General features: G+C 35.1%; 7 protein-coding genes and 2 long non-coding RNA genes across 11 annotated transcripts; 4 read left to right on the forward strand and 5 right to left on the reverse strand.

Annotated features, from left to right (window-relative positions):
* Window positions 1-18,938: 18,938 nt before the first annotated feature.
* LOC149949228 (cathepsin L1-like) lies at window positions 18,939-21,857 on the reverse strand. The gene is made up of 5 exons (XM_090169180.1): window positions 21,584-21,857; window positions 21,299-21,399; window positions 19,748-19,926; window positions 19,129-19,242; window positions 18,939-19,070 (listed from the first exon to the last, which is right to left on the reverse strand). Exons 1-5 carry the CDS (start codon window positions 21,780-21,782, stop codon window positions 18,953-18,955), a joined length of 711 nt encoding a protein of 236 aa, XP_090025306.1. The 5' UTR covers window positions 21,783-21,857; the 3' UTR covers window positions 18,939-18,952.
* Window positions 21,858-22,360: 503 nt separating this feature from the next.
* LOC149949229 (uncharacterized) lies at window positions 22,361-22,835 on the reverse strand. Its single transcript, XM_090168624.1, has 2 exons — window positions 22,717-22,835; window positions 22,361-22,604 (listed from the first exon to the last, which is right to left on the reverse strand). Exons 1-2 carry the CDS (start codon window positions 22,801-22,803, stop codon window positions 22,377-22,379), a joined length of 315 nt encoding a protein of 104 aa, XP_090024750.1. The 5' UTR covers window positions 22,804-22,835; the 3' UTR covers window positions 22,361-22,376.
* Window positions 22,836-34,060: 11,225 nt separating this feature from the next.
* Window positions 34,061-34,791, forward strand: LOC149949230 (uncharacterized). Its single transcript, XR_016479844.1, has 3 exons — window positions 34,061-34,089; window positions 34,216-34,405; window positions 34,704-34,791. It is a non-coding gene; the product is annotated as an uncharacterized LOC149949230 (long non-coding RNA).
* Window positions 34,792-37,773: 2,982 nt separating this feature from the next.
* Window positions 37,774-38,165, forward strand: LOC149949231 (uncharacterized). Its single transcript, XR_016479891.1, has 2 exons — window positions 37,774-37,857; window positions 37,986-38,165. It is a non-coding gene; the product is annotated as an uncharacterized LOC149949231 (long non-coding RNA).
* Window positions 38,166-43,826: 5,661 nt separating this feature from the next.
* On the forward strand, window positions 43,827-44,588 carry LOC149949232 (uncharacterized). Its single transcript, XM_090169393.1, has one exon. The coding sequence runs from the start codon at window positions 43,827-43,829 to the stop codon at window positions 44,586-44,588; it is 762 nt and encodes a 253-aa protein (XP_090025519.1).
* Window positions 44,589-63,565: 18,977 nt separating this feature from the next.
* Window positions 63,566-176,721, forward strand: LOC149949233 (uncharacterized). 3 transcript variants are annotated; one of them, XM_090167679.1, is made up of 24 exons: window positions 63,566-63,628; window positions 149,534-149,624; window positions 156,458-156,718; window positions 156,802-156,866; window positions 157,271-157,494; window positions 157,869-158,077; window positions 158,142-158,287; window positions 158,593-158,773; window positions 159,325-159,520; window positions 159,829-159,905; window positions 159,974-160,181; window positions 160,323-160,403; window positions 160,977-161,096; window positions 161,599-161,823; window positions 161,902-162,065; window positions 163,225-163,389; window positions 163,912-163,995; window positions 164,062-164,153; window positions 165,117-165,596; window positions 166,978-167,361; window positions 167,499-167,664; window positions 174,541-174,661; window positions 175,065-175,154; window positions 175,754-176,721. In XM_090167679.1, exons 1-24 carry the CDS (start codon window positions 63,586-63,588, stop codon window positions 175,835-175,837), a joined length of 3,957 nt encoding a protein of 1,318 aa, XP_090023805.1. In that variant the 5' UTR covers window positions 63,566-63,585; the 3' UTR covers window positions 175,838-176,721. The 3 variants fall into 3 exon arrangements, with proteins under 3 accessions (XP_090023805.1, XP_090023806.1, XP_090023807.1); XM_090167680.1 differs by having other exon boundaries at window positions 159,974-160,175; XM_090167681.1 differs by lacking the exon at window positions 63,566-63,628 and adding an exon at window positions 126,484-126,776.
* On the reverse strand, window positions 167,946-173,384 carry LOC149949234 (putative inorganic phosphate cotransporter). The gene is made up of 10 exons (XM_090167683.1): window positions 173,272-173,384; window positions 172,290-172,564; window positions 171,996-172,226; window positions 171,748-171,934; window positions 170,311-170,438; window positions 169,927-170,079; window positions 169,732-169,864; window positions 168,923-169,078; window positions 168,431-168,516; window positions 167,946-168,206 (listed from the first exon to the last, which is right to left on the reverse strand). Exons 1-10 carry the CDS (start codon window positions 173,348-173,350, stop codon window positions 167,997-167,999), a joined length of 1,638 nt encoding a protein of 545 aa, XP_090023809.1. The 5' UTR covers window positions 173,351-173,384; the 3' UTR covers window positions 167,946-167,996.
* A 6,831-nt stretch (window positions 176,722-183,552) lies between the features above and the next one.
* Window positions 183,553-184,913, reverse strand: LOC149949235 (sialin-like). The gene is made up of 4 exons (XM_090169394.1): window positions 184,836-184,913; window positions 184,272-184,427; window positions 184,122-184,207; window positions 183,553-183,720 (listed from the first exon to the last, which is right to left on the reverse strand). Exons 1-4 carry the CDS (start codon window positions 184,849-184,851, stop codon window positions 183,553-183,555), a joined length of 426 nt encoding a protein of 141 aa, XP_090025520.1. The 5' UTR covers window positions 184,852-184,913.
* Window positions 184,914-223,890: 38,977 nt separating this feature from the next.
* Window positions 223,891-225,751, reverse strand: LOC149949236 (uncharacterized). Its single transcript, XM_090169181.1, has 2 exons — window positions 225,642-225,751; window positions 223,891-224,464 (listed from the first exon to the last, which is right to left on the reverse strand). Exons 1-2 carry the CDS (start codon window positions 225,678-225,680, stop codon window positions 223,940-223,942), a joined length of 564 nt encoding a protein of 187 aa, XP_090025307.1. The 5' UTR covers window positions 225,681-225,751; the 3' UTR covers window positions 223,891-223,939.
* Window positions 225,752-257,120: the final 31,369 nt, after the last annotated feature.

Genomic DNA, 257,120 nt, shown 5'->3' on the forward strand with positions numbered 1-257,120 from the left:
GTCGTTTCCATCGCTAAACGCTCTTTTCGTCGCATCTCGATTGCTTCTTTCTGCGAAGACGTATCTACATATTTTTCAATCGTCGTTTCCATCGCTAAACGCTCTTTTCGTCGCATCTCGATTGCTTTTTTCTGCGAAGACGTGTCTACATATTTTTCAAGCGTCGTTTCCATCGCTAAACGCTCTTTTCGTCACATCTCGATTGCTTCTTTCTGCGAAGACGTGTTTACATATTTTTCAATCGTCGTTTCCATCGCGAAGCGCTCATTTCGTCGCATCTCGATTGCTTCTTTCTGCGAAGCCGTATTAACATATTTTTCAATCGTCGTTTCCATCGGTAAACGCTCTTTTCGTCGCATCTCGATTGCTTCTTTCTGCGAATACGTGTTTACATATTTTTCAATCGTAGTTTTCGTCGCTAAACGCTCTTTTCTTCGCATCTCGATTGCTTCTTTCTGCGAAGACGTGTCTACATATTTTTCAATCGTCGTTTCCATCGCTAAACGCTCTTTTTGTCGCATCTAGATTGCTTCTTACTGCGAAGACGTTATTACATATTTTTCAATCGTCGTTTTCATCGCTAAACGCTCTTTTTGTCGCATCTCGATTGCTTCTTTCTGCGAAGACGTGTTTACATATTTTTCAATCGTCGTTTCCATCGCTAAACGCTCTTTTCATCGCATCTCGATTGCTTCTTTCTGCGAAGACGTGTTTACATATTTTTCAATCGTCGTTTCCATCGCTAAAAGCTCTTTTAGTCGCATCTCGATTGCTTCTTACTGCGAAGCCGTGTTCACATATTTTTCAATCGTCGTTTCCATCGCTAAACGCTCTTTTCGTCGCATCTCGATTGCTTCTTTCTGCGAAGACGTGTCTTCATATTTTTCAATCGCCGTTTCCATCGCTAAACGCTCATTTCTTCGCATCTCGATTGCTTCTTTCTGCGAAGACGTGTCTACATATTTTTCAATCATCGTTTCCATCGCTAAACGCTCTTTTCGTCTCATCTCGATTGCATCTTTCTGCGAAGACGTGTTTACATATTTTTCAATCGTCGTTTCCATCGCTGAGCGCTCTTTTCGTCGCATCACGATTGCTTCTTTCTGCGAAGCCGTGTTTATATATTTTTCAATCGTCGTTTCCATCGCGAAGCGCTCATTTCTTCGCATCTCGATTGCTTCTTTCTGCGAAGCCGTGTTTACATATTTTTCAATCGTCGTTTCCATCGCTTAACGCTCTTTTGGTCGCATTTCGATTGCTTCTTTCTGCGAAGACGTGTTTACATATTTTTCAATCGTCGTTTCCATCGCGAAGCGCTCATTTCTTCGCATCTCGATCGCTTCTTTCTGCGAAGACGTGTCTACATATTTTTCAATCGTCGTTTCCATCGCTAAACGTTCTTTTCGTCGCATCTCGATTGCTTCTTTCTGTGAAGACGTGTTTACATATTTTTCAATCGTCGTTTCCATCGCTAAACGCTCTTTTCGTCGCATTTCGATTGCTTATTTCTGCGAAGACGTGTTTACATATTTTTCAATCGTCGTTTCCATTGCGAAGCGCTCATTTCTTCGCATCTCGATCGCTGCTTTCTGCGAAGACGTGTTTACATATTTTTCAATCGCCGTTTCCATCGCTAAACGCTCATTTCTTCGCATCTCGATTGCTTCTTACTGCGAAGCCGCGTTTACATATTTTTCAATCGTCGTTTCCATCGCTAAACGCTCTTTTCGTCACATCTCGATTGCTTCTTTCTGCGAAGCCGTGTTAACATATTTTTCAACCGTCGTTTCCATCGCGAAGCGCTCATTTCGTCGCATCTCGATTGCTTCTTTCTGCGAAGCCGTGTTTACATATTTTTCAATCATCGTTTCCATCGCTAAACGATCTTTTCGTCGCATCTCGATTGCTACTTTCTGCGAAGCCGTGTTTACATATTTTTCAATCGTCGTTTCCATCGCTAAACGCTCTTTTCGTCACATCTCGATTGCTTCTTTCTGCGAAGCCGTGTTAACATATTTTTCAACCGTCGTTTCCATCGCGAAACGCTCATTTCGTCGCATCTCGATTGCTTCTTTCTGCGAAGCCGTGTTTACATATTTTTCAATCATCGTTTCCATCGCTAAACGATCTTTTCGTCGCATCTCGATTGCTACTTTCTGCGAAGCCGTGTTTACATATTTTTCAATCGTCGTTTCCATCGCTTAACGCTCTTTTCGTCGCATTTCGATTGCTTCTTTCTGCGAAGACGTATTTACATATTTTTCTATCGCCGTTTCCATCGCTAAACGCTCTTTTCGTCGCATCTCGATTGCTACTTTCTGCGAAGCCGTGTTTACATATTTTTCAACCGTCGTTTCGATCGCTTAACGCTCTTTTCGTCGCATTTCGATTGCTTCTTTCTGCGAAGACGTGTTTACATATTTTTCAATCGTCGTTTCCATCGCTAAACGCTCTTTTCGTCGCATTTCGATTGCTTCTTTCTACGAAGACGTGTTTACATTATTTTCAATCGTGGTTCGCATCGCATTCGCTTCTTTCTGCGAAGAAGCTTTTTCATATATTAAAATCGCCGTTTCTATCGCGAAGTGCGCTTTTCTTTGCAGCGTGATCACTTTTGAAGGCGAAAAGATCTATAATGTTTTAAAATCGCTTTTTCTAGGGCGAATTTATGTTTCACTTCTTTACTCGAAGAATATCTTAAATCGTTCAAAATCTATTTTTATCGCGAAGCGTTGTATTCATCGCGTAGCGATCGCTTCTTTCCGTGAAGACGAGCTGTCATCTTTCAAAATCGCTACTTCTTTCGTGAGGCCCTGTCTTCTTCGCATCGCATCGCATCGCTTCTTTCCGCGAAGAAGAGCTAAGATCTTTCAAAATCGCTAGTTCTATCTCGAAGCGTTGTATTGCTTTCGTCGCGATCACTTCACTCGGCGAAGAAGGGGCAAAATTTGTTAACAATAACTTCGATGACGTATCACACTTCGAGAAAAGATTGGAAATATTACATAAGCTACCTTCCAGCTCTCATCCCGAAATCTTTGACTGACGATGCGAATCTCCTCTGAACCAGTAATTCATAGAATACAAATCAGCTCACGCGTACGGAATTAAAGGCTCCTGAAGCATTGCGAACGCTTTTGTTCGGTTCGTTACGCGATTATTCCCACCACTGATCATAGTTAACCATTTATTTTTATGTTAATTTTAACAGTTGGCCGAACCCTATAAAATGCAGTCAAGGATACATTATTTTCATTTTATTTTTGCTATCCAAAGATCCTTTTACTTTAAAAATGTTATACCATGATAATACATTAATCAATTTTGTATAAAATGTTAATTTTATGATATAAGAAAAGTTTTATTTTTAACTCATATTCTGTATAATTCAACATAAATTACGATTTTTTATTTCTTAACCTGCATTTTCAAGTGGAAGTTAATATAAAAATTAAACATAGAAATAAATTGCAACGCAAAAAGTACAATTTATTTTGGAATAATAGAAAATTTTAAATTAGTTATCAAAATTTAAAAAATTAATGAAAAGTTGCAAAACTTTGCTGATTGGAAATTTAAAACGATCAGAACTCATGATGGCATCATATGGACAACGTCTTTAAACGGATATAACATATTTATATTTATCGTTATATATATTGTGAAAGCTTCAATAGTCTACAGCAAAGGTTTCCCTTCATTGGATTCGAAGACCTTGACAACCTTTATCTGTTGAGGTTTGGGAAAAACGATGGGGTTTTAACAATTGGCGCGTCATTGTGCAATCGAATATTGTGGAGTGAAATGTGAAGTACAGGTGGAAAAACCTTGCATCGTGAATCATGTACTTGCGGAGTTCAACTACATCAAACCGTACTATAATATCTGCTGACTGACAATCATTGATAATAAAAAGAACGTAAAACCCCATACGTTCATTCGCATAAAGGAATCACGATGTCTGTGCACGGGTTTCGATTCTTTACCTCGATTTTCATCGTTGCTCTAACTTTCAGAACTATACAGTCAGGTAATTTTTCTATTTCTTTTAATAAAAAATAGCGTTTATATTAAGTAATTCCGTAATTTCCCCTATTCTTACGTTTAATTATTGATAATTTTGAGTCTGAACTTCGTAAGCGGACTGGCCAGGTAAAGAGGTACAACAAATAAATTATATCTTGGAGGGTTTTTGCGCTACTATGGTGGTTTCAAATATTTGAACAGTCGCTACTATACCCACCTAACTATGCCCCTACTTAGCTTTAAATAAATTGAAAAACTGGGTTTATTGAAATTCAAAAACTTTATTCTGACTGAAAACTTAAATCAATGTTGGTATGCTGTAAATATGGCCTTACTTTTAAGCAAATTCCTCTTAAATTTTAAAAAGATTTGGGACGTTTATATTAACGGCTAGCCATATCAATATATATAAAGATTTTTTTTTTCTTTTTCATGTTGATTTATTTTGAGTTTGTTTCAGTTAGAATAGTTTGGCTAAAACAAGTTGCGCTATCAAAACTATTCAACAAATAGGATTGTTCAATAAAATAGATTGGTTTAACGGATTACAATTGTTTATATCATTTAGTTAGATTAAAAATTTTGGGTAGTAACTTTTCTTCACCTAATGGTAGAATGTGTGAAAAAAACTAAAATATTGTCTTATTAATATTGTCCAACTATTGTTCCATAATTTATTTATTCTTTGTTAACTAAGACCTAGTTGATAATATTGTCAAATCATTTACTTTATTAATGTTCTCTTTAGCCCTGCTTTACCACACAATAACTCAAATCGTGTTTCCTCATTTACTTAAAATTACAAATTTTTAAAAATTAATTAGGGAAATTAAAAAGTGAAATGTGATTTACATTTTTTTTTAATTTAAATTTGGGGGATACAAATATACAAAGTTTACTACAGACTGAAATTTTGTCCGCTACAATGGAATAATGGATACCGTATTCCGTCACAACTGACTCGTACATTTCACGACAGCGAAATTCATTAAGATAATAAAAGCTCCTAGCGCCTTCTCTCATATAAGAGATCACCTGATACATTAACTTTAATAATAAGTGGGGTCTTTTAAGTGTGTATGTATGGTTAAGCTTTAAATCATATACTACGGAACATTTTCAGCCTGCTCTTGTCCAAAAGTGAATATTGATCCGATAAGCTGTCCTGCCATTCAATGTGGGCCGTCTCCCCTCACATGCATCGGTAAAGAGGACCAAACACCTCCGGGTCAAAAGTGCTGCTTAACAAAGTGTGGCTGTCAAAACTATCAATTTGTTGATTGTGCCTAATATGGAAAACAAATATAGAGAAATGAATTAATAAAAATATTTAAAAAAATTAACGCTTTTATTGTAAATGGGGTAGCAATATCACAAATTCATAACAAATTGCTTATAACTTATTTCATCATCACACCCTAAATCTTGGGTTTCTCTATTTCGGTGGTAAGACGTTTTGGAGGCGTAGTAGATGCTATTAAAATTTGTTTTTAACGTAATTTTGAGGGCTACATGTATTTGTCATTGTCTATAACGTATAAATCTAGTAATGATAGTAGATAATGTCAGCGGTTGGTAGAGAGACAAAGGAACCGAAGAAAAAACGTTTATAGGCCGGTTCGTTCCTGGCTATTCAGCTCCGTTAATTTACCACGGCCCTGGATAAGTGTTTTTGAACGTACCCTAATTTAACTTGTTCGATAGAGCAAGTTATTTAAGACCTCAACCCACTTTCTGATGGCGAAATTTAATGAAGACAAGCGCAGGGGAATCCATAGTCGGGTAGCTAAAAAATTAAGACTTTATTTTCAACTATAAGCACTTTTCATGCCCAAGATTCAGTATTGCGGATGCCTAGCGGGATGGTTCTTACTGTCAACAATAATATTACTACAATTAATATTACTGTATCAGCGTCGGTGATAGCCATACGGATTTGTTGCTACTGTCAACTTCAGCAAGAAACGTATTAGAATCTCGTCATTTAATGAAGGTTAGTTGACTGTAAATAAGAAGCTTCTTAGTGTAATGAGTAAGTATACTATTTTTGATATGGAAGGCCAACTGATCAGCTTCTAGTCAATTTCCCGGAAAAATGCAAAAATCTAATTTTGTCCATCTTCGAGTTAACGTTGTTTTTCGCACTTCACACAAGAAATAATAAACCATTTCTTAGTTGAACTTCATTTAAATCTCATTATTTATACGTAATAAAGAATTTTTAAGTAAAAAATTATAATTATCGCAATTAATTTAATTGTAGTTAATAGTAATTAACATTTAACCGTTAAGGGAAAATTAGCCTGTAGAACCCGTGCATATTTTTTAGGTTAAAAATAACGTATTTAGTAGTACCAGAAAGAATTGTGTGGAAAGTGAAATTTAGTTTAAAGTTAATTTTGTTTTATCTCTTCCATAAGTTTTTTTTACCCAGCTGATTTTAAAAAAAATGAATTATTGAATTTTGATTTAGGTGTATCCATCTAGCATTGTGTAAATAATTTTGGGAATTTGAATAACAGTAATGAAATATTGTAAATATTTTAATAATTTTTCATAAGAATAAACGTTTTGGGCATTCAAACTTAATCCTCTATATGAAGACGTCTTAATTATTCAAAAGCTTAAAGAGTGAGTAGACTGAAATTATTGTTATTTGAGGATCAGTTGTATATGAGCCATACCGTTGTAAAATAGTACAGCCAGAACAGGGCAGGCAACCCACCATTTAAGTACTGTTGATAAATGTGCTTTTTACATTAAGTGTGTTAGAATTTTTTTAGTTTTGTAATATAATATATATTCATATTAATAGTCTTAGTGGCTATTTTCATTTACAATGTCTGTGTACACTCTAAAAAGGATTGGTTAAAAACTACCCAAATTGGGTCAATTTTTACAGAAATCTGGGTAAGTATAGCACCTATTCAGGAACTTGGGTCAACTTTAAACAACCCAAACGGTTGGGTAGAATTTTAATAACCCAAAAATGGGTCACGTATTCAATGACCCAAAATTAAGAGTTAATTTTTTTACTTAACCAAAATGTAAAGTTTAGTTTATTTACCCAAAAATATTAGCCAAATGCGACTTTTGCCCAATATTATGGTTAATAATTTCCTTTTGCCATAAGATTTGGGTAGTTGAAACTATAAAATTATATGGTTAAAATTGAACATTTGACCAAATTAATTGGGCAAAATCTACAATTAATCCTAGTATCTGGGTATTTGTATTTAAGTAAAATTTTTGACAACAGTTATGGTCTTTTCAACTAATGTTTTTTTTAATTAAAATTGCATCGATCGTGCACTAAAAATAATAAATCAGCTAGGCTAATACCCAAGGCACCACCTTAGGCCTAAGTCATCATGCGACTTTTGAAGCCCTTAATTCAGGTGGCCGGATTACAATGCGTAGGAGGGTGGTGGCAAGCCCTGCATGCCACAAGTTCGAGCCAACAGCTCCCTACACTAACTATTACCGTTAACCTAGACAAGTTTTTATGGAAGGGGAAACCGAAGAACTCGGGGGGAAACCCCTTAAACCAGTGTGGGAGAACTTGCAAACTCAACGCAGAAGGAGTTGTTCCGAGTTTTCACCTAGTGCCAAAAGCTGGGATCGAACCCGGCTCCTCTTGCTGCCAGGCGAAAGTGCTAACCACTCCGCCACCCCACTATTAAAGTAGCCATTAATTTTCGAAAATTAAAATTAATAAACATTAATTTTGAACTTCAAAATATGAAACATATAATCAATATTCGCAAACTTATGGAATTTGATTTTAAACTTGAAATAAGAATAATAAAAGGGCAATTTAACTTACCTAAGCATTTAATTAAAATACTTTCTATCCAGAACTTTATAAGTTTTGCCTTTTTCCTCAAATATTTAGCAAAATCATCATAACGTTGGAAAATACTCTCGACATTATATATTATCTATATTTCTGGTGTATCAGGAGCTTTCGCAGTAATAATATTATACCGCGGTTTTTAAAATCCAATATGGCGGCCGTTTTACCCTAGAATATCGAAAATCGCAATTGTTAATCTGACGATTTAACCCGAGTTTGGGCTTATTCTGCTAGGTGTCAATTCCGTATTTTATGTTAGGCTTAGACGCCCCGAAATTTATCTAGACCTTTATATACATTTCTTATATCTATGACGTCGACTGACATCACGTTGACTTTTGTATGGCGAGTACTACTCGAAAAACGACTATCTCTTTTGCGGTACTTTTGTTGCTTTTACTACAAAGTATAAACCTTTCGATGAAGCCCAAAAGGTAAGAACCGATTCATTTGCAAACGCGATAAAAGATACGTGTCGTCAAATAGGAGACGAATGGTCTTTTGTGGTACTAGGACTAGTGGAGTACTTCTTGTCGGACCTCCAAGCCGCTGACTGCGTTTACTATAAGTCATGCAGTGGGAACCTCAGAACTGGGAAGCAAGTTCCGAGACAATACTGCGTAGAACCGCTCCGGAAAAACATTCCTGTTGGAAGACGTGAGATCGAGGAGCAAAGAGAGGCTTTCCTTAAAACGTACGCGTATCTTGAGGAGGACGAAGATGAAACTATTTCGGTCGGCGATCTATGTTCTAAGATGGAGGAATACCTGCACTCCAGTACTAGCTCAGCCTACTCGCGGAAATATATGAAGGTAAAGTTGTCCGAGTACTTTCAAGACGACTTAATAATTTCCGAAATTTATTGAAAATCGAATGTTATAACTCTATCTCAAAGCTCGGCTAACATTTTGAGACTGTATTACGACAAACCCAAAGACGTCGAAATAAATTTACAGAAAAATGTTGTAATCGAAGCTGCAGCTAAGATAATAATAAACGATATTAAAACGATTCAAATGACCAAAGACGAATACCCCACGACGAAGACGCTAAATATTGAAGAGGGACTGCAGTTCATTCCAGACACACTGAAACTACTCTTGAAGAAAGTTATCACCGATAAAACAGATGACCTGAAAGTTGCAGCGATTGGACAGTCCATAGTTCAGATCTCTTGTCCACGGCTGGTGATGGAGCCTTTCCAGATAGGATTATCCGTTCAGCTACACCACCACTTCCATTCGAATTACCTCATTGACACTCTAAACGGATTAGGATTTGGCTCATCCTACGACGAAGTTCGAAGATTTTAAAGGAATGGAGCGGTTACATCGTCAACAACGTTACAAATACCCAGTGGGGTTTCCGTGGTAATGGCCACTGATAATGTAGACCACAATACTTGCACTTTGGATGGAAAAAATACAATTCACGCGATGGGAATGATAGCGGCTATCACACCTGGACGAATGGGTCGTGAAATAGTAAAAATAAAATCTATCGAGAAGTCAGATTTGTCTGAAGTTGGAGCTGTGCCTGCGCATGAATATACAACGAATATTGGAAGTCTTAGGAACGTTACATTTAAAAAACTTCCACCTTTATTTCCAACAAACAACTCGGTTGATATATTATAACAGGTATCTTAGCATTTGAACCCCGGTCGCCCCAACTGGTCCGGAATTATGGAACTAATTTACTCACGAAACGATATTTCAACCGAAAAGTCAGCTGTTAAGTTTCTGCCGATAATAGATTTGAAGCCTAGTGACATGACCCGCACATTTTATCGACTTTGATGTTTTTATCCGATCTAGCGAAGAAAAATAACATTCCCACTGTCGTAACGTTTGATCAACCTTTATTTGGGAAAGGATCGAAAATGAAATTGGAGTACCAAGAGCTAAATCAGGTGTGTCTCTTACTAGGAAACTTCCACACTATCATGAACCTTTTTGGCGCTGTAGGTTCGATAATGGAAGGTTCAGGAATTAGAGATCTTGTCGAAGACATTTATGCTGAAAACGCGGTTACCCACATGTTAAGCGGAAAGGCATATTCAAGACCCGTTCGTGGGTATATAATTCTTGACGCTCTCAGAACGCGTATAGTTGAAAGAACGTATCCAAAATGCGACGACCAAAGCACAACCCATCCCCAATTATTAGCGATTACCGAAACGTATAACGACGTTTTATCGGGAGCTATATGGATTTCAATGATCTAACTGTATCGGAGCCTTTCATCCTTGTGAAAAAGGCGTAGAACTCTACTAGTGAAGAGCTTCGACAGCTTTCAAAAACGTCTAATCTTTGACTCGAGCTTCATAAAACTGTAGAAACAATAAGGAAACTTGTGACAGCGGATAGAACGAATAACTTTGAAATGCACCTCGAAGGCATAGGAGAAACATTGCCAGTTTTTGCATCAGCGAAGTATACTAACTACACAAAGTCAGCGTATCTTCTTCTTCGGAACATGCTACAACTTGAGAAAATGCACCCTGAAATATACGCTAAATTTATAAAAGGGAATCACGTTGTCCGACGCGCAGAAAATAAGTGGGCTGGTATCCCACCTGACCTACTCATCGAGCAAACCCTTATGAAGTTGATGAAAGATAATGGTGGACTTACTCGCGGCAGTGGAATGAGCGAAGCCCAAAGAACCGTTTGGTTGTTGTCCATGTCTATTTGTTCCGAGTATAATCTAGCAATACAAGACCTAACTCGCATTCGTATGAATCGATGGAACAGCACAAAGAACTATCGAGCTCTCGGGTATTACGAGACAAACCCGACACGGAAAAGGTGCTAGAAAGATTACGAGGTATATCTCCGTACACCGAAGACCTATCCCTTCGCAATATCACCACTGGTGTGACGGCGGAAGAGGGAGTGAAGGTTGATGATTTTCGAAAGCACGGTGCACAGCTAAAAGAAAACATGACTGGCAAGGTAATATTTTCCTTTACTCAGAAACGAAGCGGCAAAATCAGGACCCTCACCTCTGCTTCAAGCGTAAAACTAGAAAATGGCCAAGAAACAATCGATACGACCATGCTCTTTCAGAGAATTTACGTCCTAGCAACGTCGTCCGAAGTAGATTGAAAGATTTGATGACGCATGAATTGTGTCCGTATCCACCTTCGTTATTCGAGAAAACGAATATGTTACGAAAAGCGGATAAATCACAACTGGCTAAGGTTATCTACGAATATGCCTTGTTGAGTGGAAGAGAAAACTATCACTGAAAAGATACGTTTTAGACGTAGGTTCGCTTATTTATAGGGTTTTTTGGGAAAAAAAGGTAGTTCCTACGACGAAATTGCCAGTTCGTACGCGTCTTTTGTGTCTCGGTTATATGGTCAAGCATTAGTCGTTTTCGATGGATACGATTCGGGTCCGACAATAAGAGACATGACCCATAATCGGAGATCGTCGAATATTAGCCAGTCGGTTAATTTTACACCAAAGATTCGTTTCACTGGGAAAAAGGAATCATTTTTATCTAATCCGTCAAACAAACAGAGAATTATATATCTCATTGCTAAATACTTGGAAGAAATCGGATGCTCCGTATTTCACTCCAAACGGCAAAGGCGACGCTGACGTCGACATTGTTTTGAAATGCGTCGAGTCGTCAACTTCTGCAGACACAAATTTAATTGGAGAATGCACCGACCTACTGGTTTTGTTGTTGCATTGGGTAAAACAATCAAACCACAAAATATATTTTCGTAGTGATATAACTCGTACTATGGGAGGCCAACGGAACAAAGTCTATGACATAATGAAAATCCAAAACTCATTGAGCGATGAAATTTTACAATGTATGCTATTTCTTCACGCGTTTACCGGAAGCGATACCACCTCTAAGATATTTAGCGTAGGCAAACAGTCATGTTTCCGTAAGCTAAAAGAGGACGAGAAATTCCTTCAACTTTCTGCGCAATTTTCAACTTCAGAATTATCGCAAATAGAACCCACTGAACTTGGTTGTAAGATTATGGTCTATTTGTTTGGTGGTAAATCAACTGATACTCTAACTAACTGTCGTGACAATGCCTTTGTTTCAAAAGTTCCCTCAACAAGTTCATTTGTGAAACCCGCGAGAGACTTCCTCCTACCGAATCTGCCACGAAGTACCAGAATCTTAGAGTCGACTATCAACTATTTGTAAGGAAACTAAACGACAAAAATCTGGATCCCTGTGATTGGGGATGGATATTAAAAACGATGGACTTAACACCAGCTCCAAATTCCTTACTAATAGTAGTACGCTGCAAATGTATCAAGGGGTGCTCCAATATGAGTTGTTGATGCAAAAGACGAGGCTTTAATTGTTCGTCCGCCTGCGGACCTTGCCAATCGACTATTTGCGAAAACACAATGAAACCGGATATTGAACTGTCTGATACCGAAAATATTTAAGTTTTCAAATTTTTCAAGTAAATTATTTAGGTTAAAATCACGTTTCTTATTTTTTTAAATAAATAGTATTTATCTTGACGGGAACGCTTAAAGAATGTAATTTCCTTTAGAATAAGCCCAAACTCGGCATAAATCGTCCGAGTCACAATTGCGATTTTCGATATTCTAGGGTTAAACAGCCGCCATATTGGATTTTAAAAACAGCGGTGTAATATTATTACTGCGAAAGCTCCTGATACACCGGAAATATAGATAATATACAATATCAAGAGTATTTTCCAACGTTATAATGTTTTTTGCTTAGATATTCCGTGATTTACAAAGAACCTGCGTCCGCCATTTTGAATCCAAGAATAAAATCTAGTTTGACCACGTGTGACCAGTTTTAACCACTTTCCCAGGGGGGGATTCATGGGGATCTTTACGGGGCGGTTCAGACCGATTTTAGGAACACATTACAAAAGAGAAAAATTCTATTGCAATTTGTTCTAGGTACAACTCTAAATCGACTGGACTACTCCACCTCCGACTTCGATCAGGTAGGGGCTGGTAACTCAGCTGTGCGCGAAGGGGCGAGGGGCTAGCCATTTCTAATTTTTCTGTACACCGATTACGTAATCAGTGATTGGATAAAGCATTACAGTGATAAAGATAATTAAGATAGTTATTACGGTAATTTTGTTTATTTCGGTGATTACAGCTAGGAGCAACAAACACAACACCCCACACAAGGAGAACGCAATCGGTCAAAAGTCGTGGATTTTCTTGTGTACTTTTTTCATTGCCTAAACGCTTTAGCGCCTTCTGCCGTCGGAAGGGGAAAATTCGGAAATTGTTTCCCCCCCCCCCCCATAAAATGTTTATCGTAAAGGCTCGTGACGCTCGTCCAATGAAATTCGTACACAACCCTTCGTTAGCGTGTTTAATGGCTAGCTGCGTTCTCCTTGTGTTTGTTGCTCCTAGATTACAGCAAGTACAGTCTTTTAAAAAAGTTTTTGCCCGTGGGATTTGTTTCGGTTTTTCTAAATTTATTCTTCAAGGAAGTGACGTGGGTAAAATACGGTTTTATTCCTGGGCAACTCGTAACTTTTTGCATCGCAATGCAAAAAGTCCGAAAGTACACGTGCTGAAAATAGGCCAAAAATAGCAAAACCACTTTTCAATGGGACCAACATTTGAAAAGATACGGGAATGGGATCAGCACCATCAGTCCAATTATGTAAAGTTATTTATTTATTCATTGATGTCTATCGAGTCCCATTAATGGAGTTTATTGTAAACGTCTGGTTACACGAAGAGACCAAAAGATTGAATAGTGGTATTTAACAATATTTTAGTTATGGGGAAGTTATCATATTGGTGTGAAATTGGGTTTTTTAGTCTATTATCGGAACTCTTCAATGTGAAAGACCAAATTTCTGCCTAGGAATTAAAAAACAATTCGACTTTGCTCAAAATAGTGTTTTATTTGAAATATAACATTTGGGCCTTACCAGCCCTTTTTATCTCTCAAATTATGACTTATGGAAACTTATGTAAATATTTATTTTTAATAGCGAGTGGGGCCACCCCTATTCGCTAAGCACGCTCTTAATCGATTTTGAAACGAATTCGTTAAATTACGTATGGTTTGAAGTGGAATGGAGCCGTTAGCAGCTTGAACCATGTTGACTAACTCTTCGCGATTGGCCGAAATTCGGTTGTCCATTTGGCGAACCATCAAACTCCAAAGATTTTCTATTGGATTTAGGTCAGCAGAGTAGGCGGGCCATTCGAGAACGAGGATGTCTTGATCTCTTAAGAACGCCGTGGCTACTCGAGCTCTATGGACACTGCAATTGTCTTGCATAAAATAAACTCTAGAAAGTGTGGGCTAAATAAATATTTTAAAATAACGCCCGTGATGAAGTGATTATTCTATACTCTGGCTGTTCGTCTTCGTTATAAATAGCGGCCAATGAGGGTAGCATGTCATCGTTTAAGATTTCAGCGTAGCGAGCTCCATTCAATCTGCCTTCAATAACTCTTAAGAATCCCCTTCTCTCCATCGCCGATGTACGCACATACATTCACTGAGAAGCGTCCACTCCTTTGAGTTTCATTTATGTTTACATCTGCTAACCTCGTATTCCTTCGTCTGCTAACCCACAAAACCGGCGACGATGCGCTACTTTGAAAAACCTACGTAAATAGTCGTGTATAGCGTTTGAATTTAATCAGGTGTTACTTATTTACCATACCTTTTCATCTGAGAACAAAATACGTCGTCGCAAACGATCTTCTGGCCACGTGAGCAGTTCCCGACAAAATTCACGCCTGGCTACTTCGTGGCGTTCAAGAAGTCTCGGTTTGTTTATCATTCGTCGTCTTCGAATTCCAGCTTTTTTCAGACGTGACCAAACAGTAACGTGACTGACGCGAGAAGCTTGTGTGCTGTTCCACCAAGTGAGGAGTTGTCGAAGAGAAGACTTTCGGTGCTCTACACTACGTCTAACGAGTCGCCCATCGTCAATCGGTCCAATGACGCGAGGTCTTCCAGTTCGTGGAAGGACCCATAATCTCAAATTTGTTTAACACAAAATAGTTTTATCAAAAGTAGATTACAACTTAAATTACATGAACTGTTCCATTCCTCTGCAACTTGGCCCAGTTATATTTAGCGCTTCTTTCAGAACAACCAACGGCCAAAGCTATTTCAGCCCATGTTTGTCCGCGACGTCGTCTCGCGATTATGTCAACGCGTTGCTGTTCACTGAGTAGTGTCAAATAAAGCTTTCAATATCCATATTTATATGCGTGGACATTGAACATTGATCAAACGCTTCTTAAAAAAATTTCGCCCATAAATGTCAATAAAAGCGTAGCCGTTGCTTGCAGTATCACGTGATATATTTTTTAGCAAGCTTCCTTTTATTACTGGTTCTTAGATTAAAACAAATTATTATCCACTAATTATCAAAATAAATAGAAATAAATAATGTACTATAGGGACTTGAAAGCATGGCGGCCATAGCCAAAGGTATGGCGGGCCGTCATTCTGCCAAATCCCTATACAACAATTGACAAACGATTATATGTGGATAATTTTTTGACGTGCCTCCCTGCGAGTTTACCTCTTATTTTAGTGCATGTGTGGGCGCTTGAGAGTAAATAAGCACGACGGACGGATATTCGCGTAATTAGCAATACAGATTTCTTCTCGGCCGGCCGAACTTAAAAATCTTCACTCGTGAAAGGAATCTCTTTTACGGGGAAGAGTTCAGTTATTCACGTCGAAAATATTCTGATAATCCGACTACGGCTACTACGAAAGTATTACAAGGAATACAATGTGATAACACAGCGATTACAGGGAGTACAATGTGATTACATAGCGATTACAATGGTTTCAGCGCTTACATAGTGATTACAACGGTAAAGCGATTAAATAGCGACTACTGTAACAGAGCTAGTACAAAGCGATTTCAGGGCGACTACAGAGAGTACTTGATGATTAGAGAGCGAGTACAAAGAGATTACAGTGACTACGTAATGATTACGCTTACCTAAAATTGCGTACAAAGTAATTACGTAATCATTTTAGAAATTTTGTACACCGATTACAGGAAATGGTTAGCCCCTCGAGAAGTGGTCAACCTGGGCCATTGCTCCGCCTATTGTTGGGTTGAGTGGCTTGCGTTGAGGGTGCGACCGTCAGTAGGGTTCTGCTGCCCATGGCTGTTTTGTCACCCGTACGGGGTTGTGGACGCTGGCGTAGGGCAGGTATGTAAGACGACTGAAAAATGACTGTCCACTTTATGGTCGGACGCGAGTCAGTTCAGAGGCCTCCTCGACTCTGAGCTGGTCGGATATGAAACGGTAACTCTTTGTCGACTCCCAGCCAACTCAAAAATACTACCTGTATACATATAATAGTATTTTAAAAGAAGAAACTGAGTTGTGCCCCTTTTTTTGCATCCCGCCTCCAAAATTATGGCACCTCTCATTTTATTTCCCTCGGTTTAAAGAGATAGTGTCAGAATTTTCTACGTATATGAAGTTTTTTCATCAATAATTTAAAAATATAGTAAAGAAAAATATAGCTATAAAACATTTGGTATAAATATAAATATTCACGATTAATTTCAAATTTTAAAATAGAAAGAATAGCGTAACTTTTTTTTATCACATACTGTATACGTCATAGATAGGTTGATGTTTATTGGTTGCTACTAGAGCGAGCTGGAAATATAATTTTTAGGGGATTACAGGAGGAAATTTTACTCCCATCGCTTTCTTTTGATCCGAGTTTCCCGCTTTCGCACGCTTTAAGACCCTCATTCGATGGAAAGTAATGGAAAGATAAGCCACAAATAATGATATAATTTATAAACAATACCTTGTTATCGATTTTTTCTTCAATTTCTACTTTAAAAATAATATTTTTACACGTAGCCGGCTCGTGAAGTCGTGATTCTAGAATCTCGAACCGCGTGGTCCGCGAGAAGAAAGTCAAAAAACGCGCTTACAAATCCTCTACGCGATAGTAGAAAAAGACTACTGGAAATTCCCCGCCACTCGAGCGCGCCGAAATCTACCAAACTCATGACGTCAACAATCTGTGAATTTTTGCGCGGCTATTGAAATACCATTATTTTACATTAAAATATAAAACTAAATACTAATTGAAAGTGCTAATATGTATATATATTCTGATTCGGGACTTAAAAATATATCATAACGTGTAAGCCAAAGAACAAAATTTTAAATTAATCTGAGTTGGCACTATCTCTTATCAGAGAGCAGTTCTAAAGTACTATTTGAAGTGTTAATGTATTGACTCGGTATGTATCTCGCTAACGTTTACAGCCATATTTTTCAGAAGATTTAACGTGCCGTTTTAAAAAATGCTACTGACAGTATAGTTACGTCACGCTTGATATATAATAATAATAATAATAATAATCACCTTAGGCCTAAGTCATCGAACGACTTTTAAAGCCATTATTTCTGGTGGCCGGGTTACAATGCTTTGAAGGGTGGTGGACCTTGGTGGCAAGCCCAGCATTCCACGTGAGCCAGCAGCTCCGTACACTAACTATTACCGTTAACCTCAACAGGTTTTTAAATAAAGGGGAAAACGAATGGTTTGTGACTGTCAACTCTTTCGCGGTGGGGTGTCGGAGTGGTTAGCGCTTTCGCCTAGCAGCAAGAGGAGGCGGGTTCGATCCCAGTTTGTGGCACTGGGTGAAAACTCGGAACTACTTCTTCTGCGTTGAGTTTGCAAGTTCTCTCCCCACTGGTTATGGGGGTTTTCCCCTTCCAATAAAAACTTGTAGAGGTTAACAGTAATAGTTAGTGTAGGGAGCTGATGGCTCGCGTGGCATGAAGGGCTTGCCACCACCCTCCTACGCATTGTAGCCCGACCACCTGTTTAAAGGCATTATAAGTCGCTAGATGACTTGGGCCTAAGGTGGTGCCTTGGGTATTAGCCTAGCTGATTATTGATTATTGTTATATATTTTAAAATTATTGAACAATTTATTTTTATGATTGCTAACGAGCAACTATTTATTTAACGAATTTCTTAATTAATAAGATCTGTCCATTGTAATTGATAGTAAAATTCTTCAACAATAATTGCAATGGCGGTCGCTATACAGCAGACATCTTTACGTTCGGGCTTCCGTTTAAATCCAACGTTCAGATAGTTTTATCGAAAGTCAAAATTTCCGCCAGAGATTCTAACAGTAGCCCGGTTTCACCCTTTTGGCGCTCAACAGTAATGTGTAGGAATTCTGGCTTTGCTCGAAAATCTCCCGATATCAGTAAAACTATTAAAAACTAAATGTATACAGGAATGTATTTAACTGGGCATTTTATTCAAAAACTACAACTTGAGCTACATAATTGTATCCAACTAATTGTAAGTAAGAAAATTGTATGATGTGAACAGAAAAATTACAACAATTGTAACAAACGCAGCCAGCCATAAATTATATTATAGTTCAATAGACTAATTTGTTAATTTATTATACAATATTTCTTTTTATTAGAGTAATTCTAGTATATTTGTCCTACAGGAATTAACTATTAATAGCGGTAAGTAAACTTAACTATTTATTAAAACTTGTTGAGCTTAACGGTAATTATTTTAGTGTAGAGAGCTATTAGCTCGCGTGGCATGAAGGGCTTGCCACCACCAACATACGCATTGAAACCCGGTCACCTGAATTAAAGACATATTTGACAAATTTGAGCCTAAGGGGTGCCTTAGGTATTAGAATAACTTATTGTTTTTATTATTATTATTTTTTATTATTTTATTATGATAATTATTATTATTATTATTATTATACGCTTCGTAGGGTGCAACTGAGGTGAGATTTTACAAAATAAAACATGAAAAGTAATGGATGCTAAATAATCGTCTTGATGAATGGAGAACTAATAAATAGGTAAGCAATCGTCAACACCTTTTCAAACGAGAAAAATATAGAGGGGCACTTGATGAACGTTAACAACATGATCCGACAAAAGCAATGGCAATTCAAATCGAAGATCAAATAAGATTTTAGTGCTTCAAAAGAAATCGTTTATTTTTGTTTTAAATTTTATCCGTTATCATTTTCCAAAGAGAAAAACTTAAAATTATATTTTATTTGAAAAAACTACAGAAAGCCTTCGGATAAACGACATTAGAGGCAATAGCGCACATGTTGTCGGAGTTCCTTCTGATCTTCATAAATCCACTTTCGCCCCATTTTGTGCCCCAGCTACAAAAGCAATTTAAATTAAAACCAATTGGACAGAAGAGAACTGAAATTAACCGACCTGTTCTTGATGATCCAGAAGTCAAAACCGGTTTTAGCATCAGTTCCGCTGCCAACTATGGTCACACCGTGATTAGGTTGTTTCTCGCAACCCGGTTCGTTAAAGACACCCTCCCTATTTCAAAGATATACCACTTCAATAAAACTAGCAATTTTCCGTGCCTCAGCAGAATTTTTTTTTCGGAAAATTTGGTTTGAATATGAAATTTGACACTTCAGACTTGTATAGTATAACGGGAGTTTTCTTAAGCTTACATATTGAGTGCTTTCATGAAGATATTTAGTAATACTTAGGAATTATGCTTAAAATATTGTTAGTGTCGCTCACCAATGTACCCTACGTTATCTCAGTATCCTCCCCCCAACGAAAAATTAAATCATTTCATTTTTTCCCTAACACGCGATTGTTACACCGGAGGGATACGTTTTGCCTTTCCAGCTCTTGTGCCGGTGTAAAACTAGACCTCCCTAAGTATCAATAACTACATTATCAGCTGCTTAGATCAATAAATCCTCTCTATACGAAACGTTTTCCAATAAGGAAAGTTCGTATATCTTTGACACAAGACGGTTTGAATGGGTGATAAGCTTTAACGTTTTTTGCCTGGAGACAGACTCACTTGTAGTGCATAAAATCGGTGCTGACGTGAATGGCAGCCGCCAAAGGTCCATTTTGCTCCAAAGCGAAGGCCACAGCGTCTTCGTTTCCTTTGGGAATCACCTCCACTTTCCCCATGATTGGAACGTTCATTTTATATTTTGGAGCGAAAAATGGTATTGACAGCGGACAAGATCCATCCTTTAGAAAAACACAATGTATTTAAATGAATAAGAGATCACACAACAGTTCTCAACGAAAACCAGTATGGTTTTTGAAATTGAAGTAGTATTTGTAGTGAAGTAACTTAATTTCAAATGTTCATTGCTCAGTCAGCAAAATCGAAGGGACTGATCAATCTGCGTAAGCGGTGTACAGTTTTTTCGTAAAGAGTACGTAATAGACACATCTACATAATGCCTACAGGGAAATATGCAAAAAGGAGCGAAATCCACCCAAGGTTCCTTCCTATTAAATAATGTTTGAGGTAGATGGCGTCACTATAAAGTTTATGAAAATAAACTTTTTTAAAAAGTTATTAATTAATTACTAAATTATAGTACTTTAAATTCTTATTAAAAATATATAATTTTTGTAATTATATTAACAATTAATTTTAACAGTAGTTAACACTCTCCGCCATAGATGGTAGTATAATACAATTTTAAACTATCCAATCTGGGAAGATAATTTTGTATTTTAAATCTCGACAAAACCCTTCTCCAATAAAAACTGAAAACTTTCAACCAATCGTTGAAAATCAAAATTATGACGTCATGTTGTCATCAACTAACAAATAACGCCATCACCACGTTTCTTCAGATGAATTTTACCCCTTTAAAGTCGTCATTGCGGGTCAATAATTGTAAATCGATCTATTTTGGGAAAATCCACGTTCTACGCGTAAGCTTTCTTTGCTTACTCTTCGCGTAAAAGGAGTACAGACAAACTCTAAGTTATCATCCTCTCTGCAAATTCTGCACACTTGTACATGTATACTAGGATAGGCGTTATTTCCCACTTTACTCAGTGATTATTCCGCAATATCTTCTATGAAATACTTATATCTCACTTAGCTAGGAGGAATGACCACCGGTAGATATATAAGATTTAACAGACTGTTTAATCAACTGCGTGCCTGACGGATAAAAATTTATCGATCCGGAATCAAACGTATGTGTTTATAGTTGACGTTTTTAGCGTTAATCGAACATACATCTCTCGGAATGGCTGGACATTCGTGAAAAGTTACATTTTCTTTCTTAAAAACCAAATTTTTATAAACCATATAGTAAATTTTAAGTTGGCGAAATCCGGGGAAATTAGTTTTTATACCTTGAAATGAGGGGGGAAATCTCCGATGGTAGTTTTTCATTAAAAAACGCAGTATCATTAAAATGATTTCAAATTTACCTTAAATGTTTTTAAATAAGGCCGATAATATGTTGAATTTTGGTCTTAAAATATCTTAATCCATATTCAAAATCTCAAAATCAATTTCAGATTGCAATTAAATATGTGATCTTTAGTTGAGCTAGAAGGTAATTTAACTTGAACATAATAGCTTTTATACCTTTGCCTGGTACGGGTAATCTTTTTCAAGAGGAAGACCACCGTTGAGTAGAATGAAATCAAAAGCACTAGAGGGCCATCCTCCGCCACAACCTTTTGATTCTGCAAGTTTAAAAATGAATTTCCATGATTTGTTCGATTCGTTTCTCTTTTAATATCATGAAAAATACAAACATAACTAAACGTTATCTAACTCTATTCGGTGGTATTAAACCGGATTCATTTAAAATCAAACACTATACTAAGGGAATTGAAAGGTTTTGGGTTCAAGAAAATGAACACTAACTAAAGAGATACTTAGCGCAATCCATCAAATACTGTTCGCTCAATTGCTGCGCTGTGTTGTTTTTACAAACAGTGTACTGTCCTTCGAGAGCGCCGACTGTCGCGAAGGCCCAGCATGAACCACATTTTCCCTGGTCCTTGACTGCCGTGACTCGTTCAGCCGTTCTCCAATCGATGGCAGAAGCTCGAGCAGAAGGCATTTTTGAATAGTCCACCTGTGTTGCTCCTTCAGTGAAAGAAGGTGGAACGATTCCCAGAATAGTCTTTTGAAGTTCTTCGTATGACTACAACGACCCAAAGGTTGCATTTCAAAATTTGTGACAAGAAGGGCAGTGTCAGATAAGGTAGAACGTTTCATCCAGTTAACGCCTTACAAGGACAATATATATATATATATATATATATATATATATTAACTTGGAATGGCTAAGGAAGACTAATGTTGACCCTTATGATTCACATTGTCGTGGTTTACAAAGGGCATTTTGGCTCGTGACGTGCTAAGCTAAGTTTCACAGGTAGTTGATATTAAGCCTTGTCTCGAAGCCTGTAACTTATCGAATCTCCATTAGAGTCGTTGACCAAGAATCTTTACGCATTTTGCTTAAATAAGTAACATAAAACAAACAATGTGACATTTCGCTATACCATTACTGAACAGCTCCGGCAATTTGTTTCGACGGTTTAAAAATTAAACAATAATTAAAACGCTCTTCATTGCTAGCTTTCAATTGTATATAGTAATTGAATTTTTGACTAATTTGTATTTGGACTGGTTGAAAGCAAACATAACCTTAAAGGTTCAAGAGTAGTTGTCTATACACTAAAGAATCTTTTGAAAAAATAGATAAAAGGAAAAGACATGCCTTATCAGAGTGTTGATGATCCACTGACTTTTTGTAGGACACTAGTCCCATGTCGTATTTGGCGTTGTGTTCCATTACGTTATGGTGATGTTCCTCGAAGTTACGTCTTCTCTGTTGCTCTTCTTCAAAACTCTCGTAGTTTTTATTGTGATTTTCCTGTAATTTGCCCATAATTTACAATAATTATATTTATAATTGTCTAAATAGACGAAGAGTTCCAAGTATCTACATTGCTATCTACAGGAGAATTAGAAAATATATTATTTACCTTATATTTAGACCACTGATCATCCAGATCGGGGCTTACGGCCTGGGCCGCTATGGCTACAGTTACGATCAAGCAAATACTAATCATCTTGAACTAAATAAATACCAATTAACCTGGTGATTATGATGTTTCTGTATATTGTTCTAATGCGTTGGCTTGTGTTACTACAAAGCACAACCGTATCTATGATTCTTATTTTGTTTAAAAGCTTTGTCACTGAGGCTACCAAATGAAACATTTAAAAAAATCACATTTCTTAAAGAATTCTTTATCCCACTTTATGATTTGTTATGTGAAATTCTGGGAATAAATAGGTCTGCAGAGCTAGCTCTAATATTATAATAACAAAGTCAGTTTATTAATGGCTTTAAAAGTTTTAATTTAAAATCTGGGTTAAATGGTCATTGCGACCAGATTATTAACAACGAAAGCTTAGGGACCTGACGAAACTGACTAACAAAACTTTGATTGTATACCTACCTTGCTTTTTTTAACCAGAGCTTCAGTGTATTGCTTCCTACCGAGGAAATTGGTTTATATAATAAATTCTTAACCGTAATATGACGTAGAAAGTTACAAATTGATTGTTCGTTAGTGACATTCATCGCAGATGGTCTTTTGAATTTATCAGTTTGAAAACGCCACCCCTCAACGATTTTGATAATCTGTAAAAATATGTCATCGCATAGTATTTCAAGGTTTTACAAGCTATTACTCGAAATCCACATTGTAAAGAAAACACCAGAAGAAAATAAATTAATTACAATATTTGGCGTCATAAATGTCGATACATACTATAAAAATCATTTATCTTATGGCAATTGGAGCATTGGTAGCTGTTGATAGGACTTCTAGTTTTATTTTGGAGCGGTTCATTTTTCTTATTTTAAAGGGTTTGCTTTACCACTAATTAATCATTTTGGTTTTTGCCTCTACGAGGTGTAATTTTAGTAAGGCACCCGTTCCGGCGGGCCCCTTTCGGAGGCCTGGGCCCGGGGTTCTTTTGCCCCGCTTACTCCCCCCCCCTAACGCCGGCCCTGTGTGTGAGTTCGTACATGATAGACATCTGGGGACAAGGGCAATCTTTTAACCCAGCTAGTGGGGACTTTCCTGTAGGGGGGGGGGGACATTTTTAGGTCCCCACATGTAAAAATAGTTAAAATTAGTTTAATTGGACTAACTACTACTCAAAAAAATTTCACGAAAGTCCCCGAAAATGACCTACTTGAACTTCGGGTTTTAGCACAGATCCCAAAGATGTCGCCAGTAGTTTCATTGCATTGAAGTTCCCAGATCTACGAAAAAATTCGATTTTAGTTACAAATGACATGGATAGATGGGGTCAGGTATTAAGTCCACACGTATAAGGTCCCAACTTATAAAATAAATTAATATCCCCACGTACAAAAAATAACGGACCCCGCTTATATATTTCAGACAATTTACAAATACAGGGTGTTTTTTTAAATATCCGTTATACAAATCTACAATTTTCAACTTAGGCGTCCCAAATTTGGAGAAATATCTCATAGAGCTGTAACTGTTGAAGGGGGTGGTTTTAATCAACAATAATTATATTTACCTGCAAAATACAGGATGAGTGAATTAAATATGATTATAAATTGAATAAATTATAATTATAAATTAAATAAATTTTAATTATAAATTGAATAATTTATAATTATAAATTGAATAAATTATAATTATAAATTGAATAAATTATAATTATAAATTGAATAAAATATAATTATAAATTGAATAAATTGAATAAATTATAAATTGAATAAATTGAATAAATTATAATTATAAATTGAATAAATTGAATAAATTATAATTATAAATTGAATAAATTGAATAAATTATAATTATAAATTGAATAAATTGAATAAATTATAATTATAAATTGAATAAATTATAATTATAAATCGAATTAATTATAATTATAAATTGAATAAATTATAATTATAAATCGAATAAATTATAATTATAAATTGAATACATTATAATTATAAATTGAATTAATTATAATTATAAATTGATTTAATTATTTTTATAAATTGAATTAATTATAATTATAAATTGAATTAATTATTATTATAAATTGAATTACTTAATTTTACAAATTGATTTAATTATTATTATAAATTGAATTATTTTTATTAATTGAGTTAATTATTATAAGTTAAATTAATTATTTAAAAGTGGATTCGCTGGAGATTCTAAAAACTACCGTCCAATATCTTTGCTCCCTGTGTTGAAAATCAACAGCAAGTAGACGTGATATAACTCGATCTGGCTAAAGCTTTTGACAGGGTATCGCATCACTACCTACTCACAAAACTCGATCGGTACGGTATTCATAGTGACTTACTGGATTGGGTCGCTGATTATTTAAGACACCGCAATAACATCCTAAAATTTAACGGAGTGGTAACAGACTTGACTTACCACGTCACTCGCGGGGTCCCTCAGTGGTCATCCCTCGGACCACTCCTTCTTAATATCTAATATCTATATTTATGATCTACAATTGCAATTGAAGCAGACCCAATTATACCAATTCGCCGACGACAATAAGTAATGTCGAGTTGTAATTAACTCATAGTGTAATACTAATAATTTACGTATAAATCCCGCAAAATCAGTTGTTATTTCATTTACTAAAAAAACTAATTTCATTCAATATAATTACCAAGAATGTATTTATTTATTCCTAGGGGGAATGAATATGTCGAGACTATCGACGGACACGTTGAGGCCCTAACCCCGTCACGCTAAGGGAGGGGGCAGGAAAAAAAGAGGCGGTCTTATTTTTTACGTCCTCGCAGCAGCGTTAATCGCGTCGAAAAACGTAATTTTTAAGAACCAATGATATTGCAGTATTATTTGATTTTATTAAAGTGGAGGAGCATACCGGGGGCCCCAACGGGTGGAATTGGAGAAACGCTAAAAATAATCTCGACATATAATAATACTAATAATAATAATCAGCTAGGCTAATACCCAAGGCACCACCTTAGGCCTAAGTCATCAAGCGACTTTTGAAGCCTTTAATTCAGGTTGCCGGGTTACAATGCGTAGGAAGGTGGTGGCAAGCGCTTCATGCCACGAGAGCCAACAGCTCCCTACACTAACTATTAACGTTAACCTCGACAAGTTTTTATGGGAAGGGGAAACCGAATAACTCGGGGGAAACCCCCTTAACCAGTGGGGAAAGAACTGGCGAACACAACGCAGAAGGAGTAGTTCCGAGTTTTTACCCAGTGCCACAAGTTGGTATCGAATTCGGCTCCTCTTTCTGCGAGGCGAAAGCGCTAACCACTCCGGCACCCCACTTTCTGAGTATAAATAAATACATTCTTGTAATTACAAAATTAAAATGACAAAATCATTAGGAAAACTAGCACTAAAGACTTAGGAGTAATTTTTGACAAAAACTATACTTCAGAGAACATATCCAAAGCGCCTATATTTCATATAATAGGTTATTAGGTGTAACTTTGAAAATTAGCAGAAATATTAATTCCAGCCGTCATTTTGTTTTACTTTTTATTGCCTCAATTATTAGATCCAAAGCAATGTACGGTTCATTAGCCTGGGACGGCTGCGGTAATTATTAACAATCAAAAATAGAAACTATTCAACGAAAATTTTTAAATCACATGTATCAATACTTAAAAAAATTATTGCAGGTATAACTATCTAACCATTCTAGATGACTTAAAATTAAACACTTTATCGAATTTTCGAAAACAAAACGAACTAATTTTCCTATATAAATTAGTAATCAATATAACCTAATGTTCAAATCTTTTACCCAATATCACTTTATGTGTGCCGAGTTATCAAACAAGAAATTTTAATCTGTTTCAAACCAAAAAGAACCAATTAAACCCCATTAATAGGGCATTAAACAATGCACATACATATAGCTAAATTTGGATCTTTACAATTGCTCAACTTCCAGTTTTAAACAAATGCAATGTTAAAATTATCATTTATATTTATAATTATCTGGAATTGTTTTAATTGTATAAATTATTTCATTTATAAATGTGTTATATTTTCCAAAATATGTGTTGTATTTAAATACAACACATTTTTGAAAAAATTGATCAAACTTTTAAATATTATGTATGTTATGTAAACTCTGTGTATTAACTTGCTGATACGCCCTTGTATTGTTTTAATGCACAAAAAACCACAATTTCATTTCATTATAAATTAAATTAATTATTATTATAAATTGAATTAATTATTTTTATAAATTGAATTAATTATTAATATAAATTAAATTAATTATTAATATAAATTAAATTAATTATTATTATAAATTAAATTAATTATTATTTTACTGTGGCACATGATCTTAAAGAGAAATCGGATATGCTCTTAACTTATGTTAAAAACAGATTAAACGAGATTCTCAAGATTCCTGATTAGATTTTTGAGATTCGGAATCACGGAATCAAGGCTCGTACGAGATTCCTCGAAGTGACGGTCCCCTCGCATTTTGTAATCTATTTCAAACCGTAGTAAGCGAGGATACTGAAAGGAACACCAATCATGGTAATGAGAACATAAAGGTCACAGCCTACGATTCCTTAAGTACACTCGTATAATATCATATAATGACGTCCACGACGCTATTGGAGAATTAAAAACGAAAAAATCCACGGGTAAAAACCAGATCCCTGCATTTATCTTAAAGGGCTGCCGTCATACTTTTCGCCTCTTCTGATAGTCTTGAAAGATGTGGAGCAACTTAGAAGAACTTGGTAAAAGTTTCCGGTCGTAAGGTAATGCCAACAAGACATTCATCGCCGCCTAAATTACAAAATTGATTTCTACTTTTGTTTGAGCTCCATTCGCCTCGTTTAAAAGCAGCCCATGTGTGGCTGTCGGTCTTTTTTAGTTCACTCATCTCTGCTAAATGCCACGCTGATATCATGGAATAGTTTCGTAGATCCATAGCGATAAAGTACTTTGTGAAATCCTCTAAAGATGACAATCTAAGCTCCCAGTCAGCACTCCGAACAGCTCGAATGAACGTGAGCAAAGAGTGGACCATGTTCATGTACTGATTTACCATTTTGAAAGTCGGATGTCTAAGTTAAAGTTTGTTGCAAAACTCTTTCAATTTCTCTGTAATTTTCATAGATTCTAACGTTGCAATGAATTTTTCAGCCTCGAATGAAACATTTTTCTGTGATTTACTCTACCTCGAGTCCAAAAGCTTCTGTTAGTAAATCAGTGAGGGCTTGTAGAGTCGTTAGGTGCGCATCAATTGTCCTTCTTAAAGGCTTTCCATCGAGAATGCGCTTAATTGTCTGAGAGCTATATAGCCCCGATTCCACCCACATCTCTGGAATACCCGAAAGCTCAATATATTGACCATTGGCTCTTAATTCTGCCATTTCAACAAGAAGTTCTCCAGGCCAATTCTTTTGCATTGATTATCATTTGTAGCTCTTTTATAGGCTGATAAAGTCCTAAATCCAGTGAAGCAATATGCTTAAAGAGAGGGCTACTTAAGAGGCTGTGGGCTTTCTCTAGAATGTTTAAGACAGTTACTTGAATTGCTCGTTCAGTTGGAGAATATCCAAGAAGTGGTAATACAGCAACGCGTGTTATGTCTTTAGTTTTGTAGATGAATGAATTATGAACAGACCACGACAATCCATGGTCTAAAAGTAGGAATCTACATTATATCGTGATTGAAAGCTCTTTTTATTTCGCTAAAAACTTTAATAGCTTGCTCGTAATTAGAGAATAAAACGCTGATCGTGATAGGACCGGGATTACGTTTTTAGGAGGTTGCTCCGTATATAGCGGTACATTGTTGAATGCCGTGTCCAGTAGTTAATACGCCCATGGAGAGGTATATTTTGGCTTGCCAAATTGTTTTCGTTGCTATATACAATGTATGGCCCGGAATATTAATCGTTCTCTAAACTACTACATGTAAGTTAACATTTGAATTTTGTGTTTGTGTTAGTTTAGTAAATATTAACTTAATGGATTTCGTTAGCAATATTTCTTTTAATAAGAACTTTGCGTTTTTTGTGACATGGACAATTTTTGCAACACTTAAAATAGATTCCGAATCGTTAGCGGTATTCCACTGTTATTTAGTTAATAGTGGTAGATGTTTCGGCTCCAATTGCTTAATCAAAAATTTATTTGGGAATAGATTCAATATTTGGTCTAAATTGTTACAGTGCGAAATCACTTGTTTGTCGGGGTATTGTTTGGGCCTCCTCCGGTCTCTCTATCTCTTGGCGTTTTCCGAGAAATTTCAGGGACGGATCATCGCACCTGGCCTTTTGTGATGACACGGGATTTCGGACCGTAATGAAAGAGCCAGAAAACGAGGCAAGGCTAGTCGATTCCACGGGGGTCAACGGGGTTTCGCGAAAGGGGGAGACAGCGACGGAGGATGAGGGGAGTCGATTTTGGGAGACGAACGAAGACGGTTGCTATTTTTGTACTGTGAATTCGGACGGAAAATAAACGAACAAGATGGTTTTTTCTTATCTTTAAAGGTCTTTCAAATTATTTCGATCAAACCCATTTCAGCGATAACATTTTGGTGTCAGAAGTGGTTTGTTTCTGGCCAATTCGCTGGACGCCACAACCCGCATACGCAGTTTTGGCTCAGGCTATCGGAGAGGGTTGGTGAACTTGGTAGCCTGCTGTGGGGGGGGGGAGTCTCCATATGAGGAGCTGTGCCCCTTTTCCATTCCTTTTGGAGCTTACCGGGATCTCCGGTGTCAATTGTGCCGGGCAACACTGGGTTGCAGTGTGCCCGTCGTTCTCCTTTAGGTGCCTTTTTTAAGGGCTAGGCTCCCTACCTATGTAGGTAGGGCGTCGGCTGGCAATACTATAGCAAACTTTATCTATTCCACGGCAGTGCGCGAAAGGGAAGTTGGTCCCCCTATGCTGAGCCTTTTGACGGGATGAGTGGCTTGCGTCGAGGGTGTGACTTTCAGTAGTAGGGCTCTCTGGCTACCCATGTCTGTTTTAACACCTGTCCGGGCTTGGGAGCGCTGGCGTAGGGCATTGTGATGAGACCACCTGTGAAGTAGGCTGTATGATTCGCTTGGAGCACACAAACTGTGGGTCCTTAAATGTCCGTGACGTCTTGTTAGGTATTTGTCTGTATTATATTAAAGAAAGAGGTGACGTTTGAGGCTTTAGACACTTACAAATAGTTCTCCGTGATTTTTAGTGAAAATTTTTAATTTACATAAACCAATCTTATTTTCCAATCCATTTTCAAGTCGTCACTATATTTTAATATTTTTTAACGCTACACATTTTTCTTACGTTCAATTTAAAAGTTCTACTAAAATGTCGTAACATTATGTGACAGGAATTGACCTATTTCGTTAATGCGGGCAACACTACTTCCCTAGGACAGGGCGGCGTATGTTCACTTGCAAAATAAATATTAAGATCAACCCATACCACCGCCGCCTCGAATTCCTCTCCGCTCAAATTTTCAAATCCCACCACTAGATATTGCTAGCTTATGTATGCCAATTATCTTATGTGAACTGCTTAACTTCGATTAACTACTGAGGCTTACCTTCGATTAACTTCTGGGGCCTATATAGAATTATTACCTTCAACTAACTAGTTAGGCCAATATAGTATCATAAAGTTCAATTAACCTCTTGGAGCTATTAAGAATTATTCCTTTCATATAAATTTTTGTTTATTTATTTATATTAACTGCTCAAGCCTATATAGTATCCCTTAAAATTATTTTTGGAGCTATATACTATTTACTTAGGCCTATTGGATCGATGTTATATTATTCCCTTCAAATTACTTCTTGGAGATTTATACTAATTACTTAGGCCTATTGGATCGATGTAGTATTATTCCCTTCAAATTATTTCTTGGAGCTATATACTAATTACTTAGGCTTTTTGGATCGATGTAGTATTTTTCTCTTCAAATAAATACTTAGGCCTATCCACAATAGCGTATTATTCTCTTGAAATAACTGCTCAAGCCTACATAGTATTATTCTCTTAAAAAACTGCTAAGGCCTATATAGTATTATTATCTTATACTAGCTACTTAGGCCTAAATAGTATTATTTTCTTCGACTAACTACTTCGGCTTATATAGTATTATAATGCTCAATTAACGTCTTGGAGCTTTATATTATTAATCCCTTCAAATTATTTCTTGGAGCTATATACTCATTTCTTAGGCCTATTGGATCGATGTAGTATTATTCCCTTCAAATTAATTCTTGGAGCTTTATACTAATTACTTAGGCTTTTTCCATTCTCCAAGTGACGATGACGCAGCCATGAAATTGACTGAGGCAGAAAAATATTGGTTGTATAGGTGTATGTTGGTTGCAGGATTTACGGCACCTTTCCAGGGGGAAAAATACATAGATTTCGATTCGCTTTTAACATTATTTAGTTAATTAACTTAACCCAAATTGGAAATCGATGAAAATAGCGCGACTCGCTTGCCTTTGAGCCGTGAGTATAGCTGTGAGAAATTTGGAGGTCCTAGGTTGAACGGCTCGGACGCCTATAGAGAAACAGACGCGAGACAGACAGACAGAAGACACTTAGGAATATCGTATAGATTATTTGAAGAAAAAGTTCCCGCTCTGTCAATCAACAATTTCCTATTATTGATTATTTAACGCGAAATAATGGAAACCATCCCTAACTGTTTTAGGATTTGTCTGTAAATATTACTAAATACGTAGGTTCAAATACATGATCTGCCTTTGGAAGCATTCCATCTGAAAAGCTTACAGAAGTGCATAGACGGATAAAGTGTTAGATATCCTGTCCATTCGACCTTTACCTGTTTTCTCATATATTATCAAAAAGTGTTCTTTGCCGCGGTAAAAAGTAGTCCTTTTTTTCAGATTCTAATGAGAAAAAATTTGCGTAAAAGTTTACAAAATACACCACCTCAGTATTACATTCTGCACGAGCACAGTGCTATAATAATTTACTGTTATCCCGTTTCTGACCAATTGTATTATTTCATTTCACAAAACAACCGTGGATGATGTCATCTAGGAGCAAGAAACACAAGGAGAAAGCAATCCGTCAAAAGTTGTGCATTTTCTTGTGTACATTTTTCATTGGTTAGAAGCTTTAGCGCCTGCTGCCGTCGGAAGGGAAAAATTCGGAAAATGTCTTCTCCCTTTCCGTAAAACGTTTAGCGTAAAGGCTCGTCCAATGAAATTTGTAGACAACACTGCGTTAGCGTGTTTAAAGGCTAGCTGAGTTCTAATTGTGTTTTTTCTCCTAGCTGTCAAAATTAATGTTGAAGTAAAATATTACATTCTAAAATATTTTACGAAGTTGAAAATATACTTAACTATATTTCAATTAAAAGTAATGAAAGTTCAGTAATTGCTTCTTAACATAATGAAATATTTAATTTTTGATATGTTACATATAAGTTTTTAATAAAATTCCCTATGAATACTCCCGTTTTTTTAATACAAAACGTCACTAGTTTGAGGTAATTGAATTCGCTGTCGAGCTGAAAATATTGAAAATTATCGAGATTTTAAGATTTAATTAGTATTAAATGTTCTGTATTGCTTCATTTACGTGTGTAAATATTTGAGCTTTGAGTTTTTCCATCATTACTACCATAAGTGTACAATATTGTAACATACGTGTGACACTTCCTATTCTTCACATGCAAACATTTTACTGAGAGCTATTCACAAGACAGGTTGCATTACGGGCTTCGTTGCCGTTTTCGTCGGCTTGCTATAACGCGTCACACGTAGCCGTTGACAGCGCTTTGCTAGGGGGATATTTTCTTCTTCTGGTGATGTCACTCCGTCCCAAAGTGACAAACTTATAGAATATTATTATAGACTTATGCTACTACAAATAGTTGTAAACAGTGCGAGTGTTGCTCCTTTAACATAACTAAAGTGTAGACAGTATGGCGGTTCTTACATTTACATAATTAGCTAGAAGCGACGGGCTAACCACTTCCTTAAATTATGTACACAGATTACAGCGATTTGTTATCGATAACTTAATTACTTTAGCAAAGTTTAAGCTATGGGGTTGTACACTGATTACGGATAGTTGTCAACCCCTTATACAATGATAGTGTTATTTTTTGTAAGTTTACCTAGGAACGGGTTTGATCACTAAATATAAACAATTTTTAAGTGTTTTATCGAATTTTTAACATTTATGGGACACAGCTGGTTGAATTAAACGTATCTTTAGGTTACATTTAAAGCCTCATTCCGAATTAATAATAATAATAATAATCAGCTAAGCCCAAGTCATCTAGCCTTAAACAAGTGGCCGGGTTTAAATGCGTAGGAGGGTGGTGGCAAGCCCTTCATGCCAGCTCTCTACACTAACTATTACCGTTGACATTTACAAGTTTTTATGAAGTCAAAGAATTGAGTGTATATCACAATCAAGTTTAAAACAATAAGAAACAATCTACCTATACTAATATTGGAAAAAACTGGCTATTAGTAAAAGTCTTTATTGGTAGTTCATACAAAACAGTCCACTCGGGTTTTAGAATACAACTCGTATTATTGAGGATGGCATAATTCTATTTTTTTTTTGATAAAACAGGATACAACGAATTAGTTAGCACCGACTGCAGTCCTATGTGCTTTTTACCGTCCAAACAATTTTTCTTCTTCGTGTTTAAAATTTAGAGTGAAATGTGCTTCAAAGAGTTTAAATAAGGCTTACCCAGATATTAAGCTAGTATAATACTGTATATATCTGAAAATGAGTTTCAAGTTAGAAAGCTTCGAATGAGTTATTTAGTAACTCACTTTAAATATTGACGGAACAGCTCCCAGCTTTAACCCGAATCATCTCTTCCTTTTACGACACCTTTGAAAACACTACATTTTAAGAAACAAAAGATAAACAATACAAATAAAATTTGGATAAACTGTTAATTTTACTTGTCAATTATAATGAAAAGTTACATGTGTTAACTTATAAGTGGAAAAAAGTAGTTTTTAAAGAGAAGATTATAAACTCAAGGACATGAAATTAGTGATCCCCGGGTCTAGCGAAGTAGCTGCTCAAGGGAAGAATATTTAAGAAGGCAGAAAAACACAAGGCCAAGGTGGGCCACACCCTCTAAAAAGCGTTAAGCTGTTTGCAAAAACTACCTTTTTATTAAAGGAATTACTCCGTTTATAAAAAAAAACTAGTAACCATTAATAATAACGCTACGAATCGTATTGGACGACACCATTTACCACGCATTCTCTGAACAGTATAAATAGCGGGACAGGAACCACGAAGAGGCATAGTTATCTTTGACTCAAAGACGACAATTCAAAACTCATCTACCATGAAGGCTATCGTAAGTATACCTTTTGGTTTTTGCAATTCCTCTAGTTTAAGAAATGCCAACCCAGTCCGGTCGACTGTTCCGCACTTTCCCTCGTAATTTTGATTTGACTCTGGTCATTTTACCTCCTTTCCGTAGTTTGCTCTTGTTATCTTCGCCCTTGTGGCCACCGCTATGAGCCAATACGTCCGTAGCTACTACGGTGGCGCTTACAGCCCAGCTTACTACGGAGCCGGATACTACGGTGCTGCCGCCTATGCCCGCCCAGCTGTCTACTCCGCTGGCTATAACGGCTTCAATGGATACAGATATTATTAAACGCCACAGGGTAGGAACTACTTATGTTTACTTTTTTCGCTTTACCACGCGTACTGTTCCTTAGGTAAATCAATTGAATTATTTAATGTTTTAGTTCTAGTTGTAAAATTACTTCAAGTTAAATTTACTTACGAAATTTAATTTTTAATGTATATTTATCCTTATGAGATGTTAGAAATGAACGTGACACTAAATATCTTAGCCTAAAAACTTACGCAGTCAGTAAAAAAATTGATTGTGTTAATGTGTAAACATCCAAAATGATCGTTTATGATCCTAAATAATTTATGTTGTTTATTAATTTACAGATTGACAAACCATACTATCTACTTCCACTTCTTTCTCATTTCTCCGAATGATCAAATCGCACTTTTCCGAATTTTACTGAAACTCGGATTTAACATTTTTTTTCAAACTGTAAATAAAAATAAAAATGATTATTGTTTATAAAAATTGTGTATCTTTTGCGACCGCTTTTATCTATCATAAATCTCAGTAGAATTAAGGGTTAGTGGTATTTGAGCTCAACGAACCTAAATCTTGCCATATCCGCTACCGTGTGCTACATGTAAAAGAGCACAACATTCAAACTGAGATTGCGCTTAATCGACTGCACTTATGTTAAGTTAGCATAGAGCCTTTATCATGACCTTAATTTCCGTACTAATTTGGTATCTAAAATGCAATTTAAACGTATTTTATGACGACATTTTAACATTCTTTAATACATTAAGCGAATAACCAAAGGATAGGAACATTTGAAACATAAAAATTAAGACTGAATATAGCAAATTCAGCATGGTTAGACATTTTGGAAAATTACTGAAAATTATGAAAAAATGTTTTTTTTTAATCATGCTTTATTTATTATAAACTAAATAATAAATATTAAAAGATTTTAATCTATCCATGGAAATTGTTAACTTATTTTTTTTACTTTTAACAGAGAGACACTCATGGATTTTTTTTTTATAAAAATATTATTTAATCAATAATTGGGGTGTAAAGAGCCCACAATTTTACCGAAAACAACTGAGCTTTCGACCCGCGGGTCTTCGTCAGATTGAACGTCTGACGTTCGCTCGAGGATACGCAACAAAACAGGCTAGAACGGTGTCTTCCCATGTTGATGTTTTGACGACCTGGTCCATGAAATCTGAGATTGACACTTCCGTAAGTCTGAAAGTCACGAACAGCTCCGAGAACGGGGTTGTGGCTTGGTCTTCTATCTGGATATCGAACGGTGAAAAATTCACTAACCCTATATGCGCGTTACGATTGGCTTCACCATAAAATACCTTAACCATAAAAGTACGCTGATCACGAGATTAATTTAGTGGCATGTTAATTAGACCCAATAAACGTTAGAGAGTGGTTGAAAACAAAAATAAATCACATTAAATACTAATTGAAAACTCGACCTTTATGCGTAGTTGGCCTACTGATATGTTTTAGGCCTACTGTAGGCCTAAATTGGCGTTTTGGTAAATAACATGTACTTTTTTTAAGGAATTTAATCTTTTAACGTTATTTTTTTAATTTACGTACAAAAATGCGAAGGCTATTGACCCCTATGGACAGCTTGTTTTTTCATCAGCTCATATCTTTGTGAAAAAGTGTTATTTTCCAACGAAACCAATTTCTTTGAACATTTTCGACAGCACTCTACAACTTTCTCATTGAAACGTTTTTTCTAGCACCTACCAGTGAAAAAATATTTTATACAAAATCTGAAATTATTTCCGATTTTTCTTAAATTTTGGAATTAAAGCGATACTACACTCTTTATCTTGCAGTTTCTGAAAAAAATGCCCAGTTAGAGCAATTCAAAACACCCTGTATAATAAGCATCAATTGTATTTATAAATTAACAGAAAACCTTTACCCTTTCTTCATAAATTCAATTATCATAATCGTCCTCAAAACCGTGGGTAGAGGTTTCCATTATAAAAATATTTCGATACCAATCAATTTTGAAAGGAGAACACACCTCTTGACAGAATCATCTGATCTTTCAGATTGGCCAATCGGGGTGTCCCACTGGCCACCACACCTTTAATTCCCTGCTCGAGGAAATATTATTAACATTTATATAAAAAGGCAAACGTAATTGAAAAGGAATGTTATATTACTAAACTTTTTTGGTGAATAAAAAAAGGAGTTAAAGAAATTGTTATTCGAAAAAAATCAAGGTTTCAAAGTGGGCTTGTTCGTATGTGAATTATATTTGAAAACATAGACTTTATTGCACGATAATATAATTGTATTGAAATTGAATTGATTGAACTTGTTCAATTAAGAATTTTATGAAATCGTCAAAATAATAAAAGTAATAACTAGCTTAGGGCACTCTGAATGTTTATTAGTTAAGACCTTATTTTAATTACGTTAAAGTATTTCTCCGGTCAAATATGTCTTCATCGCAAAGATTATCTTGGGTACAGAATTTAAGATTTAAATCGTAATAACTTGACCCACCCTGCTGATCTATTTTGACAAAATGGCATCTTCAATTCTCAATTCAATTAACGACTAATACCGTATTAATTGAAATTGGAAAAAGGTCCATTTGATACGTGAAATATCACTATATTCCTAGTGTTAGGTCATCAATATCGAAACTAAATTTTTGGTATTACACGGAATACATAAAAGATGTATTTTAGTTCAACATTTTTTGAGTTCTGCTGTCGAATCTCCAAAACTTGCAACGACAAATGTCAAATATTATATTTATAATTGATGGTTTTTGTTTTTACAAAGAGGATTTACGAAGCACATTTCTAAACGACGTAAACTAATAAGCGAGGGGCTAACCACTTCCTTAAATTCTGTACACCGATTACAGCGAGTACAGCCTTTGGTAGTGCCAAAGCTGTGATTACGTAATCACTTCTGGATTTCAGAAAACGTGTCCTAGTATCTGCTTTGTGTGACTTTTAATTTCAACCTTTTAAGTATTTTGTAAAAAAATAACTAATTCAAAACAACAAACAAAATTTACATGCAGCCAAAGTATAAATGATTTGTGTGCATTAGTTCATGTTTATCATATGTATAAAACACGCCAATAAATTAAAAATACTTTCACCAAATATTTAATGAAACATAAATATCTGAACAAGACCTGATATGATTGGAATAAGATGGCATCAGATATGATCAAGGACGTCAAAGAGGAGTCTCGGCACCTGTTGAGAGAAGCCGAGAAGGATTTTTTTTTAAAAGAACGGAAGGCCAAGGTGGGCCACACCCTTTGGAAAAAGGAGAAGGTCGCGAGAGCGAAATTAAATTAACTAATCTCTGTATCTTAGCCATATTGTAATTCCGAATCGTATTGGACGACACCATTTACCACGCATTCTCTGAACAGTATAAATAGCGGGACAGGAACCACGAACAGGCATAGTTATCTTTAACTCAAAGACGACAATTCAAAACTCATCTACCATGAAGGCTATCGTAAGTATACCTTTTGGTTTTTGCAAATTCTGTATAGTTTAAGAAACGCCGACCCAGTCCGGTCGACAGTTCCGCACTTTCCCTCGTAATTTTAATTTGACTCTGGTCATTTTACCTCCTTTCCGTAGTTTGCTCTTGTTATCTTCGCCCTTGTGGCCAACGCTATGAGCCAATACGTCCGTAGCTACTACGGTGGCGCTTACAGCCCAGCTTACTACGGAGCCGGATACTACGGTGCTGCCGCCTATGCCCGCCCAGCTGTCTACTCCGCTGGCTATTACGGTTACCCAGGATACAGATATTATTAAAAGCCCGCACGGTAAGAGACTAGTATTAATATCTCACTCTAGGTTTGTTTAGTAAACAATTTTACTATGCTCACTAAGGATTGAAATAGTTAAAATTAAATTCTTTAATTTTTTACATTATACCACCAAATCTCAACTGTTTTGTTTTCTATCTTATCACAAGGGATATGTTTTAATTAATGTTTAAATTAATGTTTCAGATTACAAATTATTGACGATCCTCGTCTACATCCTATTTTCCTGAAAGAACAATTTTACCATAATCTCGGTTTTTTTTTAAATTGACAAATTATTACTTTTAATTTGTAAATAAATGTATTAAAAATACATTTCTTTTATTAAAAAGATCTGTTATGTGAAGTCGATTATTTTAAATTAATAATAAAATTGATCTATTTCGAAGTAAGTGGGCGAAATTTTCATTGGGAAGACTCACTTTCCCTATCCTTTAGCTTAAGGGAGTGGGAAATATGACGACGGAACAGGCACCGCTATGACGTAGGGGAAATGATCATTCACAAACATTTACACCCATAACGTTGAAAATCTACCTAATTTCCAAAATTATCCAAGTATTATTTAAATTTAACAAGAACAATTGGGCTCTAACACTAGTGGTTCATTTTCAATTGTGGAAAGAACAAATGTGGCATATGAGGCTACGGCGATAAAAAGTCCACCCATGAAACTTTGATTAATAGTGGTACATTTTAGAAATGTAAAATGGAAAGTGGCCGATCGAATTTTCTGTTGCAAAAATCCCTCGATTATTTGACATTGGGGAGACATCAGGCTAGAGGTACTCGAACTGACAGACCTCAAATGACAAGCCCTCAGCAAAATGTCGTTGGAATCACTTATTAAAGACATAGCCACTAGAAGAACGAATATGCTACACACCGTAATCAAGTTATACAGTACGGCGAAGAGTCCGTAACCACCGTCATCTTTTAAACTTAACAGAGTGTAATAGAAGTTCGATGTCCAATTTACCACACCAGAACATAAAATCCACTTCAACTCGGTATCCATGGACTGTATTAATTCGTAAAGTTTCGTGTGCTTAAACACAATTTCATTGATGTCGTTTTGGGCGTTTGACAAATTGTTAGCTAGATCGTTTACTTTGCGATGTAGAGATCCAACCGCGAAAATTACCACAGTGTGGTAGAGTACTCCTAGAAAATTTATAATGTAACCGTACATTAATAAATCTAAAGCTTGCACGATGTAACCGATCCTAATATTGGTCTTTAAATATTTAATATCGTAAGCATACTGGTTAATATGGGAGATCACTTCTTTATCACCTAAGAGCATTAAAATTATCAGAGAATATACAGTCTGAATTGTACGAACTATCAATAACCCAAGTTGATATAATTTCAAGACTGTTTCACTTTTCGATTCGTAAAAGCGGGAATCACGTAATATATCGAAAAAAACGACGAACAGATTTTTATTTAGTAAACTTTTGTTGATAATAACTGCAACGTTCAGAACCTTTATCGTTTCTCCAAGATGGCACAAAATGTCCAAGCGATCGCTGGAACGGAACGAAAAGTTTACCGATTCGCAAATCATATGCAACGAGTACGTATTCACAAAAACTAAAATTATCCAAGCGCGAACGCTCAATGATTGTCGAGTTATGCGATCGAGCAAGCCATGGAAAAGCAGACAATTGAAGGTAAAGTTCACAACCCAACATTTTGTGGCGAATAATCCTTTTACTCCCCAACTCGCTGGCTTAGATAACATTTGGTAAGTATACGGATTAATTCTAGTTGTAAACACCATTTCCCAATGCTTCAAGTCCGTGTTAGCTTCCGGCTCGAAAGGAAATATTACATAGCGAAAGGAATTGATGTGCGTGTTTATCATTTGACAGGTTTATCACCTGTTTATGTCACACCTTCCACAATGCATTGCCGACGTTTCGTCAAGCTAACTTGGAATTTCTATTTATGCACAATGAAGTTATCTCTAAACCATGTTCCTTAACTTCTTTATTTCTGTACTAAAAAGACTACACCCAGGATTATTGATTTATTTTTATGGTAAAACAAAACCGTATTTGTTTATTGTCAAAAATGGTTCTTACATATCAAATTATGGATTTATTGGCTGTGACAGACTAAAAATCTTTTTAATTTTTCAAAATTTAGTACGTTAAAGGCTCTAGCTAAATATAAAACCATCGTTGGACTAAAGATTGATCAATATAATAAAATCGAAGAAGTAAAAACGAGGGAAGACTTGAGGGAATTGAATTTTTAATAAGAAATGATATATCGCTGCCTTGACTACGTCAGAAATTGTGTAAAGAAAATAATGGTTATCTCTTCTTAAATTGAAACCAAAAACAATTAAACAATTTCTGAAAACTTAAGGATATGCTTAATGAGTAAAAGGTAGGACAAAGGATATCAAATTCAAAATATATTTACTAGTGGAAAGCGATTATTAAACATTCAAACAACAATAATTATAATAATATTATTTAATTGAAAATGCTCGAGCACTGCTTTTTCAAATGAGATTACTATGGAAGAAAGATAATATGTAATTCGTTTTCAGCGATAAGTAATTATATTTAAAAATACTGATTGATATACACTAATTTCAGTTGCATCAGAAATCTTTTTAACTTTATCCTTATAATTTTATAAATGGAATGTTCAAACCAACGCAGGGATAACGTTATTTAATTTTTCCCAACTATCCACGTACAAACATTAGAAGTTAATGAACTAGTGCTAGGTAAGATGCAGAAAAAATCCACAGGATTTAAGATCAGTATTTACCTCTCATTATAAGGGTTGGCTTTTGGCATGAATTGCTTGGAATTATTCGACCCTTATTCCGATACAAAGCCGATTTGATTGTTTAAAACAAATTGTGTTCATTATATTAAATCTGAAGTTTATATGAAAATATTGGTTTTGCTAGTAAGAACTATTTTTAACCTTAAATTTACTTTTATTTAAGAAAAATTAATTATGCACTCTAAAAACATTACACTCAAAATTGAATGCTTTAGCGTTCACTTGACTGACACTGTGGCAGCATGCTTTTTCATTCAAATTTGAATATTTTTTAGACGTTCAAAATTGAAAGTTGAATTTTCGTTCACAATTGAAATGTGAAGTATTCATTATTGAATTGATTATAAAATGTGGCTAAAACATGGAACGCTATAGCGTTTAAACTCGAATTCAGAGTTTCGCTTGCAAATCAGAATGGTTGAGCACCCATATTTGTCTTACCAAAAACGTAATTAAACAATTATATTTGATTCCTTAAGTAACGTTAGAGTCAGGGGTGTGCCAAAGTTAACGAGAGCAGGGGCAAAAACCCTAATATTAGCACAACCTTGTTAAATAGGATGCGTCCTAAAAAATGCAGAGACATAAAAACAAAACACAAAGGTGTCGCATGTTTAGCCAACTTGTCAGGTTTACTAAAATTGCGATGCCTTAAGAGTCCGTCAGTGGCCAATAAGTAGAATGAGTGAAATACGACTCTGCGTGAAGTCTGCCCTGAAAAAAGTAGAGGGGGCTAAATTTACCCGAAAAGCTAGTTAAATGGACCAGAATGACCGGTTAATTAAATCCGAAAACATTAAATGAAGTGTAGAATAGGCTTATACGTAAATAATACGATAGGCTTAGGTTAATGTTACAGTCACCTCGGCTGGACGACTGAATATCAATTTCACAGCGAGTGTATTAATTCATTCTATTGTGGAAGGCCGATGGGTGATGGCCAAAACTATCTGACATTGGAGACCTGCGATTTACATGGAGACTGGAGACCTGGAGACTGGAGGACTCAAGTTGCAATGGATATTGGAGACCTGGAGGCCTCTAGTCGCGATGGTGATTGGAGACATGGAGACTGGAGAACCGGAGACTCGATATCAAAAGTGTTGACGGAAAATCTGCTCGATGCTCTACATCGGTGAGACTGAAAGGCGGCTCACCGACAGGTTCAGGGAGCATCTCAATGACATTAGAAAGACGGCAGCAAAGAACCACGTCACCCATCATTTTGATCACGTCCACAACATCAATGACGTTTCCATCCGCGTAATGAAAACTACTAGTCTTCAAACGAAAGGCCGCCGCACTGAGGAAATCCGCCTAATTTTTAATTTAGCCACAGAGTTTCCGTCGGGGTTAAACGTTAACTTAGTTTTTAGCTAGGTTGGTTCGTTTTTTTGGGGGAAGTTGGTGTGTTTTTTCAGCGGTCATCCTGACTTCGTGTTTCTCCCGCCCGCTTTCGACATTGCTCGGTTGTCGACTTTTTCGTATGTGGACGGTTTTTTCGGTTGGGGTTCGTTCGCAAGCATTTGATGTTTGGTTCCCTCGCCCCTCGTTTTTCTTAATGGTTCATCAAACTTATTGCGAACATTCGTCTTTTAAGACAGTCATTTTAGCTTTTGTTGCCCCCCCCCCGTGATTGTAATTTTCTCATTAAAGCTTAGTTTTTTCCCCCACTTCTTTGGTCTCATTACTTGTTCGCGTTTTTACTATAGAGTTCAGAACACTTTTGGATTAAACCGGAAAATCGAAATCTAAATCTAGAAATTGACGGCATTGTCAGGATCTAAACTATTTTTTTTCCCAGTAACCATGGCCACTTTACTACAGATCAATGTTGCAATTTATTCGAAATATACTAAAAAGTATAAGTCAAGTTGCTTTAAAAATTATACTGAAAATTTACACGGAAAACTTAGTTGAGGTTAACTACTACTGTTATACTTTAATGCAATTTCGCCAAGAGTAAAACAATCAATTCTTTTGAGTGGTTCCACGTTTTACATACAAAAGTGCATTGCCAAAATATACAAGGACACTAAGACTTCAACGAGAACTCTCGCCTAATAGCTTGCTAACCATCATTTATTATATTGAGCTCACTGGAAAAATCACTTATTTAAAAATCATTATTTTCAATGCAGATGTGAAGGTAAACCTCAATTTTCGTTCTTAGACGTAAATAATATTTTGGGAATTCAACAGCTGACTTGTGGTTGTTGACTCAATTTATTTTATTAGTGACCGAATGTGATGTGAGATTATTCGTGTGTCAGTAATCAATGTTTTGTGAAAGCCGAAGTACAGATTTTCATGAAAAGATATGAGCAAAGGATTTTGATTAGACAGTTTTTGTGTCTTCTGCGTAAGCTGTAGTTTCTTTTAAACTTCATTTTGCACGTTGGTGTGAAAAACGGAATTAATAAGAGGTTGGGACTCCACCGCCGCCGCCGTAGAGAAGGATAACAATTTTTTGCTGCCATCTATGTTTTAGACAAATTAAATATATATTTTTTGAATCTTTCAAAATAACGGCAAACTAAACGAATGATTCAAAGGACTTGGTAATTATTTTTAAAACATATTTTAACGTTCATAAACTTAGAGTTATAACTGGCACGACCAGATGGCGAGGGCGGCGGCATTAATTAACGTTTGGATCTTTTCAACATAAATTGCATATAGGATTACATAGTTTGCATTATCTGTTTCGGTTGGACTCTTCATGGACCTTCGAACGGAAATTGGCGAGAGCAAACTACAAATTCAGTTTGCGGAATGAACATAGCGGACGAAGAACTGGCATCAACCCAATTACGAAAATTTTGGGATCGCGATGGATATTACCGATTCGTCTACGTCCAATGAATATCAATCCGTTAGCGAACACCTGGAGACTTCGATTCAATTTAACGAAAGGCGGTACAAGGTTCAACTGCCCTGGAAAGAACATGAACATTTATCATCGACACATTATCTGACCGCACTCCGGAGATTCTCATCTTTAAGAAATCGCTTCCGAAGAGATCCCTCCTTTAACGTCCAATATTCGGAAGTAATCAATGACTATTTAAGACAAGACATCGTCGAAGAGGTACCAGCTCATGAAGTTGAAGACTCGTCACGAATAATTAATTACTTACCTCATCACGCAATACTAAGAAACGAAAAGGCAAGTACCCAGTTACGAGTCGTCTTTGATGCCTCGTCGCATGATAAAAATTCATCTGCTCTAAATAATTGTCTTTATTCCGACCCGAGCCTCAATACTGATCTCATTAAAATTTTTATCACGTTTCACCTTGGGAGAATTGCCTTTACTGCAGACGTCGAGAAGGCTTTTCTTCAAATCGAGTTGTACGAGAGTGACATGGATGCGGGCCGGTTTCTTTGGACGGATAATCCGACGAAGGACGAAAGGCCGAAGATACTTCGATTCGGAGTCTCGCCGATTCCCTTTCTGCTCGCCGGAACCATCCGTCACCACGTCCAAAAGTTCAAAGGGACGTATCCGGAGACGAGCCCATTACTTGAAGACAATTTCTACGTAGATGACCTGTTCGGGAGCGAAGATGACGAGATCGCTGGAAGCAACTAGCATAATGAAGCAAGCGAGTATGTATCTACGGCGTTGGAAAACCAATTCCAAGTGGCTGCAGGAACGTTTCGGGACATAGATGAAGGAAGAGGTAACAATGACGAAAACTCTCGAAAAAAAGAATTCTTCACTAAAAGTCCTTGGAGTCAGCTTGAACCCAGAGAAAGACGTACTACATTTCGATATCACCACACTTCTCGAGTTCCTCATCAGGAAGAAGAATACCAAGCGAAAAAAAAATATTCGATCCTGTGGGTTTCCTGAGTTCGTTTCTCATCAGAGTCGAGATCCTAGATCAGTAGATCTGGGAAAGAGGCATAGACTGGGATGGTGTGCTACCGGATTATCTGGCGATCAAGTGGGACGATTGGTGTCTCGAATTACCAGCTCCACACGAAATGGCGATACCACGTTACTACCTGAAAAATGCAGACGGAGAGGTAGTCGAACGTTTTGAATTGCATTGCTTCTGCGACAGTTCAAAAAGGGCCTATGGAGTTGTCTGGTATCTTCGCTATTTCACCTTTTACCTCGCTGGAAATTATTGGGAGCTGTCATCGCCGTCCGTCTAACCCATCACGTAAAGCCCTATTTCTCGTCATGGAAACCAAGAATCCAGTACTGGACTGACTCCAACATAGCGCTCGGGTGGATTAAAGGCACTGCAAGTCGCTGGAAACCATTCGTTGCGAATCGGGTTTGAGAAACACAACAAGCCTCCGATCCAGATACATGGTTTCATTGTCCGGGACGATTAAATCCGGCCGATCTCCTAACCAGAGGACAAGATATGTCATGTCTAATCCGAAACGACGTTTGGTGGAACGGTCCGGAGTTCCTTAGAGACACTGAAGACAAGTGGACATTCCAAAAACCAGAGCGGAGACCTATCGAAGAAAACGAAGAGCTTCGGCCCAAATTTCGAGATGAGATCGTTCAATGCGTTTGAGTGTCCGAAAACGAGAAAGAAAATATTTCAATCTAGGACATCAAGAGATTTAGTAAACTAAATCGCCTGCTTCGCAATACTGCCTTCGTCTTGAGATTCATATACAACGTTCGTTCGAAGACGAGGCGTCTCGGAGTCTTATCCAGTGAAGAAATTGAAGAAGCCGAGCGGTACTGGATCAGACAAGTGCAAATTGAAGTATACCCAGAAGAGTATCGAGCGTTGAAGGCGACGTCACCCATTTCCATGGAGAGCACTATTGTAAAGCTGCCTCCGCTCCTCAATTACGATGTAATGAGAATTGGCGGACAATTGGATTTAGCAGAGTTATCCTATGAAGAAAAACATACCTGGATTTTACCTCAGAGACACGAATTCACGATCCTTCAGATTCAACACGTCCACGAAACGATGATGCACGTTGGCCTTTCCGGAACTCTGACTAAACTCCGTGAGCGTTTCTGGGTCATACGCGGTCGTCAAGCCGTGAAGACTACGGTTTCGAGATGTCTCATTTGCAGGCGGGCCAATGATAAACCAGTTTCGGTAACTACTGCGCCGTTACCGAAAGGACGGATCACTGAGTCACCACCTTTCTCAATCACTAGCGTAGACTTTGCGGAACAATATATATCAAGACAGCTGATGGCTCCAAATCAAAAGCCTACATTACTCGGTTTACGTGTGCAGTCGTCAGAAGTGTTCATTTGAAGCTGGTATCCAGTTTATCGACAGAGTATTTCATATTGGCTTTGCGACGCTTTTTCTCCCAACGTGGAATCTGTAAGGAAATCTGGTCCGATAACGCCCTGACGTTCCTAAAAGCAGACAAAGTGTTGCAGATTCTCTGGAAGGTAGTTAAAGATCCCAAGGTTCAAGAATTCCTTTGTCAACATCGAACCAAATGGCGCCATATTGTCGAGCGAGCCCCCTGGTGGGGAGGATTCTGGGAGCGACTTGTTAGAAGTATAAAAACAGCAATAAAAAAACTTTGGGAAAATGTTCTCTATCATACGAAGAATTCGAGACCACGATCATTGAGACCGACCCTTAACCTACGTTGAAAATGATGCAACGGAGCCAAGACCGTTAACTCTAGCCAACTTCCTGCTTGGAGACATAGGTAATCTTTTGCCGTCTAGAATATTTAACGCTCTCGCTACCAGAGAAGACGCTACTAGAAGACTGAAGTACCGACAATCTTTACTGGACCTCTTTTGGCGCCGCTGGAGAAACGAATATCTAAATGAGCTGCGTTCCGCCAACCTTGTTCAGAATCAGACCGATTCCAATAGGATTAAGATCAACGACGTCGTATTGATCTCTGAAGACAGACAACCACGACAGAATTGGGAGATGGCCCGCATCGTCGCAACCCATAAAGGACGCGATGGAAAAAAAAGAGTTTGTTCGTTACGAACATCGACGACCCATTCAACGTCTCTATCTTTTAGAACTGGTGAATAACCAAGACGATTGGTCATTGCGCCGGGAGGATGTTACGACTTGATATATTGATATTTTTTACTTTAAATTTGCCCTTTTTTATATTTGATAACGCCTTCTCTAATCAAGAATTAGTTTTCTACTCTGATATATATATACGAGTGTAGGATATTATAAATCAGCACTACCTCCACCGCATCTCATGTAAATTGTAATCATCGTCCACAAATAAATAGTTCTTTTAACTCAATGCGTTACCTCTGTTATTAGACAGCGAAGTAGTCTACACTGAAGACTAATTAGTAGTTCAACCCTTTAATTTTCCCGAGTACTCTTCAGAAACCATTAGTTTCAGGAAAAATTCAAGGGTTTTGAATTACAAAAAATACGGTATTTAGTGTATTTGAAGGCTATGAACGATGAAATCAAGGGGGAATATGGTTCATATTAATTTTATTTTTAACTCTTTTTGTAATTCCTTCAAGATCACAGAACAATTACCACGCCACGACTAAGGCATGCTGGTATAATTCGCGAATAGCAGACGCAAGATCACAAGCACTTCCTTGGAAGAGCCGGACAGGCAAGTTTTCATTTATATAAAAATAATAGTTTATTATGAGTTGTAAAAGTAGAAGTGTAATATGAAGAGGCGATTATAAGGATATTTCATTATTTGTAAATTATAAATCCCGAAGTAACAATTTTACCAAACCATTATATGATGTATTTTGCCTAGCACAAATTTCAATTCTAAAAACAAAATTTCAAAAAACCAACGTAGCCCGCGAAAGTGTATGTTTATTGATTGAAAACTTAGTGTGCGAAGAATAAGACCTGTCATACTTATCTAGTACGTTATTTTGGTTCGTACCACAATTTGTTGATCCTTTAGCGCTATCAGTGAAATTCGATTTAAGGAAGTGAGAACTTGGTGCCGGGAAATTTTTCCATGTATGTTTACTAATTCGTTTTTAAGATTGAGATGCTGCTATCTTTGGGGTCAAATCGAATGTTTGCAACTTTTGCAAATAACAGAGAGGTTAAGCTCGCGCCCGAAAACGTGTAAGGGGAACTCGTAGGAGTGACAAATAGTGACTAATAATCAGTAAATGCATTTAAGTGATGTAAATAATATCTTTCAGATTTGTAGCATCACTTACATGTGAGATAATGTTTAAGTTTTTCACAAAAGAACCATTAAAAACACCTTATAAATATATAGCAGACGAATTCAAACTAAGGAAAAATCGTTGAAAAATATCCAAAATGAATAACTAGATTGGGCTATAGTTTAGTTTCTAGCCCAAAACCTGGCAACTATTACAGTATATTTGTCTAAAATAGCACAAATATATTTTTCTTTTGTATTTTTTTTATTAAAATTTATTATTTTCCACTATTTGGCATATTAGCCAGTAAAAGTATTATTCGCTATGTCGGTTATTTACCACTTTTTGTCACATTATTTGACACCTGACATTTACCACTTCGGAACGCTGGCCAGCACCTCCTACGAGTTCCCCCTACACTTTTTCTGGTGCTGGCTTAAACGGTCTATTGAATTTTCTTAATTTATAACTACTTCTAAATTTAGTGTTAGAAAATACTAGATCGATAATGTAAAATCTTAAATGAGTATATTGTTTGATTAGTTTATTATAAATGTGTGAAATTAGATGATATATAAAAACAACAACTAAATAATATAAATGAAATTCAATTTATTTGAAATATACTAATATTACAAAATATAACGTATTGATAAAATAATTATAGTAACTTTGTAATATCATAATACACTCTAGCCCTGAATAGGTTTGTGCGTCGCTATAAAATCATAACACTAGATCAATATATCGCAGGTCCTTTTTCACGTAAATCGCTATTCGCTTCGAGTTCCATTTCAAATTTAGATTACTTTGCACTATAGAAAGTCGTTCTGGGACTTCTGGGCAAGGTTATTTTTCACTTTCTTTTTGGCATGAGGCGATACCAACTGTATTGGAGCTATTTAGAGTTTTTAAACCTAAAACGTTGAGATATTCGCCATATTTGCTTCAGGGTTTCTAGATTTGTGATTTACACTGTTCTTTTATCGGGCTGATCGAGGTCATTGTTATCGCTCTGTCAATGAATGTTTCTGTGTATTGTCCACCGTAACTTTATGACAGCCAACACGCTAGCGACATATTTTGACATGCGGGTAGCCCTTTGAACTCACTGGTGATAAATTAGAAGTCCTTTATTCGGGCTGTCACTCAGAAGTAAATATTGGTAGAAACTAAAATCGTTAGAAAATATCATTTCGCGTTGGAGTTAAAAATAAGAGCATTTTCACAAATGAGTGATCACATTGTGTGAAGCCTGGAAATTGTTTGCTTATGTTTAAGCCATGTAAGAGAGTCAAACTTCAAAAAAATCTTCTATTTATAACAAAACAGGGTGTTTTGGATAAGCATGTAAAACATTAAGTGATGTGTTCTTTGGGTCATATTGAGTCGAAAATGTCTTACGAACATGGGCCCCAACAGTGCCGTAACTAGGCAGGTGCGACAGGTATATTTTGTTCTGAAAAATAAAGGTTTAAATAAGAATTTACATTGATCTTAGCGTTAACTAACTTAAACTAAGATTGATTTTATATATTACATTTTTTATCTTTTAGAGACAAGTTATTTAAATAAAAATATTTATTAATCCTTTGTTTCACCGCGGAAACAAAAATAAAAATATGTGCGTGATATCTAACTTTAACTGCATGATGAATCTAACGTAATCACGTGACCTCTCGTATTTTATATAAAGAGCTATTTCCCACCAAACCGCGGAACACTTACTACGCGTAGTACGTAATTTACGTCATATCCTGTGAACAAGGTTAAATTAAATGATGTCATGGCATACTTATAAGAACTAATGTGTCATATGTTAAAACTAATAATAATGGCAGTCAAATGAACTTACTTCATTAAATATTGTCTAATAAAATAAACTAAAATAAATCTACCTTATGTGCAATAAGCGGACCAAAATATTCAAGAATTCTGATAACCCTTTAGCTATTGAAAAGGTTTCTATGGAAACTAAATCACGTAATTACATCTGTAAAGCTGCTGACGCGTTTTTCATCACAAAGTTAGAAGTGACGTTATTTACGTTATACAGGGTGTTAACTTAACTAGTGGTATTAAATTCTCGAGAGGCCCTTAAAGATGTCTCCGTAATTCAGAGTTATTTACTAAAAACGTAATCCCGGTTCAATCCCGCCCGGTATAAAATTTTAATTTTAAAATAATTGAGACGAAACAACAGAGTTTAATTTATTCAGAATAATATAAATTGAGTAGTTACAACAGCAAGTTAGACGTACTAAAACAATGCACAATTGAATTTAAACCTATTTACAGAACAAGATTATCAGTTAAATATAATACGAAGCAAATTTTAATGAAAGAAATATATACAACGGGTATTTGTATTTTTCTCGCTTACGACATACTTGAGAATGTTACACCTAGAAGCAACAAACACAAGGAGAACGCAGCCAGCCTTTAATCACGCTAACGAAGGGTTGCGTACGAATTTCATTGGACGAGCGTCACGAGCCTTTACGCTGAACGTTTTACGGGCGGGAGGGGGAAGACAATTTCCGTATTTTCCTCTTCCGGCGGCAGCAGGCGCTAAAGCGTCTAGCCAATGAAAATCGTACACAAGAAAATCCACGACTTTTGACGGGTTGCGTTCTCCTTGTGTGGGGTGTTGTGTTTGTTGCTCCTAGGTTACACCAACCCTCACTTTATTACAAATTGAATTATTTTTAACATTTAATTATAATTATTCTATTTATTAATTATAATTAATAATTTATATCATTTAAGCATACGCGTATTTTTCAAAACTTACTTTAATTATTTACCCGGGCACCTGTTTACAGGCATTATAAGTCGCTAGATGACTCAGTCCTAAGGTGGTGCCTTGGGTATTAGCCTAGCTGATTATTATTATTATTATTTCCTTAAACATTAGTGAGTTTAATCAGGTGCGGTTCTAGAAAATTATTCTTAGGTGGGCCCATTCTCCAGGAAATAATAGGGAGTTGGGGAGAAATCGTATGGAAGTTTATATAAATCATACATTTTTGGGTGGGCAAGGGCCGACTGGGCCACCCCCTAAAACCGCGCCTGAGGTTAACGATGATAGTGATTGTAGGGATCTGTTGGCTCGCGTGGCTTGAAGGGCATTAAAAGTCGTTAAATGACTTAGATCTAAGGTGCACACTTGAGTACTTGCCTGCATGGCAATTTTCATTTTAGAGAAGGTGCACAATGGACGTTTGGATGTTTTCCGACAAACCATCATTTCCGGCTTCTGACTGTACTGCAAAACATTTTCGTTTTTCTTTTTTTACAACGAAATGGAGCTACTTATAAAAGGAACCCATGAAATAGAAATGTAATAGTACTAAGAAATTTGAAATCCACAAAACAATTATGTGGATATTCCTAATTAGACAGAAACACAAAATTCAATAAATGACAATTTCCAATCCTTCTTAAAGGGAATATAACCTCTAACATATTAAGCTAATATCATTCAAGTCACAAGTCACCCGCGAGAGAAACTGCTCCACGAAGTGAGCCAACTCGGAAGTAAAGCGATGCGTCGTTTAAATGTGGGGTGGCGGAGTGGTTAGCACTTTCTCCTCGTAGCAAGAGGAGCCAGGTTCGATCCCAGCTGGTGGCACTGGGTGAAAACTCGGAATAACTCCTTCCGCGTTGAGTTTGCAAGTTCTCTCCCCGCTGGTTTAAGGGGGTTTCCCCCGAGTTCTTCGGTTTCCCCTTCCCTAAAGTAAGTGTAGGGAGCTGTTGGCTCGCGTGGCATGAAGGGCCTGCCACCACCCTCCTACGAATTGTAACCCGGCTACTTGAATTAATGGCTTTAAAAGTCGCTTGATGAATTAGGCAGAAATACATGAACCGAAATTATCAGCGACCGCCCTTTTTTAAGAGACTCTTTCCCTTAGCTCAACAGATGGGTGAAGGGAAAGGGTTATGAAATTTACACCCACCCGCAGCCGAGGAATAAACCCGATGGCCGAGTGTATGACGGGTAGAGTAGTCTGCCATCTAGTGAGGGAAATAATTAAAAAGTGTTTTCTGTCGAGCCAAAGGTCAACCTATCGAACGTCGTCTACTTATAGTCTTCAAACCTAGGCTTAGATTGTGAAGTAAAGAGACCAACGGTTGTAACAAAATTAACTATTTAAATAATGGAAGGAAACGAAAGCTTACGCGATGAACTAGTTGGATATTTAAGTAATATAAAACTACCCGAAAAGACAATTCAGAAGAAAAGGGAAGTTCTAATGCTTTGATAACTTCTTCAAATAGAGGTGACCAGCTGTAAATTACAGTTGGTGTGCATGCGACTTTTATTTCAAGCTTGGGTGGGTCCACAGTATTTGTAAATTTATCAAGTGTTTTGGTTTTTTTATTCAAATTTAGAGGCAAAAGATAGCACTGACAAGGAAACATCCCGAAGTGTAACCCACCGATTTTGTTCAAACTCGGGGGATTGGTAGACGTTCATGTATGATGAAAAATCCTAAAGGGAATTTATTCAATGGGCAACCGTTTTGCCATGGCAACGAAAAATCTTATTGACAATACAAAATATTAAATTTTCCCAATGAAAATAACATGGGATGGGATTTTGACCTCAAATTGATCAAAAGTTGATCAATTTTGATGTTTTTACTGTCAATTTTTATTTACTTTTTATATTTCTTTCCGAAATTTTGAAATTTGTTCAAATTTTTCACAGGGGGGGGGGGGGGGGGGGCAAGGAATCGGTCAGAATCCCATGTTATTTTCAATGGGGAAATTTTAATTTTTTGCTGTCAAAAACAATTTTCGTTGCTATGGCAAAACGGTTGCCTATTGTAAAAATTCCCTTTAGGATTTTTCATGATACATGAATGTCTACCAATCCCCCGAGTTTGAACAAAATCGGTGGGTTACACTTCGGGATGTCTCCTTGTGAGTTGCCACATTTGAACATTTTGACAAAGGCTTAACAACCATAGTTTGTGAAGCTGTTATTTCCTTTGAATTTCTATCACTTTTAATTAAATTACAACCCACAGATTTATCCTTCCGCTTCGCGCTTAGGCCTATTCAATAGGAACATATTGCACTGGGTAAAATCATCTTGAATCGACATTTTGATGCTTATAAATTCGAACGAAATTGATAACCGAGCTAACTGTGTTTGGAACTTGCTACACCGACCAAAAAAGCTACTTTACTAGAGTATTTATTTAGTCACGGCCAACTTAGATCTGTTCTCGCTGCACTCGCACAAGAAGGCCCGCCAGCTTGAAACGACTCGTATGTTAACGAGCGTATGAGAAATTCACGTTTAACGCGAATATATTCCACTTGGGGCGCCAAAATACGGGAGTACCTTCCTAATGCTTTCCTATGGGAAAATATTTTATAAAGTGAATCGATTTTCCGAACAGTTTTCGTAACTTTACCGATTTACGTCATTGCCGATTTTCTTATATGATTTCAAGTAAGTTTCATTAATAATTTCAAGCCTAATATCGTAATTTTCCATCAGTGGGTTTGCTCACAATCTTATTTTGAAATCGGCGATATTTTTAAGGCGAGGAGGCGTCTCCGCAGTCCGCGTCGGATTTTAAGCCTTGGAATCGTCTCGCGCGTATCCAAGGTCCTATACGGTTCCTCCCAGCTGGAACTTTGTAATTAATTCAGTAATTTAAACTTTAAAATAAAATTTAATAACTTTTATATTACATTAAATCTCCTAGTTATGTTATATATTAAATCTCCTAGTTATGTTTTATATTAAATCTAGTTATGTTATATATTAAATTACGATATTAGGCTTGAAATTATTAATGAAACTTACTAGAAATCATATAAGAAACTCGGCAATGACGTAAATCGGTAAAGTTACGAAAAAGGTTCGGAAAAGCGATCCACTTTACAAAATATTTCCCCATAGGCAAGCAATAGGAAGGTACTCCCGTATTTTGGCGCCCCAAGCGGAATATTTTCGCGTAAAACGTTAATTTCGTAAACGCTCGTTAACGTACGAGTCGTTTCAAGCTGGCGGGCCATCTTGTGCGAGTGCAGCGAGAACAGATCTAAGTTGGCCGTGATTTAGTCCGTGGTTTTTCAACGCTTCTCACGGCAATCACCAGGTAGCGTACTCGAATCTGCGCCGCGGACCTAGGGAGGCCGCATTCCGAGTAGGGAGGAGGTTGATACCGCGGGCAGGAGGTGGGAGGACTGGGAAAGCGTCTCTAGCGTTAGCGGCAGGGCCGGATTAACCAATAGGCCGAATAGGCCTGGGCCTAGGGCACCAAGCTTACAAGGGGCACCAAGAGGGTTCGAAAAAAATAAAAGTACACAACTTTAATCATTTGCTTTTCACAAAATATTTTCCGGAGTAATTTTAGTAAATGCGTCCACCCCTATGAACCAAAAACGTTTGATTGTCACATACTCTGACGGACTGCCGTCTAGCCCCTGACGATATACTAAATCTGGCAGCAAAATGAATTTTTCTTCCATTTCTCAATTATAAATTGAGGAAGCGCCCAGCTCACTTCGCTCGCTATTGAAAGGGGGCACCAAAATTAACCTGGGCCTAGGGTCCCATAAAGTCTTAATCCGGCCCTGGTTACCCCTGTAGCATTAGGGTGTCGGTCAAGAGTCGGGTAGGGGTCTAAAAGTCGTTTTCAGGTCGACGACCGTATGCCGACTCAAATTGTTCAATTGTTTTAAACTCCAAAAATTACAAATTTCTATTTTGAGACTTTATAAAGTCGGCAAAGTCGACTTTAATGTACAGTCGATATGCCGACTTGATAAGGATCACCCATGTATTTTTTTTATTTTTAAAATAATTGTATTTTATTGTATACTTATACTTGAAGTTAATTTTTACTAATTATGAATAATTAATTTTTAGAAATTAATTTGCATAAGAAGTTACTTCCCCTGTATCAAATTAGAGTCGGGCCGACGTCGGTAAAAGGTACTAAACACTAAAGTCGGCCGACCTTTGGATTGAGGGTCGAAATGTCGTAGGGGTAAAATGGTCGGCCGACTACAAAACGTCGACTCTTTACCGCCAATTAATAGACCTAAGAACCGACTCCGAAACGACGTCGGGCCGACTTTATATTAATGCTTATTTCCGGCCCAAAACTGATCTCATTATTAGATTTTCGAATACAAATAAGTTTGAAGAAAAAATAAAGTGAATAAAAATTCATAATCATCAAATAGTCAGAAAATAATTAAAATATCCCCTGGTCGGTTTCATAAAGTTAATGTCGAATTCAATAATTAAATGTAAGGTCTATTTTAAGTTGGATAATGGTCGGCATACCGACCATAAATAGACGTTTTTAGGTCGGCATTTGGTCGTCGACTATAAACCATTGAATTGGGAATAATACTGCTAGAAATAAAATTACGATTTCAGTTGCCATGGTTACGTGGGACCTAATCTGATGAGACTGTACGAACTTCATCTTTATAATTAGGCGGTAGCGCCATCTATATTTTGTAAAGTTATATGGCTAAGAATAAATAATTATAAGTTAATTTACCGTAACTTGAGTTAAAAAGAATCGTGTTGACCGAATAAAATTAGTTTTAAACAACTTCAAAGGTTTGTTTGTTACGAGAAATCATAGATTTCAATTTCGCATCAGATTCGCGAAAAAATTCAATTGCAATAGTTGCCAAAAAAAAGAGACAGATGCCCCGACGGTAGAACGATAAAGTTGATAAAGTCTCCTTATGGAACGAAATCGGTCCCGCGCCAGCCAGATTTAGTTGTACCTCTATTTATTCCCAACTCAATGCTATAAACCGACTTTTCGAACGTACCCCGACTCTAAACCAAAGACTATATATAAATAGACTGGCGGGTTCAATGGCTCAACTTGCATATGATAGCAGACGCTGGTCAAAATTTTCCCCGCGCTTCAGAGTGCTACTAGAGGCTCCTCTAACGGGTGGTCACAGGCTTCTCCCGTGTTTCGAAAGTGTTAACAGGTTTTTTGTATGGCGACGCCTGTCTAGTAAGCGAAGCGTATATAGTCTTTGCTCTAAACCGACTTCATGTGTTACAGGGGTTTGCGATTTACGATATTATTTCAAAATATTAATTCCTGATTTTTATTTATATTGATTAATTATACTCTAAATAGATTAAAAAATTTAAAATGTATTAATAAATAGGCCTATTGATACGAGCACAAACGTTTTTCAAACGCTTCATAGTTTAAAAAATTCAAAAGCACGCGCCAGTTGATACTTTCGCAGCGCCATCTCCGGAATAGCAGCATGTTAGAAGTTTATTGGCGAACTCGCTTGAGATGAGAGGTGTAATTGTTGACTTGTGCGCTTAATTTTCTATTAAAAATTAATGGAAAAATCATTGAAATCTTGAGAAATACATTAAATCTAAACTAACAAAGTAAGTTTTTCAATAATATATCAATATAAATAATATCTATATCAATTAATTATAGCTTTGTGAACAATGTTTTGCATGAGCTGTTAGGCCTTGGCAATTACAAGGTCATGTGTTTTATAAATAACATATGAAATACACTACAACATTAAAAGATAATGATATTTGTTAAAAGTATACTTTTAACAAATATCATTATCTTTTAATGTTGTAGTGTATTTCATATGTTATTTCTATATCAATTAATTATAGCTTTGTGAACAATGTTTTGCATGAGCTGTTAGGCCTTGGCAATTACAAGGTCATGTGTTTTATAAATAACATATGAAATACACTACAACATTAAAAGATAATGATATTTGTTAAAAGTATACTTTTAACAAATATCATTATCTTTTAATGTTGTAGTGTATTTCATATGTTATTTATAAAACACATGACCTTGTAATTGCCAAGGCCTAACAGCTCATGCAAAACATTGTTCACAAAGCTATAATTAATTGATATAGATATTATTTATATTGATATATTATTGAAAAACTTACTTTGTTAGTTTAGATTTAATGTATTTCTCAAGATTTCAATGATTTTTCCATTAATTTTTAATAGAAAATTAAGCGCACAAGTCAACAATTACACCTCTCATCTCAAGCGAGTTCGCCAATAAACTTCTAACATGCTGCTATTCCGGAGATGGCGCTGCGAAAGTATCAACTGGCGCGTGCTTTTGAATTTTTTAAACTATGAAGCGTTTGAAAAACGTTTGTGCTCGTATCAATAGGCCTATTTATTAATACATTTTAAATTTTTTAATCTATTTAGATTAATCAATATCAATAAAAATCAGGAATTAATATTTTGAAATAATATCGTAAATCGCAAACCCCTGTAACACATGAAGTCGGTTTAGAGCAAAGACTATATACGCTTCGCTTACTAGACAGGCGTCGCCATACAAAAAACCTGTTAACACTTTCGAAACACGGGAGAAGCCTGTGACCACCCGTTAGAGGAGCCTCTAGTAGCACTCTGAAGCGCGGGGAAAATTTTGACCAGCGTCTGCTATCATATGCAAGTTGAGCCATTGAACCCGCCAATCTATTTATATATAGTCTTTGGTTTAGGGTCGGGGTACGGTCGATAAGTCGGTTTATAGCATTGAGTTGGGAATAAATAGAGGTACAACTAAATCTGTCTGGCGCGGGACCAATTTCGTTCCAAAAGGAGACTTTATCAACTTTATCGTTCAACCGTGGGGGCATCTGTCTTTATTGGTGGCAACTATTGCAATTGAATTTTTTCGCGAATCTGATGCGAAATTGAAATCTATGATTTCTCGTAACAAACAAACCTTTGAAGTTGTTTAAAAATAATTTTATTCTGTCAACACGATTCTTTTTAACTCAAGTTACGGTGAGTTAGCTAATAATTATTTATTTTTAGCCATATAACTTTACAAAATATAGATGGCGCTACCGCCTAGTTATAAAGATGAATTTCGTACAGTCTTATCAGATTAGGCCCCGCGTAACCATGGCAACTGGAATCGTAATTTTAATTCTAGCAGTATTATTTCGACACTAAAACCGTAATTTTTTTTGGGACTATTTATGGTCGGTATGCCGACCATTATCCAACTTAAAATAGACCTTACATTTAATTATTGGATTCGACATTAACTTTATGAAACCGACCATATTTATTTAGGAAAAGGGGATATTTTAATTATTTTCTGACTATTTGATGATGATGAATTTTTTATTCACTTTTATTTTTTCTTCAAACTTATTTGTATTCGAAAATCTAATAATGAGATCAGTTTTGGGTCGGAAATAAGCATTAATATAAAGTCGGCCCGACGTCGTTTCGGAGTCGGTTCTTAGTTCTATTAATTGGCGGTAAAGAGTCGACGTTTTGCAGTCGGCCGACCATTTTACCCCTACGACATTTCGACCCTCAATCCAAAGGTCGGCCGACTTTAGCGTTTAGTACCTTTTGCCGACGTCGGCCCGACTCTAATTTGCTACAGGGAAGTAACTTCTTATGCAAATTAATTTCTAAAAATTAATTATTCATAATTAGTAAAAATGAACTTCAAGTATAATTATAATTATACAATAAAATACAATTATTTTAAAAATATGAAAAAAATACGTGTGGTCCTTATCAAGTCGGCATATCGACTGTACATTAAAGTCGACTTGCCGACTTTATAAAGTCTCAAAATGGAAATTTGTAATTTTTGGGGTAAAAAAATTGAACAATTTGAGTCGGCATACGGTCGTCGACCTGAAAACGACTTTTAGACCCATACCCGACTCTTGACCGACACCCTAATGCTACAAGGGTATTTGAATTGTAATTGTTTTTACGTATTAAAATCTAGAAGCTTAATTAAAATGTTTCTTTTCTATATCACTACTATATTAATTCTATTTACTTCGCCAAAAGATTTTCAGTCTTGTATATTGTTTGGATTAGTTCTATTGTTATAAATAGCTCATTTTTATTGAAAATTATTATCGATTCAATCTCAGCTAAATTACTATTAAGGCATCAAATTGGTATTAAGTAGGATCTCCGAAGTGCGATTTAATTTGACGTCGGCACAACGTCGTTTCATAGTCGGAATTGTATGTATATGAAGTTAGCCCAACGTCGTTTCCGAGTCGGAAATATGCCTTTGTGAAGTCGGCTCATAGTCATTTCTGAGTCGGCCCATAGTAATTATTGAGTCGGCCCATAGTAATTATTGAGTCGGCCCATATTATTGAGTCGGCCCATAGTCATTATTGAGTCGGCCCATAGTCATTATTGAGTCGGCCCATAATCATTTTTGAGTAGGCCCATAGTCATTTCTGAGTCGGCCCATAGTCATTTCTGGGTCGGCCCATAGTCATTTCTGGGTCGGCCCATAGTCATTTCTGGGTCGGCCCATAATCATTTCTGAGTAGGACGTAGATCCGGAAGTGAGTCGAATTTTTTTGTCGATCGACGGTCGGCCGACTACTTTTCTACTAGGACATTTCGACCTTTCAGAGTGGGGTGGCCCGTCATTAGGCCGACCTTTCTGTTTTAAGACACTAGCCGACGTCGGCCCGACTCTAAAATACCACAGGGGTAGCGGGATAGCTCGCTGATAATTTCGGTTCATGTATTTCTGGTATTAGCCTAGCTGATTATTATTATTATTAAATAACTTAGAACGTATACACATTTTCATCAGTTTATAAATGTTTTACAAAAGGTTTTCCAGAGCCATTTCTATAATGACTACTCATTTTTGATGAAATTCATACCATGTGAGGACGTGACGTGGTGTAGGACTCTTTGCAATAAAATCTACAGGTTGTCCACAAAAAAATAAACCAGGGCGAATATCTCAAAATCTGTTTTAGGTACGATTTTGAAATTTTCGAGTCGTATACAAGATTTAAAGGGAAATCTATCGCGAAAATGTCGATGACCTTGAATCATGTCTTCAAGGTCATCCAAAAACTAACTCGAGAACCGTAAGTGTTACAAAGTTGGTTCCAATTAGAAAGGTGTTCCACTTGACTTTTTAAGTACAAATAGCTTTGATCTGATCGTATTTGACCAATAGGAAGCCGAGAAATGTTAGATGAAAAACAAAAAGGTCGTTAAGTTGATAACGTGTCGAAAGCGAGGTTCTGGAGCTGATAACTCTAAAGATACTCGTGTTAGAGTACTGAAATTTGCTACACATCCTCATCAGGATTTAGGGTCTTTAGTTTAAGAATTTCAATAACCTTGAACTATGTCTTCAAGGTAATCCAAAAACTAACGCGAGAACCGTAAGTGTTAGAAAGTTGGTTCCAATTAGAAAGGTGTTCCACGTCACATTGTAGGTCTAATGAGCTTTTATTCGATCGCATTTGACCAATAGGAAGTCGAGGAACTGTTTTTCAAAATCACAAAGGTCGTTAAAATGAAAATTGAAAGAAAACGCACATAACTCGAAACCATTTCGTGTTATATCGAAATTTGCTAGACAAACTCATTATGGTGGGAGTTTTTCAAGTTTGTAAAATTGCAGCGTTATGTATCATCTTCAGAAAACCATGATTACGAATTGGTTCATTGTTGTTATATAATATTGTTACTGCCAGAATGTATATTTATATTTCTGGAGAATAACTTATTCAGACGAATATTAAATTTATTATTGTCAATCATTTTTTAATAAACTATAAAGTAATTATTTAAAAATAGAATTACACATGAATGATTTTCAATTTAAAAAAACACACATTTTTATCGTATCTGTTGAGACAGGAATCCATAACTCTACTTGGAATGCTTATTGCGGCAGATTTTCGTCTCGATGTGGCTGACGGTTTTTCTGACGTCACTATGTGAACATAACACACAACAATGTGAGAAGAGAGCGCCCGCAGAGGGGATTTTTTATCTAGTAGGCGGGGCCAAAGCCGTTAGAGTTATCTGACTATACGCGATATGGCAGCATAAGCATTCCAAGTAGAGGTATGGATTATACTGCTTTCAATAAATAAGAAACTTGCCGTTTGTATAAATATCAAAAGAAGAATGAACTATATAAAAACATCGTCGGCAGGCCCCTCTTTCCCACTGGGCACGTGCCCAGGGCCCCGCGATCGATAGAGACCCCCTAGTTCCTGCCAGATCATCAAACGATAACCGATATTTATTACCGAAAAACATATTAATTCAAAAAATCTATTCTAACAAAATAGTGCTCTGTCAAGGTCATAGGGGCCCCATCATCCTAATGTACCCAGGGCCTCCAATAGGTTAAAGACGGCCCTGATCGTCGGCTCTCACGCACTAAGACTTGTTTTATAACGTAACTAACGTCATTCACCGCTAGATTCTATTAAACCTGCGGGGGGCAAAATGTAAAATTCGTTGATACATCACAAACATGAAGGTTTATACTGAACTTAATCTCAACACTGCTGAACAAGCGGCATGGCATACCTACTAGCTGTTTATATTATCATATATTGAACGCGTTGTGGAGTAAAGTCACATGTTCACAGTTTTCACTTGGTGATGTGTGTCAAATTTCGATGATTCAGAAATTGGAAAATGAGGATAGAATATAATAACATGTTTAATGTGTTCACATCAACAGTACAGACGTTCAAGGATATTTAAAGCAATTGGGCAATATTTAAAAATTCGTATACGCTAAAAATGACAATATTTAAACATACAGAAATTATAAAAATTAAACTTGGATATGTATATACATTTTAACACAAAGTTATTTGAACTAATAATATGGCAAGCAACAGCTTTCTAATTGAAACCAAATCCGTAAACCCAACAGTTCTCGAGATATTTTTTGATTGACCTTGAAGACATAGTTCAAGGTTATTAAATTTTACCCCCCTGCACGAGGAATGTTACATAGAAATTAGAATTAAAAAAATATATATTTTATTTATTGATCATTTTTCGTTTTCACGTTAACACCCTGTATAACGTAAATAACGTCACTTCTAACTTTGTGATGAAAAACACGTCAGCAGCTTTACAGATGGCAAACCGAAGTTAGTGACGCGAATTTTTAAAACGCGCGGAATTCTTCGCACGTTTCTAACTTTAACAATTTATAGTTTAGCTTGCGCATCGCGATTACGTAATTTAGTTTCCATGGAAACCTTTTCAATAGCTAAAGGGTTATCAGAATTCTTAAATATTTTGGTCCGCTTATTGCACATAAAGTAGATTTATTTAGTTTATTTTATTAGACAATATTTAATGAAGTAAGTTCATTTGACTGCCATTATTATTAGTTTTAACATATGACACATTAGTTCTTATAAAGTATGCCACGACATCATTTAATTTAATGAAACCTTGTTCACAGGATATGACGTAAATTACGTACTACGCGTGGTAAGTGTTCCGCGGTTTGGTGGGAAATAGCTCTTTATATAAAATAAGAGAGGTCACGTGATTACGTTGGATTCATCGTGCATTTAAAGTTAGAGATCGCGCCCATATTTTTATTTGTGTTTCAGCGGGGAAACAAAGGATTAATAAATATGTTTATTTAAATAACTTGTCTCTAGAAGATAGAAAATATAATATATAAAATCAATCTTAGTTTAAGTTAGTTAACGCTAATATCAATGTAAATTCTTGTTTAAACCTTAATTTTTTCAGATCAAAATATAAAGAAGATTAAGTTACAAATTACCATTATTAATATAACGAAGTTACTGTTAACATAATTGTTTGCCTTCGAAATTTAACCCTATATTTAGTTTAAGTTACTATATTAATTAATCAGATAATTAGAATTAACTACATTGTTTAGTGTAACTATTTATTTTTATGATCAATTTGTCTTCCCAAATATTTGGTTGCAATTACCAAGATGATAATTTTCTTTATATTCGAAATTTTACAATACTCTTTTCTGTTAATTTTTTATTAAAAAATATTAAAATAATTATTAACAATAATAAAATGATAATTTCGAATTTGAAAAAAAGCCATTAAATTTCTTATCGATTAAACACCATAAAAATTATTTAGCTTCAAAATTATAAGTTTTAATGGAAACGACACAACAAATTAATAACATAAAAATTACGTTATTGACTCGTTAAAAAACCCTGGCCGCGAAATCAAAGAATCATTAATACGTCACGTGATTCAAACGAATTTGAATATTAAATTCCCTCTCATTCTTGGAAGGAGTACTAAATACGTATCCTTTAATTCCTTACAGGCAGCTTCCGAAGAACGGGCGGACGGGGGGTTCAAAGTCAAGAGGGGTGGCACTGAGGAGAGAGAGAGAGAGCGGTGAAGGGGGTACCAGCGACCGAAGACCGAGCCAGAAAGGGGGGGGGGGGCGTTAAGACGTTCGAACTTCGAAGAAGAATCGCTAGTGGTGGTAAGTTTGGGAAAACTTTGAACGCGAGTATCGGCGTCTTCGTCGCCAACAAAATCGCTCCAAAATGGATTAAAACGCGCCCAAAAGTGAAGTTAAAATGACTCGAATTAAAGATGGACTGCCTTATTAAGTAAAATCGCCGTCAGTGTGCTTTCCAAGTCGTCATGGACGTGGTTAGCGAAGAACAAGCGTTACAGGCCGTTCTAGGTGAGTTGGGCCTTGGCCTCACTTTCTCGATGTACCTTTCCCTTTTTTTCGCGTCGGCCTCGGCAGGCCGTCAGAGAGTCCGGTCTTTCGGCTCCAGTCGGGCATACCTGAGACGCTCTTTTTCTCTTCTTTCCACCCCCGGGCCAAACTTGAGAGAGTTCCGAGGGACCTGTTGCTTCTGTCGCCAGGGGGTCTCCGTAGTATCTCTCTTTCTAGCTGACGAATTTCGGGATTGGGGGGCGTTTATAGCGTATTTTTCCCAATGCGAACGAGTTGAGACGACGCTTTCGGTGGTTCGCTGCTGTTCTCTCGAGTCTCTTCGTTGTTTTGGAAAGTAAAGGAAAGTTCAGGGGGAGGGGTTAAATCCTTTCCAAAAAAAACCTGTTGCTATAACAACATTTCGTCTGTGAACTTCCTGAATCCGATGAGATCGAGTTATGATGAAAGTTTCGTACGGGTTAGGTCCATAGGTCGTTCACCATTTCGTTTTATGATCTGATTTGATTAGATTTAATTGCCATCCTAAGGGAACTGCTTTTTATTCAATATTGACGGTTAATTTTATTATAGGTATGTTTTCTCAAATAACCTTGAATATTACGTACGCTTTATGTCTTGTGTTATATTGGATTTAATCACTGTTTTATATTAACAAATTAAATGAAGTGCGTTAGCTTTGAAATATTTAAATTTATGCTGTTTGGAACTTGACATTATTTGAATTACGAATTTTTGACTGTACGTTTATTTATTTTACGCATAAGTCTATAACAATATTATACCAAGAAATACATTCTTGATTATACACTTATGTCTTACATTAATATAATATTTTGTATATTTTTAAATAAAACTTGGGAAACTAGTAAATTATAACTTTTTTCTAGCACATAATTTAAATTTTAATTGCGTAATTTTAGACTTTATCATAATTTATTTAAAAAAAGTATTAAATTTTACATATTTATAAAACCAAAATATTAAAATTGTCAAATTATTAATTTAAATTTTAATTGCTTAAATTTAGACTTTATAATAATTTATTTAAAATTAGTATAGTATTTAACATATTATTAAAATCAATATTGGAGATGTTGTAAAATATTGGTTTCTCTAGAACATTATTTGAAATTTAATTGCCATACCATTACGAACTTAAGACTTTATAAATTTTATTTAAATTTAGTATTATAATAAACATTTATAAAATAAATATTGAATATATTGCAAGGACATTTGTTAAATTTCAATTAACGAACCATTAATTTATTTAAATCCATTATAAATTTTAAAATTTCAATTCCAATTTGGAAAAATCGATAGTAATAAAAACGAATGAATGCGGGCTTGTTTTGAAGCCCAGGACGTTCTCTTTCCAAATATGTCATTGTCGAAACCAATTTCCAAGCCTAAGTGTATTAACTTTTTCGCTCCCCGAAATCCGGAAATTTTCGGCGAATTTCTCTCCTCCGTAGTACGAGCAATTTGGGGCAAATCAAAGCTGTAGTTTTATTCCTAAAATAGAAGGAGCTGAAGTGGAGGGATTCTGTTTACTTGTAGAAGTTTTCAAACCAGAGGTTTTTAATATTAGTCTTATTAACGAAATAACGTTTTAAGAAGAATTTACAAGGAGCCTTCGGTTTCATATCGTTTTTCTACTACGTAGGCTTGTGTATGCCTATTTCAATTACTACCGCGTAGGACTTTTTCCTGGGTGTTAAATCAACCTGCTTTTAATCCCAGATGTACAGAAATGTATTACAGACAATTAGCCAATGATACGCTTCGCATTTTCTGACGTCATGGGTGCCGAGAAGAATTTTAGAAGTCTGGAAATTCGCCGAAAAACTCGATTTCCACCATTTCGACTTCTTTTTATAATAATTCAAAGACAACTTAACCGACTTTGATGAAATTTTCTGTACTTGCTATAAAATGTTTGCTCTTTCTAATGAATCATTAATTAGCCATAGCTAAAATTTCGTGCAACCAACACTTTAAGTACGTTTTTAAATTCAATGGTACTTTTTAAATCGATTGCTATAAATGAAAAATATTTAAATGTTCAATTTTGTGTCCACTACCAAATTTTGAAACTATTTTAATTTTGGAATTTATTTTAACATAGTCGCCATAAGTTATGAAATTTTCGCAAATAAAAATGAAAATATTATATTATTTATTTCTTTAATCTAATATTTATCTTTATCTTCCCCCACTTTCACTCTCCCATCCACATTAGTTTAGTTTAAACTATATTTTGGTTTCGTGTTTCCCACTTTATTGGGAAGGCTAAAAATACAATATAATACTAATATATAGTTGTGCTTTTGCTAAACCTGGACTCACGAACTCAAAGTCTTGTTACGACTGCACTTAATTAGAGCAGATAAATAGGGGTCGAAATGGGGGGAAAACGGGCCAAGGTGGTAAACTTTACATTATTTTAAAATCAGATTATTTTATATGAAGAAAATATGAAATTAAATTTATATATATGCTTTAGCGACTGTTACTTTTATAAGCAAAATATACCGAACCTTTTTTCTTTATAAATATAAATAATTATTTTTAATTTTTCTCGCCATAAAACATTTAGCGTAAAGAATAAAATGATGAAGATTTTGAGTATAATACTTATAACGACTTCCTAGATGCGCATATTTGATACAGATTTACCAGATATATACTGAAAAAGTATATCAAATATTTATAAATTATTAAAAGCGGGGATTTTTCGACCTCCGCCAGATATATAGAAAGCTTAATTAAGTGATATATGTTAAATATTATTAGATTAGAAATATGAAGTAGGAGATTGAAAAGGCTAGTTAAAAAATTAGTATTTTCATAAAAGATTTTCCCACTTAAACATTTAATTTAAAGTACCTCAACCACCGTCATTTGCAATAACATCAGCTTTTTTAAAGGTTTTTTCAACAAAGGTCTACCAATTGAACAGAAAACTACTAATTTTTCTACGTAAATTAACTTGATTATTATACCGCGCGACCTTGAGTGCAATGTCCGGAAGTTGTGATGTAATTTTGTATATGAAAATTGCGCCTTTAGTTTTGGACGAAAGATATTTATTGATCATATAAAGAAGTTACTCGGAAGTTAAATGTCAACCGCTTAAATAGTCTCGGGTAACATTTATTTAGAGTATCGATTAATCAGCCTGCCTCTTTTGAAACATGTGCCTTTAGAGAGGCTCCTGTTGATATTTCATAGTGCGAAGAATGGGTATTATTGTCGTATGGGTCCACATCTACAAAAATACAATTTAACTATCTACGATGTCAGTAGGTACGATTCTAGAAGGCCCAGAGATTATAAGTTAGGCATAAGCGTTTTTTAAGCCGTAACCCTCCCTTGCGGATAAAGATTTATTATATTATATTTTAAAAGTTCTACAATATAATAATTTATAAAAATTATTTTGAAAATTATTCTATGAACTTAATTTCTAATACAGAATGCGGCTATGCATTATAAATAAGTGAAATAGAATTTTTATAAATGTAGACTCATACGACAGTAATACCCGAAGAATCTATTGATTTTATAATTCTATTTCATCGGCACAATGTTTTATCAATAGGGTTATATTACTATGCAGTGTAATTTTTACATTTAACATCGTTCAGTGAAGTAAAATTTGAGTCGTGATGCAGTGTACATATCCACGATTTGCCGAGAATTTGGGCTATCTCTCGTTAGAGATATATTATAAACTTCTGGTTACACGTATCAGCTCCGCTGTTGGTTGTGTTCTAAACATTTGTGAGCGACGAAGCTACGAGTAGAAAGATAAATAAAAGCCATTCAATAATGGTTCAAAGGTGACTTAATTCTTCGTGATTTAACAAAACGATTCGCTTGGAATACTTTTTTTATATGGAGTGTGTTTGTCTTTAGCTGTCGGCGTAACAAGGCGAAGTGACTTGCTCGATTCACAGCGACTCGTCTCATTAAGAAAGGGTCGAAAGGTCTCCGCAGCGGCTCTCAGAAACGTGTCGCCAGCTTTTTAGTTACACTCGGTTTTCCCCGTATATTTTTATCATTATTTCCCCAGTGTCAAAAGTAGTAGAGACAAAGGAGATGGAGCCTTCGTTTCCTCCTGCTTTTAACTCTTATTCGTTGTCGATGTAGTATGGAACTTTTGGGAGAACAACCTACGAAAATGTGGTTTGCTGTAGCTGTTGCGGTAGACGTAACCGCAAAAAGCAGGGTCGTGCAGGGGGTGGAAGGGGGGCTTAGTCCCCAGGGCGCGGCGAAAAAGGGCAGGGCTTGCTTTTTCAAAGCACCTCCCTTGACCAACGTGTCAACTCTAGGGACTTTATTAGAAAGATTAAGACCCGCCTTAACCTGCTACCGTGCAAAGGTGCCCCGAGTTGCAGGGGGGATCGGCAATGTCGTAATTGCGACAAAAGAGTGGAGTTCCAAAATCATATTTTAAATGCTTTCCCAGTAACTAAGTCTGAAATTATAAACGACACAATAAAGTGGTCGATTTAATTGTTAAATCTAATAGTAATAAAGAGACTAAGATAATGGTTGAGCCACGTATTTTTTATACGGATGGGCGTCTCTATAAGACAAAGACTCTATTGTCGTATGCGATGTGTTGGTCCCCTGGGAGACCCCGAGGTCTCTAGATGCTGAGTACGGTCACAAGGTGCAGATATATTCTGGTGATAAATTTAAAGATCGTTTACAAGCACTCTTTCATAATAAATATACAACTATTTGTGCTTTCATAGTTTCTTCTAGAGGTATTTGGTGTAAGAAGAACATGTTCATTTGCTATTATCTGCGCCTTAGGCGTCGTTGGCAGTGCCTGGTGACCTCGGTTGCCTTGGGGCATTCATTTAAAGTGTATAGACACTTAATTTAACTTAAAAAGAAAAACCACATATACAAACTTTTTAGGCCCCTAATGTGGTGTCCGCGTGCGTACCCCATGCTCCTTGGTTCGGTGTGGTCGTCCCCTGCATCGCCCAATTTATATATAAATAAATAAATATAAATTTAAAAATTAAAATTAAATTAACTATAACTTTAAAAATTAAAATTAAATGAACTATAACTTTAAAAATTAAATGAATTGAAACTTTAAAATTAAATTAACTTTTTGTTTTAACTTTGCGCTCCTTTACTGTTGGCTATGTAGTAATATACTAATGCATGTTGTCGTGATTTGTAACAGGATCCCCCTGTATTAAAAAGGTGAAAATAAAATGATTTAAATAGAAGGGCAGGTGATGACTTAATTTGCCCTGGGACCGATATATCTCTGTATGGCCCTGACAAAGAGTAAAACGGTTTTCGACTTTATAGAGTTTTTATTCAGTAACAGACTTCCTTTTGTTCCTCTCCAAGAACATTTATTTTTCGAAAAAAATTGCCAACGCTCTTTGGTACACCACCGCCTTAGAGACATCCTACCTAGTGCCACTTGTCACCATACGTGACCTGATTTTCATAACATCCCCAATTCGGGCCATCTTGCAAGAGGTCGAAGCAGAAAAATTAAATGTGGTAGTGGTGTGCAGAATAAGATTAGTCGGATCAAATGATTCAAATTATAAGAAGGGTTTATTTGAAATTGGGCTCTGAGTTTTCAAATGATTCTGTGACCAGTTAAATGATGAGACTGATCTTCGTCCGCTTTAGGAGTGTCGGTTATTTAACAGCTAGGCTCCAGTCGTATCACATCTTTTAACGCCAAGATTTTATGGAAAGGGGAAAATGAAGAACTCGGGAAAACCTATTTAAGGAGAGAACTTGCAAACTACGCGGAAGAATTTTTCTGAGTTTTCACCCAATGCCACAAGCTGGGATCGCACCCGGCTCCTCTTCCTCACTAGAGATAATCTTGTATTATTATCAATCTGTCTGTGGAGAAGTTTAAATGGAGATTAATATAAAGCAATTATTCCAATATTACAACTCGTAATGAATGTTCCCTGAGTCTAATCACCGCATTAGTAGATGACCTTAGAGATTGTCAGTTGTGTTCGCCAAATTAGCCGTTTTCTAATTGCTATACCTGGCTTACATGTTATTCAAAAACATGGTTGCCATGCTCTTTTAATTTGGAGTAGCGCCCGCCTCCAGGTCTCTGAAATACCCGAAATCCCTCTTAAAATACCCTAAATCCCTCTTAAAATACCCTAAAATCAGTGTTTGGTCCCTTAGCAAAGGTTACTGCCAAAAAGGAACCTATTTTCATCAAATCCCGGGAAACCACCATAGGCTTAAAACAAATTTTACATCGGCTTCAAGACTGTTTACAAAATAGCCAAAGCTGATAAAATAGTCCGAACATAACAAAAAAGGTGGGGCCACCATCTTGTGAACATGATTAAATCTTTAGTCGAAGCCTCCCTGTTACAATAGCGAAACTATTCAGTTTTGGAATTAAGTTCAAATAAAGATCCCATTTTGGTTTACATTGTTCCTTATTTCGTGCCTATTCTGAAAAATTTCGACACTATTTCTTTATAAATTTTGTTTGGATTCTTGTAAAGAACTATTTTCCCACGAAGATCCAAAAATCAAGTTCTAACAGCGAGGGGCAGTTCACTTCGATGATACAATTTGCACCGTTGATCGATTAAATCTGATTAAATTATGATAAAGATGATTAAATGGATTACATCATGATGAAATCGGGTAATTAATTAAGCCGATAAAATCACGATTAATCTGATTAAATCACGATTAAAAGAATAGATTGTGATTTAACAGATTAACTTGTAATTAAATTAAAAATGTAATCACGATCAACACGATATATTACTGCTAGCAACGTCAGATTTAAACCGATTAAGTATGCACCCAAATGAGGAGTGAAATACCCCTCGGCTAACAGTTGACGCTGATTTCAAGTATATGAAAATTGTTGCTTTTTTATTGGGATACTACCTTAATTCTTCGTACTTCACGCAAAGCTATCGGTAACAAGTTGAACTAACTGAAACACTTATGGAACATGGGTAATAGACTTATGGAGAGGTGCTAAGTTTATTACGTCAAAAATGATTTAATAAGAAAACGGTATGGTAGTTCGTCAGGGTTACAATATTATCGCCCCAATTACCAAAGACGGAAAAATAATAATAATAATTTATTAGGCCCAAGTCATCAAGCAACTTTTACAGCCATTAATTCAGGTGGCTCGGTTACAATTCGTAGGAGGGTGGTGGCAAGCCCTTCATGCCACGCGAGCCAACACTAACTATTATCGTTAACTTCTACAACTTAAACCAGTGGGGAGAAAACTTGCAAACTCAACGCGGAAGAGTATGTTCTAGGTGCACTTTTGTCCATGTCCAAACAGTGTATTGCATCGTCGTGTACTCCGCTTCACTGAAAATTAAACAAAACTAAAGTGCTGCTGACTATGCTATAAGGAGACATCCTTTAATGGAGAGTCGAAGTGTACTTTAGTAAAAATAACTTAACTCATCTTGTTTATAGCTTCTAAAGGCGCTAATCCTAGTGCTTGTCATAAAACGTCAGCGAAACTTCGCACCTGCAACTCAAAACCGCCCGTTTTCCTCGGGGTACAAGCGCTTCGTAATTATTAACGTTCTCCTTAAGAATCGAATAACAGAGTCATTCACATTGCGCCCTTGTACTCTCGACTTATTTCCGCAGAAATGTCAAAACTTTGGCTAAAACGCGACCTCAAAAATCTAACAATTACCCGGGCTTGAGCGACGCCTGGTGGCGGAGAGAAATCGGGTTTACTCAAACGGTCATTTCAACGTTTTAAAAGTTCATTTTTATAAAATAATTAACTCAAGTAGCCATTTCAGTTTACATTGAGCCACGTAGTGGCCAACGTAAGAAGTTTATAAGCTACTGTAATTTTGTATTATAAGCAGGCCTTTTGTGATTTATCGCCTTCTTGGCAGACGAAAGTTCAGCAGTTTAAGAATTTCTTACGTTGGCCGCTACGGGGCTCTATATAAACTTAAAAGCTATTTGTTAAGACAAAATTAATTAACTTTGATACCTTTATCAATATAGAAAGTAGAAGGAAAGTGATGGCGAGACGCCACCCCCGGGGACGGGGTCAGGTTCGGGATCGGGGTCCGGGATTTAAGGGGTGAAATGAGGGTAAAATCATCGAAAAGTCAATGTATTTAGGGTATTTCTCGCGACGATTTGTTTTCCCGTATATCAACATATTGTGTCCAGGCCAACTTGTTCATTTATCTACGCTTATCTCGAAAGATACTTGAACGTATATCTTATCAAGTTTTATCGTACGGAATAAGTTGAAGTGATGTAAAAATTGATAACCTAGGCGACGCGTGCGCAGATTACCCCGGGGGACGCGGTTAATTTGAATTTAAGAGTGTTTTGACGTCATGGAATATTCGTTGTTAAAGTAGAATGGAAATATTTTTAAACTTCATTTTAATATCATTGTAGTACTTAAATATGCTTGACACTTGAACCAATCTCACGAGTATTTCTTAAAACGAATATCTCGATCGCGTTTTATCGTACGAAATAAGTGGAAATTATGTAAAAAGTGATAGCCTAGGAGATAGCACGCGTGCGCGGATTACCTGGGAGGCGCGGATTGCCCGGGCGCGCGGTTAATTTGAATTTAAAACATGGATTCCCTCTCCGAAATAATTCATGTACCCAAAATTGGACCGCAAGTTTTTTTTTTCTTTTAGGGGAATCTCTATGGGAGTTTAACATTACAATAAAGCTAATAGGTCCAGTTTGGGGTACTTTTGGTCCGAAATGGGGTACATAGGGCCGAAAATGGTGACTTTGGTCGTTTTAAGGGTACTTTTGGGAATTTTGGTCCATTTTTGGGTACATCAGAAAAGCAGTTGGAAAAACGAAGAGCCTTATTTTTTTTTTCCACCCATCTCCAAACTCCAAAAATTTATTGCTTTAATTTATTTATCCCTTCCGTAGGTATAAAATAAGATAAAAACCACTTACCTATATTTTAATTACGGTAAATTAAAAATACTTAATTAGTGTACTAAGTTACGTTTAAAAGAACCTTTTGTAACAATTCCAATATGTAAATATAGGTATAAGGATTGAAAAAATACTTAAAGTGGTTTTACTGATAAACTCTAAAGGAATTTAACTTTAAAGGGTGTCTTAGATTATTGTTTTTTAATTTTATTCAAGTTGAAAACGTATTAAGAGTCCTTCAAAGTACTATAAAAGGATTTTATTTACGAACTTAATTCATATTTTCTTCAAACTTTCAATTCGCTTTTATTACTATTTAAATACGGTAAAATATAATTCTTATACACAAATTTAGTCAGAAAGATACTATAAAACACTAAAATTAAAATTAAATTAAATTTGTGTGGATAAGATTTGTAAATATCATTTTGAAACTAATAACTTTCACGCTTTATTTAAGTCAAGCCAATAAAAACAATTACCTATATTTTAAATACGGTAAAATATAAATACATTTCCGATATGTAAATAGGTAGAATAACACTATGAAAAGTTCCTTTTTCTTCTTTTAATACGACAACACACAACTCTGATACGCAAATATATAAAGAAAATATAAACAAATTTACTCTACGTTCGATACGTTAAAATACATTTCCGATACACAAATATAGATAGAGAAATACTATAAAATGTAAAAAAATAGAAAAATACTACACATTAACCATTATGAATTTAAGCTTACAACATCCTTCACGTATAGAGCATAACATATATGTTCAGAGTTAACTTGTTTCCTCGTTATCTTTATCGCATGTGTTTTAAATAGCGTATGGAATAAGTTAAGAATGTACTGAAATGGTGTATGTTTAAACCTCGTAGAATAAATAGTAAAACATATGTTCAGAGTCGGCTTGATTACTAAAGCGAATAACACAGAGACGTTTCCGGTGTAGTCACGTAGGAAGAAAAATACTACAACACTCTCTATACTCTACATTCAACACGTTAAAATATACTTCCGAAATGCCAATATAGGTAGTAAAATACTACAAAATCTCTATACTTTACCTTCAATACGTTAAATTACATTCCAATATGTAAATATAGGAGGAAAAATACTACAAAAGCCTCTTTTCTTGGCGTTCAATATGTTAAAATAGATTTCTGAAATGCAAATGTAGGTAGTAAATACTACAAAATCTCTATACTCTACCTTCAATACGTTAAATTACATTCCAATATGTAAATATAGGTAGTAAATACTACAAAAGCCTCTTTTCTTGGCGTTCAATATGTTAAAATAGATTTCTGAAATGCAAATATAGGTAGTAAATACTACAAAAGCCTCTTTTCTTGGCGTTCAATATGTTAAAATAGATTTCTGAAATGCAAATATAGGTAGTAATTACTACAAAAGCCTCTTACTCTACGTTCAATACATTAAATTAATGATATGCCTCCGATCGAATCGTTCATTTTTTCCTATTTAAATATACGCATTTAATTAGAATTGCTTCTAGTGTTCGGCAGTCGATTAATTTTTATCCACAAATTTTCCGATTTATTTAAAAATCGTTGGTAAAAAGAATATCATTTTAACTTATTTAATTGTGTTTTTTACCCAACCAAGCATTTATTTGAATAAAAGTGGTATTTATTTAAATAACCAATAGTTAAATAAAAATTGTTAAATGTTTAAATAATCGAAAGTGAACAAGCCTATTTTTTAAATAAAACAAACAGACTTTAGAGTTGATAAGATTTGTAAATATCATTTGAAACTAATAATTTTCACGCTTTATTTAAGTCAAGCAATTACATTTTTAAAAATGAAAGAAGTTAAACAATATAAAAATTTGTAAATATTGTAAATATTTTTAGGTAATAAAGAAATTAAGAAATGTTTTAATTAAAATATCTTTCATTTTCTACTACATTTTTAAAAATGAAAGAAGTTTAACAATATAATTATTCTAATATAATTTCAAAATCAGGTATTATTTAAAGTACAAATGCATAATTTAGTGAAGCAATTCTTATTTAAATACTTTTATTTAATTAATTTGTGTATCTGAAATGTATTTATTGAAAAATAAGTGGGTTTTACTATTAATCACGGTTTTTTATTTATATATATATATATATATATATATATATATATATATATATATATATTGGAATTGTTACAAAAGGTTCTTTTAAACGTAACTTAGTACATTAATTTATTTTGGAAGTTCAAAACGTATTAAGAGCCCTTCAGAGTACTATAAAAGGATTTCATTTACAAACTAAATTAATATTTTCTTCAAACTTTCAATTCGTTATAATTTGAATTTAAATGAAAACATCATGGATTATAGGTGCGTAATCTACTATTAGACCGAACGGATTAAAAAATACTTAAAGTAAGTGGTTTTACTGATAAACTAAAGGAATTTAACTTTAAAGGGTATCTTAGATTATTGTTTTTAATATTATTCAAGTTCAAAACGTATAAACAGTCCTTCAAAGTAATTTAAAAGAATTTTATTTACGAACTAAATCCATATTTTAGAAGTTAGTTTGTATGAAATACTTACTAATACCTGAAAAATGGACTTTAGAGTTGATAAGATTTGTAAATATCATTCGAAACTAATAATTTTCACGCTTTATTTAAGTCAAGCAATTACATTTTTAAAAATTAAAGAAGTTAAACAATATAAAAATTTGTAAATATTGTAAATATTTTTAGGTAATAAAGAAATTAAGAAATGTTTTAATTAAAATATCTTTCATTTTCTACTACATTTTTAAAAATGAAAGAAGTTTAACAATATAATTATTCTAATATAATTTCAAAATCAGGTATTATTTAAAGTACAAATGCATAATTTAGTGAAGCAATTCTTATTTAAATACTTTTATTTAATTAATTTGTGTATCTGAAATGTATTAATTGAAAAATAAGTTAGTTTTACTATTTATCACGGTTTTTTATATATATATATATATATATATATATATATATATTGGAATTGTTACAAAAGGTTCTTTTAAACGTAACTTAGTACATTAATTTATTTTGGAAGTTCAAAACGTATTAAGAGCCCTTCAGGGTACTATAAAAGGATTTCATTTACAAACTAAATTAATATTTTCTTCAAACTTTCAATTCGTTATAATTTGAATTTAAATGAAAACATCATGGATTATAGGTGCGTAATCTACTATTAGACCGAACTAATTAAAAAAAAATACTTAAAGTAAGTGGTTTTACTGATAAACTCTAAAGGAATTTTGGAATTTTCTAGAATAGCAAAGTAAAACTAAAACGTAAACCAAGTTTAAAACGAAACTAATAACTGGGAGAAAGGTTGAAGTAAGTAATTTTTTTGATTTTTCGTTTTTTAATTTTTGAGTTCCCTATATTATTATAAACTAAATTAAATATAATTTTTGAAAATTTGTGATAAAAGATCTGCTCCTTCGTGTTTTACATATATTTAAAAACTCGAGATTTTAATGAATTGTTTTCAAAGCATGAAAAATATAGCAGATCCTTTGATTTTAATTGTAGTTAGTAGTTACTTAAAAAAAAAGTCGCTAGCTGACTTGGAGCTGGTGTAGTTAAATTTTAAAAATGTGTATTTTAAATTTTGTTTGTAAAAGTTTTTTTTGAAAAAGTTTAGTATTATAGTTTAAATTTATTAAATAAAATAAAATATAAATTATACATTTGGTTTAGTATTTTACTATTGCAAGTAAAATTAATAGTAATTTCAATTACTTTTTTAGTTTTTTTTTTTGACAAATATGCAAACTATTTAGTTATTTCAAAAACAAATACGTCGAATTATTTGGTATTCGAAATACTATTGATAAGTTTTTATATCTTTGATTTTATTTTTCAGAACAATTTCTCTTTGTCTAGCTTCTTCTAACTTTAATTTAGATGGCCTTAAAGCCAAGTATTTAACAAATTTTGTAACCAAGTAGATGGAGCTTTAAACAATTTTTCAGTCATGTAGTCAAGGAAATGTTCAAATATACGTGTATTTGGTCATTTTGATGGTCAAATAGCCCAGTATGGAACTGCGAGATGATAGTCAGACATTGAGACGCGGATGGCGCCCGTGCCCCAGCGTCCGCGCCAGCCCCGTCGGTGCCCCATTTCACATTTCAGACGTCGACGGAGGCTCGGGGCACCATCAGGGCTGGGGCACGGGCGCCACCCGCGTCTCAATGTCTGACTATCATCTCGCAGTTCCATACTGGGCTATTTGACCATCAAAATGACCAAATACACGTGTATTTGAACATTTCCTTGACTACATGACTGAAAAATTGTTTAAACCAAATGTATAATTTATATTTTATTTTATTTAATAAATTTAAACTATAATACTAAACTTTTTCAAAAAAAACTTTTACAAACAAAATTTAAAATACACATTTTTAAAATTTAACTACACCAGCTCCAAGTCAGCTAGCGACTTTTTTTTTAAGTAACTACTAACTACAATTAAAATCAAAGGATCTGCTATATTTTTCATGCTTTGAAAACAATTCATTAAAATCTCGAGTTTTTAAATATATGTAAAACACGAAGGAGCAGATCTTTTATCACAAATTTTCAAAAATTATATTTAATTTAGTTTATAATAATATAGGGAACTCAAAAATTAAAAAACGAAAAATCAAAAAAAATTACTTACTTCAACCTTTCTCCCAGTTATTAGTTTCGTTTTAAACTTGGTTTACGTTTTAGTTTTACTTTGCTATTCTAGAAAATTCCAAAATTCCTTTAGAGTTTATCAGTAAAACCACTTACTTTAAGTATTTTTTTTAATTAGTTCGGTCTAATAGTAGATTACGCACCTATAATCCATGATGTTTTCATTTAAATTCAAATTATAACGAATTGAAAGTTTGAAGAAAATATTAATTAAGTTTGTAAATGAAATCCTTTTATAGTACCCTGAAGGGCTCTTAATACGTTTTGAACTTCCAAAATAAATTAATGTACTAAGTTACGTTTAAAAGAACCTTTTGTAACAATTCCAATATATATATATATATATATATATATATATATATATATATATATATATATATATATATATATATATATAAATAAAAAACCGTGATAAATAGTAAAACCCACTTATTTTTCAATAAATACATTTCAGATACACAAATTAATTAAATAAAAGTATTTAAATAAGAATTGCTTCACTAAATTATGCATTTGTACTTTAAATAATACCTGATTTTGAAATTATATTAGAATAATTATATTGTTAAACTTCTTTCATTTTTAAAAATGTAGTAGAAAATGAAAGATATTTTAATTAAAACATTTCTTAATTTCTTTATTACCTAAAAATATTTACAATATTTACAAATTTTTATATTGTTTAACTTCTTTAATTTTTAAAAATGTAATTGCTTGACTTAAATAAAGCGTGAAAATTATTAGTTTCAAATGATATTTACAAATCTTATCAACTCTAAAGTCTGTTTGTTTTATTTAAAAAATAGGCTTGTTCACTTTCGATTATTTAAACATTTAACAATTTTTATTTAACTATTGGTTATTTAAATAAATACCACTTTTATTCAAATAAATGCTTGGTTGGGTAAAAAACACAATTAAATAAGTTAAAATGATATTCTTTTTACCAACGATTTTGAAATAAATCGGAAAATTTGTGGATAAAAATTAATCGACTGCCGAACACTAGAAGCAATTCTAATTTAAATGCGTATATTTAAATAGGAAAAAATGAACGATTCGATCGGAGGCATATCATTAATTTAACGTATTGAACGTAGAGTAAGAGGCTTTTGTAGTAATTACTACCTATATTTGCCTTTCAGAAATCTATTTTAACATATTGAACGCCAAGAAAAGAGGCTTTTGTAGTATTTACTACCTATATTTGCATTTCAGAAATCTATTTTAACATATTGAACGCCAAGAAAAGAGGCTTTGGTAGTATTTACTACCTATATTTACATATTGGAATGTAATTTAACGTATTGAAGGTAGAGTATAGAGATTTTGTAGTATTTACTACCTACATTTGCATTTCAGAAATCTATTTTAACATATTGAACGCCAAGAAAGGAGGCTTTTGTAGTATTTTTCCTCCTATATTTACATATTGGAATGTAATTTAACGTATTGAAGGTAAAGTATAGAGAATTTGTAGTATTTTACTACCTATATTGGCATTTCGGAAGTATATTTTAACGTGTTGAATGTAGAGTATAGAGAGTGTTGTAGTATTTTTCTTCCTACGTGACTACACCGGAAACGTCTCTGTGTTATTCGCTTTAGTAATCAAGCCGACTCTGAACATATGTTTTACTATTTATTCTACGAGGTTTAAACATACACCATTTCAGTACATTCTTAACTTATTCCATACGCTATTTAAAACACATGCGATAAAGATAACGAGGAAACAAGTTAACTCTGAACATATATGTTATGCTCTATACGTGAAGGATGTTGTAAGCTTAAATTCATAATGGTTAATGTGTAGTATTTTTCTACCTTTTTACATTTTATAGTATTTCTTTATCTATATTTGTGTATCGGAAATGTATTTTAACGTATCGAACGTAGAGTAAATTTGTTTATATTTTCTTTATATATTTGCGTATCAGAGTTGTGTGTTGTCGTATTAAAAGAAGAAAAAGGAACTTTTCATAGTGTTATTCTACCTATTTACATATCGGAAATGTATTTATATTTTACCGTATTTAAAATATAGGTAATTGTTTTTATTGGCTTGACTTAAATAAAGCGTGAAAGTTATTAGTTTCAAAATGATATTTACAAATCTTATCCACACAAATTTAATTTAATTTTAATTTTAGTGTTTTATAGTATCTTTCTGACTAAATTTGTGTATAAGAATTATATTTTACCGTATTTAAATAGTAATAAAAGCGAATTGAAAGTTTGAAGAAAATATGAATTAAGTTCGTAAATAAAATCCTTTTATAGTACTTTGAAGGACTCTTAATACGTTTTCAACTTGAATAAAATTAAAAAACAATAATCTAAGACACCCTTTAAAGTTAAATTCCTTTAGAGTTTATCAGTAAAACCACTTTAAGTATTTTTTCAATCCTTATACCTATATTTACATATTGGAATTGTTACAAAAGGTTCTTTTAAACGTAACTTAGTACACTAATTAAGTATTTTTAATTTACCGTAATTAAAATATAGGTAAGTGGTTTTTATCTTATTTTATACCTACGGAAGGGATAAATAAATTAAAGCAATAAATTTTTGGAGTTTGGAGATGGGTGGAAAAAAAAAATAAGGCTCTTCGTTTTTCCAACTGTTTTTCTGATGTACCCAAAAATGGACCAAAATAGACCAAAAGTACCCTTAAAACGACCAAAGTCACCATTTTCGGCCCTATGTACCCCATTTCGGACCAAAAGTACCCCAAACTGGACCTATTAGCTTTATTGTAATGTTAAACTCCCATAGAGATTCCCCTAAAAGAAAAAAAAACTTGCGGTCCAATTTTGGGTACATGAATTATTTCGGAGAGGGAATCCATGTTTTAAATTCAAATTAACCGCGCGCCCGGGCAATCCGCGCCTCCCAGGTAATCCGCGCACGCGTGCTATCTCCTAGGTTATCACTTTTTACATAATTTCCACTTATTTCGTACGATAAAACGCGATCGAGATATTCGTTTTAATAAATACTCGTGAGATTGGTTCAAGTGTCAAGCATATTTAAGTACTACAATGATATTAAAATGAAGTTTAAAAATATTTCCATTCTACTTTAACAACGAATATTCCATGACGTCAAAACACTCTTAAATTCAAATTAACCGCGTCCCCCGGGGTAATCTGCGCACGCGTCGCCTAGGTTATCAATTTTTACATCATTTCAACTTATTCCGTACGATAAAACTTGATAAGATATACGTTCAAGTATCTTTCGAGATAAGCGTAGATAAATGAACAAGTTGGCCTGGACACAATATGTTGATATACGGGAAAACAAATCGTCGCGAGAAATACCCTAAATACATTGACTTTTCGATGATTTTACCCTCATTTCACCCCTTAAATCCCGGACCCCGATCCCGAACCTGACCCCGTCCCCGGGGGTGGCGTCTCGTCATCACTTTCCTTCTACTATAGAATATGTACACGATATATTTATTTGTCGAAAAATAATACTTAATTTTCCTCCCAAGATGGCGCTACTGTCAGTGAACGAAAGTTTATAAAAATGTTTTCTGGAATGGCACTTTTTTTTGGAGAAAAGTCAATGCCAGTGACAAAAAAAAAGGAAATATGGCAAACACTAGCAAAAAGGGACTAATAGTAAATAATTCCATTTAAATTACGTACAATTGGAAGATTTGAGATAATTTCAAATCACGTGTCACTAAAGTTGAGAGTGAAGACAATTTAGTTGGTTTCCAAATAAATCTTAAGAAAATAACAAAATAATAAATACCTAGGTTGGGCTCTGATCTATTTTCAAGCTTAAAATCTGGACCTAGACCCATATATTTTACTTAAATAGCCCAAATCTTAAACTGTTTATTCGACTGTTTTTTTGGGATTTTTTTACCATATTATTTGCCCTATTTGCCATTAAGGTACTTTTGGTCATGTCGGTCATTTCGGTACACTGGTAAAATTTGTGAAAACATTTGGGGTTTAACTTTTAAATTCCTAAGAATTCTACTGAAATTAATCCTTGCAAAAATAAAAATTTAAATATAGGGGATGAATCAGGTTTTGTGATCGTTAAGATGTAACAAGTGGTCCCCAAAATAATTTTTAGGGGTTCATAAAAATTATAATAAGGGGTTCCTGTTACTGAAATTCTTAATAGTTGTTAAATGTTTTTAGTGTGAATAGTTTTTTGGAATAATCCTTTAACAAAATACCCAATTACAAGATCATAAGAACTTGGGAAAAAATACAGCTTCAACTACTACACATAAAAACTGTTTCGATTAAAGGGAATATAACCTGCAAAGGAATCTTTATAGGAGACCACTTCAATTTTTTAAATTTCCAAACATTTTTAAAGCCAAAGGCCAGAGCGGCCAGAGCTGCAAACGTTGGTGTCCCAAACCAAATACCTGAGGTAATTTTCCTTTTAAAATACCAGTTGATAATTAATATTAATCTATAATGATAATAACATTTATTGAATACTAAAAAAAATATTTTCAACGTTTATTTATAAAATGTTGAACCTTTGAAATGTCAAATTTATATTTAGATTGATTTTTTTCTTCAGAATAATGTTAAATTTATATTCTTCTGAATAAGTTACATTTCGTATAACGTCATGTTATCTGGTAAAATGTTTCACACTATCAAGTAAACAGGAAAATATTTGCAAAATAATATTTTGGGTTTAGTTGGCGAATACTCACGTAGATGGAGCTACTTGTCTGCCAATCTCCTTATTTGGTCTTAGATAACAAAATTCGGTTTCGCTACTATTGCACATTAGCTCGAATCCGTTTCTCGTATAGAGAAATTAAAAATAAGGAAACCACGGAAATTGAAATTCCTAGAATTAAATTTATACAGGGTGTTGAAAATGTATTTTTATAATTACGCAGGAATTAATATAATTAGAAATTTCAGTTATAACAAGGAATACCTCTGCGTATAGTTCCATACCAGAGTGACTGAGAAAATTCATATCTCCTCGGGTAGGAATCGAACCTACGACCTTTGGGTTACCGTCCCAACGACACTACCATTGGACTACCGATGCCACGAATAATCAGGCCTCGGACATCCAATTTAAGAATGACTCGATCTGTTCGCATTATTGACGGGATACATTTAACCCGTTGTTGACGGTGCCGTAGCATTTTTACGTCAACTGATTTATAACAGGGCCTTGATAGCCTGTAGTCAGTGTTGGGCACCGCTCATCTCATTGTGAGCGGATTTGTTATTATGAGCGAAAATGAGCGGTAAAATATCTTTTTAAAAGAGCGCAAAACAAAAATGAGAGGAGCGAAATTTTTTTTACTTCTGTCTTCTGAGTGTCCGATTTCAAAATAATTAGCAATGGCGACGAGGGTTTTCGATACGTGAAACTAGTACACGACAATCGCTATACAGTGGCGTAACTAAACTTACGGTCGCCCGGGGCGGAAAACAAAACCTAAGCCCCCTCTCATACAATTAATATTAATTAATTAATAATAATTTGAATGACTTCAAGTATTGATTAATTAATTGACGAATTAATTAAATATTATGGCAAATGAACTACAAATGTTATTTGCTTTGGTAATAAACATTGAAATTAAACTTAAGACTTTACTGAAAGTCTGAAATACAAGGAATAAAAATGTACACGTGAAAATCTGCGACCGACCATTCAAAACGCGCCCTCCGCTCTTATAAGTTTGCACCTGGGCCCCTTTCGCCCTCCTGGTAGATACGCTACTGCCCCTACATACCTAGGGATTGTGTGTAGAAAGTAGATGAAGATGTAGTTATAGCTTCATAAGTTAATTGTATGCTAGAAATGAGCGCAATTATTATCGCTCAAAAAGAGCGAAGAGAGGAGCGAAAATTTTACCGCTCAAAAAAGAGCTGAAAGAGAGGAGCGAAAATTATACCGCTCAAAAAAGAGCGGAAAGAGAGGAGCGAAAATTTAACCCCTCAAAAAAGAGCGGAAAGAGAGGAGCGAAAATTTTACCGCTCAAAAAAGAGCGAAAATTTTACCGCTCAAAAAAGAGCGGGAAAAAAAGAGCGAAAATTTTACCGCTCAAAAAAGAGCGTAAAAAAAAAAAGAGCGAAAATTTTACCACTCAAAAAAGAGCGAAAAGAGAGGAGCGAAAATTTTACCCCTCAAAAAAAGAGCGAAAAGAGAGGAGTGAAAATTTTACCGCTCAATAAGACGTGAGCGTTAGCGGCTCTTTGACGAAAATGCCCAACACTGCCTGTAGTCATACATTGAGAATTTATTTTTTATAATTACGCAGGAATTAATATAATTAGAAGTTTCAGTTATAAAAAATAAATTATCAATGTATGACTACAGGCTATCAAGGCCCTTTAATAAATCAGTTGACGTAAAAATGCTACGGCCATAAACAAGAAGGTGACTGAAGGTCGTTAAGTTGATAACGTGTGAAAGTCGAGTTTTGGGAGCTGAAATATTAAAACTAAAGACCCTCAACCACGATAAGGTTGTCTCACAAATTTCAGTACTCTAACAATCTTACTTTTAAAGTTATCAGTTGAATATCGTCTTTAACACGTTATCAACTTAACGACCTTCTTGATTTTGGCCTAACATTGCTCTACTTCCTATTTCGCAAATCAGATCGAGTCAGAGCTAGTTAGCCATAAAATGTGACGGGGAACACCTTTCTAATTGGAACCAACTTCGTAGCTCTTACGGTTCTCAAGTTAATTTTCAAACGACCTTGAATAAATGGTTCAAGGTCATTGACATTTTCATAGTTGGTTGACCCCCTGAGCGCTCTATAACACCCTAAAATTTCCAAATCATAGCTAAAACACATTTTTAGATATTCGCCGTGGTCCATTTTTAAGTTAACACCCTGTATACCGAATCATCAAAATAATAGAAATATCATAAATATATAAAGGGTGCTGGTTAACTTTTGAATTTTAGCCTCTTCCCCAGTAGCGGCGCCAGGATTTTCGGGGAGGTAGGCCAAACATTTGAGCCCCCCCCCCCTCCACCACAATTTTTTCAAATCCGTCCACGTTAAGTATTTCATTTTTTAAGCAAGTGGTGCAATTGTTGGGTAAAATGGGTACGCGACGAACAAATTAAAACTAATTATGAATTTAAACATTACTAAAAACAGAGTGTGTGTTGATCCTTTTTTGTGTACCGTTAAATAAAAAAAATGAGTGGTTATTTACTTGTTTCTACGACTGAATTCCAGTCTATCAATTTACATTCATTCCTTCGGTACTTCGCATGTACATCCCTTACATCAGAACTTACAACTTTACGAAAATGAATGTACATAGGTACACTAACAACTTGTAAGTAAAGTAAGTTTAAACACCATTTATTTGTAAAGATAACATTAAAGATACAATTTGTATATAGTATCGCTCGCCAAAAATAAAAAATAAAAAATAAACTACTGTCAAAGAAAAGTTACTCGTACCTTTGAAAGGAATAAAAACAGCAGTGTCGTTAAAAATTAATAAATAAATAAATTATTTCGCAAACAATTTACAGAATTTTTTTATATTAAATAATTTGGGGGCCCATATATTAATCTTTGGAGGGCCCTCAAGTCGACTTTTGAAGGACCCTACCAAAATTTCAAATAGGCCCAGGCCTACCCCGGCTTGTTGCTGGCGCCGCTACTGTCTTCCCCGCTAGTTATAGAGGGGAGATCGGCTGTTATTTTCGATGCTGTCGTTGATTGTGTAAGTGAATTCAGAGACGCTCTAGCTCCGAACGCTACCCCAATATACATAAAATTATCTACAAGAAAAAAATCTAAATTATTTATTTTGTAGCTAGTTGTAGAGAAAATATTCTTCCAACCTATAAACAACCATAATTACACAAAATTAGCACGAAAGAAAAACTACACTGCCATAAGAAAAATAATATAACCCTATAGGTAAGACACATACATAAACGATTAGACGTGATATAAACCAAGATTTCTTCCGCCAGCGTTTATAGCCGTTTTTGGAGTCATCTATTGGCGGTGCATACTTTTAAATGATTATAGTTTACTAAAATATTTTGAAAATGTTAGAATTTAATCTTAATTGACATGACATTTAAAATTAATTTAATTTATGTTAAATAATGTTTGAGTTTTATATATATTACAGATGTCACTACAGGTGACAATTGGATTACCCTTAAAAATTAACCTCATAATCTGCTGCGATAGTTTTCCAATACAACTGACTCCATATAGATTTGTTGAGAAACGTTGCACAAAAGTGGAAAAACTTGCCATAATTCTTGACTTAGTTTTAAATACTGACTATATTTTGAAATTTGTAGCTAGAAAAAACGCAGTCATATTTATTTCATTTCAATAGGCGAAACTATAAAGTTCGGGAAGGCTGAAAAAATCATAGTCATGTGACTTTGTGGAGAACTGCAGCGCCATCTATCCTAAGAAATACGAACTATTATTAATTTTATTTTGTTAATGGCGGTTATCTAGTAATTATTAATAATTAAAACATCTTGTAATAGAAAGGTGAAATTTAATTGCCGGCCTGCAGTATCTGGAAGGAATAATTTGTTCTTTACCGACACACGGCCAACTATGATCACGAGTTGCCGAATTGAAGTTGGCTGTGATATGGTAGTCACGTGATTTTGTTTTCCCATTTTAACAAATTGGTTAAGACCAAATTAACTTTATAGTTTCGCCTATTCCGCGAGTACGGGAGCGCTGCAGTCGGAAAACCTGTTTTCACGAGTTCTCCTCGTTTTCCCCCAATTTTTTCGTGGAACCTACTCCTCTCTTAACTGCCTAGGTTATCTTCTGCCTGTCACCCTTAAAAATCACTTTCCTTCTCAACTAATACCCTGGTGGTAGGCCAACGTGTTCTGCTGTATTTGTTTGGAAGGAAAGTAAATTTAAATGGTGACATGCAGAAGAAAACCTTGGCCTTTAAGCGCGCCAAGTTCAAAAGTAATCACCGTTTATATTATGCGACGGTGTCTAACTTAAAAAGTTTTATTATTTTTCTTTTGATACTGCGAATATTTAACACCTGAAACCGATCCTGTATTGTGGTAAGAGGGGGGGGGGTGTAGAGAGGACCTACATTTTAATCATTGATCTCCCCGTTCATTTAAAAAGCACATCGAAAATCAAATCGGAAAAAATAAGTCGGAGCGTGACACTGGTTCGACCGTTCGTCCAAGCGTTACTGTCATTTCCAAATATACCGAAATATAATTGGAAATTATTAATCCCACTTTATTTTATGTACAATCAATAATAAAAATAATTACTTGTAGTTCTATCTTGTATAAATACCAAATCTTGATCCTTTACCCTTTTAAGACTAACTCAAATACGTATTTTATAATCTAAGAATTAAATTTAACAGAGTGATATGATGAAGTTATATTAAATAACTTACCTTAAGAGGTTAACCGTATACTTCAAGTTTCAAGTTTCAAGTTTATTGAATTTTTTATTAAGATACAAATGTGGTGTAGGGCTAAGTCATTGTTTGACTTGTAAGCCCTTGTTTGTTTTAAATAATATTTTTTATAATTTGATGGCAATAGTAACAATTTTTTTTTAAAGGTTAACGAATGTAATACATAAAATATAAATAACAAAATGAAAATATTAAAACAAAAATACCGCGTTGAAAAGGTTACAAAAAAGAATTGATTTAATAAAATTTATACATCTCTTTCCATTAGGACAGACTTAAGATCACGTTTAAATTCATTATATTTTTTATTTATGTCTAATTTGTTTGTCAAGTAGTCTAGGAGTTTTATTCCACTATAGTAAATAGATGTAAATTTTTTATTCGTGGCACAGTGTGGAATTTCAAACATATAATTATTTCTTAAGTTGATAGGGTTTTTTTTTAATTTTTATAATTTTTTGTTCACCATGATAATCTTTATACAAGAACAACATTGATAAGTAATCGTATAATTGATATATAGTTAAAATTGCTTCTTTTAAGAATAGTTCCCTTGTGTGCGCTAGGTAGGGTACGTTGTTTATAGCGCGAATAGCACGTTTTTGAAGAATACTGATTCGATTTAAGTTGTGTTTATTTGTATTCCCCCATATACAATAGCCGTAGCTCATTTTAGCGTTAAAGAGGGCATAGTACACTTCTTTCAAAATTTTGTGAGTCATTATTGTTCTACATTTGTATATAATTCCACTTATCGTTCTTAGAGTTTTACATATGTTCTCGACATGGAAATTCCAGTTTAAGTTATGATCGAAGATTATTCCTAGGTATTTGTACGTGTATACTCTATTTATTGTTTGGTTGTCTATGGTTAATTCAATTGAGGTGTTTGTATTTTTTCCTATGTTGCTAAAAATAATATATTCAGTTTTTGAAAGGTTTAGTGTTAAATTATTTTTTTTTAGCCATAAATTTATTTTATCTAATACTAGATTAACTTTTTGTAAAACAGATTGAGCACATTTCCCCCCGATTAATAACAAAGTATCATCCGCGTACAGTATTAAACCAGATTTGATGACGTCGGTGATATCGTTTAAGTACAAATTAAAGAGTAATGGTGATATTATTGAGCCCTGTGGGGTACCGTTTTGTAATGTCTTAGGTGTAGATAATACGTCGTTTGCTTTAGTGTAACATATTCTATTAGCTAAATAGCTCTCTAGCCAGCTGCCTGCGACACCTCTTATTCCCAAATGACTTAATTTGTTTAGCAAGTTTTTATGCGGGATGGAATCAAAGGCTTTCCGAAGATCTAAAAACACCCCGACACAGATTTCTTTTTTATCTAGATAATTAATTATTGATTGATATGCTTCTGATATTGCATTTATTGTTCCCAGTCCGGTTCGGAAACCAAACTGAGAATCAGAGAGTAATCTGTGTTTTTTGGTGAAAGAGAGCATTCGGTTATTAAAGGCTTTATCGAATAGTTTTGCTATAAAAGGTAATATCGATATAGGTCTGTAATTTTTTACATCCGTTATATCGCCTTTCTTGTGAATTGGTATAATTATAGTTTTTTTAAGGGCTTCTGGGTACTTGCCGGAGCTAAACGATAAATTAATCAAAAAAGTGATAGGCAATAAAATATAGGGAAGTATGAATTTTAGAGGTTTGGTGTGCATTTCGTCATAGGCAGTGGCTGTGCTGTTTGGGATAGTTGCCGATATTGAGCTAATTTCTTCAGGTGTAACAGGAAAGAGGCTCATGGTATAAGGGTTACTCGGTCTAACGGGGGGATCGTAATTCGAATGTGAAGTGATTTCTTCGGTAAAAAAGTTATTTAATGTATTAGGGGAAATAGGTATATCTGCTTGGGATTTCTTTTCCCTATTCATTAAGAAGTTAATTGTTTCCCACTTTGCTTTCTTTTAGCTTTTGATAAAAGTAGTGGTTTCTGGCCTCTCTCAACTTGTTATTAGTTATGTTTCGGAAACTGGTATAGATTTTGGTGTTTTCAGTCGTGGGTTGACGTATTGCAATTTTTTGCAGCTTATGTTTTTCTTTAATCATGTTTTTTATTTCTTTAGTTACCCAAGTATGGTTTTTCTTTGTAACCGTTATTAATTTAAAACAGCTATCATATTCTTTTTTTAGTTTTTCTTCAAAGTAATTATATGCATCGTTAATACATTCTAGATTATATAAATCTCCCCAATTTATATTAGAGATTTTAGTTGCAAATTTGTCTAAGTTGTTTTGGTTGAGATTTCTTATTTGAAACTTTTCATTATTTTTATCTAGGTGTAGGTTGTTTATGTATATTACTATATGATCTGTGATATCTAAGTCTAGCGTGGTAAGATTTGGGTTAAAATTCGTGAATGCGTTATCAATGCATTTACCGGAAGTACGAGTTTGTTGGAAAACATTCTGCTGGAAATTGTAGCTAAAAAACAAGTCAAGGAGTTCGTTTGAGCAGGGGGTGGATATAAGTACATCTATATTGAAATCTCCTACGATTATTATTTTTTTATTGCTATTTATTCTTATCGAGCTAGTGATTTGTTCAAGATGGTTGTAAAAGTTATTAATATTGGAAGAGTGAGGTCTGTAGATAACAACATAAATGTCCTTAGTTTTATTATTTTTTATAGAGTAGGATTCGATGTCGTTGTTGAAGATACAGTTTTGTTGAATTGTCGACATTTGTATTTCATTTTTATAGTAGAAACCTACTCCCCCGCCAATTCGATTTTCAATTCCACAAAATTTATATCCCATATGATTAAATATTACGTCAGATCTAAACCATGTTTTCGTAAGCGCAAAGATGTCAGGGGTTATGTCAAGAGTCGATAGATTGGCATGGAGTACCGGGAAGTTACAGTGGGCGCTGCGAATGTTAGAATATAATAGGCTCATATTGAAAATGCAATTTTAATTTTTTAGCTCTACACAATTATTTTTATCGTTGTATATATAAATTTGTTCGTCTTTTATCACCGAAAATTGCGTTTTAAATTTGGCTGATCCGTTCCCTTGTACTTTAATAAATTGCCTAAGTTTGTATCTCACAAATTCCTGTTTGACTGTATAGTCGTGGGAGATAAAAATTTGTGAACCTTTTAATTTATATACGTTTTTCATTATTTCATTTTTTAACAACAGGCTGTCTAGTTTTATTACTATACGTTTGTTTTCTCCTCTTCGATAGGCTTGCTGGGGTAGTAAATTGATATCTATATTAAGTAATTCTTTTAGTAAGGCTTTAATTTCTGCAGCTAACCGAGTACGATCTTCTCCGTGTTTTTCCGGGAAGCCGGCTATTGTTATGTTGTTTCGTCTTTTTTCGATCTCCAAAGACTCAACTTGGGATGTTAGGGTCGAGATTTGTTTATCTTTGGTTTCTAAATTTCGGTTGGTTAGCTCCTGGAAATTATTATTTTCTAGTCTAATTGAGTCTACTTCAGTAATTTTTTCTTCTAGGCTTCCTAATCGGGTTTCATGGGCATTATTTTTTTTTAAAATTTTATCAAGTTTTATACTAAAGTTGTGGTTGGTAGTATTTAGTTTGTCGAATTCCGCTTTATTATCACTTCTTAGATTTTTAAGTTCTTGTAGGATCGTTGCTAAGGTAATTTCACTATTCATTGAGAGATTTGGACGCGAGTATGAATATACACTTTATTATAAGATTTCATAGAAAGTCAGAGCGAGTCAGAGCGAGCCCAGCGGTATAGTAGTTTCAGTAGAATATGAAAAAGTTTAGTTACCTGAAATACACAAACGACGATTAGTCCTGGTTGCAGTTCGCTGGGCTCTCTTCTAATATCAATCAATTAGTTTTGCTATAACTATATTAATATTAATAAATTCATATTTATAGGAATTAAATATTCAGAATTTTAGCAATATAGATAGATGAAACCTTTTTTTCGAAAAACCAATTTACTTCTGATATAAGTGATTATTTTAGAGTGTCTCGGCACTTGGTTAAAAGAGTTGGATACCTTAATTTTTTCATTTGGTTCGTCAAGCTGATGTTTGTTTAATTAACCATAAGGTTATTAAATAATTTTGGAGATAAATATCATAGCTAGTGTTGAAAATAGAACCATTCTACCAGATCCCTAACCCATATACCGGGTAGAAAACTTTAAGTTTGTGCACCACCTTGTGAAATAAAACAATTTTCCTTTACTGTATTTCATTCATGTTTAACTGACAAATTTCGTAACAGAACTCAAATGCTACGTCACATATCTTAGTTTTTTACCGGTGCGTAAACTATCAATTACTCTAACTCAATTTACTACTTGTTTTACTCTTTTATTATAGTTAGATGAGATTTAAAGAGATTAATTAATAAATAACATTACGCTTAAAAGAAATATAATAATTTAAAGGCTATGGTTTCCGTATATTATCTTTAATCATTAAAATTCTAAAAATTAATTTATCCATCTACTTGTGGTAGCTAAGAATTATTCCGATGAAATAACACATTTAGAAAAATATTCATTCTGTATTGTAATTCTAACAGAATAACAAAATGGTCCACGATAACAATACTTGGGGTTTAGAATTTTACTTTTGATTACAACGGTAGACTTAATACTAATCCCGTGGTCTAGTCATGCCTTTTATGAAAATAATTTATCTAATTATTATCGAAACAATCATTTAAATGTCTCAGTTCCATAGTTTATTAAAAATATGTAATTATATTGCAAATATTTTTATCTTTTTTTTTTCCAAAACACCAAAGCAAATTGAAAATTCTATCAGATGTATTCTATAATTATTTAACATCAATAATTCAAATACATAATTTTCATATTTTCTTTATGCATTAATAAAAAACATTTTTAATTTTAAAACTTATTTATTTTTTTCGAAAATTATAAAAATCCACAAGAAACAATTTCAGATGAATTGTTTAATTATAATCCAACCAAATACCACATATCAATATTTAATGAATTGTTATGAGAAAAAGTAATAAGTCTATACTAGGCTGGAGAAATGACAACTATATTTAAAAAGGTGCACATGAAATTATTTTATTTAAAAGATTAAAAAAAATATTATTAAAATCTTTTAAATAAATAATTTATGATGCACCTTTTCAATAATAATTAGTATATTCTTATTTACAAATAATTTAAAATAATTACAGTTGTACTGCATCAAGGAACATAGAAATCCTTTTAATTGATAGGTTTTAATCTAATTTGTTTAGGAAAAACGTCGTTTATAATTGAAAAGTATGCAGTAAAATATTAAAAGATAAATATTTGCAGACGCGTACTTTTTTAGAGGTCTGGTCCAAGCGTGTCCAGAAACGTGTCTTGTCGAAACGGGAAGGAAGACCGAATTATCCATCCAAGCGTGCAGATCTCCGTTATTCAAGACGGAATGTTTTTACAGGCGCATTTTATACGTTACACTCTTCGCGATGTTTTTTTGTCTTCTGTAATTTTTTCGCTCATTTCGAAGTAGGTCTACTTACGAATCGAGCGATCCGCTTCGCGAGTTCTATTTCACTTCTTCGCTTTATAATCTTTGTTCGGATTACCTTTGCAGAAAGCGAGAAATTTTACATTTCATGGAATCTTAATGTTTTTGCGACAGTAATTAGCCTAGATTTATCTCCAACGCGGCTCATCTTTTTTCGATTAAACGGCTCTTTATTGACCATCGAACCTATCGCTCATTGATCGACGATAAAGTGATGGTGTACTAATTACCATCTCATTGAGAACATCGGTTAAATTTAAGGTGTAAATATCAGATTAGTAATGATGCTTGAAGGCAATCCCAGAGATAATTCGTGAAGTTTTAAGAGTAGGTTTGTTTTCCTGTTATATACTTTATTTTTTTTTGTTTTGATAGCCTATTTTATTGTATTTGGGAAATTGTTTTCGAAACCAAAATGAAACTTTAAGTTTTTTATGAAAGTGCATGAATTAGTTTTATATCTTTATGATAGGGTTTCTTATCAGAGGGTTTATGTGCTAATTAATTTACTTATTGGTTGCAGAAAAATAAACAAATATTCATTAATTGAAGTTATTGACCCACACGCTAAGGTCAGTTATGTGTCGTAATAGTTAACAAAGATTTTGAGGAAATAAACCGCATCAAATTAATTTTATGTTTTCTGGAACGAAGCCATTACGTTTATAGTACTAGTTAAGTTGTTCAATGAATGTTAAAATACCAAATATCAACCACATGTTTTATTTTTTAGTTTCTTAAAACTAGTATTGTGTTTTTTAGTCGCTAACTTGCTCGCGTAATTCTGTATTAGTCATTGAATGGAGTATGGAATTCCATGTTTAAAGTGTATCAAATTATTTCACATTTCTTCCACCAGGTTTAACAAAAGCTAGGGATCATCGGTGTTTTTTACGTTCAAAACAAGTCGTTGCGCGTTTAAACAGATAATTTTTTTAATACTCAGCTGAAGGGTAGAAAATAGCAAATTCCTCTGCAATGCGTTTTCACACCATCGGTTATTAGTTTTATATAATGATATAGCAAAAACACGAGAACCACCAATGGTCTAGAGAGTGAGTAGTAAAAACGCGAACAAGTAAAGAGACCAAGAAGTGGGGGAGAAAACTAAGCTTTATTGGGGAAAAATATGCGGTACTTCGGCCGATAGGCCTTCAAGGCGAAAAAGTTTAACTACGTATTAAAGTTTATCGCCTTGAAGGCCTATCGGCCGAAGTACCGCATATTTTTCCCCAATAAGGCTTAGTTTTCTCCCCCACTTCTTGGTCTCTTTACTTGTTCGCATTTTTACTACTTTATATGACTGGCTTAAATCAATCGGGTAACTTTGGGTTGATAGGAAAGCGGATTAGTTTAACTCAACCTGGTTGATAGGGAAGCGGATTGGCTATAGTTAAACTGGCTTGTAGGAAAGCGGATTGGCTTAAACCAACCTTGTTTGATAAAGAAGCAAATTTTCATAAAACCAACCTGTTTGAATGAGAAGCAGATGGGTATTAAATCACCCTGTTTTATTTGAGAAGCGGATTGGTATTAAATCAACATGTTTGATTGAGAAGCGGTTTGGTATTAAATCAACCTGTTTTATTTGAGAAGCGGATTGGTATTAAATCATCCTGTTTTATTTGAGAAGCGGATTGGTATTAAATCAACATGTTTGATTGAGAAGCGGTTTGGTATTAAATCAACATGTTTGATTGAGAAGCGGTTTGGTATTAAATAAACCTGTTGTATTTGAGAAGCAGATTGGTATTAAATCATCCTGTTTTATTTGAGAGGCAGATTGGTATTTAATCATCCGGTTTGATAGAGAAGCGGATTGTTATTAAATCAACCTGTTTGATAGAGAAGCGGATTGGTATTAAATCAACATGTTTGATTGAGAAGCGGATTGGTATTAAATCAACATGTTTGATTGAGAAGCGGTTTGGTATTAAATCAACCTGTTTTATTTGAGAAGCGGATTGGTATTAAATCACCCTGTTTTATTTGAGAAGCGGATTGGTATTAAATCAACATGTTTGATTGAGAAGCGGTTTGGTATTAAATCAACCTGTTTTATTTGAGAAGCGGATTGGTATTAAATCATCCTGTTTTATTTGAGAAGCGGATTGGTATTAAATCAACATGTTTGATTGAGAAGCGGTTTGGTATTAAATCAACATGTTTGATTGAGAAGTGGTTTGGTATTAAATAAACCTGTTGTATTTGAGAAGCAGATTGGTATTAAATCATCCTGTTTTATTTGAGAGGCAGATTGGTATTAAATCATCCGGTTTGATAGAGAAGCGGATTGTTATTAAATCAACCTGTTTGATAGAGAAGCGGATTGATATTAAATCAACCTTTTTGATAGAGAAGTGGATTGGTTTTAAATCAACATGTTTGATAGAGAAGTGGATTAGTTTTAAATCAACCTTTTTGATTGAGAAGCGGATTGGTTTTAAATCAACATGTTTGAAAGAGAAGCGGATTGGTATTAAATCAACCAGTTTGTTTTTAAATCAACTTGTTTGATAGAGAAGCGGATTGTTATTAAATCAATTTGGTGAGTAGAAAAGCTATTTGGATTAAGTCAATTTGGTGAGTAGAAAAGCTATTTGGATTAAGTCAATTTGATTAGTAGAAAAGCTATTTGGATTAAGTCAATTTGATTAGTAGGAAAGCTATTTGGATTAAGTCAATTTGATTAGTAGAAAAGCTATTTGGATTAAGTCAATTTGGTTAGTAGAAAAGCTATTTGGATTAAGTCAATCTGGTTGATACAAAAACGTATTGGCTTTAATCAAACTGGCTGGTAGGAAAGCGGATTGGTTTTAAACCAACCTTCTTGATAGAGATGCGGAGGGTCCGAAGTCAATCTGGTTGATAAAAAGCGGGTTGCTTTAAGTTCATGTGATTGATAGAGAAGGAAATTAGTTTAAAACCAACCTGTTTGAGAGAGAAACAGAATGGTTTCATAAATTTGGTGGGTTGAAAAGTGAATTGGTTAAAAACAGTCTGTTTGATTGAAAAAATTAAGTCAATTTGATGGCTATGAATTTTCATAAACCTGTCAATTTACCTTTTCTTAACGTTTTCTTAATTTCATCGTAATAATTTGTTATATAAGTTATTCGTGAATCTAGCCATTATAGGCCATTATCATTCCATCTCTTAAAGGATATTGCGCTGATGCACATCCGCCCATTGATCGCCCGTCAAAATCGCCGGAAATGTCGCCACACGCTTTTATTCTAACTAGTGAAATATTAATTTTAAATGGGCAATATTGCCACATCATTAAATTTCAGTAATTCTCGTCGAATCAAATTGGTCTTCGCGAATAACGCAATAATGAAAAGGAAAATGAACTTCACGAAAAATAAAACTCCACACGTGACGTCCGAAATGGGCGCCTACGGACACAATGGAGTCACGACTTTTTCGCTTTCAAAATTAGTCGACGGACGGACGTGGGGGTGGGGCGGGGGGGGGGGTGGTTACCTCGGTGGGTCTGTTGGGGAATCGTTTTGGAGTCTTTAACTTGTTTTTATCTGGCACCTTTTTAGTCATAATTGCCGCGAAATTTCCATTCAAGAGGCCCATTTCGTTATTGTCCGCTTTCAAAAGGTGCGGACCCATTTCAAAGCGCGTAAAACGGATACTACAGCACACGCCCCCGTTTCTGGACCACCTGTTGGGATTTTTATTCTGAAAACGACTTTTTTTTATTAATAGAGAAAGTTTTCATAGACTGCATTTGATTAAGCTATATGTATTTTAAATTATATATGAAATTTAAAATAAAAACGTGTAAATTGTGGAGACACCCAATAATTTGGTATTGTTAGAGGCGTTTACTGGTCATAAATAATGTCCATTGACAATGAATTTTTGTTCATTTTTATTTTAATATTCAAAATATGTGAAAGTAATTTAAACTCGCTTGTAGCCAAGAAATACGTTCTAACATTGGAAATTGGAAGGAATTTAAATTAATATAATTACGAACACACAATGAATGTGTTTAAACGTGTTTTGAGCAGAGATGTAATTTAAAAAAAAATTGTTCTTATTGTTCGATTCTTTTGGCTGTTCTTCATTATGATATTTTTTTCTTTTCATTTTTTACGACACCAAATGATATTTTATCATGTAAATATAATTAGATTTTTTAAAAGTGAAAAAGTATTAACTAATTAACTAGAATATGTGTCTACAAAATAGTAACTAATTTATTTTTATCTCCATTTGTAAATATTATACCACTACTGTAGTATATCTGTACTGTTGGTATGCACAATAAATAAAACATTTAATTTATGATTTTATTTTACACGTGATTGAAATTATAAAATATAATTTCTATCGCCATAAGTTGTTTGAATGTAACCCTTTTAGTTTTTAATACTTCAAACATAGTGAATAACTAATTAGAACCAAGTTGTTTTGTAGTATTTTGTCGGCTATGATATCTACCGGTTTTATAAATCAATTTATATTATTTTTTTAAGTAAAATGCACTTGTTTAACGTTACAGAAGAAAATATTATTTTATTAAATTATTTAGTTTGAAGAGCAAACCCTAGTCACCGCTAAACTATTATGTATTTTAAAATAAAATTAATTTAATGGAAATACGGTTTGTGGGGGCTAATTTGGAATGAGACCGTGGGAATATGCCCACATGTTTAGGCCTTAAAGGGAGGTTAGCTAATTTACAATTGTATTTAAATTTTGGTTATTTCTGTTTTTTTACCAATAACGCATTTATTTATTGTTAAGAAAACGGTCAATGTTGAAGTGATACGTGCAAAATCAAATTCCAGGGAAAGGTACATTTAGTGAAAATGCAAATATGTTTAACGATTTCCACAAAATTTTCAAAATCGTTATCATTTCATTTAATCAGTTTTCAAATAGTTTTGTAACATTAACACAATTGCGAAACAAAATCTGTTAACCAACGCGATAATAAGCCACACATACATATCCTTTTCATCACATAAGAAATCGTGATAATGTTTATAAACTCTCAATAGATTTGGGAAACAATTTAAAACCTAAATAAGGCGTAAATATATTTGAGAAAAACGTGTAAAAATATTTCGTGAGAAAATGCCGCTGTTTAAGTCCGTAGCAAACGTGAATTCCAAAATGTTCTCTCTAAACTATTCCTGAATTTTATGGGTTGCACGTGCGCCAAAGTCTATGACGTGCCCTTTATGCAAAAGCGCCCAAAATGGGCCGGCAGCGTTCGACCATTGTTTCGCTCTCCCGTGAGAAGTAGAAACTGAGTTTGGCGAATATTCGTGATGTTCTTAACACTCAACTCGGAAACGGGCGCTTTCTTTGGCTATTTATTTTGAGGCGAGCGAATTTGGCGTCTCGATTTGGAGAAACTGATACGGCGAACAACAGCAAATGTAATCTCATTATCTCTCGGCCACCTCCCTTCTCTACCCTTCCTCCTCCAACGCTATTCACCAATGCTTAAATGGAGGATAGCATCCCTTTTCCCTTCCATTTCTTTGTTTTTGGAATGGTTGCTTCAGATACACCCTCGTGATCTGCACTTTGTTATTATATTTTGCATTCTAATTTTTGTGTCTGCTGATGGTATAACTAACACTATTTTGGGCAGGTTAAAACCTCATTGCTTTAAATGATGAATTAAAACTTGATTTAAAAACATTTTTAATTTATAATTATATTTAATAAAACCATGGAGGTTTTTTTCTTTTGTTTAAAAAAATTATTTATCCAATTGTGCCTGCAGCTGAAAATAGTAACAATTTTTGTGCCATTTTTTATTTGCTCGTGGTCCCACGCAACGTTTGTAAGTAATTAACTTCTAAAAAAAGTGTTATTATAACTAAGTTTATATTTTAAATTTTGTTTTCCGAAATAAATTGTGGTAATTTTAATCTACGCACATTTATTTTTTATTTTTTTGGGATAATAGCCAATGATTAACTAAACAGAATTTACAGAACCTACAACACATTTATTTTGATTTATACCAGTATTTGAAATTAAACTAGATCTTAACCAAAAAAAATCTAAAATTTACTTTTTTTAGAAAAAATATAAAGGTTTTTTCTTAACCCTGCCAAAAAGGTTCCAATTTTGCCAGCTCAATTTCGCGCTGCATAATATTTGGTTTAATTTTCTGTTAAGAAATTTGTGACAACCTTAAATAAAATATTTATTTGTAATAAGGCACCTATAAAATGCATAGATTTGTATCAATGACATGACTTTGTTTTAAATATTTATAACAAAAGTTAAAGCTTTGATTTTCGTCATTATGCAAATAGGCTCTTTGCTAGTGGTCTTTGAATTTCATTTTCGGACATTTCATTTGAAATAGTTGGTTTCATGATTCATGAACGAAGCTTAACTGAGCTTTATAGATATTGCCTAACTATAGTTAGGCAATATCTATAAAGCTCAGTTAAGCTTAGATTAAAATTACCACAATTTATTTCGGAAAAATAGTTTTGATTTGTAATTTACTTCGCATAATTAAATGACTTCTCTGTTTGCAATCAGAACTAGGCGCTATACGAATATTATATCAAATAAACGTTATCATAAAAAATCCAGTATGTGTCCCTAATCTCCCTTTTTTCAACTAAACCTATAGTTTGTTTTCATCATTAATAGTTGCTAGAAAGATTCTTAACGGGCAATTTTTTAATTTTCTAGAAACAAAGAATAGCAAAAAACCTATAGTTATTCAAGTTCTTACATAATTCACAAATTAAAACACCTTAAGTTTCATACAACACATTATTCGGTTCCTTCATACCAATTTCGTTGAATTTTGATTCATTATAAAACACAAGTTTTTATACGGTGATTTATCAATAGAAAATTTGACGCTGAAACCATCTTTGCGCTTATTATTATATTTTAATGTTTTTTTTAATAGGATGGTGATTCTCAAATTAATACATAAGATCTAGTTTGTTTTATCAACTTATTTTACCAAGCATATGACTCTCCTCTCAAGAGTTTAAACAATATAAAGATTTTTACACCGATTTCAAAAACATAAATATCTCTAAGACGTTTGAAGCATTCGTTCATAGGACAACCGAGATAAAAAATTGAGTACACAAAAAGATACTTAACGTGTTTTCATTTTGAAAAAGGAATTCATAAGTTTGCAAAGCGACCAACGTTTCCCGATGCACTTTTGATATTATTTCAAAGATTTTTATTTTCCTGAAAACCAACCCCTTTCACACGGATAAAGACACCTTTATCTGCGTGTGTAAACTATTTCTGTAACGTTCTTTATATATATATATATATATATATATATATATATATATATATATATATATATATATATATATATATATATATATATATATATATATATATATATATATATATATATATATCTAAGTATATTTTCCACCGCGTCTTGCTGCTAACTGTAAATAACGATTCAGCTGTTTCTTAAGACATGCTGCCAGCAGATTTCAGATAAAGCTTACCTGCTCGGGTGTGCTTATTTAATCATGATTCTTTATATGTGCAATTAGGAAAATGTTACCTTGCCACTAAAGTAAACAGTAATTTATTTGATTCTTTGAAATGTACAACCTATTTTTTGTAAAGGGTAAGATCTCCCTATACGCCAAATTAGGCGTGAAAACCTGCAATTTCCGTTTTAAATGGACATTTTGTGCAAAGAACAAGTATTCCCTCCTTATCCTAACCACGTCATAGCGGATCCCACCAATCATAATTTATAACTTTTTACGCTAAATCTTCTGAAAACTCTCAAAATTCAAGTCTTTTGTGATCCATCAAATTGAAATGCGTCCTTCTAAGCGATACCAAAGCTTATAAGGGTAGTTTAAAAAGAGTTAATTCTTAATTTTGTTTTAAATGTTAGTAGCGCCAGTTGCCCTAGCCTTTAATAAATTGGAAATCAGAAACATGAAATTAAGTGATGCATCATTAATATGTAAAAAATGTTTTCTTTTAGTTTTTGGGCTTTTTTATCACGTGTTTACTATTCGCCTTCTTAGAAAATGGTGGCACAGAAACATACAAATTATTATATAGATATCTAAGAATATTTTAAGTGGAAAACAGTAGAATATAAACAAATTAATTAAATTATTTAAAGAAATTAAAATTATTACTGTCATGAAAAGATTATTATTTTATTATTATTACAATCATACAGGTATAACTTACTATTCAGGTAACAGTTTGTTAAAGACCCATTTTATTTTCCAACACCCAGAACCCTTTTTGTATCAAAAGGTTTAGTATTTTTAAATTTTTAAATGAATTGAGAAAATAACCAGATATTATCATAAAATTTGGTATATAAATCTGAAATCTTTTACGTCGTGAGAGGAGTAGAATCCTTCTAGTGAGAGAAGATTTTTTGGCGCGTAAAGTATTGGTTTTGTTTAGGGTCCTCGGGTCACTGGAGTTTGGGGGATGGCTTCGCTTTCTCGGTAAAGACAAGACGACCAAGTATCACACCCGTCTTTTCCTCGAAAGGGTCATAAAACTGCGAAATTCCAAAATGAACGATAGAGGCGCCTAGCTTTGACTGCCCAGTTCCCCGAAGTACCCATGGAAAGAAAAGTGAGCTAGAGAATCCCACTAGCGAGGCTAGCGACTACGCTTCTACGACAATAGGAAGAGAAATGATACAATTTAAACAAGTCCGCCCAGCCGGAATATTAGTTACACATCGACGCAAAGTATCAAAGGTGAAATAGTAAAGCTATCTTCGATGTCTTACGACGTGCAATGAAAATACAATAAAATTAATTTACAACGTCGAAAAATATTTATTTTATAACATATCGAAATAAATTATCTAATTCAAACATCCCGCCAATTAAAATACTACTCTAGCATATCGAAAGAAATTGTCTAATTCAAACTTCCCGCCACCCGACAATTATAATCCTATTCTAGCATATCGAAAGAAATTGTCTAATTCAAACTTCCCGCCACCCGACAATTATAATTATAATCCTATTCTAGCATATCGAAAGAAATAGTCAAATTCAAACAACCCGCCAATTATAATCCTATTCTAGCATATCGAAAGAAATTGTCTAATTCAAACTTCCCGCCACCCGACAATTATAATTATGATCCTATTCTAGCATATCGAAAGAAATAGTCTAATTCAAACTCCCGCCACCCGCCAATTATAATCCTATTCTAGCATATCGAAAGAAATTGTCTAATTCAAACTTCTCGCCAATTATAATCCTTTTCTAGAATATCGAAAGAAATTGTCAAATTCAAACAACCCGCCAATTATAATCCCATTCTAGCATATCGAAAGAAATTGTCTAATTCAAACTTCCCGCCAAACTAATCCTGTTATTTTTAAATAATTTTCTTTTAATTATTTTTATTAATTTCAAACTTCCCACCAGATCTCCAACAAAGACTATATAACGATTCACGAAGCGTTATTTCAAACTTCCCACCAGATCTCCAACAAAGACTATATAACGATTCACGAAGCGTTATTTCAAACTTCCCACCAAAGCTCGGCGATTAGCTTGTAGCTCCATCTAACGTGTCGTCGCTTTCCACGACACACAAACACTTAACGACAATCCGTCCATAGCAATAGTGTCACTTCGAATATATATTCGATGTGAAACTAAAAAGGGACAGTTCACAAATTATTATATTTTATAGTTAGGGGTTTCGTTGATTTTGATAATTATAGTTACGTAAAAAAAGTTATACAGGTAATGATGGAATTATTTAACATATAATAAGTAGGCACTATATTTTTATTGCCACCTGTTACAGCAAGAAAAGTACAATATTTTGTAAATAGCTAAGGTGATCTACGCAATTTGGTAAACGTAATATTATTATAACACTCATAGTTAAAATCTGGTGACCCCTTCATACTCAAAAGTAAGAAATAATTATATCAGAAGTCGGAACGTCATTTGGGTGGGGAAGGCAGAGGGGGATTTAACCCCCCTTAATGAGCTAATATTTTAAAATAAATCTGCATTTAACTAGATTACAAACATCCTGCATTTATTGTCTTTTATTTGGAAAATAACTAGCAAGTACGCAATAACTATCGAAAAAAAGAAAAATTTGATGCGTGTTTGCATTTTAAACACCTATTTTCCCAGACACTTAAGTTCTGCCCCTCCTGAAAAATCCTGAAATGACGTTCCTGAGCAGAAGCCTGTTGAATGATTGTAGACATTTTTCAAAATCTCTAACTACAAATATTCCTATGAACTATAATTGAAATCGAAAGTAATAGAAGAGCGAACTGTATTATCTCTACAAAGAAACGTCTTCCTTGGTTAAAAAAAATTTAGAAAGTAAAATGTTATCTCTAATAATGTGTTTTATCAGCACATATTTTATTCAAAATTCATTTTGAAAGAATGTTTCAAAAGCACATCACATTGCATTAGCAGTAAAAAGAAAGGAATACTTATCTCGTTAAATAGTTTTTATAAACTTCTAATAAAAGACAGTCGTCGGAATTTTTACGTTTTTATTGATTATTCTCTAACCGCTAAATAATATAATTTATACTGGGAAATAATATATATGAAAACAGATGGCTCTGTCCTAAATCTAACGATCTATTGTAAAGTTGATATAGTTTTGTTTTTAATTCGTAAGATATATCTTTAAAATCCATAGCATATAGATTTTACTTTAGGGATATAATTATTTTAAAAGAGAAACTAGGTTATGGCTTTGCGATTCGCAATATTTAATATTAAAATAGTTGTCACGACATTGGTTGATATCAATCAATCAAAACATGGATATCAGAATATATATATATTCGAAATTTTTAATTTGGACGATTCCAAATGAAATTTGCTATAAAAATACGTAATAATTGGGCAATAACGTTTTTTATCTGGAAAATTACGAGACAGGCATTCGGGATTATTGCAAAGCTTTCTTGCGACCATTGAAAGAGCCAGAGGCTCTGTCGAAGCTTCCCACCATAAATTAACATTCACGATCTTTGCTCGACTGTTTATTAGGAAATAAACAAGTATGTCCAGCTCAAAATTGATTGCGCCGTCGTTATCTCTTGGATAAGGAAGTATTTAAACGTTGAGCTGTTCAAAACAATATTGATAAAATCACAAGTAACATAATAACAAAAAGGATGACACATTTGGTTGTTTTAATGATCGAACCTCTTTTGGACACTGACTTTCTCGCCAAGCTCCGACTTGGACACCCACTCGAACTGAGTAGCAAGTTATCGTACTTGGTTGTAGTTTATTTTGCCTAAGGCATATCGAGACACTGGGGAGGTCTGTGCTGAGAACCTACATTGTGCAATGCCTCTAAAATTGACATACTTATGGTTTTTATGTAACTTATGATAAAATGTTTTTAAATCTTACGTGGAAAAATATTTAAATTAAATGTAGGGGAAAGGATTTCCTAGAAAATATGACATCGTCCAGAATGTTCCAAATGACCCCTAATTCACTAGTGATTGAACCCTGAAAAAAGGACAGCAGTAGTTATATCTAAGTTCTGACCAGATATACCTTTTTTGGAATGTTTATTTTAATTCAATTGAGTTCTGAAATTCTAATTTTAGAAATATAGTAATACCTTTTACAGAACTGAAGCCTCTTTTTCTTCTACAATTGTTTAATATTTTCCCTGTACTTTTAATGTAAAATTAAGTTTGACTTAATCTCTATTAAAATTAACACCTTCTAACTCATACAAATAAAAACAATTTAGTAACATTAAAATGTAGTTAATATGAATATCTGTTGAATCAACTAACCCTCACTCAACTGAATTTAAAGACATTTCAAATGGTCTGCTAGTGAAAACCAGCCATTACGCTAGTTCTTACTTCCAGAGCTGGAAAAAGTAAAAATTAAGGTTTGTGGTCAAAAAAGTATAAGACGAAATTTCCCCCTTAAAGATCAATAAGTACATCCGGATAAATTCCGTGATTTTTAAGCGGACCCAAGAAAAATAAAAAGAAAGCAACCCGAGTGAATAATGAAGTTGGAATGAAACACTGAGTGAGCCAAAATTGAGCCAAAGGGAGGGGTAGCGGAGGAAATAACTATTTCCGCCCCCCTCCGGTGTGGAGTTTCTTATTCGCGAGATAGGGCCACACCCTTCGTCGGGAAACCTTGATCTAATTGGAGCGTTGACATTTTTATATCTCCGGCGCTCGCTGATTTAGAGAATTCCCCGCCGAAAACGAAGGTGGACAACTCAAATGGTAATTTCTCTTTTGTTTGTTTGTTTGATCGCTCGGAATTATAACGCTCGCGCTTCGCTTAACGGATGTGTCTAGCCTTGACTAAGTTTTACCTTCTCAGTTTTACCCGCGCGACACCTGGCCGCGCGCGTTTTCATGGTCACCTCCTCCAGAATTACCCTCGTTTTGCAATGAACGTAACGGTTATTTTCTTAACGGCTTTCCCTTATGTTTATTTATTTTTTTATATTTTCGGAAAATAATTAATTATAAAATGAAAAAATATTTTTCTGAACTGTATATGATCTAATAAGTTAAATCATAAATAAATTTATCGTGGGTAGAACTATTTATCTAGAAATAATTATTTATGTTATTAAAATTATTTATCATTACTGCTTCGAAATCAAGCTAAACACTTTCATAATAAACATTAATTCCTTATTTTTAGTATATTATTTCTAGGTGTGACTTCAGCTCATATATTTTATAATTTTAACTATATTTTCAATCCCTTCCTATAACTTTTTATCGTTATACTATTTTCCTATTTTTGGTGAATTTTTCGTCTTTTGAATGGTCAATAAAAAATTAGGAGTTTTTAAATACTTGAGACATATATTGTACTATTATAGCAACGTAAATTATCCTATATTTTCCATTTTTTTTAAAAATCTCTCAAAAAATAAACTTACATAACCACCTAAAATTTCATATTTATTAATTTATTCTGTTTTTTTTGCAAATTTGTCTTTTTTCGGCGAATATCTTTGTTACGTGAAGGTCATATTTCAGCAAGTCTGGTCGTTCGTTTATTTAGAAACATTTTATCAATGAACTCGATTGAGATAAACTGAGGCGAGGACACGCTTACACCTCGGATTTTTCTTTGAATTAGCTAACGTAACGACGTTACTTTTGTGTTCCCCACGACTCGACAATTCGAAATAATTTAAATCTACTGTCTCCTATTATTATCCGTCCTTCGCTTTAAAGCAATATTGTTTTTGAATTACAAGGAATAAAAAGTTGTATTGTTGGAAAAAGATTTTACTCCTAAGTGATCTTTTGTCCAAATTGTTTTAAAATGGAGTGTTAACTTTGAGGCGAAATCATACTTTTACAAAAATCAAGTCTTTCTTTACTAACCGAAATTATCAAAATACTTTCTATCACAGGTATTTTAATAGTATAACGTTTTTAAGTGATTGTCACATTTTATTTGGTCTGAAAATATTTTAGAAAATTAAGTTTTCTTCTAAATTTTTTTTGGTTTAATTCTTAAGCTTTCATTATCAGAAAAATTTTGACTTTCAGGTAAAGATTGGAAACCATCTTTGTTCCAAACCTAGACATTCTTAACTATAATTTTGCTATTTTTAAGCCCTTCGCACAGAGACATGAGCCAAACACCTCTTTCGCCACTCACTTCAATTAAAATGAAAATGTATCAGTTGACCAAAAATAAATCTTAAATATTGCTATATAAATTCAAACTTTGCGTTCCTTTAAAACAGTGTTTTTAGATCAATTAGTAATATTAAGAAGAATGTTATGGTTGTGCTGCTATTCGCTGGTTGCATGTACCTTCGCACGCTCCCGTTCATCATTACTCGGTTGATAAGATTTGGCTTAGGTCCCAGATAACTGCTATCGCAGCCCTGAGAAAAACACTGCGAACTGAAATACCCCATAAAAGCAAGTTTCTAAAATTACATCAAATTGAAAATATTCTATATATAATACCATAAGCCTATCATAATGTCCCGATAAGCAAATGTCTAGATCAAATTTTTGACACCTATTGACTACATCCTCAACTATGCATTTCAGAAATAAAGCCGTGCGCGAACGTTTTTAAACTTAGAAATACGCGGGAGAAATCTCCGCCGCGGGCCCTTAGCACCGTAGCCAAGGCTTATTCATAATTTTATCGCTTAAAAACTTTAAATTAACACTTATATTTGCAAAAAAACTGGCTATTATAAATAAGAGTTGTGTTTCTGAAGGTATTTATTTTTAAAATTTGAGATTAAGACGCGTTTTGTATGGCATTTATCAACCCGAGCGTGGCTGCTCTACCAAGTAAGAGATTATTTTAGAGGTAGAAATTTTGAAAAAGAAGATGTCGCTACTGCCCTATCGTCGTACGTTAATTTTCTTCTCTCCAGGACAACGCCGTTACCATGGGCCCCTATGGTAGACCTTTACTTATGGGGACTTTATGATAATACATATACCTACGCAGAGTAATTCTTAAATTAAACATCGTGATACGGCGTACGCAGTTGGGCGGTCGCGCCGAATGGAACCTGCTCCGTGCCTGCTTCGTGACATGTTTCTATTTATGGTCCTACATAGATATTTCAATCATACTTAACTTTCAACATTATAATTAAATAATAAAATTAGTGGAAACGTATTATTACGTCACCTATTTAAAAGTGATATTTTGGAAATTCTGGCTGTTTAAAATTTGATCCCATTGTACCTACGCCCTTGTTTTGTTGTCACTGACATTTTTTAATAAGCCGCAACCTTTAAATTCGTTGCTGAATCATTCACCGTTACACCCTATACTGGCAAAAGACGAAAGGGATTTTCCGGTAAAGCATTTCAATTACGCGTATCATTTCTCCATGTACACAACCCGCGAATAATGGCTTCATCAGTTTCCCAGTTAGTAGCATTATTTGATAGCGATCAGTGCGTGTTCAGAACTCTTACCTCACCGGTTTTAATGTATTATTCATTGGAGAAAATTCTGCCCATTAAGTGGCTTATCATATACAAGCCCTGCTGTGTTCGAGCGTGGGTGATTAGAAGAGTGAGTTGAAGAAAAAGGACACTGGAACTGCCCATTTCAGAACGCGCGAGCACGATTTTCACCTTCACTACTAAATTCTTCGGGTTCTAATTGTGCTCTTGTAATTTCCATTAATTTTTGCCTTTCGGGTAATTTTAATGAATTTATCCTGCTTTTAGTGTTCTCAGTATAGGTTCAATTAAGAGTCTGTAATTGTAGAAGGATTTCGAGAAAAAGTTCACTGGTTATTTGTAACGCTAAGGTCATCCCGTGCTTGTGAAAGAATGACAAGTAAACTATAGAAAGTTCAATTAATATTAGAAATTTTATGCCATGTGCTATTAAAAAACAGTGATTTTCAGGATTTGTCAGTAATTATCCATAGTAATAAATCTATCAGGAATAACAAAAACTATGACATATCTTCTCATCATATTTATTACGGTTGTTAAAATTACAGCACATTCACAATTGCTGCCTATACAACCGAATTAGCAAGTAAATAAATTTATCTAGAGAAGTACCTTAAAATTTAAAGGGTTGCTTTGATAAAGCAAACATAATCTAAGATTCTTCATTATTCCATTGATTATCTTAAGTTAATTGCTGTGATAACTTACAATTTTAACAACCTAAGTGACAGAACTCTAAGCATACACTAAAAAAACTTACCTAAATCAGCAACAAGGAAACTCAAATCTATTATTTTATTGACAACCAACATTTCTAGAGATCTTCAGATGGATCCAGGACAATGAAAAGTACATCGTAATGTCTTTTATCGGGCTTCGTTCACCATCTGGGAGGGTTTGCTAATTGCTGCTAGAGTCTTAAAATACGTTTGAGCAGCGCCTATTGAAGTTAATAACTAAACTGACGTCACATGAAAAATGTTACTTCTATATTGGATTGGTAGATTATATTTTATTATTTGTCATGAATTTGACTAGCTTTATGTACAACAAACGTGACAATTCAGCTTGTGATGTTGTAACTACTAGCGTAGGGGGGATAGCACTTTCGCCTCGTAGCATGAGTAGCCGGGTTTGATTCTGGCTTGTACAACTGGGTGAGATCTTCGAACAACTCCTTCTGCGTTGATTTTGTAAGTTATCTCCCCACTGGATTTGTTGGTTTTTTCCCGAGTTCTTCGGATTCCTCTTTCCAAAAAATCTTGTTGTGGTTAAAGGATATAGTGAATCTAGGGAGCGGTTGGCTCGCGTGGCGTGAAGAGCTTGCCATGCAGGCACCCGAATTAAAGGCATTTAAAGTCGATAGCTGATTTGTAACTAAGGTGATGCATGGTAATTAGCCTAGCTGATAGTAATAAATATTAATTACACCTCAAATTCAAAGTATTCAAAGTATTTTATTTTTATAAGTTAAGTAGGTTGTCAAGGGGCCAAGTCTTCAAGCGACTTATAGCCCCTTTTTGTCATTAATAAAATTAACAAGTTTTGGTAAATAAAGAAAAAAAAACAAACAAACATTAAAAAAAAATTAACAAATTGGAAATAAATTTGAAATAAATAAAAAATAAAAAAGAAACAAAAGAGTATACACAAAAACGAGAAAAAAAATATTAATTCATTAAATTTATTTAAAGACTACATTTAAAAGCTATTTAGTATTATGTTTTTAAAAGAACTTGTGACTGCACTTATAGTTCTAAGACCTTGTACGTTTGTATAGTACATATTAAATAAAATAACTCCTTGTTAGAATACAGAACTAAGTTTTTTCATTGTGCGACACATCGGAGGTTTTAAAGATCACTGAAATACGTCAGAATTTTGTCTTTATTACTTATAATAAGTGGTTAAAAGAGTAATTTATGCAGAGTGACAGGTGTTTTTAAATGTAAGTGCCATATGTTTCCGATGATAGTGTATTTAAGAAGTCTCTCTTAAATCTAGAAAAATTTCAAAATGGAAATAACGTTGGATAAATTTAGTAGTTTTTCAGCTTTTATTATTGAACAGCTTTAGGTGTTATTATACGTTAAATATTCTGTTAAGACTAGGATATATGCTGGCAACGATTTCTGGCTTGAAGGAGAAATTACCGTTACTTCTTACGTTACCCTTCAAAAAAATAATTCAAATGTTTGAAAGTGTAGGGTTATATCAAATGCTTTTGTGAGTATGTGTGAGAAAACACTGTGGATTTAGCCATTGGGAACAGAATTCATTAAAAAAATTAATTATCTCAATGAGAACAAAAATACAGCGCATTCAACGATTTTTAATTTGTTAAATTGATCAATGGTGTTTTAATGACGTCTTTTTAGTAACCCCTTACATTCCTTTTGTCTAGCCAAACCAGGTGCCTCCGACTATATTGAAACTAGCTTATTTAGGGCTTGACCCACTTTTTCCTATTTTTGTTGGAGATTATTTAAGTGCGGTGGAATCGAGGTAATCAGTGCTCAACCTGTTGATTGTTTTCGGCATACGATTATATTTACCACATTTGAATTTACAATTTGCAATTATTTGTTCAAGGGCGGCTTAATTATTTTTCCTGTCGTCACGTTATTCCACTTTGGTTTTCGACTTATCTTGGACAAAATGAATGAATTAACAAACTAATAAGTAAATCGTAATATTATTTCTTAAAACATGTTTAAGTTGGGTATTTGGAATGTTTTTTATATGAAGCAATCCACATTTACGGTAAAAATTAAAGTTTTCAAATTTCGTAGTGTTTTATTTTTTACATAATAATAACAATGCGCATACAAATTGTGGCCAGTCCGTTCTTGCCACTACACTAACTATAACGGTTAGCCTAAACAAGTTTTTGTAGAACGTGGAAACCGAAGAACTCAGGGGAAAACCAGTGAAGAGAACTTGCAAACTCAACGTCAAAGAGTTGTACGAAGTTTTAACCCACTGTCAAAAGCTGGGATCGAAATCAGCTCCTCCTGCTGCGAGGCTAAATTGCTTAACTCTCTGCCACCATACCTTAATAAATCCATTGAATACATGCTATAGCGGTGTAATAACCCTTACAGCTCTCTCACTGTTATCCCACGGTAGATGGATACTTTGATGCTATAATATAATTATTTTTTTCTTAATGAAACATTTACTTGTTAAAAGCGAGCATTTCCTAAAGAATCGCGGATGAATACGCATCACGGCACATATCTAAACGCAATTATTACGCCCTCTAACGACATAAAATGTAAACTTTGCACTCCGGAGATTTATACTTCTGAAAGAACCAAATTTAGTTAGTTCATGAAGTATTTAGCTCATCACTAAGTTTTTATTTTGAAAAATCTACATAGCTTGGGGAAGGGATATTTTGAGGCAAATATCACTAAAAGTCTAGGCAGATGATTATTTCTCTTCAACTATTATTCTTATATAATTCTGATAGTACAAATAATTCAATCGAAACGTTGAAAAGTGGCATATCTCTTTAATCCGTAATAATTTGGAGCCGTGTGCGTCGTCACAAGTCAGTTTCATGTATGCGCGCATGTAGATCAATTAAGGGAGCTCGAAGACCACCCGTGGCTGAAGTCACGACCAGCTCGTTAATCACAGTCAAATTAAAACAACTCACGATCGCGGCAGGTCTTAATTTCCTAGTGTGGAAGTATGTTATTCAACAACTGCTACCGCGTGTAATATATTTATAGATTGAGCGAAATTTCTTTGTTCAAAACTTGGATGGGATCCCATTTCAGAATTTCATTTTTGAGGGTGAACCGTTGAATTTAATAGGCAGACCACAGCCGGGTTTTACCACTTCTGTGATTTTTGACGTGACCATGGGCGATGTATAAACCCATTATCGGAATTATTTGAAAATTTCTACATGTTTTCTTCTACATTCATTTTGTAGGTGAAGAAATTAGCTTTTCCAGTTCACATAGAACCACGTGCTTGATTTTGCATTTTGAAACGCAAACCGTTGTATGATTAAGAAAAACAAGTTAGTTGTAACATATTGCTTGTGATTATTAACCATGGTAACAACTGCAAATGTATGTTAAAATATAAAAAAAATTAGATAATGTTTCATTATAACGATGAAATATAAAATCAAGAATGAATTTATTTATGGATTTATTTGAGATGACTTTGAGCATAACCCCAATCCCCTTCAATGGCTGGTATCTCACAAAGTCAGTGGATCCATTTCGATCCAAGTACCCGCCGGTAACTATTTACCGCGCCCTTATACTGCCAAGGCAAAATTGGACTATAAATCCCGTGAATCGTCTCAACATAATCCTAAGTGTAAATATTCCTCAATTATATTTTATGTCTAATATATTTAAAAGAATCAGTAATATATAATGTTTTTAATGTAATTATAATAAAACATAGTTTACCGGTAATCGTTGTATATATTTTACTTTATTAACATAGTTTACACAAGTTTAGAGTATTGTTTAAGTCAGAATGTTTTTATTTTATTTACCTGATATTTTCTTTATAAAATAACATTTAATTATATTTAAATGTTTATTTTCCAAATTGGACCTCGTTTATTTAAAAATTATCTCTCAGGCTGCGGAAATTAATATCTGTGAGTTTCGTTAAATCAGTATGCAATCTCAATATTTAAAATCAACTTGATTATAAGTAAGCGTGTTTTGTATAAACATTAAAACTTGTATAAGCATTACCACTACCATTGCGCGGTTTACCGAAAACAGAAAACGTTTTCCAGTCACGAAAATTGAAATAAAAATAAAATGTTTTATAAGCTTTAGGGCGTGGCTTTATTATACCCAATTTCGAATAAACCAATGCTTATAAAGTATAATTAAAGGCGATAAAAATTCGCGAGGCGTTGCTTCTGAGATGTCGTTCTAAAACCCGGATGGTTTCATAAATTATAATTTTCACATTCGAAATAGAGACGTCATTAATATTCTACTGCGTTACTGAAAGTGTCTGTCTAAATTCAATAACCTTCCCCTTGGAGGGTTTGGTTGTGTAACATTGAATAAGACTATCCTTGTTGATCGATTCGATATCGGAGAACAGTCTTATACTGAACAGCAAAACGTAAATTACTTTGTTACTTTATAGCACATTCTCAATCAAATTGTACTAAACAAGAATGCTTGATAATTTTACCTCACTAAGTAAATTTCAATTTCTTATACAAAACTGAAACCAAAAGCTACATCGATTATGGCTCTCTAGTTCCAATATGATTTATCATTTATCGGCAAGAAGATAAAATCATTCCTTAAATGCCTAAATTTGGTGATTTGTAGTTGATTTCTTGTAAGTCGAAGATAAGTTTTTACTATACAAGAAAATATGTGTAACAGAAATGGAATAATAATAATCAGCTAAGTCAACTAGTAACTTGTTAAGTCAATTACTCTTGACCCGGTAAAATTGCGTAAGAGGGTGCTGCATGGTTGCAAACATTCCAAGCCAACAGCTCCGTACATTACCGCTATCCTCAACAAGTTTCTATGGAAAAGGGAAAACGAAGAGCTCGGGGGAAGAGCCCCTCTAACCAGCAAAGAGGAACCAAACAAATTCAACGCAGAAGGAGTGCCAGAAGCTGTGATCGCTCCCTGCTCTTATTGGCTGGACATGAGAGTGCTAACCAGTCCGCCATCACATTTATAATGACTGCTCTAATGTCTCCCATAAGATCCAGTTAGACGTTTTAACGTCATCTGTAAAATTGAATCCACCTCTGAATATTACTTATTTTCAAATAATATTTTTCTCATTATATTTGTATGATATAATTTTGTTTTAGTAAATTCAATAATAACACTTTAAACTATGACCAAACATGATCTGCAATCAAGCTCGCATTCAAGTATCTGAAATTGCCCTCTGCTATACATAGGTAATTATGAATGCTATGTATAACGATAATTAAAATGTTTTGAAAGATGAAAACCCGAGCTCAATGCCAAAGTTTTTACGTCCAACCATTTCTGAGTGTTCAGCTTGAACGAAGTGGAAACTGTAAATGTCTCATTTCGCATGGAATCGTGCTGACTCGCTTAATGGTCGCATTCCGTGTCTCGCTACTGTGACTGTATTCATTCATTGCCTTAAACGTGTGTATCTCAATTGCGCTTATCCCCGTGAATAAATATCTCTATTCGAATAATTCGTGTATCGTTTATTTTTTCGGTTTTTACAGCCTCTGTAAAGAATGTTTTCAATGGTTGTCGTGTTATTAATGTTTTGAGTGGTTTTGTTCCAGGTGAAACTACAATTGTTCTTACGCAACTTCGGTTTGTTACTTGACCGTGTTAAACACGTGTTTACATTTCTTTTAACATCATTTTCGAGATTTAAATGTAAAGAAACGTAATCATCAATATTTACTGTTAAATTAGAAATTAGCGTGATTGTTTGCTCTACTTAAATTGTACAGAATATCAAGATAATGTATACTTATAACATGTAGTAATTCTGGTTAAGAACATTGTTTTTGTATCTTCTTAATTTGGATGAAATTGTCTTAGAAATAATTTAATTGTTTTCTACCAGATTTCACGGTTTCAAACGATACACTGTAATCAAAAGAATAGGGTTAGGAAGTGTTAGCTATTTAAGGAGAAATCATTTTCTCTTTCAATTCCCCTACAATCCTACTTTAATTTGTTTTTAAATAATTGGTGAAGTTGGCATTTTCCAAACTGGACCAACCCCTATCAGAACTCACTAAAGAAATAGATTTTTCTACAAACAACAATAGTGAAAGCTATAATATGTGGTCAGGTATAAGACTTTCTATCCTATTTTCATTTTCTGTAATTAAACCCTTATGAAAAGTACTCGATTCTATGTCCAAAATTGTATCCAACTGAAATCAACACACCTTGAATCCGGTTAGGTTTGAATCAAATAATTTTTATCATATCCGAATTGAGTTTAATTGCACAATTTGTAATTGGATCAAAAATGGTACAATTGAGATCGAAATTTGGATCAAAAGAATTTGCATATATCTAAATTTTGGACGATTTTGGAATAACATTTTATCCATCATTTTGGTAATGGTAAGCTTTGTTTCGCGCCAAAACTTGAGCGCCCTCATTTCCGTCAACGCCTCCATTTCCACTCACATTGTAGCTCACCTGTTAATAGAGTCCTTTTACAGGCTTCCGCTTGAGTGATGAACAAAGTCTGTACGAGGAGTAACGTTGTCCACAATTAAGTTAATTTAAAATGTCATTGAACACATTGGCTTTAGAACTTGTTCGATTATGGAGGAAACAATTTTCTTTTTCCAAAACTGTCCAACATTTTTCTGAAATATATTTTTCTTTTAAATTAATTTCTTAAATAATTGTAGATATTACCATAAGTCTATTATATTATTTTATACGTTTGTCATTTTGGGGAATATTTTTCTGAGAGCAGCAGAGCTAGTAACGGAGAGACGTCATCACAAGAAGAAAATCTCCCCCTAGTGAGGCGCTGTCAAAAGCTACGTAGGATGCGTTGGCAAGCAGACGCAAAACGGCAAGGAAGCCCGTAATGCAGTGTGTCTTGTGAATAGCTCTCAGTGAAACTTTTGCATGTGAAGAATAGGAAGTGTCACATTTAAGTAATATCAAAAGTGTATAATACAGTTACATATCGTACCAAGTGGACTTCCAAACATTAATCTAGGATAGCTTTATTGTTCCCTTTGTTGTCTTAATCTCTCAATTGATTTTGAAATTTCTTTCTTGGTTTATTATTTATTAAAATTTCCGCATCAATTCTTCAATAATTAGGCAAAATGTAACGGATTTTATTTTTAATATCTCTCCTGATTTAACAGCACGCCAATGTCAATTACGTGAAGGGTGGCATTCTGTGACTACAATAAATGAATAATTCTACTGGACAGAACGGTTATTGTTGGAACATATGGCCGATCACTTTCAACAAACGAGTCATTTTGGGGTGTCGCTTTTTCATTTGCGAAAGACCCTTTTCAACGGCCATTATCGAGGCCTAATAGCGGTGGCTCTCTCTCTCTCTTTGGAAGGGCGTGTTTTAATAGTGTTGGCCGGCTTTTTGCCGCTGTTAATTGGTGCGGTCACTCGGACTGAACAGATGGAGCTCATTACACGCTTCAATTGACCCTCGGGCACTCAACCGTGTCCGAGCGAGGAGATAATAATAAAATTCAACCTGCCCAATATACTTCTTGCCAAGCCTGTATTTATGATCTGCTCGTTTTATTTTCTATATTTTTTTCAATATATTATGTAGCCGAGAAGGTGAAAAGATGGCGACTTTCAAAAGCGAATTCTAATATTACAAAATTATTCTGCTTATATGAGTTATTTTTAATGGAACTATTGCCAGCTAGCCCATCTCGCTGTTCAACCTGGTGATGGGAAGTTATTTGATTCAACATAAATATTAACCTTTATTTTCTCGGTAACTTGTTCAACCTTTTGGCAGTGTGATATTAACGTAACACCAGAAATGTAATTAAATTTTCATTATTTATCCTAAATCCTCGGCAGTGCTACTAGCTTTTGTTTTAAAAATGTGCTTTCTCAAGTTACCGCTTTGTTTTGGACCAAAAAACGATTTTATAGTTATCTCTTTAAATTATTAATATTTTAAAAATATTGCTAATAAATGAACGAATGATTAGAGATCTTTTCGAATTTATAAAATATATTTTACCTCTACTATAATTTTAGAAAGACATTATTTGAGGTTCTTTCCCAAGCATTATATTTCCCCCGGAAAGCCAGCGGGAGTTGCAAAGGTACATAATTTCATCAAATACCATTATAAGTATCGGAAAAATAATACTTATCTTTAAGCAATGTATAATATAATTCTGTGAATATTCTATATACCAAAAATTTTAATTTAACATTTTGGCATAAAAAATTATTAAAGATCAAAAAAATTGCCTTCATTATCAAATAGGCTTCGGTAGAGGTCCATACACTGGGTGTTCATTTTCGTTTAAGGGCTGTTTTGAAATTGGGAAAAAGCAAAATGGCTGAGATATGTTTCGTGCCATTTCGTTGCAAAACGATTTTCATTCATTCATAGCGAGTGTGCAAACTATTATATTAGCGTTTAGTAACAATGACGGCTCCAATATTTAGTAACGAACTTCCTGCGCGTGCTTTACCGGCTTTTTTAGCGACGTTTGAGCTATTGTTAGATTATGTAATGTTTCATTTTAGTCCTAGGAGTCTCTGACAATGGATTTCAAATTTACAATGCAATAGTTTAAATGACTTATTGCTTATACCTCGAATGATTATCTAACTATAATGAACAAACTTTTAAAAATTATAATTATTAATATATCCAGAAGTTCATAACATAAAATTGTAAGATGTACCTTTGCAGGATCGAAGCATATTAAAATGTTTGGGAATTGGCTGCCACATTGAGTATGTGAACTTCGTCTAACGTTGTAAAATATAATAATGATACTGATCCATTAATTTATAATCCATATTTATTCATATACTTGTTTGAGAAACTGCGAGGTTAGATGTTTCAAGCGCCTCACTTTAGCAAAATGGGGTGATAAATATACTTCTGTCAATGTATTACACCGAAAAATTACCAAACTTTAAGGCATTCCGATACCATATTAAACAATTGAACTTGAAATAGATGTTTACATTAAAAACAAGAGATTAAAGACTAAACTTTATTTATATAATCTTTGCTAGCGTGATTTTCACGCGCGAAAAAATCATAAATTCCTAGAGTCTCTAGCACGCGCTCTTATAAAAGTATGAAACTTCAACTCAAGGACTTGATTAAAACAGTCTCGATACTTTTTAAAAGGGGAAATTCATTCTAGGGATTCACAGAAAAATAGGCTTAAGCGAAGCCGATATCGGCCGCTACCGATCTTAGAAACATATTTTCAGAAAAACATTTAAAAATAAGAAAATTTTAGATTAACTAACTACTGATGATATTTTATTTGATGGGCCGCGCCACGCACGCCAGACTTCAGAAACTAGATCATTTTATTTTTAGACCGGGGGTTACGAGTGTAAACAAAAAAAAACATATAAGAATATAGGTATCAAGTTTAATGAAAAGAACATATTCGGATATGCTTTGGCAAATTTAGAATAAAATGGTATGACAGTGTACTGAACCGTCTTTACAATGATTTTATCCTATACACTACTGTTATGAAAGATAACTTTGTTAATATCGGCTGATATATCATCCGATATTAACACCGTTATATCGGCCGATATATCGGCTGTACCCATATCGGTGAATCCCTAATTAATTCAAAAGGATGGTAAATTACTAAAATTTTCGGTATTATAATTTTGACCTTCAATTAACTCTGCCCGTTAGAGCAGTTATTTAAGGCCTCATCGAGCTTTTCTACGGGGAAATTAGAGAAGCCAAAGGCAGGAAGAAAACTAGTGGGACATCTAATAAATTTAATTGTTAAGCACCTGTCAACTAAAACTGGTACAATTGGAAAGAGTAAACTTTATTCTCACTGCTAACAATATTAGTAAACCCTACTAGAAAAACATTTATTTTACAGTGTTGATTGACAGTAGAAAGATAGCTACTCAGCTTGGTTCTTGCTGTATTAAATAACAAATTTGTAATTAACAATTTAAGCAAATAGCTAGTGCAGTTTTATAGATCTATGTAACTTTCCTATACCAATATTAGAATACTTCACAAATTAGTCACCGATAGTGGGTGTATTTTCCAAAAGGAAATCAATTTCGAATAATTTTGGCTTGTTAAATATTTTACTTTCATTGATAATCGTTTTTTTTTAACTTGCGTTCGTGGTTTTCCAGTCTTTTTGGTTTTACTTTACCTTGTTAGTCAATCAAAATATTTTTATAAATCAACTTTAGAATTTATCATGTAAGAAAATCTTAAGCTTTCAAATTCGCCGCTACCGTATGATTACGCGAAATCGTATCCGAACCGTCAACAAACGCCTTGAGGTTGCTGGGTCAACATTTCAACTGCCAAATGAGCTGGATGTCGGCAGTACAAAGATTGGCTTTCATTTATTCAGTTTCTTCTACGATCTACTTTTTTTTATTAATAATCAGTGTTTCGCCTCCGTGAAGGGTGTTAATGCATTCAAAGGACAATAGATGTCACTGTATATCCTTTAAAAGCACGCGTGGAACAGGTCATAATAACACCACATTTAATGGCAAAACCAAAACAAACAAGCGTTGGTTTTATACCATTAATCCATTGCCTTAATTTTTTTATAGCTTTATAGCTCTAATCGATACAGGTCAATTAAATTCAAGTAAAAAATTAATCTGATAAGAAATTTATTAGATGTTTCGATAAAGTAGCGAGTTAAAATTATTTCCAGACTTCTGTTGAAGTGTAGAAATACCCATTGAAATTATAATATTTTCAATTAAAGTAAATAGTTTTTCGATTTGTAAAAAGAACGGATTTCAATTATGTTCACGATGGGAAAATTTAAGGTCAAGTAATTGTATTGCTGATTTATTAAAACTTTGAGACCAAATGAAAATTATTTTAATTGTCAATAAGCTTAACTCATAATTTGATTGTCAATAAGCTTAACTCATAATATAATTGTCAATAGCTTGAACTCATACTTTAATTGTCAATAGGCTAAACTCATATTTTAATTGTTAATAAGCTTAACTCATACTTTTGTAGCAAAAGCTTATTTTCGTTTTGCTTTCAGAAAACAATAATTTGAGAAAATGTATTTCTAAATTAATTAACAATTGCAAATACAATTAAAGCTAGATTTATAAGTCTAAAGCGACGAATTTTAGTATGGCGCGTTCAAGCATTAAAACAGAAAATCACGGTTAATAATATTAACTTTTATTTCTATTATAAGATTTACTTTTTATAATTTAATTCGTGTTTTTTTCCACAATTTTTTTTTCGAATTTGAACAAATTTTATTTGCGGCTGTAAAATTATATAAATCCAAGTGTTTCTGGAAAACAAATCGTCAAAAAGTCGTACCAATTTTTTCCAGTGTTTCAATCTATATTGGACGAATGGGCGTATTTGTTGGTTGGTGAACTCATGGCTGAAAGCAATTCCTGAGAATGTATTTCAATAGAAAAGAAGAGCTCGTCATTTCTTGACCCATTTTCGACGTACCGATTGCAAACTGATTCCTCACGCTTTCGAAAGTTTACTAAGCAAAATGTCGACCAAAAATAAGAAACACGAATGTGACCATTCAAGCAAAGCAGATATTTATTTTCTAACGCCGTTTTCCACATGAATCTTTCACACAATCACTATTGGCATCTTCCTTAAGTGTATCAGAAAGGTATTATTGCTATCCATTAAGGCTATTATTATCAAAGAGTTATATTAGATACATTTTTTATGTTGAATAGGTTTTCAATACAATCTATTTCATGAAACTAAATTGTTTCCTCCTACAAAACAAAATGCCACGGACTTGGGCCTAATGTGTTGCCTTCGGTATTAGCCTAGTCGATTATTAATATTTTTATTATTATTAAGTACACACAATCACCCCGAATGTATTAACTTTATTTTAAATATTGAATTTTAATTTCCAATCAACTTGTACATTAACGCAATAAACCCAAGAGGACTTTTACAGAAAATTAATTTTTCGAAATACCTGGTTTTGGAAATAAAGTGGCGAAACTAACAATATCATTTTCAACCAAGTCAGTCTGAATTTCAAAAAACATTTGTTCCTTTTAAATCCGAAAATCATCAAATATCAATCAAATTCGAAAATCGCCAAAAATCACTAATTTGGGAAAATGCCCCACTTCCTGGGATCCGATCTCGCATATGTTAACAATGCTGGCGAGGGCATGATATTTCCAATCGATTGACGTGTCTAAGTACCTCTAACGTCCCGAGTGTTGTGTGTAAAATAGGGGAAATTGTACCTGTTTTAACCACTAAATTACGATACTACTTTTAAATTTTTTTTAAATTCATATCTTTCAAAACATTAATGAACTGTTTAAAAAAATAGCACTAAAAGCGTTTAGCGAGTAAAGTTGGTTTAATTTTTTTAACATTATCTAATAATAATAAAAATGTTGAGATCTGCGGTTGGTGTTTAGATTAAGCACAATTAGTATCGCAAATAAGCTGACTTTTGTGGGTTGACGAAGTAGTTAGCACTTAATTTCGCCTCGCAGCGAGAGGATTTGGGTTCGACACCAGCTCATGGAACTGGGTAAAATCTCGAAACCACTCCTTCCGCATTGAGTTATAAGTTCTTTATCTATTGTTTAAAGGGGTATTCCCCCGAGTTCTTCTGTTTCCCTTTTCCATAAATAGGGAGCTGTATGCGTGCAAACAGTCTTAATGTTAAATTTACTTCCCTAAATGTGAAGTACTTCGTACGAAATAGGCCTTCCAGTCCGGCAAGTTAAGTGTTTTGATATTTTAATATTTCTGGGCTCATACATCCGTTTTCATCCATGAGTGGTATTAATTTATATATTTAGATTATCCTTAACTCTTATTATTAAGGGTTCATAAAAATTGAACGCGTTATTTCTGTTTTCGTGTTAATTGTGCGACTTTAAAAGATGGTACTATAATTATTAATATAAACAAGAATAAAAGTTAAATCTTGAAAAATTAAAAAAAAACATTAAAACATTTTCTAAATCCATTGACAGAAATATGTTTTGTTAAACAGCCATTGAAAAAAGTTGCTCTTATTGAACTAAATTTTTTCAACCTTTTAAACAAATTGTACAATTGAGGTAAAGAACTATTGTTTTTTCCTAGTTTTCAATACGGGTACATTAAGTTGTAAACCAATTACTCCTTTTTCATTTCGTTTAAATTTTCATAAATTTATCACTTTCGGTAAAATTTCGGATGGACAATTAAGATAAATATTTATGATAAAAAGTGGGGATGTGGTTTTTTGTAACGGCAGATTGTTCTGTCGAGTCATAATATATCTTTATGGAACAAGAACCCCAATTGTTAAAGACCAGTTCATAATGAAACAAGTTTCTCAATATTTATCTTTTTGACTTGTCAACGAGCGACATCAAATTAGCCGATCGCGGTTGCGTAGTAGATTAGAGTTTATGTCAGAACTACCACGTTTCGCGTTTCCCGTCAAAAGTGATCTCGGGTCCCGGCGTGCCTTAATATCAATGAAATTGCCATAAATCAACCCTTAATACGTATATTTTGACACCTATTTCCCCAGCTCCGTTTTGCCCATTTAGCTTTATTCAAAGCCGGTCAAAATACATGTTTGCTACTTTGTCCTCGTAGTGGTGACTTAAGAACGCTTATGATTTCGGCGCTATAACAGCGGTTGTCGCGCCTTTCAACTGAGATATATTTTATAATACATGGAAATCATTGATGTTGATAGAAAATTAAATGCCTGTCATCTGGAATCAGTTTCATTTATGAGGTTAAAATAAATGATACCAGGACTTGCTTTCCAACGGAAATTACACGCTTAAATTGCTTACAATTTTGCATTAAGAAAAGTTAATTACAATTTGAATTTTAGTAAAGATAATTATAATTATTCGTTTAGTAAAGATAATTACAATTTGAAATTTAGTAAAGATAGTTATAATTTTTCGTTTAGTAAAGATAATTTTATTTTTCGTTAAGTAAAGATAATTACAACTTTGCATTTAGTAAAGATAATTACAACTTTGCATTTAGTAAAGATAATTAAAATTTTGCATTAAGTAAAGATAATTATAATTTTGCATTTAGTTAAGATAATTACAATTTTCTATTTAATAAAGATATTTATAATTTTTGCATGTTATAAAGATATTAATAATTTTTGCATATAGTAAAGATAATTACATTTTTTCATTTAATAAAGTTACTTAAAATGTGAATTAAGTAAAGTGACTTAAAATGTTGAATTTAGTAGAGTTTCTTAAAATTTGGTAATTTGTAAAGATAAATTCATTTTTGCATTTAGTTAAGACAATTAAAATTTTACTTTTAGTAAAGGTAATTTTAATTTTGACTTAGTAATATTTAAAACTGTGTAAACGTTCCATAAATTAAAAATAAAATAATAATACTTTTGAAATAACTTAAAACAATTTCAATAACATTCAACTTCCATTTGAGGATACATACTAGTGAACAAACAGCCAAGTAGTGTTATCCGTTTGTATTGGCCATAGATAAATACCTAACCATAAATTTGAGCTAATAACAGTATTCTATATACTCCATTAGAAATTTGAATTGTTAAGTTTGTTTACCATGATATCATAAAAACTCAAAACAAATTTATAAAACATATTAAAAATAAAAAAGAGCATGTTTTAATTTTAAAGAAACCAATTTTCAAATAAACAACAAATCGAAATTCGATAGAAATCGTTTGATTTGTTTAATAATTTATTCTAAAGTGTAATAATTTTATATCTTAAGAAAACAGAATTTCAAGATAATTCTAGTAGAAAGTCTGGTGACTTTATTAGTGACGTATTGCTATGGAGACGGTTTTGAAAACCCAAATAAAATGAGATGTGGAGGACCAAACTTTTTCATGTTGACTGACCAACTTGTTTTTAGGAGCCGATTTTATTTATCGCCGTTGTCCGAAAGGTGGAATAACTAATTTAACTTTTTTCCGTGTCGGTACCAGAAGTGGGCTTTCCTTAAATTTGAATTCCGCTGGCATGGCCTTTCTGCTTTCTTAATCTGATCCTGACTACATGAGCACGACCCTTAATAAGATAACTACTCCAAAAAAAGCCGAGAAAGAAGTTAATGTCTATCTGTATAATTTCAGCTCGTAAATTTACGTGTTTTACATACGAAGTAAATTCGCAAAAATCTTAATGCTTTATTAAATGCGTGGGCTGGGCTTAAGGAGAGAGAAAACGCGTAATTTTCCTTCTTTCATTTTTCAGCTCTTTCTTTCTCCGGTTGAATTTCATTTGATATCATCGAAACGTTCGTTGCTTGAAACAAAACATGAATTGATATAATTTATTGAATCATTACAACTCGAAGAGCGACGAAATTTCCAAATGAAAGTATCGCTTCTAAAATAGGTCGACGATGTGGTAAAATTTGTGTTTGGCAGCGTCACGGAGCTGTGAGTTTCCTCATGTAGATTATTAATTTTAGTCGCGTAATCAATTTAAAAAATGTTGATGGTTTAATTGGTCGTAATTTCTAATTTGTTCTAAGGTCAAATGAGGTCTAAATCACTGTTTTTGAGCGAGACGGATTTGGTCTCGTTTTTTTGAAAATAAACTGAGCATCACTATTTGTTTTTGATTCGAATTCCAACCATATCACTCTTTTTGGTGATGTTTTCTTGTTTCATTTTCTAAAGGATTTTCATACCTAAATTCTTGCCATTATGGAATCTGATGTTTCTACAATATAAAATGAATAAAACGGAGAAATATAATATGTTGTTTTTACGTCACCACAAGAGCTTTAGTAGTACAGCCCCCAAACGTGCGATTAGCTAAAAAAAAAACTAAATTCCTCTTGACAATCAAACGCGCTGCAAAGGATAGTGACGTAATAGCTATATTAAAACCAGAAGGACACTATCTAAAAAAGACGTATTCTTATTTTTACCAGTTCAAATGTTTGCGGCATTTATGAAACACTTGCTAAATGAGAGTAGGAGTATGTTTGCTTGTCCTTATGGAGCAACTAAAGTCAGACTATTACAGTATTGATGAGCTCGAAAAGGGATAATCAAATCTTTTAAAAAAATATTTTAAAATAACCAAAACTTAATTTAACCGAAAAAGTTATATATTGGTAATTAAGAGGAAACTGTAGTTTTCAAAAGTACCTAAACATAAATACGCGTTTTTGAACACAATCTTTTGATGCATAAATACTTCCAATACATAAATACTTTTCGACAAATCAGTGGCAGTCAACTAAAAGTTAAAATTTTAACTGTAGAAATTGCTGGTATAGCTTCGAACAGCTTTGATAAGCCGAAAAATATTAACTTTATTTATTTCTATATAGTTTAGTAAAATTGATTGATTTTAAAAACTCGTTTTACTTTAACAGTATTTACCGTAATCTCTAACGAGAAAGCACTTATCGTTTTAAAAAAAATCATACTTTTACACACCATTTGAATTTCCAACAAATTATATAAATTAGTTTTGTTTTCTTTGAAATTCGATTTTTTTTGCGTTTTGCATTTCCGTTTCCCAAAAGCGTACATAATTATTATTCAATTAACTGTATTAGCTATTATTGTTACATATTATTTTTTTACTCGTAAAGCGTAACGCATCGGGCGTGCTTATTGTGCAAATCTGACGGTGGGCACGCTTTCCTGGATTGTCGAGTTTTCCCGGAATCGGAGACACTCTAAACGGAAGCTATTCGGACCATATAATGCTGAAGGCACAACCGGAAAAACAGAGAAATGATTAGAGAATCCTTTCCTTACCGCCCACCCACTCCGATTAGGGTAAAGTGTACTATAAAAACGACTTTCTAGTTGAAGTAGAACGTCTTTCATTTAATATGTACATTCACAAACTATAGATAAGAATTTCCACTAGTGTTTAGTCGGTTACCTAAAGAAATTGAAAGTCACAACATAACGGGTCACAGAATCGTTTGAATTTTGAGAGAAGGGCCATTGAATCACCGGTTTGGGGAAGTGATATGGAATATCTGAGTCACGTGATTGAAGGGGAGGAGCTACTTTATATTCAGACCTAATAGGAGTTCTAAAACTCTAACTAAATGCTTTAATAAACCTAGAACTAGAAGCTAAACTCAGGCGTTTACCGTTTTTGCTAACATGATATTGTTTCACTGTAATTATTTTTCTAACAGAAATAAATCTGCGTAAATTACTCAATTCGCAAACTTCAACTACATTTACGTATTTTATTTATTAGAATTTGGTCTTTCATTTAAAATAGTGATTTGTTTTATCAGTTATTAATTACGGGTAAATTGATTTTAATTTTACTATCATAAAATTTGTCTGAATTTTAACCATAGACGATTTAGCACCGATTAACAGTGACATATAAAATGTGAATTTAAATAGCGGAGTCTGGGTACAGAATTGACTGCTAGGGTTGTATTTTTTACAGCACGCGCGTCGTCATAGCAACTTTTTCTAAGCTGACGTTAGCGAGTGAAAAACCCGTTTAACGGCCTTACGAACGAAGGAGTTTTAAATCAGGCGATAGAGGGCGCATGCTCCGTTTTTTAATCGTTTCCCCGCGATACGTGTAACGATAGTGACGATGATAACGCGCCTAGATTGCCAGTGAAGGGGGAAGGGGGCGGAATATAAACAAGGCCACACCCCCTCGCAAATAACGGAGTCGGAATACGCAACAATATCTTGTTTAGTATTTTAATATTTCGTTTTCGTTCTGCGGGGTTTTTAAAATTCGCCGCGGGTAAGTCACTATTGGCGAAACAACTTTCCTTCGAATAAAATTGCAACGTTTCTTGGTTTTCTCTAATCGTATAGAGGTGAACCGTACGCTATCATTTCAACAATAGACTTTCACGATACAGTCATGAGTGAGGTAGACGGTTTTCGCGTTCGATGCTATTCTGATCGTTTATATCCGAACACCGTCTCGGGTCTCGAAGTATGCGGAACAGTTTTATAAATACGCTTTGCTTTGTGCACTAGAAAAATTTACAAATTCAATATATTTAAAAAAAATCGCCGTAGTTGGATTTTTTCAAATAATTTTTTAAACGATTATACAATTTTTACGACAAATATATTTTTCCTCGATTTTATATTTTATTCTCGCCTTTTTTATCCAATTTTTGGACGTATAAAAAATTAAGTCGGTGAACTGTAGAAATTTCTTCGCGTCCCATCAGTCGCATAATCAGACCGTGTCATACTAACTTCTCTTTCGTCTGCCTCTTTCGGAACAATTTTTATTGCGCCGTTAGTTTCGATACACTTTTTATTTCTAGTTTCGCCAGAAAACATTTTCTCCAGAAATATTTTCCCTTTTTCTCGCGAGTTCTGATTCAGCTCGCGCGTTTAATTTCTGCGGTTATATGGAAATATCCATTTTTCGTTTCTTATTTTCGAAAGCGCGAGCCAGCGGTTAACCATTTTTATTTCTGCACTGTATTTTAGACAAATTATAATCACGAGTCCGGTTGCGCTTTAAAATTAACAATTAGAGTTTTTACACTTTTCGCCGCGCGTAAGATTGTAACTTTCATTTCACGTCGTCGCGAGTTCGGTTGAACGTGTATTTATCGTTCGGTACTTTCGCCCTTGCCTAACGAGAATTTCTTCGTTGTTGTACTGGAATTTTGAAAAGGAGCCGTGAACTTGTCGTGATTATACGAAGGAACTTGAATCAAACCCTCGAGTGCTTTAAATTTCTTCCTATTGCGTGACCATTATAAAATATCTTCCATGAAAGTGGAGTGGAGACAGCAAAAACATTAACAAGTTCAAATGCCTGCGAGCTATGTCAGCTTCAGGTAAAGTAGTCTTTATGTTTCGTGTTTTTTGGGAGGTTACCGATTTCTTTGTAATTTAAAGCACCGCTATTTTGGATTTTTTAAATCGTCTTTTAATAATTATGTGCTTTCGGTAATTTATTGATCTTCTTATATTCCCTTGAGTTAGTATACCAATATACAAAAATTAATATTATCCTTACCATTTTATCAGTTGTTAATATTTTATTATTTTAAAGTATATTAAGGTGACCAATATTTTAATATCATTTTACTTGTTTTTACCCAATAACATATTGAAAGAAACTAAAATATATTGGTTCAAAATTTGTCATAACTTTTCGAATTATTTGAATTAATATGCAATGTATATACTGATTTGGGATATGTTTACGGTTAGGTAGTTCAAACCTTTGAACTTATTCACAATATCATACGTTTAAAAATATATTCTTAAGAGGTCTTACAAGGTTAAATATTATAACTAATTTAGACCTAAAAATATTTCGATTTAAAGTTTGTAATTGCAATTTTTATAAAGACGTTAGCCTTTCGTTTTATAGCTAAGTTCACTAAAATAGCGAATATTTAAACAATAGTGTAAGCGGTTCTTTAGTGCCCAACCCGACTTTCCAAAGCGATAAGGTTTATAAATAAACCACCCGTTTAATGTAACCGTGATTTTATCATTGCTTATGCAGTTTTATCTTTGACTTAAGCGTTAAATTTTCTCTATTTCATCCACTTGACTTAGCGCAGTTTTAAAATTCTATTCCCTTTGTAACGTTTATAAAAATATCAGTCATAGAAATGACACGTAGTCTTTTCGCTGTAGCTTGTACCTGACTGAGGGGCTGATTTCACACTTAATGGATGATACGAAAATTGCTTAGCAAAATTATCGTGGAAGTCCTATTAAATAAGCTTTTCAACTATTAATACTTGAGTGTAATTATTTTGCGAGATAAAGGTAAATTATTTTAAAATTGTCTTAATTACATTATTTTAATACTTTTATTTCACATAAAATGAAATAAATGAAAGTTAGTTGTTTGAAATGAAATTATATTTATATGAAACGTTAAATGTGAAAATCAAAAAATTAGTGACAACAGTACGGATACAAGTTAAAAAAATATAGTTAATACATGCAAAGAATACCTTCCCAGTCTTAATTTTAATTATCATAATTTATTTGCTGTATATTTTGATAGTTTTTGTTTAAGCGTACATATCCGTTCTATTTATTTAAACAACTTCCGTTTCTTAAGATTAGATAAATTTGTCCATCCGGTTTAAACAACAGGGTGACAGATGGCGAATAAAAACTACAACGGGATCACCTGTGGGTTCAATTATTTTGAATATTACAAATTGTGGAAAACAGTAGAATGAATCGGTTTAATTTAAATGCATATTTTGGACATAGCTTTTTTTAACGACTTTTAAATATCCCTTATTATGGAAACATCTTAATAGTGCAGTGCCTCAATGGTTTTGAATGTATCCACAGTCAGTTCAAATTCTCTTAGTAATGTAATTTTGTAATTCTTTAAAAACTTTCTGATTCAGGAATGAATAATGTCAAAAACGCGGTGAGAAATTTGATTTATAAAGCTTCTTTATAAGACCCTTTCCTACAAAGATATTTCAGTTGGCTAATATTATTTTTGGTTTTGAAATATGTAAGAAAAATTAACTTTATTTTACTGAAACCTGATTTTTTAAACCTCAATTTGAAGTGGTATACTGGCTGACTTAACATAAATTCAGACATTAGTAAGATCCATATAAATTTCAAACTTCATAAATGAAATGTTTAAATATGTAGGTATTCCAATTTATCGTCATATTGCGTCATTATAACGTTTTTTTTATATTTATATCGCATATAGAATATTATCCGGTGCTATCAGCCCCAAAATTTTCAACATATTGTGTACTTCAGGAGTCAAACAGAACAGCCGACTTAACGAAATTTTATTTGAAACTATTTAAAAATTTAAACACGATTTTCGTCGTCTTTGACTTCGGAGAAACGAGAAAACACTAGGTGGTCCGTGTGTACATTCCCCAATTTCGTGTTGTTGTTTGGTTGATTGGATTTTAAATAACTTCTATTACTCCCATTACGTACGAAGATTTATTAAGTTTCTCTATACATAAAAGTTTTGAAGTGGTGGTCAGATATTTACACGTTGATTTATAAGAAAACGCGGGTGGTATTGAATATCTGGCTCACGATTCTAGTTGACTCTTTTACGCAGTCTCTCGAATATCGGAACGTTTAAAAATGAAGAGATAAAATAAATATACGGAAATTGTTCATTGTTACGTAGGCTCAACCAATTATCTCGCGTTGTTTTTATTTATTTAATGGAGTCACAAACAGGCGTTGGTTGAACCAGCAAATTTATGAAGTCGTACACCCATGCATGCATCTGTGTTTACAGCGGAATAGACAACCGTATAGGCTGGTTTTCACTAGGGCAAAAACGCCACGACGGTGAACGTCGACGCGAAAAATTCGTGTTAAACCTAATACAATATGTTTGCGTCGACTGTCACCGTTGTAGCGTTTTTGCCCTAGTGAAAACCCGCTTTAAGACTGTAAATCAACGTTGAGAAACACATTGAATTCACGAATACAGTAATATCACAGTAATAAAGGTATAACGTTGTTCTTCCGAATCACGTAATATATGGGTAAAAGATATTAGATTATGGATCAAATGTGAATTTCAATGGGTAAATAAGAATTTTGGAAAACATTTTAACTTTTATAGGCGTGATAATTTAATAACACTGTGGCCGTTTTGTGTGGAAATTATATATTCAAATTGAATCCGTTTATTCCTATTTGATTTTAAAATTTTGGTTTTGGATCCCTTTGCTTGATTTTTGTGTTTAAAAAAAAAACGCGATTCATTTAGGGGGAAAATACACATCTTTTTCTATAGAGTTTTGTAATAAACCAATTAATATGATACATGGGTTGAAAATCGAAGATAAAAAAATCCAATATTTTATAAATTTTCTCCAACAAATAAAGCATTAAATTTTTTTTTCCTTCTATGGCTACCTGGAATGAATTCAGGACTCAAAAAGTAAAAAAAATTGGATTTTACTTCCCATAGACCTGAAATGGAAACTTAAATAGAAAATTAATCGCTTAAAAAAATCAGAAATCCTAAATTTTTCAATCCCATACACTATATATGGAAATGTGTAAAAATATTAAGTATCTAAAATATATAAAATATTTCCTCGCTTAAATTTTACATGGAAACCTGAAAAAGATTTTCAGGATTAAAAATATTTAAAATTCTAGATTTTTTCCCATAGGCGTGTTATATGGAAATCTCACATAGCAAATTAAGGATAAACTAATTTAAATTACACCAAATCACTATTATTATAATATAAGGTACACTATATAATTATAAAAATAAAAATTAATAATTATCCGGTATTTAGCTGAAGTAATCGATCAATTTTGTAATTAGCCTCATCGTTGTTCGTTATTTCTGTCAAATACTCTTCAAAGTTTCAAAAACATGTGGATTAAATTCAAAATGAATCAAGCTTTCCTTCAAGCACACGCTTTGAATCAACACCAGCTTCATATCTCTTGCCAGATTGGTATTTTTATGTTAATTAGAAGCCATTTCATAATACGATTATAAGGGTAACTTCATCCGGGCCATTCTGCTTAATATTCCCCCTACCGCATCCGCCAAGTCGATCTTGTCCGCCTACAACGGGAATATTTTACACGATCGACCTGATTTTGTCCAGCGTTTCGAGGCGGGGTCTAATTTAATGGTATTGTATAAATACTGTTGTTGTCCGAATAATTGCCCGTGAGAAATTATATCGATTTGATAATTGACCACAGATGTCAGTTTCCAAAGTTCTCCCCCCCCCCCCTATTTTGCGACTAGTAATGACGAAGTGATTAGCATTTATTCCAGGGACAGACATGGACTCTTTGACGTACGAGTTCTTTCCAACGTACGCTAATGCCTGATAAATTTGAACAAATATTATTTTAACGCAAGTTAGGTCGTATTTTTTTCGAGAGGGATGATTTCGTATGATTGTCTCGTGCGGATGTTTCGTTGTTGTCCCTCCGATTTTATTGTAACCGTGATTTTAATTTTTGGATTGCTGAATTCATTAGACTTATTGATTTCGTTTTACGATTGTCGAATAACTATAGATTTTAATTTCTTTGGATTGTTTTAGTTCTATAATTCTAAATTTACCAGTTTTATTTATCGGAACTGATTTTGAATGGTTTGGGTGTAATTGGCAAGCCTTTAATGAGAAATAAGTGCTTATCAAAACAAGTCATTTATTTCTTAATTACATTTCTATATAGGTTTATTTCTAACTGCCCGATAAATGTCAAATATAAAAAAATTTTAATAGTTAAATATGCGTGTAATTGGTCATAATTTTACTTATTTAAAATTGATTAAACAGGAAATCTAATGGAAACTTAAAAAAATTTACAAAAGTTTTAAGTAATGGTAAAATATTTAAACAAGGTGATAAAAATATTAGTCTCTATAAGTGAACTAGTTATTTGGAAATTCTGCAAATGTGTATCATTTTGGAGAGAAGGTTTAAAATAAATTAATATATAATTAATTCTTTTTATTAATCATTTTTATCACAAACCGTTTTACGCGGAGTATAATTCAATTACTAAAATATTAAAATTCGTGTGTACAAGAAGGTGAAATTTTTACAAAGAAATATTTCGTTAATTATGCGCTATAATTTAATTTCGAAAAAGCGTAATTAATTTTATAAAAAATAACGGTAAACTGACTTAAGATTGGTCTTAATTTATGTTATACTGATTTTTTTTAATTTAAACCGCATTTCATTGTTCGGATACTGCAAGAGGCAATTTTAAGGGCCAGTTACCCGTTCCAAGGAAATCCAGGCAATTAATTAACCCACACAAGCTTCGATAAAGAATGTTTTTCATATAAATATTTAGTGGGTATTTTCTTATTTCTCGAATTGAAGCGTGAACTTTAGCCCGTAATTAGCGTTTGGAGGCCACCGATAGCGTTATTTGCTTATTACGATTGTAGCTAACGTTTTATTATTGTAGTTCTACCTCCCAAAGGATAAAATAATTAAGATGCTGGTATAATTACTTTAGTTAAAGTGGTCAGATATTGCCATGGCCGATGGTAAAGTCAAGGTTTCAACTGGAATATTTTAAATCGGAACCAGTATTTTAATTCTTGGGTCTTTGGAATTCACGTTACTCTAGAAAATGTTAATTTTCCGATACAAAAAGTACACCTTTGGGACCAAGTGTTACTAACAAAGAATTTATTTCTTCAGCCTAAAAAGCATTAAAGCCAACCCTTGGATCTCCGAAATTCAAATCTTCCTACTCGATTAAAGCACAAGTCAGTGACGTTTTTCCTTCCCCTCTTCGCCAGGGGTAAACTAGACCATGATGACCGCGCATTGTCTCAAACATAGTCATTCTCCCTCAGAGTAAATTCTTGGTGTTATACTAAAATGAACATAATTCTTCGGTGTTTTTAAACAAGGCATAAAAGGCGCTTCTAAAAAACGTTTTTAGCTGCCCCTTTCCAACTTCGTAGCCAAGCCGACGTCAAAGAAACCCGTTTTTGGTTGATTGGCTACTAGATTTGATTCAGTCACCTCGTTCAATTCAAACCAAGTCAACTTGGTTTGAAATTCACTTTACAAAAAGCTTTTGTTCCTTTAGCTCATTTTATTTTCCAAAAAGATGCGATGACAAGCGTGGGCGCATGAAAAACTTGGTAAGTCCTAACTGAAATGTTTTGAGTCGACTCCCACAATCTTAGCCCTTTTGAAATCTAATGCTTACAAGAACCATATTCAGAGTGACTTGCACGTCCAGACGACTCTTTGCATTAATACTTTCTAGTTGAAAGGGTTTTAATAAAGAATCTATTAACCAATGTTTGTACGTCAAAAAGTGCAAGCTTTTTGTTTTCTGATCCCAAAAATTAATCACCATGGTTACGAGCAGAGATTTAGCTTGAAACTAACTTCTTATAGGTCCAGAAGATACTCCTTCTGCTTTGAGTGTGCGAGTGCTCTCCCCATTGTTTTCAAAAGGTTTTCCCCAAGTTCTTCGGTTTCCTATACCGAAACTTTGTTGAGGTTAACGATAATAGTAAGTGTAGGGAGTTTTGGCTCGCATAGCATGAAGGGCTTTCCAACACACTTCATGGCTCGTATATATAACCCGGCCACCTAAATAAAGGGTGTATTAGGAAATATATTTCTAGGTTTATTATTTAGGAGAAAATTAAATTAGACGCGTTCATTAAAGTAATCTTTTAGTAACATAAATTAAACGTAAATTAAAGTAAGTCTTTAGCCAAATATGAGAACATTAAAGATTTCATCGTTAAATCATTTTTGGCCCATGGGCAACTATTTCGTTGGTATTTGAAAAAATAATACAATATTTTCCAGTATGCTTTCTTGGGAATTAAATTGACTTAAAAGGAACATTGAAGCTCACTTCAATATAAATACGTAATTTGAAGCTTGTAGTTACTTAAAACGTGCCATAAAGCCAAGAAGAAAGGGTCAAAAGTTGAAATTCGTTTACTGGAAAGTTTCGCGAATCTTTCTTATATCTTTTTCATTTCTCATTAGACCTACGTATTCTCAGGACTTCAAAAATATTATTTTGTTTTCCTGCTAATTAAATTTGGGCTTAACTGAACCCCGGGGAGTGTCAAGATCAACCCTATTTTTTAAAAACTAGTCTGCGAAATCAAACGGGTTACCTTTAATGTCCATTGGTTACCCGCGCAATCAGCTTTCACAACCCAGAAAAAAAAATCACGACCCGGATTTACAATTATGGGCCAGCTTAAAACGGGAATAGCTTCTCCTTTCGACAGAATCAACTTTTGTTCGTATTTGAGACACAGTACCGCTTCAATCCATGACTATTCAGACAAAACCGTAATCTACGGAGTGTGATAAATCCGCGACCTTTGCATCTGACGAACCGGATAGTCCGTTACCGGTTTCTAACGTCGATTTTTGAATCAGTGAAACGCAACCCAAGGTGGGTATCTCAGCCTTGATTTGTCTGCATTTTCAATTGGGCTGAAATTTATTGTTTCATAATGAGATTGGGCCCTGCCTTTCTGGCGTAACTCCTTCTCATTTTTGCACGATCGAGACAGGCTCGCCTGTAGGGAGTATCGGATCCGGTATCGCACGTTGGATTTGATTAATGGATTTCTCTTCCCAGATTTCTTGTTTTTATTATCATTTGATTAATTAATGGGGTACGTGTTTATTTGTCGAAATTTAGCTCGTGTTGGGTCACGATCGCCCAATGAACATGGGAGCTAAATATTCGGCAAGTCATGCCCATAAACGTATCCGGAATCTTGTCAAATTGTCAAGTACGACGAGCTTTGAACAGGCATTAATGTCACCTGAGCTGCGCGTCATCGTTTGAAACTAAGCCCGCCTTTAACCCTAAATCCTTAAGAGAAATAGTATTTTTAATATATCTCATTGAATCGTGACCTAAGCAAATAAATAAAGAGAAGAATTCCACTTGGTTTATGATAAAATTGTTTTTTATTAAAACGACTACTTATTTCGATAACTTATTCTGGTTTAACGTAAGGCCTTCTTCGATATTATCTTTGGAACAGTTTCTGAAATTTAATAATATACTAAGAACAAAGTGTAATATCGTTTCGTGTCAGTTTTTAAAAATATCTGGCCATGTCCGGTATCAGAATGATTTACTACTTTAGGAATCAATCATAAAGCGAAAATGAAAAATTATCAAAAGTATAGTTCAAATATTTGTGCCTAAGAAACACCGTTTGGCTAAATAATGTGGAGACACAGAACGTGTCTCTTACGAAATCCTGTTGTTTTCCAAGTTCATTTCTGTAGTATTAAAAATTTATCTGTTGATATGTGTATGCTATATTTTAAACGCCAAATAATACACCAAGTATGTCCCACAAAAATTCAATGGCTAGTGAAATAAATGCCATCTTTTATGTGATGGAAATAAATCGTATTGAAAGCTCCTTCGTACGCTTCACTTCACAAAAGATACTTTTACGCAATAGAAATCAAATCATGGAGTCCATCTGGTGTAATTTTAATCATTATAGACATCGAACTGAATAATTTCACGTATAACATACTTTCGTTTGACGAACACTCAATTGTTACATTTTTCACGTGTCCCGCAATAATGTCACATTCGATTGACGATTAAAATTGTAACGGCGTTATTACATTCTCATAATGGAATTTGTTGTAGGCCTATTTTTGTAACATATGATAAAGCTGAAACGTGAATTTGCTCAAATGGATTTTTTTGTGTGTACGGTTTGTTCTGACAAAGGTTTAAGGAAAAGCAGAAACGAGTTTAACACCTACAAGCAGATCAAGCGTGTCGTGAGTCGGACGATTTTCTTTTCGTTCAAATCTTTAGAGTTTCTTCAGTTTTTCAGTGCATTTTGAACATTTTATTGTCATTTCGCGTCGACAAATCTCATTGTTTTCTTATTTCTTCTTTAATCAAGGCTTTATTTTGTCGAAAATTTTATAGATTTTTAGAGTTCACAAAACTCCCTTTAAAAAAAGTATATAAAATTATATATTAATGTTTGATTACACTTATTGTTACCCGTGATAGCAGACCTTTTTTGGGTTTTGAATTTACTTTTGGGTTTCTGATAGCACTATTTAAATCTAAATTGAGACTCTTAACTCTGAATCTACTCGAATAGTCTTTGCATAATATCGTTGCTTTATTCAGCACTTCTGTTTAGTCAACGAATAATCTATATTGAGCCGATATCCCTTAAGAAAATAATTTGATCCAAGGTAAAAAATTGGATCCATTTGTAATTTAGACACAATAAATTTGAAATTTATTATGTTTGGTTAAATTATTTTCTTGAAATTGGAATATCATACTAAGAAATTGGATCAAATATGATACATTTGAGATTCAAATTCTTATCAAAATTTAATTATTTGGATCTGTCCATATATTTTTGTAGAATGTGACGCAATTTCTTTAAAAATCGTTTGAATTACATAAATATGAAATCAGAGATTTTCGTTGTTTCAGGGGCAATTTGTAATAACAATAATTAGAAATCTTTGCTTAAAGTCATGTATCCACATTTTGTGGTAGCCACTTGAAAATTTTATTGTTTTATTAGTTAAATTTTCAAGTATGAATGGCAATCCCAGTTTCACGTTTATTTCATTAAATTCATCCGGTATTATGTTTTAATTAGTTTAATTTCTCCTTTATTGCGGTTGGTTAGTGAATTAATTTTAAATAATTAAAGGAGATTTTCATAAAATCAGTTCATTATGTAAATTACGTAGGTAAACTTCATTTGACTGAGAGTTTCGGGTGGGCATTTCGAAGTCGCTTCCTTGATTCTTCTTTTGTGGCTCTAGGAACGTTCAGTGCATGGTTGAACGACTCAGAAATTGCTCGACGAATTCACGAATGAATACCGTACAGTACGTAGTTGCGGTTCTATACTATTATGATACCCCCTACATTAGAACAGAATAAAAGAAAAAATTTGATCAGGAACATAAAAGAACTCGATTTTAAATGGAATAATTATTTTTATTAGACAAAAAACATTCGCTGGGGTTTGCTACGGTTATTCTGGGTTCAGTCTTGCGACGCGTACTTTTTATTTTGAAATTTTATCCGTAAAAATTCCTGGTTCAGTCTACTGCGCAGTTTACTGGCGTTCTTGCGTGTATTTTAAATGAATCTTTTCAATCTGAAATTGATCTCCTTGGATGGACCATTACCTCTATTTTATTGGGTTACCAGGAACATTCTGGCCACGCACTTCCGGTGTCTTGTTTACCATTTAAACTCACTTTCTGTTTATTTTACTCTACGGAATTCAAAATTTATAGGTCATTATGATTAAATAGCGTTTCTTGTTTGCATAATGTTGACTTTCTAGTTTGAACAGACGTTTTAATGTAAGAGCAATACATGACCATTTATTAACGTGTTTTAACTCTTATAATAGTGATGTAACGTTTGATAAGAAAAAGCATTTATAACTAATGTACGATTCAAACATTAAGTAGATTTATTTGATGAAGTAAGTTCATTTGATTGCCATTTTTATAAGTTATACCATATGTAACATCATTTGTCATAAGTGTGCTTTCATAACATTTTCTTTTATGAAACCTTGTTCTTGGGATATGACGTAAATTACGTCACTTCCAACTCCCTGACGAAAAACACGTAATCAGCTTTACTGATGGGAAACGGAATTGAGTGAAGTTCCTCACGTGTTTCTAACTTAAAAAATCCATATACGTTTAACTTGTGCCTCGCGATCACGTGATTCCATTTCCATGGTAACGGTTTCAAGGATTATGAGAATTGTTACATTTTTATTACCCCTTATATATTTTACTAAAATAACCCAAATCTCAAATTGGTTTAGTAAATTTTTTTCGTTAAAAATTATTATTTGATACAATTTTCCATATCAGTCAGAAAATATTAGTGACATTGTAAGTTAGACCGAGGCCTTTTTTCCGGAAAATAAAAAAAGTTTTCATTCCATGATTAGTCTAATATTGTTTGCAAATTTACATAAAGTGGCATTCTTGCCTCATTTTTTCGAATCTAAAAGTAAAACTAAACCTCTAGACTAGCTTTAAACTGATTAGCAATGTAACACTATTAATGTTTTGTAGTATTTTTTACTTTTCCGTAAAATTAACAACACTAGTAAAGATATTATTGGTCATGCCGATATTTACCAATTGATACCACATTATTTGACACCAGTTATTTAACATTTCGATACACTGATATAAATGCAATATTTTCGCGATGCATTATTTTAGGTAAATCTCTGTAATATGCTGTAAGTCTACAACCTATGTTGACGGTAATTCTTCTGATACGGATACACTTAAAATTTAGAACAATGTAATAATAACCGGACTAACCATTTTCTCCGAATTACTGGAAATAAATTCTTAACGGCCTAACATTCAAATACCAATACTTGAAAATTCTACAATCTGCTACAAAACGAACATGGCAAATACGAAGTATAATTGGAATTCTTCATTTCGTTACCTAAACAGTTTAATTGCTTTAATTTAAATGTAATCATAATAATCATTATCATTATAATCAGACAGGCTTATACCAAGAGGACCCGAAATTGAAAACAGCAATTGAATTGAATATCAAAAAAGGACATATAATGCTTATAATATCATTACTATCAGACTATTACTGAGGCTTAACAATTTCTTTGAAATATTTTATGGCATCTGCTATCACGAATCCAAAGGTTTTTCTAATGATTCTGTAATAATTTAACGTGCATTGCCAAATTCAAAGACCTTAAAAAACTCGAAGCACAGAACTATTTGTCTTCCCAATTTTGTAGTGGGTACGGACCTGGTAGGCTAATGATAAATAACACGTTAGCGCACAAAACGCATTTGTGGTTTTCGTGCGTAAAGTGAGTTGCTATAAAATATTAATTGATATTTATGTCCTTGAGAAACTATTGGGAATTAAATTACATTTTAAATTGATGTCTTAGTTATAAGGCCTCAAGGCCAGGGTATAAATCTTACCTCACTTCTGAACCTAGTTCGAAAAAAAGTAATGGTCCTCGACTAATATAGTTTAAAGTAAATATTAAATACATTAAGTATTTTAAAAATTAAATAAAATTTTCAATACCTACTAATTCGCTCAAGATTTTCGTTTAGCGTCTCCACCCTTAAATATTATTCTCGTTGTTGTTTTAATTTTATCTCTGGATTTTTTATGGCCTTAAACTTGATCGTAATGAATATGATGCCGTTTTATAAAAATGTTCTTGTAATTATAGCCCTGATAATGAATAGAATCACAGCAGGATTTTTGCAAAGTTGATAATTATAGTTTAGTATCGCCGTTAAGTCTGCTACGTTGGCAGGTCACGTGGTACAATTCTTTAACGAATTAATTTTGTTGCTATAAACCAGTACAGCCTCAAAATCTCTCCGAGTAAAATTATTTCTTTAATATATGTTTACATCTGCGTAATAATTTTATTTTGATTCAGAAAAGCGTTGGGGTGCCATTTTGATTTCATAGAGATTATCCGCGTGTAAGTAACCTGACAATAAAATTAATATTATCTTAATCTCGTGCAAATTATTACGAATTTCAAAATATCAGAGCTTTCGTAATGCACAGAAGTTAGCTTCAGTCGAAATACCCTAAAAAACCTAAATAATTTTATACATTAAAATTATCTTGACTATGTCAAAACTATTTGAAGCACTAGAGAAATGTGTACTTTAATTACTAGAAATTAGTATATTATGAGTGTTGATTGAAAAAAATTAAGCGTTCTACTTGTAGTAAAGATGTTTTACGCAATGGTTACCAGGATCGTAGCATTCAATATATTTTTAAGATTTTTGAATTTTATATTCTCTGCACCGCATTTTCAAAGTATGATTACTGCGTGTAAAATATTAACTTACGGTGCGCGCACTGATCCATCGACCTTAAAAGAAGACGTTTTATTCAAACACGATTCGGCTGCAAATCATACAATGTAAACTTCATGAAAACCCTTATCGTAATATACCAGAGTACATATTTTACTGAGTGTGGAATGACGATTTTGAGTTAAATTGCTGCACTTCTGCCCCCATAACTAATCCTCCCAATTTTCCCTTTATAGTCAATGTTTAACTGGTCTTTTGTGTAGTTTTCAGTCCTTATCTCTTGATGACATTTCAGTTCCACGAAGAATGATTTTAAAGAATACATACTTCGTGTACATACTGTACGTATTTACCAATTTAAATGTCACGTGTTCCGTTTATTTTTTGGGACCGAAACTCGCGAATAATTTTAATATGCAAATTATTAATAACATTTTAAAAAATTTTAAATAATAATAATTTTTAAATAAATGATAAATTATTAATGTCTTTTACCGCGGTCTCGTACTCTTCAATTATTTGCATTCAGCTCTTTATTTTATTCTTGGTAAATTAATATTTATTACACCTTAATCGTTGTTGACCTTACCAGTGGTATAATTACTTGGGAAACGGCTCAGGGCTATATTCAACTTTAAAGTTCTTTGGCTAGTTTTTTGAATATGTTTCCTTTCGACGAATCCCCTTTGGCGTATTTATTTTGACAACTTAATAAATACTTATTTTCTTTGTAACACACGGCTATGCTAATTATTAGATTATTAAAAAGAGATCGGTTAATAGCCTAAGATATTTCGAAGTTAAACATTATTTTTAGAGTAGCTGACTTTTTCAAATTTTTTTGTTTTTTACATTTTTATAGGCGTTTAGAAGGATGGTCTTTACAGCACGGTTAGTTGTTTAAATGGAGTATATTATTAATCGAAAAATCTTATGCAAAAACGTGAAGCCACTTGCATTAAAGCAACAACCGCCAGTTACCCCAAGTTTCTTTTAAGCCGGAAATGTTAAATAACGTGATCTGCCGTCAATATGGAAAATTATACCATCATAATACATTTGACATTAAGGTTAAATTGGTGGGTGTTATTTTTAAACCTGCAACATGGTGTATTATGATACTTTCTGCAAGTTTACGCGGTGATATGATAAGTAGAATCTTCTTTAAACGGATGATCTGGGTCATTTAAAAGTTATTCACTCTAAAAATCAAAGGAAAGCCTTCCTAGCGACCAAATATTAGCATTAAACGTTCTATTTTATTCTTAAAATGAAAAATAATCTATTAAAGGATAATTTACTGTTGCATATTAATAACTGAAGCGAAATATTTTCCAATTAAATTTCAAGTTTGAACTAATAGATCCGTACATTTTTTTAAAGTTAAATTTTTACTGGCTGCAATAAATTCACAAAAAATTTAACAACTAGGGTAATCTTACATAATTGGAACTTAAAACAATGATGACGTCGATTTTGTCTGTCCATAACCTACTTTCCGTTATTCTTAGTAAAGAACGTAAACGCGACAATTGCACTGTTCGTATTATTAATGATATTTTGTTCAAATAATAGAAAAAACAGCGCGTATTAGTGAAAACATTATTGCTTGATTTGTGTAAATGCGCTTGTCTATTTGCGTTAAATTTCCCGTTGTTTTCGTTCACGCTTGCTTGCGTTGAATCGCTGAAATTCTCGATGAACAGCTTTTCACGTATCGCGACATTATCAGTGCGTGAAATAAGGGATTTTCCAGTTTATCGGTGTGAAGAAATCTATCTTAAAAAGTTGGTTTTTTGAAGCAACCGACGCTGTAGCGTAATTATTCGTAGGAGTCGCTTCGGTAAATTTAAGAAAATTTACTTTGAAACAATAAAATTATAGATTTCACTTTTGATTGGCGACTAAAATTTTTTAAAGATTAAACAAAAATGGAGCAAACAAATTTTAAATAATAACCAATTGAAAATATCTTTCCTTTCGGCGCTTATTGGTGTTTTAAATTAAGGCACTTTTGCCAATAGATGTTATCGATTTGATTTTGAAAACTGTGGTGTAGTACAGCGTTGGCTGGTTTAAATCTTGGTATTATCGATTCGATTAAACCAGTGTGGTTTTAAACTTTGTTACAATTTACTCAAAATTTTTATCAATTATTTTTACATTTTCTTAGCAAAACACGGCGAAACTAAAACGTCTTCTTGACCAAAAAATATCTACATAATCCCAACCGTAATTACAACTTTGGCCGCCATATTTTAAGCAAGGGAAAATGAAATTTTGCTTAAGAATTTGCTAAATCCAGCCTATTACAAACAAATCTATGGTCGCAATTTTTGTCCTGGTTAAACTTAAACTACTAAATAATATCGGCGTTTAAGCCTTGTACAAATAATGTTCTTTACACTTATGGTTTTACATGAATATAGCCGATCTCTTAACGACATTTTAAAAATAGGCATTGCAAATATTTTAGTTCCAAAATGGTGGTTTAGGGATAGTATCTTGGAAGTGTACAGCATTGATTTCAAGAAATACGACGCATAGAAAGCGCCGAATCCACTTTGAGTACTGGATGGTAATTTTTCCAATAAGGCATTAAAATGATTACAATATTGTTTATTGGGAAGTTTGTTAAAAATATTCAAAACGGATTGACATATGTTTGATTTTCCTTTTTCGCGGTATTAAAAATGTTTTTTTTTAATAACGTGAAGTAGAGGTTGGCGCCGTAGCTGCTAAATATATCCACCTTAAGTGTCCAAGAGATTCCTGAATGCATTAAATAGGCAAGGTTGGTTCAAATTTGCATACTTAAAGGTAAATATTAACTTTCCGCTGTATTCCAAGTTTTCCTTTTATATAATTTTATTGCATTCTTCGATTTAAAAGTCGCGTGTGTGAATGCACTGAAGCATTTCTTTCTGCGGTTTCGTCTCGAATAGAAATGTTTGCGTGATTCAATGGAGCAGTGAAGCTATGAAACATCACTTTCCCATTTTGCCCTACAATCAATTTAAAAACTCGTCACTTCCGCGAGAAACCGAAACTTCCTCCGAAGGCTCATTGAGTTTCGGGCATTTCCTTCGGGTCCGATGAGAGAGACACTGGACCGTTTCAATTTCCTGGAAAGTCTGAGAGTCATAAACCAAAATTACTTTGGTATAAAAATTATTAAAGACATTTGGTTTTTAATTTCCATAGAACGAATAAGCAGCTAACGCGACCAGCCCAAACTAATAGATTTTAGACATCTAAACAGACGTTTTGTGTTTTAAAACAACCGATCGTTTTCTTAACAGACGTATATCCACCAGTTTGTCTTTGTAAAAGGTTATTCATGTGAACAATATTTGTGATGGTTACTACATTCATAATTTCGAATATCAAAACATTTATTTTAAATTTCAAAAATACGACGAAAAAATGTCCTCTAAATCCGCTTCTGTTTAAAACTATATATGGCTGGTTTATTGCGTAACTTAAATATTGTATCTTAAAATAATATATGACGGATAGTTTAGGCAAGCCTAAAGCTCAATTCATCTCGTTAGGTGTTCCTCTTTACCACGAAATTTCGGTTTTACAGTCAGATCGAGCCTTCAATCCTCTTAAATCTTAATTGTATGCTCTACAAAATAGAAGATAGTAGAAATTTTATATACGCTAACACACCAAACACCGCTCACCCTTAGCTTTGGTTAAACCTGGTGGTGGAAATATGAAATTCGTCAATCCACCATAAATATGTAAGTGCATGTCCCTTTAAATCGAGCACTAGCGCGCAATCAAAAAGCATTCAGTACACGCGTTTTCCGTTAAAGGCGAAAAAACATATTTCTGAAAACCGCAATTTTTCAAATGGCGAAGCACGCCTTTTATATTATTTGAATAAAATCGGAATTATGATGATGAAAACGAACGCTGGAATGAATGAAGAAATTGTAAGTGGGCTCGCGCGTTCATTCTCGAGATGCGGGCGTGAGTAACATGGCGTTACTGAGGTGCTGTTCCCATCTGATTTCTCGCTTTTCGAAATGTGATCACGCCGCGTGAAGAGGTCGGACACATGCCTCGCAATAAAAAAATCAAGATTAGGAAATTCACGTTTCAACGGTTTTGGTCGACTTTCACTCGGTACAGGGTGATTCGCTTGCCGCCAAGAACAGCTCTTTATTATCCGTTAACATTGTCCGTCGAAGACGAACCAGGCTTGAAGATTGATAACGATAATATAAAATACCTATTTTGAAATTTTACAATACCTCTGATTTGTTCAATTGGAATTTTTTACTATTTTTCGGCCATGATAACCTTTAAAATTTTGAGGTCTAATAGATTTTAAAATTTTATAAAACGAAAATAATAAATTTAAAAAAATTGCCTATGAAATTAAAAGATCAAGTAAATTTATTTTATGTTATACTTCAAAGTAGTAACCAATCCGATGACGTAACACCCTGTATTCGGGGACCAGAACTCACTCTCTCCCCGCGAACGCAGCTATGGGTCATTAAGAGACCAATTTCAGCGCGCTATCTCAGCTGCAGCTAGTGAAAATATAACGCCGTGAAGAAATTACCATCCATTAGGAATGTTTATCTGCCGACTAGGTATATAAAATAATAGCGTATAGGATTTCACTACCCTCCCTTCCTCTAAGACCTCAGCGCTTTAATTTTTTTTAGAAGTTGAAGAAAGTGGAGTAGAGTTCCGGCATAATATTTATTTTTGAAATGGGGAACGTGCAAAGCGCTGGTCCGACCACGGAAGACATCAATTGGCGGACACGCTGTTTTGAATTCTTTTTTCATTTTGGAAATTTGTACGAGGTTTTATTGTTTGTAGGTTTAAACAATACCTATTATCTTAAGGTTGTTTTTGTATAATAAATATTAGATTAAAGGGTTTAAAACTTATAATTTCGGTCATTTGATCCAACTGACGGTTTACTTGTAAAGTTGAAAATTATGTCCTGATTTGTTATGTTTCGTTTTTACAGTGAGTTGTTGTGAAGGAAGCAATATTAGAAAAAAAATAATTCTAGCTTCCAATACAAATAAATATTATATGCGTGTTAAAAACGGATAAATCGTGTGTAATGTTCACTTCAGTAAATACATTAGAGCCCAACGAAAAGAGGAAGTTTAATTTAGTTTTGTTAATTATAGATATAAAAAGATCAGTTTATGCACGTGGAATAATTTAAGTTATATTGTTCTTTGAACTGCATTTAATTTAGAAGCGAAATTTCAGTTTGCAAAGCCACGTTTACTCTTTACCCCATATTATTGGTTACACACACTTTCTTAGGAGACTGGTTGTTTTTAGTTTAAAACTTTACGTGCATTTGATTTAAGTGTTCCATCTACTGTAACGTTTCGAATGGCTTTGATTCAGGGTAATATGTAAGTATTTTTGCAATAGAAAGAAATATTTATCTGCAACTTTACGAACCAGTTGATGTAGGTAGGGTGGAGTGACTGTAAAAGGGTTCGGTTTCCATCCCAAGTTGTGGCACTGGAAGATAACTCTTTCTGCGTCGAGTTTGCAAGTTTTCTTCTTAACGGTTAAATGGATTTCCGCCCGATTTTTTCGGTTTTCCTTGACAGAACAACTTGGTGAGGTAAATTGTAATGGTACTGGTGGAATCTATTGTCTCGCGTCGCATGAAAGGCTTACCACCACCCTCCAACGCGTTGTAGCCCGGTCACTGATTTAAAGCCATTAAAAGAGGCTATCTAACTTTGGCCCAGAGTGATGCCTTGGGTATTGGTCTATTTGAATGCTTCTTTCATTAAAATCGTACCAGCCCCGCTGCCAAACTTTGCTGGAAGAACTTTGAAATCAGATTTGGCAGTACAAATAAAAACGAGTTTTAAGTCCATATTAAATTATTTTTAACATTTTTTAAGAAAGATTATTATTACAAAATGTTCGATGATCAATTGTTATAAATTGCTCGACGTTTCAATGCAAAAATTCAGTTTTTACCGAAATTTTTAAACGTTAGCGTAATCTGTATAGGCTAGATGTTTGGCCCTGGAATTAAACTTCTGGAAGACCAATCCATATTGCACTTCGCCCTTAAAAGTGAAAGCCCTATGCTTTTTCAAATATCGCCTTTTAGCGATTTGTATGTTCAACAAGATCCTAATTAATAATAAAAGTCACATTAAATTACCAAAATGCGATTCAAGGCTATAAAACTATTTCCATTCGTATGCCAATCTGAATCGTTATAAAATCGACGCCATATTTTTTTAATACAAAAACCCTACCTGTAGAGCCACTCGGCGGAAGACACGTAAACAAACTTATATAGACTGCTGGTACTAGCTACATCTCGAGGCAGCCTAGTCACTATGGTTACAGATGATATTCATAGAGCAAAGTTCAAATTTTCAGAAAGTGAAGAAAATCCAATTTTACATATTAATTACAAAACAACTTCTTCATATTTTTTCATTTGCTACTGTTTAAATCTTAGCGCTTTCCTTTCAAGTTAGGTTGCAGTGCTCTTACGTTCCGTGTTAAGGGTATTGTGCGTTAATAATTTTCCATTTGTCAGAGATCAATTCATGTCCTGTTTAGTAGTTTTAGTCATGAAAATATTAAATGTGAACAATAGAAAGCTGCCCTCTATTGATTCAGTTAATCTTTAAAAACTCTTTTTTTTTGTGGCAGAAATGTTTAATAGAGCAGTTATCCTTCCGTTTCTGCTTCGCAATAAAGTGATAGAAGCTGCGAAACAAACGCTTAGCTTTGAAAATGATCAGCGGTTCACACGATCCAAATTAAAGGGAACGTTCGTGAGTGGAATCGAGCATGAATAACTGAAATTTCAGTGTTTACGTAAATACGCCATAACGTTAAAACCCGTTTTTCTCTTCGCCTATAAGCACCCCCGCCCTAAGATAATTTAGCAACCTTGCGATAGTCTAACAACATCAACGTTTCGTTTCCCCCAAAACCCTTAATTTTCCCGCTCCCCGCATATATCACCTCCGTAGTTAAAGTTTCGAAGCATTCGGGCACGATTTCATTGTAGTTAACTCTCGTCTTAAGAATGTTCTCTCAAATTACTAGCGCCAAAGATTAATCTGAGAAAGAGCTCGTGACTTGTAACAAGGCTTAAAGGACTCTACACTCTTTGAAACAAGTTTGCCAAATGGCAATATACATGTGTGGCGCAAACTTAATGACTTAAGCCGGGTTTTCATGGACGCTTTTAGCTTGAAAAAGTTTGGCTTGAGCAAGAAATAGTTTAAGTTCGCGCTCACGCTGCAATCGCTTCTGTTTTCAAGAACGCTTGTGTTTTGCACTTGGAGCGTGCGCGTGTGAAAATAGATTGGAACACGCTTCTAGCACCGATCAAAACCAACTAGATATTTTTACGCCCAAGCGAAAATTTCGCGCGTGACGTCGGTCCATGTGACTTCAGCCAGCCAATGGTTATGTAGTATGTGCTAGTGTTGGTACCGAGGCTTATCACACTATTGTACGCTGTTCGAAACAAATAACAATGAGTTCAACCACAACCAAATTAACCAAAAAGCAACAAAAATAAATAGAAAAAGAAGAGAAAACAACAAAGGGAAATAGAAGTGAAGAACAATTTTATAAGCCATGTAACGGATAACCCAATAATTTGGAACCGAAAATTAAAAGAACATCGAGACAGAGATGCAGTGAATGTTGCATTTATAGAGTTGAGCAAAATTATGTAAATAAGGTGCACCTACCATCGTTTTGTTTTACACCTTCTTTTATTGTTTTTGGCCTTAATAATTACTAAAAGTTTAAGTAATAACATTTTTTTCTTAATCAAAAGACGTCCGCCATATTTATTTAACGCGGCAGCCGCCAGCTCAAACGGCACGCTAGAAATATCTTGCATCGTGAAAACGCGAAGCGCTTTCCTTGCAGCTTGAGCGCGAAATATAAAATAAAGTATACGCTTCCCACAAAATGGAAAAATCTCAATCTTTTCTTTTTCAAACTACAAGCGTCCATGAAAACCCGGCTTAATGCTTCATCTACTCTCAGAAAAGAAAATGTATAGAAACAGAAAAACTGCGGTAAATGCAGTGTTGTAACGAGTGGGGACAAGTGATCGTAGGGGGTGAAATTTTAGTCGGTGTCGCGATGGGGGGTTGAAAAATCCCAGAAAAACCGCGTCAATTAGGGTTTTGTTTTTAAAATTTTTAATTATATTAATTAATTATTTTTAATTATTTGGCAAAACACGTTCAAAAGTAGAACATGTTTATTTATTTTATAAAGTATCTAAAATGTTTCAAATATAATCGTCACAATCTGGTTCAGTCTTCGACGCCTTCGGAGGCCTAACCGTATTGTGATGATGAGGAATGGGGCAGCAAAGGGGTATTTCTGCTGATTTTTTGTCGTTAAGTAGAGTTTAGTTTTCAAAATGCTCCCAAATAACCGTTACTTTAAAATTGTTTGCAAAAACAGTGTTACTTTGGAATTCGTTTAACTAACAGTCGACTATTCAGTAAGTAAACGCTACATCAAAACAACCGCTTGGAGTTGAGGATGAGAGTAGTCGATCGAACGGCTGACTATTTAAAAGCATAACCACTAAATGAAATCAAAACAACTTCAAACGCGTGGACGAGAAGTGAGAGAGTGAGGATGAATCACGAAAGAGAGCTTAGAGAGGATAGGCTGGCTCGGGTCGGGGTTTCAAACCCGGGGTCCCCGTGAGATCACTAATTGGGAACAACGGGCACGTGTCACCCGAAAAATATGGTTATTTTAATTTAATTTAAGTGGTTGTAGACTATTATGGTTTCTTAAATGTGGGCCCTCTTTTCGAGTTTTACAAATTCAAATGAAAGTAAATTGAGAATTCGATAATTGGGCCTCTTAAAATCGATTTATGGGCCCCCAAGTAAAATGAAAAGTGGGCTTTAGCCCACGCACCCTACCCTTGGTGCCACCTCTGGTTATATTTATATTAATTTTTGCGCCTTTCCCTCCCCAAACGCTACTGGGTAGGTTGCTCCAAATAAATAATGAAGTTGTGTGTTATACATAGAAGCGCGAGGAATAAATAAATTCAATGAGTCCTCTTAATGTACGTGCTCAATTAATTTCTTCGTCAAAAGTAGAAAAAGCCATCGTTATTTTCTCAGTATGAAGCATTTCGCCACAAAGTGGTGGAACCATACGTAAAAAGTGGTCCACCGTGTAAACAATGCTTTCACTTTCTCTTTCCAAAACGTGATCCTTGATTCGTTGATTACGATAGAGGCTGAGTTTCTTCCGACTTTTCTCCTCGGCGGGAGTAAAATATACTATTGTTGATTGTTGTTACCGTTTTGCTGGCTGGGGAACAACCTCGCTTTGTTGTGGCGCCCTTGAAGAAAAACTTTTATATCGACATAAATATAAAATTGAATTGAGGGAAAATGGATTCGAAACTATTTCTTTTCGTTTTACTGTTTTGTTATTTAGTTTCTTTTCATAGTTTAATATAATTTTCTTTATTTCTACATCTGTCACTCAGTTGATACGTGCGTATTGTTCAAAGTGTATGTGGGTCAATAGAGAAGGTCCTTTTTGTTGATATCTTAAACTAATTTATACTTAATAGGTAATTGGAATTAATAACAATCATTTCGTTGGGGTCACAGATGCCGATTTGAAGGTTTAATTTCCCTTATCAATATTTCGTCCAGAAAGAAATATTAGCTTACGTAAATGTCTTATAAGCAAATTTTCTTGCATTGGAGTGTTGAAAAAGTTTCAGAGTTACGTTTCGAGGTCTCTTTTGCTTAGCTTAAGGATTATATTAAATAACGTTAGAAAATGTGCAGCTGTTTTATTTCATCATCAATTGGTTCTAAATTCTATTTTGTAAGTTTGATTGATGATTGAAATTTATATTTGTATAGTAGTTATTCATTTTAAAATTAAGGCAAAGGATTTTACATATCTGTGTTACAACAAAAACGTTATTTAGAATGATTTTCTTTAAATACGATCATGGAAACTCTCCGTTAAATGAATGCGCTTTCTTATACAAAACATTGAAAATACGTAATATGCCAGTTGTCTAAAAAGTATGTAATCTAATTTGACCACGAAATACTTAAACAAACGTTTGACCGACCATCATAAATAGGATTTCCGTTTAATTATTAACTAATTTATCATTAATGTAATTTTATATTTTTGCACAGGTCGCGGAGATTTCGGCGGCATTGACAATGAAGCTCTGGATTTCAGCCAGTTGGAAGACTACATCAACGACGAAGGCAATGACAACAACATGTAAGTGCTGCGTCTTATTTTAGGAATAATAGTCGTGTAAATTGTTTCGTTGCGTCCTCTTTATTGTTTTGTGGGGTGGCGGAGTGGTTAGAGCTTTCGCCTCGCAGCAAGAGGAGCCGGTTTCGATTCCAACTTGTGAAAACTCGCAATAGCTCATGCTGCGTAGATTGGGCAATGTCTCTGCAAACGGGTTAAGGGTGTTTTTCCTCTTGCCATACAAACTTGAAGAGTTAAACGGTAATAGTGAATGTAAGGAGCTGTTGACTCGCGTGGCATGAAGTGCTTTCCACCCCCCTCCTACGCAATTTGACCCAGTTACCTGAGTTAAATGGCATTAAGATTATTTAACAAATCATGAAAACACTGAATATCAAATGATCTTATGTACAATTATCACTTTAATAACAGAGTTGGCATTTATTGCTTTATTTTATTGTTTTAAGTCGGAAAAGTTTCCGGAAAATGACCGAGGCCTTTTTTCCGGAAAATTTTCCGTATTTTTCCCGAAAAAAAAATAAAAAAAGTTTTCATTCCATGATTAGTCTAATATATTGTTGCAAATTCAAATAAAGCGGTATTTTCGCCCCATTTTTTCGAATCTGAAAAAAAAACTAAACCTCTAGGCTAGTTTAAATTGATTAACAATGTAACGCTATTAATGTTTTTTAGTATGTTTACTGATATTAGACATTTTATATCGATAAAAAGTTAAACACATTAAAAACCCTTAAAAGGTAATTTATGTTTAAAATTTTTATTTTTCTGATTTGCGGAAAAGTTTCCGGAAACTTTTCTGGAAAATTTTCCGCATTTTATTTTTCCGGAAAATTACCAACACTACTTTATTGTTTTGTAATTTGTAAATCTATCCAAATCTAATGAGTAGACTAGAAATAAATTTAACTAACTTTAAAGCTCTCACTATACAGGGTGTCTAAATTTGCTAGGGTTCTGAAATTTTCACGGTTTATTTGTTAGGTATGGAAGGCTTTGGTTACTAAATTTCAGAAAAATCGAACGATTTTGTGCCGTTTTGGAAAATTTATTGTAGGGCAAGGTCGAAAGTGTAAAAATAATTTTGGTTCGGTTGAAAAAGACCCATTTTTCACTGAGTTTGGAGGTCGGGGGAAAAACAAGTTGTACTAGCAGGTAATAGCCTTTAACGAATTGTAGGTAACATGTATTTCAGTTATAATATTTCGAAAAATAAACAAATAATAATTAGCCCAAGTGACAAATGTTTTTTAATGACTTCTACAAAATGTTTTCAAAAATGCCACCTTCTGATGCAATGCACAAATATGCACGATGTTGCATATTGCGAAATGCTCCCCGAACCATTTCTGGAGTCACCCGGCGACATGCTTCGATGATTCTTTGTCGTAAATCTTCAACGATCGTCACAGGTGTTTGGTATACGTAGTCCTTTACGAATCCCCAAAGAAAAAAGTCGAGTGGTGTTAGATCAGGGGATCTTGCAGGCCAACGAACAGGACCAGTTCTTCCGATCCATCTTCCAGGAAACTCGTCGTTTAGATATGCAACCACGTCACGATATTGATGAGGTGGCGCCCCATCTTGCTGGAACCAGATGCGTCTGTACTCGGCCAGAGGAATGTCGTCCAACACGTTGGATATTTCATTTTGAAGGAACTCCAAGTAGTTTTGACCGTTCAGACGATTTGGCAGGAAGAGCGGGCCAATAATTCTGTCACCTAACAGACCAGCCCACACATTTAAGCGAAACTGCACTTGGTGGTGGTGAGGAAATCCCCAGTGTGGATTCTAGTAGTCCCACATATGTTGGTTTTGACGGTTGAAAGGCCCATCTCTTCCGAATGAACATTCGTCGGACATCAGTAATTGATCGTGAAAATCCTGGTGTGCGTCAGCCATGAGGCAAAACCAATTGCAGAAGTCGAGTCGGCGCTGTCTATCACCGTCATGCAGTCCTTGGCGAAGTGTCGCTCGATAAGGATGAAAATGGTGTCTTTTGAGTGTTCTCCAAACGTAGTTTCGATCCAACCCTAAGTCAAAGCTGGCAGTCCTGACGCTCGCTCGAGGATAGGCGACGAAGTAGGTTTCCATGTCGATGTCCTGGAGACCACGACCACGAAACCTCGGATTGATATTACCCCAGTTGTCGAAGTCGCGGACTACTCTAAGAACCGTCGTATGACTTGGTCTGCAATTGGGAAATCTTCGTCTAAATAACTGACTTACTAGAGTAGCATTACGACGACCTTCTCCGTAAAATAATCAAGCATATGAGCGCGCTGATCTCGAGTGTAAAGAGGCATACTGGACAACAATCGGCCAAGCTGAGATAATGTTTTAACTTTAAAATGTAAACGCTTTAAATACTACTCGGACAATTGATATTTCACGTTAAAAAACAACAAAAGAAAAATAAGCGTAATTTTTGGTCTACAAATCTTTGTTTGATGATCTTACTCGTAACCACGTCGAAATGGAAGACGCGGTCTTTGTCCACTTTGTCTAATTAGGTGTTGAACGTAATAATTTTCTTTAACAATAACTTTTTGCAGATCTGATTATTAACTACATATCTGAAAGCATAAGTTCCCTAAAATAAATGTACATGTGTGTTGTGATTATGTACGATTGTTTACGTTAAAGGCTATTGCCTGCTAGTACAACTTGTTTTTCCCCCGACCTCCAAACTCAGTGAAAAATAGGTCTTTTTCAACCGAACCAAAATTATTGCCCTACAGCTTTTCTATTGAAACATTTTGCGTGACACCTACCGGTGAAAAAAAAAATTCCAAAACGGCATTCATTTTGAAACTAATAGTTTTTCGAAGGGTGATTAGATTTTCAAACGAAGGACGTCATCTGAAACTGAATATTTTTACTTTGAATTTAAATATTTCGTATTCAATGTTTTAATCTATTAGCAGGATTGGAAAAAAAATCGTATTTTTTTCGTAAAAAATAAAACAAAATTCGATCTATACGATAATTCAAAAATAACAAGGCGGCGCCTTTTTATGTCCGAAATTGTCTGATGTGAGTCGTCAAATTTCTATATGGAGTAAAACGATACTTTTGTTTCTCAATATAAATAAAAATGACACTTTGAACTCTAGTCCCTCACTGTGAAATAAGACTAATTACATAGGAAACAACTTAAAAGTTTATAAAATTCAATTTGTATAGTTGTAAATATAAATACTGCTGTATATACTGCTTACAACCTGTAAGTATTGCGTTTAAATTAAACTCGTACTGCAAAATCCAGCTCAACATGTGTCGCCAACTTCATTTAATTTTAAACTTTTTAACTTGATAATTATCATGACTTTTTGTCGTAAAGTTATCAATAATTATCATGATTTTTTGTCATTTAATTATCAATAATCATCATGATAATTATCCATCGATAATTATCAACCAACACTGTCTAATAGTGTTTGGTAGGATGGAATAGCTCCCGATTTGAATGTTCACATAAAAATACTTAAAAAGCCACACTGTCGTTTGTAATAAGCTTTTGAAAATGCCGTAACTGCTTCTCTTAGGTTTTAAGTGATAGCTGATTTGGTCAATCGGGGTTGTCAAATTCATACACCGATATGTTCAGGTCCAGAGAGCGAGTTAACCGTCGCCATCATTAGGAGTATATAACTAGGGGGGAAGGAAAAAGCTTATTGGACAGTAATGGTGCTTCTAGACACAAACCGAAAATTCCCTTAACATCATTTTATATCACCGAGTAAAATTTCACCAAATATCGTTTGAGAACTGGTATGAAAGCAAAATTTAAAATCAAAGTAAATTATCGTGAGCAGATTGTTTTCGCGAACACGACATATATCATTTTTAATCCATTACGTTTTTTGTTTATATTATTGATATCTTAAAGACGTCAGATAAATAACCGGAATTCTAAAACCTTATTTGCATATTTTTACCTTCCCTTATTTTATGCCGCTATAGCTTGTTGGTGTGTCGTGCGATTTTACCACTAGTTCTCAGAGATTTTCCGGCTATTGCGATAAACGCCATTTGTTGTCAGTTCACTTTCTCGTTTATAGACTTTGGCGCCGTAACCTTAAACCTGGCTTTATTTCAAACAACTCCTTTTTGCGTGTTTGTAACGGTTTGTTTCGAAATTTGAAGAATTAATAATTATTTTTCATTACGCGAGTATCGCGCTAAAATTAATCAAATCGTTCGAAAGAATGGGGCTTTTTCGAAATTTTACTTTTATTTTAATTTCAATTTGTGAGAATGAAACAAATTGAAAACTGGTTTCAGTGGCATACTACACAAAAGCTTATAATTTCATATTCAATATTAATTTTGAAAGAGGTGTTTGTATAACTGTTACCAAAAGTGGATAGATAAAAGCCAAACGTTTACTTCGTCCACCCTTTCCCACCTTCTGTAGTCTGAGGAAACAATTTAAAGGGCGAAATTATTTCCTTACCTCATTTCCGCAAGGTTGAGGGCCATCGAACTGGCAACATGCGTAAATATCCTTTAAAAATAATGCAAGTAGATTCTTCGTAAAATTTCGTCCTTGGCGAATTAAAATTAAGTTGCACCAGTTTATAAGAGGTTTTTGGTTCTTGGGATCATTAATGAAATATAAAGTTTTAAGGAAATTAAAAAAAAAGTGATTTTCCAGTATAGAAAAAAAAACACTATTGACATCTTAATGGTCATGTGCCATTTTTTAATGTAAATCTTTTGCCTCATGTAGTGTGCTGTCTGCTACTGTTTGTATTCGGTATTTCTGAATGGTAGTTTACAGGTTTCTATTTTGCCGTGATTATACTTAATTAATGAAATGCCACGAAAGAAAAATTAATTTCAAAAACGAGCAAACTCAATGTAAAGAGTGATAAAATACGCGAATAGTTAGAATAGTCCATAATGAAAAGGGACCAAAAAGATAAGCCCTAAACAAGTTAGTGTAAGTGTGCATACTGTACTACAGCCAATCCATTATACGAAAGCTCACTTTCACACGCTCTATCGTAAGAGATTCCTGGATCTATTCCATCTTCTGAACAGACTAAATTATTTATCCATCAGCACCAAGAATATTGTTAATATCCTCTACTTGAATCTTCTTCGTGTTTAGACTACAGAATTTGGTATTGAGTATTCATAGCCTGTAATAATTCTACTAAGCAGCCGGAATCTCTCATAAACTCTTATCAATTTCAATTCTTTTCTACGAACCGTTAATAAAAATCGCTTTTCTCAAAATTTTTAAAAAGTAAATATACTCCGATATTTTTCTCCATTTTGGCCTAACGAACGTTCAAAATTTGGTACATAACGTATCATAATTTTAAAACGGAAACTAAATTATCGGATATTTAAGTACTTGGATTTCACATTTCAAGTAGTATGATTCATTTTCTAGTAGTAAAACCATAAAAAATAAGCATCATTTTGAAAATAATTTAATAATTTAAGGTTGATCGTGCTATAAGAATTTCGGGTGGTATGAATATTTCAGAGAATAGGGATCCTTCCAATTTTAACTCTTCGTTTATAAGGACAGACGGAGTCGATTAAGACCCTGAAAATCTGGCTGGTTGGAAAACACTAGAATAGGTGTTCTTGTTTGATAGGTCGATATTCTGATTACTGTCAGGCTCCAACTATCCAGAAAAGCTCTATCATATTATAACTTTTAATATGTAATGATTCATTTAAAAACCAACAAAAATTTCCATTGCAACATGCCTTCATTTAAACTTTAATTTACGTGGCGGCGCCACATAATAATTTTAATTTTTCTGCTCCCTCTCATTGCAATTTGTTATAACCCTTTGAGTAAAAATAGCAGATAATTATTAGTATTAGCAAAAGTAACATAATAGTCGTATACATAATTACGTTGCTAAGAACTGAAACCTCTTCGGTGGATTTTACTAAGGCAAAATAATGATTAATTGTAGAATCTAAATAAAATATTGACTAATATAAACACTAGCTTGGTTTCTGATGATAAGGTGATTTGTAAATTTGAGACCTAAACGTTTTTGTTATTAATTTTTCCAACCAACAGAGCAGCAGGCATGAGTTTCCTTATTCGAAACCATCGACACTTATAATTTTTATGTTACTTTTGGTATTAGATAATGTATTTCCATTGACTCCGGTAAAACATTTAGTAAGCAAGACATGACATATAATTTGGAAAATAATCTAATATTCACCAAACCCAAAGAGCCGTATACCCCGATCACTTATTACACTATTCCAAATCCCAAAGATATTATCAACTAAAGCGATAAATGGCTTACTAAAATGCGCTAGAGCTTGTTTGAAACTCAACTTAAGCCTTTCATTGCTGCTATTTTGAACCTGGTTGCAGAAATATGGAAGCTCTTACTCCCCTTAACATTACATAATGTATGTAGGGTGACCAGACTTCCTACATTTTCCCATATTTTTAATGCCTTCCTATAAATTCCTTTACTTTACTCCTATTTACATATATGTTTCTATAATTTCACGAGCTTTTGAAAATGAAATTATTTTTAAGTACGTGTCATAGAACATGTAGTGAAAAAACTGCCACTTTCAAACAGAATCTTGAAATCCTCTAAGTGATCCAATAATTCAAGAAAGCCGTGTACAAAAAATTATCAATATTCTAGGTGGTTCGAGTATTTATATTCCTTTATTTTCCTATAATTCGCCTCTAAAATTCCTATTTTCCTATAACATTTTCCAAGCCTGTTCCTGGTCACCCTGTAGTGTATGCAAAATCCTAGTATGAACAGATCACCAACATGCTTACGCAAATGTAAATAGAACATATTTATTTGTAATTTTTTGTGCAGATATTTCCACGAGGCATTGGTTGGCGGAGATTTAAAACTGAACGATTCCCCAATCGGTCACCAAAAGTGCAACGAAGAAGAAGTTTTGCCGAGCTCTGCTTCTCCGACCATTTCTTCGACTTCTCCCGAATTACGATCCCAACAAGGAGCGCAGCGAAATTCCTCAGCGTCCTGTGGAAGTCCAACCGTCAGTACCTCCCAGAGTTTCAAACTCGCTGTTCCAACCTCAATAGTTACCGTTCAACAAGCTTATCATCCATCGTAAGCTTTATTTTCACGTATCAGATTTTCCAATACACATCTCCATAGGCGATCCACATTTTAAGTATCGAAAATACTTTCAGACATCATCTTCCAGATAGTCCACCTGACTCGGGTTCTGAACCACCTTTTTCTCCAAATAATGAAGGTAAGGCAAGGTGTTTACTAGCTGATATTAGTGTAAAACGGAAGAGTGTATTATATATTTAACGATTTAAGTATCTATGTTGACCACCAAAATGAAACATGGATCTTTCTAAGCTGGACGCTGATATCAATCGTATTAAATTTTCCTTGAAACTAAAAGGTGAAACTTGTATTACTCCGCCCTTATTATGTTAAATGTAAAAATATTACACAATTTATGCAGTGTAATCATTCACTCTAAATTTTGTTGAAGTCATGGTTGAGAATAATACGTATTTTGTAAATTCAGTTCGATCCTGTGAAGGTACATGTTTCAATGAAATAGCGTAATTAAATACTTATGTCCTAAGAAGTTTATTATAAACTGTACAATCGTGTATTTTGAGTAACAGTTAGTTTATATAGAACAAAAATTGAGTAACGGTGGACTGCGATCCCTGAAAGCCGGACATAGTCCTCATCCACATCAGCGGTTACTAAACACACCGAGTGGTGGCACTCCAGCTAATATCATGATGCAGTCCCACGCGGAAAGCCTCAAACATTTTGTTACTTACTCAGGGACTCAACCTCTGAAACATTTGTCGGAAAACTCATCACTATGCATTCCTTCATCGATTTCTCATCCAGTAAGTATCATCTAAGCAGTTGTTTGATAGAAAAGTGAATGTAAAATCGAAGCTAACGGTTTTAAAATAAAATAAGAAAGTTTCGATTATTAAAAATTGTATTCCTTAACTTTCAAGTCTTTCATATACTTATTTATGTGAACATAGATCAGGGAATCTCAAGTATAAACATAGATCTTTTTTACATCTGTTATTTGCTTAATTGAATAAGATTTACTACTATACCTAGTTACCTACATTCTTGTCGGTATAATATAATAACATAATTATTTAATATATGTAAGAGCATTTACATTATTTGCAACATACAGGTAATAAACGTATTCGCGGACGCCTTTTTTCAATAAATATTCAGCTGACATTTATATTTGTAGATCACATCAAATTTGGTTTCCGGTGGTCCTCATTTAACGACTACCACTAACACGGGAGTCGTGTTAACACAGCTAGGGACCAGCATTCCCTCTCACTTGTCATCGCAGCTCGGAAGCATTCCAAATTCAACCCAACTTGGGAACCTTGTACAAAATCCTCATCAGCAACCTTTAGTGTCTCACAGTCATCTTAGTGGTATTTATGGAGGGTAAGTGTAACAGCATAACATTTAAATTTTCTGACTATAAATAAGTTCAAATGTACATTTTCAGAAACGAAGAATTTCTGTGTGACAGTCTCAGTAACACTTCAAGCATCAACAACCCAACCAAAAAACGGAAGCTGTCAGATTCTCCCAAAAACGCCGTCTCGAGCACGGTTATTGGCAATGGCATCCCCCACATTAAAAGGGATCCGGGTAAAAACGATTATTAATTATTTAGGATAGCCGATGCCTATATTCTAATTAGTATCACCATCTGAAGGAAATGTTACAATTACGTTTTAAACTAATTGAGCAACTACCATTATATTTGTCAATTTATAATTAATTTTAATGGTTATTCTGTTAATAAAGGATTGCTAGCGTGCTGCAATGCTTCATAATTTATCTAAGAATGCTACATGCGGAAATTTAATAGGTTTCTAAATGACAGCTAAGAATTCTGGGTAGTTTCTTCGCGTTAATTAACTTAAATTGTATTTTAACTTTTTTGAATAAAGATGGTCTTTCACCCGAACCAACGTCAAGTGTCATTTTAAATCCTTCCGAGGATGAATACAGCTTTGACTTCAACGGACCGGACAATTCAATGTTTATGGATTCCGCCTATCAATGTATACGTTTTCAACCATTTCAGCCCAACACATGGCACGCTCTGTGTGACATTTCCATGAAAGAACTGTAAGTTGCTCTTATATTGTTGCACCATCATAATTCTATAATTACGTTCCATAAATGTGTCAGTTGGTAAAATAATTTAAGATAGCTAAGTGTGGAGTGACGACCCGTAAAGCATAGCTGCCTTTACTAAAAACAAATAGTCACTTTTTGACCCCACGCCATGGCAGGGTCACCTGTACTTTTTCATTAGAACGACTAGTCAACTAGCACAAATTATCCCTCTTTACTTAGGCACCACCTTGTGCCGAAGTGTGAGGGTGGTAGCAATCCCTACACTTAATCAGTAAACACCTAACATGCGCAGTTGCGCACACCCTTTTTTTACATGAACGTAATACATTAATGCTACCATTAAAGATAATAGAACCGCAGGTATTTGGTGTGGAACACCCACACTTCCAACTTTGGCCTCTCCAATATTTGGCTTTAGATATTTCTGACTTATTGAGTTATTGTTCAAATTGTAAGGGGTCTTCCATAAATATGGCATTGAAGTTATATTCCCCTTTAAAAGAGAGGCATTGTTATATTTATTCAAATCTTTATTATAGGTCCCCTCCAAATTACCGCGTTGACGCCGACAAAGGTTTCAACTTTAGCAACGCTGACGAAGCGTTTGTTTGCCAGAAGAAAAACCACTTCCAAGTTACGGTTCACATTCAGGCGTTCGGTGATCCCAGGTATATTAAAACACCGGAAGGACTGAAGAAAGTGGAGAGTTTTCAATTGCATTTCCATGGCGCGAAGGTAAATCCAATTTCCACGAAACAAAAACGTCTCAGTGCAGTTAAAGTTTCTTTCGAATTTCCGTAAAATTGAGAGATATTTAGTTGGTCAAGCCGCTCAGCCTTAAAAAAAATACCTTTTCATCGTTATGATGTATTTTAATTTCCTATTTGATGTAGATCGTACAAATTTATTCATAAATTTTATTAAACTCATATAAAATTTAATAATGGATGTGTCGCTCTGATCTCCGTTGCGCCGCAAAGACATAATTTTTCGTTCTTTACACAGGAAATTTATGAAATTAATTTCTTTTTTTAATTTAATAGGTTGAATCACCCAGTCAGACCATTAAAGTGGAACAATCTCAATCTGATAGGAGTAAAAAGCCATTTTATCCCGTACCGTAAGTGATATAATTGGTAAAATTTATTACTATATTTGACTAATTCCAATTTTTTCTAAATGTTTTAGTATGGACCTTACTCAAGAACAAGTTATCAAGACGACAGTCGGCCGCCTTCATTTCAGCGAGACAACGTCCAACAATATGCGTAAAAAGGGAAAACCCAACCCAGATCAGCGCTACTTTTACCTCGTTGTCGGTCTCTTTGCCCACATCGGTGAACAAACGTACCCCATAATTGCGCACGCATCCGAGAGGATCATTGTCAGGGTAACCGTTACGTAACATCCTTTTCTAATTCCCATTATCTAGATTTCGTTATCCTTGAATAATTTACCACGGTAGTTTGATTAAGTCAGGGCAAATATTAATTCACATATAGGTGACTATTATATTTTTGACATTTAATTTTCGTAGGCTTCCAATCCTGGTCAGTTTGAAAATGATATGGAACTATCGTGGCAAAAAGGAACTACCCCGGAATCAATTTATCATGCAGTAATTATGAATTTTCTTTTCACGCTGATATATGGCATGTTAAAAAGCTATAACATCTACCCAAGACCGACTGTTGCTTTTAAAGCAGAAAATTTTATTTGCATCCATTTATAACAAGAATAATATCATTCATTTGATTGTTATGGTGTGTAGTTAAAGTATTTTTAAATAGCAATATTAATAATGGAATGTACAATATCAATGAGATATCCTTATTTCACTATATACAGGGGTTGTGATAAACAGTTAGGTTTCGCACTCATACAGTGGCGTACTCAATATTTTATTTTAACGGGGAGGGTTAATATATTTCATAAATAAAAATTAATTATTTAATATTTCAGAAGGGGGTGCACATCTTACTACACCGGTAGCTAAACCCAAAAAGGGTGTGGGCAGGGAAAGTCGTTTGTCTATGCCACGACATTTATAGATACATTTTTATTATCTTAAAAAACCTTGGCCTTACCCTTGATTATAGATAAAAATCGACATAATTTATTAGTTTGCTTGATCAGAAATTCTGGAACATCAGTTATGGTAATCTATTTCTTTACCCAAATTTACTTGTAGGGTCGTGTAGGAATCAATACAGATCGCCCGGACGAGTCTTTGGTCGTTCACGGAAACATTCGACTTACAGGTCATATCATTCAACCTAGCGACGCAAGAGCTAAAACGAACGTACAAGAAGTAAGATCTATGCTTTCCTATTTACTGCATCATTCCGAACTACTTCTATTTAGCCGTGGTAAATGCATTGTCTTTTTATTGACTGGTCAGTGCACTATCAGTTTTTTATTGTAATAATATACTTATAAAAATGTTAAGACTTAAAAGATGGCGTATCGTACTGTACAGTCTTTACTAAGTGTATTATAAAATCTTATTTCCACTAGCGGTAGTTAGATGGTGCAATGAGAAGCTCAGGTATTTTCCCTTCTATGTGCCCCTACCAGGAGCAGACAATGTGACGATACGGGGAGAGATTGGCTCGTGTTCTGATCCGTCAATAAAAAGATCCTAGTAAAGGTGTTACTCTAGTTTGCCACAAACTGCGTGTACGAAATTTAAAATTTTAGAATAAGGTTTTGATGAACAATGGGTACGAAATCATTCTATGCGCAGTAAAAACTGTTGAATTTCTTGAAGTTTCTTTATTTCATTATATTTCAATCGTAATAACTCTTTGCAGATGGACAGTAAAGAGCAGCTCAAGAACGTCGCTAACATGAAAATTGTCAAATACGAATACAGGCCTGAATTCGGTCGTAAAGCCGGTCTTCATAATGAGGAGCTTCGAGGAACGGGCGTCATCGCTCAGGAAGTGCAGTTCATTTTACCAGACGCTGTCCGGGAAGCTGGAGACGTGGTGCTAGACGGAGGAGAGAAAATTGAAAATTTCCTAGTTGTGAATAAAGTAAATATACTGTGGTTAAGCCTCAAATAAATTAAAGTCGGTACCAACTTTGTTTCAACAAATATTTTCAATCTTCAGGAAAGAATATTTATGGAGAACGTAGGCGCTGTCAAGGAACTGTGCAAAGTGACAGATAACTTAGAAACGCGTATTGACGAATTAGAAAAAATTAATCGTAAATTGACGAAACTGAAAAGACTGGACAGTCTCAAATCAACTTCAAGCTGCAGTACTGTCACGAGGTAAATATTCTTAAATAAAATTTTGGGCAGTTCACAGATTACGTAACACACTGAAAAAAGGGTGAAATAAGGGTTCATACCAGCCTTATTAATATTGTAGAAAGGAGACATTTCAAAATTCTATACCGGGATCTAAGCTATCCATTGTTTCAAGGTATACTAACCAATTGGTACTTGATCTTTAATAATGATTAGTTTTTTCGAAACAAAAAAATAACTTCATTTTGAACGAAATGTTTTATTTTAAAAATGGTGACATTATAATTGAGTGGGAGTATATTTTAATAAATTTAGGCATAGGGTCTTTCTAATGGTTTCTCTCTGTCATAAGGGAAAGGGTGAGTTGAAAATGTCGATTTGTTGCTTTACGTAATTTGTGAAAGGCTCGTGGAGCATGTTTTTATATCTCTAAAAAATCGGCGCTAAGCGATATTTACATAAGTCCTTAATATTATAACATAAGTATACACTTCTTATTTCATGCATGAAAACGTTTTACAGAGAGCTGTTTACAAAACTCACGCTATGGTCGGCTTCAGCGCCGTCTTATACCTCGGTTTACTCTTACGTTTCATGTATTATATTCTTCTTGTGATGACGTCACTCGTTTCAGAGATCTCTTTAAAATATTTTGTAAATAAGTATATATATAGAACATTATAGGCTTACGGTAATAGGGAAAAAAGGGCTTGTGTTTTTAGGATAAGTAATAATGAAACACAGTTTTCATGTCTTGGAAAAAGTGTGAGATTATATTAGAAGTAACCAGACGGCGTTGATTGTCGTCATGTGACTTTGAAAACGAGCCTATTTGGTAATCCAGCGGCCATTTTTAGTTCCACATCGATTTATTTTTTGAGTGGTATTGTTGCTATGAGCGAAATCTAGTAGTTGTAGTATGAAAATATCTTTTGGTGCGATACCGTTTGGTTCCTAGGGGACCCACCAATTTGAGCATTATATAAATCTGAAGCAATAAATAGGAAATTAAAAACATTCGTTATATCAAGTTTAGTTTGGGTCAATTAGATATGTTTCTATATTGATGTGGAATTAATGTAATGGCTTAGCCGCCTTATTCTGGATCATACATTACGAATTGGTACTCGTAGATGGACGATTTTCCTAACAACTTATAATAGCATTATGTATGTTTCAGTGGCAGCAGCGTAAACACAGCGAAAAAAGCCAACCACCACACCAAAAAGCACCAAAACAGGAGGCGCTCGTTGCCCGACGAATCGCTGGGCGGTTTGTCTTCTTTCTGCGGGAACCGCATTGTTCAAGCCACAATTATTATACTTGTTCTTGTCATGACTTTTTGGTAAGCTAAATATATATGTTTCTCTTAATTTAACTTCCGATAGTGCCTTATACTACGATAACTTCGTTTGTCGAAATATTGTGGTTTTCCTTTTCGAATTAGATCGATACACATTTGACAGTGGAGATTCGAGGTTAGGCCATTGAAGGCAATTTATTATTACCCAAAATTTTACTAGATGGCGCCAACCGCAGAATGCTTCTTAAGTTGAATTTTTTTTATAGTTTCTACAGAAAACATCCCTTAAAATACTTTTAGAACTGGTTCTTATTAAGAAATTATTCCGATTATATATTTGTATTAAAACCAGAAAATCAGGGCTTCTCTATGTTTATTTATCTGTAATTAATTAGTAAATCGTTGATTGTTGGGTCTTAGGGTTAAAAGCTTCTATTTTAGTTAGTTTGTTAATAAGTATAAGAGTCTGTTTTAAATTATAATTTTTGTACATAACAGATATTATTTGAATAAACGCGTCCCATCTTTTACAATGGACAGATAATATCAAAATATTTTTTGCAGTATTGTTTCGGTCGCTTCACTGTATATTTTAGACTGGCAAAGAAGGCATGCTATTTCAAAATCCTTCCAAATGGGCGATAAAACGTAATCATTTATTTCTTTCTTGAAATTTTTGAAATATGGAAATAATATCGATTTTGTATTAATTAGTTTCGTCACAACCCAATTGCCGCATTTCAAAGATCCAACACCGTTTTCGTTTTCCAACGTTGTAGGTCCCACTAAACACGCACAAGGAACAGGTAAACAGAGCTTCTTCGTGTATTTATTAAATATATTTAATTTCAAACCGTTACCAATTAAGTAAATTCAATACATAACGGTTACATGTTGATTTTCTCCTTATTACATTTTTCGTTGTTGACACTCTCGGTAATTAGAGGCCAACCATTTAAGTTAAATTTTTAATTTCCAAAGATTTCCTTTTTCTTTTGAAGTTTTTTATGGATTTTTCTATTTAGTTTTTAGTTTCAAGTATTTTATAAGAACTAGAAGTTCGTCTGAATAGAGTAATAAATTTTATTTTGAAAGTGCAACATATTTCTCTAGTGGCTGACTTCTTGCTCTGGAATACTAAATGAAATTCGTTATTAGCAATAGTCTGAAGTGGCAAATTAATAAGTGTGATATATTTCCTTAACTATAAAACCTAATGTTAAAATTTTCAGATTAATTTATAATGAAATAATATCTTCGAAAACTAAATTTATTTTATTCTTTTCTTTATATGTGTTTTCTTAACTCTGTTAGAGATAAATATATGTTTATATTCTGCCAATTAGAATTTAACAAATTACCAGCCTTTTTCCCTTTTTGCTTTTTCGTAGAGTCTATAAATCGAAACATATATACTACTAGACTAATATTGAGCCATCTACTGTAGGAAAAGGGAACTTATTCATATTTCGCTTCAGTGGCGCAGACTATAGTGGGTATTTGCTTAATGTGTACTACATTATCACAGTTTCCTCAAGCTGACCCTTTACTTACAATTGTTAGTCAACCACCCCCTGGACGAATTTCTGGCTACGCCCCTGCTCAATTCTCTTTCTCGTTTCCGCACAATTTAGCTAGAGCCAGATTTGTAGAAGCTACCGTAGACGGCACCTCAGTAGGCTCAATAAATAAATAAATACTTAAGTGGTGTATTAAATTTTTTTGAATTTCTATTAAAAAAATTATCTAATTTTTATTTATTTTTTTAGCCGGTTCGGAAAAGGACACTTCGAAGTTCGCGAAAGAGAACGATTTGTCCGCGAGTGTTTCGTTTAGTTCCGAGGGTCCTCCCAAAAGTCCCAATGACAGCGCTCGCGTCATAGTTCCGTCACCCGCGAAAAACCTTTCCGCGTACGCCGAGAGTGCGGACAATACGGTCTCAGACCACCAAAATGACACTATGAACTCGGCCGATGACACGCGACGCATCCCAGTGCCCGTTCTGAAACCACAAAGTCTGGGCGCTCCACATCACTGCCAAGTTGCGGCCCATCCAATGCCCACCTCGTGCCTCATCAAGTGCTGCGACGCGCCGGTCAACCCTAATGAGGTGGCCCGCTCCGATGCCGCCGAAGACACCAGGTCAACGGACAGAAGCTTCACTTATGGCAAAGCGACGAACATAATGCCGCGACACAGGCCTGAAAACAATACTCGAGTTAGAGCTGGATTGGAAGGACGATCACTCAGTAAGTGCAATATTTCACTGTTGATGGAATTTGATCTAGGGTTTACGTATAGGTATAGCTTACTTATCTAACTGAGTTAATCTAAATACTTAGGCATTCTTGTTTACACAGAGTCACGTAGCGGCCAACGAAAGAAGCTAATGAACTGCTCGAATTTCGATTTCTATAAGCAGCCACTTCGTGTTATATAAAACAGTTAATGAAATTCTCGCGTTGACCGTTACGTAACTCTATGTAAACTGAAAAGGCTAATCAGTGAATGCTAAGTGTGACGTAGAACTTACATCATTCTCAAAATTAAAAAAGGATAAGTACCTGTAGCTACAAAATATTGCAACTTAAAAACTAATTTTCACGAGCCAGGGCCGGATTAAGACTTTATGGGGCCCTACCCCCTAGTTAATTTTGGTGCCCCCTTTCAATAGTGAGCTAGGCGTTTCCTCAATTTATAATTGAGAAATGGAAGGAAAATTCATTTTGCTGCCAGATTTAGTATGTCGTCAGGGGCTAGACGGCAGTCCGTCAGAGAATGTGACAATCAAACGTTTTTGGTTCATAGGGGTGGACGCATTTACTAAAATTACTCCGGAAAATATTTTGTGAAAAGCAAATGATTAAAGTTTTGTACTTTTATTTTTTTCGAACCCTCTTGGTGCCCCTTGTAGGCTTGGTGCCCTAGGCCCGGGCCTATTCGGCCTATTGGATAATCTGGCCCTGTCACGAGCCTTGGCACGGCTCCCAGCATTAGCTCTACTGTGACAAATGAGGCAAAGAGCCCTTACGACATGAAATTCGCCAAAAAAGTGCCGTTATTGTAGAAGTGGCTCTTAGTAAATAAACTAATTTCTTCGAACGTAAACTATAAGGCGTGTACCTTGTGGTGGTTTGTTTAACACTTTCAAACTCAATGGTACGGTTTGTAAAGCCGTAAACCCTTCAGACAAAATCTAAAATGATATGCTCTGTTGGAAATTCAATTAAACTCTCAATTTACTGTTTCTTGACCCAAATATTGCAAAATAAAAATCATTAAAAATTAAAAATAGATTACTTAAAGGTGAGCGACCTTCAAACGCAATAAAAGGCATTAAACGTCACTAATGTAATTATGAAGGAATAAATTTAATTCAAATCCAATTTCACACTGTCTTTCGGTATATTAGTTAGTGTTTTAAGCTAACATCTTCCACTACGGTAGAAAAAAAAGCCGGAGGAAAGTTACCTTCATTTGAATTTTGCTTAAGGCAATAGAAATAGAGGCTATCCACCAAAAATTCATTACTTTATACTCCCTCTAACACAGCCCTAAATTATAACATAAGCTATATTCGTTATATTCAACGAACAAATATTAAAATTCAATATAAAATCTATTGTTTAGATCTGTCTCTCGTGGACCACCAATCCTTGTCCGGTGAAAACGAAGCCATCCCATCGCACGAAATATCGGACGCCTGGTTGAACAAAACGCGACATCAGGACAACGTTTATTTTAACCGTTCGAGCAATATGTACCAGCCTTCATCGTCTTCTTACTTGGAATCGAGCGGGATTCCAGACGTTCAGGATAACAGCGCCAACACCGTCTCTAAGTCCGATCAAGATCACCAAGACTCCAGCGTTACGATCTCTCAAGTATCGACCAATAACGAGAAAGTCATGACGCACGCAAACAGCTCCATCAAACGCAAGAGAAGAGATTTGCGGCCCAACAGATACCGAAGGAGTGATACCAGGATTCAATTTTCTAAGAACGCCGTGAAAGGTATGATAAACTGTTGATAATAACATTATAGTTGTGATATATAATTTATAAAAAAAAACCTGGTTTTTATAGTATTTTTACAGATTAGCAATCAAAATGAAACTTTATTTCAGACTTAAATGTCTCTTTTCTTGCAGAACTAAGTCGTTCAGTGGAAAGTATTCGATTTCCGGACTGGAATTCAACGCTAACTTCGGAGTACTGCTTGAACCTTCCTTGCATTCAAAAAACTGCGTTTGTCTATAACTACCTCATTCCAATATCGAAATACATGGACCAGGACTACATCACCATTCAGCTCAAGTAAATCCTTTTCCCCTCTTATTTCAATACTTAAATTAGAAATGTTTTTAACTTTGTTTGAAATGGTTATAAATTGTTGCGACCTCAACGACAAAAATTGTCTACAAGACATTATTTCTAAAACTTCCTTATATTTGCTAACGTTAAGAATGTGTTAATTTAAACTTAGGGATAATGTCTTTTGGCTCTTCCCAAATTGACTAGTTTAATGAACCTTTAAATGTCTTTTAAAAACGGACATGTAACTGCAAATATCAATAAACGATCTCTTAAAGGTAAAATAATTTAAAAGATTTGGAATTTATTCGGCGAAACTGAGCAAAATACTAATGCTAATATTTTTGTCGCTGTTCATTCCAAATCAACTTCTCGTCGTCATTAGTGGAAGGATTTTCGAATTCAAACTCGTTTTTCAGTCCGCAACTCGGATCCCAGGGTTGAACTTCAGCGCTCCACCATAAAACCGTCACCAAGCAGCCCACAAGGCATAAAGCAAATGTGAAATAGAACACGTAGTGCCATTGATCCATCAACGATTCACCCTGATTTAGAAATAAAAAGTCAATGAATCGATCATTTCTATTGCTTCATTTGTAAAAGGAGTGGCGGATTAACTACTCAAGCACCTAGGCTTGAGCTTCATTAGGGCAGGTTCCAGGCCCCTATGCTTTAGCCTACAAGTCTATTTAGTAGTTCGCCACTGAGTAAAAGGCCTAACCATCTACATTCTTTGTCAATGGCAAATTAACATTAATTATATAATTACCTGAATGCCCAGGAAGAATCCTACTACGGTTGGACAGATGAATCCAACTACTGCGCAAAAAGTATTTCCAAATCCGAAGAGAGTTCCTAGTGAAAGTTAATGTGGGTCGAAATAATTAAAAATTTGGGACAAGATATTGAATGGAAATAATAAATCCATCCCTGGAATTTTGAAAAGCGCAAAGATGGTCAAGAGATTGTCGAAGATTAAATCCAAGCTTAACCTCAATGCTGTGACGAAAATTTAATAAATGTCTATTTGTTGCATTAGTTAACAACAAACGATTTATTCAATCAGATGCGTTTCTTTACTATCAAAACCGATTGCCCCTGAAAGAAAAAGCTACATCCTCAAATGTTTCATTTTCTATCAATACAGTTAATATGAAAAAGCAATAATTTCAAAAAGGGCAAATAGTGTACTCTAATCGTCAGGGAACAAGGAATCATTTTTGCGTTTCGACGTTATGTCAACAGAATAAAAATATCAAACCTGACAAAGTTGGTGCCATATCCATTGCAAGAAGGCCATCGCCATTGTTAGCCAGTCCTTGAAAACCACCGCAGAACACTAGCAACGATATTGCGAACGGATGGTCACAGCCAGCCAAAACCACCAACGTTAAACAAGTTGAAGATCCCAGAAGAGCTAAAAATAAGCATTCTTTTTATTAGAAATATTTCTTGAAGTTTTATTCGAAATTAATACTAGGAATTGATCAAGATAGGAGTATTCAACTTTGATCGATAACTTTGACGTTATCATTTAAAGCTTAATTAATATATAATTAATAAGGGGGTGGCGAATCTAAAGGGAGTCAGATTTGTCGTTGTGACTGACCTGTTTCGTTTTTGTAAGTAAAATGAAAAGGTTACTGATAAATTGTTAACAGCTCTGACTTGTATATTTTATATTTATCTAAATTTGCATGTACTATCGTACTTATTTCCGTTGCTAAGTAGTAAAGGGGGGTATTAATTAAATTTAAGCTCCCATAACGTAGGGTGACTGCGTTTTAATTATCCTATTTTGATGGACTACTTTTTTATTTAAATTAATTTCATATCTATAGGTTCGTTCAGATAACTTACATAGACATTCGCTGACTTGTATATTTTATATTTATCTAAATTTGCATGTACTATCGTACTTATTTCCGTTGCTAAGTAGTAAAGGGGAGAGTATTAATTAAATTTAAGCTCCCATAACGTAGGGTGACTGCGTTTTAATTATCCTATTTTGATGAACTCCTTTTTTATTTAAATTAATTTAATATCTATAGGTACGTTCAGATAACTTACATAGACATTCAAACATCTTCCTCACATTTATTTTTTGCATTTTTTGGTTGGAAATTAAGTAATCAGCAATGAACCCACCGGAAACAGAAAATACAATTGGCAAAAAATTTACAAGTGCGTTTATAATTCCGTTCTGAAATTGGTCAGACAGATATACGTTATTTGAAGGCTAATCTATTTAGAAACGTATTTTACCTGTTGTATGGGAAAATGCAACACTTGGTCCAAATAGTTGGGAAATTCTGTCATTCGGATATAAAATATCCAGTTGGTCGTTACCCAAGCAAATATGTGAGCCCATACAGGTATCGAAGTGAGAACAGCTTTCCACGGAAATTTAATTTTCTCCTTTGAATTTAAAAACTTTTATTAAACGTTTGTTCCGAGCATTTATGAGTAGAAACACGTTTTAAATGTAAAAGTTTCATGTTCCTCTTAAAATATTTGTTTAAACATTTGAATAAAATTGGATCTAAACATTTCGAAAAATGTTCGAAAGTAATTCTGACATAAGACCGTGGACGGAGAAAGTAATTAGGGTAAAATAAATATATAGTTAAAAATGTAAAAAATCTTTACATGTGAACGAATGCCTGGAAGATTATCAGTAATGTACTTGTGCTCTTCTAATGATATTCTTGGATGCGTTGAAGGATCGTTTTGGGCGAATACCATCCATAACAATGACCACATCGTTCCCACAGCACCTATTGTGTAAATAATTACGGTCACTATACAGGGCAACTGTTTTTGCCACTCTGACAGCGAAATGTTCTTAAAATGAATTAATAAAATTATCAGGGTATACGTAGTATCATTGGGTAGCTAACGTTTAAATTTCTAAATTTAAGAAAAATGGAAAATATATGATTTTTAAAGATGTAAGGCATACCAAAAAATTGTGTTGTTAATTTTCCGGAAAAATACAAAATTTAAACATAAATTCCTTTTTAAGGGTTTACATGTTTTTAACTATATATTGTATTAAAATGTCTAATATCAGTAAGCATACTACAAAACATTTATATTGTTACATTGCTAATCAGTTTAAACTAGTCTAGAGGTTTAGTTTTACTATCAGATTCGAAAAACTTAGGTGAAAAAGCCGCTTTATTTAAATTTGCAATTAATATATTAGACTTATCATGGAATTAAAACTTTTTTTTATTTTTTTCGGAAAAAACACAGAAATTTTCCGACTTACAACACTACCCAAAAATGAAAAAAAAATTGCTATTTATCAAAAGGATGTTTTAACCGAAATTAAAAAATTTGCACCCCAATTTAAATTTATTTTCATGACTGCAGTTAGTAGTAATTTTAATGATTTCAATTTGGGCAAATTAACCGATGGTTTTCAGACTATCATAAAAAGCTCTGTTGGGTTTCCTTTAATTGATTAAATCACAATTATGATTGGTTACAATTTCTTTAAATCCGTTTTAAAAACATTAGTATACCGTTTCTGCGGCAATTTCCCATTTTATCTATTTCCAAATTGTCAACTAGGGGTCCTTTTAATTGACGTGCATTTTATCGACACGTTTCTTAAAGGAGACCATTTGATAGACAAAAGTGACAGCACGGTTTTTTACAAGGGGGTAAAGGTCATAATTTTTAAGTTCTAGGGTGCGAGTTACTTGTATATAGGTGTGGTTAGGTTAGGGTTAGGTTTACGTTACGATCTCACTCAAAATAAAACCGCAATTTGTCGATCTTTTGGGCTTTTAGTACAAACATTTCGATCATGTTGCAACTACTTTTTGGTTGTCGATCAAAAGGATTCCTTGTTGATCACTTGGAATTCGATCAAATGGACCCAAAAACGTTCCTGCCACTAATAACGTGTTGCACGATTTTTTTTGTTTGCTTCACTTCTTTCAATTATTACAAAAGGTAGATTTAAGGGCCCAAAAGGAAACTACAGCTAGGTCTTGGGGCCCTAGTAAAGTTCAAAACTACTATCTCGGGTGGAAGTTATTCCGCCACTGAACCAAAAGAGACGATGTAACATACCAATCGTGTAGAAGACAGAAGGCCAACCATTTGCAAAGGTACTTTGTTCACACAGGAAACCCACCATTGGCATAGTTATCACCATTCCAATTGCGGCTCCGGCATTGCACAGGGTATAAAATCGGCTCTTCTCACACGATGGTACCCAACGGTTGAACAGTGCTGCTAAACCAGGATATAGGCACCCCTGGGAATTGCGAAAGCTAGAGCTTAGACCTTTTATAAATACGAGTAAAAGAAAGCCTTACTTGGCTCATACCAGTGAGTACTCGTAACGCCACTAAATACCAATCTCCGAGCTCTGATACGATAGGCACCAACAAAGTTAGGATAGATCCAAGAAGAACTCCGCCACCAATGAGCCATTTAGGACCGAGCCTATCGCCCAGCATCCCGCTGATGAGTTGAGTCGACGCGTATCCGTAAAAGAAACTTCCCACTATAACGCCTTGCATCTCTGCTTTCCAAACGAAGGTACCCTGCAGATTTAACCACATAAATCATGGATGATCATGGTAACTCATCACTTGCACTACAATTACTTCTTTTTCTTGATCGCCGTCGTCCGTTCCGTTGTTGAGACCACTGCTCTCGTGAAATGGACACGATGTTTCGTCAAATGTAGTTGGTGCAGTGCCATTGACGCACCAGGGATCGGTCGGTACCGAACAGTCATTTTCAAGTGAGCGAATTGCCGTCTTGTTCACCATGGCGACTATCGTCAAGCTCATGTTCGTCCTGATCATGTAAGAAGCGCATGTTCCCAAAAACAGCAAAAGCACCAGTTGGTAACGAACAGGGACGTAACAGCATGATTCTACGAACAAAGGATATTTCATTGAACTTAGGAAATATCATTTGAGCAGCGATAACCTCAAATGAACTAAAAGTCAATTAAATCGGTCTTTACTTTTATACTTTTGAAAATAAAATCATAATTTTGGGAACAAATGCTTCCATTTAACCTGAAGCTACTTTTCCAGTGGTTCAAATCGTTAAGTTCAGACCGTTTGAAATCAGAGTGCATATAGATAACCCTAAACTAATGTAATTGAAACTTCAAGATTTACAAATGACGAAACAAGTTTTGTTTTTCCACTAGTTTTTCACTTTCAAACATTACTTTTACTCCGTAGAATTTTATAATTCCTGAAAATACAGATTTCAGGAGAACATATTTCTCAAGATACCCGGCTAAAGGAAATTAGCAAAAATAATTTGTGTTAATTGCTTCCTTAAAAATTGTGACTCCGAATACCTCGTAATATTTGACTAACAATGTTACCGCCCACTTTCTATAATTAAGTAGTTCTAGACTAGCGCCATCTAGTAATTAAATGCACACCGTATATAAATTCGCTTATATGAAAAAAAAACTGAGTAGCTCGTAATTCAAATATATTTCTGTAAAATTTGTGACTCATAAGTAATCCGTATTAATAAATAAAACTTATACACGATAAAATTAAAAAGCGTGTAAAAGATACAGACAATACTGCGCACTTACGTTCGAAAAATTCTCACCTTTATGATTAGAACGGCAACTGGCGGAATTTAAGGTGTCCGATTTGTCATTTACCCGCATTTTATCCGTCATTGTCATTTTAAGCACCTACTTGAACGACAATCCCCATTAAAGAGATCGGGAAAGGAATGTGCTACATATCGCAATTATTATTTTTTATTTATATCTAATTCCCACGTTATTGCGTATGTTTTAACGATTGAAAAATATTTCAGATAATTTGTATAAGTGTGTTTAAGAAGCCGATGTCTAGGTTTTTACAGTGCTTCGGAGACCATTGTTTGGAGCTGTGCTCAATCGTTCGCTAATCGCGCAATCAGATTTTCAACGCTATCTTTAACAATAGCTTGTGATGTCTGTTAATCCTTAAGTCTCCTTTATCTCTTTTCAAATACCGCGTTACAATTGTTATTTTAACCTTCAGGAAAACACGATAATTCTCATATGGTTCATTATCCTCTTTATATGGCAAATCTAATCGTAGTTAGCTTAATATGCAGTTGGGAATGACGCACACAAAGTCATTTATTCATTGATCAAAATACAGATTTCTTTGATGCACCTATAAAACTAAAATTTAAATGCCTCAGCCCTATTACAAAGTTGTTTTCCTCACGTGATTACTGCAAATTTAAAACGTGCAAATTGAGATAACATTAGAAAACCATGAAGTAGATTTTCACATTTTCGGCAAAAATCTATGTTTTATTTGGAATATAATGAGATACCGTATGATTAGTCTATTGTCGAATTATTTGAAAAATCTGACTTGTGTTGATTAAGGATCTGTGTGGAAATAACTGATTAAAGCTCAAGAAAATATACACCACAAGATTCCTGCAGAGTTCTATATTATGTTCTTAATCTTTTCTAACTTTATATGGTACTTATTTTTGGAGAATGGTAATACGTTCTAATTTATGATTTGGTTAATTCGTCTAAGAATTAAGTTTATAGATGTATAGGAAACTAGAATAAATGGTGTACCAATTAAAAGTCTGAAACCATTGAATGGGTCACAATATTAAACTGTTGGATTCTACTATATTTATACAATTTTAACAGTAATTAAAAAGGTGGTAATTTCAGTTAAATTATCCTTAAAAAATGGAATAAGATTATGTATGCGTTTGCTTCTCATCACCTTCAGAATTATGGCACTTGTCACCAGATTTACGGCAATGACCAATCGTCAACTTTCCAACTCCCCACGGCCTGGCCTACTTAAATGACTAAAGCTGCGTTTATTTAATCTATTTTTCTTTTAGTTTTGCAACACCGTTAATTGTGGACCACTGTATATCGAAAGAGAAGACTGTGTCCTGTGCGGCTCCCAACTCCCATCATTACACCACCGAGCACCGGGTCAGCACCAACAATAATGTAGAAGTGAGTTTAGTTAACTTAAATGACGTAATGTTTGTCATCGTGGTAAACATAGCAAACGTTGTAATATTTCAATTTCATATTAAATATTCGAAGCATATTAAATATTCGAAGCATATTAAATATTCGAAGCATATTAAATATTTGAAGCAAATTAAATATTCGAAGCATATTAAATATTCGAAGCATATTAAATATTCGAAGCATTTGAAATATTCGAAGCATTTGAAATATTCGAAGCATTTTAAATATTCGAAGCATTTTAAATATTCGAAGCATTTTAAATATTCGAAACATATAAAATTTTCGAAGCATAATAAATATTCGAAGCATATATATCGTAGTTTTATTATCATCAAGTTTATTTTGATTTTAGCAATGAAATTGGAATATGTTTCTCTTTCAGGTTCGATCGCAGGAATGGAGAATCCCAGTGGGATTTTTTATCCGAAGCGGGTATCGATTCCGAGTTATGTCCAGAAACACCGAAAACATGGCAAGTAGATTCAATTTATTTATTTCGAAGTTAGCTTTTCACTTTTATACTGGGTAGTAGTTTAGTTTCGATCCAAATTATGTTTAGTTAGGTGGGCAATTTTTAAAAGTTTGTAGCTTTTCAGGTCCTACTTCCCAATTTATATAAACTTTGGAAATAATAAAACACGTTTTTACGGTGAACTTTATTTGATTAAAATCATAAACTCATAGAAAAGGTCTTCAAACAAATACAGTAGAAGACACTCCTCAGAAACTTGCTAGATCGTTTTAAGCATTGTAGACCTAGCTTTATTCTGCAGTCTACAAGTTGCCCATACACTTTTTTGAGAGGACGCTTATACTGTCTAATAATAACCATATTTTTTTTAAATTTCCTTAAACTAACGTTGCTTAATTTACACTGAACTCTTTATTGAATCGCAAATATATTTTAAAATTGGGCGATCGGGGCAGATTTACCCTCTTATTACTGTTTAAACTCGTCCCACCTTTAACGAACATTTTTAGTTTCTGAGAATCTAATATTTCTGTAGATAAATATAAAAAAGTTTAATTAGTGTTTTAATAAAAGGCTAATAAAGTTTTACTTCGTTCCAGGCTCCATGTACCCTTCCGGACGAAGAACGTGGAAGGACGTTCATCGAGTACAACTTAGTTTTCCAACGGAAGTGCGATAAATAGACCCGAAATGCGCGCCTTCTTCGATCGCGGGGAATAACAAACTATTTTCTTCGTCGTGGTTCCCTTCACGAAAATATTTTTCCCTCGAAAGTAGTGTTTCGACCTCAACGTCATATTCATGCCTCCGCGACCTCACCATTCCACTGTAGCCTTCAAGAGGTTTTCCAAATAAGCTATTTCGGCTTTAGTTTCATATATGTGTTGTTTGGAGTACTATGATATAGTTTACATTATTTTAATCATAAACCAAAAATAGAGTATTCAGTTTGTTTCAGTGATGAACACTTTTCTTTGAATTATTACAACGAAAATTAAAAAATAGCAACGTGTTGCGGGTCATAGATTTTTGAAAAAGATAAGACAATAAAAACCTTCTTTTTTGTATTATCGTTTTCCGCAGAAATTTACCTAACGCAACGCCCAGTGCGGTTAAAGTATTTGTGAAGAAATTGAATTTTCGCTAGTACAATGTGAGGACATGGAATGATTCGAGAACGTACGGAGGTGAAAAATATATAGTTATTTATAACCGACAACCACATATTTGTTTTTAAATGATCACGGTGCTTCGTTTTCGCAAACCTTGAGTGTTTTTTAAAAACTCAATTCCACTATTCAGAATTGCTGAAAATAAACCAAATAAATTCAACGTACTATTTCTTCTATTAGTATCCAAATTACACTTTGCTTCCGAATGAAATATGTATAATTACGAAACATAAAGGGTGTGGTGGTAACGATAATTGACTGAGCAATAGCAAATAATACTTACTTCTCTCGCGATTATAAATATATATATGCTGAAAAATTAGTTAGAAAATGGACACCGAAACAATTTAAATTTATTTCGAAATTTTCCAGTATGCAAATTACATTTTCCATAAAACGTTATGTTCTTTGCAACTTGCTAATGAAAATTAATCCAAAATAATAAAATTATTGTTATCAACTCCGTCATTGGCATTAATCTCTAAAATGATACCAAAAAAAAAGGGTAGTTCAATAATTTTTAGAACCATTAAATTTTAGAACAAAAGAATGACAAATCAGTTAAAGTTTAAACAATAAATTTAATTTCTTTACTGGCAGCCGTAATTTCCAAGTATCTTAATTCTTCCATAGCATTATGATACAACGTGATTGAAGCTTCGTTAAATTTTGATGTCGATCATTTCATACTATTCATAGGTTTCTGACAAGTTTGAGAATACTCTTAAAATTCTTTTCATTTACTATTCATCAATATTTTTATTTTAATAAATAATAATATTTTTTTTCTTCGGATATCCGTTAACTTTTTTTTTAGTTTTGAAGGAAACTAAATCGTTTTATAAGCTGAACGATTTCATGCTAATTTCTTCATATCTGTCTGACGAATTTGTAGATGCACTAAAAAGCTGACTATTTCTAAATATTACCAATAAACTTACCCGTGCATCCAACCTGAATTTTAAATTCGTTACGGCGGAAATTCACTGCAAACAGTAAAATACGTTTTACGATTGTAAATATAATATCTAAAGTGTGGTTATAAAAAATGCTATATCACTCTTCCCCCGCTATAGAATTCAGAAATATAAAGGTGTAGAAAATATTTATCTTGATTATTTACCAAATTTACAATTAAATTTTTATATACAACCACTACTGTTTGAACGTTCTGATACAATGGTTTATCATCTATTTTTCTTGGCCAACCAGGTTCATTTCGCCTACAAATATTTTGCGTCCATAGTTAGATGTAGTCTAGATATTTCTTCTTACGACCGTCTTTCGATTACGAACAAAATGTAAAAAATATTCGCGAGCATCAAATTAATATATGAAAATGTAAATAATGTGTCATTCGTTTAAAATCAATGTTTCTTTGATTTTCGGGAGTTTATTAAAAGACAATTTGTGTTAAATCGTGCCATTTTATATAAAAATTCATTTAACGATCTTATAATATTCGTTTCGTATTAATTATTTAAGCTAAAACTGGCTTTAAAATCTGTAAAACTTTGATTTAAGTGAATACGTACTTATTATTTAAAATATCGATGGAAATTACACAGTATTAATGTTATAATAACACGCGCTTAAAACCTTGTGTTTGTTTTATTTAATTACTCTGTATATCCAGGAAATAAAAATATATTTCTTTAATATATTAAAATAAAACCGACTTTTAGGTATTTAGTTTTTAACCTTTTTTATGGTGGTGGTATCACTTACATTATAATGTCGTGAATAGCCATGATCGATCGTAGCTTCTGCAACCGGGCAAAAAGTCGAAGCTACTGAAGGGGTCGTACATTTGTAATATCCAACCTAATTTAGTTTGTTACGAATAAAGTAACCAAAAAGATTAAAACCCTCGAAATATTTACATTTAAAAACTAACATATGAAAAATCTTAGGTCTGCTATATCACTGATTACCGAATTAAATATGTTACCATTGTTCCAAGTAAAAAGGTAACTCAACTTAGATGATTTTTTAGCGTTTTTGTGAAGCATTTTAAACAATAAAAAATATTAAAACAGCACAGGTCTACATGTAAAATATTAATTTATTTTACATTTTTTTTAATAAAATTTAATTTTTAGCTCTATCTAAATTTTAAATTAAGTATCGTATTCCTCCATGCAATGGTGTACCAAGGAGGTGGAGGCAATGGTGGGTTAAACAATAGGCTGAGTAAGCTGAACCCCACGGACCTGGAACCTGCCAAAATGAAAGGGGCCTGGAACGAGGTCAAAAATTTAGTCGTTAGGCACATAATGAAGCGCCAGCCTAGGGGCCCAGTAGAAATATATCTGCTACAGGGCTGAGGGCGTGGTTCACTGAAACGTATTGAGAGAAGCGAAAAACACCGGGGCAGACTTAGGGACCTCCCCAAACGGCAAAACTGTAGCTACGACACTGTCTCCATTTTGGTGAGGTATTAAGAAATTATATTACTTTTCCTTTAGAGCATTTTAAACAAAATGACCGAAAACACAACCATACCACTTAATACTTTCTTGAAAAAGGGAAATAAAACACCGATACCCTTTTAGAATAACCAAAGCTCAAATTAAGCACAGCGAGAACTTTCCGCACATTTCCGAAAGGGTTCTTAAAAAGGATAAAACTGAGAAAGTCATAATTAGAACTTATCAAGATCGCTTTGTACAGCAAACGTTACGAAAAGATGAACGTTTTTGTAGCACATTGAAACTGTTTTAACAGTGATATCAAAGCATTGATGTATGCCACCTTATTGTGTTTTATTGGAGTTTTCAAAATGAATTCAAATTTTCAAATCAACCAAAAATCGTAGTACCAGTGATTCTACAAATGAAACAATATAAGCGGTAGGCTCTACTGTCAGCGTTATTAATGTCAACACCCAGATAACTTCACTTGAAATAATAATATTATCTTGAAGGTGATGTACGGTTGAGACCTCCTTCAAGTAGCCACCATAAAATTGCCTTTCTTGATATTCAGAGAAACGTTATTGCCGAGTACACTGTTAAGAGAAATTTCATCGATTTCTGAAATTTGTTTCACTATTTACTACACTTCTATTAGATTAAATTGCTTAACGATAAATTTTCGAAGCGTCATCGAAAACTAAATGTTCGATGGAAAAGACAAATTTTTCACGGAAAAAGAATTACTTGAAAGTTGACAAAAGTTTAGTATATCGACAAGTTGGCAAGCCAAAATATATCTCTCCTCGGAAGAATTGTCCCTAGTGGTATTAATTTCTCGAGATTACCCTTAAAGATATATCTCCGCAATTCCGAGTTATTTACTAAAAACTTAATCCCGGTTCAATCCCGCCCGGTATAAAATTTTAATTATAATTAAAATAATTGAGACGAAACGACGGAGTTTAATTTATTCAGAATATTATAAATTAAATAGTTACAACAGTGAGTTAGACGTACTAAAACAATGCACAATTGAATTTAACCCTATTAACAGTACAAGTTTATCAGTTAAATATAATACGAAGCCAATTCTAATGAAAGAAACATATACAGAGGGTATTTATATTTTTATCGCTTACGAAATACTTTCGGCATCTTTAACGCTCATTTTATTTCAACACAGTGATTCTGTGGTAGAACACTCGCCTGTCATGCAGGAGGGCTCGGGTTTGAATCCCGCCCGGTACGATCGCAAATTGAAACTAAGACGAATACTGTAAACAATTGGTGGAAACCCTGCCATTTGGACGTTGAGACGGTTACCGTAACCCTCAGCACTCGGTCCGCCCCAAAAGTCAATAGAAGAAGATGGAGAGATAACAACTATACATACAAAACGCAAACACAACAAACTCAACCGCCATAATACAAACTCAACATTCCCACACTACACCTAAACATAACAATAACGAAATTTCCATTAAAACTGAGTTGAAACCGTCGTACAGTGGGGCAACCTGAGTCCAAACCTGATCGCGCGTATTCATTTTATTTTAATTTATAATATTTGTTTATAAATCACCGCACAATTTACCGGTTTTTGATTTTTGACTGCAAAATTTTATTATCCACCAGGCTCCTTAGAAGTAGTAGATTTTTTTAGAAATTTTAAGTAGGAGTTTTTGCATAGTTTTTGGTATACAATCAGGCTTGATTGAAAAGGTAAAGATATTTTTTTGCAGTCTTTAGTTTTGGAAATATCAATACCAAGTAGATATCGATATTTTAGAGTTATGAAACTATTATACAAAGCCGCGTAGCTCAAATAGTGAGAATTCTGGAAAACGACGTTAAAGGTCTTTAACTAATATATTCCTTTTAGAATTAATGTGATTTTTAGTTATGAATTTAGGTAGATTAAGTTACAATTATTGATTTAAGTTCATGAATGTTCATTATTTATCACAATATCGATTAAACATTTTGCGGATATTTGCCCTATTTTCTATTTTTTGTTCAGATTTCCAATAGATATATGAATATAAAAAGGTGTCCAATTTAAAAACGATCTATGGTGATAACATCAAAACCATTTCCTGTACTAATTTCAAATTTTTGTGGCACTTAACACGTGTTGCGGAACAATTAAAAATGAAAACATTGATGACCTTGAACTGTTTCTTCAGGGTCATTGAAAAGTTATCTCAAGAACCGTTAGATTTAGAAACTTCTTTCCAATTAGAAAGTTGTTCCTCATCATAATTTATGTCTGATTAACTCTGACCCGAATTCATTTGATCAATTGAAAATGGAAAAATTTCACACTTAAAACCAGTTGGTCATCAAGTAAATAATGCTAAACTGGCTGCAGGAAAGTTATTATGAATCGGACATAACATGTTCTGTTCACGAATATTCTATTTCTTCAAATTTATGTTAAGAACCATAATGGGCATTAAAAGAATCCAATTAGAAAAGTGTTCTTCGCCATATATTTTATGCTAAATGGGCTTTGATATGATTCAATTTTTAAAAAAGAAAGCCAAGTAATCGAAAATTTATTTTCTTTACAGTTCGTCGATTCAACTTAAAACTATGCAAATTCAATGGGATAATTTCTTTTATGTAATTTTTGGATTTATTAAATTTTATTTAACAGTTTAGCATTGTTTACTTGATGACCAACTTGTTTTTCGGGTCGAGATGATTTTTCAAGGTCATCGATCTTATCATTTTTAATTGTCCCCCAACACGTGTTAAGTGTCACAAAAATTTGAAATTAGTACGGCGAACCGGTTTTTGAGATATTAATTTTGACCAGATTTGGGCTCAGTTTGCCCATTGTGCGTCGCGACGGTGAGCGTTAACGAAAAAACACCAACCGAACCCAACCCAACCGCAAATCGTCACACGATGGTTTTGCCACACTTTAAACTGCAAACACGGTTTTCCGACTTTGCCCTGGTAACGCGTTCGCAGCACACAGACAGAGACACACACAGACAGACACGGTGATTGTAAAACCCCTCCTATTGGACTATGTCCCCTCGGAGAGGTAATAAATTTAATTAATCCTTATTTCAGTTAATACGCTTTTTATTTTAGTGATATTCGACTTTTAATATATATACTTTTTTAAATTAAGAAAATAAAATCTTTAGTTGGTACTGATCATTTTTGAACTTCGATTTAGGTTACATTAGAAATTTTAATTTTAAGTAAGATTTCTGACCTCATAGCCCACGTACGCATATTAAAAACTTTAATTAACTTGTTCGCGTTTCGAGCAAATTATATTTTAAAAAGGTTCGGTCTTGAACATTTGTTTATATGAAATCAATTTCTGTAGTATGTTTAAATAAATTCTGCTTATTTAAGCGTCGTTTATTTGGGCATAGAGACCTGAAAATAAAATTAACATTGTAAACCAGAGCCTTTCGAAAGATACGGGCCCTAGGTAATCGTCTATTTTGTCTAGGTCAAAACACGACACTGTTCATTAACGTTGCTTCCAGAATAGGATAGATATGCCCCCCCTCCCCCTGGACGCTTACACCTATAGCTCAAGATGTCTTTTAGCGCCCCCCCCTTGAGATTATTTTGTATCCGGCACTGGTTGTTGCATACATGACTTTCGTTTTCTTCTAAGTTGACCCCTATGAATTTTCTATTTCTTCTTGAAAATAACAATGTTGCGGATGATTTTTAAGCGTTCTGCTCCGAGCACCTTATTTATATGGTACGTTGTATTTCTTTTAGTCATAATTTAATTATAATTTTATTGCCTTTAATCGAAATTGTTTTCCGATTATTAATTATTTATTGTAGTAAATATTTTTTGGAGATCTAAGAATTTTTCACGCAAGATCTAATCATCTAAATTTATATTAAAATTCTACACTTTCAATTATTTTTCTCAAATTTTATATTCGTTTGGTAATTTGAATCCCTGCACTAAAAATTAAAAACAAAGACGCCTTTAAGGTGTAAAACTCTATAATTGTTTCCAAAGCTTCATGATCTTAAACGTTTGCGATGGTATGCATCCACCCGAAACCACTTCCATCACCAAACAAAAAATTAGTAGCAGGTCATTAACTAACTTGGTAATTAAAGTTCTGTAAAAAAGTAACAAAAACACGACTTTTTGAAGTTAATTTCTGTCTAACGAGCATAAGTCTTGTTTTAGGCAGGACAGTCCTAATTTCAAAGAAGACAACGATTGCACATATTTATTTTCAATTCCCCCAAAACGCTTCACTAGGCTTCTTAGCACTATGATTATAAATATAAATATCGCCCGTTGTCTTTGTTGTAAATTTTTGGGAAACTTTCTTCACAAGTTTGCTAAATAATTTTACTTGAAAACGGAATTTTATTTCAAAATTCCTGTGGTATTTTCAAAAAATTTAAAATAGCTTCAAATTGCTTTCTCTTAACAGAACGTGTGCTAGAATAATCTCACTGTAACTCAAAAATATCAGTCAAATAATCGAAACAACAGTAGTTTAATAATGTTTCTGAAAGTTGTTTTCCATTTTTGAGCTTCATTTTTCTACTAAATTCGTTTTAGAATGGAAATATATTGTTCTTATTTAAGAAGGGCTTAAATAGCATTATTTAGTATAGTTATAATATTTGTTTTTCAACGATAATACTGTTTTTTTTAATAATAACCTTTTCATATTGTTTTAATATTAATGGAACTAAAATAAGATTCTGAAATTTATTTAGACTCCGTTCAATGATAAAACTAGTTACAGTTCCCCTGATTCTAAAATTTCGGACGTTGTTCGTTCGAAACTAGTTTCAGATCATCTTGGACGGAAGGATTTTCACAGTTTTGCAATCGCGAGCTTGGGTCCCAATGTTGCACTTCAGCTTCCCAAAAAAAAATGCGACTACAAATGATCCTAGAAGACCCAAAGCTGACGTGAAATAGAAAACGTAATGCCATTTGTCCATAAAAGAGGTTCCCTGTTTGGACAGATAAAATATTTCCAGCAGTTTAAATTTTAGATATGTATTTTAATTTTTAGGTCTTAATCGATTTATTTATTGATTTTCACAACTTTGGGGTCAAATGGTTATAATTAAATAAAAAAATAATAATCAGCTAGGCCTAAGTCATCAAGCTACTTTTAAAGTTCAGGTGGCCGGGTTACAATGCGTAGGAGGCTGTTGGCAAGCCCTGCATTCCACGCGAGCCAACAGCTCCCTACACTAACTAGCAGGTTGTAACATACGGTAAAATTTTAAGTGTATGCACAAACGAAATGAACCATTCTTATCCATCCCTTTACGGAATATTAAAAAGAAATCGCTTAATTTGATAATTTTAATAGTGTTTGCGTATTATATTATCTCAAGTGATTTACCTGAATGTCGAGGATAAATCCTATAACGGTGGGACATACAAAACCAACAACAGAACCAAAAGTATTCCCAATTCCAAATAGCGTCCCTGAAAAAACAGAATAGCGATTCTTTGTTGACTGATTCACCATTTAAACGGTTCAAAAGCAAACCTGATAATGTGGGAGCCATGTCCATGGAAAGTACGGCACTGCCGCTGCTACTCAAGCCCAGAAATCCGCTGCTAAGAGTTAAAAGAGCGATGGTGGAAGGGTGGTCACAACCTGTCACTGTCACGAGCATTAGAAAGGTACATGACCCTAAGAGAGCTGTTAGTAATAAAAAATACACGACTTATAAAGATTTAGTAGTTCTTCCGTCAAAATTATTAGCAATATATCGATTTTAACAATACTATATTTTTCAAAGAATTGTAGCCACCTCCCAGGTTTTACCTATGTTTATAAAGCATTATTCTAATATATTTTTAATCAATTAAAAAAAATCCATCAATACATTTCTTAGGTCCCGATTTAAAAGTTTAACTACACATTGAAAATCGATGGATCGGAAGAGTCATTGTATAAAAAGATTTTACAAGTCTCGAACTAAATAACCGTAAATAAGCAAAGAAGAAATTGAAAACTTCAAATCAGTTTTGAAATAATTTTGAAATTGAAATGTCGAAACTTTAATTATTGTTATTGCCTAAAATTATATCAAAAGATTAATCTCACCAAAGCATTCAAACATCTTTCTGACCGTTGCTTTCTTACGTTTTTCGTTTGAAATCAAATAGTCCGCCGCAAAGCCACCAATTATATATATATATATTATATTTACATTCTAAAATAACGTTCAATAAAAATTATTGAAAAAAATTAATTTAATATAATTGCCATTTGATATTTAATGTTATTTCGGTATTGACGAATGGTATTACACAGAGGCGATACCTGTTCTATCGGTTAATGCAAAACCTGGTCCAAATAGTTAGGCAATTCAGTCACTCGTACCCAAAATATCGTAGAAGATACACACCAGGAAAATATAAGTGACCATACCGGTAAAGAAGTTAGCATAGCTTTCCACGGAAAATCGTTTTTTTCCTAAAAAAATAAATTGTTCTCTCTTAACCCGTTTAAAAAAGGACTAGAACCAAAAATAAATTATTGATTATTGTAGCTATTAATTTCAGTCTTCTGGGTAAATAATTTTGTTTAAGGGAATAGTGATATTTTTTTGCTGAGTCTAACTTTGAAATTAGCAGAGATAAAATAAAGCTTCCAAAATGCCAAGCTAAGTCACTGGTTGCGTTTCTATGGGTATTATAAGGAATACGAGTATATTTGTCCTAAAAGTATTCCATATAATAAAGAAAATTATATGGTTATTTAAGCTTGGCTAATTAAAACGCCATTTTAATATACAATTTAGTTTGGTTTGGGTCTTTTAATTTATAAAGAAATCACAATTAATCAACTATTACCGGTGATCGAACAACGGGAAGATTATCCATGATGTACGTGCGCTCCTCAGGAGATATTCTTGGGTTCATCGAAGGATCGGTATGGCTTAAAATCATCCACAACAAAGTTCAAAAGTTTCAAAAGTTTTTTTATTGAAAATTTAGTTCAAAAAAGTTGGTGGAGGGCCAAGTCTTCTTGCGACTTATAGCCCTCGCATACAAACAAGTGTACTCAACAAAAAATAAAATTGTGTTAATTTATAACAGATGTAAATTTAAAATTAACATTGACTATAAACATTTTATCCAAAAGGACAGACAACTAAGAAAAAAACAACAAAATAGAAAAAATATATATATATATATATATACATTTTTAACACTTAAACATTGAAAAAATCAATAAAAAATATACAATCGAAAAGTTGACTTAAGCCTGGTTTTCACTTAGCGGAAAATCACCGACAGAAAGTTCGACGTCGGCGATATGGTTTTCGACGTTTCGTTCACTGTCGGCGTTTTAGCATTTTCACTTGGCGTTTTTTTTAGGGCGGAAATAAAGCGGTTTTTTTTCTGGCAGCGAGTTCGTCGGTTTTCGTCTGATAGTGGAGATTTAAGCCTAGGCCTAAAAATGGATGATTTACCTAATCATAATAGTGAACTATTGATTAAAGCTCATGCATGTAAGCATTTTAAATTTAATGTTATTTTACATGAACTATCGTGTTCAAAGAAATATGAGTTATGAAAGATCGGTTTGGGAAAGAAACATACTGGAAAAGAAGGCAACAAGGGTATCAAGAAAAAAAACACGTTCCAAAATTCACAGAAAAGCACGTGGCCGAGTTCCGGATGCAAGAAGCAGGAAATTAACCATCCCCCCTGACGTCACACTCACCTTTCGAAAATGGGTTTTGATTGGTTGAAAAAGAGTGAAATCGCCCAACTGAGCGAAAAAAATAGAAATGAAAATCGCCACACAAAACCGAAAACCGACGGAAATTTTCGCCCATTTTCCGTCGACGCCGGGCTTTTTCGCCCAAAAACCGCCAAGTGAAAACCAGGCTTTAGGTTAAATATATTCCGCAATTACCCAAAATAATTGGCAAACATTGCTTCTTTTACATGTTTTTTAACAGCTGTATGGGTGTGCAGATTTTTTATACTATCATAAATTACGTTAATGACCAAACAGCCCCAAAAATACCTTAAGAAATATTTTGTATAACTTAAACACATTTACTGTTGTTGAAAATGATTCCATACCAATAGTGTAGAAAACCTTGGGCCATCCGTTTGCAAAAGCAGTTTGTTCGCATAAATATCCGACCATGGGCATACACAGTGCCATTCCGACAAATGCACTGGAAGTGCAAAGAGTATAAAACCGACTTCTCTCAGCAGTTGAAAAAGAGAAACTTTAATATCGACTGTAAGTTGTTCTACTACATTTACAAAATATAAATATTCTTACGAGTCATACCAGTGATAACGCGTAGAGCTATAAGATAGCAATCTCCGAGCCCAGCCACGATAGGTACTAAGCTAGTAAGAATTGATCCAAGAAGAACGGCGCCTCCAATAAACCATTTCGGTCCGAGTCGGAATTCGCTCACAGCGCGGTGAGAAAAAAATATACAAATAATATTTTATTGTCGATTTTTTTATTCAATGCACTTTTTTATGAAATAATTTATAAGAAATGAAACTTTTTTCTCACAGCGCTTTGAGCGAATTCCGGGAAACAGTCTACGCCGTCGTTCAGTGGGATGAGAAATTCCAATGTTAAAAAACTAGCTCTTCTCTCGGCGCGATCTCACTCAGCCCGCCGTCAGCGCTTTCTAGTGAAGGAATTATCTCGCCGCTAGGGGAAGCGGTGCTTAAAATTGAGCAGGCTAGCGCCTTGATCGGCCGATCTCGCTCACCGCGCCGTGAAAAATCACTGACTGAGCAAACTAATCGGCGATCACCCTGAGCTGGCTCAATTTCTCTTTCTCGCTTAACAAAACCAACCGACCTTCGTATTTGAAGTGCTCACTCGTTTCGAGAAGATTTTCAAAAATGAACGCTCACAATTTTTGCCCACCTCTGCCCAACTTGCAATGTGGCCTAAAAATTCCATTTCGGTGTCTACTTTGAGGATCCGATGAGTCCACAGCGATGCGGGGTGGTTAACATAGTTAATAATAGTTATTAATTTATTAATTATTAATTTATTAATTATTAATTTATTAATTATTAATTTATTAATTATTAATATATTAATTATTAATTTATTAATTATTCATTTATTAATTATTAATTATTAATTTATTAATTATTAATTTATTAATTATTAATTTATTAATTATTCATTTATTAATTATTAATTTATCAATTATTAATTTATCAATTATTCATTTATTAATTATTAATTTATCAATTATTCATTTATTAATTATTCATTTATTAATTATTCATTATTCATTTATTAATTATTAATTTATTAATTATTAATTATTAATTTATTAATTATTAATTTATTAATTATTAATTTATTAATTATTAATTTATTAATTATTAATTTATTAATTTATTAATTATTAATTTATTAATTATTAATTTATTAATTTTTCATTTATTAATTATTCATTTATTAATTATTAATTATTAATTGATCAATTATTAATTTATCAATTATTAATTTATTAATTATTAATTTACTAATTATTAATTTATTAATTATTAATTTATTAATTATTAATTATTAATTTATTAATTATTCATTTAATAATTATTAATTTATTAATTATTCATTAATTAATTATTCATTTATTAATTATTCATTTATTAATTATTCATTTATTAATTATTCATTTATTAATTATTCATTTATTAATTATTCATTTATTAATTATTCATTTATTAATTATTCATTTATTAATTATTCATTTATTAATTATTCATTTATTAATTATTCATTTATTAATTATTAATTTATTAATTATTAATTATTAATTTATTAATTATTCATTTATTAATTATTAATTATTAATTTATTAATTATTCATTTATTAATTATTCATTTATTAATTATTAATTATTAATTATTAATTTATTAATTATTCATTTATTAATTATTAATTATTAAATATTAATTTATTAATTATTCATTTATTAATTATTCATTCATAATTATTAATTTATTAATTATTCATTTATTAATTATTAATTATTAATTAATTAATTAATTATTATTTTCAGTTTTTACGACCAACTAACTTTACAGCTATAGCTCTCATATTTTATATTTTAGTAATTTATCTCTAGGCCTTTTTAGTTTGTAGTTCTAGCTGTTAGAACTATATAAATAAGGCAGAAATGCTTACTTAAAACTAAGCTTTCCTATAGGCTTCTTGCGTAGTTTAAACTTTAAATCGAATGAGTGAAAGCTGTTTGTTCATTCAAAATTATCTTCATTCATATTCAAAAGTCGTCTGCTAAAGTTTCTTCAACAAATAGTTGACCGGTAAAAAAATAGATGGAGCTATCTTTTCAAAGCCCGAAGTCTATTTAGAAATCTTTAAGTGCATGCTAATTTTTGGTAGTTCTAATTCTAGTTTGTCCAAAAAATAAGGAGCACTTGGTACGTTGGTCGTTCGTTCGTTTGTTTGTCGTTCGAGCTTTTGCCTCAACACACTGAAAAGCAACACGCCGCGGACGGTGCGGGCTGTGGACGCTATCACTTATCACCCCTTTATCTCGCTTTGTTTGTTTCTCTTTCGCCTTATTCTGGCGATTTGCAGGTGGGGTGGGGGGGGGGGGGGTGGCGCTCAATGACGAGCTAAATGGATATGGGGGATTGGGACGAGAAGGAACGGCGATTTTTTTAGTTATTTTTGCGGAATAAAAAGAGTACCACATAACTTATCGCATGGGAAAAGGGGGGGGGGGAGGGGTTGGAGTTTACTGGTGTGGTTCGACTGGGGGGGGGGGGGCTTACTGGTGTATTCGACTATAGGTCTTTAGGACGAGAAAGAGTTGAGTTTTTGACCGCGTATTAATTTGGAGTTAAGTCTTTTTGAGATCGTTTCATTTTAACATTAACCTAAAGGGTACCACTGAATTTCTCACATGGGAAAATAAGGTGGGCTTACTGGAGTGGTTCGATTATAGGTCCTTGGGAGCTGACGCGTGCAGGTATCTCCAAACTACAAAAGTACGTCCCTACTCCTAAAATGCATTTTGAACGAGATTTAAAGGTTCTAAATCGAGCTTGAACAGCACTCCAACTATAACATTGTACCCTGGCAACGCTGCTCGTAAAAAAAGCCTGATAGATATTTCCATATTCCATTTTCGGACCTTAGCCTTTTTGCACAACACGTTGGACAATAGATTAATACTGGATTCTTCCGAGGGTAAGAAGTATTTGTTTTGGGCACAGGGAAAATAACGACAAGCGGTTTTTGTCAGTTTTCCTTTAGGTTGTCTGAACCGTCGTCTGCTAACTGTTAATAGTGCAATGGAGTCTTATTCGGGTGCTTTAATTTTCCCAGTAAAAGGAAATGTAAAATGTACCAATATTAAGTACTAATGATATAAAACAGTACTATAAGACAAGATCTACCACGAACAGACACTACAATTATATTTTGTTCAAGAATATATAGATATAAAAAGGATGGAAACATGCACTGATAAGTAAGCCTTGTCATACTACACAAAACCTACACTATCTAGCTTTTATTAATAATAATTCTGTAAATGTGTATTAGGAAAACTGCAGTCGTTTTTATTAAAGGGAAATGCTATTGAAGCCAAAGAACAAGGGAAAAGCCTTACAACGTATTTGCTGCTGTAAATTTAAATGAAGGTGCTGTTCTTGATTCTGAATTTGAGTTTGTGATAGGCAGTGGCGCCGCCAGGATTTTTTTTCCACGTAGGCACTACAATTTGGGGCCCCCTCTTGCCCACCAATTTTTAATATATTTACTTTAACCATAAGTAACATAATAAACATAAGTATGACACTACCTATTTACCTAATGCATTTTTTTTAATAATGGTCTGTTTCGCCATTGTAAATTATTATGTGACTAAAGACTAATAACTCTCAGCGAATTCCTATTAGTCTTTGGAAATCGCCCACTAATACAGCCAAGGCCCATTAAAAATTGAAATGCTTTCAAAAATGTAAATAATGCTTACTTTCTGTGAAAATATTTATGCATTATTATATAAATAGATAAAAATAACTATTATAAACATTAGCTAGTTATTTTCGAATTTAAAGCAAGTGTCGGCTCTAAGTGAAGTAGCTCTTTTTCAACCGATGTCGCTAGCGTCGAAATCAAAACAAGATGCTGAAGCTACATTTTGACCCAAAAGGCGGGACATAAAAGTATGCTTCGCGTTGATTGGCTCGTTTGTAAATTTGTCAATAACTTCAATAATAGTAATTGTTTACAATAGATTTTATATGGGATATATAATTTAGGTTAAAGTTCACTAAGTAGAGTAAAAGTGGTCTTAATATAATACTCTATAATGGCTCTCTGACGACGTTATTGTTTCGCTATTTTGAATTTTAGCTTCCGTTCCCATTTATAGATGGCTCCACGCTCTCCACGAAAGTCATTTTTTTCGAAGATTCGGATAGATTCATGACCTTCTCTAATAACAGCGGCCGTTTCATAATACAGGTGGCAATGATAGAGCCGACAGTTGCTTTAAAACATGTGTTTTCGCTGGTATGAATAACATCTGAAACTATACTATTACTATAACTAACAAAGTTTCTTTGTCAACTTATATACAGGGTGATTCAATAGTCAGTACAGAAATTTCTGGTGGTTGTAGGGGATGAGCTGAGAAGTATGCAGGTTTTTGTCGCGTTTCTCTGCGACGAGTTTAAAGAGCGCTAGAGGGCTTCAAAGTTTGACCTACTACCCCCTGGAAGTAGGCTGCTGTAAGCACGCACCCACGAAGCAGGAAAATAACTATTTCAGGGCTTATTACCTACCCATTCGAAACTATCAAGACATTGAACGGCATCGCTAGTCATTCCAGTGGACTCAAAATATCGTTTAATAGATCCAGATTGGCTCTTAATTAGAGTCTCTTCCACTTTGCGTTTTCTCCGCTTTTGGAAACCAGACGGGGTTTTTCTCAAACTCACTTTAAACTAGGTTGTCTCAAACGTGGTCTCAAAATTAATTTAATCCTACACTATTTTACAATATTTATATATATAATTCAACTTTGATCGCGAGTTCTAAATTGCTGCTTTATCGTACGAAAACAAACTGGAAAATGAAGATATATGAAAATGGTAAGGGATTTTTGAAATAGGCTCTACAAACCTAAAACCAGACTGTTGACAAAAAAGAGAAAGTGAGTCAACCTTTTTAGCTCCACATCGAGATATATATATCGAAGTGGGACTATTGCTATGGACGGATTGTCGTTAAGTGTTGTATGTTGTATGTTGTATGTTGTTTGGCGTGGAAAAGCGACGACACGGTAGATGGAGCTGCGAAAAATAATTTATTAATAAAATTTATATTAGTGGCCTCGCCGAGACTCGAACACAGATAGCTGCGGGCCGCGTAATCTCCAAAAACCGACGCCTCTACCAACCAGTCACACCGCTCTGTACAAATTTGATTCGGAGCTTCTAGTCTTTCTTTGCAACGCAGGGGGGGGGGGATTTGTCAAGATAAGTTGTCGCAATTCCCGTTCCTTTTTCCGGGTTATTTTACGTATATTTACGACGTTTTAGGGTCAAGTTAACCTGAAACTTCGCCTCCCCCCGCCCCAATTTCGACCCCCTTATCGAAACCGTGTATGGTCAGAAGTAATAAATAAGTGTGGCACTTTCTTATCGAAAACGTGTATGGTCAGAAGTAATAAATAAGTGTGGCACTTTCTTATCGAAAACGTGTATGGTCAGAAGAAATAAATAAATGTGGCACTTTCTTATCGAAGTCGTTTATATGTGGCACAAAATAATATTATCGCCTTCTTGGAGAACTTGTATAGTTTGAATAGTTGGTCCAGAGATTTGGTCTCATTCGATAGAACTCTTTGACGCCCACGCAGTGCCGTTAATTTCCGCCCCCACCAAACAACCCCCTTAAAAGGAAAGTGACCCTAAAAAACAAATTGTTCTCAATCGATAGAGCTCTTTGACGCGCACGCAGTGCCGTTAATTTCCGCCCCCTCCGAACAACCCCCTTAAAGGGAAAGTGAACTAACAAACAAGTTGGTCTCATTCGATAGAGCTCTTTGACGCGCACGCAGTGCCGTTAATTTCCGCCCTATCCGAACAACCCCCTTAAAGGGAAAGTGAACTAAAAAACAAGTTGGTCTCATTCGATAGAGCTCTTAGACGCGCACGCAGTGCCGTTAATTTCCGCCCCCTCCGAACAACCCCCTTAAAGGGAAAGTGAACTAAAAAACAAGTTGGTCTCATTCGATAGAGCTCTTTGACGCGCACGCAGTGCCGTTAATTTCCGCCCCCACCGAACAACCCCCTTAAAAGGAAAGTTACCCTAAAAAACAAGTTGGTCTCAATCGATATAGCTCTTTGACGCGCACGCAGTGCCGTTAATTTCCGCCCCCTCCGACCAAACCCCTTAGAGGGAAAGTGACCGAAAAAAACAATTTGGTCTCATTCGATAGAGCTCTTTGACGCGCACGCAGTGCCGTTAATTTCCGCCCCCTCCGAACAACACCCTTAAAGGGAAAGTGAACTAAAAAACAAGTTGGTCTCATTCGATAGAGCTCTTTGACGCGCACGCAGTGCCGTTAATTTCCGCCCCCTCCGAACAACCCCCTTAAAGGGAAAGTGAACTAAAAAGCGAGTTGGTCTCAATCGATAGAGCTCTTTGACGCGCACGCAGTGCCGTTAATTTCTGCCCCCTCCGACCAACCCCCTTAAAGGGAAAGTGAACTAAAAAACAAGTTGGTCTCATTCGATAGAGCTCTTTGACGCGCACGCAGGGCCGTTAATTTCCGCCCCCTCCGAACAACCCCCTTAAAGAAAAAATAAACTAAAAAAGGAGTTGGTCTCATTCGATAGAGCTCTTTGACGCGCACGCAGTGTCGTTAATTTCTGCTCCCTCCGACCAACCCCCTTAAAGGGAAAGTGAACTAAAAAACAAGTTGGTCTCATTCGATAGAGCTCTTTGACGCGCACGCAGTGCCGTTAATTTCCGCCCCCTCACAACAACCCCCTTAAAGGGAAAGTGAACTAAAAAAGGAGTTAGTCTCATTCGATAGAGCTCTTTGACGCGCACGCAGTGCCGTTAATTTCCGCCCCCTCCGAACAACCCCCTTAAAGGGAAAGTGAACTAAAAAACAAGTTGGTCTCATTCGATAGAGCTCTTTGACGCGCACGCAGTGCCGTTAATTTCCGCCCCCACCGAACAACCCCCTTAAAAGGAAAGTGACCCTAAAAAACAAGTTGGTCTCAATCGATAGAGCTCTTTGACGCGCACGCAGTGCCGTTAATTTCCTCCCCCTCCGAACAACCCCCTTAAAGGGAAAGTGAACTAAAAAAGGAGTTAGTCTCATTCGATAGAGCTCTTTGACGCGCACGCAGTGCCGTTAATTTCCGCCCCCTCCGAACAACCCCCTTAAAGGGAAAGTGAACTAAAAAAGGAGTTAGTCTCATTCGATAGAGCTCTTTGACGCGCACGCAGTGCCGTTAATTTCCGCCCCCTCCGAACAACCCCCTTAAAGGGAAAGTGAACTAAAAAAGGAGTTAGTCTCATTCGATAGAGCTCTTTGACGCGCACGCAGTGCCGTTAATTTCCGCCCCCTCCGAACAACCCCCTTAAAGGGAAAGTGAACTAAAAAACAAGTTGGTCTCATTCGATAGAGTTCTTTCACGCGCACGCAGTGCCGTTAATTTCCGCCCCCACCGAACAACCCCCTTAAAAGGAAAGTGACCCTAAAAAACAAGTTGGTCTCAATCGATAGAGCTCTTTGACGCGCACGCAGTGCCGTTAATTTCCGCCCCCTCCGAACAACCCCCTTAAAGGGAAAGTGAACTAAAAAACAAGTTGGTCTCATTCGATAGAGCTCTTTGACGCGCACGCAGGGCCGTTAATTTCCGCCCCCTCCGAACAACCCCCTTAAAGGGAAAGTGAACTAAAAAACAAGTTGGTCTCATTCGATAGAGCTCTTTGACGCGCACGCAGTGCCGTTAATTTCCGCCCCCACCGAACAACCCCCTTAAAAGGAAAGTGACCCTAAAAAACAAGTTGGTCTCAATCGATAGAGCTCTTTGACGCGCACGCAGTGCCGTTAATTTCCGCCCCCTCCGAACAACCCCCTTAAAGGGAAAGTGAACTAAAAAAGGAGTTAGTCTCATTCGATAGAGCTCTTTGACGCGCACGCAGTGCCGTTAATTTCCGCCCCCTCCGAACAACCCCCTTAAAGGGAAAGTGAACTAAAAAACAAGTTGGTCTCATTCGATAGAGTTCTTTCACGCGCACGCAGTGCCGTTAATTTCCGCCCCCACCGAACAACCCCCTTAAAAGGAAAGTGACCCTAAAAAACAAGTTGGTCTCAATCGATAGAGCTCTTTGACGCGCACGCAGTGCCGTTAATTTCCGCCCCCTCCGAACAACCCCCTTAAAGGGAAAGTGAACTAAAAAACAAGTTGGTCTCATTCGATAGAGCTCTTTGACGCGCACGCAGTGCCGTTAATTTCCGCCCCCTCCGAACAACCCCCTTAAAGGGAAAGTGAACTAAAAAACAAGTTGGTCTCATTCGATAGAGCTCTTTGACGCGCACGCAGTGCCGTTAATTTCCGCCCCCACCGAACAACCCCCTTAAAAGGAAAGTGACCCTAAAAAACAAGTTGGTCTCAATCGATAGAGCTCTTTGACGCGCACGCAGTGCCGTTAATTTCCTCCCCCTCCGAACAACCCCCTTAAAGGGAAAGTGAACTAAAAAAGGAGTTAGTCTCATTCGATAGAGCTCTTTGACGCGCACGCAGTGCCGTTAATTTCCGCCCCCTCCGAACAACCCCCTTAAAGGGAAAGTGAACTAAAAAAGGAGTTAGTCTCAATCGATAGAGCTCTTTGACGCGCACGCAGTGCCGTTAATTTCCGCCCCCTCCGAACAACCCCCTTAAAGGGAAAGTGAACTAAAAAAGGAGTTAGTCTCATTCGATAGAGTTCTTTGACGCGCACGCAGTGCCGTTAATTTCCGCCCCCTCCGAACAACCCCCTTAAAGGGAAAGTGAACTAAAAAACAAGTTGGTCTCATTCGATAGAGTTCTTTCACGCGCACGCAGTGCCGTTAATTTCCGCCCCCACCGAACAACCCCCTTAAAAGGAAAGTGACCCTAAAAAACAAGTTGGTCTCAATCGATAGAGCTCTTTGACGCGCACGCAGTGCCGTTAATTTCCGCCCCCTCCGAACAACCCCCTTAAAGGGAAAGTGAACTAAAAAACAAGTTGGTCTCATTCGATAGAGCTCTTTGACGCGCACGCAGGGCCGTTAATTTCCGCCCCTTCCGAACAACCCCCTTAAAGAAAAAATGAACTAAAAAAGGAGTTGGTCTCATTCGATAGAGCTCTTTGACGCGCACGCAGTGTCGTTAATTTCTGCCCCCTCCGACCAACCCCCTTAAAGGGAAAGTGAACTAAAAAACAAGTTGGTCTCATTCGATAGAGCTCTTTGACGCGCACGCAGTGCCGTTAATTTCCGCACCCTCCGAACAACCCCCTTAAAGGGAAAGTGAACTAAAAAAGGTGTTGGTCTCATTCGATAGAGCTCTTTGACGCGCACGCAGTGCCGTTAATTTCCGCCCCCTCCGAACAACCCTCTTAAAGGGAAAGTGAACTAAAAAACAAGTTGGTCTCATTCGATAGAGCTCTTTGACGCGCACGCAGTGCCGTTAATTTCCGCCCCCACCGAACAACCCCCTTAAAAGGAAAGTGACCCTAAAAAACAAGTTGGTCTCAATCGATAGAGCTCTTTGACGCGCACGCAGTGCCGTTAATTTCTGCCCCCTCCGAACAACCCCCTTAAAGGGAAAGTGAACTAAAAACAAGTTGGTCTCATTCGATAGAGCTCTTTGACGCGCACGCAGTGCCATTAATTTCCGCCCCCTCCGAACAACCCCCTTAAAGGGAAAGTGAACTAAAAAACAAGTTGGTCTCATTTGATAGAGCTCTTTGACGCGCACGCAGTGCCGTTAATTTCCGCCCCCTCCGAACAACCCCCTTAAAGGGAAAGTGAACTAAAAAACAAGTTGGTCTCATTCGATAGAGTTCTTTCACGCGCACGCAGTGCCGTTAATTTCCGCCCCCCCCGAACAACCCCCTTAAAAGGAAAGTGACCCTAAAGAACAAGTTGGTCTCAATCGATAGAGCTCTTTGACGCGCACGCAGTGCCGTTAATTTCCGCCCCCTCCGAACAACCCCCTTAAAGGGAAAGTGAACTAAAAAACAAGTTGGTCTCATTCGATAGAGCTCTTTGACGCGCACGCAGGGCCGTTAATTTCCGCCCCTTCCGAACAACCCCCTTAAAGAAAAAATGAACTAAAAAAGGAGTTGGTCTCATTCGATAGAGCTCTTTGACGCGCACGCAGTGCCGTTAATTTCTGCCCCCTCCGACCAACCCCCTTAAAGGGAAAGTGAACTAAAAAACAAGTTGGTCTCAATTGATAGAGCTCTTTGACGCGCACGCAGTGCCGTTAATTTCCGCCCCCTCCGAACAACCCCCTTAAAAGGAAAGTGACCCTAAAAAACAAGTTGGTCTCAATCGATAGAGCTCTTTGACGCGCACGCAGTGCCGTTAATTTACGCCCCCACCGAACAACCCCCTTAAAAGGAAAGTGACCCTAAAAAACAAGTTGGTCTCAATCGATAGAGCTCTTTGACGCGCACGCAGTGTCGTTAATTTCCGCCCCCTCCGAACAACCCCCTTAAAGGGAAAATGAACTAAAAAAGGAGTTGGTCTCATTCGATAGAGCTCTTTGACGCGCACGCAGTGCCGTTAATTTCCGGCCCCTCCGAACAACCCCCTTAAAGGGAAAGTGAACTAAAAAACAAGTTGGTCTCATTCGATAGAGCTCTTTGACGCGCACGCAGTGCCGTTAATTTCCGCCCCCTCCGAACAACCCCCTTAAAGGGAAAATGAACTAAAAAAGTAGTTGGTCTCATTCGATAGAGCTCTTTGACGCGCACGCAGTGCCGTTAATTTCCGCCCCCTCCGAACAACCCCCTTAAAGGGAAAGTGACCCTAAAAAACAAGTTGGTCTCAATCGATAGAGCTCTTTGACGCGCACGCAGTGCCGTTAATTTCCGCCCCCTCCGAACAACCCCCTTAAAGGGAAAGTGACCCTAAAAAACAAGTTGGTCTCAATCGATAGAGCTCTTTGACGCGCACGCAGTGCCGTTAATTTACGCCCCCACCGAACAACCCCCTTAAAGGGAAAGTGAACTAAAAAAGGAGTTGGTCTCATTCGATAGAGCTCTTTGACGCGCACGCAGTGCCGTTAATTTCCGCCCCCTCCGAACAACCCCCTTAAAGGGAAAGTGACCCTAAAAAACAAGTTGGTATCATTCGATAGAGCTCTTTGACGCGCACGCAGTGCCGTTAATTTCCGCCCCCACCGAACAACCCCCTTAAAAGGAAAGTGACCCTAAAAAACAAGTTGGTCTCAATCGATAGAGCTCTTTGACGCGCACGCAGTGCCGTTAATTTCCGCCCCCACCGAACAACCCCCTTAAAAGGAAAGTGACCCTAAAAAACAAATTGGTCTCAATCGATAGAGCTCTTTGACGCGCACGCAGGGCCGTTAATTTCCGCCCCCTCCGAACAACAACCTTAAAGGGAAAGTGACCCTAAAAAACAAGTTGGTCTCAATCGATAGAGCTCTTTGACGCGCACGCAGTGCCGTTAATTTCCGCCCCCTCCGAACAACCCCCTTAAAAGGAAAGTGACCCTAAAAAACAAGTTGGTCTCATTCGATAGAGCTCTTTGACGCGCACGCAGTGCCGTTAATTTCTGCCCCCTCCGACCAACCCCCTTAAAGAAAAAATGAACTTAAAAAGGAGTTGGTCTCATTCGATAGAGCTCTTTGACGCGCACGCAGTGCCGTTAATTTCTGCCCCCTCCGACCAACCCCCTTAAAGGGAAAGTGAACTAAAAAACAAGTTGGTCTCATTCGATAGAGCTCTTTGACGCGCACGCAGTGCCGTTAATTTCCGCCCCCTCCGAACAACCCCCTTAAAGGGAAAGTGAACTAAAAAACAAGTTGGTCTCATTCGATAGAGCTCTTTGACGCGCACGCAGTGCCGTTAATTTCCGCCCCCTCACAACAACCCCCTTAAAGGGAAAGTGAACTAAAAAATGAGTTAGTCTCATTCGATAGAGCTCTTTGACGCGCACGCAGTGCCGTTAATTTCCGCCCCCTCCGAATAACCCCCTTAAAGGAAAGTGAACTAAAAAACATGTTGGTCTCATTCGATAGAGCTCTTTGACGCGCACGCAGTGCCGTTAATTTCCGCCCCCTCCGAACAACCCCCTTAAAGGGAAAGTGAACTAAAAAACAAGTTGGTCTCATTCGATAGAGCTCTTTGACGCGCATGCAGGGCCGTTAATTTCCGCCCCTTCCGAACAACCCCCTTAAAGAAAAAATGAACTAAAAAAGGAGTTGGTCTCATTCGATAGAGCTCTTTGACGCGCACGCAGTGCCGTTAATTTCTGCCCCCTCCGAACAACCCCCTTAAAGGGAAAGTGAACTAAAAAACAAGTTGGTCTCATTCGATAGAGCTCTTTGACGCGCACGCAGTGCCGTTAATTTCCGCCCCCTCCGAACAACCCCCTTAAAGGGAAAATGAACTAAAAAAGGAGTTGGTTTCATTCGATAGAGCTCTTTGACGCGCACGCAGTGCCGTTAATTTCCGGCCCCTCCGAACAACCCCCTTAAAGGGAAAGTGAACTAAAAAACAAGTTGGTCTCATTCGATAGAGCTCTTTGACGTGCACGCAGTGCCGTTAATTTCCGCCCCCTCCGAACAACCCCTTAAAGGGAAAGTGAACTAAAAAACAAGTTGGTCTCATTCGATAGAGCTCTTTGACGCGCACGCAGTGCCGTTAATTTCCGCCCCCACCGAACAACCCCCTTAAAAGGAAAGTGACCCTAAAAAACAAGTTGGTCTCAATCGATAGAGCTCTTTGACGCGCACGCAGTGCCGTTAATTTCCGCCCCCTCCGAACAACCCCCTTAAAGGGAAAGTGACCCTAAAAAACAAGTTGGTCTCAATCGATAGAGCTCTTTGACGCGCACGCAGTGCCGTTAATTTCCGCCCCCTCCGAACAACCCCCTTAAAAGGAAAGTGACCCTAAAAAACAAATTGGTCTCAATCGATAGAGCTCTTTGACGCGCACGCAGTGCCGTTAATTTCCGCCCCCTCCGAACAACCCCCTTAAAGGGAAAGTGACCCTAAAAAACAAGTTGGTCTCAATCGATAGAGCTCTTTGACGCGCACGCAGTGCCGTTAATTTCCGCCCCCTCCGAACAACCCCCTTAAAAGGAAAGTGACCCTAAAAAACAAGTTGGTCTCATTCGATAGAGCTCTTTGACGCGCACGCAGTGCCGTTAATTTCTGCCCCCTCCGACCAACCCCCTTAAAGAAAAAATGAACTAAAAAAGGAGTTGGTCTCATTCGATAGAGCTCTTTGACGCGCACGCAGTGCCGTTAATTTCTGCCCCCTCCGACCAACCCCCTTAAAGGGAAAGTGAACTAAAAAACAAGTTGGTCTCATTCGATAGAGCTCTTTGACGCGCACGCAGTGCCGTTAATTTCCGCCCCCTCCGAACAACCCCCTTAAAGGGAAAGTGAACTAAAAAACAAGTTGGTCTCATTCGATAGAGCTCTTTGACGCGCACGCAGTGCCGTTAATTTCCGCCCCCTCACAACAACCCCCTTAAAGGGAAAGTGAACTAAAAAATGAGTTAGTCTCATTCGATAGAGCTCTTTGACGCGCACGCAGTGCCGTTAATTTCCGCCCCCTCCGAATAACCCCCTTAAAGGAAAGTGAACTAAAAAACATGTTGGTCTCATTCGATAGAGCTCTTTGACGCGCACGCAGTGCCGTTAATTTCCGCCCCCTCCGAACAACCCCCTTAAAGGGAAAGTGAACTAAAAAACAAGTTGGTCTCATTCGATAGAGCTCTTTGACGCGCATGCAGGGCCGTTAATTTCCGCCCCTTCCGAACAACCCCCTTAAAGAAAAAATGAACTAAAAAAGGAGTTGGTCTCATTCGATAGAGCTCTTTGACGCGCACGCAGTGCCGTTAATTTCTGCCCCCTCCGACCAACCCCCTTAAAGGGAAAGTGAACTAAAAAACAAGTTGGTCTCATTCGATAGAGCTCTTTGACGCGCACGCAGTGCCGTTAATTTCCGCCCCCTCCGAACAACCCCCTTAAAGGGAAAATGAACTAAAAAAGGAGTTGGTCTCATTCGATAGAGCTCTTTGACGCGCACGCAGTGCCGTTAATTTCCGGCCCCTCCGAACAACCCCCTTAAAGGGAAAGTGAACTAAAAAACAAGTTGGTCTCATTCGATAGAGCTCTTTGACGTGCACGCAGTGCCGTTAATTTCCGCCCCCTCCGAACAACCCCTTAAAGGGAAAGTGAACTAAAAAACAAGTTGGTCTCATTCGATAGAGCTCTTTGACGCGCACGCAGTGCCGTTAATTTCCGCCCCCACCGAACAACCCCCTTAAAAGGAAAGTGACCCTAAAAAACAAGTTGGTCTCAATCGATAGAGCTCTTTGACGCGCACGCAGTGCCGTTAATTTCCGCCCCCTCCGAACAACCCCCTTAAAGGGAAAGTGACCCTAAAAAACAAGTTGGTATCATTCGATAGAGCTCTTTGACGCGCACGCAGTGCCGTTAATTTCCGCCCCCACCGAACAACCCCCTTAAAAGGAAAGTGACCCTAAAAAACAAGTTGGTATCATTCGATAGAGCTCTTTGACGCGCACGCAGTGCCGTTAATTTCCGCCCCCACCGAACAACCCCCTTAAAAGGAAAGTGACCCTAAAAAACAAGTTGGTCTCAATCGATAGAGCTCTTTGACGCGCACGCAGTGCCGTTAATTTCTGCCCTCTCCGAACAACCCCCTTAAAGGGAAAGTGAACTAAAAACAAGTTGGTCTCATTCGATAGAGCTCTTTGACGCGCATGCAGTGCCGTTAATTTCCGCCCCCTCCGAACAACCCCCTTAAAGGGAAAGTGAACTAAAAAACAAGTTGGTCTCATTCGATAGAGCTCTTTGACGCGCACGCAGTGCCGTTAATTTCCGCCCCCACCGAACAACCCCCTTAAAAGGAAAGTGACCCTAAAAAACAAGTTGGTCTCAATCGATAGAGCTCTTTGACGCGCACGCAGTGCCGTTAATTTCCGCCCCCACCGAACAACCCCCTTAAAAGGAAAGTGACCCTAAAAAACAATTTGGTCTCAATCGATAGAGCTCTTTGACGCGCACGTAGTGCCGTTAATTTCTGCCCTCTCCGAACAACCCCCTTAAAGGTAAAGTGAACTAAAAACAAGTTGGTCTCATTCGATAGAGCTCTTTGACGCGCACGCAGTGCCGTTAATTTCCGCCCCCTCCGAACAACCCCCTTAAAGGGAAAGTGAACTAAAAAACAAGTTGTTCTCATTCGATAGAGCTCTTTGACGCGCACGCAGTGTCGTTAATTTCCGCCCCCACCGAACAACCCCCTTAAAAGGAAAGTGACCCTAAAAAACAAGTTGGTCTCAATCGATAGAGCTCTTTGACGCGCACGCAGTGCCGTTAATTTCCGCCCCCACCGAACAACCCCCTTAAAAGGAAAGTGACCCTAAAAAACAAGTTGGTCTCAATCGATAGAGCTCTTTGACGCGCACGCAGTGCCGTTAATTTCTGCCCTCTCCGAACAACCCCCTTAAAGGTAAAGTGAACTAAAAACAAGTTGGTCTCATTCGATAGAGCTCTTTGACGCGCACGCAGTGCCGTTAATTTCCGCCCCCTCCGAACAACCCCCTTAAAGGGAAAGTGAACTAAAAAACAAGTTGGTCTCATTCGATAGAGCTCTTTGACGCGCACGCAGTGCCGTTAATTTCCGCCCCCACCGAACAACCCCCTTAAAAGGAAAGTGACCCTAAAAAACAAGTTGGTCTCAATCGATAGAGCTCTTTGACGCGCACGCAGTGCCGTTAATTTCCGCCCCCACCGAACAACCCCCTTAAAAGGAAAGTGACCCTAAAAAACAAGTTGGTCTCAATCGATAGAGCTCTTTGACGCGCACGCAGTGCCGTTAATTTACGCCCCCACCGAACAACCCCCTTAAAAGGAAAGTGACCCTAAAAAACAAGTTGGTCTCAATCGATAGAGCTCTTTGACGCGCACGCAGTGTCGTTAATTTACGCCCCCACCGAACAACCCCCTTAAAAGGAAAGTGACCCTAAAAAACAAGTTGGTCTCAATCGATAGAGCTCTTTGACGCGCACGCAGTGCCGTTAATTTCCGCCCCCTCCGAACAACCCCCTTAAAGGGAAAGTGAACTAAAAAACAAGTTGGTCTCATTCGATAGAGCTCTTTGACGCGCACGCAGTGCCGTTAACTTCCGCCCCCTCCGAACAACCCCTTAAAGGGAAAGTGAACTAAAAAACAAGTTGGTCTCATTCGATAGAGCTCTTTGACGCGCACGCAGTGCCGTTAATTTCCGCCCCCACCGAACAACCCCCTTAAAAGGAAAGTGACCCTAAAAACAAGTTGGTCTCAATCGATAGAGCTCTTTGACGCGCACGCAGTGCCGTTAATTTTCGCCCCCTCCGAACAACCCCCTTAAAGGGAAAGTGACCCTAAAAACAAGTTGGTCTCAATCGATAGAGCTCTTTGACGCGCACGCAGTGCCGTTAATTTCCGCCCCCTCCGAACAACCCCCTTAAAGGGAAAGTGAACTAAAAAATGAGTTGGTCTCATTCGATAGAGCTCTTTGACGCGCACGCAGTGCCGTTAATTTCCGCCCCCTCCGAACAACCCCCTTAAAGGGAAAGTGACCCTAAAAAACAAGTTGGTATCATTCGATAGAGCTCTTTGACGCGCACGCAGTGCCGTTAATTTCCGCCCCCACCGAACAACCCCCTTAAAAGGAAAGTGACCCTAAAAAACAAGTTGGTCTCAATCGATAGAGCTCTTTGACGCGCACGCAGTGCCGTTAATTTCTGCCCTCTCCGAACAACCCCCTTAAAGGGAAAGTGAACTAAAAACAAGTTGGTCTCATTCGATAGAGCTCTTTGACGCGCACGCAGTGCCGTTAATTTCCGCCCCCTCCGAACAACCCCCTTAAAGGGAAAGTGACCCTAAAAAACAAGTTGGTATCATTCGATAGAGCTCTTTGACGTGCACGCAGTGCCGTTAATTTCCGCCCCCACCGAACAACCCCCTTAAAAGAAAAGTGACCCTAAAGAACAAGTTGGTCTCAATCGATAGAGCTCTTTGACGCGCACGCAGTGCCGTTAATTTCCGCCCCCTCCGAACAACCCCCTTAAAGGGAAAGTGAACTAAAAAACAAGTTGGTCTCATTCGATAGAGCTTTTTGACGCGCACGCAGGGCCGTTAATTTCCGCCCCTTCCGAACAACCCCCTTAAAGAAAAAATGAACTAAAAAAGGAGTTGGTCTCATTCGATAGAGCTCTTTGACGCGCACGCAGTGCCGTTAATTTCTGCCCCCTCCGACCAACCCCCTTAAAGGGAAAGTGAACTAAAAAACAAGTTGGTCTCATTCGATAGAGCTCTTTGACGCGCACGCAGTGCCGTTAATTTCCGCCCCCTCCGAACAACCCCCTTAAAGGGAAAGTGAACTAAAAAACAAGTTGGTCTCATTCGATAGAGCTCTTTGACGCGCACGCAGTGCCGTTAATTTCCGCCCCCTCACAACAACCCCCTTAAAGGGAAAGTGAACTAAAAAAGGAGTTAGTCTCATTCGATAGAGCTTTTTGACGCGCACACAGTGCCGTTAATTTCCGCCCCCTCCGAATAACCCCCTTAAAGGGAAAGTGAACTAAAAAACATGTTGGTCTCATTCGATAGAGCTCTTTGACGCGCACGCAGTGCCGTTAATTTCCGCCCCCTCCGAACAACCCCCTTAAAGGGAAAGTGAACTAAAAAACAAGTTGGTCTCATTCGATAGAGCTTTTTGACGCGCATGCAGGGCCGTTAATTTCCGCCCCTTCCGAACAACCTCCTTAAAGAAAAAATGAACTAAAAAAGGAGTTGGTCTCATTCGATAGAGCTCTTTGACGCGCACGCAGTGCCGTTAATTTCTGCCCCCTCCGACCAACCCCCTTAAAGGGAAAATGAACTAAAAAAGGAGTTGGTCTCATTCGATAGAGCTCTTTGACGCGCACGCAGTGCCGTTAATTTCCGCCCCTCCGAACAACCCCCTTAAAGGGAAAGTGAACTAAAAAACAAGTTGGTCTCATTCGATAGAGCTCTTTGACGCGCACGCAGTGCCGTTAATTTCCGCCCCCCCCGAACAACCCCCTTAAAGGGAAAGTGAACTAAAAAACAAGTTGGTCTTATTCGATAGAGCTCTTTGACGCGCACGCAGTGCCGTTAATTTCCGCCCCCACCGAACAACCCCCTTAAAAGGAAAGTGACCCTAAAAAACAAGTTGGTCTCAATCGATAGAGCTCTTTGACGCGCACGCAGTGCCGTTAATTTCTGCCCTCTCCGAACAACCCCCTTAAAAGGAAAGTGACCCTAAAGAACAAGTTGGTCTCAATCGATAGAGCTCTTTGACGCGCACGCAGTGCCGTTAATTTCCGCCCCCTCCGAACAACCCTCTTAAAGGGAAAGTGAACTAAAAAACAAGTTGGTCTCATTCGATAGAGCTCTTTGACGCGCACGCAGGGCCGTTAATTTCCGCCCCTTCCGAACAACCCCCTTAAAGAAAAAATGAACTAAAAAAGGAGTTGGTCTCATTCGATAGAGCTCTTTGACGCGCACGCAGTGCCGTTAATTTCTGCCCCCTCCGACCAACCCCCTTAAAGGGAAAGTGAACTAAAAAACAAGTTGGTCTCATTCGATAGAGCTCTTTGACGCGCACGCAGTGCCGTTAATTTCCGCCCCCTCCGAACAACCCCCTTAAAGGGAAAGTGAACTAAAAAACAAGTTGGTCTCATTCGATAGAGCTCTTTGACGCGCACGCAGTGCCGTTAATTTCCGCCCCCTCACAACAACCCCCTTAAAGGGAAAGTGAACTAAAAAAAGGAGTTAGTCTCATTCGATAGAGCTCTTTGACGCGCACGCAGTGCCGTTAATTTCCGCCCCCTCCGAATAACCCCCTTAAAGGGAAAGTGAACTAAAAAACATGTTGGTCTCATTCGATAGAGCTCTTTGACGTGCACGCAGTGCCGTTAATTTCCGCCCCCTCCGAACAACCCCCTTAAAGGGAAAGTGAACTAAAAAACAAGTTGGTCTCATTCGATAGAGCTCTTTGACGCGCATGCAGGGCCGTTAATTTCCGCCCCTTCCGAACAACCTCCTTAAAGAAAAAATGAACTAAAAAAGGAGTTGGTCTCATTCGATAGAGCTCTTTGACGCGCACGCAGTGCCGTTAATTTCTGCCCCCTCCGACCAACCCCCTTAAAGGGAAAGTGAACTAAAAAACAAGTTGGTCTCATTCGATAGAGCTCTTTGACGCGCACGCAGTGCCGTTAATTTCCGCCCCCTCCGAACAACCCCCTTAAAGGGAAAATGAACTAAAAAAGGAGTTGGTCTCATTCGATAGAGCTCTTTGACGCGCACGCAGTGCCGTTAATTTCCGCCCCCTCCGAATAACCCCCTTAAAGGGAAAGTGAACTAAAAAACATGTTGGTCTCATTCGATAGAGCTCTTTGACGTGCACGCAGTGCCGTTAATTTCCGCCCCCTCCGAACAACCCCCTTAAAGGGAAAGTGAACTAAAAAACAAGTTGGTCTCATTCGATAGAGCTCTTTGACGCGCATGCAGGGCCGTTAATTTCCGCCCCTTCCGAACAACCTCCTTAAAGAAAAAATGAACTAAAAAAGGAGTTGGTCTCATTCGATAGAGCTCTTTGACGCGCACGCAGTGCCGTTAATTTCTGCCCCCTCCGACCAACCCCCTTAAAGGGAAAGTGAACTAAAAAACAAGTTGGTCTCATTCGATAGAGCTCTTTGACGCGCACGCAGTGCCGTTAATTTCCGCCCCCTCCGAACAACCCCCTTAAAGGGAAAATGAACTAAAAAAGGAGTTGGTCTCATTCGATAGAGCTCTTTGACGCGCACGCAGTGCCGTTAATTTCCGCCCCCTCCGAACAACCCCCTTAAAGGGAAAGTGAACTAAAAAACAAGTTGGTCTCATTCGATAGAGCTCTTTGACGCGCACGCAGTGCCGTTAATTTCCGCCCCCCCGAACAACCCCCTTAAAGGGAAAGTGAACTAAAAAACAAGTTGGTCTTATTCGATAGAGCTCTTTGACGCCTACGCAGTGCCGTTAATTTCCGCCCCCACCGAACAACCCCCTTAAAAGGAAAGTGACCCTAAAAAACAAGTTGGTCTCAATCGATAGAGCTCTTTGACGCGCACGCAGTCCCGTTAATTTCCGCCCCCTCCGAACAACCCCCTTAAAGGGAAAGTGAACTAAAAAACAAGTTGGTCTCATTCGATAGAGCTCTTTGACGCGCACGCAGTGCCGTTAATTTCCGCCCCCTCCGAACAACCCCTTAAAGGGAAAGTGAACTAAAAAACAAGTTGGTCTCATTCGATAGAGCTCTTCGACGCGCACGCAGTGCCGTTAATTTCCGCCCCCACCGAACAACCCCCTTAAAGGGAAAGTGACCCTAAAAACAAGTTGGTCTCAATCGATAGAGCTCTTTGACGCGCACGCAGTGCCGTTAATTTCCGCCCCCTCCGAACAACCCCCTTAAAGGGAAAGTGACCCTAAAAAACAAGTTGGTCTCAATCGATAGAGCTCTTTGACGCGCACGCAGTGCCGTTAATTTCCGCCCCCACCGAACAACCCCCTTAAAAGGAAAGTGACCCTAAAAAACAAGTTGGTCTCAATCGATAGAGCTCTTTGACGCGCACGCAGTGCCGTTAATTTCCGCCCCCTCCGAACAACCCCCTTAAAGGGAAAGTGAACTAAAAAATGAGTTGGTCTCATTCGATAGAGCTCTTTGACGCGCACGCAGTGCCGTTAATTTCCGCCCCCTCCGAACAACCCCCTTAAAGGGAAAGTGACCCTAAAAAACAAGTTGGTATCATTCGATAGAGCTCTTTGACGCGCACGCAGTGCCGTTAATTTCCGCCCCCACCGAACAACCCCCTTAAAAGGAAAGTGACCCTAAAAAACAAGTTGGTCTCAATCGATAGAGCTCTTTGACGCGCACGCAGTGCCATTAATTTCTGCCCTCTCCGAACAACCCCCTTAAAGGGAAAGTGAACTAAAAACAAGTTGGTCTCATTCGATAGAGCTCTTTGACGCGCACGCAGTGCCGTTAATTTCCGCCCCCACCGAACAACCCCCTTAAAAGGAAAGTGACCCTAAAAAACAAGTTGGTCTCAATCGATAGAGCTCTTTGACGCGCACGCAGTGCCGTTAATTTCCGCCCCCACCGAACAACCCCCTTAAAAGGAAAGTGACCCTAAAAAACAAGTTGGTCTCAATCGATAGAGCTCTTTGACGCGCACGCAGTGCCGTTAATTTCCGCCCCCTCCGAACAACCCCCTTAAAGGGAAAGTGAACTAAAAAACAAGTTGGTCTCATTCGATAGAGCTCTTTGACGCGCACGCAGTGCCGTTAATTTCCGCCCCCTCCGAACAACCCCCTTAAAGGGAAAGTGAACTAAAAAACAAGTTGGTCTCATTCGATAGAGCTCTTTGACGCGCACGCAGTGCCGTTAATTTCCGCCCCCACCGAACAACCCCCTTAAAAGGAAATTGACCCTAAAAAACAAGTTGGTCTCAATCGATAGAGCTCTTTGACGCGCACGCAGTGCCGTTAATTTCCGCCCCCTCCGAACAACCCCCTTAAAGGGAAAGTGACCCTAAAAAACAAGTTGGTCTCAATCGATAGAGCTCTTTGACGCGCACGCAGTGCCGTTAATTTCCGCCCCCTCCGAACAACCCCCTTAAAGGGAAAGTGACCCTAAAAAACAAGTTGGTCTCAATCGATAGAGCTCTTTGACGCGCACGCAGTGCCGTTAATTTCCGCCCCCTCCGAACAACCCCCTTAAAGGGAAAGTGACCCTAAAAAACAAGTTGGTCTCAATCGTTAGAGCTCTTTGACGCGCACGCAGTGCCGTTAATTTCCGCCCCCTCCGAACAACCCCCTTAAAGGGAAAGTGACCCTAAAAAACAAGTTGGTCTCAATCGATAGAGCTCTTTGACGCGCACGCAGTGCCGTTAATTTCCGCCCCCTCTGAACAACCCCCTTAAAAGGAAAGTGACCCTAAAAAACAAGTTGGTCTCAATCGATAGAGCTCTTTGACGCGCACGCAGTGCCGTTAATTTCCGCCCCCTCCGAACAACCCCCTTAAAGGGAGAGTGACCCTAAAAAACAAGTTGGTCTCAATCGATAGAGCTCTTTGACGCGCACGCAGTGCCGTTAATTTCCGCCCCCACCGAACAACCCCCTTAAAAGGAAAGTGACCCTAAAAAACAAGTTGGTCTCAATCGATAGAGCTCTTTGACGCGCACGCAGTGCCGTTAATTTCCGCCCCCTCCGAACAACCCCCTTAAAGGGAAAGTGAACTAAAAAACAAGTTGGTCTCATTCGATAGAGCTCTTTGACGCGCACGCAGTGCCGTTAATTTCCGCCCCCACCGAACAACCCCCTTAAAAGGAAAGTGACCCTATTAAACAAGTTGGTCTCAATCGATAGAGCTCTTTGACGCGCACGCAGTGCCGTTAATTTTCGCCCCCTCCGAACAACCCCCTTAAAGGGAAAGTGACCCTAAAAACAAGTTGGTCTCAATCGATAGAGCTCTTTGACGCGCACGCAGGGCCGTTAATTTCCGCCCCTTCCGAACAACCCCCTTAAAGAAAAAATGAACTAAAAAAGGAGTTGGTCTCATTCGATAGAGCTCTTTGACGCGCACGCAGTGCCGTTAATTTCTGCCCCCTCCGACCAACCCCCTTAAAGGGAAAGTGAACTAAAAAACAAGTTGGTCTCATTCGATAGAGCTCTTTGACGCGCACGCAGTGCCGTTAATTTCCGCCCCCACCGAACAACCCCCTTAAAAGGAAAGTGACCCTAAAAAACAAGTTGGTCTCAATCGATAGAGCTCTTTGACGCGCACGCAGTGCCGTTAATTTCCGCCCCCACCGAACAACCCCCTTAAAAGGAAAGTGACCCTAAAAAACAAGTTGGTATCATTCGATAGAGCTCTTTGACGCGCACGCAGTGCCGTTAATTTCCGCCCCCACCGAACAACCCCCTTAAAAGGAAAGTGACCCTAAAAAACAAGTTGGTCTCAATCGATAGAGCTCTTTGACGCGCACGCAGTGCCGTTAATTTCCGCCCCCTCCGAACAACCCCCTTAAAGGGAAAGTGAACTAAAAAATGAGTTGGTCTCATTCGATAGAGCTCTTTGACGCGCACGCAGTGCCGTTAATTTCCGCCCCCTCCGAACAACCCCCTTAAAGGGAAAGTGACCCTAAAAAACAAGTTGGTATCATTCGATAGAGCTCTTTGACGCGCACGCAGTGCCGTTAATTTCCGCCCCCACCGAACAACCCCCTTAAAAGGAAAGTGACCCTAAAAAACAAGTTGGTCTCAATCGATAGAGCTCTTTGACGCGCACGCAGTGCCGTTAATTTCTGCCCTCTCCGAACAACCCCCTTAAAGGGAAAGTGAACTAAAAACAAGTTGGTCTCATTCGATAGAGCTCTTTGACGCGCACGCAGTGCCGTTAATTTCCGCCCCCACCGAACAACCCCCTTAAAAGGAAAGTGACCCTAAAAAACAAGTTGGTCTCAATCGATAGAGCTTTTTGACGCGCACGCAGTGCCGTTAATTTCCGCCCCCACCGAACAACCCCCTTAAAAGGAAAGTGACCCTAAAAAACAAGTTGGTCTCAATCGATAGAGCTCTTTGACGCGCACGCAGTGCCGTTAATTTCCGCCCCCTCCGAACAACCCCCTTAAAGGGAAAGTGAACTAAAAAACAAGTTGGTCTCATTCGATAGAGCTCTTTGACGCGCACGCAGTGCCGTTAATTTCCGCCCCCTCCGAACAACCCCCTTAAAGGGAAAGTGAACTAAAAAACAAGTTGGTCTCATTCGATAGAGCTCTTTGACGCGCACGCAGTGCCGTTAATTTCCGCCCCCACCGAACAACCCCCTTAAAAGGAAATTGACCCTAAAAAACAAGTTGGTCTCAATCGATAGAGCTCTTTGACGCGCACGCAGTGCCGTTAATTTCCGCCCCCTCCGAACAACCCCCTTAAAGGGAAAGTGACCCTAAAAAACAAGTTGGTCTCAATCGATAGAGCTCTTTGACGCGCACGCAGTGCCGTTAATTTCCGCCCCCTCCGAACAACCCCCTTAAAGGGAAAGTGACCCTAAAAAACAAGTTGGTCTCAATCGATAGAGCTCTTTGACGCGCACGCAGTGCCGTTAATTTCCGCCCCCTCCGAACAACCCCCTTAAAGGGAAAGTGACCCTAAAAAACAAGTTGGTCTCAATCGATAGAGCTCTTTGACGCGCACGCAGTGCCGTTAATTTCCGCCCCCTCCGAACAACCCCCTTAAAGGGAAAGTGACCCTAAAAAACAAGTTGGTCTCAATCGATAGAGCTCTTTGACGCGCACGCAGTGCCGTTAATTTCCGCCCCCTCTGAACAACCCCCTTAAAAGGAAAGTGACCCTAAAAAACAAGTTGGTCTCAATCGATAGAGCTCTTTGACGCGCACGCAGTGCCGTTAATTTCCGCCCCCTCCGAACAACCCCCTTAAAGGGAGAGTGACCCTAAAAAACAAGTTGGTCTCAATCGATAGAGCTCTTTGACGCGCACGCAGTGCCGTTAATTTCCGCCCCCACCGAACAACCCCCTTAAAAGGAAAGTGACCCTAAAAAACAAGTTGGTCTCAATCGATAGAGCTCTTTGACGCGCACGCAGTGCCGTTAATTTCCGCCCCCTCCGAACAACCCCCTTAAAGGGAAAGTGAACTAAAAAACAAGTTGGTCTCATTCGATAGAGCTCTTTGACGCGCACGCAGTGCCGTTAATTTCCGCCCCCTCCGAACAACCCCTTAAAGGGAAAGTGAACTAAAAAACAAGTTGGTCTCATTCGATAGAGCTCTTTGACGCGCACGCAGTGCCGTTAATTTCCGCCCCCACCGAACAACCCCCTTAAAAGGAAAGTGACCCTAAAAAACAAGTTGGTCTCAATCGATAGAGCTCTTTGACGCGCACGCAGTGCCGTTAATTTTCGCCCCCTCCGAACAACCCCCTTAAAGGGAAAGTGACCCTAAAAACAAGTTGGTCTCAATCGATAGAGCTCTTTGACGCGCACGCAGGGCCGTTAATTTCCGCCCCTTCCGAACAACCCCCTTAAAGAAAAAATGAACTAAAAAAGGAGTTGGTCTCATTCGATAGAGCTCTTTGACGCGCACGCAGTGCCGTTAATTTCTGCCCCCTCCGACCAACCCCCTTAAAGGGAAAGAGAACTAAAAAACAAGTTGGTCTCATTCGATAGAGCTCTTTGACGCGCACGCAGTGCCGTTAATTTCCGCCACCACCGAACAACCCCCTTAAAAGGAAAGTGACCCTAAAAAACAAGTTGGTCTCAATCGATAGAGCTCTTTGACGCGCACGCAGTGCCGTTAATTTCCGCCCCCACCGAACAACCCCCTTAAAAGGAAAGTGACCCTAAAAAACAAGTTGGTCTCAATCGATAGAGCTCTTTGACGCGCACGCAGTGCCGTTAATTTACGCCCCCACCGAACAACCCCCTTAAAAGGAAAGTGACCCTAAAAAACAAGTTGGTCTCAATCGATAGAGCTTTTTGACGCGCACGCAGTGCCGTTAATTTCCGCCCCCTCCGAACAACCCCCTTAAATAGAAAGTGAACTAAAAAACAAGTTGGTCTCATTCGATAGAGCTCTTTGACGCGCATGCAGGGCCGTTAATTTCCGCCCCTTCCGAACAACCCCCTTAAAGGGAAAGTGAACTAAAAAACAAGTTGGTCTCATTCGATAGAGCTCTTTGACGCGCACGCAGTGCCGTTAATTTCCGCCCCCCCCCGAACAACCCCCTTAAAGGGAAAGTGAACTAAAAAACAAGTTGGTCTTATTCGATAGAGCTCTTTGACGCGCACGCAGTGCCGTTAATTTCCGCCCCCACCGAACAACCCCCTTAAAAGGAAAGTGACCCTAAAAAACAAGTTGGTCTCAATCGATAGAGCTCTTTGACGCGCACGCAGTGTCGTTAATTTCCGCCCCCACCAAACAACCCCCTTAAAAGGAAAGTGACCCTAAAAAACAAGTTGGTCTCAATCGATAGAGCTCTTTGACGCGCACGCAGTGCCGTTAATTTCCGCCTTGCGGGGTTTTGGAAATTAAATATGCGTATTCTATGAAGGATATGAAAGCATAATGGTTTTTACATGAAGATGATTGATAATAATCCAACTTTAAATGGAAAGCATTCGTACTATCACCAAGTTGTAGGTCAAATGGTAATATCAAGGCTCACTTGGTGTGTGTGTGTTTTTTTTTGAAACAGGAATAATTATACAACGAATCGAATTTGTAGAAAAGAAGTGGAGGGAAATGAATTTAAAACTTGATGACTTCTATTTATGTTTTTTTTTTTCAATTCTTTAGTAGTTACTACTTTTGCATTATTATTCAGGGATAAAATTGGCGTTAAGTAACTGTTTTTTTAGTTATTATTTCTGAAAATCTACTTAGAGTAAATTTAAGTGATTAATAAGTGAGAATTACAGTGAAATGTTTCATACACCACAAATAAATGAATTTTATTTGTTGGTCATTTATTTCTAAAAAGTAATTACATAATTTCATCCGAATCAAAAGGCCTTTCTTCTATAAAATTCTCTTGAACATAATTAATAGAATAAAATCCAGAGTTTGGCTCTCCAATAGGATAGTCAAGAATTTCAAGTTCCGAATCAAGTTCCGGAAAGGATTTGTCAAGAGTTTTCAGATGCGGATTAATTTCCAGATCAACATCAAGATGCGATTCTACATCTGTCATATCATTAATTTCCGAGGTTTCTTTCAGGCTTCCAACAGATTTTGTATTTATTATGGGATTTTGAAAGTTTGGGAATAAAGACACGACAATACAAAGTTGATTAATAACCGGAACCAGAGTCATTGGTATAGCTCTATCTAATATATGGAATTGTTTAATTCAGGCTATTCTTCTTTCGACATGTATCTTTAAGCGGCTATATTCTGAGTTTGTGCAATTTCTTCTTGTGTGATTTGGCCTTTATCATGAAGGAATATTCAGTGAAACCAGTACATTGATTTTTTGCCACAAATAACCAATTAAGAATTAAAGAATCCTTTGCCCACCATTATTGAGTTATTTGCTGTAAAGTCTAAGCTAAGAAAACCATTCCTGTATGTCAGCTCTTTATCAGAAATATTACCAGTAAAAAGAGATTACAAAAAGTAAGACATCCCGAGGGACTAATACCAACCAAGCCCTTATACGTGTTACATGATTTACATGTGGAGTAAAATTCAGATTGTAATACGCGAGTGTTTAGAACTTGGCACCTAATCTCCGTAGCAGCACTTACTGAGATATTTACCTTTAAACTCTTCGGGCATCGTGGCATCAACTTGTTCTCGAGTTGGCCAAATATTAATTTGCCCTAACTAAAATTAAATTAAATTCAACCATGAAATAGTTTTCACACTAACAATACTTGGTGAAACTCTAAAGATCTTTTACAAAAAAGCCTAGTCGGAGCCTCATAATGACCATTAGGAACTGATCTTCCGACGCCAATTTCCTTGGATGTCCAACTGATGAGGGAGGAGTTTTGTAATCTACTTCTTTTGAATACCACCAAATGATATATTCACCATTTTCATCTGGATTTGGAAATTTGTATATCTCCTGAAGCCTCTTATAAGTTGGAAGCCCGGTATAAAAATAAATATCTTCATCACTATCCTTAAGGGCATTAATGTTTATTATTTTTTCTGAAATTGTTATTTTTAAACTTCTATTTTGCGATTTTTCGTCATATAGTAGAGAGTTGGTTTTCCTCAATTTACAATTAGCAACTTCAATTCAATATTTTTCCATTAATGTTAAATATTTAAGTGGGTAAAGAGGTTCTTTAAATTTTCAACTTCTCCCTTTAGTTGTTGATAACATGGACTATATTTTTCACGTACTTTTATCCTCAACATTTAGATGATCTTCCAAAATAACATCATTTGAAGTTTCTTCAGGGCTGACCATTTTGGTTGTTACTTGAGCGTCACTTTTGGGAAGATTTTCATATACTCTAATAGTTGTATTTTCAGGATAAGCTTCAGATCTCGTTAAATTGCTTTCATTAGGCTATTGAGGGTAATTGGTATGCATCAGACTAAAATCCCATTCAAAGCTTGATAGTATCGAAGTACTATGTAATATTCGACGATTGTTAGCGGTGTTTCTTACATAATCCACATTAATGAAATGTGAAGAGCACACATAATTATTTGACACAGGAGTATATAAATAATCACAACTACGAATTGATTGAAACCACTTTTTGCGTATAGGATTTTCTGTTGAAACCGAATTAGCTGTAAAAATAAACCTTTTTTACAGACGTTTACAATGATTAATTGAAACATCATTATAAGTTTCAACTTATTTATTTCCATTTTTATCCTTAGAGCTCTTTTGTTTACAATGTAAAACTGCACAATATGGTTATACTATTATAGTTTTTACCAAGGCTTAACCCTAAGAATAAAGATACAAGCGAAAGTTTCTATTAAAAAATTATAACACTTGAACTTTTAAAATAATACATACCATAAATCATGTCGCCCAACAATAAAATCACTTTAGGTACACTGGAATCTAGGAGATGCGATTTTAAATGGTTAATTTAAGATAACACAATATTAACCGTCTTCGTCTATCAAATATTTCACTGCAGAAATTTAGCTAATCATAGTTCACGAAATCTACCCGTACTCATTAAATTATCTGTGTTAATGGAAGTTACCCATTTTGCTTACTGCTCTGAACGGAATTTCAAAATAGGACCATAGGACTATTTTACTAGGCATTCTTCGCAGTGTGGATATTTAAAATTTAGGTAATTATTGTGATTATTATTTTAAAATACATTTTTCATACTAATTGAACTTAAATTTAGGACGGCTTTATTTCTAAACAAGGTTAAATTTTGAACAGGAGTGGAAGAAAAGTGGTGGTAAGTAATTTTAATTTAAGCCTATATTATTAAAAAGACGGGATATTCATTTTAGCGCCTAAATTAAATAATCGGTTTTGACAATTTCCAAGCGCCGTTCGAGTAATTTATGTTCATATTATTGTCTTTTTGATATCTTGACTGATAATGTGCATTATGTGCTTTATTTACTAGACCGAAATACGGCTTGATACATATATATTTTCAAAGGAAAATTAAGTAACGTAAAACTACTGAAGATGTATTTTATTTACTAAACAGTACAACGGTTGAATATATATTTATTTTGCCAAATGTAATAATAGCTCCCGTTAAATTTTTGGTTCAATATTATATATTGTACTGTAATATATAATAAGAATAATTGTGGTGGATTGACACGGTGGAAATGAAAAATAATAAATTTAAAAACAATATACATTTTAGTAGTAGGAGGGATTACTTTGTCAATAGCTACTATTTCATTAGGAACGATTTTAGATGGCCTAACGATGTAATTTAATCATGGGGCTGGGATGCCCATTTTAATTAGTTTTTAATTTTTAAAAATTAAATATACATTTAAGCCAAACAAAATTGCATCAAGTTCAACACTTTATTTTACATAATTTGGTGTTAAAAATAAAACACCATGAGCAGTTTTTTCATTTTCCGTTGTCCCAGTTACTAAAGAATGCCTCCCTCCCCCGGAGGTTTTATTTCTAAATAATTTTCCACAAGTGTCTAACTTAATGTAACTGACCAGCTCTAAGCCAGATGCGGCAGAAACGCGATAATCGAATATTTTACGATGCAGCCGGACACGCGACTAAAAAATATTATTATCTTACCGTTAAAAATGGGCTCCACAGATAAAATATAGGAACTAAAGAAACTATATTATTGGCGCCCCCGACCCCATTCTCTACATTTGTCACTCTTTATTATTTCTCTTATAATTGACTTAAATAGTCTAGTTTCCTCACTTATTTATTGATATACTTAAAGTCTGTCCTGTTTACTTGTTTCTCTAATTTGATTATTATAGGTACTAGGAACTATGGTAGATATTATTTTAAATAAGATTAAATTAAAGATTGGAGATAAATAGGCAGATTGTTAAAAGTAGAGATCCTGTAATTAATAGGAGACAATCTGTGAAAAATAAAACAATTATTTCATTTGCAGACTAAACTTTTTTTGCAACTGTGACTATTTTGCTTCTGAAAATAGTCTTAGTTCCCATTTTTTTATTTTTGTTACCGTAATATTAATACATTAAAGGATTTTATAGCTGACATACTGGTTTTTACCTCTCCGAGGGTACTTTGTACCCTGGAGGCGTTATACAATCACCGTGTCTGTGGGTGTGTGTGTGTGTCCTGCGAACGCTTTGTGTTGAAATCACCGCGTTCGCAGTTGCTAGGGCTCTTTGCGTTCGCAGTTGCTAGGAATTAGGGAGCGAAGTCTAACGGATGGCAAAACCACCGTTTGACGGTGAGCGTTAACGGATTACAATGCGGTTGGGTTTGGTTTTGATGGTTTTACGATCCCCGTCGCGACAGTGTGGATGCAGTTTGATTGGATATTACGTTATTTTAATGTTTATGTGTAGGGTGTGAATGTTTAGTTTGCGTTATGACGGTTGTGGGTGTTGAGTGTGTTATGTTAGTGTTGGTTGTGTTAGTGTTGGTTGTGTTAGTGTTGGTTGTGATAGTGTTGGTTGTGCGTACGTGCATTTTCTCTCCACCTTTTTCTTGTTGACTTATGGGACGGACCGAATGCTGAGTGTTTAACAACCTCTCAACTTCCATTGGCAGGGTTTCCACCAATTGTTCACGGTATTCGTCTTAGTGTCTATTTGCGATTTATTGGCGCCGGCCGGGAATCGAACCGGGGTCTGCTGCGTGGAGAGATTTACTCTAACACCTCAGCCACCGACGCTTGTTAAGCTTCGGTGTATTTCAAAAACAGCTAAGCGATAGTCTTTTACGCTGTTATAAAGTTATTGACGTCAATTTTTACCTCTCCGAGGGGACTTTGTACCCTAGAAGGGGTTATACAACCACCCTGTCTGTCTGTCTGTGGGTCTGTCTGTCAGGCCTGCGAACGCGTTCGCATTTTCGGGGCAAAGGGTAATCACTGCGTACCCAGTTTCTTAGAATCAGGGAAAAGGTTTTTCCAAAAGCGCCTTCTTTTTGTCATTGGGTGTAGTATATTCTTTTAATCGGCCGGGATTCGAACCCGAGCCCTCTTGCACGACAGGTGAGCGTTCTACCGCAGAACCACGGATAAAGTTACGCTTAACTGAACTCTTCCGAGGAGAGGTATATTTTGGCTTGCCAACTTGTATTTGTTAAATACTAAGCAATATAGAGAAAAAGGTTAATAACTGAAGTATGTAACAGATAAGTATTTTCACAGTTGATTTAATCAAATAAAGCAATTGAAATTACAGTAAATCCCACTTTCTTTAAAAGAGAGTTTAATATAAACTTTACTGTAGACCTTCAAGGGAATTTATTTAATGGGCAACCGTATTTCCATGGCAACGAAAATGTTTTTGACAACAACAAATGGAAATTTGACCATTGAATATAACATGGGATTCTGACCGATTCCTAGCCCCCCCCCCCCTGTGAAAAATTTGGACAAATTTAAAAATTTCGAAAATGCAAAAAAAAAAGAAAAAATAAATTAAAATTGACCAAAAAAACATCAAAATTGATCAACTGTTGATCAATTTGAGGTCAAAATCCCATGTGATTTTCAATGGGAAAATTTCATATTTTGTGTTGTGATAAACATTTTTCGTTGCCATGGCAAAACGGGTGCCCATTGAAGAAGTTCCCTTTAGGTTTTTTCATTATTCATGAAGGTCTACCAATCCCCCGAGTTTGAACAAAATCGGTGGATTACACTTCGGTATGTCTCCTAGTTAGTTAACGGTGGAATTAATAAAGGATTTACCAAGAGGTTAGCACAGATCTAAATTTTGTACAGGGTTAGACTGACTCGAAACGAAGACATACGTACATAAGAAGGTAATTTTCCCAAACTTATGGGCCAAGGTGGAAACTAATCCTCAACTGCTGTATGATTGAAAATTGTTTCGTAAACACCAAATTCACGGATTCATAGTTTTTATTTAAGCGGTTTGATTGGAAATTGAATGCATTATGAATATGATATCTACGGTTTGTTTGTAAATTAAAATTCATTATGAATGTGAAAATTACGGTTTGATTGGAAATTTAATGCATTATGAATGTGAATTCTACGGTTCGATTGGAAATTGAATGCATTATAATTGTTAAATCTACGGTTTGATTGGAAATTGAATGTGTTATGAATGTGAAAATTATGGTTTGATTGGAATTTGAAAGCTTTTTAAATGTGAAATCTACGGTTCGTTTGTAAATTGAATGCATTGTGAATGATTGGAAATGTTGTGCTATATAAATAACAAATGAAATGTTTCCATACATTTTAATTTACAGGTTGATTGCAAAATTGCGGTTACAGAAATGAAAAATTTACGGTTTGACTACATTCAGGGTTACCAGACTTCCTATATTTCCTATATTTTCCTACATTTTTAACGCCTTAATATAAATTCCCTTATTTTCACCTATTTTCCTATAATTTCACGACCTTTTGAAAATGAGATGATTTTTAAGTAAGTGTCATAGAAAATGTAGTGAAAAAACTGCCCCTTTCGAACAAAATCTTGAAATCCGCTAAGTAATTCAATAATGCAAGAAAGCAGTCTGTGTACAAAAAATTATGAATATTCTAGGTGATTCGAGTCAAAGTATACCGATATGCAGTAATTACCTTATTATTTTAATATTTAGTTTCCTTTATTTTCCTATAATTCGATTATTTCTGTTCCTATATTTTCCTATAATTCGATTATTTCTATTCCTATATTTTCCTATAATTCGATTATTTATATTTCTATATTTTCCTATAATTCGCCTCTAAAATAATAATTTTCCCTTAAAGGTTTCCAAGCCTTTCCCTGGTCACCACAAATATAATATTAAACATCACTGAGAGAAAAATATTGGGTAGAAATTACATGGAACACAGTAGCCAGGAATGTTCTGTATTTTTTACAGAAAGTTTCGTAAATATCTTTTACTTGAGATTCCTGTAATTTATACAAATAGCTCATAGTAAAATTTTCAATCAGAATCATTGTATTGTATACAACTGAAATAATAATTAAAATTTCTAACACGCCTGTAAATTTTACGGAATTTACATTTAAAAACTGCGTGAATATAGCCAGGAAATATTATATATTTGATTTGTTCTTACTACCCTTTTTAAAATAAGTCTATGTACACTAAACATTCCCGTAATTAATTTTTAACCAATAAGGTACTTTATTTGTAAAAAATATTCAACACATATGCTAAATATATACCAATAAGCTCCAGCAGAACTAGAGTCCAAAGCAAGAGACATAAACACGTGCACAACATAGTAATGCAACTCATTGGCTCGGAATCCAGACACATTTTAAACTTAGTTCAACCACAAACACTAACGCGATGAATTTGCATTTAAATGTATAAACATTAATTTGTTTTAATTTGATGGGTAATTAATAATATGACTCCATTGGTGCTTTTACGAGATGTTTTAACTACAGGAACTACCTGTATTTTAAATACCTAAAAACGTCTTCATTTTTTACTGTAAATACATAGTATTATGTATTGAGCAAATATGTACATATATAACATTTCTACCATAGAAACTACATGACTGTCCTTCATTACAAATATCTGAAACAAACCTCTAATTTTTACTACAAACAATAAGTAATATGTACTGAAAATGTATGTATATATTACTATTCAACGATAATTACTACATTAAGCCCCTGCATTTTAAATACCTAAAAACCTCCTGTAATTTATACTGTAAATATTTCTTGAATATAGTAATTTAAACAGTACAACACTGTATAAAAAATACAGAACGGGTGCTGTAAAATATTTCTGTAAATTCTACAGTTTTTTCTCTCAGTGATGTCTTAACCGTTATTTTTACGGCAAATTCCATGTTAAATGAACTGTCATGTCACCGTTAAATAAACTTTTAAACTACTGTTAATTTCCGACTCTTTACACAGTAAAACAAAACTCATTGTTACCGTATTATTTACTATAATATTACATTGCATTTTAATGATCAATTTGACCGTGAAATTTACGATAATTCCATAGAGTGCACGTCGAACGTTACGTTAGTTTATAAAACGAAACAGGGTTGCTTCTCTCGCTCTAAATACTAGATTACGGCAGAACGGCATTTTGAAATCTACTGTGGTGATTAGTATCCAGTAAATTAGTTTCCCTTCAGTTAAAGGTAGAGTTATGAAACATTACAAAAACATTATGGTTTGATGAAAATTTGACCATTTGGTTTAAACCTTGCTTTAAACTACAGTTTAAACTAGTTACCCCGTTGAAAAGCAACAATTGTTAATTTTTGATACGCATTCGTCTAGGGAATATATACCATTGAAAAGAAATATAAATTTGAATAGTTAGTCACATCAGATATTTACTACCCTAGACTAGGGCGTATTTTATGTTATTTCCAGTACAAAATGCGTATAAGAGTGCCATCGGGGAGACCTAGTCTCTCGAGCCAATGCAACTGATAATTTTATCGGCGAGCCATTCCAAGTACCATTATGCGTTCTTGTGACGGAATATTTTCTTAAAAGAATCCGAGTCTGACCTGTTGTCGTTGATTAAATTACACGTTTAAAATTATTATAATAATTATTATCAGCTAGGCTAGGCTAATACCCAAGGCACCACCTTAGGCCTAAGTCATCAAGCGACTTTTGAAGCCTTTAATTCAGGTGGTCGGGTTATTATTATTGTTAATTTCCGAAACTGTCATACGCGATCAAATGTGTATGAATAAAAATGGTACACACTAGACTCTTACTTGTTAATGCAATGAGAAATAGCGATAATGTAAAGTCTTAAAAATTGACAGTTATTTAATATTTAGTTTAAGTTTTCCATTTTTAGCCTATTTTGAGTTGGTACGTGAAAATAAAATACCACGTTCGGAAATTAATACATTTTTTACTGTGTTCCGAAGAATAACCCTAGGCTACCGATCTCTCACTTCGGGACAATTTATTTGACCAAGTCATTTTAAAGTGCTTCTTGACGGAGAGGCAATATAATTATACAAAAGACGATCACGGTACAATTGATATAAAAATATTGGTAAATATAGATATATACGCCTTTAGAACCAACGAAGGATTAATATATTATCAATTAGTAGTAAGATGACTTTACTATAAAGCGTTATCACCTTTATCTTAAACAATAGGCTTAGGGGCTCTTGGAGTTTCATTCTTAATAGGGCTTTAAACTTTGAACACATGCATGTTACTGTACATCAGTACTATCTTTACTTAAAATCAAGGTTTCCTGAGACTAGTACAGTAGTCGGCAATTATTATTAGCAAACGTCCGCTTCAGAACCTAGTCTATAAATGGCTTTATTATAGCTATTTACTATACAAATTATCTGTGTCGGCCGCCACAGCCGTACTACCATTAACTCTACTCTTCAAACGAATATACGCGCGTAAAAGAGTTTATAGTAACTACTGTATTTAGTAAATTTCTTATGTTTATTTTTAATTTAATACCCTGTAACTGTACAAAACCATCATTAGCTAGTTCATAATTTAGTTAAGGTACATCTTTTCTCTTTTTAAATTGTCTCCGAGAGTTGATAAGAAACCGTACATGGGAAAACATCATAAGTAATGTCATATGCCACGTAACTCATCGATTTACTTACAATAATGGTAAATATCAGAAATTAAAAATTATTTTAATAGTACTATAATTTTTATACGTGATTAAAATTTTGCCTTATTAATATCTCTTAAAACTGGTTGTTTATTTTCATATTTCTCAGGGGCCAGAAAACTTACTTAAAAATTAAATGCAATTTTACCCAAGAAAATTAGGTCTTAAAACGTGTATTACAAAATATTTTACTATCTAACATGTCTTTTTTGAAAAATACCACTACGATATCACTCTTGCGTACTAAGGTGTATCCAATGGGTGCCATCGGTTACGATCTGAATATGTACCAGAATTAATTATAAGAATGAGCCGTAATCTGAAAAATAAAAGGTTATTTCGTGGATCCCTATGATCATTTGTAGAATAGTAAAAAAGACGTTCTGAGCGCACATAATAATGCAATACAAGTGTAAATCACAAAAAGAATGCTTTAAGATCAACTCGATAGTGATCAGAAAATCATTGTATATGATCAAGCAATGTCCTTTTTATTTGTAGTGAAATCAACTGCTTCTTAGCTTTAATTAGGGCTTCAACCAAAGACTTTTAAGCAGCTGATTATGGAGTGCTTTAAAAACTTTAAAGGACACAAATTTCTTCAATATTTCACATTATAACAGCTGACATTGAACGTTTTAGTACCTTATTGGACAAGAAGTCCCTCAATTTTCAACATTGAAAAAATGATTATGAACGCTTTAATTTCCTTTATACAACAAAATTCCGCCCATTTAAATACAAAAATATTGTAAATATTATTTTTCGCAATAGTGGTTACAACAAAATGATGATAAATTTTATTGAACCTCGCGAAAAATGTTATATTTATAACAAAAAATTATTTTCACTTTACGGTATTCATTTTCACAATCTCTCTTTCCCCTTCAGTTTTCAGCGTTGAAATAATGAATTTAGAAAAAAACTTCGGCCGATTAATATTGGGATAACGTGGGGTTATTCATTTTTCTGATATACCTATGTGCCGGCGTGCGTGCGTAAGATTAAACAAAATATAAAAACGAAAAAAATTGCAATTAAATTTATTGAATTACAGCATTAGCAATTTCCGTTTCATTAGGCCAAGCTTATTTTAAATCTTTGACTTGCTTGGCCGTAACATGGGGAGGTTATAGCTCGCGAATTCTCTAACAGATTAGAGTCGTAGACGTCCATACAACTACCGTCATACATTGACTTTATTTGAATTAAATCTCCTTCCTTCTTCTCCAAGAGCCAGTGTTGATTGTCTTGGGATTTGTAGTCGTTGATTATAACGTTGAATCTGTCGTATTTATTGACTTCTACAACTTGTCCACTGCTTTGGTGAACTATTTTGTAAACATTTGGTTTTACTGTTTGAAAGAAAAATCGAAAATTATCTGCATTTTGGAGAGTTTTTTGAACAAGTCTCGGATTATTTATTTCGCCACCCGTCACGGTGAGAGCCTTTCCGCTGTGACTGGCGACAATACTGTACACTTTTCCCGGAGTGAAATCGTCGGAAAAGTCTGTCGTTACTCTGTTGACCGGAATATAGATTGGGTCAGGTATTGGCATGACGTCTGGTGGAGCTCCGGACGCGAGACTCTTCGAAAACAACTAAATAGAAAACCAATCACGTTTTAAGTCGATCATTTTGATTGGAACCGAAACTCTTCGCAGATGTGGACTTGTAACTTTTAGGCCGGTGAGAAGAGTGCACTTGTGGACTGACACCACCAATTTTAGCGGCGGCGATAGGAAAAAAAATCTTCTGGGGCCTGGCCCATTATTTTGTATATACTTAAAACTTAAGCAAAAAAATAGAGCTCGAAATTTTCAATACTATATTTTAAAAAAAGTATTATTTGTAATAAAAAATAAAAAATAAAAAACCCAAGGCCTAATAAAGGCTAGATCAGTAAACCTTTGTTGGCCAAAACGTACCAATTTAGGTATATTATGCTAATTACATCCTTATGTTACTTGCATCTTCAATATACAAATAACTTCTGTAAAAAGACTCAATTAGAACTAATATAAAGGCAGTGAGATTATAAATTTTCGCTGATTACGTTTTATGATAAATTTTATGTTTGTTCCTGTGGAGGATTGAGACTCGAACCCCCTTCCCCCGGGATCGCCGCGAACGGGCCAGTTTCAATTAGTAGAACCTACACTCCCCCTCCCCCGATCAAAGCCACACGTGAACAATTGCACTTTGGCAGACTTAAGTAATCGATATGAAATGTAAAGACACAAAAAAGGTAAGCAAATCAGGTGGATTTAAGATTTAGTGTTATATAGCAGATTCGTTAACGATGCGGGTAGACACAGGTTAGTTAGAGTCGATTAGTGACAAATTAATATCCTATGAAACCAGCTAAAAATTGCAAATATAATTTTTCACGTTGGTCAATTGGTGAGTGGTGACACTGTCGTAACCCATACATCAATCATCTAAGTTGACGCACTGTTAACATTGTAGGGTGACGATAACGGCGGTAAGTTAGTTAAGAATTGCGTTCAACTACGATAAGATATGTTAATTTGAGTAGCAAATTTTTGTGCCTTATGATCATATTCAGTTGCAATTTTCTGTTGAAGTTTTATTTGGAAAAATAACTTATTTTAAAAACCTCTTGGTTTTAAACATCTAACCCTCTGAATTGTTTACTATTTTACATCTTATACGAATTAACATATATGGGAGTTTCCTAAATAAAGCAGGATCTCAAAGGAGATAGCAAAAAGAAATTGATATAAAACTACACAAAATTAAAAAAAAAATGGTTACCGTTAAAATAAACAGAAGTTGCAACATCATGGCAATCATGAAATCAGATGAGAGCAGTGATATAGCGATGGCCTCTGAAAACTATAGAATAACGTAAACGTACCATTAGTACATATATAGACACTTATATATTTAACTTTTATCGAGATATAGTATACATTAATCTTTATGTTTTCCTATAAATTACCGTTAAAGGAATCTTTTCAACTGCTATCTACGGCATTTAATTGAGAACAATTAGCAATGCCTTACCTATTGAATAGAACATAAAATATAGTCCTCTATTTAGTTACGAACTTGAGCTAAAGATATGGCAGTTTTATATTCGAAACCCATAAATCTGTTGAGTACAATATACGGTGCCACCTGATCTTTTCTGAACGTCCGCAGAAAACTCACCAACCTCGAATTTCGGCAGTTTTTTAAATTGGTTTTAGTTTTTAACTGTGGATACATGTCAATTAAAATTTCCACTTTAAGTGCATTATTCTTTGTGGAAATTTCCTAGATTTTGTTATCAATAACATGGTTATGATATAACTTACAATTTATAATTAATACTGATAAAAAAACACATCAAAATCTGGTCACTTAAGCCTTAAATCTTAATGGTATTAAAAGCAGTGTCTTTGTCATTCATTTCAGGCTTGAAATAGTGAAGGCGACACTTTTTCAAAAGCATGATATATAATTTATTTATTAAAGTTAAAATAAAAAAAATATGGGAGGATAAGGTTAAAAGTTAAATAGTTGTCTAGGGGATGGATTTTGAAGCATAAATAATATAAAAATAAAGTGTCAGCATTAAGAGATAAACAAATACACTGAACTGGCAATGGTCAATCATTTATTTAAAAAATGAGAAAACCAAAATTGACATTTCTCATGATTATACGATTAGGCAGGAAGAAGCTAGATACTATTTAAGAGAATTTATAAGATCTAAAGAAAATGGCAAAGCCAAATTTTCAACGCAATTTACAGTAACATTTGAAGGGAATACTTATCAGTTTAACAACTTTAATAAACGAGTCGAACCAAAAATTTAATTACTTTAATAATCTCCCTAATTTTTTTCTTCAAGTACTTCAAAATGCATAGATAATCTATTCGCTAATTTCGACGGAAAAGTAGAAATAATTAAAAGTTCTGATGTCTCGGATCACTTCCCAATTTTATTTACTTATCAAACTCCTGAAAAAAGTTGCCCCAAAGTTCAAATTCAAGATTTATCAGAAAAAAATATTAACAACTTTTCCCAAAGAATCGCTCAAACTGACTGGGAACAATTATACACCTTAACTGAAGTTAATGAAGCCTATTTTTTTTAGTGACAAAATAACTCAAATCTACATAAAGTGTTTTCCTTATAAGAACATATCATTATCAAAAGAATCTTGGATTACGGACAATATAAAACTAATTATTAAAAAAAAACGTACTCTCTATAAAATATTCAAACGTCATCCTACTTCTGAAAATAAAATTAAATATTCAGCATATCGAAACTACTGTAATAATCAGATAAGAAATGCAAGGAGTAACTTTGTTCGTAAAAAAATAGAAATGGCTAAATCTAGTAAAGACAAATGGAAAATAATTAATACGGTAATTGGTAAAAATAAACCTTCAATTAAAACCCCTACGTGCCTTACAGCTGATATCTTAAATACTCACTTCGTTACAGTTGTAGACTCCAATAAGAATTATGATTCCCCTCTTGAATTAAAAGACAATCCTTCGACCTTCGCTCTCTATCCCAGGACTGAAAAGGAAGTATCTGAAGTTATTGTTAATTTGCCGCACTCAAGTTCTCCTGGTCTAGATGGAATTCACCCAAAGCCTATTAAACATGTTATGAATTATATAATAACCCCACTAGTTTTCCTTGTAAATCTTTCTTTCTCTAACGGGGAATACCCTGATCAATTAAAAAATACTATAATTTCACCAATTTAAAAAAAGGAGACCCAGAGTTAGCTAACAATTATAGACCCATTTCAGTTCTCTCGGTTTTTTCCAAGATATTCGATAAATGTTTCCTGTTAAGAATGAATTCGTTCTGTTAGAAATTTCATCTTATAGCAACAGACCAATTTGGGTTTCGGTCAGGTATGGGTACGGAGCAAGCTATAACCACTGTATATAAAAAAAATTATTAATGCTCTTGACCTTTCGCAATATTGCCTTGGGGTTTTTATCGACTTCGAAAAGGCATTTGATAGTGTCCCTCATAAACGACTCTTACAAAAACTAGAGCGATTAGGTATAAGAGGTTTAGCGCTAAACTGGATTAGAAGTTACTTGAAAAAAAGGAAATGTGTAACAAAATTAAATAAAACACTATCAGAACCTAATGAAATAACTATCGGAGTACCCCAAGGCTCAGTTTTGTCACCATTACTCTTTAATTTATTAATCAATGACATAACAAATATATTGCCAGGTCTTTTAAAATTATACGCAGACGATACTGTTTTATTAATTAGTAACGCTGAACTAGATGTGGCTATAAAAATTATTACTTAAACATTTTAAACAATTGGTTAGAAAATAACGGTATTAAGCTAAACCGAACCAAAACGGAATTTATAATTTTTTGTAATAAAGGCAAATATATCGATGATTCAATGTGTAACTTATATATAAAAGGAGAAAAAATTAAAAGAGTACTCCAATATAAATATTTAAGAATATGGTTCGACAATCAATTAAACTGGAATGCACACATAAATTATATATGTAATAAATTATCGAACTCATCTTATCTAATACGAAAATGCAAAGAAATCTTCCCTAGAAATGTATTATTTGACCTGTACTTCTGTTTTTTCTATCCTTTTATTATAAATGCAATAGCAGCTTGGGGTAATACAACCAATAAAAATATTAAAAGAATAACAGTACTGCAAAAACGCACGCTTAGATCGATTTATAATAATAGCTGGTTATCCGCTACAAAACCACTCTTTCAAAAAAGTAACTTGTTAAATATATACCAATTATACAATTATGCAAATTTAAATTTTATACACAAAAATATTACGACTGACCAAGAAAAATTATTTACACTTAATTATTTATTGAAATTACCAATATGTAAAACTTCAAAATCAATTAATTCAATATTTTATCGCGGTGTAAAAATGTATAATGAAATGTATGATACGATAAAAGATGTAAAAAATTACTCCTCTGTTAAACGAATTTTTAAAAAACAAGCTTTTGAAGACTTTTTCAAATAATGTTAAGGAGTCCTTAAATCTCAAACGATAATTTGTGTAATTAGCTCCAATCTAAAAATAATGCTTACTTCTTAATGTTGTTCCGTTATGTAACTACATTCTTTTTTTTTAACTTTACATTTAACTGTTAATTTTACGAGTTTTTTTTTCCTCATTTGATAGTTATTTATTATATTTACTCAAAAAAGCGAGGGCTATAAGTCACATGCTGACTTGGCCCTCTTACTACAAAAATATGTAACAAATTTAAAATAAAATGATTTGATTTGATTTGAACGCGTACATCGAATTAAAATGGTTTTACCAGCTAGCTTACATACTAAAGTATCGTCTCAAATTAAATACCACGATTAAATACTCATATTCAGGGTTTTAAATTTACTGGCGTGGGTAATAGAAGAGGATGAGGAGTACGCTTTTACCTGAGAAACGACATAAATTTTAGTGTGCATCAACCACTTTGCTTTAGTAATCCCAACATAGAATGTCAATTTTATTTACCGACCACACACTGCAAAATTGAGGTATTGGTGGAAAAATGTGAAGAAATCGTTAATGGAATGGGCAACTGTAAGGTTAACCAAATAATTATCGGCGATTTTAACCTTGACTTTAATACCAACACCCTATACCCTCTCTCAATTTTCTAAATATTTGAAAGTTATGGTTTAAAAAAAAACTATTGACTCCCCAACTAGAGTAACTAAAGACACCTTAACCTGCATTGATAAAATTAGAGCGTATTAGAATTAGAGGTCGTGCATTACACTGGATAAGTAGTTACCTAAAAAATAGGCAATGTCAAACAAAAATCAAACATACGCTATCTGAACCAAGAAAAAATCTTATTGGAGTACCACAAGGATCTATTTTATCTCCCTTGCTTTTTAACCTGTACATAAATGACATAGTCAATGTAATCCCTGAATTTCTGCTTAAAATTTATGCTGATGACACGATTTAAATGCTAACTAGTCTTAACCTTGAAACCCTCTTTACATTCGCTAATATTTATATCAATAAAGTAAGCAATTGGCTGGTTGATAACGGTTTAAAAATAAATAGTACAAAATCTGAGTACATTTTATTTAGTAACCCAGGTAAAATAATAAACGAAGCACTGTGTAAAATACAAATCATTGGGCAAGAATTAAAAAGAGTTAAAAACTATAAATACCTTGGCATCTGGTTCGATGAAAGGTTAAACTGGAATGAGCATTTTAATAAATTATATCAAACACTATCACGCACATCATACTTAATTCGTCACTGTAAAGATCTGTTCTATAGAAATGTGTTATTTAATTTGTTCTTCAGTTTATTTTATTCCAACTTAATATACGGCATAGTAGCTTGGGGAAATGCATCCAGGTATATCTTAAATCGAATAAGCATAATTCAAAAAAGAATCTTAAGGGCTATTTATAATGTTAGCTGGTTAGCTCCTACAAAACCTCTGTATCAAAAAAGCAATCTGATGAATGTTAAACAAATTTATAGCTACTGCTGTTTATTATTTATATACAAAACTATCACCACAAACTTTTCTAAGCTGTTTGAAATAGTAGTAATAAAAAAAAACTAGGGCGCAAAACCAAATTGTAAAACAAATAAAAAAAAAATTCCAATTTTTGATGAAAGTGTAACGGTCTTCAATAAGCTATACTCAGTAATAAACCAACACAAAACTATTCAACTGTAAAAAAATTACTGAAGTCCAAGGATTTAGAAATGAAATAACTCTGTTTTATTTAATCAAGTGTATAGTTGTTTTCTGGTTAATTATTGTATACCTTGTTAATTTTTTAACGATTATTTTTTAATCATAATTGTTTATATCTCGTGTTTTTTTTAAATTTTAAGTTATCTTAATAAATAAAAAAGCAATCCATATGTAAGGGCTATAAGTCGCCTGATGACTTGGCCATGTATAATGTCTATGTAATGAAAAAACTTTCAAAGATAAAAAATTAATTTGAATTTGAATGGGCGGGTTTCCCATTTACGATTTAAGTTTTTACGGTACCGTCTGACTTGTTGCTATGACTGACTGCGCGCTAGAGTAGACGCGAGAAAACGGAGGAGTCCAAAGTTCCGGACCAGTCCGATAGTCTGCAACAAAACCAGGAAAATCTGCTCATCTTCTTCAGAGCAGCCCTTTTTAAGACCTCGTCAGGAAACTGTGCATTTCCCTGACGTCACGGGACAAATTGGGATTTGTTTGAAAAGATAGTAAAGTCCATGCAAAATTTATCGAGCGTGCCCTGCAGAGTTCAGGAGCGAGCGTCGTCTTTTAGTCGAGCAATATTTTAAAGGAAACCAGCATTATGGGGAAAACCAGCCATTTTCGATGTTTTACCAATATACAAATCCAAAACAATTCTAAAAAAAGGATCATCCTACCTACAAAAGTGATTGACTATAATATTTAAAGTTTAAGGGACAAAATTTTAGTGATTAATTTATTTGTTACATGAACACAAACTTCAATAAGGAAATCTTTTGAATTGGAAATTTTAGGCAACCCTTTTCTTTTGAAAGTACCCCGCCCAAACCCCTGTCATGAGGTCCTCAACTTACTTTTAAAGCCTTGTTCAATCAACTCTTGCTGTTCCTTTTCAATACAGGGTGTCCTAAATTTTGTAATAAAAATCTATATTTTGGATTTCTGATATTTTGTGTTTTTGAAAACATTTTACAATTTGCTTGGTTTTAATTTTATTTGAGGCAGGAAGAAGGCAAAACGTTTTGAATTGGATAGATTAAGAGCTTGGTCGAAAACGTACAAATAATGTTGGTTCGATCTAAATATGAGGTCTGGAAAAAACAATTTGGAACAACTCAAAATACCTTATAACATTATTGTTTCCAAACCAAATATCCTCAATCAACTTCCGGTGACCGACGAGTGTTCGTTTGAGAGAGATGGGTCTTTTAACAGACAAAATAACCACATGTGTAGTGATGACAATCCTCACTGGGGTTTTCCACACCATCACCAAAAACAATTCAGACTAAATGCTTAGGCAGGTTTGCTTGGGAATCGAGTTATCAGCCCTTTTTTTACAAATCGTTAAAATTGGATGAAATTATTTGGAGCTTTTGCAGAAAGAAGTAGCAAGTGCGTTAAACGACGTTCCGTGGGAAACAGACGACTATGGTACCAACATTACGGTGAGCCTTGAGTTTCTGAACAACGAGTTTATCAACGTTGGATTGGTCGAAATGTGCCGTTCAATGGCCTCCTAGGTCTCCAAACCTAATGCCGATGGACTTCTTCTTTTGAAGTTTCATCAAAGAAAGAGTTTACGAGACGCCTGTTGCGAGCATCTAAGATTTACGTCAACGAATTAATGCAGCCTTCGTACTTCTCACTCCTGATATAAAAGGAGGAATAATAGAATCTCACTTGTAAATTTAGTGCATTTCAATGAATAAAAATATCCTTTTGCTTAAAAAATGAACCATTTAAGCCATTTCTTACATTAACGTACAAAACTCTTAAAACTAATGCCTCCTATTACGAGCTTGTTTTTTTTAACCTCGTATCTCCGTTAAAAATTTAATGATTTTGAATGAAACCAAGTTTATTGTACATTTTTGATTATTCTCTAAATTTTTCACATTTACGATTATTATCTACATTTTTCTCATTGTAAGTTTTCTTTTAGCATTTTCTCGCTAAAAATAGTTTTTGGAAAAACTTGAAAAAAATTACCGATTTTTCTGAAAAGATGAATGTATAAATTTTACTACTCTAACTCTTGTATTTTTTTCGAAAAATGCTTAGTCAGAAAAATTCCGGAAACCCTTTAAATATTTTATGTTGCACATAAGGTTTTTTTTAAATTTGCATTTATCAATTTCAGGTGATGTCCTTTTTTGAATAACGTAATCCTGGTCCCATCAGTTGATATAAAAAATTGGTTTTATCATGTGGTTCACCGCTTACTACAATCCCTTAAAACTACCGAAACTTCATGGCTTTTGAGGTCTTGAGATATCAAGTGAGCATACCTAACAAACGGTCATTTTACAATTTTATGGTGCCTGGTTTACTCCCACGGATATATAAGAACCAACCAAGTAAATGTATTTAAATGCTGCGTAGAGGACCCTTAGCTGGGTCACGTAACTAGCAGTGGAAGCTGCTTATTAAATGTAATATTCGTTATTGAACTGGTTTGTCATTCTCTGACATTGTTAAGTGGAAGACGCTTTTCTCTACAAGTCTTTTGTTACTTGAAACGAAACAAAAGCATTTTTTTTAAAGAAATGATTATTAATTATACACCGGTTTGGAAAATTATTGAAAATAATGGTAATAATATCGATTAAAAATAAATTTTGGAACAAATTGCCTATATCGTGAGGTTTCATTTATAAAATGAATTAATAATTATTTATTGATTAGCGCAAGAGAATTATCACTTTTGTAAAATGAGTACCCTGATTACAGCGATTATTAATGTTAAATCTGTAAGCAGTTACTTAGTCAATTACGATGAATGGCAAAACACGCGAAAAGGTAGAAAACATGATTAACTCTACAGTCTAATTATGGCTATCATTATTACTGTTATAGAATTAAAGTATTAATAACACACCTTAAATGTTTTTGCGAAATATCCCAATATGTAACTATAGTAAAAGCCTAGTATAGATACAATATCCAACTGCATATTTGATTCAGGTAAAATCAAGTTTATTCTTAAAATTCTAATTACTTATCAATTCTGGGCAAACCCCCACGTGTGAAGAAATTAGCGACCAGCACATTTTATCTTATGGCGTAGGTGGGAGAGCATAAATGGTTCTTAACATTAGGAGTTAAGTCGATACAAAATAAACTTGCTACTTCTTGAGATATAAACAAGACGGTTTTATGCAATGAAAGTTCAGAACGCCTTACTATGGGTTTCGTATTTCTTCACGTTAGGCTTAATACGAATTTTTGAAATAAAATTACAGTAACCGTTCAGTTTAATATTTTAATAACAACTAACTTTTTAAAACGCGTGTTTTACATTAGCGCGCGCCACGAGTCACATTCAATTTTATATAATATATATATATATATATATATATATATATGTCTTCGGATATTTATATGCGTACATCAATTAAAGCTAGGCAATTTAGCCTTTCTTGACCACATACATTTCGTATGTTGTTTTGTAAACTCCTCCAATATATCTTTTAAGGTAGATCGTTCTGGCAAAAAAATTATGTGATCTTCGATCGATAGTACTACAGCGTTCGCTGAAGCTACTGCATCAAGAAACATATTTCTGTTAAGGATTTACCGATTTTGATCAAAATCCGACCCATTAAAACCAGTGACAGTTTCAACTGATGTACCTTTATGCCCAATCACAAATTTTTCCAAGTTTTCAAGGTTCTCCATCACCTTAGATTCAAAACTTCTTTCCAAACTGGTAATGGCTCGGTCCATTATTGCCAAGAATTCCTTTCTGTAACCATCGATGGCTGTATGAAAAGTTGCTGGTGCGCTACCCCCCCCCCCATAGCGCTTTGGTATAGGGAATCGGCCCTTGACTTTTGTGACGTCACGAAAAAAAGCGCGCAGATGTGTATTTTGAATTTTCCTATCACAGCCGCCATCTTGTAGGAGAACTTTAGTCGATAAAAGGCATTCATTTGGTTAAAAATGGTTTATTTTTGTAGTGTTACTGGCTGTAAAACCCATAATTCTGGCTTTAGAGTTCCAAGAATTATTTATAATCAGGGAAAGGAAACCTTAAATTTATCAAAACAAAGGAGATTCAGGTGGCTTAGATGTTTTAAATTTAAGAAACTTGGTGTTTGTGTTCCAAATGATGTACAAATTGATTATATGCGAGTATGTGGCCATCATTTTCATTCTGGTAATTTAAAATATATGTTATGAGAATTTAAAATATTATCTAAGAATTCTTCATTGTGTTTTAGGTTCTCCTGCCAAGCTTTACGATACTACAAATCCTGACTGGGTACCATCACTCCTTTTGAAAGTCGGAAATGATACTGATGATGATGTACCTAATGACAAAAGTGTGGTTGCTTTGCAAAGATATCAACGTAAAATGAAACGTCGACAAGTTATTCAAGAAAGCTCTTCAAATTTGAAACCTAAAAAAATGAAATTGAACAATCAAGACTCTGGTACTGAGGAAACTAATAATCTCGTTAAACAATCAACTATGGAGACCCAATGTCGTTTGTCTTCAGATGCAGAAGTAAATGAAGCAGTTGATCCTATTATGGTTGAAAGTGGTGAAAACGGTATTTCTAATTTTGATGATGACTATTTTAACTCTATTGATAATGTTGCCTTAGTCGTGGAAGTTGGTACTCAAAATGAACTAATTTCTAACTTATGCGATGTTTCTACGCAAACTGATGATTTAGTTGAAAAATCAGATCTTGAAATTTCAAAATTAACAATTGATTATTTAAGTTCAAAATTGCAATCTGTTAAACAGTTACGGAACTTTTACCTCAAATAGAAAATCTTAAATCTTCAGTCGCCACACTCAAGAAAGAGTTAAACCGCAGGAATTTACATGAGGATACTTTCACTGATAACGATGCAAAAGTAAAGCACTTCACTGGTTTGGAAAACTACAAGCAAATGATCGAGATCTTTCAAGAAATCAAGCCAGATCTTTTTTCGGGTTCGAAATTCAAACTAACCGAATTCCAGCAATTTTTTTTTGACATTGATGAAACTGAGGCTAGCCTCTACTAATCGTGATTTGGGCTACAGATTTGATGTATCTGATCGCACAGTTGGAAGAGTCTTTTATCGGTGCCTAAACGATCTTTAAGTGAAAAATGAGTTCTTGATTAATTGGCCAAATCGTGATTGTCTCCAGAATACCATGCCAATGGTTCTTAGAGAAAAATTTGGCAAAAAGGTCGCTGTAATAATAGACTGTTTCGAGGATTTTGCTGATAAATCATATTCACCCTTGGCCAAAGCTCAAACCTGGTCACAATACAAACAACAAAACACAGCTAAATATCTAATAGGTATAAGTCCACAGGGTGCCGTAACCTACATTTCTAAAGGCTGGGGTGGTCGTACAAGTGATAAAATGATCACTGAAAACTGCGGTTTATTAGAAAAGCTACTCCCAGGTGATGTTATCCTCGCAGACAGAGGTTTTGACATCAGTGAATCAGTAGGTTTTCACTATGCCGAAGTTGTGTTACCAGCATTTACCAAAGGAAGAAAGTAACTTTCCCCATTAGAAGTAGAATCAACTAGAAACATAGCCAGAGTTAGGATACACATTGAAAGGGTAATTGGCGGAATACGATCAAAATACAATATATTACATGTAAAACTACCTATTGAAATTCTGCATAGTGCAGAAGGTGAAGAACTCGCAACTTTAGATAAAATTGCAGTTGTTTGTTGTGCACTTCATAACTTGACGAAAGGAATTATACCATTTGAATAAATTTCAATTTGTAAGAACATTTTAGAAAAAACCAATATTATTAAATAATTGAAAATAAACATTTTTTAAATTTTTAAATAATTTTTTTTATTAAAAATATTTTAATTCTAGGAACTTTTTGACCACTAAACTCTTATAAAATATTTTAAATTAATGTTATATAATCATATTAAACATTTATGTTTGTAAACAATATTTACACTCGAGAATATTAAATTCCATAAAATTAACTATTTATTTCTGGGCAATTTGGACAGTACCAATCACCAGGTGGTACTTTTTTTAAATTTAAACATTTCATATGATACCACTGAATTCGAAAAGATTTATTGTCGCAACCAATGTATCTAGCACGTTTGCTGACAGTACAAAAATCATAGCAATACTTTGTCTGTATAGGTTTGTTTTCTTTAGATTGTTTTTCACTTTGTGAATTTGAAGGTTTTGGAATTATAGGTAAAGGGCTTAAACTTAAAGGCATATGATTGTGAGGACTTAAATTTTTGGGTCTTTTGAGGACTGGCTGACTGTGGAGTTTGCGGGTAATTGTAAATCAGTGTTAGTGGGATTAAAAGAACCATTTTTTGGGGACTATGCACAAAAGAATTTTGAGAATTATTTGTCTTTTCAGGAGTTAACTGCAATTTAGATTTGGCTTTCAAATTTGTTTTCATGGATCGAGTTGGTTTATTTTTTTGAGGAGCTGGTGGTAATAATAAAGTCGTGCTAGAAGAAGTTATCTTTTTAGGAGTAGGCAAGAAATTTGGAGAAGCAGAGTTAACATCTTGCAAATAATTAGTGGCTTTTTCCACCTTTTCATTGTTGTATTTGCGTTCGAAATGTTTCGCTACAAGCTTAGGAAGTACAACTGCTTGGAAAAAAAGTAACGCTTTTTTGGATACCTCACTCCAAAATTCCTCATCAGGCAAGATTCTCTCCTGAAAAAAGTCTTCTTTGGTCCATAAACAAATTTGAATAAATTAAAAAACTTACTAATAACTATTTTAGTTAGTTTTTTATGTAGTTTATTACTGGAAGATCTATTTGATCCGAGATTCGCTCGAAGACCTATCGGTACGAGTTATTAGTAAGTTTTTTAATTTATTCAAATTTGTTTAGGATTTAGATATATTATCCCTTTTAATTATGGACTAATCTACTTTTTCGCGTATTTTATTATCAGAATTAGATCTGATTGACAAAAATAAGGTAGATCATGATTATTACATTCCCTCTTGGGCAAATTTTTTATCGTACGGAGGCTTAGTTATTCCCTCTAGTTCATTTTTGTAAAAATTAAAATTAATGAGGATATTTAAAAAAACACATTACCAAACATGTCACTGTCTAACGAAGAAAATATAGTCAAAAACTTTAGTGCCAAAATATTTGAAGTTGAAAATAAATACCCTTTAGATATTGTAAAAACTTTTGTTAAACTTAGAATCTTTATGCGAATTAAGTACCTGAACTCAACAAAAATACGAATGAAGAAGCAAGTAATGGAAAGAGGAAAAGGTTTAAAAAAATGAGCAAAATAGTTAATTACAATTAATTGTACAAATGAACTTATCATGCTAACTACTTACATATTGAGATGATATCTGTCCATTTTTTGTTATTGTTTTTACTAATTTTATTGTTATCATTAAACTGTGATAAGCATTATTAAGTTGTTTTAAATTGATATTACAATGTAACCGTCAATTTTAATATGCTTTAGTATTAAAGATACTAGTTACAGTACCTGAATAAACATTCCTTCATTTTATACCTTCCGAATTTAATTAACGGCATAAAAACCAGATTAAAATCGCGCGCCTATAAAGCAAATAATAAAACTGAAAAAGTCTTCGCTACCCACGCCGCGGAGGTCTAACGCTGACGTCACTCGCGTCGGAGAGCGGCGAGAGAAACAAGTTCGCCAAGAAGGCGATAATATTATTTCGGTGCCCATGTTATATTGAAACAGGGAACATCAAATGATCAATCAATAATGAGAACCATTTAATAGTCGTCGCAGAAGCCATTTAAATGTCGTCGTCGTCGTCTTTCGAGCCGGCCGCGTTTCTGATAGAGAAACGAATCGGTAATTGACCTTAGTAATTTACGCGGAAAATTACCCTGGTAACAGTATTTTATAATTTTTCCAGGTAAATTACGAAAATAGTAATTACCTTCATATTCGTGTATCACTGTTTCTTAAACCGTAACCAACGCGATATTTAAAAACATCAAACTGATTCGTTCTAAATTACCTTCAGGTTTTAAAATATTAAAAAACGAACACCTTTTGATAAATAAAATTCTAAATAGTTGGTGAAATAAAAAATATATTGACCAGTTGAAAAGGTACTTTAGGTTTCCACTAGCGTTGGTCTCTAGGCATTTTATTTTACGACCGAAAAAAATGCATTTGTCAAAGTTAGTGTAAACCTAGCTTCACGGTAAGTTACGTGGAAAATTACCGTGTAGTTGACTGGTTTCCAAAATTACGATAATTTAAGAACTTTAAGTTTCTGAGCTATTAATAGGCTGTAGGTGCCACTCGTATCCCTTCCTAGCTCTTATGAAAACTTTTTGTAGACCCGGAGAACATTTTAGCGTGTTTCTGTCTTCAGCATATATGGAGATGAAAAGGTGTTTGATTGGGTTTAGACCTCTTTCAAAATAGAAACTTCCTAAGTATCAATAGATACTCGCGCGAGAATAGAATTCCGGGGAGATTAATGTGTTTTTAAATAATAATTAGGCTTGGTTCAACTTTTACAACGCAATTAAGCCGATATTTGGACAAGCTGTGGCGCTTCCTCTTTAATATCGAAGCAGTTCGCGTCACATTTAACTTGTGACCAGAAGTAACAAATAAGTGTGACACTGATCGAAGCAGTACGCAACGCTTTCTGCGTTTGCCTAGAATAAATAAATAAGTGAGAGATTTATCAAAACTGTATCACGTATCTCGATGAACTTTGTATATGGAAATAAACAAAAAATAAACCTTTAATCCGAAATTTTTATGTGCCACACTTACTTCTTACATTTGGCCTCACGAAAGAAAGAATATTTTTTGTGTCAAATTTGTTTCTTACTTTTGATCCTACTAGCGGCGGCTACGGTTCCCAACCCCCCTTATAATATTTCGCCCCCCCCCCAAATTTTTCTGAAAAGCCTAAAGAAAATTATTTAAAATTTTATGTAAGGAGGAAGTGAAATGTTAATATCTTATTCCCCCTTTTATACAAAATGCACCAATCATATATTTTCGTAATCAGAATGCGATCTCCGTGTACACTATATGTCCAAATGTATCCAAGGAAAAAAGGATTTCAAACCCTAAAGAAAATTATTCGGTTCGTGGTTTAAATCCAGCATACGATGTTCGTGTACACTTTACGACCAAATGTTCTTCCTTAGGTTATTATTTGTCCACCATGTTTCATACAACGCAAAAACAGCTGTTTGTCAATTTCCAAATTGCAAAGGGAATTGAGTACGGCGTAACACACGCGGCAACAGTTCTTTAGGTACACCATTTACAAAGCCGAAGGCGAATATAACAATAATAACTTCGCAAATGTCTTCAAAACTTAACGTCCTCGGCCTTCCCCAAAACAAAGCTATAATTTGTTCTGGCCCTACCAAGTCTAAGATTTCAAGCCACGAATTATCCATTCTAAATATGGTTTTACCCAGGTGCAGAAATTTAACGAATGAAGTAGAATAGCAAGCGACTTGTAATGGCCAAAAAAGCGACAAAATCCCCAAAATGTACCAGAACAGATAAAATTTAACTATCGCGTGCAACGCTGGTCAAGAAGGAGCTGCAAAAAGGGGGAGAAATGAGAAATTAAAATGGGAGTGGGGAGAAGGGTTTTATTGTAAAACCAAAATTGAATTCGCCCAGTTAAAAGAGTTGAGTTACCACGCGACCCGACCCCCCTCCGAATATATTCCTCTACAGATAACAATATTGGCCCCACTATGACGGGCAAAGACAAAGGTGAAAATGCCACAAACGTCGTAGGCGACACCAAACAACAGAACGAAAAGAAGTAGAGAGACGGCGAAAGGGAATCGGAAGTTTGTGTCGAAACTAATTGTTTGGCTTCAACAAAGCTTTATAGGTGAGCCTAGACATTTAGACTCTATATCGCGGATTTCGTGAAATGGATCTTCTGCTTGTATTTTTATAATGAAAATAAAACTATACCCTAAACCATAAGTAACATCATAACCATAAGTATGACAGCTATAGCTTTGCTATTTTTTTTATTAATACTATCTACTTCCACCACAAAAATTACTAATAAATTAGGAGCGAACAGTCCTTTCTATAAATCCCTAGCTAAGCTAGGAAAACACTTTCACAAAGGAAATAAAGTGCACTTCCGTTGGACTTTCAAACTTATTTATTCCTGGTTTTAAAAATTCTGTTTACGCTCAGTCTTATTATGGGTGACATGCATCAGATTTATAGTCCGGTGTACCGGTAAGATTCAAACCACACCACCGGAGGTCTGTCATCATAATGCCCTACGCCAGCGTCCACAAGAACAGACAGGTGACAAAACCAGCATGGGTAGCAAAACCCCACTATTGATGGTCGCACCCTCGACGCAAGCCGCTCAACCCAGCAGAAGGTGCAGCAACGGGTCGACCAGCCCCCACTTCGCACACAGCAGTGGGAATAAGAGCGAATGCTCGGGAAACTCCAGCTGACACCCTACCTAGGAAGGTAGAGAGCCAAGCCCATTGGAAAGAGCAACTAAAGGGGAATGACGAGCACAAAGCAGTCCAAGTAACCCGGCACAGCTGGCACCGGATATCCCGGCGGGAGTCCAAAAGGCCGGGAAACAGGACCGCCGTGCTCTCATATGGAGGCCCGCAGCCCCACAACAGGCTACCCAATCCACCGAGGCGGCCAGTTTGCCTGGACCCTCTCCGTTAGCCTTCGCCGAAGCCTAGTTACCAGCCCACAGCGGACCGAAGTCGGAGGTGGAGATGGGACCATTTGGACGGAGCTAACATCTCCCAGCGCGCCACCGCCCGTGATGGGTTACAAGAGCCGGACCCCGACTCCACGGTAAAGCCGCCAGTTATTGCACACTCCGACCCCTTATGGACCTATTATGGGTGACACCAATAATTTTTTGGTTGGTATTTCCTAAAGTGGCGTAGAGAGGGTGGGGCAGGGGGGAAAGCCGCCACTGACGCCACTCAGTAGGGGGCGGAAAAATCTGTTTGATGACCTTTCTGACAATGAACTAAGTTGTATTTTAGATATTTTTTAACGCAAAAAGGGCGCCAATCAAGAAATCTGTCCTGAGCGCCACAATCCCTCCCTACACCCAGTGGCGTACCTAGGCCCTTTGACGCCCGTGGAGGATCACGAATTTTCCATCTCAAATTTCCAAAAGAGACGAAACGCAATGTAAAGTATATAAATACATAAACTAATTTCGATAAATTATAACAAATTCATTATGTTTAAATGAACAAAAAGTTAGTAAGAAAGGTCCCACTACAAGAAACGACAAAACGTTCACCATTACTTAAACCACGCAATTGTTTTCTTGAATGGAAATTAAATGCCGTCCGGGGCGGACCACCCTAGATACGCCACTGCCTACACCACAGTACCCATAAATTCAATTTCCCAAATAAAGCTCAGGTAGCCTACGTGATGATAGTATATCTAAAAAATATAGCAAGCCGATAACTGATCTATGTACATAATCAATAATCTACATGTATAATTAAATTACTAATAAATGAATAAATTAATTAATGAAAAATAATAAAATCATAAACGTTAAATGAGTAGTAGTCTTTCGCACCAATCAAACAAGTGGGTCAAGCCCTAAATATAACCTCTCCTCGGTGGAATTGTAAACCTCCTGCGACGGATTAAATGACTCAGACGAAACAAGCGAGTTTAATTTAAAATATTTAATAAAATATTTCGAGAGCGACTAACGCTATTAGTTAGAAATCGCGTAAAGTAAATCTTAAATTCGTTACATCTAAGTAACTTAATAACTGCATAGTGGAAGGAGCGTCGTCGGTTCCGTGGTTTAACGCCTGTCTTTCATGCGGAAGGAGTCGAGTTCAAACCCCGCTCGATACTACCGCAGTTTTTAATATTCAAATATATAATACTAACTTAATAAATTAGGCTTCAAAACAAAGGTAACCAATAGAAAAAATAAACAACGCAATCAAGAAATTTACTTACAATTTAAGCAAAAGTCAATCCAAACACCCACACTAATAGCATTGTATTAACATACAATTCTAATAGCAAGAAACGAACACACCCTACAAAGCACGAAAAAGCGACTTGTCTAAATATTGAAGACACGTCAAACCGGTATCACCCGATTAATAAAATTATATCACACATTTTAAGCCGTTAAAAGAATTCGTTAAATAAATTCCGAATATGTGACTAAGTTAATCAAACATTAGACAACGACGTACATGCCGACAACTTAAGGGTTCCTCGAAAAATTAACGATTTCTCACAAACCTTGACAATACCAAAAAGTTATTACTCTTAAAAAATAATAGATAACATCGTACTATGGACGTGAAAAAACCTACCAACACCAATAATACCAAAAAAAGGTAAATAAAAAACACTCGTTATCTCAACCAGAAAATAAAGAGATTAAACAAATTAAAATAAATCAGAAACTAAAGACATTTTTTATAAAGACAATATAGTTATTTTTACGCAGTAAATAAAACTAGGTGACCCGGGATCGATTTCTGCTACCGATCGCATTTTACATAAAAATAATTAATTAATTTTAAATTCAATATAATTCACAAACGCGTAAAATGTTGTTGAAAAAATATTACAAAAGTGTAAAATGTTGTAGGAAAACAATTGACGTCAATAACTTTATAACAGCGTAAAGGACTATCGCTTGACTGTTTTTGAAGCGTCGGTGGATGAGGGGTTAGAGTAAATCTCTCCACGCAGTAGACCCGGGTTCGATTCCCGGCCGGCGCCAATAAATCGCAAATAGACACTAAGACGAATATCGTGAACAATTGATGGAAACCCTGCCATTGGAAGTTGAGAGGTTGTTAAACACTAACACAACCAACACTAACATAACACACTCAACACCCACAACCGTCATAACACAAACTAAACATTCACACCCTACACTTAAACATTAAAATAACGTAATATCCAATCAAACTTTATCCACACTGTCGCGACGGTGAGCGTAAAACCATCAAAACCACACCCAATCGCATTGTAATCCGTTAACGCTCACCGTCAAACGGTGGTTTTGCCATCCGTTAGACTTCGCTCCCTAATTCCTAGCAACTGCGAACGCAAAGAGCCCTAGCAACTGCGAACGCGGTGATTTCAACACAAAGCGTACGCAGTGATTACACTTTGCACCGAAAATGCGAACGCGTTCGCAGGCCTGACAGACAGACCCACAGACCCACAGACAGACACGGTGGTTGTATAACCCCTCCTAGGGGACTTTGTCCACTCGGAGAGGTAAAAAAGAGGAAGAAGAAGCTACCTCCAACAATAGGCTTCTATGACAAAAGAATCTCTTTTTACGGCAGAGAGCTAATGAAAGGAAAGTATAAACGTGATAACGAAGGTACCTTGCAACTTTCGAAAGGTTTGAAAAACAAGTGAATGTTTCTTAGACATTTTTCTGTAAACGTTGGATAAAACAAACACAACAATAAAATATTTTATTATTTCAAATTCAAATGGAAAGATTTAACAAAACAGTTTTAGAAATTAGACAATAGTCCGGTGAAGGTGAAAATACAAATTTAAAGTTGAAGATTATAACACGATAGAGTACGATTATTAAAAAATGCTGGTGTCAAGTTGGCTTCCGTTCCAAGAAAATATTACTAATAAACAGTTCGGGATTACGTAACGAGAGAGCGGAATTATATAAAATACTGGTGTAAAGTTGGCGTCCGTTCCAAGAAAATATTACTAAATATTGTAATTAGACAGCAGATTTATAATAAAATAGTAAATCGTATTATAATATTTTAATGATTGGCAAGATTTAGAATTGGCGAGTTTTCTTCTTTTATTAGTTGGTGGAAGTTCTTTGTTGGTTTTTCTTTTCTTGAGGGGGTTTTGGAGGATGGCGATTTCCCTATTTTTGGTTCTCTTATGGACATTGATCGGCAAGCTCGGGCAGCATGAAAAGTTCAAAGAAATATTTTAATTTTGGGAAAACCTTTTTCCAAAAAGCAGAATCTTTGAACACTCTTTGAAATTCGAACCCCAAAAGGCGTCCATACAAAAAAATCGCAATAACCTCTTTGCGTTATTTGCAGCTGCCCTTGAATTTGGTAGGCCTAATAGTAGTCGTGGGTTTTTTTAGAACCAGAGAGCCGTTCACGAGTCTAGAGCAAAAGTTTTTTAATTTCGCTGGGGCTTCTAGAGGATGAATATACCTGGCGGAGAACGGGCATTTGATTTCCAGAATTCCGTCCGAAGCGACTAATCCATCAGGAGAGACACCTAGGAATCCGTACTCGGTGTCAATAAATAGCCCCCCTTTTTTCACCACAACTCCTTTGGCTTACTTTTTGGCTCTATATTCTTCAAAAGCTTCTGTCTTTTTTTTTACCGTAGGAGCAAGCTATATTTGAAAATCTTTTGGGATATAGGAAGTTTTGGACCAGCTTTTCAAACCCGGTTTGGGGTTTGCGTTTCACTATTACCCCAAAATTTTAAGCGGTTATTCTTTTGGCTCTCTTTAAATACAACTCTTCGCATTGGGACTGCTCCATGGTTCTTTTCTGGATAGCTTCTTGCTCTAGGAGACCCACCTTCAGCTCCTTCAATACCTCTTCTTTCCTTCTGTTCATTTCTTCAGGATCCATATGTGGCTTGTTACAATTTTCCCTTAATTAGCCGCGTCTCTCTGGTTTTTTTTTCACTTTTATTTAATTTGTCGAAACGATTATTGAGACAAATTTTTTTATATAATTTTTGGTCCGCTGAGTTCAAAGCGTGCTTTTTTATGGCTTGGCTCGGTGTTTCTGATTATTTCACGTGCCACGAACGACCAAGTACTTGCTGAAGCCCAGCTGCCGTGCATCTTGTAGAGTAAGAATTTCTCCGGCTTTAGACACCAGTGATATAAAGCTCTCCATCAGTCCACCAGGTTATTAGTCTCGTTACACAAGAGAGACGGAGCTAAATTTTGCCCGCGTTGGGAACCTTCTTCCAATTTAATTTCTAGCGGCTTAGTCAGAAGGCAAATTTGGTTTGGACCCGATTTATCACAAAAATAATCACGGTAAGAAGTGTGTCGACCAAACACGTGATAGGGGACATTTTTTATATCTTTTCTTAGCCTTTCGGCGAAATTTTTATGAATGTTAATTAGATTTTCGTTTGAAGTTTCCGCCACTTCAGATAGTTCTTTGTCCATTTGATCCGCCACGTGAGAAATTGCCGCTCTCACCCCTTTGCCCTTTCTGGTCACTTTGGCAGCAGTTAGAGAACCCTTGTAGGATTTCATTAGAGCGTATAGCTTGGAACGATAATTTCTTACAACGTGGTTGGCACATTCGTTTTTTTTTTTCAATTTTTGTTCCAAAGCAGACCATTTTTTTGTAAGTCTGGCATGAACAGACGAATTGCCATCCCCGATAATCTTTTTGTAATTTACCCCATGCATTGTCAGACTTTCTTTTATTAGTTGGTGGAAGTTCTTTGTTGGTTTTTCTTTTCTTGAGGGGGTTTTGGGGGATGGCGATTTCCCTATTTTTTGGTTCTCTTATGGACATTGATCGGCAAGCTCGGGCAGCATGAAAAATTCAAAGAAATATTTTAATTTTAAATATCCGACTCCATGGCGGGAGAACCGGGGAGAGGAGCCGGTCCAGTTGAGGAAGAACTTGTGCTCTCTCGTATTTTTCGACAGGCATGGTCATGGCACAGATACAGAAGTATGTGTTTCACATGCCAATAATCAAAAGTTTTTTGGTTTTGGCACCGATAATGCATGCCACGCCACTTTTTGCCGAATATTGGTGGGCGTGGCTTCTATGCGACCATCCACCATCAACAATGAGGCTTATGAATGGAATGCCATCCCCCACGTCCCCTCTATTCACCCAGCCGCAGCCATTTCTTCCGCTAAGGAATTCATCCACAACTTAAAATATAAATATAAATTTATAATTTACTATGGGGCACCAAACCGGATAAAACTTAATAACGTTCCTAGAAATATTTTTACATTTCTAGAAATATTTTTACATTTCTAGAAATATTTTTACATTTCTAGAAATATTTTTACATTTCTAGAAATATTTTTACATTTCTAGAAATATTTTTACATTTCTAGAAATATTTTTACATTTCTAGAAATATTTTTACATTTCTAGAAATATTTTTACATTTCTAGAAATATTTTTACATTTCTAGAAATATTTTTACATTTCTAGAAATATTTTTACATTTCTAGAAATATTTTTACATTTCTAGAAATATTTTTACATTTCTAGAAATATTTTTACATTTCTAGAAATATTTTTACATTTCTAGAAATATTTTTACATTTCTAGAAATATTTTTACATTTCTAGAAATATTTTTACATTTCTAGAAATATTTTTACATTTCTAGAAATATTTTTACATTTCTAGAAATATTTTTACATTTCTAGAAATATTTTTACATTTCTAGAAATATTTTTACATTTCTAGAAATATTTTTACATTTCTAGAAATATTTTTACATTTCTAGAAATATTTTTACATTTCTAGAAATATTTTTACATTTCTAGAAATATTTTTACATTTCTAGAAATATTTTTACATTTCTAGAAATATTTTTACATTTCTAGAAATATTTTTACATTTCTAGAAATATTTTTACATTTCTAGAAATATTTTTACATTTCAAGTTTTAATGTATAAATTTTTTAAAACGTTTTTGTTATTCTAAATGATAAGTGGCACTAAAGTAAAAACCAAATTATATCATTACCACTGGGCGAGCAGACCATGCGCAAATGGAGCACGTGTGTTTGTTTACGTTTCTTTGGTGTTTTTAGCTCAGTTAGCTTTTTAGGTATAGGTCCTACAATAAATCAGAACTCGCGAAAATTATTTTCATTGCTAGACTACACTAGAGGAAAATAAACATAGTATTAATACATTTTGATATATCGTAGGGTAAACGACGGCAGTATTACTTCTTGAGACTTAACTTCGAGTAGATTACATGCCCTAGAAATGCGTGGGTATACTTAACTTTTGTATTTTAACCCAAGGATTTACTGAAATTACTCTAAATTGCGACATTTCTGTTGGTTAGTGTTAAATACACCGAATGTTTAATAAATAAACATTTTATTAAATGGCAAATTCAAAAGCAAAATAAATAGGGGATTTGGGTGTTAACTGAATATTTAAATTATATATAGGTCAATTAATTTCGTTTTGAGCACTCGGAGGACGTGATGCACGAGCTGTTTTTTGAGAATTTTCTTTACTTTAGGCCAAAGTAGACGACTATAGGAAGATATTATAGGTTTCGTAGGTTTTTCGCCTAAAAATTAGCTTTAGATTATAGTACTTTATCGTTGCTTGCCTTGATTTGTTTTATATATAAGAAATTTTGCCACTAACATTCTTTGGTCTGAAACACTTAAAAATATTCCTTATTTCTCAGCCTGGTAAGTGCAGCTCGTGAAAGATAGCCATAGAGATTGAAAACAAGTAGAGGCCCAATGAAATCTGAGGGTTTGTTCCGCGGTGCTATACCCCTTCGCGAGCTATGCGTTATAGGGAAGAAAACATGTGGCGCCACAAATGGTCATCCAAGAAACTAAAATTCCTTTATGCCAACCAGCTGGGCTCCACGACGTCCTTGCAGAATGTAAACAACGTCGATATTTCGAGAGAAAAAAGGCAAATATACCCCTATTTTTCAAGATTAAATACAACTATCAATCGTTATAATATATTTCTGATAGACTGGCATTGCATACAAAATTGTCCTTGGAAAAGGATTCTTGTGGTAAGTTTTCTTCGAACTGCTTCTTTTGACCGAGGGGCTAACCACTCTTAGAAAATCTGTACACCGGATTACGCTTAGATTACCACTGCCAAAGGCAGGGACTTCAAAGATTACGCGTAATCCCATTAGTACAGTCAAAGGTACGGGTCTGTACACCGATTACGCGGAGTGATCAGCCCCTCGCTTTTGACTATTGTTGATGTCTCTGCTGAAGTGCTGATTTTTCTTAATCTTACATTTACAAGTATCCTATGGGGATTTTCCAATGGCCGTTAATAGCCACAGCCATAAATACAAGGGCTGATGTTGCAATTTCGTCAGTGTCTTAAGTTTACGAATCCAGAACATTCATTTTCTGTCCATTCAGTATATTTCTTGATTGACGTTTCATCAATAGATAATGCTATTAAAAGTTGATGATCTGATTTGTCACTCTCATTTTTAATGTAGTTAAAACTTTCAGCTGTGAAGCCAGGTTGGACCGATTTTGTTTATCCATTCTCGTAGAGGGTTGGGATGTGGTAAAACTCAAGAAATCGTATGCTTTCAGAGAATAAAAATGAACTGTCATGGCAAAGATTCGTAGCAACTGAGGATATCACTGTTTTTTTATTCTTCAATCCAGTTTGGTGTCCAAATTGACTACAAATGTTAATCCCCTTTTATTAAAAATCTAAAATAAAAATTGTTTCCCCCATAAAAGGGATATAATATTTAAACATTACTTTATTTGACTCCAATAATAATAGCCACGATAAAATATAAAGCAAACATTTATTTTCCCCTTCACCAATGTGTTTCCAACTTAAATCCCTACGAAAAGTTTATTACATCACCTAAATCAATGTGAACAGTAAAATTATCAGATCTTAAAGCGTTAAGATTAAATAACATTACTCACGGAATATTAATTATTATTCTTTATCTAACTCAAGAGTGTCGAAACCATAGAACGTTTCATATTGGACATCCGAAGACTTTTTTGGGAGTTTTAATTTTTCCATGCCACAGTAGGTGCTAGATGTATATTATTAATCTCGAGTGTCTCCGAACTGACCAAATCATTATATTAGCTGTAAGTCCACTATAAAGTTGTTTCTGTATATACCGATATCACTAATATTATTAAACCCTTTTGTTGAATCTCAAGGGAAAATTCAATTTGGAACTTCACCAGCTTCAACTATTTTCAGATTTATTTAAATTCACATAATAACTATAATTAAATTATTATAATTCATTCAAAATTGTATGTCAAACTTCAATTTTTTTTCAACTTTATTTATGATAATAATTAGGCTATTACAAGTTACAGAAACTTCCTTTAGGAATAAAAAGTTTAGTTTTCAACAGCTGTAGTTTGTTTCTTACGCCTATTTCTAGTTCCTCCAGAATGGTGTGGTGGCGCTACGTACTTCTTCCCTATAACGCATGCCACGGGGGGGGGGGGGGGTGAAATATCCATAACAGAAAGAAGCTCTTTTTTCCCCCTAGCTGGTCCTCTACTTATTTTCTATCTCTATGAAGGTGGCCCGGTAGTCGTCGCTAATTTAAACGGAAGCTAGTCTTCACTTCACGATTTCAATCTTGTGAACTACATTTTTCGGTTTGCTAGGAGATGATATCATTCCTCCACCTCTTTCAGATTCCTACAATCACCAACCTAAGGAAGAACTACTCGCCAAATTTACAAGTGGATTTTGTAAGAAATAATTTAAAAATTTACTCATATCAGAGATAAGAAAATCTTGAATTTGCATATTAGAAAGTAAAGGATGTTCTTAAACACACCGCTCCGGATGACCTTAAAAAAGGAACATAGTTTTCGCGCTTGTCGCAATCTATGAATGTCTCCAGCCAACTGAGCAGTTATCGCCGGACCATGGTTTTCCTCTGCCCATCACCAGCACGACACCTCTTAGACGATAGTAGTAGCCTCATCGTATCTCCAACGTCTCAAGCCTTTAACTCGTCTCTTCGACTCTGCGAACTCTCTCCTCGCATCTACATAATTCATTTATTTTCAAGTCTCGAGACCAACGATAATCAAGAATAGTGATGAGTACTTTTTATATGGCGCAATTAGTGTATATAGTAGACCGCGTTTTTTAGTAGTCTGGCATTGGTCGAGTGCATGCTGCATGTAGTTATTTTGGGGGTCATGTAAATTAATCTAGTAGTATTTTATTTGTTAGCGGTATTGTTTGGTTTTTATTTAGCAGTTCGATTCGATATGTTTGTCTAATAGTAAATTTAGTAGTTGATCATTAAATCAGAATCTGGGTATGGCAAAAACTTGTCCTTACTTAAAAATTCATTAGCGTCCTTTCGAACCATTTTAATCTAGTAGCATAGTAGTAGTATATGTCAACGCTAGGCACCTCTAGGCCTATATTAGTAGTAGAAAAGCGTTACAGTTTGTCTGACAAAGTTCTATAGGAAAAAGCGTATTCTGTAACAACAGTAATCGTTTACCGAAATGAATGTAATCCACGCCTGAATGCATAAGCCTTTCTTCATTGATTTATCAAGTAATCCATGATGCAAAAGACACTTTAATAGAATTTGTATCACCCAACGTTTTGCAACAAAATGGACGGCACACATCGCAGTTTGGGATATTTGTATGTAGAGAATAAAGAGCGCTGAATTCTCAGCCAGCCCTCAATCGTTTATCAATTCTTTTTCGGTTGTTGAGCTTTTATCATTTGTAACGACCAGCATAATCAAATTTGATTAATAACGCTTGTAAGAAAATTGGATCTAGAAGCTTAATAAATTTTATTGATCAAATGTCAGATATTTTTAAGCAAAAGTAAAGAAGGCGAAATATTTTATAAAATTAGTGAAAGCATTACACTTAAAACAGTAACTCAAATATTAAAAAATAATTTTTAATACAGTTGTTTGTCGTGCAGGTTATTGTCGAGAAAACATTGACTGACAACTGAGTAATAGACATGTTGAGCCACTCTACGAAACGTTAAACGGAAACGTTTGGGAGTGTAGACGTAGACATCGCTTTATGCTATACTAGCCGAGAAGCCCACCCTACGGGCGGGCCCTCAGCAAGTTGTGTGTTTCGAGGCACTCCCCCCACCAAGTAAGCCCCCCTACCCCTCTTTCCCATGCGAGAATTTCCGTGCTACCCTTTTCCCCATAGTCGAACTACCCCAGTAAGGGATTCCTCCCCCTTTTCCCCATGACAGAATTACCGGGGTACCCTATCCCCCCGCAAATATAAAACAAAAACTCGCCTTTCTCTCTCGTCCCAAACCCCCTAGTAATGCACCCCTCCCCCTTTTCCCCATTCCAGAATTACCGGGGTACTTTTTCCCCGCAAAAATAACAAAAACCTCGCCTTTCTCTCTCGTCGAAAACCACCCTGTACCCCTGTAAACCCCCTGTATCGAATGACAGACCCCTCATGACGAACAGAAACAAATACGCTCGTCCCTGAGCCCCGATTCCCCTCTGGCCCGCGCTGTTTATAGTCGAACCACCTCAGTAACGAAGCGAAAGGCAGCAGCTTCTCTCTCCGTCCCGCGCTGTCTTTCTCTTCGTTGCCCCGCCTTTGGTTCAATGCCAGACTAAGCAAAGAGACCGAGACACTCCCGGCCTGACCGCCGGGTGTGTCGAAAAGTTTGCCGCATTCCCCCTCCCACCTACTGCTGCCCCGACTGAGTATAAAGACTCCGAGAGACCGAGCTAATTGGTTTTCTCGACCACAGAATAGCGTGGAAAAAGAGGGGCCACTACCCCTACTCGCAAACTTTACCATTCGGCCGGCTTAACAGGGTTTTCAATTATAGAGGCCAGAAAGACGAAGCTCGGATGACGACGACGACGAAGTGGTTTTTATAATATAGACTATCTGTACTCCAGCAAGGTTGCCTTACAGGTTTTACGAGAGCGGCTTAACTTGTTTATTTAAACTTTAATATGACCATATGTTTCGTTTCTTTAGGATTACTAATCGATATTTTGAGAACTTGCCACTTCACTTCAGGTATCAAATTAGGGAGGATTATCTATGGCCTGTATTGACCAAAATACTTCATAAAATTACAGCCTATCAGTTTTCATTCCGGATCTACGAGGCTTTATATTTATTACTGTAGCGTCTTCTTTGTTAACAATTGGTGAACAATTTGTCTCCCAGTCTGAGCCAATTATGTCTAATCTTTCATCGGTTAACGATATTACCAAATATAGAATTTCAAAAACATTAAATATCTTGATATTTAGGTCAGTAAGGGAATTTAATTTCTATAAGGTAAAAGTAGTAAAAACTTTTATCGAACGTCTAAATTAGACAAGTAGATTGAAAAGAAATGGTATCTTTTGATACAAACTCACTTTTCACTAAAGTTCCACTTAAAGAAACTCTAATTATTTTATAAAACCGTTTAAATGATTTTGGCAATGATGCTACAATAGACGAAATTGTCAATTTAATTGAATTCAACGTCAACAATTTGTATTTTATATGCAATAGTGAATTCTATAGTAAAAATATGGTTTAAGTATACGGAGCTCTCTTTCGGCTATTCGTATAGTGATATATTTTTTGATAATTTTGAAAATAATTTCAAAAAGATTTCCCATTTATAACCCTAGAAATGATAAAGAAAATGTCTTTAATTATATCAAACCTGCCAAAATGGGTTTAATAAAGGAAGGGGTTTTTTAGAAGTAAACATTAAAAACTATGTTACCAATTTTGTAACTAAGATTTATAGTCAGTATATTTCCTCATTTCCGATCCGTCCATCCGTTCTCCTAAAAAATAGGAGAAAATAGAACCTTAATTCACCGCGCATATCGTCTGTGTAGTTATTTTAAATTTGTACTTCAAGAGGTTGCTTTTCTGAAAAGAGTAGCAATCATTACGGGATTTAAACCGAATAGTATTGATAATATTTTTTACAAAATACAAAACAAAAAAAAAAACAAACTAGCACTAAGCTACTACCGGAACAAAATAAAATAAAAAATCGTGACACAACGTATGATGGTATAGCCTCTGAAAAAAAATGAGTATCATGTTAATCGGAAAACAAATTAATGTAGCGTTCAAATCCCAAGACCAAACTAAAAATAGATTAACTAACGGCAGAGGTAAAATAGATAACCTCATTAGGCAAGGAATATATAAAATACCATGTCATAACTGAGAAAGAACATATATGGGCCAGTCGCAAAAGACATATAAATGAACATAAAGGCTATATTAGACGTGGAGAATATTATGCTTCCGGAATATCAACATGTTAAAGAAACTGAACATTATACATACCATAAACATTTTGGACGCGAAAATTATTGCTGAAATAAAATATAAAAATCAAAGATACACGCGTGATGCGATAAATCTATAAACTTGAAAGAACAAACTTGTAAAATAATAATGATGGTCCTTTTTGAGATAGGATCAAGGATAAAGTAATACATAGAACTATGGACTACTTAATATTTTTTTTGTGTTTTTATTTTTTTGGTGTTTACAAGTTGTATGTGTTCAGGGTTGGCTGATTTAAATCATTGATTTAAATCGCGATTTAAATCATTAAAAATTTCAAAAAATCATTGATTTAAATCAATTTTTATAAAGTATTTTTGAAAAAGAAAAACCTTGCCAATTGCTATAATTTAGGGTTTAAATATAATCTTTCTTGTACTTCCCCCTAATGTTGCATTGGATTCTACCTGTGGGTGGAGATTCCGCCGAATTTATTTTGTAAAGTACCAAAATATTTTTTTAAATATAAAAACCTTTATCTACGGGCTGGTTAAAATCCATAAAAAGGAAAATCCAATTAGATTGATAGTGTCGTCGATAAACAATCCAACATACACTTGTGCAAAAAATATGGTTAAAATAATATCTCCGTTAGTTGGTGAAAAAGAATTTTCGTTAAAAAATTCAATTGAATTTGTGTTTCAGTTAAAAGAACAAAATTTTGATGTTAATGATGAAATTTGTAGTTTAGATGTTACTAATTTATATGGCAGTATACCAATTAATTTAGCATTAAATATCTTGGAAAAAAAGTTAAAATCGGACAAAACGTTAAAAGGGAGAACAACACTGAGTTACGAAACCATTCTAAAATTAGGAGTATGTCTCACGGAAATTTATTTCAATTTCGAGGACAATTTTTATATGCAAAACAAAGGTTTAGCAATGGGGAACCCATTATCAGCACCAATCGCGAACCTAGTAATGGAACACTTCGAAAATAGCATTTAAAAAAAAAAACTAAAATTAAAAACTCGGTAAAATTTTGGCGAAGGTATATGGATGATATTTTTTTGATAAAGAATAAATCCCTACATGAACGGCAATTATTAAAATTTGTTAACAATGTAGTTAAAGATATACAATTCACGTTTGAAGGTGAAGTAAATCAATGTCTACCATTTTTATAGATAATGTCCTATCAAGTTCCCTATATCAAAAAATACACTTCCAATCGTCCCACAATTACAAAACAAAAATTGGCGTGGTAAAATCCTTTAAAAATAAAATTGAAACCGTGTCGGATGATCCAATTAGTGATAAACAAATGTTATCTGAACAATTTAAAAATAGTGGATATCCGGTACATTTGATTAATGGAATTTCCAATGATAATGTTGTTAAAAATATGTCGGAGAAAGTAAAACCGAAAAATGTATTGTCCTTGCCTTATGCAAGTGGTTTAACGGAAAAATGTAAAATACATTAAAAAAATTAATATAACTGTAGTGTCTAGAATCCCGAACACATTAAAAACGGAGTTGATAAAAAATAAATCTAAAATTGACGAATTGTGTAAAACAGGTGTGGTGTATGAAATAAAATGTTCTTGTGGTAAAACCTACTTCGGACAGACAAAGAGACAATTAAAGAAAAGGCAAAATTAACACAAAAACTGTGTAAAAAAATGTGATAAAAGCAATGGATTAGGTATGAATGTTAGTCTAGTAGATCATAAAATAGATTGGGAATTGACTAAAGTTCTCTGTCAAGAGGCGACATGGTTCAAGAGATGTTTTAAAGAGGCAGTGTACATTAAGGATAGAGGACATTTAAATTTGGAAGAGGGTAAAATAAACGTGAAAGGTTGGGGAGGTTTTCAATGTAAAAAATAATTTTTATAAAATGTTGATTAGTGATGGATTTATGGGATATTATTGTTTGTGGATAAAAAACATGTAAAAAATTATAAAATGTAATACATATTTGTACATTTCAGTGGGTTTGTAATAACGGCTGACGAAGGACCGCGGTCCGAAATCACCGATAATAAATTTTATTTTATTTTATTTGACCTCCATGTAGTAGCAGAACTCTTATAAAAACCTTTATATGATTAGCTTAAGTTTAATAAATTTATTATACATATATATAGATTAAGTCTTAAAAAACAAAAACATATTTGTTTTAGGTAAAATTATGATACTAAATTATATAAAACTTAGAAATTTTAATTACAATAAAAAAAATCAAAAAAATCAATAAAAATCCCATTTAAATAAAAAAAATCGATTTATTTGATTTTTTTTAAATCAAAAATTTGCTAACCCTGTATGTCATTAAGTTTAGGGCGTGTTCTTTGGGTCCTAACGAGTTAAAGTTTTCCTATGAACATGGGTCTTACTGTCCTAAAATGCTTTGTTTCAGAGTTTTAGGCATACAAAATCCAGGCCCCAAAACAGCGAAATAGCCAGTAATGTGAAGTCCAGTATTCCACCCTGAGAACCAATTGTTTCCATAAATTTTAATTTTGTTTAATTGTGCAACGATAAACGCAATAGAAAATTTCAAAAGCTCATTTAGTTTATAGAATTACAAACACGATTGACCGGCAACGGATTTTGCAAATATAGTTGCTTTAAAATTTGGGTAATCAGTTGAAGGACGAGTGGAATTGACACCATGGTCAGACCATTCTCCTTAATTGACGCCGCCTTTCTTGTTTCTCATACGATCAACTAAATTATTTTTTTTTTGTAGGAAAGATCAACGTTTTCGTAAGATTTTTAATTTTTTCCCCTAAAATTTGGGAACTTCTTAAAAATCCGTTGTTAGTGTTTGAATAATATTTGGGAGACTTTAAATATTTTGTTTTGTGGATTTTCGAGCGCTTAAAGTTTCTAGGACGGATTTTGTGGATTTGCAAAGAATTCAGGATTTCTTTTTAAAAATTCTAAATCATTCTGGAATTTGCCTTGCAATTTAGGTAATATGAGGATTTGTAAATCATTTCGCCAATTGAGTATTAGGAATATTAAAGAGAAACTACCATTGTGGTATTTTGTAAAAAGCAATAAGGTCCAGTACACTGGCCAGCAAGGTCACCCGATCTGATTCCGTTGGATTACTTTATTTGGGGTTTCGTCAAGGACAAGGTGTACGCCACTCCGGTTGAGACCCTTGAAGAGCTGCGTCAACGAATTGTAAGCGCTTGGAAGGTAGTAACCACGGAAATGATTCCAGCCGCCTTCGACAATATGATTGTTCGCGCCCAAGCCTGCATCGCAACCGAAGGTGGTATTTTCAAAACGTACTTATACATTTTGTTTGTAAGTAGATAAATAAAATGTCTCTTTGTTTTTTCAAAAAATTCGCATTTTTCATCCTACGAAATTAAATCGTGTAATACCTTCTTCGCCATTGTCTCTTCGATTTTTCAGCGGTGTTTCGAATTAGATGCAATATTGGCAGA

This window comes from Leiobunum rupestre, chromosome 3 (genome assembly GCF_980474605.1).
Source record: "Leiobunum rupestre chromosome 3, qqLeiRupe1.1.hap1, whole genome shotgun sequence".
Lineage (NCBI taxonomy): Eukaryota > Metazoa > Arthropoda > Arachnida > Opiliones > Sclerosomatidae > Leiobunum > Leiobunum rupestre.

What these genes read in the sequence shown, in the direction of transcription:
- LOC149949228 (XM_090169180.1), bottom strand. Translation starts at nt 21,782, where the DNA reads ATGCCTTCTGCTCGAGCTTCTGCCATCGATTGGAGAACGGCTGAACGA. An exon ending in ATTACCCGTACCAGGCAAAG is followed by an intron (nt 19,927 to 21,298) that starts GTATAAAAGCTA and finishes GTTTTTCTAAAG; the next exon opens with GATGGATCTTGTCCGCTGTC. An exon ending in ACCGATTTTATGCACTACAA is followed by an intron (nt 19,243 to 19,747) that starts GTGAGTCTGTCT and finishes TCTTTGAAATAG; the next exon opens with GGAGGGTGTCTTTAACGAAC.
- LOC149949229 (XM_090168624.1), bottom strand. Translation starts at nt 22,803, where the DNA reads ATGATTAGTATTTGCTTGATCGTAACTGTAGCCATAGCGGCCCAGGCC. An exon ending in ATCAGTGGTCTAAATATAAG is followed by an intron (nt 22,605 to 22,716) that starts GTAAATAATATA and finishes GGCAAATTACAG; the next exon opens with GAAAATCACAATAAAAACTA.
- LOC149949232 (XM_090169393.1), top strand. Translation starts at nt 43,827, where the DNA reads ATGGATATTACCGATTCGTCTACGTCCAATGAATATCAATCCGTTAGC.
- LOC149949233 (XM_090167679.1), top strand. Translation starts at nt 63,586, where the DNA reads ATGGACGTGGTTAGCGAAGAACAAGCGTTACAGGCCGTTCTAG. An exon ending in CAACAAGCTTATCATCCATC is followed by an intron (nt 156,719 to 156,801) that starts GTAAGCTTTATT and finishes AAATACTTTCAG; the next exon opens with ACATCATCTTCCAGATAGTC. An exon ending in GTTCTTGTCATGACTTTTTG is followed by an intron (nt 163,390 to 163,911) that starts GTAAGCTAAATA and finishes TATTTTTTGCAG; the next exon opens with TATTGTTTCGGTCGCTTCAC.
- LOC149949234 (XM_090167683.1), bottom strand. Translation starts at nt 173,350, where the DNA reads ATGACAATGACGGATAAAATGCGGGTAAATGACAAATCGGACACCTTA. An exon ending in TTGCCGTTCTAATCATAAAG is followed by an intron (nt 172,565 to 173,271) that starts GTGAGAATTTTT and finishes CTTTGTTCGTAG; the next exon opens with AATCATGCTGTTACGTCCCT. An exon ending in TGCATTTTCCCATACAACAG is followed by an intron (nt 169,865 to 169,926) that starts GTAAAATACGTT and finishes GACCAATTTCAG; the next exon opens with AACGGAATTATAAACGCACT.
- LOC149949235 (XM_090169394.1), bottom strand. An exon ending in CATGGCTCCCACATTATCAG is followed by an intron (nt 184,208 to 184,271) that starts GTTTGCTTTTGA and finishes CTGTTTTTTCAG; the next exon opens with GGACGCTATTTGGAATTGGG. An exon ending in GATTTATCCTCGACATTCAG is followed by an intron (nt 183,721 to 184,121) that starts GTAAATCACTTG and finishes CTGTCCAAACAG; the next exon opens with GGAACCTCTTTTATGGACAA.
- LOC149949236 (XM_090169181.1), bottom strand. Translation starts at nt 225,680, where the DNA reads ATGATTGCCATGATGTTGCAACTTCTGTTTATTTTAACG. An exon ending in AACTTCTGTTTATTTTAACG is followed by an intron (nt 224,465 to 225,641) that starts GTAACCATTTTT and finishes TTTTCTATTTAG; the next exon opens with TTGTTTTCGAAGAGTCTCGC.